Raw genomic sequence first — 288,358 nt, 5'->3', positions numbered from 1 at the left:
CAAATGACACTGTATTAAACTAAAAAGCGTCTGCACAGCAAAGGAAACGATGTAGTAAAGAAACAATCTGTAGAATGGGAGAAAATAGTTGCAAACTATTAATCTGACAACAGACTAACAAAAAGAATATATAAGCAACTCAAACATCTCAACAGAAAAAAAAAACCTTATTAAAAAGTGAGCCAAGGATCTTAACAGACATTTCTCAAAAGAAAACATACAAATGGCCAACAGATATACGAAAAAATGCTCAACATCACTAATCATCAGGAAAATGCAAATTAAAATCCCAATGAGATGTCATCTTAAATGTCTTAAGATGGCTATTAACAAAAAGACAAAAAAAAAAAAAAAACAAGTGTTGATGAGGATGTGCAGAAAAGGGAACCCTTGTACACTGTTGGTGGATGTATAAAGTAGTACAACCATTATGAAAAAAGTATGGAGTTTCCTCAAAAACCTAAAAATAGAACTACCGTCCGATCCAGCAGTCCCACTACTGGGTATTTATCCAAAGGAAAGGAAATCAGTGTATCAGAGAAGTACCTGTACCTTCATGTTTATTGCAGCAGTATTCGCAAAAGCCAAGATATGCAATTAACCTAAGTGTCCATCAAAAGATGAATGGGATACTATTCAGCCATAAAAAGAATGAAATTCTGTCATTTGCAGCGACATGGATGAAACTGGAGGTCATTATGTTTAGCGAAATAAGCCACGCACAGAAAAGCAGATATCACATGATCTCACTCATATGTGGAAGCTAAAAAGTGGATATCATTGAGCTAAAGAGTAGAATGATCATTATTAGAGGCAAGGAAGGGGGAGTGGAGATGAAGAGAGGCTGGTTAATGGGTACAAACATACATTATATAGAAGGAATAAGTTCTAGTGTTTGGTGGCACAGTAGGGTGTCAATAGTTAAAAACGACAATGTATTGTATATTTCAAAATAACTAGAAAGTTAAATATGAAATATTTTCAACACAAAGAAATGATAAATGTTTCAGGTGATAAATATCCTAAATACTCTGATTTGACCAAAACATGTTATATGCATATATCAAAATATCACATAGCCCCCATAAATATGTACAATCATTTTGTATCAATAAAAATGCTCACTGTCAACACTTCTATTTATTTGTTATACTTGAGGTCCTAGTGCAGTAATGTCAAAAAAATAAACCTAAAGTCCTCTACAAAGAAGTTATTGCCATTAGTAAGTAAACGATTGAAACACGTTTTTAAAAGACAGCACTTGTAATTACATTAAGAAGTCAAATATCTAAGAATAAACCTAATTTAATATCTGCAAGACCTCTACACAAAAAATAACACATAACTGAAAGAAACTAAAGATACCTAAATAAATGGAAGACTATACCATATGTTAGAAGATTCAATAAAGACATCAACTTACCCCAAAACATTCATACATTTAATGCAATTCCAATCAAAATCCAGCATGAATTTTTGTGAAAACTTTCAAATTATTTGTAAAATAAATACAGACATACAGTGAGTCAAAAATAGCCATGATCCTCTTACTGAAGACAAACCTGAAAGATTTCCCCTCTCAGATATCAAAACTTGATTAAAAGCTACAGTAATTATAATAGTGTGGTGTTGGTGCAAGGATGGACTAGTAGACAATGTAATAGAATACAGAGCCCAGAAATAGACATACTTGCTTTTAGCCATATGATTCGCAACAAAGGTGCCACTACAATTCAGTAGGGAAAGGATGTATTCTAAATAAAGGTTACTGGGCCAATTAGATACCCATATGGGGAAAAGCATAAACCTTGAACCCTAGCTTATAACATACACAAAAATCAATTCCAGGTAGATTGTAGATATAAATATGAAAAAGTAAAAATAAAGTTTCTAAGTCATCATTATCTAATGGAAACATGATGCAACCCACATAATGCAATTCTCAGATCTATGCATAAAAAGATAAAAAGAAACAGTGAATTAAATTTTAATAATGTATTACATAGATTATATATTTAATATATTTGTTAATTAAATTATTATATTAATATATTACTTGATTGTGTTATAATTATTAATTATGTTAATACAATAATCAATTGTTATATTAATATATTTATACATTTAATATATTAATATATTTAACACATCAAATAAGTTATTTCTATATGTAGCCAGTGTTAAAATGTTAACAAAATATTTTATATTTATTATTCATATTGTCTTTGAAATGTATATTTTGTAATTATAGTGCATCTCAATTTGGATTAAACACATTTCAAGTATTCAACAACCCTTGTGACTAGTGACTACCATATTGGATAGCACAGCACAATGCAACCTAGAAAAATATCATGGTGGCCTTAGAGGAGGGAGAAGCTTCTCAAATAAGCTCCAGAATAACCAATCACAAAAGATAAATAAATTGCATTTAAATTATTTAAATTTTGTTAAATGAAATTAAGCATAAAAGTGTGAAAAGGCAAACTGTGGGATGGGTGAAGATATTTGCAACACTTATAACCAATTAAATGTTCCCCAGATTATATAGGAAATCCTATAAATCAAAAGAAAAATAAAAAATCAGATCACTTGATATAAAGGAAAAAAATAGGCCAGACGCGGTGGCTCACGCCTGTAATCCCAGCACTTTGGGAGGCCGAGGCAGGCAGATCACCTGAGGTCGGGAGTTCAAGGTCAGCCTGACCAACATGGAGAAACCCCGTCTCTACTAAAAATACAAAATCAGTGGGGCGTGGAGGCACATGCCTGTAATCCCAGATATTGGGGAGGCTGAGGCAAGGGAATCACTTGAACCCAGGAGGCAGAGGTTGCAGTGAGCCGAGATTGCGCCACTGCACTCCAGCCTGGTAACAGAGCAAGACTCCCTCTCAAAAAATAATAATAATAATAATAAAAATAAAATAAAATAATAAAAGATAAAAGAAAAAAATAAGAGATTTAAGAGGGATGTATTAGTCAGCTAGCTGACATGAAAAAATACCTCAGACTACATGGTTTATACAACAGAAATCAATTTGCTCACAATTCTGTGGCTGGGAAGCCCAAGATCAAGGTGTTGGCCAATTTGGTTTGGCTTTCTTCCTAGCTTTCAGATGGCCTCCTCCCTGTGTCCTTACACAACAGAGAAAGAGAGCTCCGTTTACACTTCTTTAAGGACACTAATCCTATTGGTTCAGGGCCCCTCCTTTAGGACCTCACTCACCCTTAACTACCTTCATACCCAGTCTCCAAATTCAGTCACACTGGGGGTTGGGGCTTCAAAATATGAACTTTAGGGAGACACAAACATTCAGTTCATAATGAAACACTTCACAAAAGAGAATATCCAAATGACAAATATGAATATAAAATATGAAAATGTGTTCAATCTTCAAACTAATGTAAATTAAAACACAATAAATACCAGAGTATACCTAGAAGAATGACTAAAATGAAAAGAAAAGACAAGAAGAAGCATTGACAAAGATATGCAACAACTAGAATTCTCAAACACATTTCATGGCAGTTTAAATTGTTTCAACCACTTTGAAAAATAGTTTATCACCTGCTAAAGTTGAATATATATGTAAACTCTGACATAGAAATTTCACAATCATATGTTTACCAAAAGATTAACAATAGCCACATTCAAAAGCAGCACAAATGTCCACTGACATAATAACATAAATAAGGTATAGTCATGTAACAGCATATCACGTAACAATGAAAATGATCAAGCTATTTGTTATTCAGTTGAATTCCCAGAAGCAGACCCAGAGACAAGAATTCAAGTTCAACTGATTTATATAGAAGATGACTCCAGGAAATATTAATAGAGTGGAGAAATTAGACGGGAAAGGGAATCCGGCCAATAAAACATACATTAGCAAGACAGTTATCATTGCGAGTAAGTGGAACTTAATCCCACTGGGGAACTCTGAGACTCAGTGTCAAATACTTGCCTCAGAGTTATGTTACCCACGGAGTAGGGGAGCTTTTGTCAGTCATTGAGATCTGCTAGACGGTCATTAATTTCTCTGTATTTCTGGCTTTCAGGTGCAAGAGGTGATGCAAAGACAGCCCCCAGGCAGGTACAATTTGGCCTCACTCACTACAATAGTGGCCTGAAAAAATGTAGGTAGAGAGTAATGCCAGTCTCTGCCATACTTCTGCCATGCATGCTAACATAGATGAATCTCACAAATATTATGTTGAAAAAAAACGCCAAAAACAAAAGAGTCCATAAGGTATGTTTCCATTTATATAAAGTTCAAAACTAGGGCTGGGTGTGGTGGCTCACACTTGTAATCCCAGCACTTTGGGTGGTCTTGAGCCCAGGTGTTCGAGACAAGCCTGGGCGACATGATGAGACCTCATCTCTACAAAAAAAGTAAAAAATTAGCAGGGCATAATGGTGTGCACCTGTGATCCCAGCTACTTGGGAGGCTGAAGTGGGAGGATTGCTTGAGCCTGGTTAGTGGAGGCTCAAGCAATCCTCCCAGCAAAAAAAAAAAAAAAAAAAAAAAAACAGTCAAACTCAGGCAAAACAAAAGTGATAGAAGACAGGATAGTGGGAAGGAAGGAGAGGAGATTTGAAGAGGGCACAGAGAGACTTAGGGATGCTTATGATGATTTATTTTTTGACGGGTGGAAAGTACACAGAAGTATTCACAGCATGACAGATAACTCATTGAGCTATACACTTACAAATTGTGCACATTTATATACATATATTATTTCCAAATTAAAAGTTGACCTTTTTTAATGGAAGAGAAAATAGGGAAATTGAGTCAGCATTTCAATGCAGGCTGCCTATGTAATGGCAGTCACAGTTAAGGCAGACATTTGTATCACGAAATAGTGTCTGGAAAATGGAAATCTCTATCAACACCTCTAGCTCAGCTCACATTTTCTTGTTCATCAGAGCTAGGAGTTGGGGGCAGAAATATGGCATTATATTTACAATGGAACTAAAATCACATTTCCTACTCAGTGGCTGTGGTAACTCCTGAACCGTAAACAAAAACAAGAAAACAAGGCACTCCCTCTTTCTACCTATGGCAGGCGTCTCTTCTGTGCATGTTCAGCCAATATTTGTTTCACTGATGTTTTCCTCCATCTAAAGCAATATTTTGCTCCACAGGTTTTATGCTGGGCCTGAGTTGAGCTGGCAAGGCTGGAGCTAATAGACTCCCCAGGCTTTTCCAATTCTGAGATTGACAAGTTGGGAAGAAATGTGAAAAGAGGGTTCTTAAAGCCCAGGTTGTTGAAATCAGCCAGGATGAGACAAGGATTCTAAAGAGCCTTAGTATAGAAACACCCGCTTCCAGATGAGTCTGGAAGCTAAGCAACGAATAAAACATTCTCTTTTTCCAAAGACAAGATAATTAAGTCCACATATGGTCCACAGTTTATTTATCTAGGTAAGTCTCAGTTTCTTGGCAATACTGATATGCTTTGATTCTAGTCTCTCACTTGGCTTTTCTCTCTCATTTGTCCAGAAGTCAAAAGCAGCTGTCAGGAAGTTTGAGTTTACAAGGACCGTAGCACTAAGACTAGACTAGACATAGTGCTAAGACTAAACCTGAGTTAGTTTATACCTGGAGGTTCTAAGACATCATTATAACCCTGCTTCTCAGTCTCTTTTCCTTTCTGTCCAACAGAAAATATTCAGGCATGTCACCATCTCCACTGTGCTTCAGGTAAGGAGAAAAGCATAGTGTGTCTACACACAGAGTCAGTGTGACACGAGACTTTTAGACATTTGGTAAACTATGGTCTGGGATAGAACATAGCATAGAGGAAGAAGAGGGATTCAGGAGCTGGAATGTGAAGCAACCACAGGAATCACTTACTTTTAATTTTTAATGGTTTAGCTCGTGGCCAGCTGCCAAAATAAAATATCAGTGCCTACCACACCCTTCCTGAAGTTAATCCCTATGTCACTAATTTCCTGATTTTGCATTGCTTTCTCATCTAAAAAAAGAAAAATAGACTTGAAACCAACTTGATGTGCAGTCCTCCTCACTCTCCAAGCAGCAGTTAAGGGCATTTAGAATGCAGGGAGCACGGAGGAAGGAATGTTATCTGTTCATTGCTGTGTCCCTAACACCCAGAACAGTGGCTGGGACACAGTAGATATGCAATATTAGTTTAAATAAATAGTTAAACTATTAAAGTATATAGTATAATTTTCTGATTTTAAAATAATTTTTGAATAAAAATCTTCCATCATTCTCCATTCCCCCTGAGTCAAATATAAAATGACTCTCCAAAAAAAAAGAGGGCGGGGGGATGAAATATCAATACAGAAAGAAACTTGAACTATTTCATGATTCCATGAGCTTATTTCAAAGATGAGATGCTAGTACTTAAAGAAGGCATGCAGACTGTGCAAAGTTCCTTGGCTATTAAAATCCAGGCCTATAGGCAATTCCAGGCTCTCTAATTCCAGACAAATGGTTTTTACATGTTGCCTCACGGGCTTTTCCTCTGTAAGTTACCTGACCTACTCAGTACACAATGCCACTTACTGTTTCTAATCCTTTCTGAATTTAAATAATACTTCAATCATGTTGACCTTTTCTAACTTGCAGTTGAAATGTTATATAAATCTTTAACTTGCTGCAAACACTGTGGAAGAGCAATTTTATAGATAAGACAGTCCTGATTTTTACCCGAAAATGCAAATTTCATCCCAGGTTATTAAATGTTAAAGATGAAAACTATAATTCAATACCATTTCCTGCGTATTCGGTTTTCTAAGTTGACCTAGAAAAGTTAGAAATTATTAAACTCTGGAGGAACCTCCAGAAGAGGAACTCACACCAATATAATTTATCTTTCAAAAACAAACATCACTCTATTACTTTCTTAAAAGATTTCCTCTTGAATACAGAATTTTGAGTGTAGTAAGAAAAGGCATCGGAAGCCCATTAGTAATTCTCTAACTTCTGAATGTGCAGTTTATTTCAAATGTATCACTGTGAAAAAAAAACATTTGTTTTAGTGAGAAAATTCCCCAAGAGAAGAAATGTTTCTTAGTAGCATACTGATCATTTAGAATTTCCAGACACTGTACTATACATAACTTTTGACACTTTACGTACAATTCCGAAATTTCTTAGAACCATAACATGAAAAACTATTGAGCAAATGTTATAGTCTCTACATTTTATTTTCTGCAATCTCTATTCTAACCTAACTTGATTATTTTGTTGTCGTTGTTCATGCATTTTTGCTAGTTTTAGTCTTCTTATTTTTTTAATTATACTTTAAGTTCTGGGACACGAGTGCAGAACATGCATGTTTGTTACATAGGTATACATGTGCCATGGTGGTTTGCTGCACCCATCAACTCATCATTTACATTAGGTATTTCTCCTAATGCTATCCCTCCCCTAGCACCCCACCCCACAACAGGCCCCAGTGTGTGATGTTCCCCTCCCTGTGTCCATGTGTTCCCATTATTCAGCTCCCACTTATGAGTGAGAACATGTGGTGTTTGGTTTTCTGTTCCTGTGTTAGTTTGCTGAGAATGATGGTTTCCAGCTTCATCCATGTCCCTGCAAAGGACATGAACTCATCATTTTTTATGGCTGCATAGTATTCCATGGCATATATGTGCCACATTTTCTTTATCCAGCCTATCATTGATGGGCATTTGGGTTGGTTCCAAGTCATTGCTATTGTGAACAGTGCTGCAATAAACATACGTGTGCATGTGTCTTTATAGTAGCATGATTTATAATCCTTTGGGTATATACCCAGTAATGGGATTACTGGGTCAAATGGTATTTCTAGTCCTAGATCCTTGAGGAATCACCACACTGTCTTCCACAATGGTTGAACTAATTTACACTCCCACCAACAGTGTAAAAGCATTCCTGTTTCTCCACATCCTCTCCAGCATCTGTTGTTTCCTGACTTTTTAATGACTGCCATTCTAACTGGCGTGAGATGGGATGTCATTGTGGTTTTGATTTGCATTTCTCTCACAACCAGTGATGATGAGCTTTTTTTCATGTTTGTTGGCTGCATAAATGTCTTCTTCTGAGAAATGTCTGTTCATATCCTTCACCCATTTTTTGATGGGGTTGTTTGTTTTTTTCTTGTAAATTTGTTTAAGTTTTTTGTAGATTCTGGATATTAGCCCTTTGTCAGATGCAAAAATTTTCTCCCATTCCATAGGTTGCCTGTTCACTCTGATGGTAGTTTCTTTTGCTGTGCAGAAGCTCTTTAGTTTAATTAGATCCCATTTGTCAGTTTTGGCTTTTGTTTCCATTGCTTTTGGTGCTTTAGTCGTGAAGTCTTTGCCGATGCCTATATCCTGAATGGTATTGCCTAGGTTTTCTCCTAGGGTTTTTATGGTTTTAGGTCTTACGCTTCAGTCTTTAATCCATCTTGAGTTGACTTTTGTATAAGGTGTAAGAAAGGGAAACTTTATCTTGATGCCATTTACTGTAACTATAATGATGAATCAAAAGATATTATTTTTATTATTAATAAACTACGTTCGAGATGAAGAGGATCAAATCCAAGATGCATTTCCATCAGAAAAGAGAAAATGAGTCTCCCTATCTTAGAGAGTCTGATCGTGAGGGGTCTTGTAAGTGACCTGTACAATGTCATTTCAGATATAATGAAGCTGAATCTGGTGTTCAGAGACTTGAACTGACTTTCTACCCAAAGATGACAAAATCTTTAAAGCAGCATTTAATGATTGAAAAGACGACCAACTGTTCCCTCCTTGCTTCCTCTCTCCTATGTAGTTTTAAAACTTATGAATTTTTATTTCCTTACACCTTCTTTAACAAATTGGACCTATCTCCACTTAAAAAAGATCTCGGCAAAGATGACAGGAAATGCTCAGTTTTGTTTCATCAAATCGTGATAGCCAGACACATTTCCTAGCAATCTATATTAAACACAGAGCTGTAGTGTTTGCGTTTAAAATTAACTATGAACAGTTCTGACACATAAAGAGGTGCTGGTTGTGCTACTGCTGATTCCAAAACAGGTTGACAGGAGAAATCAATTCACAAAATTGGATGCTTTTGGATTTTTCCTAATAGTCTAGAAAAATATTGTGGAAGAGATAGTACACAGCAAGTAGCTGATCCAGTAAACAAGACCACTTTGATACTTCTCTCATGTGACATATAAGCAGAAAATGATGATTTAAAATAGGAAACAGCCAGTCTTAGTCCCTTTTCCTTCTGCCTGAGTTGCCCCTAATGGTTTCTCTTTTTCTTGGAGACCCAGAAAACTTGAACTCACAGCTTTTAGATACTTGACTGTCATTTATTTCCTGGCCCAAGAGTTTATTGCATAGGAATTGAATAATACTGAAGAGCAATTAGTACTCCATCTAACATACCTTATTTTTCATATTTGTACCATATATGGTCAGTATTTATATTATGCCAATACAGTTTGGAAAATATAGTCATAAATAAAACAATCTGCCCTCAAGAATCTCAGGCTACCAACTAGATAGAAATGCAAATATGAGAGAAAAGCTTCTGTAGTAGAGGAGAAAATAATACTCATAGCAGCAAGATGAGAGGATTGAAAACAATTCTTGAGGGAGTTGGAGAAATCTGCACAGAAAAGATAATATCTGAGTTTTGAGTGTAACATTAAGAAGGACTTTGTCAGGTGAAGAAAGATAGCATAAGGCAGTGCAGTGGACATTAAAAAAATCAGCTGGGTGATGCTCAGAGAGGGTGAATGTACAAATAGGGAAGAAAATCAAAGTTAGGTTGGGAACAATTTTACATGCCCTATTCAGTTCAGGGGCATAATGTTTATTGCAAATCCTTCATGATACATTCAGCTGGGGAAGAAATAAGCTGAAAATGGCTTAACTAAATAGTTATCTCATGTAATGAGAAAGATGGAGATAGGCCCTTTTCAACATAATTAAAGACTCATCAACACTATCAAATACCTAGGCTCTTTTCTTCTTTCAGTTTAGCCGTCTTTAACATATTGGCTTTGGCCTTGAAACTAGTCCCCTCACAGTTTCAAGATGGCTGCCCTCAATAGATATTCCTGTATGTCTCATGCCATGAATTGTGTCATATAATTATTATTCCTAAGTCAATTAATAGCCACAGGAAATGGAACTAACATGATTAGCTTGAACTAACCAAGATTTTCCCAGTTTATATTGAAGTATATTACCTTCAAATACCAATTAAAATTTAAGTTTTGGTAGGTAGCAAGGAAGAAATACAAGAAAAGTTAAGCGTGTTACCTTCAAATGTAAAATTAAAATCTAAGTTTTGGCAGGCAGCAAGGAGGAAACAGAGGAAAAGTTATCAGATAGTGAACAGACAGTATTTGCCAGAAGACCTTAGCCAGGGAGAAGACAGCGACGAGCAATGACCAGCCGAACTCTCATTTAGAAACAAGGTAGGTTCTGGTGAGGGATGTTGATAATGGGGAAGGCTATCCATGTGTGGGGACTGAGGAGTAGAAGGGAAATCTCTGTACCTCCTCTCAATTTTGCTGTGAACCTAAAACTGCTAAAATAAATAAATAAATAAAGTCTTTAAATTAAAAAAAAACTAGTAGGAATCATATCTGGATGCAGCCCATTTTGCTGAAAAGCCAAATTGTATAGAAATTTAATTATCTTAATATAATATAGCCAATTAATAATGCAAATAAAGACACTCTGGACTAAAATATGATTTAGTAAACTTGCCAAGTTTCACAGGAAGATTCAGTCCTCTTTAAGTTTATTTATTGTACTTTCAAGAGTAGTTTTCTATTTTTTTTTCTAATTTTAACTGTTGCAGAAATGTTACATGTAAGGTTTCACTTGGGCATTAATTTTCGACTTTACTAAGTATTTGTAAAATGTAATACATTTAGACACAATGCACCTTAAATTATTTTTGCATAGTATTGTTTCTTTATTTTGTTTAAAGTGGTTTTGTAATAGATTTATTGGGGTGTAATTGTCATGTAATAAATTGTACATATTGAATCTGTATAATTTTATAAGTTTTGATATATGTCTATGTGTGATGTTATCCTTTTTTTCAGAAATGTTATGATTTGGAGTTTTATATTTAAGTCTATAATGAATTTTAAGTTACTTTTGTTATAATACAAAATATAAATCAAGGGTTTTGTTGTATACAGAGAACCAGTTGTTCCAATACCTTTTGTTGCAAAAGAATCTTTTCCCCTATTGAATTACCTTGGCATGTTTGACAAAAATCCCTGGGTTTCGTTTTGGATAGTTTCTACTGCTCCGTCTTCAAGTTTACTAATCAAGTTTACTAATCTTTTCTTCATCAATATCAAATCCTCTTTTAATCCAAGGAAATGTTTCTCATATCAGATATTATACTGTTCATTTCTAGAAGTTCTACTTGGGTCCTCTTTTATTTTCTATATTTTGATATAACAAGCTCCATATTTCGTCTATATTCTTGAATATATGGAATATTGTTAGCGTAACTATTTTATGTCTTTGTTCACTATTTCTAACATCTGTGTCATATTTGAATCTCTTTTACTGATTATTTTCCTTTGTTCATCATAGGTTGTATTTGCAGGTTTGTTTCCACAATGGGTAATTTTTCATTTGATACCCAATGTTTTTTTACACTTGCTAAATGTTGAGTAATTTTATGTCCCTATAAATATTATTGAACTTTGCTCTGATAAGCAGTAAGTTGCTCGGAAAGAATTTGATTATTCTGAGGCTTCCTTTTAAACTTGTTTAGCCAGGACCAGTGCAGCCTATAATCTAGAACAAATTTGGCCCCGTTAGGGAGGAAATGCCATTCTGAGTGCTCTGCGTGTCCCATAAATTATGTAGTTTCCCACTTTGGCTGGTAGATATACCAACTGCTCCCAAACCTGTGTGAGATCTCAAGATTGTTTTCCTTGCTTATTTTAGGTATTTTAGAGGTTTTCACCCACCCCCCACCCATTGAATAAAGTAGTTTCATTATACGCATGTGCTAATGCAGTACTCAGTTGAAGACTCGAGGCAGACCCTCTGCAGTTCACCTGTGAGTTCTGTCTATCTCTTGCCTCTCCAGTATTTTTTTTTTTTTTTTTAACTTTTATTGTAGGTTCAGGGGTACATGTGCAGGCTTGATATATAGGTAAACTCATGTCATAGGAGTTTGGCATTCAGATTATTTCATCATCCAGTTACTAAGCATAGTACTCAATAGTTATTTTTTCTGATCCTCTTGCTCCTCCCACCCTTCACCATCGAGTAGGCTCCAGTGTCTGTTGTTCTGTTTATGTCCATGTGTTCTTATCATTTAGCTCCCACTTAAAAGTGAGAACATGCGGTATTTGGTTTTCTGTTCCTGAATTAGTTTTCCAAAGAAAATAGCCGTCAGCTCCATTCATGTTCCTGCAAAGGACACAATCTCATTCTTTTTTATGGCTGCATAGTATTCTGTGGTATATATATATATACCACATTTTCTTTATCCATCCATTGATGGGCATTTAGGTTGATTCCATGTCTTTGCTATTGCAAATAGTGCTATAATGAATGTACGTATGCATGTGTCTTTATGGTAGAATGATTTATATTCTTTTGGGGATGTACCCTGCAATGGGATTTCTGGGTCAAATGGTAGTTCTGTTTTTACTTCTTTGAGGAATCACCACACTACTTTACACAGTGGTTAAACTAATTTACACTTTCACCAGCATTGCATAAGCATTCCCTTTTCTCTGTAACCTCGCCAGCATCTGTTATTTTTTGACTTTCTAATAATAGTCATTCTGACTGGTGTGAGATGGTATCTCATTGTGGTTTTAATTTGCATTTCTCTAATGGTTAGTGACGTTGAGCTTTTTTTCACATGCTTGTTGGCTGCGTGTATGTCTTCTTTTGAAAAATGTCTGTCAATTTCCTTTGCCCAATTTTTAATGGGGATGCTTGGGTTTGCTTGTAAATATGCTTAAGTTCCCTATACATTCTGAATATTAGACCTTTGTCAGAAGCATAGTTTGCAAATATTTTCTCCCATTATGTAGGTTGTCTGTCTACTTTGTTGATAGTTCCTTTTGCTGTGTGGAAGCTCTTTAATTAGATCCATTTGTCAATGTTTTTGCTATTGCTGCAATTGCTTTTGGCATCTTTGTCATGAAATCTTTGCCAGTTCCTATGTCCAGAATGCTATCTCCTAGGTTGTCTTCCAGATTTTTTATAGTTTTGAGTTTTACATTTAAGTCTTCAATCCATCTCGAGTTGATTTCTGTATATGGTGTAAAGAAGGGGTTCAGTTTCAATCTTCTGCATATGGCTAGCCAGTTATCCCAGCACCATTTATTAAATAGAGAGTCCTTTCCCCATTGCTTGTTTTTGTCATCTTTTTCACCTCCCTAGTATTCTGCCTTGTGAACTGTAGCCATACTGGCCTCCCCAAACTCCTAGACTCCTTAACTCAGGATGACTGCCTGATTCCACTTGGTTTCCAGCTTCCTGAGCAAAAGCCTGAAAACTCTTTCCAAGCAGTAAGCTGGGTCTGTTGTAGGAGGTACCTTATTTGTTTCCCCTTCCTCAGGGAATCACTCTTCTGGACTACCTAATGCCCAATGTCTAATAACTACTGCTTCATATATATTTTTACAGTTTTTTTACTTGTTTCAGCCGAGAGGGTAAATCTGGTCCATTTTGTCTGAAAGCGGAAGTCTACTCTAGACAGTTTCAATTACTCTAACTGCTTAAAGCCAAGTCTTTATTATTCTATTTGTAATGTATAGTTATCATTCACATTATTTCTTATGGATTCATTAAGTTGGTCTATTTCAGTATTCTTGCTTTTTTGTGATTTTTATATTATTTTGATTTTATATCATTTTGTTTCATCTGTAGGCTTTGTGTACTATGTAAATTTATTAGATAGCCAATATCTATGAATATTTAGTAAGGTCTTATGGTTTGATACTAATCAAGAAAGGTACTCGATTAGTCAGGGTTCTCCAGAAGGACAGAACTAATAGGATATATGTATATATGAAAGGGAGTTTATTAGGGATAATTGGCTCACATGATTATAAGCAAAGTTCCATGGTAGGCCATCTGCAAGCTGGGGAAGAAAGAAGCCAGCAGGGGCTCAGTCGGAGTACAAAAGCCTCAAAAGCATGGAAGCTGATAGTACGGCTTTCAGTCAAGACCCCAGCAAATTCCTCGTATAAGTCCAAGAGTCAAAAGGCCAAAGAAGCTGGAGTTTGATGTCCAAGGGCAGGAGAAATGGAAGGAATCATCCATCATGGGAGAAAGATGAAGACCAGAAGCAAGGTTATCCCACCTTTTTCTGCCTGCTTGCCCTAGCTATGCTTGCAGCCAATTGGATGGTGCCCACCCACATTCTGTCAGAGAAGGATCCCAGGAACAGTGAAAGAATAGCCAAGAATAGTGTGCCTGAAGTCAAACCATCATACCTGTGTATGTAGATAGTCAAAGGGGAATCTATTTGCTGATTGTTGGCAAATACTGAGTCTGAGAAGCAAGTTTCGTCAGAGAATGATAAATATAAACAACAAAAAAATACTGATTAGCCTCTTAGTAACACCCTGTTTTTTTGTTGTGAAAAGTAATTCAAAGGATGAGATAGTCTCTAAAAGCTACTTCAAGATTGAGGACATTTCAGGAACACATTTGGTGTTCTCGGGAGAACATAGACATGGTACGTGTGAAAAAAAGTCTAAGTTATAAAGATCAAACTGAGATGACAAGACAACTGAATCAGATAAACAGAAAGACAAGAAATAAAAGCAAAAAAATCTCTCAACCTGTGTGATGAGCTACAGTGGAAAATTTTTCTAACGTCAGCTCATCCTTTCATTCTTGAAATCAATTCTACTTGTCCATAATGTTTTATTCTTTTATTATGCACTATTTTTATAATAAAATTGCTGATGTTTTAATTAAATTTCTTCAATTAAATTATTTTCATTTGATCAGACATTGTTTTCCATTTTTGCGTAAATTTTCAGATTTTAATATTAGAATTATGTTAGATTTCTAAAAGAATTGTGAATCTTTTATAGTTTTTTTATACTTTGAGATAATTTAAATATCAGAAATTGCTCCTTGAAGCTTTACAATCAGAGCTTGGTGATGTTTTTGTTTGTTTGCAGATTATGGAAAAGAAAATATTTGCCATTTTTATTTATTTGCCATTTTTCTCAATTCTGTTTATAGTTTGATTTTAGTCACATTTTGAACATAGCTTACTGTTAATTCTGGATAACTCATCTTCCCTGAAAATCACCCACATAATCAAATTAATTTAAATTTGGCATAGAGCTATGTAAACTATTTTCTTACAATGTGAAAATTTAACACAATCTGTGGTTATTTTTTCTTTTATATTCAAAATATTATGCATTATTGTTTTTTATTGGTTTTTTATTAGTACTAAAAGTTTGTTCAATTGGCCTTGTCACAACTCTAGTTCTTAGATTTCTTAATTCTATTTATCAATTATTTTCTAATTTATTCAGTTCTGTTTTTATCTTTCTGAATTCTTTCATTATGTTCTTCTTAAAATCTTCTTATGTAAGTTAAATATCAAAATTTTTTATTTTCTTCTTTCTTTTAAGTAGCTAAGTTTTGAAAGCCATGAATATGTCTCTTTGCCAGCATCTTATAAGAAAGCTGGTCATTTTCATTAACTTCTTTGCATCCTGTAATAACAACTTTTGTTTCCTTTTTTGTCCAACAGTTATTAAAATTATTTAAGATAATTCTTAAATTTAACTTTAACTTTTAGTTTGTTATTGTCATTAAATTTTGGTAGTCAAAAAATACATCCAATATGGGTTCTAATTTTTGGTATTATCAGGGTTTTCTTTTAAAATAAATTTTATGTATAATTGAGGTTCACAAAACAAAGTTATGAGATACATATAGTAGTTACATTATTGCTACAGTGAAGCAAATTAACATGTCTATAATCCCACATACATTTTTGGGTACAAGAGCAAGAAAATTTACTTATTTAACAAAAATACCTGATAAATTGTATAAACTGTCATCCTCATTTTGTGCATTAAATCTCTAGATTTGCTTATCCTACATATATGCTACTTTGTAACTTTAACCTACATCTCCCCATTTTATTGAGGTTTTCTTTGAAGGCAAGATTCATCCTATCTGTCGCTCTCTTGCCACACACTGTCTTCTTCATCACATTATCCTATTTAACTTCTTTCATAACATTAATCAATTTTTGAAATTAACATTCTTCTACACTTGTTTATATGTATGTTTTCAATCACATTTTATTATAAAAGGGCCTTGTTCATAATACTGTGTAACAATATAGAGACTATCCATAATAAATGTTTACTGGTGAAATGAATATGAACAATCTTGTTTTATTTCTATAGACAATTTAAAGTAATGCAAATTTTTTGTTCATTGTGTAATTATTGTCTTTAAACTATGTATATAATTTGTGAGACATATGAAGTCATCAGAGGAAAGAAAGCTGAGAAGACAAAAAGAGAAGTGTGCAAAGACATGGAATAAACCTAAATGCCCATCAATGATAAACTGGATAAAGAAAATGTGGTACATATACACCATGGGATACTATGCAGCCATAAAAAAGAATAAGATCGTGTCCTTTGCAGGGACATGGATGGAACTGGAGGTCATTATCCTTAGCAAACTAACACAAGAACAGAAAACCAAATACCACACGTGCTCACTTATAAGTGAGAGCTAAATGATGAGAACACATGGACACATGGAGGGGAATAACACATACAGGGGTCTTTCAGAGGGTGTAGGGTGGGAGGAGGGAGAGGATCAGGAAAAATAACTAGTGGATACTGTGCTTAATACCTAGTTGATTAAATAGTCTGTACAACAAACCCCCTTGACACACATTTACCTATGTAACAAAGCTGCACTTGTACCCCTGAACTTAAAAGTAAAAAAAAAAAAAAAATTTTAAGTTAAAAAAAAAATGAAGTATTGAAGGATTCTCTCCTAAGGTAAAATTTCAATCTAGCCATCAAAAGTGCAGCTTAGAATGGACTTGAACCCAGGAGGCAGAGGTTGCAGTGAGCCGAGATGGTGCCACTGCTCTCCAGCCTGGGCAACGAGAGCGAAACTCCATCTAAAAAAAAAAAAAAAAAAGAGAGAGAGAGAGAATGGACTAGTAAACAAGATCTAATGATCTATTCCTTACAAGAAACACACTTTACCTATAAAGACACACATAGATTGAAAATAAAGGGATGAGCAAAGATATGCTCTGCAAATAGAAACCAAAAAACAGCAGTAGTAGCTACACTTACATCAGAAAAAAATGGATTTCAAGGCAACAAGTGTAAGAAGAGAAAAGGTAAGCATATGATTATGAAGAGGTCAATCCAGTAAGAGGACATAACAATTTTAAATGTATATGTACCCACCACTGGCACACCCAGATATATAAAGCAAACTTTAGAACTAAAGAGAGAGATAGATGGGACTTTAATACCCTGCATTTATCATTGGACAGATCTTCCAGACAGAAAATCAGCAAAGAAACACTGGACTTAATCTGCACCATAGACCAAATGGACCTAATAGATATTTACAGAACATTTCATCCAATGGCTACAGAATACACATTCTTTTCCTCAGCATGTGGACCACACTCAAGGATAGACCACATGGTAGATTACAAAATAAGTCTTAAAACATTCCAAAAAATGAAATAATGTTAAGTGACTTCTCTGACCACAAGGTGATAAAACTAGAAATCAATAACAAGAAGATTTTTTGAAACTACACAAACACACAGAAATTTAAAAATATGGTCTTGAATGACCATGGATCAATGAAGAAATTAAGAAGGAAATTGAAAAATGTCTTAAAAAATGATAATGGAAATAAAACATATCAAAATCTATAGGATACAGCAAAAGCAGTACTAAGAAGGAAGCTTGCAGCTATAGGTGTCCACATCCAAAAAGAAGAAAAACTTCAAGTAAACAACCTAATGATACATTTTAAAGAACTAGAAAAACACAAACAAGACCCAAGATTAGCAGAAGAAAAGACATAATAAAAATAAGAGCATAAATAAATAAAATTGAAATTAAAAAATACAAAAGATCAATGAATGAAAAAGTTGGTTTTTGAAAAGATAAAAAAATTCAACTTAGCCAGACTGAGAAAAAAATGAAAGAAGCCACAAATAAATAAAATCAGAGATGAAAAAGGAGACATTAAAATTGATACTACAGAAACTAAAAAGATTAGTAGTGGCTACTATGAGCAACTATATGCCAATAAACTGAATAATCTAGAAGAATGGACAAATGCCTAGACACATAGAACTGGCTAACTGAACCATGAAGAAGTCCAAAACCTGAACAGACCAATAACAAGTAACAAGGCTGAAGTCATAATGAAATGTCTGCCAGTAAAGAAAAGGCCAGGACCCAATGGCCTCACTGCCTTATTATACCAAACATTTAAGGAAGAACTAATACCAATCCTACTCAAAGTATTCCAAAAAATAGAGGAGGAGGGAATACTTCCAAATGCATTCTATAAGGCCAGTATTACTCTGGTACCAAATCCAGACAAAGACACATCAAAAAAAAAAACAAAACAAAACAAAACTACAGGCAATATCTCTGAAGAACATTGATACAAAAATCCTTAACACTAAAAATTCAAATTCAACACTATATTAAAAAATTATTCATCATGACGAACTGGGATTTATCCCCGGGATGCAAGAATCATTCAACATGTCCAAAATAATTAATGTGATACATCATTTCAACAGAATGAAAGACAAAAACATTATGGTCATTTCAAATGATGCTGAAAAAGCACTTGAGCACTTGATAAGATTCAACATCCCTTCATGATAAAAACTCTGAAAAAACTAGGCCTTGAAGGAACAAACCTCAGCATAATAAAAGCCATATATGACAGACCCACAGCTAGTATAATACTAAATTAGGAAAAAAAATGAAAGCCTTTCCCGTAAGATCTGGATGGAGCACGACAAGTTTTCCCACTTTGACCACTTTTACTCAACAGAGTTCTGGAAGTCTTGGTTAGAGCAATCAGATAAGAGAAAGAAATAAAGTGAATCCAAAATAGAAAGAAAGAAGTCAACTTATCCTTGTTTGCTGATGTTATAATTTTATATTTGGAAAAACCTAAAGAATCTCCTAGAAAACTATTAAAACTGTTAAGCAAATTCAGTAAATTTGCAGGATAGAAAATCAACATACAAAAATCAGTAGCATTTCTATATACCAATAGCAAATAATCTGAAAATAAATTTTAAAAAGTAATCCCATTTACAATAGCCACAAATAAAATTAAATATCTAAGAATTAACCAAAAAAGTGAAAAGTCTCTATAATGAAAACTATAAAACACTGATGAAAGAAATTGAAGAGGACACCAAAAAAAAAAAAAAAATGGAAAGAAATTTCATGTTCATGGATTGGATGAATCAATAGTGTTAAATGTCCATGCTACAGATTCAGTGAAATCCCTATCAAAATACCAATCTACAGATTCAATGACATCTACAGCAATCTACAGATTTAATAAAATCACTATCAAAATATCAATGACATTACAACTATCTGATCTTTGACAAACCTGACAAAAACAAGAAATGGGGAAAGGATTCCCTATTTAATAAATGGTGCTGGGAAAACTGGCTAGCCATATGTAGAAAGCTGAAACTGGATCCCTTCCTTACACCTTATACAAAAATTAATTCAAGATGGATTAAAGACTTAAATGTTAGACCTAAAACCATTAAAATCCTACAAGAAAACCTAGGCAATACCATTCAGGACATAGGCATGGGCAAGGGCTTCATGTCTAAAACACCAAAAGCAATGGTAACAAAAGCCAAAATTGACAAATGGGATCTCATTAAACTAAAGAGCTTCTGCACAGCAAAAGAAACTACCATCAGAGTGAACAGACAACCTACAGAATGGGAGAAAATTTTTGCAACCTACTCATCTGACAAAGGGCTAATATCCAGAATCTACAATGAACTCAAACAAATTTACAAGAAAAAAACAACCCCATCAAAAAGTGGGCAAAGGACATGAACAGACACTTCTCAAAAGAAGACATTTATGCAGCCAAAAAACACATGAAGAAATGCTCATCATCACTGGCCATCAGAGAAATGCAAATCAAAACCACAGTGAGATACCATCTCACACCAGTTAGAATGGCCATGATTAAAAAAGCAGGAAACAACAGGTGCTGGAGAGGATGTGGAGAAATAGGAACACTTTTACATTGTTGGTGGGACTGTAAACTAGTTCAACCATTGTGGAAGTCAGTGTGGCGATTCCTCAGGAATCTAGAAGTAGAAATACCATTTGACCCAGCCATCCCATTACTGGGTATATACCCAAAGGAGTATAAATCATGCTGCTATAAAGACACATGCACATGTATGTTTATTGCGGCACTATTCACAATAGCAAAGACTTGGAACCAACCCAAATGTCCAACAACGATCGACTGGATTAAGAAAATGTGGCACCTATACACCATGGAATACTATGCAGCCATAAAAAATGATGAGTTCATGTCCTTTGTAGGGACATGGATGAAACTGGAAAACATCATTCTCAGTAAACTATCGCAAGGACAAAAAACCAAACACCGCATGTTCTCACTCATAGGTGGGAATTGAACAATGAGAACTCATGGACACAGGAAGGGGAACATCACACTCCGGGGACTGTTGTGGGGTGAGGGGAGCGGGGAGGGACAGCATTAGGAGATATACCTAATGCTAAATGACGAGTTAATGGGTGCAGGAAATCAACATGGCACATGGATACATATGTAACAAACCTGCACATTGTGCACATGTACCCTAAAACCTAAAGTATAATAATAAAAAAGAAAAAAAAAAGAAATAGATAAACAATCCTAAAATTTATATGGAAACTCAAAAGGCCCAGAATAGCCAAAGGTATTTTTAACAAAAATCATAAAACTGGAGGAAACACATTACCTAACTTCAAATTGTACTACAGAGCTATAGTAACCAAAACAGCATTGTAACAGCATAAAAAAAGAAACAGACCAATGGAAAAGAATAGACAACAAAGAAACAAATCCACCTATCTACATTGAACTCATTTCGACAAAGGTGCCAAGAATATACACTAGGGAAAAGACAGTCTCTTCAATTAATTGTGCTTGGAAAACAGAATATACATATGCAGAAGAATGAAACTAGACTCCTATCTCTCACCATATACAAAAATCAAATCAAAAATGGATTAAAAATTTAAATCTCTCAAGCTATGAAACCATTACAAAAAAAATTGGGGAAACTCTCCAGGACTTTAGTCTGGGCAAACATTTTTTGAATACTCCACAAGCATGGGCAACCAAAGCAAAAACGGACAAATTGGATCACAACCAATTAAAAAGCTTCTGCACAATGAAAAAAGTGAAGACACAACCAAAAGAATGGGAGAAAATATTTGCAAATTAGCCATCTGGCAAGGGATTATTAACCAGAATATATAAGGTCCTCAAACAACTCTACTGGAAAAACTCAAATAATCCAATGAAAAAACATGCAAAAGATTTAAGTAGACATTTCTCAAAAAAGAAAACACATAAAAATGGCAAATAGGCATATGAAAAGGGGCTCAACATCATTGAGCATCAGAGGAATGAAAATCAAAACTATAATGAGATATCATCTCACCCCAGTTAAAATAGCTTTTATCCAAAAGACAGACAATAACAAATGCTGGTGAGGATGCAGAGAAAAAGGAACCCTTGTACACTGTTAGTGGGAATATAAATTAGTACAACCACTATGGAGAACAGTTTGGAGGTTCCTCAAAAAACTAAAAGTAGAGCTAACATATGATCTAGCAACCCACTGCTGGGTATATACCCAAAAGAAAGGAAATCACTATGTCAAAGAGATATCTGCACTTCCATGTTTGTTGCAGCTCTGTTCACAATAGCCCAGGTTTGGAAGCAATCTAAGTGCCCATCGACAGATGAACAGATAAAGAAAATGTGGTATTTATACACATTGGAGTACTACTCAGCCATAAAAAAGAATGAAATTCTTCATTTGCAACAACATGGATGAAACTGGTGATCATTATATTAAGTGAAATAATCCAGGCACAGAAACATACACATCTCATATTCTCACTTATTTTTTGGAGATAAAAATGAAAACAATTGAACTCATAAAGATATATAGAGAATAGAAGGATGGTTACCAGAGGTTGGGAAGGGTAGTTGGGGAGTGGGAAGGAGGTGAAGATGGTTATTTGGTACAAAAAACAATAGAAAGAATGAATAAGGCCTAGTATTTGATAGCACAACAGGGTGACCATAGGCAATAATAATTTAATAGTACACTTTTAAATAACTAAAACTATAAGTGGATTGTTTGTAACACAAAGGATAAATGCTTGAGGTGATGGATACTCATCACCATATGGTTATTATGCACTGTACTCCTGTATCGAAACATCTCGTGTACTCCATAAATATATACACCTATCATGTACTCACAAAAATAAAAATAATAAACAAGTGCAGCTGATTTGTTTAGTTTTTAAATCGTTGTCTCTTCTAGACACAATATTAGTAAGGAACCTAAAGCTCTAACTTTTCCAGCCCAAAGGATACATGGTTAATGGCTTCAATTACTGGCAACAGAGATGAATTTATATTTACTACACAACAAATTTAGGCACCAGGATGAGCAAGAGTATCATGAAGTCATATACTACTTAGTCATGATCAACATTCAATACCACATTAGCTATTGCGATCTCCTGCTATGACAGGCTACTCTGAATAATTTGATTTCAGTTTGTCACATAGAACAAATTCTAACATAACCTTTGTCTTGTACCTCCCACCAAAGCTGAACTCATCTTCAAATATAATAATAGTGTGAAGAAAAGTTTTCATTTATTCTGTCAGAATACCGTAACTGTGAAGAGAAGGAATGGTATCCCAAATATTAAGCAATTAATTTCAAAATTTCTTTGACATTCTACCTACAATTTCAAAATCAGTTGATCAGCTTGGGGCTGTCGTAAGTTTCTTAGAAAAATACATGGCTACCTTCATAGTAATAAGAATTATAATGAGAAAAATAACTGACAATTTATGAGAATTTAGGAAGTACCAGGTACTATTCTCGGAAATAATTTAGTTAATCCTCACAGCAGCTCTATGCAATTAGTCCCATTTGATGTAGAACAAAAACCAAACTGTGGAGCAGAGATGCCACATAATTTCTCAAAAGTTAGAGTAAGTGGCAGTGACAAGGCCCAAACCCAAGATCCTGGCTCTAGAATCCCTGCTCTTATCTATTACACAATTGTCTTTCAATTCCTCAATTGAATTATTGCCAGTGAAGTCATGATAAAAACAAGCTCTAAAAAGAGAAAAGCATTTCATGTAAAGTTGTTTACTATTCTTCTGATTTTGAAAGTAAAGCAGAGAAGGGTAAACAAAGCCTAGTGAGAGGGGGAAAGAAGGCTTCTTTCAATCTTTTCTTCTTTGAACAATTTTCATAAGAGTTCTCACCAGTGACCCTAGCCTTGTATTGAACAATCAATTTTTTTCAAAACCTCTTCCACATAGAAGACTCACTCAATAATGCAAGAAAATTTCAGTAGACTCTATAAGCTTATTTTACAGATATATAATCTATCTATGTAAATATGTAGACAGATGTAGGAATCCCAAATCCACATTCTGTCTCTAACCAGACATCCCTCCATGAAACATCTCTCAGTGATAATATTTATGCACCAAATACAAGGAAAAGTAGATAAATGCTTTACTTTTCATCTGGGGCTTTGATTTCAAACTAATTTAGTCCCCTAATCTACTAACTGGATGCAGAGAAAACTACTTTTGCTATATCTAGAGGCAGATCCACTTCTGGAAACTAAATCAGGCTAAACAGCCTCCTTCATCCCTTCACATCTAAACTCACACCCAAATCCTCAATCTTACCATTTAATGGCAAGCCTTATTTAGGACCCCCCTTTTATTGTTACTATTGCTCTTATACTTCCACCTGGGCAAATAAAATGGAAAGTGTCATCTTCAAAGGCTTTATTTATAGTTCTCTGATATTATACCAGAAGCTTCCCAAATGTGCCAGGATAAAATAATTCAATTAACTTCATCCCCAAAGTTGCTCTACTATGTTGAAAATTAATTTCATAATCTGCTTCTCTACTAGAATAAGGCTCAACTAAGTTGCCCAACCAAGTTTAGCAGACAATGTGAACCAGATGATAGAATGTCCCAAATAACAGGATGACCATAGAATAAAATGCCCCGACATTTATTGTTCATTGTGAAATTTAACCATATAAGCTCTTTCCTATTGTCAAGCTAATCTTTGTTTTTATGGAGAATAAGTTCTAACTGTGGATTTTCTTTTTCTGTAATTTCAAAGTATACAAGAGAAACATCTTTAATTATCTCCAGTGAGTTCCAGGTATATGAAACTCAATAATAAAAAAATCAATACCACACTTTGCATGATGACTTTGGCAAGTACTCTACTCATCACAACAATCTGTCCAATTAGGTATTATTATCCTTATTTTACAAATAAAAAGAATCAGAGAGTATAAACTACTTTCAATGCCACACAGCTAATTTAATCTTACCCCCGATTTTTTTTGTTTCCCGTTCATTTTACTGCTTCATTTAAGCAACGTAATAACTCCCTTCATGTACTCAGAAGTGTTTTTCCTCCTTTTCCCTATTGAATTAATGAATGGAAAAGCATATTCTCAATCACAGCATTTGTAAATGGAGGCAGACTATTTCTTCACCTTTGTGGCATAGAATAGAAGCACTCTAAGAAACAGTAGAAAACGACTTAGCTATTTTCTTAGCAAACATAAAAATTATAACAAATATCAAAATTTTAAATTTTGAAAATGCCCAATAAGAAGGTTTATCCAGTTTATTTCAATTAATTGTGTTTACTCTATGATGATTTTAGATATTTCCCCGTTATTATTCTAAAGTGTCCCAAATTATCACATTATGAAGACTAATTTTATATTATAAAGTTAATTTATTTTTTTTTAAAAAGTCAATTTACCTTACTGAAGAAACTCATCATGAGTTAACATTTGCTTCTATGTTATTTTTATAACTCATTGTTGGTGTTACGTACTTTCCCATTAGTTTTTTGTTTGTTTGTTTTTTGTTGTTTTTTTTTTTTTTTTTTTACCTTATCTGTGTTCTAGAGCTACGGGTACTTTTCTTCAGTGACACCTAGCCATTGAAAGTTGACATCCAGTCTCGATAAATCATCAGTCTTCCAATTTAGAGGTGACCACTGTGACCCTGGATTCATCTTCTGTGTCAAACTTCAATGACTTTATGTGGTGGTTTTTTATTTCTTTCAACAACAGGTAAAGCATTTTACATACTCCCTTATTCTATCCAAAACTTATGAGTCAAGCTAAGCATCTGCATTTACTCTCTAGTTGTGGACAAAATGTTTCAAAAGATAAACACAATTCAAATAAGAAAATATCCTTGTTCTCTACCAAATTCTGCTAGGCAGCATATAGATTCACTCTTTATGATCTCTAATGCTTCTTTAAAAAATAAAGTATTGGTATAAAGGAAGCACTTTCTGCTTTTAAAAAGAATTATCTGGCTTGCATATTGCTTAATTTTAATGTTCCCTTAAGAACTGAAACAGCATTGGGGAGTTTCCAAAATCCCACTTAGTATGAGAGTTAGTCTGCACAAATCTACGCTCTTAAATGGAGATTTTGGATATGGGCTTCCTTAATGGAAGTTCTGTATCAAGGACATGTTAGGAAGAGGCTGAAGTTTGATGGCACAATATAATACTCTGTAAGAAGAAGCTTTTGATTAGAAATCTTCTTACAAGTAGAAGTGAGGCTTAATTAATTCTGAATCCTGCCCTTTTTATGATATTCCAGGATATAACTGCTTTTCTCATATCAGGCCAGGTCTCCTTAAGTTTGAATATGATTATATCAGTTTATTAAAAAATATGAGTCTTTTGTTTTTTTCATTTAAAAAGGTAAGTATATATGAATGAAGATAATTTTAATGCATTTTAAAGGTCTGCTTATTCACTTTGAATTTAGCTACAAAAGTAGAGAAATCACAAATCTATTTGTGAAGATTCATTTAAAATACAGTCTAATTTATATAGTTTCTAAGATTATGCAGTGTTAACAGAAGGGTTAAAACAACTATCTCCAGACTTAAGTTGTTCCAATATAATGAATGTTTTTTAACTGAACCAATAAAATGTATTAGCTCTGAAGAGGATCTCTCACAAATTATCAGAAAAAGAGAAAAATTAAGCTCTCCAGCTTTCAAGTGGGAGGAAAATACTATTTCTAGAAACTGTCCATCTCCTTCCTGCTGTTTAATTAATTATCTACCTACTTTCATTTTTCTTTTCTTCTTTTATACTATTTCCTTACACAAATTATCTTTTTCCCTTGTTAGTTCTTTATCTTTCCGTAATCTCTCTGTTTGGAAATGTGGACTTCAAGCTTGATTAGTAATTCCACGTGGAAATTTTCCTGTTACGTTACTTACAGACATATACTGGAGTGTTGTATTTAAAGACAGATGGCAAAAATCATATGAGCACACCATGTGGCCAGTTCTGAATCCATCAGTTTTCAGCTGAGGAGGCTAGCTTAAGCATCTGCAATCACTAGTCGACAAGAAAATAAAAATGGAGAAGACCGGAAATTTTCACTTGTTGAAGATGTGGTTTTATTTGTTCTGATACCAAAATATACTGAATTTGAAAGCTCTTCAGATGGTTGTGGTATAAAGCACTCCTACACAGAAGCGACTGTTTTCTAAATATACATAGCTTCTTTCTTCAGAGTGGGAATTTAAACTAGGAGCCATGAACTTATACAGCCACGTTAATGTTTTATAGTGTCAGCCAATAGAGGTACCCATCATATAGGATTCTTTGTGACTTGGCTCCCAGAATGATAGATTTAAAACTAACAATATCACCCACAGGCTCTTCCTTCTAATTGTTCTCACCTGGATCTTTAAAATTTGCTACTGCTGTCAAATATGTAGCCCTGCCCTAAAAACACTGTATCAAGAGTCAGAGAATCTCACCAAATAAAACTAAAACAAACAAAAACCAAAAACCTCTCCTCTGTTTCACAGACTTACCCAGATTCACTTCTTTCTTAGGAAGTCCATTCCATCTGTGAAATCTTAACTACAAGGAAGGCCTCTCCAATAAAGCCTCTTGCTCCACTGAGTTCCCAGGCTCTTTCAAGGGCATGCATATCGCAGGCATCACTTACTCCGGCCATGACTCGGGTGACCCTGACTCCTCCATCTCAGAGTGAAAGAAGGCCTATGTACCCCACCACACAAATGTAAAGCCATCTGACTGTAACACACCAAGTTTATACACTGACATAAGCATACACCTACACAGACATGCAAACACAGAGCCACACACACACACTCTCTCAATATTGATGAAAGTAATAATCCTGAGAGATGGAATAATAGACTACAAGAGACAAATGTTAGAAGAGTTAAAAATGATAAAATGAAAGAAAAGCCAAACTGTGGAGAGAGGTTATGAGCAAGAAAGACAAAAAGCAGGAGAGATGGAGAGCTGAGGAAACGAGAGAAACAGGGATAAAGAAGAACATCCTTAGGAGGAGATATATGTTGGTGATCAGCAAGGGTGTCAGAATGCACTTATAACCAGTAATATTACTTTCAGTCCTAACTGATGCCTTTTTCTTAGCCTTCTAGACTCTGCTAGTATAAAGCCTTTAACCTGCTCTATGACCTCAGAAGCTCTGAATTAAGTTTACCAAGAATGTTCTTGGAATACTTGAAGCATGAGTGCTTGGGGAATGTAAGACACAATCAGATTGGAAAAATCTTTCTCCGAACTCTCTCTTTTATATATCTTCTCTAGTCAAAAGAATCTTTTCTGTAATTCATTAATTCTGTACCTACTATGCGCCGAACTGGTTCTAAATATCATTTATAACATAGGTGAAAGTGTTCTTTATCTCAGAACTTTATTATAAAGACAACTAAAGAAATATTTGACAATAACTGAGCCCACACTAGAGAACAAAACCTTAAAAAACATAACTTTAAACATTTTGGCAGACACATCCTAAAATAACCTCTACTACATTTCTTAAGGATGTGTGATCCCCTTCCCAACTTACATAATCCCCTCTTTTGGGGTAGGCAGAACCTGTGATTTCTTGTCTATAGAATATAGTAAGAGTGATGGAATGTCATTCCCTTGACTAGATTCCACATATGACAAAGAGGATGAGATATCACTCCCATGATGTCTCCACCTTAGCCAACTGAATCAAGTCTTTGGGTGAGACCACAGCCCTGGCTGACACCTCAATTTCATGCCAGTTAGACCCTGAATGAAGGACTCAGCTAACCTATGCCCTAAGTCCTAACACAGGGAAAGCCTGAGGTAATAATGTGCTGTCTTAATCTGCTAAGCTTGTGGTAATTTGTTACGTACCAATAGAAAACTAAAACAAACATAGTTGTACATAAACCCATTATGAGTTGTTTAATGACAACCGTCCTAGACAACAGGCTCTGTTAATTTTAAAAGTCTCACTGCATATCATATCAAGCATATTTTGCAATGCTTACATCATGCATTAAGAATATTTTTATTGTAACATTTTTAGAGAGAATTTTTATAATTTTGCTTATTTGAGAATAAACATTTTCCTTGCTATTTATTATCTATCATAAGATATAGCAGTTAAGTTGCAGTGAAACAAGTTAAATAACGTTATGCTTTGTGGATATTTCATTAAGTATTAACTCCTTTTAATTTTGCAGTTTTCTTTTCATATTATAGAGTTATTAAGTCATTTTTCAGGTTGCACATATATTTGTAGACCTTCCAAAAGTTTACAGCCCTAGGAATTGCGCCTATATCACATAATGAACAAAATGGTTCCCCCACAAAAAAAATTGTAAAAAATAAAAGACAAGGTTGAGAAATACACTTCTAATTATACTTCAATAAGGATTTGTTGAAACATTTCCAAAAGTTTGGCTAAGAAAAAAATTTTCACTCTTTGTTCTCCTCTTATCCTTTTTCTCTTTCACAGCCTGACATAGTAGCCTTGGCAGATCATCCTTTGTGTGCAATCCCGATCCTTCTCCCATGTGAGTCTGCACTGGAATGATAGCACAATTGCAAAGGCATTCCATTCTTTCTGAATATAATGCTCAACATGATCACCCCACGTGGAGTTTTTATGAATTACTTGTAGCTCCAGCTGTTCCTGCTCCCATTAGTTCCTTCACAGATATGTTCAAAAGCTGAAGTGATGGAGATCTTGTCTCTTTTAATTCTCTGAAAAATGACTGCCTTAGTTACCAATTTTCCTGGAAATGACTTCTCTAACTGGGCTACATGTTTCAGGCTTTCTGAACATTGCTTCTCTTTTAGGAAAAGAACTTGCTGTATGGAAGATTTTTATAAGGCTTTGGTAGGAAGAAAAATCCCTTCTATGGTTCTAAGCACCCCACCCTCAAGACACCCCCTCCTTTCAATATAAACCCAATTCAGAAGTTATTAACTCCGTAATGCCTTCCTCACTGTGATAGCAAATATCATCCTCCCACTACCCAAGCCCGGATCTTACTGTTTACTTTTTTTGGTCAATTCTGTGTGGCCTACACTTTCTCAATCTTTCTTTAAAATCATGGATATAAAATTAGAAACAAAAGAGACCTCTTACGGGCAGTTATCATGTACCAAAAGACAGAAACTAAACAGAACCTTCCCATTTAAACAACCAAACAGAAAGATGTGACAATGGATAATAAACTTGAAGATCATGAAGAGAAAGAGAGTAGCAAATGCATTTGAAGTACAACTTGAAGGAACAAAGCATGGCAGAAGATTGTTCGAAAGTGCCAGGAAGTTTTTGCTACATTCTAAAAAAGGATTGTTGGATGTGTTTCCCCATATGTCAGTAAGAGGCACACATTTCTCTGGGGTTGTACACCAAGTTACATATGGAGATAGGCCTTGAAATCATTCTTGGCAGTAAAGGCAAGATGTGGCAAAACACTCGCACCATCAAATTGTCAAGCAAAAATATGAATAATAGAGTTTTAGAACATGTATTTTTTAATTATGTACGCTCTTGGTCAAAATTAAATATTCAACTACATCAGAAACCTTTGATAATAATTCTACAGCAATGATAATAATGATAGTCATTTGTTGCATTATTTTACTTAGTAATAAAAGGCAGTATAATACAATGACTAATCAACATGAATTTTAGAATCAGATAAATCTACATTGGAAAACAATTTCCTCCATTTACTAGAGGAAAGCCACTAGATGAGTCAATTTACTTGTTTCTAAGCCTTAGTATCATCATTTGTAAAAGATAGGAAATGATACCTTTTGGGCAAAAAATAAAAGAGATAATAGATAGTGCTTATCACAGGGCCTAACATGTAGTAAGACTTCAAAATATGGTAGCAATTATTATCTACCGCAGATATCTTTTAGAAAACAATTATTTTCTATTTAGATATAGTATCACCTCATTCCAAAAATTATGTAGTTTTTAAAACACATGTAGCACAAGAAAAGGGAAAAGTGAAGAAATCATGAACAAAAGGAAAATATAGCCAAAAATAACAAGTTGAAGACATCGGTGAGGTAAAATAAATATTATAAAGTCATATATATTTAGCTAGATATAAACGATGGATTTAACTCAGAACTGCCTAGAAGCCAGTGTAAAGAGGAAAACACAATAAGTTATATATGACTTTAAAAATAAATACAGAAAGCTGTTGTTTAAAAGTAATCCAGATATTCTGAGAAAAATATGTCATGTCTCCAGGTATTCATTAAAAAGGATACTGTAGGAGGCATAAAAACTTTCCCCAATTACTTTTCTACACTAAGGTGAATAGAAAAGTGTTTTAATTTTCTTATCATGTCCCTCAAGTTTGGTTAATAGATGCCAAAATGCAGTTTAGTAAAATTCAAACAGTACAGTTTGGGTGTGTGTTTCTCTGATGAAACACAATACACCAATAAGTCAGTCTTAGTAATAACCAACTTTGTGTAGCACTTTAAAATCCTCGATTACTTTTAATAGCCAGGTCAAGCAAGCATATTATTCTCATTTTACATATAGGAAAACAGTCTCAAACAGGTTCAATGATTTCCCCAAATTTATGCAGAAGAGAAGTAGCAAAGCAGCGCCTTGAACTCTGTCATCTGTTTCTTAATTACCTGCCATTTTCACAACCCTGCTATTGAATGAACTGAGCATCAGAAAAGCATAGAAAGAACTTCAGCCCCTATCACTCACAGGGATAGAAACCATTTCCAACAGCCTTGTTTCCATACACAAAAACAAGATTTGAAAATCTTGTCCTGGCAGAGTTGTTTCCATGACAACTAACTTGGAGGGATTCCCAAAGGTAATTCTTAAAATGGGGGTCACCTTTAAGCTATAAGAAAATAAGAACAATAATGTTTTTTTATTTTCATGGCACTTTATATTTCTCAAAAGATGTGTATATGATACTTTGTAGTTCCCTAGAGAAGTTTGCACCTGCAAAACAAAACAATTCGTTTACACCAAATGAGATGTTAATCAAGCTTTTTTTTTTTTTTTTTTTTTTTTTTTTTTGCAGAGAACTGCAGATTAGCAAGAGAAATTAAAATTTGATCATGGGCGCTCTTAAATAAGATCCTTGTACACAGAATAACCTTAATCAGTGGCCTTTTACAAATGCATCCGCATGGCATAGAAATTACTCATACATTGAGGGAAAATAGTAGGTAGCAGCTCACCAATTTGCAAGCTGACATTTCACGCACATGAAAGAAGAAATGGCAAAAGCGGGCAAAGATTAAACATTTTAAAAAGAAAAAAGGAGGTAACAATCCATGCTCAGACCTCAGAAAGGATAAAGGTTCCCAACTGCAGTTTGAAAATTTCATACTGCTATTCTTAAATGCAACCCACAACAAAGTACAAAATCTGGTTTTAGGGAAAATATTTGCTAAGTTCTTAAATTATGGAATATTCTGGTTTCCACAAGATGCAAATATTTAGTCTGTCAATAATTAAGTTTCTGTGCTTCCTGTAGGCAGCTGGTATAGGGATAAGAGGTGGTGGTGTGAAACTCAACAGTTACTAAAACTGAGCTGCTCAGAATGAAAATGGGCTTTTTAAATGTTATTATCTAATACAGCTCTGAATATGGCAATGACCTAAGGATTATTAGTATAGAAAACATGTCATTAGACTAACATTTTGATCCTAGTACCTCATCTTCTACCAAGAAAATAACATAATGAGGTTGAGAGAATACATACAGAGCAGAATTTAGCCAATTTTAACTAATGCTTTCTGGAACAAGTGCACAGTGTACAAAAGGGACTTTCATTATCTGGGTGATTTGCACCTGATGACAGGAACCTGACTTCGCTGATTACCACAGACTTCCATCTGGTGGCAAAGCGCATTCCTTGTTCGTCTCATTCAGACTGGGCTCTTATGCCAGGGTCTGTTGGGAAACTATCTTGAAAATAATCAATCTGCCAAAACCAAACACATAGCCTCCCAGACAAGGTAAATAATTTCTTTGTGGTAAATCAAAACACCAAAAGATAACTTTAAATTTTTTTTTTAGTCATTGAATTTTCAAATAAGAAAACAGACCTCTTTTAGTAGGTATTTGGACCTACTAAAATTGCATTTTGGAAGTTATTATTTTGCTATTCAGACTGTAAGCTCAATTTTTTTTTTTTTTTTTTTTTTTTTTGAGACAGAGTCTTGCTCTGTCACCCAGGCTGGAGTGCAGTGGCGCAATCTCGGCTCACTGCAAGCTCCGCCTCCCGGGTTCACGCCATTCTCCTGCCTGAGCCTCTCCGAGTAGCTGGAACTACAGGCGCCCGCCACCACACCCGGCTAATTTTTTTGTATTTTTAGTAGAGACGGAGTTTCACCGTGGTCTCGATCTCCTGACCTCGTGATCCGCCCGCCTCGGCCTCCCAAAGTGCTGGGATTACAAGCGTGAGCCACCGCGCCCGGCCCTGTAAGCTCAATTTTTTAAAGGGATATGTTGAGTTTCTGCTTAAACAACACAGCAAAATATAATCCTCAGTGTATAGCAATTATTGTGGTAATATATCCTGAAGTATCATACCTCCCCATGATTCTATATTTAACATCAGGCATATGGGAATATAATGTTTTCTTTGCTTGTTATCTTCTTCGGCTTTGTTCCTTATTCATCTATGAACAAAGTTATATAATTAACAAAGAGTAAATTTATGGAAAATGTAATATTTTTATCTAAATCCTCAAGAAGTTGGTTCCAATGGTGATGGAAAAGTTTATAGAAACACACTTGGTTCATTTTTTACTCACAAATTATTTTGGTTACCAAATATTGTTTTGACATATGGTACAACTTCTCGGTCTAAATGCAGACTATGCTCCTATGACAACCTAAGAACAAACACTTTTTCTTCTCTTGCCATTAAAATAGGTGCTGAGGACTCAGTGCCTGGCAGTGCCATTATTCTCATGGGCCCTGGATTGGAATGATTGTATGTTGATGACAACTTAAAGCCTGATGACATTCTTTAGATTTTGTTACTTTTCAAATTTGACAAGCATGGCTTTTATGTTGATTCCTTTTTGTTCGTGTGTGTGTATATGTGTGTCAGTTCATTTTACTTTGGTTCAACAAACATGTACAGACAACTCACCATACCCCAAGGACAGGGTTAGATCCTGGGGAAACCAAGACTGCGCTAGACCCTAGGGAACACAGTTTTTGTCCTTAAAGTGCTAACATTCTAAGAAGCAACTGATATATAAACAGAAAGCTTTAATACAATGTGATAAGTGCTACAATAGGAGGCTTTGGGAAATGCTACTCTCCCTTCGCTGAAGACAAGCAGCTAAAGATAGAAGAGAAGCATTTAATTCAAACATTTATCTGAACAAATACACACTTGGCCTTCCACGTTAACTTAAGGCCTGCCATTAATCTGCATTTTCTTCTTGATGGTGCCTTGAAATATTTTCACTTGATCAAATGATATGCCTTGTCTTACCTATGAAAGTAACTGCAGATGTAGATGTTTAGGGCATAATGGAAATTTAACATATCACATAATCCAACTTCTTCATTTTAGAATTGAGGTAACTTCAGGTTAGAGAAGTCCTGCCCAAATTCCTGTCCAACCCAGTTAAGTGTAACTTTGATCTGTCTTGATAGCAGCCCACCATCCATGTGTCTACTCGCCAGTTCCAAGTCTCTTTCCTAAGCAGGTTGTTGTCTTCAGACCTGGACCATGACCATCCCAACCAACCTTGACAAAGCCCCCATCCTTATGTTCAAACTGAATTAATGTATAAACCATCCCTTTTCATTTTGTTCTCACTTTCAGTGCTGATGATAGTCACATATTGGCCTGATTCGATTCACAAATCTTTTGACTTGCAAGTAAATTTTTCTGTATGTGAATATGTATTTTTCTGAATTAAGAGGCCATAGATTTATTCAGATTCTCAAAGGTTTAATCACCCCCAAATATTAAGAACCAACTTATTTAGAATATTAAAAGTTGGAAGAATATGATTATTTGTGATCTCAGAAGTTAAACTGGCTCGAAGAACAAAATGCAATATTTTATAGCAAAAACCTGTGTGACCATGGAAAGAGTATTTGACTATCCCATATTATATCACTTTCTCTCTCTCTCTCTCACTCTCTCTCTCTCTCTCATAGTCCTTTCAGTCCTGAGTACTCTCATCTGAAAAATTTAAGTAACATCTGGAAAATTTGGAAAAGTCACTGTATTTCTATAAGCTTCCTGTATAATAGAAAAAATAATCATTATTCAATGGATCGATCTATCTAAAAAATATTTACTGAGTAAAGATGATTATGGACCATCTTTGCAGATATATCAGCGAACAAAAAAACCAAGATTCTTTTTCTCATAAATCTTATGTTATAGGCTATGAATAAATGGAAGACTAAAAGTGTAGATAAAGATGTAGAAAGGCTGGTAAATTGGGCATTGGGAAGTTTATGGAATTTTTATCTAATTGGCCTTACTTAAAGTATAAGGCAAGACCTTCAGCTGAAAATAAAGTGTGAGAAAGAGGCTATAAGAAGGAAAAAGAGAAAATGTAAAATATTCATTTTGTAGCATATGAGGGTAAAGTGTAGCAAAAATAGTCAAGCAATATCGAGGAATCATTGGAGTTTTGTAGAGAAATAGAAAGAAGAGAGAGAAAGAAATAAAAAAAGAAAAGGAAAAACAGGAGTTTTCACAACATACAGCTGTTCAGGTTCTGTTAGATGATAAGAGAATAATTGGATTTAGACACAATTAGAATTTTGATAGACGCATACAACAGAGGAGAAGGGGTGCTATAATTTGAACTTTCCTTCAAAACTCATTTTGAAATTTAATTGCCATTGTAACAGTGTTGAGAGTTGATTATGCCAGAAGGGCTCCACTCTTGGTTTAATGCCTTTATTGCAGGAGTGGGCTCTGATAAAAAGTTGAATTTGGCTCATTGTCTTTCTCTCCAACTCATGTGCTTGCTTGCCTTTCTGCCATGGGATAATGCATCAGGCAGGGCTTTGCCAGATGTTGGCACCATGCTCTTGAACTTTCCAGGCTCTAGAACTGTGAAAAATAATTTTAAAAAATTTATCCAGTCTCTGGCATTCTATTTTAAAAAACAGAAAATAAGCTAAAGTTGTGGCAAGAGAGTTGGATATTGTAAGAGATTGATTATAGTGATGCACTGTGGACAATTAATAAGAAGAGAAAGGAGGGAAATTAGTGTAAGAAGAGTGAATGAGATGTTTCTATGAGGTTGAAGAATTGAATGAGTCATTTTTATCATTTTTAGAGGTGTTACAGTTCTCACAATAACAAGGTCTAATGACAAAAATAAACATGGGACTTGGCAGCTAAGGAGGAGTAGAAGAAAAAATCATTGGAGGTAAAGAGGTCAAAGAACTGAGAGGAAAGTATAACAGCCATTAAAATATGTCCAACAAATCTCCAGCCGAGGGGATCATAATTAACAGATGACCCCAGCTACTGTGTACCAAAATCCATCACCCTGTCACTACAAAGCCATACTTCCCATAGGTTTCTCACAGCCAATGACTGAGTGCAGCAGAGATTAAAAGGCAGGCCCATTCCTGGGAGACACAAGACTCCTTTTACAAGCAATTTTGTCTCAAGCCTTCCCCATTGTCCTTGAAAAGCTTTCCTTACAACTGAACTGCAATTTAAGTTACTTTTATCCAACCTCTCTTCTCTCCCTCTTTCCTCCCTTGGGGTAAAACCTGCAGTACAGTCCAATGACTCTCAAAATTTCTCTTGAGTTCCTCCACAAATTTTACTCTCAAAAGCATTCATTCCCCTAATAAATTTTATATATGTTTAATCCTATTTAAGCTTCTTTTTGGAGGACCCAGACTAACACAGCAATGTATTAGCTGAATCTTCCACTTGGATTTTGAAATAACGAAGAATGGTAAATAGTTAAGAAGATATAGAGGGAGACAGTTATCCACATAGTAAAGTCTGCAAAAAATAAAGAAATACAATAAAGATTAATAAAATGTCAAGGTAACACAGAAAGCGCTAATAGTAGCAAAGTCTGATGGCATAAACTTTCAAGGAGGTAGAGACTCAAAAGTGTTAGAACAGTGGGTGAGATGTCTCTTATGAAGTCAAATAATTGACTGAGATAAGAAGAAAGAAGGTGTTGAATAAACAGACAAATTGTAAAGGTAAAACATTCTCCTCAATTATAGGCCCTGAGATAAGAATGTTAGGAAGAAAACACATCATCCATTCAAAAGGACCTAAGGAATAAATGGCACCAAGGGAAAGCCTGGTTTCTGCTAGAAAAATAAGATTAAGGGAACAGGAAAAGACAAAAGTAGGATGAGGGTAAAGAGAATTTTCTTAATGAGAGCACATGGGAAGAGTTTGGGAAGCCTATGAGGAAAAGAAGACTGGGTCAGAAAATGGAGAAAGATGGCAAGGGGGTTGGAGCAGTGCAGTGATGAGAGTACTAGTGATGCATGACATGAAGAGCTGAGTTTCTAATGGTGACCAGAGGAGGGAGAGATACAAATCATGATGGGATCTGACCTGAGAAAGTCTGGGATAAGGCAGATAAGTGGTTCATGTTGGATGTTTCAAGACCAAGGGATAAGTGAACATCTGCTCAAAGAACTTTGGCCAGAACCATCAGTGGATAAAGGACCTCTTCTCTCTAACACCTAAGTGGTGCTGTAGTCTGGGAAGGGGTAGATCTTCATGAAGCAGGAAACCAGGATAAATCTCTTTCATTAGTGAGGGTAGTGTGGTGCCTGAAGAACTTATATCATAGGAGTGATGGGAAAAATAAATAAAATCCTTATCAGATGACTTATTATTGTGTTAACGTACCTTATACATTATTTTTACTGCTATTGGATGTTCAGAATAATGAGTGTTCTTGCTGCCATCCTTTTTTCCCCAAAGTAACCAAGACTTAGTACTCTGCTTCCGGGCTCCACTGCCTCAGAGAATCTCAGATTAGAAAGTGAAATCTACTTTACACAAGCGCTAACTTCTCCACAGACTTAATTTGAGGAGAAGACCCTTAAAGGAAACAGGGGTGAAGGCTGGTGCTGAGAGAAGAAACTGATGAAGAAGAAATTTTCCCAGGCAGGGCAGGGTCTAGTAGTTTGTAGAGATACCAAGAATGCAGATAACTTGATGGGTAATTCCTCCTGATATAACCATGGAGACCAAGAACGGATCATCAAGGGTCTTTAGTAACAAAGCATGTGGTCCGGACAGGATCTCTGGAGAATTCACTTCTAAGTTTGCAGAGAGCATCAGTGCTTGGTAAGCGATGGAAGGGAAAATGGAAGGTAGATTTTCCAGCAAAAGGAGCTATAAGAACAAGGAGGCCCACTCCACCTCCCACATCTTTCTATATCCACATAAGTACCCAAATTTGGAATATAAGGAGTGAGAAGACACTAAAACCCTTGATTGAGATTTAATTCCTTACCTCCTTGGAGAGTAAGGGCATATAGACATTTTATTTGACTTAGAAAATTAAACCAAAATAACAACATTTCTTGTACTGATGTGTAAGGAGGAAATACTTATCTATTAAACATATGAAAAGTCTGTGTAAATTATTGATGTTGGTCAGTACTCCAACTCCTCAGGCTTCCAAGGTTATTATCAAACCAGAATGTGTTGAAAACTTTTGATGTTCCAGGAGTAGTACCTACATTATATAATTTAATCCCCTCAACTTCCCTAAATAAGTAGCATCACCTCTATTTTTGATTCGAGGAAATGAGCTCAGACAGGTTAAGAAACTTAACCAAGACCACACAGACAGCAGGATGCCAGTTAGGATTTAAGCCTAAGGTTGGCTAACTCAAAAATTCATGCTTTCATTTCACCAGGGTGCTAAAAAAGCACATGTGAAAGTATTTTTAATGCATAAAAGATCCTCAAATGTAGCATCATTATTATGGTCAAGGCTCTGAGGATGACAGAACATAGGCACAGCATTCTCAGAGCTTTTTTATTCACTTGCAGGAATAACAAGGGGGCCTGCACTTTTGAAGTACGTAACTTTGGGAGTAGCATGTAAAGAAATTCTATTTTTGTCTTAAAATATTATCATGTAATGGTCAAATTTGATTTTATAAAGTTAGTTATTCAGATAGGCTGTCATTAAACAAGCCTTAATTTTTTTAAGTGATCAGAGCCAATAATAGAAGTGAGATTATGTAAAACTAAATTTATCAGTAAAAACTAGTTTTTAATCTAAGCTGAAGAAGAAATAATGAGATAAAAATTGCCCTTTGCTGATTGGAAGAAAGTTTAGGGGAAGATATATTGATCAATGTGTGGGATACATGTAAGAGCTATCATTGTTCTTCTAGATTCAATACTAAAAAGAAGTTTTTTACTTCAGAAAGGCTCATGAAATTGACAAGGCTTCAGTGAAATTAAACTTAGGGTTCAGACAGGGATTCAAAATTGTGTTTTAATTAAGTCTAGAAGTTAAAATTTGGTGTTAGTAAAAAGCAAATTTTATGATAATAAAAATGAAAATGAATACTAATATTTATGCAACAGATGATTGAAAACCTACAACATGCGAAGTACTGTGCTGATATCAATTTTGCTGATATTAGCTGTATGGGAGCTACAACTTGCCATTAGTGAGTCTCTAGACTTTAGGACATAGCCTGGAATACAGTAAGTACTTCATAAGTATGTATGTGTTGAAAGACAGGGAAATCTACCTCCTTCCCTCAAACCCAGTCTCTGCTCTTAGATAAGATATCTTTGACTGGGCCCAAATTATAACTTAGATCAGTGAAGTTCCTAGTATCTTGAAGAACAAATATTTCAAACCTTTGAATAAATTGTCCCATTCAAAATAGAATTTAAACAGCATGGCTTCTTCACAGTAAGCATTGTTGAATGTGTGCTATATAGAAGAACCTGTTACATTAGAAACATGACGCAACATGTCCAACAATATCATCTATCTGGGCAGTCTCAGACATAAGAGAACCTCAAGAACATAGGGCCAGAGGGAGTTGGGGAGAAAAAGGAGAGGGCAAAATCAGTACCAAATTGAGGAAGGAGTGAGTCCATTTAATATTTAACAAATAGATTCCCATCAAAATTGTCACAAAGATGATGCCCATGTGATTAAGACATGGTGTTTTGGGACGTAACTCTCACAACTGAGGTTCTGGAACTAGTAGCACCATAATCTCCAACCAGGAAGATACATAGAGCAACCAGAAGATTCCTGTATACTTGGTTATCAAGGAAGAAACAGCTAATTTGCATGAGATCTATTTAAAAAAAAAAGATAAGGTCCTCCGGAAGATGACCCAATCTCAAGGAAGCTGATCCAGCCCAATGATATATGGTTAGGGTCAGGATTCCAAGTCTAGAGAGGAGGGACACCATACAGAGTCACTACTTTCACTGAATGAGAAGAAAACCTGAGTCAAAATACAAACCAGGAGCCTAAACAAAAAAGAAGTGGAATGAGGATAACAGATGAAAATGTTTGATGTTTTGAGCTACTCAGAAACCCAGAGTCCTGTCCTTGTATACTAGATCCCAAGTCTATGTGCAGAAAAGAACATAGTGGGATGGGGGAAAAGTGTGATAGGGTAGGACAGGAAGCATCAAACAGAAATAATGAAGGCAAAATCAAGGGCCCAGTGGTCATTTCTAGAAAACCAGGTTTATTCCAGTCTCCTAAGAGCCATGCAGAAGATGAAAGAGGGTATACAGATGGGTCCTTTGATCAGAGCTACAAAGACATACACAGGCCCTGTGAAAATTAATTCAGACTCCATGGATAAAATGGGTTCACAGCCAAAAGCTGACAAAGGTCTCAGTTTGGAATAGCTGGATAAGACAGAGGCTGACTGTCTCAGCCCAAAATCTCCTTAAGCTGATAAGCAACTTCAGCAAAGTCTCAGGATACAAAATCAATGTACAAAAATCACGAGCATTCTTATACACCAATAACAGACAGAGAGCCAAATCATGAGTGAACTACTATTCACAATTGCTTCAAAGAGAATAAAATACCTGGGAATCCAACTTACAAGGGACGTGAAGGACCTCTTCAAGGAGAACTACAAACCACTGCCCAATGAAATAAAAGAGGATACAAACAAATGAAAGAACATTCCATGCTCATGGGTTGGAAGAATCAATATCGTGAAAATGGCCATACTGCCCAAGGTAATTTATAGATTCACTGCCATCCCCATCAAGCTACCAATGACTTTCTTCATAGAATTGGAAAAAACTACTTTAAAATTCATATGGAACCAAAAAAGAGCCCGCATCACCAAGTCAATCCTAACCCAAAAGAACAAAGCTGGAGGCATCACGCCACCTGACTTCAAACTATACTACAAGGCTACAGTAACCAAAACAGCATGGTACTGGTACCAAAACAGAGATATAGATCAATGGAACAGAACAGAGCCCTCAGAAATAATGCCACATATCTACAACTATCTGATCTTTGACAAACCTGACAAAAACAAGCAATGGGAAAAGGATTCCCTATTTAATAAATGGTGCTGGGAAAACTGGCTAGCCATATGTAGAAAGCTGAAACTGGATCCCTTCCTTACACCTTATACAAAAATTAATTGAAGATGGATTAAAGACTTAAATGTTAGACCTAAAACCATTAAAATCCTACAAGAAAACCTAGGCAATACCATTCAGGACATAGGCATGGGCAAGGACTTCATGTCTAAAACACCAAAAGCGATGGCAACAAAAGCCAAAATTGACAAATGGGATCTCATTAAACTAAAGAGCTTCTGCACAGCAAAAGAAACTACCATCAGAGTGAACAGGCAACCTACAGAATGGGAGAAAATTTTTGCAACCTACTCATCTGACAAAGGGCTAATATCCAGAATCTACAATGAACTCAAACAAATCTACAAGAAAAAAAAAAACAACCCCATCAAAAAGTGGGCGAAGGACATGAACAGACACTTCTCAAAAGAAGATATTTATGCAGCCAAAAAGCACATGAAAAAATGTTCATCATCACTGGCTATCAGAGAAATGCAAATCAAAACCACAATGAGATACCATCTCACACCAGTTAGAATGGCCATCATTAAAAAGTCAGGAAACAACAGGTGCTGGAGAGGATGTGGAGAAATAGGAATACTTTTACACTGTTGGTGGGACTGTAAACTAGTTCAACCATTGTGGAAGTCAGTGTGGCGATTCTTCAGGGATCTCGAACTAGAAATACCATTTGACCCAGCCATCCCATTACTGGGTATATACCCAAAGGACTATAAATCATGCTGCTATAAAGACACATGCACACGTATGTTTATTGCGGCACTATTCACAATAGCAAAGACTTGGAACCAACCCAAATGTCCAACAACAATAGACTGGATTAAGAAAATGTGGCACCTATACACCATGGAATACTATGCAGCCATAAAAAATGATGAGTTCATGTCCTTTGTAGGGACATGGATGAAACTGGAAATCATCATTCTCAGTAAACTATCGCAAGGACAAAAAACCAAACACCGCATGTTCTCACTCATAGGTGGGAATTGAATGATGAGAACGCATGGACACAGGAAGGGGAACATCACACTCCGGGGACTGTTGTGGGGTGGGGGGAGGCGGGAGGTATAGCATTAGGAGATATACCTAATGCTAAGTGACGAGTTAATGGGTACAGCACAGCAACATGGCACATGGATACATATGTAATAAACCTGCACATTGTGCACATGTACCCTAAAACTTAAAGTACAATAATAAAAAAACTATTGTAAGAATAATAAAAAAGACAGAGGCTGACAACAAATTTATTAATACCAATATAAATGAACCCACTTCTAAACATTTTCTTTCCCCTTCAGAAATTGCCCATACTAGACACTGTATTTGTTTAAACTGAACTTCCTTATTTTCTCCAATTCAAATATAAAAGTATACTGAAGAAATGTAAAGGCAACCACTCATAACTGCTGTGTTACAAAGAAGGTGTAACAGACTAGGTTCAGAATTCACTAGGAAAATGGAAAGTTCGGAGGCTCTCCATGAAAACCAAGGTTAGAAGCCACGCCTCTGACGCCAGCTTCTGACTTCAATCCAGCTGTCAAGATCTGTTCATTACTGGGACTTCTCCCTGCTCTGTATCTTGTCCAAAATGGATTATCATTTTCAGGGTATTATTATGCTTTTTAAAAACTTTTTTATAACAATAACTTTCCTCCATAAAAGAAAACTCTTGCTGACATAAATGTTTGATTAGAAGCTTTCATATATTCCAATATGAAATGTTCCCTCTCAACCAGGGCTCATGAAATATACATCAAACAAGTTCTTTATGCAGCATAAAACAAATTTCAATATTCCTCTTCAAATAAAATAGTAACAATTTTATACTATCTCTAATTCTTATAATTGGCCTCAGGAAGTAGCTATTACAGCCCATGGATATATAAGCAAATTTGGATTTTCAGTAAACTGATTCTGCCAGCCCTGTGAATCCAAAGATAATGGATAACATTTTTTGTTTGTCTTTTGGTCAAATTATCTTACCAGGGGACATTTACCTGGGTGATTTTTTCAGTCATCTTATTTATTAGATTTTGCTAGACAATTATTGATAATCCACTTTATTAATAATAACCTTAGTTCCCACTTACACTAAAGGTTCTGGTGCAATAGGATTTACCCTTCAGATCTCATCAGCATTCATCCTTAAGTAATATCTTCCAGTGTCAGAATTTTAAACATCATTTGTGGGGATATAACTGGGCATTTACATTTTTAGCCCAGACCATACTTTGAACTCCAGATTCACAGATCCAGACACCTATTCAACACCTCTGTTTGAGATACTAAGGCTTAATATGTCCCAAAAGACACTCTAGATTTTTTCACCAAAACCTTCTTCCCTATCAATATTTTCTGATTCAGAATATGGGAACACTATGTTTCCAATTCAGGCAAAAGTCTTTGGGGACATTCTTGACCCTGGTCTTTTCTCTTTCTTATCCAATCCATCATTATATCCTGCCAATTCTTATTTGGAAATAGCCCTAGAACCTGACCACTTCTCCCCAAACCCTACACATCTCTTCCTGAATTGCAATAACTTTTTTTTTTTTTTTTGAGACAGGGTATCACTCTGTAACATAGGCTAGCTAGAGTACATTGGTGCAATCTCGGCTCACAGCAGCCTTGACCTCCCCAGGCTCAGGTGATTCTCACATCTCAGCTTCCCAAGTAGCTGGGACTACAGGCATGAGCTACCACACCTGGCTAATTTTTGCATTTTTCTGTAGAGATGGGCTTTCATCATGTTGCCTAGGCTGGTCTCAAACTCCTGGACTCAAGCAATCCACCTTCCTTGGCCTCCTAAAGTGCTGGGATTATAGGCGTGAGCCACCTCACCAGGCCTTGAATTGCAGTAACCTCTTAACTTGAGTTCTTGCTTTCCTCATACTTCCATTCCATCTACACTGCACACAGCAAACAGAGTAAACATAATATAAGTCAGATCATGCCATCTGTCAGCTCAACACACTCCAGTGGCTCTTGATAGCTCTCAGAGTAAAAATTAATTAACCCAAATGCCCATCAATGATATATTGGATAAAGAAATGTGGTACATATATGCCATGGAGTACTATGCAGTCATAAAAAGGAATGAGATTGTGTTCTTTGCTTGGACATGGTTGGAGCTGGAAGCCATTATCCTCTGCAAACTAACACAGAAACAAAAAACCAAACACTACGTGTTCTCACTTATAAGTGGTAGCTGAACAATGAGAACACATGGACTTGGGGGTGGGGAACATCACACACTGGGGCCTGTCAGGTGACAGGAGGGAGCAGGGTGAGCATCAGGAAAAATAGCTAATGCATGCTGGGCTTAATACCTAGGTTATGGGTTGATAGGTGCAGCAAACCACCATGGTACAGGTTTACCTATGTAACAAACCTGCACAGCCTGTACATGTATACTGGAACTTAAAGTAAAATAAAATAAAGTAAAAATAATATAAATAAAACGAAATGAAATTTACTATGGCCAATCTTCTCTGCATACACAGGCACCTCGCTACTGCTCTTACTTCGTCTACTTCTACTCTCCCACTTTTTCACTCTGCTCCAGCCACTGGCCTTCCTGCTGTTTCCTGAGCAAACAAAGCATGTTCCAGCTTCATGGCATTTGTACTTCTGTTCTCAGCCTTAATTCATTTAATTCACAAAATAACCCTACTGGATAAGTACTACAATCAATTTCCTTACTTAGAGTGTTTAGGAAAGCAAATTCTCAGGTCCCACTTGGAGGTAGGACTCCATCATCTGTGCTTTAACAAGGGCTTCCAGTGATTCTGATGCATAATAGAGTTTGACAACCACTACAATACCTGGAGGCATTTTGGGTTCTTGCTACAGTAGAGTGGGGTGGAGAAGGCTACTAGTATCTAGTGGCCACAGATGCTGCTAAACATTGTATAGTGCACAGAACATCCTCCACAACAAAGATGATCTGGCCCAAAATGTCAATAGTGCTAAGGCTGAGAAACCCTGCTGTATTGTCTAGACCAGGCTTCTCAATCTCTTTTTTATTATCATCTACCTAAGGCACCTTAGATATTTTTCCCCTAATTAACTACCTCCCTATAAAATGTTAATACCACAGATATACAGTGTATCTGTTTATGGTCTGTCATCCTTTGGAGGGACAAAAATCATTCTAATATCTAAGAAATTTTTTGTGCTCCTAAAACCAATTTTTACTCCCGTTTAGAATGCATGGACTACCAATAACTAGAATCAAGTTTTAGCATAGCTTGAACAGAGAGGTTCTATGTGAAGAAAGACTTATTTTCTAGCAGATCTGCAGCACTCAGCTAATATGTAATAGCAAGAAATTGGGAAATGAGTTTGAATAGACTGTCAGATTGAGAGCTGAGAGCTTATTGATAGAGGGGTACTCTCCCTTGACATTATGGTGGCCTTAGAGTTTGAATATGATGATGATCTGTGATAATCAAGATTGAAATGCAGAACTGCCTTGGCAGGGTAATGAGGAAAGGGTCAGAGAGGTGAGCAAGTCAAAATGAAATCAGAAGTCCACCAGCTAGCTATGGTTCATAAAAGAGCCTGAATGACACCTCCTTCACTAAAGCGATAAGGTGTGCATGAGTGAGGAAGATACCACATTCACTGAAAAGCTTCATGGTCTCCTGTAAGCCAGGGTGATGGTAGGAAATAATGCTTGAAAACAGGCTTCCTAGTGTCAATGAGAATAACAGGATTTTGGTGGACATATTTTATCGCCCGGGAAAACGGAGGGGCAAGGCCAGAGAGGAAACCAGGGGGTCTTGACCACATGGATTTGTGACAATGGCTGATAAACAATGGTATTCCTTGGAACAAGATGAATAGGCAGCCAATAAGGGCACCTCTGGACTTAACAATAACAACAACAAAAGGCCAAAGATTCTTCAGGAAAGGGTTGCTGCAATGACAAGTCATTATTTCTTGCCAGTTTCCAAATCTGAGCTAGTTATTGAGTCCATCACTTAAAGATGAGGTTCACTTAAAAAAGAACCCTGGAATGCCACACCAAGTTGTGCAAAAATATTCTCCCAATTCTTTCCCATAGAAAAGTATGGCCATTTAACAGAATAATTATACACTAGAAGAGGGATAATACCCAGATATTTTGAGAGCTATGATAGAGAGTTTGAGCTGACACTGTTACCAGGAGACCCAAAGTACTATGATAACTCCTGTTAGAGTGGGGGCCTGTGGAGACCAAGGCCATCATACAGTGTGTCCAATGGACTTTTCTGTCATCATTTCCCTAGGTGATTAGTGCAGCTGGCAGAACACTCATATTGTTTTCTCAATCTATGGATTAAGACCCACTATGATGGGAAAAGTCAAATGGAGACCCTGGAACTTTCCCCTAAAATAGTAAATCTTTAAAATTTAATTTTCTGGGGTAGAATTATAGAAACTAGTGTCAACTTCGGTGACTGAAAGTTTAATTCACCGATATGGTCATTGAAAATTCCAAATAAATCATGGCAGATGATGGTGATCCATTATAAGCCAGTTGTGGTGCCAGTCATATCTCCTGTGCCAAATTTGATATCCTGACTAGAACATATCTACCCAGCTCTGACACTGGATGGGTAGTTGTTGATCTGAGCAACACATTTTTTAAATTCAAGCTGTTTGTATTCATCTGAGATAAATACTTTCTTGCCCCAGAGCTGTCTTAACTCTCTTGCTTCCTTTTGTTCACAAAAGGGACCTGGATTATTTTAACATTCCACAGAATATCAGATGTGTTTACGTATTGGTGGCACACTAACTGGACTTGGTAAACAGGAAGTGGCAATTACTCTGTAGTCCTTGTAAGACACATGCATGGCAAAAGGTTGAGATAAACTCCATAAAGATCCAAAAGCCTTCTGCTTTGGTGAAGTTTTCAGAGATATGGTTTTCTTGGGCATTTGAGATATTCTCTACAAAGAAAAAGGCAAGTTAGTAAACATCATAAGTCCTACAACCAGGCACAGCACTGAAAGGATTGCCCTGAATTTTGGAGGCAATATATTTCATAGTTGGAAATACTATTCCAGCCCATTTATTGGATGACTTAGAAAACTACCAGTTTTGAGTGGGTCCTACAGCAAGAAAGGACTTTCAGTGAATGCTTCACATTCTTTCAGGCCAGCAGATCCAACAGTATCAGAGATACCTGTGGTAGGTATGGACACTGTGTGGAGTCTCTGTCAAGCCCTTGAGGACATGCTCTGTAACATAGATTTTCTAAGATTCTGGAGCAAGACCATGCATTCTGTAGCACTGATCACTTGCCACCTGAAAAGGACTACCTGGCATGCGACTGAGCCCTAATAGAAACTAACCACAGTTAAGTGAGCATGCAACTGGAACTACCCACCATGAAAAGGGTATTGTCAAAACTACCAATCATGAGATCAGGGAGGCATAGCAGCAATCCATCATACAATAAAAAAGATAGTCAGCATTGAGCCTGAGTAGATCCAACAGGCAAAAGTAAAATAGAAAAAGATGCAATACAGACCCTACTTCTATTGTATTAGATCAGCAGCAGTACTGGCCAAGAGTAAGGGGGACCTACAATGAGTAGAAGAGGAGGAAGATAATGCCTATCAAGTATGTGTCAAGACCAGCTGCCACAGCAACAACTGTCCATGAAACCTTCCATTGTAAGTCTTTCTTACAGATGATTACAGGCTAATCTCTTGAAGAGTCAGTAACAGAGTGGACTTACAGAGAGGCATGAACCAATTTGAGTAGAGATGTTGATGCCATGTCTCAGAATCTCTCGGTCTACTCAGATTACCTGCAGTTGTAATTGAGATGGTTCCTAAAACACAGAAAGCTTCCTACCTCAAGTGCTGATTCCTTCTGCTTTTCTGGCTAAGGGCTTTCTTCAGGACCACAAAGCTTGCTGGACCTATACACAGGGTGTTGCTGAAAGCCAGGTAACTCTAAAGCAAAGAGGGATGAGAGTTGATGGATAAATAAGCCATTTCCTCTTCCATTGGTGAGACAATACTGAACATCCTACATGGTTTATCAAAAGATCCCCAGAGAAACTGAGTTCCAATTGTCAACACTCGTAACCAACTCAATCATGCTTTCTTTATTGGCTTTTCTCCTTTCTCTTTATTTCCTCACACACTGTCTGTGCTTTCTGGGATTACTTCCTGAATAAAATATATGTAGTTATGCCATTCTCTTAGGGTCTGATTTATGTAAACACAAAGTAAGGAAGTGTCTTTCCTGCCTTAACACAACCAAGTATTTTTATGACTAGGTTTTTTTTCCTTAGTTACAGCTAAGAAAAACGTTCTAGGAGAAGTTCAGAAATACAGTGTAGGCCCAGTTCAGCACCTAAATGCAGATAGTTTTAATGAAAGTTTCATAGATTATTTTTGTATCAAATGTCTTCAAAATTAGTTCTATAGATATGGGGATCTTAGTCTCTGACATTTTACCTTTGAAACTGTAAAGTTTAAGCTACCATTTAGCATAAAGAAAATTTTTAAATGTTCCAGGAACTATTACCATGAATTTGAGAAGACTATGCTTTGGGGAACCAAAAGACTTATCTTGTTTTCTGCACATCCTTGTTTCAATCATTTTAGGAGGTATGTCATTATCTGTGGGGAGTGGCATTGCTCTGATAGGCCTTTCCAAAGCCAGTGGAAAATGGAGACCACTTTAAATTTTCATTAGCTTCATCATGCCTCATCCTGCTTGTCATACTGCTTGCCTGCTATTAGAGGGCAATTACCTGATAAGCTCTTTTAGAGGAATGGAAATTATAAATGATGTTCACTTAGTGGCAACTTAAAAATCTGACCTCATTTCAGGCCCAGAGTTCTTGCTACAGGAGAAGTCCAGAAAGAGGTCAGAGGCACCTCATCAAGATGGAAAGAAGCTAGTTTCTGCTGGGACAGAACATTGTGAAAATTCCTAAATGACATCTTTCTCTCAAAACATCTGACATTTTGTTATTCTCATTCTTCAAGTGAGTAATCCTTGCATTGATTTTTAGATTATTTCAACTACCTTCTAATAGTAAAGTGACAAGACTTTATTGCTAAAATACATCTTCATTCTATCTCTACTTTAAAAAGACTTCTTTGGGTTTGCAAATCATTTTTACTTTCATGTGACTTTCTGTGGCTCCTCCAGAATACTCCCCACATTTTTACTATTGAATTCTGTGCCTATACTGACATCCCTTCTTCTTTAAGGCATAATAAACAGAGATAGCTAAGTCAAATGACAGCACAGGAATCAAACTCAAAATTGTAAGAAGACTTTTCAGAATCTGCTCAGATAAAATAAAAGCATTGCTCCACCAAGTTGGACAGATGCTATGAACCATTAACATGTTTAAACTTTGGGAAAACTTATTTAAGTGTTTGTTGCTTGCTTAAACTTGCCTAGAGGACTCAGAATTAAACACATGCACACAATAAATAGCCACTTCATGTGGGAGACAGTATTATACAATCAGAGAAGGAAATGAAATCAGGGTCAGATCCAATGAATAAATGATATGTGCAAGGTGTACGCCATCACTGGGTAGACTCCTTAAAGAGATGGCACTCATGATCCCACAAAAATTATACTAACCATGTGCCTACCCAACCTCTCTGCTCTTCCCAGCATTTCTAGTCAACTAAATACAAGAAAGGCCACTTCATTTGGAGTAGGATTTCTGAGCCAGAGTCTCATCCCATGGTGCTGGAAACGAGTGTCCCTGGTCTGGATAAGTCCAGCAGGCCTTTGCAGAAGTCAAGAATGTTATAAAGGTCTCAGGTATCAGAGTCTGGCCTGGTCATCCTGGACCTCACAAACCTCTCAAACACAAAGGGCTGGCATAGAATGTACTGATTCTCTCTCTTCAGTTCCCACTCTAGGAGTCTGATGGCTGCCCAGGCCCTGTGGTCTTCTCCCCTCAGGACATACACTGTGTTGACCACAGTCTTGGGTATGATAAGGGGAAATTTACCAGAGGTGGCAAGTTGCTGGATGATTGCAAGATGCTCACAGAAGGCCCAGAGTTTGCGAAACAGGTAAGGGGTCAAGGCTGACTGAGTCTAGAGGCCCCTGAGGTCTTCATGAATTATGCCACTTCATGCTAAAGCCAGAGCTGGACCATATCTTTGGAAAACCGAGTCCTTGAAGTTCTCCCTGGAAGCTGCTGAGATGGGTTTTCTGCTCCTTCAAATGTAGTGCTCACAAAGACACCCAACTTACGGTCAAACCTCAAGAACTGTCCAGGGAGTCTAGTTACAAAGTAGCTAATGCTTCTGGGGAAATAGAGGCACACAGCAGCTTCATCCTGACTGCTGAACGGAGGTGGGACCTGCCCTAAATCCACCCTTTCCTGGGAAGCCTGCAGGGGAGACAGCCAGCACAGAGCAATATCCTCAAGAAGTTGCAGCAACCTGGGGATGTTGGAACCTTTACAGCTCTGCAATAGGTCATGCAGATGGTTGGACAGGCCCAGGCCTGGCTCCTGAAGGCCTCCCACTGAGGGAAGCAGGTTCAGCAGCATCAACAGGTGGTCCCACAGGCTACGTGGACTCTACTAACCTGAGTTGAGGAGGTTGTGGTTGGTGAAGAGCCAGCCCAGCATCACCTTGATGGTGGGCAGCAGTCCCTCCCACAGAGAGGATCTTCATTTCTTTTTAATGGTCTGGAGAGTATTGTGAAACTGGCCAATGGAGGCATTCTGCCCCAAATAGGAGCCAGTTGGAGGCTCTAGCTCAAAAAAGCTGCTCATATCATCCTTGTCCTAAGTGCCAAATGCACTGCCGGAGGCAGGGCTCAGCTGAGACTGAGGCCTCAGAATACTGTGACTGAAGGCAGGAGCCAAGCGCAAGCCCGGTTTCACTTGGAGCTTTTGGCTCAAGGGGGCTGGCAAGGTGGCAGAAATTGTTGTTTTCAGCAGATCTGGGAGATGATGGAGAGGTTTATGTGCCCTCCACTTATCCCTGGGATAAACGGCTTTACATTTGGATGTGGCCCCAGTTTCCTGTACTGCTTCTGGATTTGAGAAGCCAGTCTTTTCTTCATCAGTTGTATCTGAATGAATGTCTCTCTCTGCTTGTTTCTGAGTGGACCTGTGAACTTAAGGATGTGTTTTCCTATTCATCTGTTTCATCCAACTCACAGCAAGAATGAAAATTAGCTTCTGAGTTGTAGTCCTCACTAGAAACATAAGACAGCCTGTGGTTTTTCTGCTATTTTCTGTAGTAGGGCCCAGGACAGGGAGCTAGAAAGTCTTGTTGCCCCTCCCCAAACTTTTCAATCCTGACTTCCATCACCAGGGACAGCGACCTCTGCTGCCAGCTTGTTTATCTGGATCTCAGCCTGGATTCATGCATCCACATGTTGAATGAGACGAGAGAAAGTCAAGGTGAAGATGACTGCTGGCCTGTGCTGTTTTAAGCCTGTTTTCCTCAGGCTGTTCACATTCATGAGTCAAAGAAGCACCATGTGGAAGATGAGGAGGTCTGGGAGAAACAAATCACCTCTTAGGAGCTTTCGCTTCATAGACGCTCAGCTTGGGTAAGATGGACATGGCCGATAGGAAAGACAGAGACAAGAGTCTTCCAGAAGTAGCAGAACTAGCTATCAACTTGACTGCCGTGAATTTCCTTTGAGGCTGCAGAAGGCTCTGAAGATAGAAGAAGCTAACCAGTAGCCTTTGGTTATCTCAACACTGCCTCTGCTTGGGAGACACTTTCTTTCCCTGGTACATTTTCAGATGGCTGTACCTTTTCCCTGCATGATCAAAGAGCCCTTTGAGGTTCCAAGATGCCCCTTTAAAAGGCACTTCTGAGTACAGCCAGTGCTGATAGAAGTACATGGATTCAATGTCATAGTATTTGTTCCTTGTGATAGCTCCCAACAGGTTGAAGGGCACTCCCATGTGCAGGGCCACTGACAGGGCTCTCTAATAACTTCTCTCTGCCAAGTTCTTGGTGACCAGAGGTAGGAACTCCCTCTGGTAGCAGAACAAGTCTCTCAGGTACAGCAGGCAGTGATGGCAGGTCATTCAAGCCCAGGTGGCCTCTTCCTCTGAGGTGGGCCCCACTTTCTTACAATCAAATGGATCGTGCTGTGAGGCCAATCTATATAGCTCTGTAACTTCAGCTTGTAGTGATCCTAAAGGAATAGGGAGATATGTTCATAGAATGTGAGGCTGCCTTTCAGATGAGTCTACAAGGGGCCTTTCAGTGTTAGAAAGTGCCCATGTGTCAGAATGCTGGTCATTAGCAGCATGACAGCCTCAGGGTACATTTTCCTCCTTAACAGCTCTTCTGTTCTCCTCCCATAAGCCATGAGGTACTAGAACACGAATTTAATACAGATGTGCTGAACCAGATACCGACGGGCCAGGACATGGGGCTTGAGTGCCACTTTGTGAACATTTCCTTTTTGAAGAAACAGGTCAAGACACTGAGCTGCCAAACAAACCTCCTAGTAGAGGAGTTTGGTGTTCAGGGTGTCTGCCTGGCTTCTCTCCATGGACATGGACTCTTTTCCTGTGATGCTTAAGTTTGCCTTCTGAGAAAATACAGAAACTACCTACTAATGCTCACCCACAGAGACTAAAAACAACCATCATCATCACCATCAGAACAAAAGAATGGGGATACATAAGGCCCAGTTAGACAGAGCAGGTAACTCCTGCTCCTCCTTTAGCTCTCAGTTAAAGTTAAATGAAATGCTTCCCTTTCACACTGCACTGGCCTCCTTTGGGTTTCTTGGACTCACCTGGTTGTGAATTTTTCTTGATTTTGTTTCTCCTACCATGACACATCTATTTACATTATTTATCATTCTTTCTGATAATCTAGATCACAAAGTTCCCTGAGGGCATGGTATGAGCCATTTCACCATTGTGTCTCTCCCCTCCTTAACAATACCTGATTCAAGTGAATGCTCAGTAAATACCAGTAACTGATGATCCTGCCGAATGTCAGTTCCTTAAATATAGTTATCAATTACATGGTTACGATGTATAAAAGGACTTCATTTTATTATTTAATATACATGTCTAAAGTGACGTAAAATTGTAGGTAATTTCCATAAACTGCAATGCAAAAGAAAGAGAGGGAAAAAAACTCTCATACCAAAATTTAAGTTTAATCAACCTTGTGGGTTCTTTGGGGAATTCAACCTAGATTCTAGTCAAATATATTTATAATATAAATAATATTTAATGCAAAAAATATAAAATTTCTTATCCCTGACTAAAGTTTGCTTTTAGACTCTTGGGAGAGAGGGAGAAGAGAAATACATATCTTGTAATAAAAACAGAATTCATACAAAATAAAATGCAAAGAGTAGAGGGTCCATTCCAAGATGGCCAAACAGGAACAGCTCTAGTCTACAGCTCCCAGCATGTTTGACGCAGAAGACAGGTGATTTCTGCATTTCCAACTGAGGTACCTTGTTCATCTCATTGGAACTGGTTGGACAGTGACAGCAGCCCACGGAGGGCGAGCTGAAGCAGGGCATGGCTTTGCCTCGCCTGGGAAGCGCAAGGGGTCAGAGGATTTCCCTTTCCTAGCCAAGGGAAGCCGTGACTGTACCTGGAAAAACGGGACACTCTCGCCCAAATACTGTGCTTTTCCCACAGTCCTAGCAACCGGCAGACCAGGAGATTCTGTCCCATGCCTGGCTTGGTGGGTTCCACGCCCACGGAGCCTTGCTTGCTGCTAGCACAGCAGTCTGAGATTGACCTGCAAGGCTGCGGTACAGCTGGGGGAGGGGCATCCGCCATTGCTACGGCTTGAGTAGGTAAACAAAGTGGCTTAGAAGCTTGAACTGGGTGGAGCCCACCACAGCTCAGCAGGGCCTACTGCCTCTATAGGCTCCACCTCTGTGGGCAGGGCATAGCTGAACAAAATAGAGCAGAAACTTCTGCAGACATAAATGTCCTTGTCTGACAGCTCTGAAGAGAGCAGTGGTTCTCCCAGAATGGCGTTTGAGCTCTTAGAATGGAGAGACTGCCTCCTCAAGTGGGTCCCTGGCCCCATGTAGCCTAACTGGGAGACAACTCCCAATAGGGGCCAACAGACACCTCATACAGGCAGGTGCCCCTCTGGGATGAAGCTTCCAGAGGAAGGATCAGGCAGCAATATTTGCTGTCTGCAATATTTGCTGTTCCACAGCCTCCACTGGTGATACCCAGGCAAACAGGTTCTGGAGTGGATGTCCAGCAAACTCCAACAGATCTGCAGCTGAGGGACCTGACTGTTAGAAGGAAAACTAATAAACAGAAAGGAATAGCATCAACATCAACAAAAAGGTCATCTACACCAAAACCCCATCTGTAGGTCACCAACATCAAAGACCAAAGGTAGATTAAACAACAAAGATGGGGATAAACCAGAGCAGAAAACCTGAAAATTCTAAAAACTAGAGTGCCTTTTCTCCTCCAAAGAATTGCAGCTCCTTGCCAGCAAAGGAACAAAGCTGGATGGAGAATGACTTTGACGAGTTGACAAAAGTAGGCTTCAGAAGGTCGGTAATAACAAACTTCTCCGAGCTAAAGGAGCATGTTCTAACCCATCGCAAGGAAGCAAAAAACCTTGAAAAAATGTTAGACGAATGGCTAACTAGAATAAACAGTGTAGAGAAGAGCTTATGTGACCAGATGAAGCTGAAAACCATGGCAAGAGAACTTCGTGACTCTTGCACAAGCTTCAATAGCCAATTCAATCAAGTGGAAGAAAAGGTATCAGTGATTGAAGATCAAATTAATGAAATAAAGTAAGAATAGAAGATTAGAGAAAAAAAGTAAAAAGTAACCAACAAAGCCTCCAAGAAATATGAAACTATGTGAAAAGACCAAATCTATGTCTGATTGGTGTACCTGAAAGTGACGGGGAAAATGGAACCAAGTTGGACAACACTCTTCAGGATATTATTCAGGAGAACTTCCCCAACCTAGCAAGGGAGGCCGACATTCAAATTCAGGAGATACAGAGAACACCACAAAGATACTCTTCAAGAAGAGCAACCCCAAGACACATAATTGTCAGATTCACCAAGGTTTAAATGTAGGAAAAAAATGTTAAGGGTAGCCAGAGACAAAGGTCGGGTTATGTACAAAGGGAAGCCCATCAGACTAACAGTGGATCTCTCAGCAGAAACCCTACAAGCCAGAAGAGAATGGGGGCCAATACTCAACATTCTTAAAGAGAAGAATTTTCAATCCAGAATTTCATATCCAGCCAAACTAAGCTTCATAAGTGAAGGAGAAATAAAATCCTTTACAGACAAGCAAATGCTGACAGATTTTGTCACCACAAGGCCTGCCGTACAAGACTACCTGAAGGAAGCACTAAACATGGAAAGGAATAACCGGAACCAGCCACTGCAAAAACATGCCAAATGGTCAAGAATATTGAAACTAGGAAGAAACTGCATCAACTAATCGTCAAAATAACCAACTAACATCATACTGACAGGATCAAATTCACACATAACAATATTAACATAAATGTAAATAGGCTACATGCCCCAAATTAAAAGACACAGACTGGCAAACTGGATAAAGAGTCAAGACCAATCAGTGTGCTGTATTCAGGAGACCCACCTCATGTGCAGAGACACACATAGGCTCAAAATAAAGGGATGGAGGAAGACATACCAGGCAAATAGAAAGCAAAAAAAAAAAGCAGGGATTGCAATCCTAGTCTCTGATAAAACAGACTTTAAACCAACAAAGATCAAAAGAGACAAAGAAGGCCATTACATAATGGTAAAGGGATAAATTCAACAAGAAGAGCTAACTATCTTAAACATATATGCACCCAATACAGGAGAACCCAGATTCATAAAGCAAGTCCTTAGAGACCTACAGAGAGACTTAGACTCCCACACAATAATAATGGGAGACTTTAACACCCCACTGTCAACATTAGACAGATCAACGAGACAGGAAGTTAACAAGGATATCCAGGAATTGAACTCAGCTCCGCAAAAAGTGGACCTAATAGACATCTACAGAACTCTCCACCCCAAATCAACAGAATATACGTTCTTAGCACCACATCGCACTTATTCTAAAATTAACAACATAATTGGAAGTAAAGCACTCCTCAGCAAATGTAAAAGAACAGAAATCACAACAAACTCTCTCAGACCACAGTGCAATCAAATTAGAACTCAGGATTAAGAAACTCATTCAAAACTGCAGCACTACATGGAAACTGAATAACCTGCTCCTGAATGACTACAAGGTACATAACAAAATGAAGGCAGAAATAAAGATGTTCTTTGAAACCAATAAGAACAAAGACACAATGTACCAGAATCTCTGGGACATATTAAAAGCAATGTGTAGAGGGAAATTTATAGCACTAAATGCCCACAAGAGAAAGCAGAAAAGATCTAAAATTGACACCCTAACATCACAATTAAAAGAACTACACAGGCAAGAGCAAAAAAATTCAAAAGCTAGCAGAAGGCAAGAAATAACTAAGATCAGAGCAGAACTACAGGAGATAGACACACAAAAAACCATTCAAAAATTAATGAATCCAGGAGCTGCTCTTTTGAAAAGATCAACAAAATTGATAGACCACTAGCAAGACTAATAAAGAAGAAAAGAGAGAAGAATCAAATAGATGCAATAAAAAATGATAAAGGGGATAACACCACTGATCCCACAGAAATACAAACTACCATCAGAGAATACTACAAACACCTCTAAGCAAATAAACTAGAAAATCTAGAAGAAATGGATACATTCCTGGACACATACACCCTCCTAAGACTAAACCAGGAAGAAGTTGAATCTCTGAATAGACCAATAACAGGCTCTGAAATTGAGGCAATAATTAATAGCCTACTCACCAAAAAAAAGTCCAGGACCAGACGGATTCACAGCCAAATTCTACCAGAGGTACAAAGAGGAGATGGTACCATTCCTTCTGAAACTATTCCAATCAATAGAAAAAGAGGGAATCCTCCCTAACTCATTTTATAAGGCCAGCATCATCCTGATACCAAAGCCTGGTAGAGACACAACGAAAAAAGAGAATTTTAGACCAATATCCCTGATGAACATCGATGCAAAAATCCTCAATAAAATACTGGTAAACAAAACAGCATATCAAAAAGCTTATCCACCACAATCAAGTAGACTTCATCGCTGGGATGCAAGGCTCATTCAACATATGCAAATCAATAAACATAATCCATCACATAAACAGAACCAATGACAAAAACCACATGGTTATCACAATAGATGCAGAAAAGGCCTTCAACAAAATTCAACAGCCCTTCATGCTAAAAACTCTCAATAAACTAGGTATTGATGGAACAATTCTCAAAATAATAAGAGCTATTTATGACAAACTCACAGCCAATATCATACTGAATGGGCAAAAACTGGAAGCATTCCCTTTGAAAACCAGCACAAGACAGGGATGCCCTCTCTCACCACTCCTATTCAACATAGTGCTGGAAGTTCTGGCCAGGACAATGAGGCAAGAGAAAGAAATAAAGGGTATTTAATTAGGAAAAGAGGAAGTAAAATTGTTCCTGTTTGCAGATGACATGATTGTATATTTAGAAAACCCCATCGTCTCAGCCCAAAATCTCCTTAAGCTGATAAGCAACTTCAGCAAAGTCTCAGGATACAAGATCAATGTGCAAAAGTCACAAGCATTCCTATACACCACTAACAGACAGAGAGCCAAATCATGAGTGAACTCCCATTCACAATTGCTACAAAGAGAATCAAATACCCAGGAATCCATCTTACAAAGGATGTGAAGGACCTCTTCAAGGGGAACTACAAACCACTGCTCAACAAAATAAAAGAGGACAAAAACAAATGGAAAAAACATTCCATGCTCATGGATAGGAAGAATCAATATCGTGAAAATGGCCATACTGCCCAAGGTAATTTATAGATTCAATGCCATCCCCATCAAACTACCAATGACTTTCTTCAGAATTGGAAAAAACTACTTTGAAGTTCATACGGAACCAAAAAAGAGCCCACATTGCCAAGACAATCCGAAGCCAAAAGAACAAAGCTGGAGGCATCACGCCACCTGACTTCAAACTATACTACAAGGCTACAGTAACCAAAACAGCATGGTACTGGTACCAAAACAGAGATATAGACCAATGGAACAGAACAGAGCCCTCAGAAATAACACCACACATCTACAACCATCTGATCTTTGACAAACCTGACAAAAACAAGCAATGGGGAAAGGATTCCCTATTTAATAAATGGTGCTGGGAAAACTGGCTAGCCATATGTAGAAAGCTGAAACTGGATCCCTTCCTTACACCTTATACAAAAATTAATTCAAGATGGATTAAAGACTTAAATGTTAGCCCTAAAACCATAAAAACCCTAGAAGAAAACCTAGGCAATACCATTCAGGACATAGGCATGGGCAAGGACTTCATGTCTAAAACACCAAAAGCAATGGCAACAAAAGCCAAAATTGACAAATGGGATCTAATTAAACTAAAGAGCTTCTGCACAGCAAAAGAAACTACCATCAGATGAATAGGCAACCTACAGAATGGGAGAAAATGTTTGCAGTCTATACCCCATCTGACAAAGGGCTAATATCCAGAATCTACAGAGAACTTAAACAAATTTACAAGAAAAAACCACCCCATCAAAAAGTGGGCAAAGGGTATGAACAGATATTTCTCAAAAGAAGACATTTACGCAGCCAACAGACACATGAAAAAGTACTCATCATCACTGGTCATCAGAGAAATGCAAATCAAAACCACAATGAGATACCATCTCACACCAGTTAGAATGGCGATCATTAAAAAGTCAAGAAACAACAGATGCTGGAGAGGATGTGGAGAAAAAGGAACACTTTTACACTGTTGGTAGGAGTGTAAATTAGTTCGACCATTGTGGAAGACAGCGTGACAATTCCTCAAGGATCTAGAACTACAAATACCATTTGACCCAGCGATCCCATTACTGGATATATACCCAAATGATTATAAATCATGCTACTATAAAGACACATTCACATGTATGTTTATTGCAGCACTATTCACAATAGCAGACTTGGAACAAACCCAAATGCCCATCAATGATAGACTGGATAAAGAAAATGTGGCACATATACACCATGGAATACTATGCAACCATAAAAAAGGATGAATTCATGTCCTTTGCAGGGACATGGATGAAGCTGGAAACCATCATTCTCAGCAAATGGTCACAAGGACAGAAAACCAAACATCGTATTTTCTCACTCATAAGTGGAAATTGAAGGATGAGAACACTTGGACACAGGGCGGAGAAAATCACACACCAGGGCCTGTTGCGGGGTGGGGGGCTAGGGGAGGGATAGCATTAGGAGAAATACCTAATGTAAATGACGAGTTGATGGGTGCGGCAAACCAACCTGGCACATGTATACCTATGTAACAAACCTGCACGTTGTGCACGTGTACCCTAGAACTTACAGTATAAAAATAAATAAATAAATAAATAAATAAATAAATAAACAAAAACTGAAGGAAAAATGTTTAAAAAAAGACAATACAAAGAGTAAACACAAAATAGAAAATGTCTTGCTTTTCCTTATAATAAAAAACGCAAATTATGGCAAACTTGAGGTAACAATTTAATCACATCAAAGTATTAAAATAGATTTTAAATTATAATATTTGATACTTCAGGCCATGGTGAAACTTTATTATATACTTACGCAGCTAGTGGCATTGAAAGTTTCAAAATTATTCATTTATAAAAACATTTATATTTATGTCCTTTTACCCAACAACCCTACCTATAGAAATGATTCCTAAAGAAACACACTTAACAAAAGCCAAGTCCACATTAACAAAAGGTCTACTCCAAATATATCTTTAATAAGAAGGAAGGAAATTAAAATTAACTTAATATTCTACAATGGATGAGTTGCTTATATATATATTTATGTATAAAATCACTAAGTCCATTATATTTAATAATTAATGTAGACTTATAGAAACCATAGGTACTTGGAAAAAGAGTGGAACACAAAACAATATATATACTGAAAAACTACATCTTCAAAAATTAAAATCTAATCTGTAAAAATTAAAAGAGGTTAGTGTGATAATGGCTTGTCCTCTCCCTGCCAAAAGATTCTTGGAACTGTTATTATTCATCATTCCTTTTTTTACCATTATAATATTCAGTTTAATTCCAATCCTGTTTTCCTCTAGACTTATCTGATAAGCCTATCGGAACAGTGTATGTTATGGTAGTCATAGGTGTACTTTACCAAATGCTAATAACTGCATCTGATCCTGATTTCTAAGTTTATTTGATAATGTGTGGCATTCTCAGAAGTGAGTCCCAAAAAGCCTCCCAGGACCCTTTACCAACCCATACATCAAATCCACTAACAGCAAATAAGAGAAAAATCTCAGCTGTTTTTCCCACAGAGCCCAAACTTTCTGGTTTTGTCTAAATTTAACATGCACTAGAATATAGTTCTGTTTGGTTTGTTGTTGTTTTTTTATTTTTATTTATTTAAATATTCTAACTTTTATTATAAGTTCAGAGGTACATATACTGGTTTCTTATATAGATAAACTCATAACTTATTAGTTACTAAATTTATTAATCTACATTTTTAAATAACTGGCATAAGAGGAAAAATAGTAATTAATCACCTGCCATAAAGATTTGATTCAATAGCTCAATAGTCTTAAATGTCTACTACATAAGACTCATTGAATATGTACAATATCCATTTAGTTTTAGCAGAACTAGAACAGCATATGAAAGTGCCTATGATCTGTTTATTACTAGGGTGTGAAAAGTTGAGAAGAAAGAGAGCTGGAAGCAGAGAGAGAGAGAGAGGATTTGGGCAGGAGAGCAAGGACACAGCCAGAACACAAAGTTGAACCAGCAGTTTGGAGTTCACAATCTCCAAAGCAACACAGAGATCTTTTCTGGACAAGGAAATAAATAGCTAGCCTGGCATTTGTCAGTTGTGAGAAAGCTGACTGAAGGAAGGGGAAGAACGTACTGAATAGATATCTGGAGAAGACAGACCTGTGTTAGATTGAAACACACACACATGCACACACACAAATTTTACTGAAAGAAAATGTAGTTTTCTATCAGGCCTAGGAGTCAGAGGTTAGAAGGCACAGGCTAGAGAGAAAAAAAAGTTTAAGCCCTAAAATCTATTAGAACATTTTAGGATAAATGGATTTCATTTGAAAGCAGATAAGAATAGGAACTGACTGAAGTCTTTTATACCAGCTTCTTCTCCTTTCCCCTTAAACTGTAAACACACCTTGTGACTTCAAATGGCAAAGTTTTTATGTAGCCCTACTGGGACCCTACCTGAGCACCTGTGGAAAATCTGCTTGCAAAGAGTGTAGGCCTAGAGCCACTCAGGTTTGAACTGGGCTCACAACAGGATTAGAGACCTCCTTTCCAATCCCCAACCCCATCTTTGCCAGCTCCAATGCAAGGACAGGACCTCAGATGTTAGAACAATTTTGTAATCCTCATAACCCCGAACTGGGATGAAACATGGATGTAGATACACTTAGATTATATTAAACTCATGGACATAGGACATACTAGGAAGAAAACTAGTTCCAAAAACATGTTTTCAAGGGTTTGCCTAAATAATTCTCTCTGAGAACTATAAAAAAGCCTTAAATTAAGTAATTCACTCATAAATGTGATAAAATGAAGGTTTTCTAAACATAATCTTACCTCTTAGAGATTATTTAATTCAGGAAATTTCCTTCATTCAACATGTCGAGACAAAGCAGAAAACTGATCATCTTAAATCTATTTTATCAGATTTTAATACATCCAAATAATGTTTGCGAATATTTATCAATTCTCCACTAAGTTCAGTAAACAACAGCAAGCCATGAATTTTGGTCACTGCACTCAAAGACCATGCACACAAAAACACCATAGGGCACATAAAAAATCCCTGGTACTCTACACATCTAGGCATAAATCTATGAAGTTAAAACATAATGACTTTCTCACAGTTAAACATTTCCAAACTGAACAATTCATGGGAATTGTTCATTCTCTGAATAAACATGAATGCAGCCTGGCTCCCTGCCCCACTTCACTCTAACACTAATGACTAGGCCCATTTAATTACTAACTTCCAGGACCTCTTTCTTCTTTTAAGTACATTAGGATAAATTTCCCGGCATGCTTACTGATGCAAGGCAACCCAGCACAGCTATCTCTAATAAAGCCCTAGACCAATCACAATTCTCTGAACTTTGATGTTCCCTGAACTAAAGCTCCAAGAAGCCCAGAATCTTGTTTATTACAGGAATAAAATTAAATCTGTCTGCTGAGATGAATCCATAGGAACCTCTCTGCACCCTGCCTCTGAACTCACCAGAAAGATGGGGCCCCTGGAGTTTACTCCCACTCAGCCTTCTGGCTCCCCAGGCTTGAATCCCACACACTAGACTCTCAAAGTCGCTAGAATCAATTGCTCTATGTAGGCATCTGAATTGGCTCTGCATAATTGGCATCAGCTGGGTACACTGTGGCCAGGAAGGCTGATTCAGTCTGCTTCCCCAGGCAGGTAAGGCAAAACCAGAAATGACCCAGACAATACAGAGACAGTAGGAGAGGCAAAGATCAGAAGCTGAGATAAATTAGAAAAGGACCACAGAAACAAGAAAAGTAAAATCATTCTAATGTACATAACAATATATTATTTATTCTCTTGAGAAATAAGGTAAGTTAATTACTTGCAACCCAAGTAAGTGGGAGAGTACAGGGATTGCCTTATAATGATGCCTGGTCACTAAGAATTAAGCCCTAAAGGATAAAGTCTTCCTCATCAATGCTAAAGGGTCATCCCTACTTCCAATGCTAGATTGGCCTTGGGAATGTGAGAGTCCACACTCTTCTTGGGAGAACTAGCTAGTTGCAGTCCCCACAATGCCTTCAGACTCAAGTATATTTTATACCTGCTTCTTAGTACCTTGATCACTGTTTCTGAACCCTAGCAAAGAAGAATATTCTCAAGGATGCTCTTTTATGGCTTAAGTTCAATAAAGAGATTCCAAGCCCAGATATAGAGATATCATAGATTCCTAGGGAGCTAGACATCAATGTGCTTAAAAATTATTTGGGTATCTTAAAATGCAGATTCTTATTCAGGGAATCTGGGGTGGGGCCTGAGAATTTTTACACTTCTAACTCTCAGGTAATTCCAGTGCTGCTGCTCTGCTGACAACACTCTGAATGGCTAGGCTTTCAATATTTTAAAGAGTAGAGTAGGTACTCACAGGACATCTTATTTGCCTTAGAGCCAGTACATAGTATTTCTAATTTCTGCCTTAGGCCTAGAATTAACTCCGTTCATGACAAGTCCTCTTGTAAATTCCATTTCAGGGCTGATTCTTAAGAACTATGGTCAACTTTCACATTAGAGCCACTCCTAGTAAAGTCAACACAACTGAAATAAGATTAAAATCCATAATGAAAATCACCTATTCTCATCCCTTAAGTGTCCATGGTGATGAGATTGATCTGCAGCCTCCACATCTGTAAGCCATACTAGAGGCTAATGCTGTGTAAAGTGCATTTCTGTAACCCAAAAAGCTACCTATGCCTTGCATAAGAAGGCTGATGAAAATAAGACATCTTCCATAAAGACAGCACCACAGCTGTTTTGTCTTTACCCAGCCTACTCTGGTCATTAAAACTGGTTCTCTGGAGTCTTGTATAATTATGGGAATCAGGAAATCCTTGACATAAGCCTTAGAAAAAGAATAACAAAAAGAAACCTCCCAAGCAGAGACTGATCATAAGCACCTCATCTTGCCCCCTTGGTCGTCCTCTGCAGACCCTGGAGTAGTAGAGGCTGTAGTTTCTTTTTTTTTCTTTTTTATTATTATTATTATACTTTAAGTTTTAGGGTACATGTGCACAATGTGCAGGTTTGTTACATATGTATCCATGTGCCATGTTGGTGTGCTGTACCCATTAACTCATCATTTAGCATTAGGTATATCTCCTAATACCATCCCTCCCCCCTCCCCCCATCCCACAACAGTCTCTGGAGTGTGATGTTCCCTTTCCTGTGTCCATGAGTTCTCATTGTTCAATTCCCACCTATGAGTGAGAACATGCAGTGTTTGGTTTTTTTGTCCTTGCGATAGTTTACTGAGAATGATGGTTCCAGTTTCATCCATGTCCCTACAAAGGACATGAACTCATCATTTTTTATGGCTGCATAGTATTCCATGGTGTATAGGTGCCACATTTTCTTAATCCAGTCTATTGTTGTTGGACATTTGGGTTGGTTCCAAGTCTTTGCTATTGTGAATAGTGCCGCAATAAACATACGCGTGCATGTGTCTTTATAGCAGCATGATTCATAGTCCTTTGGGTATATACCCAGTAATGGGATGGCTGGGTCAAATGGTATTTCTAGTTCTAGATCTCTGAGGAATTGCCACACTGACTTCCACAATGGTTGAACTAGTTTACAGTCCCATCAACAGTGTAAAAGTGTTCCTATTTCTCCACATCCTCTCCAGCACCTGTTGTTTCCTGACTTTTGAATGATGGCCATTCTAACTGGTGTGAGATGGTATCTCATTGTGGTTTTGATTTGCATTTCTCTGACGGCCAGTGATGATGAGCATTTTTTCATGTGTTTTTTGGCTGCATAAATGTCTTCTTTTGAGAAATGTCTGTTCATGTCCTTTGCCCACTTTTTGATGGGGTTGTTTGTTTTTTTCTTGTAAATTTGTTTGAGTTCATTGTAGATTCTGGATATTAGCCCTTTGTCAGATGAGTAGGTTGCAAAAATTTTCTCCCATTCTGTAGGTTGCCTGTTCACTCTGATGGTAGTTTCTTTTGCTGTTCAGAAGCTCTTTAGTTTAATTAGATCCCATTTGTCAATTTTGGCTTTTGTTACCATTGCTTTTGGTGTTTTAGACATGAAGTCCTTGCCCACGCCTATGTCCTGAATGGTATTGCCTAGGTTTTCTTCTAGGGTTTTTATGGTTTTAGGTCTAACATGTAAGTCTTTAATCCATCTTGAATTAATTTTTGTATAAGGTGTAAGGAAGAGATCCAGTTTCAGCTTTCTACATATGGCTAGCCAGTTTTCCCAGCACCATTTATTAAATAGGGAATCCTTTCCCCATTGCTTGTTTTTGTCAGGTTTGTCAAAGATCAGATAGTTGTAGATATGTGGCATTATTTCTGATGGCTCTGTTCTGTTCCATTGATCTATGTCTCTGTTTTGGTACCAGTACCATGCCGTTTTGGTTACTGTAGCCTTGATGAAAAAATGCTCATCATCACTGGCCATCAGAGAAATGCAAATCAAAACCACAATGAGATACCATCTCACACCAGTTAGAATGGCCATCATTAAAAAGTCAGGAAACAACAGGTGCTGGAGAGGATGTGGAGAAATAGGAATACTTTTACACTGTTGGTGGGACTGTAAACTAGTTCAACCATTGTGGAAGTCAGTGTGACGATTCCTCAGGGATCTAGAACTAGAAATACCATTTGACAGCCATCCCATTACTGGGTATATACCCAAAGGATTATAAATCATGCTGCTATAAAGACACATGCACACGTATGTTTATTGCGGCACTATTCACAATAGCAAAGAGTTGGAACCAACCCAAATGTCCAACAACGATAGACTGGATTAAGAAAAGGTGGCACATATACACCATGGAATACTATGCAGCCATAAAAAATGATGAGTTCATGTCCTTTGTAGGGACATGGATGAAACTGGAAACCATCGTTCTCAGTAAACTATCGCGAGGACAAAAAACCAAATACCACATGTTCTCACTCATAGGTGGGAATTGAACAATGAGAACTCATGGACACAGGAAGGGGAACATCACACTCCGGAGACTGTTGTGGGTGGGGGGATTGGGGAGGGACAGCATTAGGTGATATATCTAATGCTAAATGATGAGCTAATGGGTGCAGCACACCAACATGGCACATGGATACATATGTAACAAACCTGCACATTGTGCACATGTACCCTAAAACCTAAAGTATAATAATAAAATAAAATAAAAGAAAAAGAAAAATAATAAAATCAGAGCAGAAACGAATCTGAAATTGAACTGAAAAAATGAAAGAGATCATTGAAACAAAAAATTGTTTTTTTTTAAAGTGAGGCAAACTTGACAAACCTTTAGCCAGACTAATGAAGAAAAAAAGAAAGATGATCAAAATAAATAAAATCAAAGATGAAAAAGGAAACATTAGAATTGATACTTCAGAAATTCAAAGGATCATTACTGGCTGCTTCAAGCAATTATATGTCAATAAACTGGGAAATCTAGAGGAAATGGATAAATTCCTAGACACATAAAACCTACCAAGAATGAAATGTGAATACACCCAAAACCTAAACAAACCTATAGCAAGTAATGAGATGGAAGCTGTCATAAAAAAATCTCCCAGTAAAGAAAATCTTTGTATCTAAGGGCTTCATTATGGAATTCTACCAAACATTTAAAGAAGAACTAATAACAAACTATTTGTACTCAGACTATTCTGAAAAATAAGGACTACTTCCAACCTCATCCTACAAGGCCAATTTCACCCTGATACCAAAACCAGACAAAGACATATCAAAAAAGAAACCTACAGACCAATATCTCTGATAAATATTGATGCAAAAATCCTTAACATAATACTAGCAAGCTGAATTCAACAATACATTAAAAAGATCATCCATCATGACCAAGTGGGATTTATCCCTGAAATGCAAGAATGATTCAACCTATGCAAATTAATCAATGTGATATATCATATCAACAGAATGAAGAACATAGATCCTTCGGTTCAACTTATGCTGAAAAGCATTTGATAAAATTCAACATCCCTTCATAACAAAAACCCTAAAAACAACTTGGCATAGAAAGAACACACCTCAGCATAGTAAAAGTCATATACAATAGACCCACAACTAGTTTACTGAATTGGGAAAGGCTAAAAGCCTTTCCTCTAATATATGGAACACTAAAAGGAGGCCCACTTTCACCACTGTTATTCAACATAGTACTGGAGTTCCTAGCTAGAACAATCAGACAGGAGAAAGAAATAAAAGGCACACAAATTGGAAAGGAAGAAGTCAAATTATCCTTGTTTGCTGATGATATAATCTCATATTTGGAAAAACCTAAAAACTTCACCAAAAAAACTATTAGAACTTATAAACAAATTCTGTAAAGTTGCAGGATACAAAATCAACATACAAAAATCATATCATCTCTGTATGCCAAAAGTGAACAATTTGAAAGAGAAATCAAAAAGTCATTCCATTGACAATAGCCACAAATAAAATTAAATATCTAGGAATTAACTATAGAAATGAAAGGTATATATGATAAAAACTATAAAACACTGATGAAAGAAATTAAAGAGGACATCAAAAAATGGAGAGATATTCCAGGTTCATGGATTAGAAGAATCAATAGTATTAAAATGTCCATACTACCCAAAGTAATCTACAGATTCAATGCAATTCCTATCAAAATGCCAATAACGTTCTTCAATGAAATAGAAAAAAGAGTCCTAAAATTTATATGGAATTACAAAAAGATCCAGAATAGCCAAAGCTATTCTAAGCAAAAAGAACAAAACTGGAGGAATCATATTACCTGACTTCAAATTATACTGCAGAGCATAGTAACCAAAACAACATGGTACTGGCATAAAAACAGGCACACAGGCCAATGGAACAAATGAGAGAACCCAAAAACAAATCCACACAACTACAGTGAACTTATTTTCAACAAAAGTGCCAAGAACATATGTTGGAGAAAAGACAGTCTCTTCAATAAATGGTCCTGGAAAAACTGGATATCCATATGCAGAAAAATGAAACTAGACTCCTGTCTCTTGCCATATACAAAAATCAAATCAAAATGGATTAAAAACTTAAATCTCTCAAACTATGAAACCAGTACCAGAAAATATTGGGGAAACTCTCCAGGATTTTAGTCTCAGCAAACATTTTTTGAGTAATACTCCACAAGCACAGGCAACCAAAGCAGAAATGGACAAATGGGATCACACCAAGTTAAAAAGTGTCTGCATAATGAAAAAAGTTAAGAGACAACCCACAGAATGGGAGAAAATATTTGCAAACTACCCCATCTGACAAGGGATTAATAACCATAACATATAAGGAGCTCGAACAACTCTAGAGAGAAAAATTTAATAATCCAATCAAAAATGGGTAAAAGATTTGAATAGACATATCGCAAAAGAAGACATACAAAAGGCAAACAGGCATATGAAAAGCTGCTCAGTATCAATGATCATCAAAGAAATGCACATCAAAACTACAATGAGATATCATCTCACCTCAGTTAAAATGGCTTATATCCAAAAGACAGGCAATAACGGATGCTGGCAAAGATGTGAAGAAAAGGGAACACTTGTACACTGTTGATGAGAATGTAAATTAGTACAATGAATATGGAGAACAGTTTGGAGGTTCCTTAAGAGACCAAAAATAGGAGTACCACACAATCCAAAAATCCCACTGCTGTGTATATACCTGAAAGAAAGGAAATCAATATATCGAAGAGATATCTGCACTCTCATGTTTGTTGCAGCACTGTTTATGATAGCCAAGATTTGAAAGCAGTCTAAGTGTTCATCAACAAATGAATGGATAAGGAAAATGTGGTACTTATATACAATGGAGTACTATTCAGCCATAAAAAGAATGAGATCCTGTCATTTGCAACAACATGGATGGAACTGGAAGTCTTTATGTTAAGTGACATAAGCTAGGCACAGAAAGACCAAAATCACATGTTCTCACTTATTTGTGAGATCTAAAAATCAAAACAATTGATTTCATGGAGATAGAGAGTAGAAGGATGATTACCAGACACCAGTAGGGTAGTAATGGGGTGGTTGAAAGCTTGGGATGGTTAATGGGTACAAAAAAATAGGAGAATGAATAAGACCTTCTATTTGATAGCACAATAGGGTGGCTATTGTCAATAATAATTTAATTGTACATTTTAAAAATAACTAAAAGAGTACAACTGGATATTGTGTAACACAAAAAATAAAAATTGGAGGGGATGGATACCCCATTTTTCCATAATGCAATTATTATGTATTGCATGCCTATATCAAAATATCTCATGTACCTCATAAATACATACACCTACTATGGATCCACAAAAATTAAAAACATTTTTTAAACTACCAACCAATATCTTTTATGAATATATATGTAAAACTCCTCAACAAAACACTAGCAAACTGAATCTAACAACATTAAAAAGAAACATATAGCATGACTAAGTGGCATTTGCCGCAATAATTCAAGGTTGCTATAACATCTGAATATCAATTAATGTAACACACCACATCAATATAATAAAGGGGAAGATATTCTTATTTCGTAGTATGAAAAAGCATTTGACAAAATTCAACACCGTTTCATGATGAAAACACTCAGTGAAGGAGGAATAGATGGAAACTTCATCAATCTGATAAACAGCATCTAGAAAAAACCCATAGCTAACAGCATGCTTAATAATGAAGGTCAATGTTTTCCTTCTAAGAGCGGGAACAGCACAAAATGTCTACTTTTGCCACGTCTATTCGATATTGTAATGGGAAGTCTAGCCAGAACAATAGGGCAAGAAAAAATAAAATGCACCCAGGTGGGAAAAGAAAGGTTAAAACTATCTCTATTTGCAGATGGCATAATTTTGTATATAGAAAACACAAAGGAACCCACAAAAATGATTAGAACTAATAAATGAGTTCAGCAGTGTCATAACACAAATCAATTGCTCTTATACACTAGCAATGAACAATCTGAAAGTGAAATTAATAAAACAATTTTATTTACAGTAGCATCAAAAAAAAATACCTAGGAACAAATTTAACAGAAGTGCACATTTGTACTCTGAAAATTATAAAACAGTGCTCGAATTAAGACATCCAAGTTTATGAATCGGACAACTTAATATTGTAAGATGACAATAGTCCCAAGTTGATCTATAGATTCAATACAATCTCTATCACAATCCCAGCTAACTTCCTTTGAGAATTTATAAGCCTATCCTTAAATTAAAATGGAAACACAACAGATCAGGAATAACTAGAACACTCTTGAAAAAGAAGAACAAAAGTGGAAGACTCACATTGACTGATTTCAAACTTAGAGCAAAACCAAAGTATTCGGATAGTATGATAATAAAAATAGACATATAGATCAGTGAAATAGAAGAGTTCAGAAATAAATTCTTAAATTTATAGTAAATTTTCAATAAGGGTACCAAAACAATGTAATGGGGAATTGTCTTTTCAACAAATTGTGCTGGAACAAATGAATATCCATATGTGAAAGAATAAAGTTGGACCCCTTCCTATACCATACACAAAAGAAATGAACTCAAAATGGATCACCAACTAAATATAACAGCTGAAACTTTAAAATTCTATGAAAAAACAAACTAGGAAAAAATGTTTGTGACCTTGAGTAAGGCAAAGTATTATTAGACACGATACCAAAATTTAAGAGACCATACTAAACCTGTTGTTTCCCTCTTATCAGATATGTTTTCGTGAACTTAAACGCTAATTCTAATTCTGTATAAATAATATTATTCTATATTTACAGAATAAGAGAATATTATTCATCATCATCTGAATATAAAGATTAAAACAATGAGAAGTTCTCCTCCAGTAGTGACACCAGTTGTCAGATGTTCTGGCTGTCAATGTGATTTTAGAAAGTGTTTGTGTGTACCTGACAGAACGATACCTTAATGTCCTGAAATATTGAGGGAAGAAAGTGTTCTGTTCAATGTGGAGATACTGTGTCCTAGCACAGTCCAGAAATTTTTGGGTGCTGTGAAATGGAACAATAGGTATTAAGAGAATTAAATATTTATTTGAATTCTTTTCTAAGCAGTTAAAACATACATACAGAAAAGTTAGAAACACCTCAGAAACAGATTACAATTATAAATTGTGTTTTTAAACACTAAACAGAACAGTAGATCTTTTTCAAAAATACAAAATGTTCTATGTTTAGAACAAATAAATGGGAATATTTTCTTGTTTTAATTTGTCCACATATAACATAGATGGATATAATTCCTGGCATTCAAAAACATGTAGCAATTGAAGGCAAAGCAATAAAGCTTTTAGAATATAATAAATAGAGATTATTTTCACACCCTCAAGGTAGAGAATAAATTTTGAAAAGGACTCAATATTCAAAATGCACTGACCAAAAGAGAAGAGATTGAAGTAAATCAATTGCATTAAAATTATGATCTTAAATTCAAAAATATTTAAGGCAGTAAATATTTTATTAGCAATGTATATGTGTGACATTCATAACAATAAAGATTAATATCAAGAATATTATTTTTAAGTCTATGAATTATAAAGAAAAAAGACAATCTAATCAAGAACTTTAAAGAAAGGACAATCACAAAAAATAACAGATGCTGGTGAGGTTGCAGAGAAAAGGGAATGCTTATACACTGCTGGTGGGAATTTAAATTAGTTCAGCCAAGGTGAAAAGCAGTTTGGAGATTTCTCAAAGAACACAAACTACCTTTCAACCCAGCAATCCCATTACTGGGTATATACCCCAAGGAATATAAAATGCTCCATCATAAAGACGCATGCATGTATATGTTTCTTACAGCATTATTCACCACAGCAAAGACGGAATCAAAATAAATTCCCATCAATGGTAGACTGAATAAAAAAAATATATATGTGGTACATATACTCCATGGCATAAATGCAGCCATAAAAAAGAATGAGATTATATCCTTTTCAGCAAAATGGATGGAGCTAGAGGCCATTATCCTAAGCAAATCAATGCAGGAACAGACAACCAAACACTACACATTCTCACTTATATGTGGGAGCTAAATATTGCGTATACGTGGACACAAAGAAGGGGACAACAGACACCACGGCCTACTTGAGAAGGTGGGAGGAGTGTGAGGATCAAAAAACTACCTACTGGGTACTATGCTTATTAGCTGGGTGGTGAAATAATCTGAACACTAAACCCCCATGACACACAATTGACCTATATAGCAAACCTGCACATGGACCCTGAACCTAAACTAAAAGTTGGAAAGAAAAAAAAAAGGACAATCAAATGACCAATAAACATTTGAAAATATTCTGAATCTCAGTAATCACAGATTTACAAATTAAAATCAGAATGAAGTATGGGACATCCTCCAGTTGGCAAAAATACCTAAAGCCTGATGAAACCTAGTATTTGCAAAGAGTAAGAATATCTTTTACATATTGCTGATATAATTACTTTAAAATGGTTTAGGCGAATCTACTAATGTAAAACATTCACGTACCTTACAATACAGCACCTTCAGTTTTGGGTTTACATGGTAGAAATCTCTTGCATCGGTGCACCATTTGACACGTGAAGAATATTTCTAGCAGCATTACCTATAGTAGATTAAAAAACAAATAAAAAAGCAAAAATTAGGAATACTCTAATTGTACATCAACAGTAAGTTGAATAAATAAATTGTAACATATCCACACAACATTAAAAATAAATGGCAGTCCTCTTCTAGTCTACTAAAAGAATAGAAATAAAGGGCCTAATAGAAATAGAAATATTTCTAATAGAAATAATTCTATTATAGATATTAGATATCTAATTTATATTAGATATTAGATATTTCTAATAGAAATATTTCTAATAGAAATACAGGGCTCACGCCTGTAATCCCAGCACTTTGGGAGGCCGAGGCCGGCGGATCACGAGGTCAGGAGATTGAGACCATCCTGGCTAACACGGTGAAGCCCCATCTCTACTAAAAATACAAAAAATTAGCTGGGCATGGTGGCAGGCACCTGTATTCCCAGCTACTCGGGAGGCCGAGGTAGGAGAATGGCGTGAACCCAGGAGGCAGAGCTTTCAGTGAGACAAGATCACGCCACTGCACTCCAGCCTGGGCGACAGAGTGAGACTCTGTCTCAAAAAAAAAAAAAAAAAAAAAAAAGAATAGAAATAAAAATAAAAATAAATGAACTACACAACGCACATCCATGTGACTCCATCACATGAACATACTACTGAACAAAAACAGCTAGAAAACAGAAAAATATATAAAACATCATGGTATTTATACCAAGGTCCAAAATAGAAAAAACTGAGCAATGCATTGTTTATGCTTAGAAAAACCACAAAAAGGTAGTTATATAGTTTTGTATGTAAATTTAACAATTAAAAAATCTTAAGATATAATTATTTATATTAAAAAGACTAGCCACTAAGTATACCATGATATTTATTTTTGTATCTTCAAAGGATAGTAGAGTAACTCTTGTGACTAATTTGAATAATAAATGTCATTAACCATTAACTACTTTTATTTTCTTTTAAATAGACTGAATCTAATCAAGATGTTTAAAATTATCGAAATGATTATCTGTGTAGAGTAGGAACTAGGAAAAAAAGAAAAAAATAAGTTTTAAAAAAAGTAGAATCACCTCTCAACTAATCTTTCAAATTACAAGTGATTCCCAGGTAGGTGGGAAGAATTAGGAGGTCAGTCACCTGTATGGTTTAGGACGGTATGATGTGTAAGATTCTATCAGAGTAAGTCAGATTCTTTACAAATATTTTAGAAAGACAGCACCGGCTATTTTTCTAGTTGTAGCATATTTAAAAATTAATTTTTCTATTTGATTTTTCTCACATTATTGGCCATTAAATTGAAGCTGCAATTAAAGATTAGCTCTCAGGTATAAATGATTATCTTTTCATCTATCATTATAAACTGTATTCCTATTGAAATCACTATGGCTTTATGAATATGCCCTCATAAAACAGCTATGATCAATTTAAATGTTACCTCATAATAAATGTGCCATCTCTCAGCAACTGGGTTCTAAGATAAGACTGCCAGAAATAATATGTACCTCTAGATATATCACAGAGAAATACCACATGATAATAATTTTGGACAATGCCTCTAAGATACTTGTAAAGCAACATATCTCAAGTCAAGACCACAGGAACACAAAGTGGTTCCACTGTGTCTTGTAGCCACTATGTTCTCCCTAGAACCATTATTTTAAGAATATGGACAAATTGGAAAATATCCACGAAAGCATTTGAGATGATTAGGGGTATAAGCATCATAATGTTTTTTAAAAAAGAAAAGAAAAAAGGAAACAGAAAAAAAAAAATCCTGGGTGGCCTAAAGATGTTTATCTCAAAGAGGAGAGAAAATACTAAAAGGAGACCAAATAGATGTCTTCAACTATTGGAAGGACTGTGATAAGGAGAAATATACTTTTTTCTGTATCACTTCAAAAGGAAGCCAGTGTATCTTTAAGTAGATTTTAAAAGGACAGGCATTAATTAAAAAAAAATAGAGAACTTTTAATTTCAGCTGTCCAAAAATAATGGGCTCTCTAACAAGGTAGGGATCTTCCAACCATGAAAGGGCTCTGATCAAAACTGATAGACCATTAGCACACTATAGCTAAGTTTTGCTTTGGGGTAGGAGATTGACTTAAAGGACTGCTCACATCCTTTTTTAAATCAACAATTCTCAAGCTCCCATGATGATTCATTAACTATTTTCAGATGCTACTTACCAAAATACTATGGGTCTATATAAAAACTAAAATTGTGTTATCTGAACATTCATTTTGGCCAAATAAGTTAGAAAAGAAGTGTTCTCTCTTCATTTGATTGCTTCGATTGCACTGAACAATATAATGATCACTATCAAATCTGGACAGGATTAATCTGGAGCATAACTTTTGCCTTTCAGATAAGATCTGCCATAGTTTAAAAATAGCCCAGATGAACAAAGGAAATTACAATTTCAACTCAAAGGAGAATTGACACGAAGAAGTACCAGAGTGTTGATGGAAGAGTGTAGACAATCATTGTCTAAAGGCAAATACTTCAGTCAGAGAGAACTTCAAGGACAAACTTCTTTTCTCTTTACAGTATGAGAATGAAATCTGAACTTTTCTGTCAGTGACAAGGTTAAGGCAGTACACCACCCACACAGAAAATGAATCAGACACAAAGAACCAGATTCTCCCAGAACTTACAGCACTTTCAGAAGCTGCCCTAACTCTTTCAGAATACTGAGAAACAACAAAACAGGGAAAGTGCACAGTAATATACATTTGTACTTATAAAAAATTTATCCATTTAATGCTATTAATAATGTTGAGACAATAGAAAGAATCTCAAGTGTCCAACAGTAGGGGATAACTAGATGAATTATAGTTTACCCAAGTAATGTATTATTGTTATATTCTTCTATCATTATGCTCATTATGCATCATAATTATAAACCATAACGTACAATGACAGGTGCTAGGTAGACAAAAATTACAAAACTCTAAGTGTGCAATATTTTTAAAACTTATGTAGAAATTGTAGGATGCCTGACAAGATATCAAATTACCAAAAGATGCTGGATCTGCCCTTGTGCTGGACAAATGATCTGCACAAATTAGAGGAAGACTGATTAATTTCAGGTCATAAAACTATAACAAGCTCTGAGGAAACAGAAGTTGGTTAGGCCCAAGTCAGGCAGGACAGTGAGGTAAAGGGAAAAGTTCTGTAGGAGCAGAAGGGGGTACAAAAACATGAATAGACTAAAATGTCCTTCTTATACCTTTTATCCTAGCTCATGTGGTCCTGGATCACAGCCCAGCCAATTACCAACTCCAAGCAGTATAACAGCAGGAGGACCAACCAGAGCTAACCAGAGACCTCAGGGCAACATCCAAGTTGAGATAGGTCATGGAACCAGTAAAAAAGGAAGCAAAAAACAATACGGGCCAGGTAGGTGGGCCAACACCTAATTATTTGTTTTCTTCCCTCTCTTTAATCCCATTGTCTAAGTCAGTAGCTCTCAAAGTGTGGTTCCTTATTAGCAGTATCAGCATCATCTCATACATTATTAGATATTCAAATACTTTTCTCCTCCCCAGATTTATTGAAACTCTGGGGCCCAAACTTATGTGCTTTAACAAGCATGTCTGATGATTTTGATGCGTGCAAACATTATAGAATCACTGGTCTAGGTGATTTAATCCAAAGAAAGCAGCTCTTAGAATAGAACCTTTCCCTGGGAAAGATATGGAGTGGATTAATGAGAAATAGCACCAAGGGCATTAAAAGTGAGAGAGGAAAGGATGGGAAGAGGCAGTGGTCTAGCCCAAGTGGTAACATCAGAGGTTCACCACCCTAAGGTGCCACCCCTGAATCTACTCCCTAAATTCAGCAGAAGCTGAAGCCCTATAGGAGGAAAACAACAAACTCAATACTCTGCAATGGAGGAAGCCAAATTAATGGACTGAATTAAATAAGAATTTTAAGTAAAAATTTTAAAATAAATATCCTCTAAGAAACAAGGGAGAGTCCTGCTTCGAAACACGAAGCAGGAATAGATATAAGGAGGTAATATCTGGAGATAACCAGCATGAAAAATATAACAGTCGAAATTAAACACCCAAAATGGCCATCGAAGAACAGAAAAGATAGCTATGAAGAGATTACTTTAAAAGTATAGTGTAGGGACCGGGCGCAGTGGCTCACACCTGTAATCCCAACACTTTGGGAGGCCGAGGTGGGTGGATCACCTGAGGTCAGGAGTTTGAGACCAGCCTGGCCAACATGGCGAAACCCCATCTCTACCAAAAATACAAAAATTAGCCAGGCATGGTGGTGCATGCCTGTAATCTCAGCTACTAGGGAAGCTGAGGCAGGAGAATGACTTGAACCGGGGAGGCGGAGGTTGCAGTGAAATGAGATCACGCCATTGCACTCCAGCATGGGCAACAGAGACAGAGTGACACTCCGTCTCAAAAAAAAAAAAAAAAAAAAAAAAAAAAAAAAAAAGGGTGGAGTGAAGGAGATCTGTATATCATTTATATAAATTAAAAGCATGGATTAATGAAACAACACTATATATCTTTCCAGAATGTGTATATGTATGCATCTCAATGAATATAAAAAAAAAAAAAGAGTGACTAGTTAGGGGGGTGGGGGGCGTGAAATTAGAGTGGAGTTGAAACAAAGGAGAAAAACAAGGCTTTGAATGGAGCATTGATATGTTCTGCTATGAGAAAGAATATGATAAACTCAATTTTCTGCGTCAGAGAACCAAAAATAAGATTCTTTTTAAAAGAAGGCTAGCTATTTAAAAGGAAACTGTAAGGGAATATACAAAATAACAATAGCTGTGTTCATATGGATAAATTTATGAGTATGCTTTTCCATAATTTTAAAATTTACTGTAATTTTGTTTATATAATAATATTTAAACAAAAAAATGAATGCTTTCCTCTTAGAGGTAGTTCAAGTACTGAGATAATCTGACCCTAATCAATTTATACATCTGCAATATTAGACTCGTTTTATTTTGGCTGTGAGTCACATGAAAAGTGGTACATTCAACAGTACAATACCATTTTAAGATATTAATGCTCTAGATGAAAATACAGACCTTTCAGTCAGTAAATGTCATCAAAAACAGCTTATCTTCATTAAAATACTAAGCTTCTTGAAGTTAGTGTCAGTTGTGTTTTATTTATTAAACATTCCTATTGTAGTGTTCAACCAGGTTAATAACAAACAACTTTTATATTGTGAGATTAAATTGCCTGATATTTCTTTCTAGACATACATGAAAATTAGAATAGCCCTAATCTGCATTCTTAACAGGACATATAATTTTTAAGCATTTTATTTATAATTTGAATCATTCTAATATATTTTAATTGAGAAGAAATTCATGTAACACAAAATTAATCAGTTTAAAATGCACAGTTGGGCAGCATTTAGTTCATTCACGGTGATGTGCAACCATCACCTCTGTCTGGTTTCAAAACATCTTCACCACCCCTCGTAAAGATCTCAGGTCCATTAAGCAGTCACTCCTATTCCCCTTCCTCTCTGCCCTTGGCAACCACTAATCTGCTTTCTGTCTCTACAGATTTAGCTTTTCTTGATGTTTCATATAAATATAATTATACAATATATTTTCATATTATCTTTTATATCATTTCTAAAGGAAATGATTTTAATACATTAGTCATTAAAATTTCTGATTAGGACAGGCCTAATGATTTAATCTATATTGCTTTTCAAATAAATATTATTGTTCATATCTGTAAACAAGTTAAACTTAATGAGCTGTTAAGAAAAAGCTAAACAATAAGGCAAACGACACACATCCAAGTCTAGCCTCATCTCCTTCCCCTACTTTTTAAACTCTGTAATCCAATAAGTCAAATTCCTTGCAGTGCCCTGAATCTCATGAATATGCCTTTCGTGTTCATTCACTCCTCCATGTCTTTACACATATTCATCCCTGGAACGCATTTCCCCCTTTTGACCAGCTAAAGAATCCTGACTCATAACTAAGTTAAACACCACCTGTTTTTCAAAAGTCCCCATTCAAAACCCCTCTTACCTCTTTTACATCCACATGTTGCCGCTTTGCCTTTTCCATGCCTCTCCTATTACACTTACACTTTGGACTATAAATAATAAGTTTACATGCAAATCTTCTACTAGATACTGCATCCCTCATGCCTAGCACAATGCTTATAACTTTATAATACATCAATAAAGTACTGAATAGATAAAAATTAAGGAATGGATTAGGTGCTCACAAATATTCTGTGGATCACAGTTAGATAACCTTTGACTGATAACAGTGGTTCTCATATTTTAGCCTCTGAACAAGCAGCATGAGCACCAGCATGAACAACCTGGGAGCCTGATCAAAGTGCAATTTCTTGGGCCAAACCCTAGACCTACTGAGTCCGAAACTCTGTAGGTGGGCTGCCAGCAATTTGTGGTTTAACAAGCCCTCCACGTGATTGTGATATACACTCAAGTTCGAGAACCATTAAACTAGAGAATTGATAACAACGGACAGCTGTTTTAACTTGACCTCTGAAAAACACACCTCCTGATTTTCCTCGGATCAGAGGCTGCTCATTCCAAGTATACTCTATGGAACTTTCTCCAGTTGCCCACACCTAAATGCTGGAATGCCTCTGGGCTCCTGCTTCAGGCTACTTTTCTGTCTACACTCACTCTAGACCCACGTACACCTTCTGTATATTGATGAAATTCTAATGTATGTCTCTAACCCCTACCTCTCTGAACTTGTCTCTCGTGTTAGCCTGCCTTCTCAGTTTTTCTACTTGAAAGTCTGCTAGGCATTTACTGAACTCACTCTTCCCGATAAACCTGTGGCTCCCCGCCTGCCCCCATCTCAGCAGATGGAAACAATTGAGGCTAACAGATATGCTTACATTGAGCTAAAGAGTAGAATACCTGAAAAGAATCTTAGATGACCGTAGCTATAACATGAGAGAATGTTTAAGAGGTTACATGCAGAGATTTAGATCTGGGGTGTGTCTGCATGGAGATAATAACTGAAATTATGAAAATGGAAAAGTCCACAAAAAGAAAATCTGTACAGAGAAAAAGGAACAAACTCCCACCACTCAAACAATGAATGTGCTCTTGATTTCTCTGTGTTCTTCACTCTTAGTACCTGGGAACACTCTTAATGTAAATCATAAAGTGTTGGAGTTAGAGGTAACCTTAGGGACCCTCTTTATTCCACTAAGGAAAATAAAGGCCTGAAGGTGAAGTGCCTCTCCCAAAGACAAGTCTGCTAAATGCCGGTAGAGACTGATTCCAATTACAGTACTTTTTTTCACCATTACCAATTGTCTGAAACAATTTTATTTATATGTTTTAAAGAAACAGGAATATTTTTAAGGACTTTGAATTTTATATGGGCTTAATGTAGGTAAGTTTTATGTAGATGGCTATGAATGAAGTCTGAATATATTGTCTAGACCCGTGCTATTCAATACTAAAGCTGCTAGCCACATGGGCATATTTAAATTTAAATCATTAAAATTTAATAAAACTAAAAAGTCAGTGCTTCTGTTTTACTAGCCATATTTCAAGTGCCACATAGCTACATGTGGCTAGCGCCCACCATATTGGACAGCATATATATAGAATAGTTTTACCATTGCACAACATACTACTGGATAGTTCCAGTCCAGCACATTCTAAAACTCAGGAGATACTTCTTTCAGGAAGTTTGAGGAGGCCCAGTTTATAATTCTCTCAAATAGCAGGTGGTGGCTTGTTTCAACTACACACACCCCTATATGTTCTTTGGCAAAAAGAAACATCTTTCCAACTTTTACTTCATATATTTCAACTTCCCATTGATTTTCATTCAAATAAGGCTAATTTGATTTTTGAAAGGTCAAAAACAGTAAAGTTTTTCATTTTTAAAAAACAGTTCAGCCAAATTTTACATTATACCAAAAACTCTCGTTTTCTAAAGAAACTCTGTAGATTCTTCTTCCATTTCTGAAACACGGTGGTCAAATGTGAATAGTAGGTGATTATTTATTATTTTATCTAAATGTTGAATTTTTCATGAGAAATTCCTTCACCTATATGCAAATTTTAAACAAAGTAATTCAGTTTCTAAATTCACAAGGAGCTACATAATATGAAAACCACAAAAACGTATCCCTTTATTTTTGAACAAGAATGCAGTTTGATGAGGTTTATGTTTGTACAGAGATAAATTAATAATATGAGAGGTAGGAGGGCACATTGGAAAGATGACTGTTGAGTGAGATTTGCCTTAAGAGCAGGTTTGAAACCCTCAGTTTCTCAGCGGGTGTTAGGAGTCTTCTCAGAAGCACCAGAGAAGGTTGTCTAAAATTGAAGACTCCAGAACTCCTCCCCAAACCTACAAAATCAAAACCTCTGTGGACAGTAGTGGAATCTGCATTTTTAATGTGTCTCTCACATAATTCTCCTCCCTACTAAAACTTAAGGGGAATATAAATGCTGAATCTAATTGAAGGCTCATAGGTTTGCTGTAATATCTGTACAAATTAAATGTTCTGGCCATAGGAGTTCTGCAGCAAAATGTGAAACAACCCCTCATAAGCAGATATCATTGTGTCCTTTTTTGTTGTTTTGTTTTGAAACAGGAATACTGACAGTGGTTTCAATTATAATTAGAAAGTCAGAATATCCTACACACTGCTGAAGAGCTATATAACCTGCATATCCAATTCTGTGGTCCTTTTGGATAAATAGAATTGGGATTAAACAACTTCTGAAGGTCCTTTTTAAGTCTTGAGATTTTATATTCTCACTTAAATTAATTTACAATTGCTTTAACTCTAAAGATCAGGCTATAAAAACGTCTGGGCAAAAAAATATGTCTAAAGAATTGAAACCAAAGTCAAATATTAATAATTAGAGAAGGCATTAAATTTTCAAAACACTAATCTATTGTTTATAAAGAAAAAAATTAGTAAGATGTATCACTTGAGTTAACATGTAAAAAAGTCCAAAATTCACCTACTGAGTTTATCTAATATTTGGTCCAATAGCAAAAAGAAAGAAAAAGGAAATGAATTCATTTATGAGATTAATCTTACCCAGTGACTACTATGTTAGGAATGCACTTGAATTTGGGGAAAGGTGATTCAATATTTTTTCAGCATTAAATGTTTTCATAAAAAGGCAAATTTATATCATATGTGTATGTCACATGTAATATATAGACACATATAGATATTTCATGACTTATTTTACAAGGTTGCAGTCTTGACAACTGTGACCCCACATAATTATTGGGGCCTTTTTCAATTTTGCTTTCTTTTCATTACAATGTGTCTTTTGTTCTTTTGTGTATCTGCAATGGTTGAGAAGGCAGTTGAAGAGCTTCAAGGCATATGAATGAAGAATACACACTACACCTTCCATAAAAGCTAACTGAGCACCTACTATGTGCCTGGCATTTATTTATGCCCTTTTTACATACTTCAGCACATCTCATAAACACAGCCAATGTAACACTCAGCTCCATCTTCTACCAACGAGCAAACAGGGAAGTACCCAGAGAATCTCATTTATGCTGAGATACTGCTGGTGTCTGAGTCATCATTTACTTTTTGGGGGAAAGGGTGGAAATTGCACTTATAAACTCCTTTGCACCTGCTAAATCATCTTATTTGGCAACTGCTCTCAGTGTTGCTGACATGCCCAAAGATGACTAAGTAATAAGGAAGCATTTTTTCCTTCTTTTTTAGAAGCCTAAGCCCTCTTCATCAGTTGATCACTGGTCTAATAAAGTGAAATGATGGCAGGAGCAGGCTAAGGGGGCTCATTCTATTTGTTCTCTCTCTCTCTCTGTCTCTCTCTCTCATTCTGGCAAGACGATCTATCATCCATCTGAAAGACATCCAGTCCCTGAAAACAAGATCTTAGATTCATCAAAGCTTGAGGAAGCCTGAGGATATGTTGGAAGTTAGCCAGTTAGGTGTGCCTGCAGGGTGTCCTGCTTACTTTTTCACTTTCTTTTATCCTTGGCTTTCTGGATTCTTTTATCCTTAGCTAAACAGCAGCTGATGAGCCTGAGGCAGTAAATAGGATCTGAAAAATACAGGTTAAATTGACTAAAGGACAACTCCTTTACTCAGATGGCACATCACAGACTTTACCCTGATCCTGACCGGTCAGTTTATAACTAAACACTATTAAGCACAGCCCCAAGGGTGAACAAAAATTGAGAATTGTTAGAGAAAATGTATGTCTCTACTAGGCAAAAAAAGAAAGATCCTCTAAAAGTACGTAACTGTCGGGTTATTTTTCTGTCTCCCTTCTTAGACCATGAGCTCCTTGGACGCAATATCACCATTTCATTTATCTCCCAAACTCTGGTAGTCACATGGTCTGGCACATGGTAAATATTCAAAAACTGTTCAAGGAATGCACGGGAATAAATAAATGCATGCTAGTATTTTTCTTATATTACTTTAAGTATCTCTTTGTAATTTTTGTAATCTTAGAGCCAAGAATGTCAACTTTCATTCTCGTTTATTCCTCAATTGGACTACTGCAACTGTCCTCTACTTGAATGCCCAGAGTTTTCCTATCCTCAGTACTATACACTGACACTGAGTTCAAGTTACTGTAATATTACTTTAATTATGCTAACCCCCTACAAGGAAGCCTTGCATAGTTCTTCATTCTTTGACAAATGAATTCACCCATAAATGAATTCGCCCATCCAGCCAAATTTCATGTTTCAGCTCCCTTCCACCATTCAACTAATGTTCTTCCAGACATAGATAGGCACTGATTGCATCCGTCTGCAAACGTGTCCTTGGATATCTATTTCTCCATTATTTTTCTCTTCTCAAAAGAGCTTCCTTCCCTCCTTTTTATCACTGAAATGTTGGTTCAGGCACCATTTCCCTTGTGACACCAGCCAAAAAATAATCTTTCCCTATTTGAAACCATAATTTGTTGGTAACCTTCCCATTATGTTTATAGCATACACTGTTAAATTAATTATTAGGAATGCCTTGTCTAAACCGCCAAGCCATAAGGGGAAGAGACTATGATGTGACCATCTCTGTAGTATCCTTAAGCACCTTGTGTGATATCTTGCACACAGTTTGCTCCAATATTTTTGAATGAGTGAATGAATAAAAAGGATTTTGCAGAGACTCAAAATATTGGATTTCCTACTTTCTCATTCATCCCTCAGTGGGCATTGCATATATTTTGTTTTTAAGTATGGTAGAGACAACAATAGGAAGGAATGGTTGTAAAAGAAAACCAACAGAACTGTCACCTAAATATGAGAATTGAGAGAAAGTGAAGACTCAAAACTAAATGAAGAAATAAGTCATATTATTAACCAAAAATACGATTTAAGAAAACTGGCAATTTGAAGGGAATTGGTGATTTTATTTCAGGACTTTAGTAAGCATTTCTTGAGGGCTACTAGCAACAGAAAGCAGTTCTAAATTCTGTTTTTAGACACAGTGCGTATTCCTCTGGGCACACAAAATGACAACAATTAAATGCACAATACAGTCGTTGAGAGGAAAATTCTCTATCTTTTCCAGTCTCACTACAAACTGTCAGAAGTTTTGACAGGTATGTCACTAAAAAAAAAATTTTTAACAACCATTTCTGTTTAAGAAGGAAGGCCTCTTATAGGAAAATGGGGACTTACTACTTTTATAAATAAGTTTCAAAATCTTAATTCCATCAGTTTGAACTGTGGAGGCAAAAGTAATGCTAAGCACTCACATCTAAGCCCCCTCTGTGATGCGGAAAAGGCAGGGAAACTAAAGGAAATGAAAAAGACAGGGACATTTTTGCCCTCAACTTAGAGCTGCTCTAGAAAGCATCTAGACTCCAAGCAATGTGAACAATGTTCTTAGATACATCTGGCTTTACCCATTTTATTTCTTGAGCAACAAAAATTTACCCAGTACCTATTACTAGCAAAGAGCTACGCTACACGTCAGTGTTCTTAAGAACTTATATATACTTTAAGTTTTCATCAGTGAAATCACATCTTACAGTTATTAATGTCATTTGATTTAAAAGGGATCTACTCTGAATCCCTTTATAGATAAATGGCCCTTTTGTATTTATTCCATTATGCCTCTATGTATATGTCTCTTCCCTTTTTAACTTAATTTTTTACCTAATACAATGCTATGGAAAAGTCATTGTGAAGAGGATTTTATTTATCAAATATATAGAAATGCTAGAAAGTTGAAATTGTTTTTATCCTGGAAACTGACTGTGAATCAATAAAAATGAAAATCTAGATATACAATCATGTCATCTGCAAACAGGGACAATTTGACTTGCTCTTTTCCTAGTTGAATACCCTTTATTTCCTTCTCCTGCCTCATTGCCCTGGCCAGAACTTCCAACACTATGTTGAATAGGAGTGGTGAGAGAGGGCATCCCTGTCTGTTGCCAGTTTTCAAAGGGAATGCTTCCAGTTTTTGCCCATTCAGTATGATATTGGCTGTGGGTTTGTCATAGATAGCTCTTATTATTTTGAGATACGTCCCATCAATACCTAATTTATTGAGAGTTTTTAACATGAAGGGTTGTTGAATTTTGTCAAAGGCCTTTTCTGCATCTGAGATAATCATGTGGTTTTTGTCTTTGGTTCTGTTTATATGCTGGATTACTTCCATTTAAATGGAAATTTAAAGACAGGGATAGAGGAAAAATATTCCTATAATTTCACAACATGATATATTACATCAGGTATCATGATTTGTAACCTTTGAAATCTTTTGTAACAAATGTAAAAATTACAGTAGTCAAAAATGAAGACCTTTATAACCTACTCAACAAGCAAGAGAATTTTCAATATTGAGTTACTCAGAATTCTAAAACAAACATTTATTAGCAAAGGAAATCAGCTACATTAAACACCAAAGAAAAATTTAGTATATTTTCTTTACTTGTACAAATTATTGTTTGCAGACTTATTTCTAAGTGAAAAAAAAATGAGTGTACATTGCAGGAATAATTAAGAACTGTACAACAGTTACAAATTGTATACAGTGGTACCAGAAGTTATTATTAAGAAGTACTAGTGATACCAATTATTTTCCTAGCAACCAGCTTCATTTTCAAAGCTGTAGCTTTCATGCCTCTTTGTAGGTTGTAAGAAAATCTCTGGATATATAAATCTGTTTTCAAACTGTAAACACTGCTTAACCAAACACCACCAGAAGTCTAAAATATTCTTTATTTGTGAGTTTCTAAAAGCTGTGAAGAATGTTTTTCAATCCAATTGATTTAGCAAATATTTATTTAACATCCATTATGTCCAAACACGACACTAAAATATAGTTTCCATTTTCAAAGAGCTTACTATTCAGTGTGGTAAGTATAGACTAATGAGATAGTGATGGTGGTCATATTTGAACAATGAGCTTTTGGCCCACTGGGAATATCTGTACATCAGAGCACTATAATTAGAAGCATCAACTCTGCACTCAGTTATACGGAGTTCAGAAGCTGATTCTTACTCTTACTACCTGTGGGACTAGGCAAGGCACTTAATCTCTCTGGTCTACAGAGTTTCTTCACCCAAAAGATAAGGATTTAAGAACACCTATCCTGTAGGGTTGTTTTGATGATGAAGCATTTCCTGGCACAAAGTAATTGCTCTGTAAACAATTGTTATTCTGGTTGTGGTTTTTACTGTCGTTAGTACTGTGGGTATTAGTACTATAGAAGTAGTGCTCGTCTCTGAAGAAGTTATGAGATTTTACCTCACCAAAAGAAAGGGAAGTGTATCTCAGATAAGAGGAACTGTATGTGAAAAGAGGTTTGAAAAGTATATATATTCAAAAAAAAAGTAATTTTGTATTCTCATATTAGGTACCAATTAGGCCAGTGGCCAGAGAAGAGGTGAGAGATAAGATAAAATTAAAATGGTTATATTCTCTATCTAATATAAATTTTGGATGTTTTAGTTATTAGTTATTAGACTAGATAAACATTGGTGCCTTAAAAAGTTACTGAACTCAAATACAAGCAACAGAAACTTTACTGGGGGAAAAAAAAACACATTGTAAAGTCAATTCCTCAAGGTATGAATCATACGCACTTGAAAGGAGTCTTCCTCTCTCTCTCACAAACACACACCCACACATACATACACGACACACAGAGAGAGAGAGGGAGAGAGGGAGAGGGAGAGAGGGAGAGGGAGAGAGAGAGAATATCCTGTACATCAAATGGGAACCTCTAAATTAAGAACTACTTCCACTAATTGGCAGCAGGTGGGGGGGTATTCCTTTTGAAATAATTAAAATTGGTTCTAATCTCATCATTTCCCCTTTTTAGAAATGTTATTGCTATTTACAAAAGGTAAAAAATGAAAACAGAATCATTTCTGTCTGATAGAGCTCTGTAGACAGAAGCATTAATACATATTCATTTGAAAAATTAACAGCTCAAAAAATATTGTGCCAGTATACTTCATTTTCAAAATAAAACTTCTACTTTATGATAATGCTCTGAAAAGTATAGGAATCAAAAAGAATATATTGAAATCATTAGGTAGCTCTACCTCCTTTCAAAATTGATGTACCCCAAATGGAACTGGGGTACATCAAACAAAATAAACCCTGCTTAAAGACAAAGAACGAAATATATTCGGGATAGGAGATCTCTGAGCTAAGATGAGTAACAAAAACAAGAAACTGAAAACTCCCAGGTGTGTGAATCCTCAAAAAGTAAGAGAAGGGAGGAACATTCATGTACCCAGCATCATCACTTACAGATGTTTCAACCAGATGTCCATCATCTTCGAAAAAGTCAGACTTAAGCTGGACTTCTGGCTGTTTTAGGTGAGCTCAGACAAATCATCTCGTATCTTTGGGCATTGTTTTCCGATTTCAGACCAACTGCAACTGAATCATCTAGAATGCTTATTTAAAAATGAAGATTAGTGGGTTCTACCCCACTTTTACAGAATTAAAATAACTGCATAAGAGCCCCATAAATCTGAATTTATTACAAACTTTCTTTGATAATTCTTATGAATGCCAAATTTGAGAGCCAACAAGTTTGGAATTTTATCACATTTTCCTAAAGATAAAAGAGTTCAAATTAAATAATACTTGTTATTGAGCATCTACCATGCAACTTATTTCATGCTAAGTGACAACAGAGATAAGATGTCAAGGCCAACTCTTGCTGTCAAGAGGCTTACAACAGTGGAGGGCGAAGACCTGGGTGACAGACAGGAGATATCACATTTACAGTCTGCTATGGACTAGGTATTATGCTAAGTACACTGCAAAGAGAACTTCATGTAATATCACAATAATCCTGAAAAATTTTAAGTTGAGCCTAGCTCATGCATGTCCTTTCCACTAGAGGAGATGAGGTAATTCAATAAGACAGAATAAGATACAAGAGATAGGAGCAATGTAGGCAGTTTTGTATGAGTTCACTCACACGCTCTCATCATCTGCAATGATTGCCATGTGTGAGAAATGTACATTCCCAGAACTCCACCTCCCCAAGAAGAAGCACAAAGACAGAGGGAATCACAGCAGGATTCATCACAGAAATTTTCTAGGATGAAACTGGGGACTTCATTCAAGAGTAAAGAACTTGCAGACAACTCGTATGAAAACATGACGCTAGAGAAATATAGGAAGGTGGTCTCATCAAAGCTTTCTGATATATTATTTGAGCCCCAAAATAAGAGTATCCACAAAAATTAAAAATAAAAAAAATATATTTTAAAAAAAGAGGAAAAAGAGTTCTAAGGACCCAATTCTCCCCTGCTTTGGGAAGTTTGATTCTTTCAACCTTTACCCAGACCAGATCAGGGGCCTTCCAATGTACTCCCATAGTTGCACAGGTTTACCTGATTAATAACATATACCTATCAGTATCATAGCACTTACCCGTACCATAGTATATCCGTGTTTACTTAAACCATCTCCCATTGAACCATAAACTTGTGGAAAGAAATAGCTACGCCTTTAGCTGTATTTCCAACATCATTATCCTCACATACTACCAAACACATAGTAGATACATGTTTGCTGAATTTATACATAAACATCACAATTGCATGATTAATTTACATAGTAAATAATTGTATATAAGTATTTTTATTTGGTTTAGAGAACAGAAAAGGCAATCCTTAGAGGAACACTTTTGAAATGACCTTAGAAGTAGGGGCAGAATTTTAAAAGGTAGTGATGGTAAGGGAGATTGTTCCATACATTCAGAAAAACATGGCAAATGGCATGATGGCAAGAAAGCAAGAGAAACTCAGTTCGGCAGGAGCAGAAGGACATCATGGGAAATAAGGTTTGGTTGGGTGCCATATTTTGCCAGAGTTCACATTCACGCTCACATAGGGAGTGGGTAGCAGTTGAGTAGAGCTGTAATGTAATAAGAGGGACACGAAAATACATCTGGTGGCTAAGTGTAGGGCAGGTTCGAGAGGCAAGACATAGCCATAACATGTGGCTACTACAACAGTAGAGCAAAGAGGTGATGTATGATGGCAACAGGAATGGAGCAAGAGCAAATGGGTGAGAGAGAGACTGCAGAGGTAGATTCTAAGAGATTTGGTCGTTGCTTGGGTATAGGAAACAGAGAAGAGTCACGGATAACAAAAGTTTCAAACTGGTACACTAGAAGAACGGGGACCATCGTGGTGAGGGCCCAAATATTCCAGGAAGATACCATTTGAAACTTAATTGAGGGCTTTCAAAGAAAGGTCAGGGTTAAAATTAAAGCCCTGGATGACATAGGGTTAAAGATAAAGGTTTGGAAGACAGGCAAGTAGAGGTGATAAAGTTGTGAGAATGGATGAGATCTCAAAAGGAGACAGAACACAAAGGTTAAAGGACAATTATTGTAAATACTTACATTTAAAGAGACAGAGGGAAAAGGATACAAGACTTTTTAAGATGCAGATCGTGTTAAACACCTCCTTCTTTGTGCCCCGTCGTGTCTTTAATCTACCTAACACAGGTCCTTTCAAACTGTTTCACTTTTCTTGTTAAATGCCTGTCTCTATTATTAAGACTATGAGCTTTTTAATAATTGAGTCATGAACTATATTCATCTCTATCACCAGCACTAGTCCCTAAACTTAAAGGAACATTGGGTTTCCAGTGAATGGAGGGATTGGATGCATGGATGAGGGATGGATGGATGGATGAATGGATGGATGGATGGATGAATGAATGGATGACGGATGGATATACAGTGAAAGAGACAGAGTGGAGGGTGAAAGAGGTGACTCAAACCGTAAAAGTGGTACAGAATTAAAGAGAGGATTTTAAAATACACAATGTTCCTCTGCATCTCTAAAATGTAATAAATCTAAAGCAAAGAGATCAAAGGTTAACAGTTTCAAAAGCACCTCATGGGATCATTATTTTTGTATGATTCATCCTGCTAGTTCAAAATATATTTAGGATTCCAGAATCCAACCACCTCTCATTATCCGAACTTCCAGCATTTTAGTCCAACATATGATCAGGTCTCACCTGTATTATTACAACTTTCTCTTCAATGATTTCCCTGCTTCTACCCTTGGCTTCCTATAGCCTATTTCTCAAAACAGCAGCCAGATTGACCCTTTGTAAATAGAAATCAGGTCTTGCTGTTCCTCTGCTCAATTTTTTTCAGTGGGTTTCCCATTTTATTCAAAGTTAAGCCAAAGTCTTTAAAATGGCACACATGGCCCTGCATGAGCTGCCTGCTCCCCTCAACACTCAATCCCGTAATGATCTCTCTCCAACCTCATCTTTTCCAGCTTTCCCCACTGCTGTCTCAATGCCAGCCACTCTGGCCTCTTTGCTATTTCTCCAACATTCCAAGCATGCTTCTGTCTGAGAGAGCCTTTGCATCTGCAGTTCCCTCAGGCTTGAATGTTATTTCTCTGGATATCCGTGTGAGTCACTCCCTCATCTACTTTGCTCAGCTAACAACTTCCCATGAGGGCTTCTCAGTGAGGTGTTCCCTGTCCACCCTATTTAAAATTGTAATCTGCCCCAGGACTGCCTTTTCTCCACGCTTGTTATTTTCCTCCATAACAAGTTACTATTTCCATCCAAGTTCCCACATCTGCAAATCTTACTTATCCTTCAAAACCCTCCAGGACTTTACCATTCCTCCAGGCCCATCCCAACAATGGTGGCCCCCAATATTCTCTACCTTTTCTGAAATCTACCAGACTTGATTATGCAGGATGTCATTTATTACTGACACTTGGTTATTTTACATGGTTACTTTAGGCAACCATGTTTTCACCTGTCTTTTTTTCCTCAACAAAGCTGTAAACCTCTTGAAAGCAAATGCTATCACATGATTTTTGTGTATATTCCTTGTTAGCACTCAATGTAGCGCTAAACACATAACATGGTTTGATTTCAATAAATGTTTTAAGAAATGAACAGGCAATGTCAATAATAATAGTTGACACTTGCAGAATTATTACCAAATGCCGGAACAGTAACCCAGTAAACAATGTTATATTATCATCATTTTACAGCTGAGAATTGAGTAGCTCAACCAAAATCTTGCAGCCTGTAAGAGAGGAAGTGTAGGATTTAAACCAAGTCCTCTTGAACTCCACTGTCCACATTCTACTATTTCTCTACCTTTGTTTCCAAATTAATACCTTCTATTTATTAAGCACTTACTATGAGCTAGGCACAATGCCAAACACTTTACATATGGTATCTCAGTTTACTCCAGAACAACACTGTGGGGTGGATGTTACCAAATTTATTTTACAAATGAGAAAACTCGCTTAGAATGGTTAAGTAACTTGGATAAAAACATCTAGTAAGTGACCATATCAGAGTATTAACTAGTCAACTTAGCTAAAACAATCACACTTACTGTGCATATGCCACTTCACAATTCCGACCTACATAGAACTATTGGAATAAACTACTATACTCTGAATTCTCTGAGTTTTATTAGGGCAAATATACCTCTTAGCAGTGAGTTTGTGGTCTCAGAAATTGAGTCACTTTGAGGTCTGTTCTTTGCTTTTAGTCTCCCGTCAAGAACTGGTATTTAACTTCTATTAAATACATCAGGGTAAAAGTGAGTCAGCACATCAGCGATAGCCACAGAGGGAATTTTCATAATCTCATTTAGTATGGACAGGTTTAATTTTAAACTAGCATAAGTGTGTGTTCTTTTATTTGTATGTTTGTGGAATAGCGTGTGTGTGTGTGTGTGTATGTGTGTGTGTGTGTCTGTGTGTGTGTGTGTGTGTGAAAGAGAGAGAGGGCAAGGGAGGGAGGGAAGCACCTCTTCCTTGATGCCTTAATTGACAACTGGACCTCTCAAAACCCATGGCTTACCAGCAGTGCCCAAGAAGTCCCCCCAAATGGCACCGCTAACCCCTGAGGAGCTCTATGAAGCCTGCCTTTGAATGATTGAGGGATTTGGGGAGAAAATTCTACTTCTGTGCTTAAGAAACCAGAACCCAGTCTTCAAAAGGAGAAGCCTTGGAGGATGGAAAAATTTTTGAAAAAGAAAGGAAGATTTACTTGGCAGAGAACAATGACTCCAAGAAGGAGAAAGATCAGGAAGCCTAAATCACGCCCTCAAGTATGACGCTCAGTTGCACAGCTGTTATTCAAACGATGATGACTTCTCTACGGAATGGATTAGTAAAATGGTAGCTCATTTTTCAAGTGCTGTCTACAGCCAAGTTATGTTGTAGATATTGTTTATTTCTGTGTTTTAAGAATGACTTCAGCACAGCACCTTAATCATTATCAAATCACCCCTGTCATAATGTCACAGAAACGTGAGTATGGCTGATGGATTTAGACAGAGCTGCAAAGATCTTCGAGCCTATTTCTCCTTTTCTGTCCTGCTCTTCCCCACACCCGCCCTCCCCTGCCACCTGCCAGAGCATGAGAGTGCAGGGCTGAAAGCATAAGGCTTTCTGAGCCTTCAGATCCTCTGAAGATTTATCCCAGCTCAAGAATAAGGCAGTTATGAAAGACCTCTTGAATTCAAGAAAATACTTTGTGCATTTTTAGTATTTAAATTACAAGTATGTATGACGGGTTTTCAGATCCAATTCTGAAGAATCAGATAGAGTTATTTAAAATTATAACTAAAAACACAAATACAGTGTGGAACTGAGAGAAGAGACGTGGTAGAATGAGAGAAGACAAGCACTTCTAAGAAGTGGGAAGACTGGGGAAAGGAAAGGAGAAACACAAAAACTAGTTTTTTACCGTTAAGAGGCTACATTTTGTATTTTATGTTGTTCACTCCTGCCATCTAGTGGTTATTATGTAGTAATGCTAAAGCCAGCTCTGCCTGAAGTCACCAAACTTAAAGATACATCAGTCACCTGAGTGTTTACTTCCGCGACAAGTGCCCTGCGTTCCTCTCTGGTATGAACGTAATTGTGAATGTTCAACATCTGTTAATGTCCATAGCATTTCAATAAGAAGCCAAGGCTAGGCCGGGCGCGGTGGCTCACGCCTGTAATCCCAGCACTTTGGGAGGCCGTGGCGGGCGGATCACGAGGTCGGGAGATCGAGACCATCCTGGCTAACACAGCGAAACCCCGTCTCCACTAAAAATACAAAAAATTAGCCGGGCGAGGTGGCGGGCGCCTGTAGTCCCAGCTGCTCGGGAGGCTGAGGCAGGAGAATGGCGTGAACCCCGGGGGGCGGAGCCTGCAGCGAGCCGAGATCACGCCATTGCACTCCAGCCCGGGCGACAGCGAGACTCTGTCTCAAAAAAAAAAAAAAAAAAAAAGAAGCCAAGGCTACTAACCTAGAATGAATGGAATGTGAAAAGTTCCAAGATCTCCCCTCACTCACTCAGTATCCCACTTTGGGCAAGTCGTCTCCCCGCAAAAAAACTGTTCCATTCTGAAATGCCAGCATTTTAACAAGTTTCTTTTGTCCTAAATATTTTATGACCCAGTACCAGTATAACTGTTTCTTGCAAGATACCCTTAAAGAGCTAAATATACTAATGAAATAGAACTGTAGTCTCTAAATAGTGATCCGATCATCAAAAACATCCCCTGCCTTTTTAAAAAGCTTGATATAAAGAGAAACTCAAATGTATATTATGTGGTCTCTAGTTTTAATGTTGTAAGTTGCTTTTAGAAGAATATGGTTCAAAACTTTTTTCTCAAACGCAAGCCTTTTCCATTTCTCTGATTATCGGTATGGGGTAGGAGGTTCCATTGCAAACTCAGCAGCTCAGGCTTGGATGCTGTGCTGGGGGTTCCCAGTAGCACTGTAAAAAAAGGTAGTGCACTGCCAAGTGGCTAAAGAGGTCAAGAACAAAGCCGGCTGTGAGATAAGAAAGTTTTTTAAGAGTTGGAAACCTGCAGTGAGAGGTCTGATCTTGGCAATCATATCAAAGGCAGTGGTTCTACATTTTTTAAGGTGGAAAAAGCACAAGGGAAGATCTGTCTAAGAAGTAATGAGCTGCAAGCATGACTGGCTTTCTGGAAGAGAGTTTTGCAATGGCATAAAACATTCCCAGGTCTAGATGTGTGGATGACAAGCACAGAGATGGAAAGTGGCAGGCTGAAACAGAGAAACTCAAGGCATATTTTTAAAAAGATAATTTGGAGGTGAGGGGATGTTTGACCTACACTTTCAAAAAACACAATGAAATTTTTTTAAATACAGCTTTTTTTCCCAGTAAGGAGGAAATTATTACTGATCCGTTGTCTTTCTTGAGTCTCTAGATAGGGAGAGAGAAAAATCTGGTATATATAACGAAGCAATCTTGGTGCATGTACGTGACTAACCAGATCTCCACCAGGGCTGTTTTCACTAGTGCTAGGCTGGGCATTGTGACACTTGGTCCCTTTCATGTGCTCCTTACTTCCTGTTCCTACGCCCTGAACTCACTGTGTCCAGCCATCCCGGCCTTCTGTGTCTTTGTTCTTTCTCATTCCTACCTCAGGACCTACTGTGCCAGTGATTATCTTCCACCTGCACATTATTTTCCCTCCTCATTTTGGCAGTCAGGCCTCAAATATCACCTCCTTCAAAATGTTTTCTCTGCTGTCCTTTCTAATGCTGCACCCCACCCAACACCCTAGTTTCTTTCTATCAAATAAACTTTAATTTTTTTCACAAAGATTATTTCTCTATTCCTATCTTTCTTATTTTTGTTTAATTGTTAATCATCTGTCTTTCCCCTATAGAATCTAAGCTCCATATGAGCAAAGTCTTTCATATCTTGTTTATTGCTTAAATCAATCAGGGCCCCAACAGGAAACAGACGAGTAATTAGGAGATGCTTAGTAAGGGACTGTTTAGGAAGCGAATGTTTCATGGCTCCTCTCAGCAGTGCAATATTTTGGTGCTACTAACAGTGGGGCAGGCTATAGCCACTAGTAGGCCTGAAGACCGAGGTAGGTGCATTACCGGGACACCTAATAAGAAAAGAGACCTGCAGTGGAGAGACACAATCAGTCTGTGGTCCCCCTTCAAAGAGAGCTGGGAAAATCAATGTCTCAACTTCCTTCCCCTTCATCTCTCACATTGCCTACTGAGGCTTATACTAATGTGTGCTTATGCTTAATACTTATGTGTGTAATCCATGAATAGCATAAGGACTAGAAATTCAAAACTGAATGACCTTTGACTTTAGAAAAAGCAAGTGATTTTCCCTGAAGATTGCCTTCAGCCACCAGCAGACTAAAGAGACCCACTTCTGCTTCTCAGCAAGGCAGGAAGGAGCCAGACTAACTGGTATGCCAAGGACAAATGTTTAGTCGTGAAGAGCATTACAGAGATAATGGAACGCTTTTAGAGATATCAGATTGTGGGACTTCAAAATTTGAAGAAGTACATACATTAGAGAGTAGTATAGGCAGTTCATTAATACTTTATAAGCCCTTACTGTAGGCCCCACAGTTCACAGAGAGCTCCACATATCCTATCTCATTCAAGTCTCAAAGTCTTCAGGCAGATAGCAAGTAATGTCCTCATTTTAGAGACAAGGAAAATTTGCCTTAGCAAATTAAGTGTCTTGCCCAAGGTCATACAGCTATCAGGGGTGAAAAACAATTCAGAGAAAGGGAAAAGAATCTTTTAGGAAAAAAAAAAATCCTCTAAAAGGTGTGGGAGATGAGTCTGAGGGAATTTGATGAGCTAATCTGACCAAGAGTTTTGATAAATTGTTACTCTATTGCAAAAATTGCCTGTTTCTGTGGGAGTCTTTGCCCCAGGTGTATTAGTAGGTGAAATAAAAATGAAATAACAAGACAACATAACAGAAGAAAAAGTCAAGGATCTGCATAATCCGTCTGAATAATACACAGCCTAGGGAGATGACATGTAAATGATCAAAGCACCTCTAAAACTATTGCTCTTTTTCCTACCACCTAAATCTTAGCCTGGGAAGAGAAAGTAAGGTACAAAAAAGGCAATTCCAAGTGACAGCAATTCCCATGAAATAGGAAGAAAACAGAGCTTTCACTTCTCAAATATTAAATCTCTCCGGATAGTGGAATTCTGAACTAGCAGGAGTTGAGTGTTGAAACAGACTGCTAATTTTCAACTACTTATATTCATTCACCTTCTGTTAATGTATTTAATCTCTTTACTCGTTATTTTACCCTAAAATCAGAATTTTATTTTTCACATGCTAGTTGTAGAAGGAATGTAACATATTCTTACTAGGAATAAAAGTGGTTAGCCTTTATAGATAAGTTTCACCTCTCCTGCCTGCCTCTTGGCAGACATAATAAGGCCAAGGTACAGTCAGCGCCAGAAAACCTTAATGAGATGGGAGACAATAATTATAAGTTATCAGAGGTATGGTATTCCTGGAGATTTTTAAAGCAATGGCAATGAGCCATGTTCTCAGCTACAATTAAAATATGGTCTTTAGAGGTGCCTCAGTCAGTCTCAAACATCTTGCAGCAGGTCTTCAGGGCTAGATTTAGATTTTAGTACACCAGGCTTGTGGGTAAATACAACACTTAAATTTTCTTTGTTTTTTTTTTGTTTGTTTGTTTGTTTGTTTGTTTTGAGACTGAGTCTTGCTCCATCGCCCAGGCTGGAGTGCAGTGGTGCGATCTCAGCTGACTGCAACCTCAACCTCCTGGGTTCAAGCGATTCTCCTGCCTCAGCCTCCTTAGTAGCTGGGATTACAGGGTGCCCACTAACATGCTCGGCTAATTTTTGTATTTTTAGTAGAGACATGGTTTTGCCATGTTGGCCAGGCTGGTCACCTGACCCCAGGGGATCCACCCACGTCGGCCTCCCAAAGTGCTGGGATTACAGGTGTGAGCCACGCACCCAGCCAAGACGCTTAAATGTTCAGCCATCAGTGAAAGCTATTTATGTGGCTAATACTGAATGATGAAAAAAACGGTGGTACAGTTGCAATTTTGTTACATGGATATATTGCACGGTGGTGAAGTCCTGGCTTTTAGTGTGCCCATCACCCGAACAGTGAACATTGTACCCAATAGATACTTGTTCAACCCTCAACTTCCTCCTACCCTCCCCCTTTCTGGAGTCACCAATGTCTAGTATTCCCCTGTTTTTCAACGTGTACTCATTGTTTAGCTCCCACTTATAAGTGAGAACACACCATATTTGACTTTCCAAAACGGTATTATTAAAATACATTTTTTTAAGTTGGGAGTTGAATCCTTAAGGACATTGTTTAAAATCTACTTTTCAAAGGATCCAATGAAAGTATTTCCCCATGAATAATGCAGGCACTAATCTGCATTATTCAATGTGCTCTATCGCAATTAATCTGAAATCCTTCAGCAAGGGAATAGAACAACCAGAAGAAGAATCCTCTCACTTTATTATTCACAAGCTGTGTTCTGTAGTTGTTATTCATAAACAACTTTTTTCTGAAATCAAAAACAATCAAGTGGACAGAAACTTAATTCTGCAGCATATGGAAGAGAATTCAATAATCTACCTCATAAGTGAGCAAAACCCCATACTGGCTTGGCTGCTCATTTTCTTTATGGTACAGGCTGAGCCTTTTGTGCCTCAGCCTTCCAATCTACTAAGCATGACTTGATTTACCTCTGTGTTCCGTGCCTCAAGCAGAACTTACCAGAATCAATCCTGAGCCATGTAGATTGAAACATGCCTTCTGTTTGTTTATATTAGAACAATTGTTGTTTCTCTGTCCTAGGGAGGCTCGTCTATCTAGCAGGATGGCTCTAAAAACGGGATTTGGAGTTGAGCAAAGTGATGTTAAAAACGTTCTCTACCAGTTACCAGCTATGTGGTTCCGAAAGCTTACTTATTAGTCACCCCCTCAGCCTCAGTTTCTGCATCTGTAAAAAGAGGATAATCATAGTACTTGATTCACTGGGTGACTGAGAGAAGAGAATGAGAGAATATGTATAAAATGTGTAGTTCAGAGTCTGGCATATCATAGGCCCTCAGAGCATATAAGCTGGGTACTGCTCTCTGCACACTTGGAATAGGAAGCCACACTTCCTCCTTGTAGCTTCTCTAGGACTACAACAAGCAGCCTTATCCTTCCACTCGCAATGCTTTGCTCCCTCTTCTCTCTCACCATTTGCTCTTCTGTATCATTGCTTATATCCTACTTTCTCTAAGAGTCTTAAGGTGGAAGGGCCATTGGTACCTGGAAGACTCATCTTCCCCTAACCCTGGGAAACCTTTGGGGCTTTGCAAATAGGAGCATAGGAGCAAAAGTCATAAACACGTAGAGCCCTAGAGCAGGAATGTGGAAGGAAGATCAAAGCTTCAATAAAACATGAAACCACCAAATCGAGCAGAACACCATGCCCTTAATTCCTAAGGAAGTCCTTCATCACACATATAGCTTTTGTCATTCAAGTTGTTCCAGGAACTCATCACTACTATTGTTTGTGTGCCTATTTGATGTTCATTCTCATATTTTCATTGGTTTTTGCCCTTCCTCTCTCATTAAACTATAATGCTTTTTAAGCCAGTGTATATTATTTTAACAACAACAAAAAAAAAAAACTATGGCCTAAAATAATTGATATGCTTCTGCTATCAATTATTGCCAAAGTAATTCTCACTTCCCCTACTAGAATAATTATCAGCCTGTATTGTTATTGCATGAGTTATCCAAGTGTCTGCCTCCCCATCTTTCAAAGGCCCCCTTCATCTAGTGTATATGACCCGTATCCACTCATAAGTCACTGTGCCTTATAGCTCTCCTTTACCTACTGCCAGAGCCATATTCACCACTTTAGGGGCTGATTCCTCAGACTAACTTTTCCCTCCTCCCCCTCTTCCTCCTTCTCTTTCTTCCTTTCTTCCCCGAAGCATTACCAATTCAAGGCAGTAGAATGGGGCAAAAGAATTCTAAAAGTTTAGGAAAAGATACCCAGAGTGCACTCTGGGAAGTGGAATGCACATCAGCAGAGCTGGAAGGAAACACGTGTCACTGCTGTGCTCAGGACACAGTCTGAATCTTCAGATTGCTTGGTCCTGGAGAGGCTGTTTGGTAGTGCACAGAGCATGCATCCTGTGGACAGAGCACTTGACATCTCTCTCCTTACCAGCCTGACTAGTCACTGGTGCAACTTTAGAAAAGTTGTTTAACCTCAGTGCACTTTCTCAACTACCTGGTCTCTACAATGATAGAGACCTTAGACAGCTTTTATAAATGCATTGTTGTGCATAAATCTTGGCTCTAATAATCACTAGAGAAGTATTTGCTATTATTGTTGCCTGTACCTTCCCAAGCTATCTGCTGCTTACTTCTTCAGCCCCATCTCTTGCTACTTCTGCTTTGCACTCTATGCTATAGCCATGAAGAGCAACTTGAGATTACCCTAAATGTACCCAAGATTTATCTCGCCCTTGACTCATTGCTTAGATTGTTCCCTCTGTAAAAAAGGTATTTGCTCTCCCTGCTCCCTTCACCTAGATCCTAGTCATTCTCAGGTCCCAACTTCCAAATTATGTCTTGCATCTTAAAAAAACAAAACAAAAAAAATCCTTCCTAGATCCTCCAAGCCAGAGTCCCTTCTATATACTCACATATCATGATGCACTCAACATAAATAATGCCTAGTTACGTGCAAGTGACTTCTTTTCTTTTCTGTGTTTGTCTTGGTCGTACCAGACTGCAAATTCTTTGAAAGCAGGAAGCATCTATCATGGTTCTGTGTCTAGTACCAGCACAATGCTAGCACTTACTAGATGCTCCATAAATATGTTTTCAATACAAGTTGAAAGCAAAGAAATTAAACAACATGAGAGCAAATTTTACCACTTATGCATACTTTTCATATTGGACACAAAGGCTTATAAAACTCTAGTAGTTCAAGCCTTCATATTTTAAACTGTAACATCTTCAAAATGGAGTTATATGATCTTCATTATTTCTGAACATGGTGTCAGCTTGGTAAATAGAATAAAAACAAATTTTCTCAGGTAAGCAAAAAACTCTGCACTTCTTTCAGCTATGTACAAGGTATATAGGGCAGACTGGCTCAGGCATCCCTTCCAGGCAGGATTTGAGATATCAGAAAGGGACAAAAATGATATATTTTTTTAGAGCACCTCATGCCACTTGGAGATTTATAAATGTTTCTCGATGATGCTAATGACAGTGATGATGAAAATTCTGAAACAGTGAAAATAATGTTTAGTAGAATAAAGGTCCTAGATGTTCTCATTGGTTATAAATTGAGATTTGATAGAAAGATGAAGAAGGAAAATCAAAAATCTAATCCTCTCCTACCTTCTGAAGACTTTATAATATTACATTTATTATTGCTTTAATGTTTGATCTTCTTTAAAATGTTTATTATTCTCTGCAATTGAGAGAGAGAGAGAGAAATATAAATCCCTCAAAAGCACATCTCTCTACTTTTTTTATTTTTATAGATTTAGGGAGTACAAGTACAGTTTTATTACATAAACATTTTATGTAGTGGTAAACTCTGGCCTTTTAATGTAACCATCACCAAAATAGTATACATTGTACCCAATAGATAGTTTCTTATTCCTCACACCCCTCCCACCTTCCCACCTTCTGGAGTCTCCAATGTCTATTATTTCACTCTTTATGTCCATATGAAGCCATTGTTTATCTCCCATTTGTAAGTGAGAATAGGTGATATTTGACTTTCTGTTTCTGAGTTATTTCACTTAAAATAATGGCCTCCAGTTCCATCCAAGTTTCTGCAAAATACATGATTTCATACTTTTTCTGGCTGAGTAGTATTTCATGGGAGATATATATATATATATTATATATATATTATATATATACACACACACATACACACACACACATACATATACACATACACATGGTGGTATATGTGATTATATATATACCACAGTTTCTTTAATTATCCATCAATTATCCATTGATGGACACTTAGGTTGATTTCATGACTTTGCTATTGTGCATAGTGTTGCCATAAACCTGCAAGTTCAGATGTCATTTTATATAATAATTTATTTTCTTTTGGGTAGATACCCAGTAGTGAGGTTGCTGGATCAAATGGTTTCTTTGAGACATCTCCATACTGTTTTCCATTTACATTCCTACTAACAGCATGTAAGCATTCCCTATTCTCTGCATCATTGCCAATATCTGTTGGTTTTTGACTTTTTAATAATAGCCATTCTGACTGGTGTGAAATGGTATCTCATTGTGGTTTTGATTTGCATTTATCTGATGATTAGTGATGTTGAGCATTTTTTCAAAAATTTGTCGGCCACTTCTATGTCTTCTTTTGAAAAATGTCTGTTCATGTCCTTTGCTCACTTTTTAATGGGATTATTTGGTTTTTTTCTTGTTGAATTTTTTTGAATTCTTGGTAGATTCTGGATGTTAGTCTTTTGTCAGATGAATAGTTTGCAAATATTTTATCCCATTCTGTAGGTTGTCTGTATACTCTGTTGATTGTTTCTTGTGCTGTGCAGAAGCTTTTTAGTTTAATTAAATCCCATTTGTCTATTTTTGGTTTTGTTGCATTTGCTTTGGATGTCTTAGTCATAAATTGTTTGCCTATGCTACTCTCCAGAAGAGTTTTTCTTAGGTTTTCTCCCAGAATTTTTATAGATTAAGGTCTCATGTTTAAGTCTTTAATCTATCTTGGGTTAATTTTTGTATATGGTGAGAGATGGAGGTCCAGTTTCATTCTTCTGCATACAGTTATCCAGTTTTCCCAGGACCCTTTATTGAATAGGGTATCCTTCTCTTAGTGTATATTTGTTGTCAACTTTGTTGGAGACAAGTTGGTTACAGGTATATAGTCTTTCTGGATTCTCTATCCTGTTCCATTTGTTTATGTTTCTATTTTTATACCAGTACCAGGCTGTTTTGGTTACTATAACCTTGTAGTATAATTTGAAGTCAAGTAATGTGATGCCTCCAGCTTTGTGTTTTTGCTTAGGATTGCCTTGACTATTTGGGCTTTTTTTTTGGTTCCATATGAATTGTAAGATTGTTTTTTCTAATTCTGTGATACATGATGTTGGTATTTTGATAGGGATTGCACTGAATCTGTATATTACTTTGGGCAGTATGGTCTTTTCAATGACATTGATTCTTCCAGTATACGAGCATGGGATATTTCTTCATTTGTTTGTGTCACCTATGATTTCTTTCATCAGCATTTTGTAGTTATCCTTGTAGAAATCTTTCACCTCCTCGGTTAAATGTATTCCTAGGTATTTTATTTTTATTTTTAGTAGCTATTGTAAATGGAATTAAGTTCTTGATTTTGTTCTCAGCTTGATTGCTATTGGTGTATAGAAATGTTACTAACTTTTGTACATTGATTTTTGTATCCTAAGACTCTACTGAAGTCATTTATCAAATCTAGGAGTCTATTGCAGTAGTTTTTAAGGTTTTCTTGGTATAAGATTATATAATGAGCAAACAGAGACAATTTGACATCCTTTTTTCCAATTTGGATGCTTTTTATCTCTTTCTCTTGCCTGATTGTTCTAGCTAAGACTTCCAGCATTATCTGGAATGGTAGTGGTAAAAGTGGGCATCCTTGTTTTGTTCTAGTTCTTAGGGGAAATGATTTCAACTTTTCCCCATTCAGTATGATGTCAGCTGTGGGTTTGTCACATATGACTTTTATTATTTTGAGGTATGTTATGTATATGCTTAGTTTGTTGAGGGTTTTTACCATGAAGTGATGCTTAACTATATCGAATTCTTTTTCTGCATATATGGATATGATCATATGGTTTTTGCTTTTATTTCTGTTTATATGGTAAATAACATTTATTGATTTGCATATATTGAACCATTCTTATGTTCTTAAAATGAAACCCATCTGATTGTGGCGTATTCTCTTTTTTATGTGCTGGTTGATTCAGTTTGCTAGTATTTTGTTGATTTTTCCATCTGCATTCATAAGAGATATCGACCTCTGATTTTCTTATGCATGTCTGTGTGTGTGTGTGCATGTGTGTCCTTGACTGACTTTGGAATTAGGGTGATACTGACTTTGTAGAATGAGTTAGGGAGGATTCTCTCTGCCTCAGTTTTTTGCCTTGGTTTTTCAGTATGATTGGCACCAGTTCTTCTTTACATATCTGGCAGAATTCAGCTGTGAACCCATCTGGTCCTGGGCTTTCTTTTGTTGGGGGGGATGGGATTTTTATGCAGATTCAATCTCACTACCCATTATTGGTCTGTTCAGCATTTCAATTTCTTCCTAGTTCAATCTGAGGAGGTTGTACGTTTGCAAGAATGCAACCATTTTCTCTAGATTTTCTAGCTTAAGTGTAGAGATGCTCATAGTAGTCTCTGGTGATTTTCTGTATTTCTGTGTTAGTAGTTGGAATATTTCCCTTTTCATTTCTGATTGTGCTTATTTGAATATTCTTTCTTTTTTTCTTGGTTAATCTAGCTAGGGGTCTATCAATTTTGTTTATGTTTTCAAGGAATCAACTTTTTGTTTCATTGATTTTTTTTGTATTTTTTTGTCTCAATTTCATTTAGTTCTGGTCTGGTCTTTGTTATTTCTTTTCTCCTGGAGTTTTAAGCTTGACTTGTTCTTGTTTTCCTAATTCCTTGAGGTGTGACATTAGGCTATTAATTTGTGATCTTTCTATATTCTTGATTTAGGCATTTAACACTGTAAACTTTCCTCTTAGCACTGCTTTTGCTGTATACCAGAAATTTTGGTATGTTCTGTCTTTACATTCATTCATTTCAAAAATCTTTCTGCATCTTAATTTCATCATTGACCCAGAGGTCATTTAGGAGCATGTTGTTTAATTTCCATGTATTTGCATAGTTTTGAGAGTTCTCCCTTGGTATTTATTTCTAATTTTATTTGACTGTGGTCCAAAAAATAATTCATCTCATTTTGATTTTTTAAATTTTATTGAGACTTGATTTGTGGCCTAATAGATGGTCTATTTTGCAAAAGTACTTCATGCACTGATGAAAACTGTATCTTCAGTTTTGGATACAATGTTCCATAAATATCTGTTATGTCCATTTGGTCTAGAATCCAATTGAAGTCTAGTGTTTCCTTGTTGACCTTCTACGTCGATAATCTGTCTAGTGCTGTCCCTGAGGTGTTGAAGTCCCTCTCTATTATTGTGTTGCCATCTATCTCTTTTCTTAGGTCCAGAAGTATTTGTTTAAGGAATCTGGGTGCTCTGGTGTTGGGTACATACATATTTAGGATTGTTATATCTTCTTGTTGTATCAATCCCTTTATCATTATATAATGACTGTTCTTTCTTACTGTTGTTAATTTAAAATCTGTTTTATCTGATATCAGTGTAGCACCACCTGTTCATTTTTTGTTTCTGTTTGTGTAGAACATCTTTTTCCAGCTCTTTACCTTGATTGACTCTGTCATAACCAGTTAGGTGTGTTCCTCATAAGCAGCATATGGTTGGATCTTGTTTTTTATTCATTGTGCAAATCTATATCTTTTAAGTGGAGTATTTAATCCATTTACATTTAAGGTTAATATTAATATATGAGGTTTTGTTTCTATCATAATATTTATAGTTACCTAGTTGCTTTTTCCTCTCAATTGTGTAATTGTTTTATAATACTTCTGAGTTACATACTTTTGTATACTTTTATGATGGTGAGTATTGACCTTTCATTTTCATGTTTAGAATTCTTTTGAGCATTTTTGTAGGGCTAGTTTAGTGGTGACAAATTCCCTCAGAGTTTTCTTTCTGGGAAATACATTATTTCTCCTTCATTTATGAAACTTGGTTTAGTAGGATGCAAAATTCTCAGCTCACAGTTTTTTTTTTATTTAAGTTAATATTTTTTTTTCTTTAAGGATCCCAGTTTCTTCTGGTCTGTAGAGTTTTTACTGAGAAGTCCACGGTGAGTCTGATAGGATTTCCTTTACAGGTGATTGGATGCTTTTCTTCTGATGCTTTTAGGATGTTTTCTGTCACATTCACTTTAGATAGTCTAATGTCTATATGTCCTGGTGATATCCATCTTGTAATGTACCTTCCTGGAGATATCTGAGAATCTTGCATCTACATGTCTAAATCTCTAGACTAGGAAAGTTTTCCTCAGTTATTCCCTCAAATAGCTTTTCCAAACTTTTTATTTTTTCTGACTTGTAGGTTTGCATAGTTTACATAATCCCATGTTTCTCAGAGGCTTTGTTTTTTTAATTTTTTTTCTTTATTTTTGTCTGGGTTAATTTGAAAAACCTGCTTTCAAGCTCTGAAATTCCTTCCTCTGCTTGGGCTAGTCTATGATTAAAGCTTTCAGCTGTATTTTATAATTCCTTCCATAAATTTTTCATGTCAGAAGTTCTGTTTGGTTGCTTTTTAAAATCTCTCTTTAATGAATTTTTCATTCATATCCTGAATTGCTTTTTGATTTCTTTGTTTTGGTTTTCAACTTTCTCTTGGATTTCATTGAATTTCTTTAAAGTAAATATTTTTAACTCTTTTTCTGGCATTTCAAAGATTTCATTTTAATTAGAATTCTTTGCTGGAGAGTTAGTGTGATCCTTTGGGGGTGTTATAACACTGTTTTGTTTTGTTTTGTTTTTAACAAAATCATTTCTCTGATTTCCTGTCATCTGAATAACTTCTCATTATTTTTCTAATTTACTTTCATTTGAATGAAATTTTTTCCCACTTGAGGTGTGACTATAATGTATGTTGTGTAATCATTTGACTTCAATTCTGAGTGCTTTCAGTGGCAAAGACTCTGTATGAGTTCCTTGGTTATAGACAGCCTTTGTGCAATGGCTTTCTCAAATGCTGGTTTTAGTAGCAATGTACTGGGCATAAGAGCAGGATCACTGCCTTCTGCAGGGCAGGAAGTGTGGAGGTCTCAGGAAGCTTATCTCAGGCCCTAGAGCTGTGCACTACTGTGAGCAACTTTGCATTAGGTTGTGCATTTCGACCTCCAGGCCAGTAAATGGCACTCAGGGGTAAGAGCTCGTTGCGTAAGAAGCAGATGGATATATGCACGATTTTTGTTTACCAAGAGGAGTTCTTTTTTGCTACACGCAATGGGCTGGTCTGTGGAATGCCCAGTGTCCTGAGTTCCTTGTTCAGTCCCAGAGTGGGGGACAAAGCCGAACAGAGCTGGACAGCCAATCTCGTCCTCAGATACTTCAATGATGGGCACAAGCACTGGCCCTGATGAGGGTGTGGGAAGCTCCTGGTGAAATGCACTGAGGTCTTCATGGAGGGAGGGGGCTGCACCATCTCCACCTCCTAGGCAGGTAGGAATGTGACCCACTTCCTTATCATGCCCCTGTCCTGGGGCTCAGGACTCAGTTTAGGTAGTCAGTGCCATCTATCTCCAGGCCACAGTGTAGTTGACAGCTGCAGGAAAAAAAAAAAAATGCCTGTCTTGTGGCTGTCTGCCAAAATGGCTTTGAGGTGAAACCTCTTCCCTCAGCCCAAAACAGAAAGCTTTGTGGCTTGCCGGTTCTACTGCAGGAATGCTGCCACTCCGTGTGGAGACCTCTCTTGACTTCTGACATTATCTTTTCTCTCTCTTTCACAGAAAAATTTCTCAAATGAGTAATCTATTTGGGATCACCTCTCACTCTTCAGCCATCTCTGGCATGGCTTCTGTCTCCATCTGTCTAGCATATCAACTGTTCTGATGAATATTTTTCAGTCTCCTCTTATTTAACCTCTTAGCATTACACTTTCCACTCCAGCCTCCTCCAAATGGACCTTCCCTTAGCACATGAACACTAATGAATGGACTCCTTTCCTTAGCACATTCTTTTTTGTTCAGCCATCCTCTGCCTCAGCCTTCCCGGTAGTGGGATACAGGGCCCCACCAGCCCGGTAATTTTTGTTTTTTATAGAGAGTCTCCTGACCTCGTGATCCGCCCGCCTCGGCCTCCCAAAGTGCTGGGATTACAAGCGTGAGCCACCGCGCCCGGCCAGCACATTCTAATCTGGCTTCCATCATCCCTACTCCACTGTAACTTTCTTGCTAAGATGATCTAAGACCTCCATGTAGCTAAATCCAATGGACATTTCCATTTTTCACTTTTCTTGACACTCAGCACATTTGATACAGCTACTTCCCTGTTTTTGAAATAGATCCTTTCCTCAGCCCCTGTGACATCATTCCTCAGTTTTCCCTACTTTTCAGTGCTTTCTATATCTCTTTTTTATGAGCTCACCTTCCCTTATCTGACCATTAAATGTTAGAGTTCTTCAAGACTAATCTAGATCTTCTACTTACTGTATATACTCTCCCTAGGCAATCTCATCTATGCCTATTTACATGTAAGTGATTCAAGTTTTTATTCCCTGCTCTCTCTCTCTCTTTTAAGGTCGGTTGCACAAACCCAGCTACTTCCTTGGCTCCACCACTTGAAGTCCAAAATGGAGCTCTACCACCCCATTCCCTAAGACCCTTCCAATAGTCATTACTTAAATCAAGGATGACACTATCAATTGAATTGCATTTCAAGAAAACTAAAGTCTTCCTTGACAATCTCTTCTTTCATAACTTGTCCCTTATAAAGTCTTGTAGAGTTTACCACTCAAGTGTCTATTAAGTTCATTTACTTTTCTGTATCACCTCTACTATGATCCAAAACATCTGCCATCTAGTACTGGAAAGGCACCTCCTAGTCACAGTCTCATCAATACTCCTTTCCAATCTATTCTTCAAACTGTAGCAAAGTTAACACACACACATGCATGTATGCACACACACACACACACACACACACACAAACACACCAGTTTGAAGCCAGTCATTCTCCATGATCCATTGTCTGTCCTTCTTCTCAGCTTGTATTCTCCCACTCTCTAGTGCTCCAGTCACAGTCCTTTCAGTTCCTTAATGAGGTCATATTTCCTCATGTCATAGTTGTTGCATATGCTATCCCCTCCTCCTGAAATGCTCTTTCTACGCCCAGCCCATTTCCTTTTCACTCATTTAATTTTTACTTACACTTCTGCTCTTAGCTCTCATGTTATATCCTCAGAAAACCTTCTTTGATCATCCATATGAAGATGGGCCCCACTGTTAGACTCCCTCATATCCTTTTTGTATAGCAATTATCACATTTGCCTTTGTGATCAATTAATTAATACTCATGTTCTCCTTAAGAATGTAAGCACCATGAGTGCAGGGATCACGTCTCTCTTAGACATCAAGGTAACCTCTGTCCCTTAGTTATTTTACTAAAAAGACATTCAGTAATATTAGTTGACTTTTGAATAAAAAAGGAGTGTCTTCCTATTGTCTTCTCTGCTGTTGAGAAGAGAGAACAATTGTCTTAGCATACCTGTTTCTCCACTATTATGACGAAGTAGAAAACAAATTATTCATCTGCTGCAATAATAACTTCATTTTGATAATATAAGGACTCTTAATAAAGTTACATTGTAAGTCTAAAAAGAAACGGAGAAACCATCTATTTTCCTGCATAAGATAGAGACGTGCATAACAGAGAAGATATGGTGTGTTGTGTCATAGTCAGAGAATGGGCTTCAGCCTGAGCACGACATGCACCCCTAAAGGTAGTTTAGTGAAGCAGAAAGGATTCAAATGACAGAACCAGGCTGTTAAGGTCAAATGCTGGACCGCCATTTACATTTGTATGATCATAGCAAGTTAACCTCTCTACTCCTCAACTTCCTCATCTATACATGGAATTAAATTAGGACTGCTTCAGTGGGTGGTCGTAAGTGTTAAAGGAGAGATCTATGTACAACACTTAAAACAGGTAACAGTTATTATTTAACATTTTCTGGACCATTATTGTGTGTGTTAGTTCAGACCCATTTATTCCACCAGGAAGTAGAATGGGTTTTTTAAAGATCCTTTTGAGTTTCACCATTTCAGTGATTTTAGGCAAACTAATTTATGCCATGCCTAATAATAATAGTTTAAACTATATCAGATTACAATAACATCATAGGAGCTACAACATCCGAATGATAACAGATGACAATAAAATCACAGGAGCTATTATTAGGCACTAAACTGTCTCATGTTAAAATGTGATCCCCAATGTTGAAGGTGGGGCCCGGTGGGAGGTGTTTGGATTGTGGGGGTGGATCCCTCATGAATGGCTTGGTGCCCTCCCCATGGTAATAAGTGAGTTCTTGTTCAATTAGTTACCATAATAAAAGAGGCTGGCAGCTTTCTTGCTCCCTCTTTTGCGTTGTAACACATCTGCTTCCCCTCTGCCTTCTGCCATGAGTAAAAGCTTCCTGAGGCCTCACCAGAATCCAAGCAAATGTCACCATGCTTGTACAGCCTACAGAAATGTGAACCCCAAAAAAGTTATTTTCCTTATAAATTACTCAGCTTCAGATATTCCTTTTTAAAAGGAATATCTTGCTATAAAGCAAGGCAAATGGAATAATACATTATCTCTAGTCTGCAGAGGAGAAAATTGACTCTCTGAGGAACTAAGTGTCTTGTTGAACACCAAGCAATAAAACCAAGCACCGGACCCGGAGGTTTTGTGTGAAATTTGGTACTCTTGACTCAATGTGCACTGCCTCTCTGCTATATCACTTAATAATTCCACTTCCTTGTGTTTGTACTGAATATTACTTAAAGCACTTCCTGTGCCTTATCTTCTTTGGTGCTCACAACAACTCTTTAAGAAGAAAAATAACAGAAAGGCCATGGAGTAGAATGGATAAAGGGCTGGCCAGACACTCACAAGTTTGTTATGATTTATTGGCATTTTTGCTTGGGAAAGTCACTTAATTTCTCTGATCTTCGGTCTCCACACTTGTAACATAGAATAATTGAGCTAGACAATCCTTATTGTTTTCTCTGGATCAAAAATGCAAAAACTCATCAGTCTTCAACCATATTATCTATCCTTTAAGTCATCATTTAAAGGCCATCCTCTTCTGAAGATTGCTTCTCAAGTAATATCACCATTTCTCTCATCAACTAGAACAAGAATTTACCTATACCTATATGGATCTATTGTAAAGTGATTTTTTTGTGGCTGCTGTGGACTTCAAGCCGAAGCTATCTCCATGAATCTAATAATATTAGATATAATTTTGTATATTTGATATAATAATTCCTATGAGTCTAATAACAACTAATACTGAGATGTGTACATTCTGTTTGAAAAGATAAGTGGCTAATGAGAATAGCATGATGCCAGGCTCACAACATCTAAAAAATCTAAAAATACCTTTATCATAATATAACACTGTTCCTCCAAAATATATACAAGTATAATTTGTCACTTTGCAACAAACTAAAACACAAAATAAATAAAGTCCTAGGAGAAAAAGCTTGCCCTGTAACTTTAAGATTTACCACAAGAGGGCAGGGTTGATTCAGTTCTGGACTTCATCCTTTTCTTTTTCTGTCTTTCTTTTTAAAGGTGTTGAATATATAGATGTAGTGTAGATGAGACTATACATCAGTAAAAAAATAAAAATAAAAAAATAAAATCCCCAAAATAGAATGATTCTTTTCAAGAGAACCATAAAAATTATCATATGCTTTGACTTGTAGTACAACATATTGGAATAGTTCCATAAATAATAAGCCCTAAAGAACTAAAAAGCTGTATATAAAAGAATAATCCTTGTAACACTTTCTAAATTTTCTCTTCAAAGCGGAAATAATCTAGATGTCTAACATTGTAGATTTAAATAAATAAATATTATATAAATCTGGTGGCATATACTACAACTCTTTTAAATGAATATTTAGAAGATTGGGTACTAAGAGATTAAAATACACATGATTTATTGAGCAAAACTGAAAAGAATATATAATGTAATCTATTCCGGATTAAAGATATGTAAAAGTCATAATTGCATATTCAGTGGGACCAGAAAGAGACATAGAAAAACAAAAACAGTACTTTTTAAAGGAAAGTATAGTTATAGGCTATTCCTTATTTACAGTATTTTTGTCCAGTGTTGTATACACCATGCATTTTAATCCCTTTGCCTATAACAGAATCAAGGATAAATCGTCCACATTTTTAGGGCCTTCTTTAATACATTATCACCTGAGTTGCCAACTATAGCAGACACAACTGGTTTCTGCTCAATCTCTCAGTCTCCATTTTTCCCTCCATCTTTATTAACCAAACTGATAATCTAATCTCAAAGGGCATTGTATAGTATGCTCATTTTCTGTCTTCTTGCAACTAGGAATGACCATGTATCCTAGTTCTGGAAAATGAGATGTTAACTGGAGGTCACAGGCTGAGGTTTCTGGGAAAGCTCTTTAAAAAGTGATGGCCTTGAGTGGCTGGTTTGGGAAAAGGTCTTTTGTCCTTTGGCCAAACTCTCTCCCTTTTGGTCTAGCGTGTAGATGTCATGCCTGTAGGCAGAGCAGACATTTTCCAGCCATGAGGATGAAAAAGACATGAAAAGGATGGCAGAACAGGAAGACAGAAGGACCCCAGACCCCTAGTGGTGTCATGGAGCTTGTCATGTCTGCTCTGGACAGATGGCCTCTGAGCTTGTTTTGTAAGAAAATTTAATTTATTTGGGTAAATTTTGTTGAGAGTGCTACATACAGTCAAAAACTTTTTATCTGATATACTATAAAGGGAAACAACAAAAATATGAAGTTATCCCATATTTTTGTAACATGAAGAGTTCCACAATTAGCTTGAAGGGCTGCAGCGGGCATGTGTGAAGGATTGGAAGGGTGATTCTAGAGACTTCCTTCAAAGAGTACATCATATTTATTATTTGATGAAGTACATCATATATATCATTTATTTCATTATTTATACCATAGGATGAACTGAGGCTACCAATTTTAAAACGTTTAAGATCTCAGAGCACCCCTGATTTAACTCTAGCTTGTAGCCCATTTTTCTTGTTTTTTGTCCAGTGAAGAGAGTATGCCACTTTTAGAACTCCATTCCTAAGTAAATGGTTACACAAACACACAATTATTTTGTAAAATAATTTTTCATACAGCCTTGTTTTAACAAAAATAACAACATTTAAATATCTAATATGGTAGTAAGAAAACAAATTATAGGTTATATATAAGCATATTATTTAAAAACAGAAACATAAGCATTAAAATAACTAAAAATAAATGTGATTCAAGTAGGTGCATGGTGAATGGAGCAAATGCAAAAATGCCAAATCTCACATATTTTATGGTAATGTATTAGTAAATCTATTTATATTAGTTGTGTTTATATCCCTACTCTATCTCTCTATATTCATGGGCCTGCATTACTCTTTGTGTTTTTCTACCATCATTTCAGGGAAGTTTTGAGAGAGAGGAGAAGAAAACCGATGTGTTAATCTCTACCTAAAACATCAGCCAAGCTTGGACTTACCCTCTGGGCAACTGAGTCCACTGAGGGATATTAATAAGGGTAACTAGATTTGCGTCACTGGTTTAGTATCGAGAAGAAAAAGTCAGAACACAAGGTTAATTATCTTCAAAGGATTGGTGTTCATTTATTCATCAATTCAGTAAATATTAGTTAAGACCTACAAAAGGCCAGAAATGATGCTTGATATTTTCATACGGGAAATGAAAGACAGTTCTTGCTCTCAGGAAGCCAGAGCTTTGTGCCCACTGCAGTCAAGTAAACTTACAGTGATATTATGTGAGGTATCAAGAAAGGCTTCTAGAAGAAATGACATTTGCAAGTGGCCAGCAAAGCAGAGTATGTGTTATTCTGCAAAAGGAAAGGGAGAAGATTGTGAAAGAGAATGGGGCATGTGTGAAACTTTGGCTATTTAATTGTGCCCAAGGACAAATACATGTGAGGAGCAGAGAAAAGACTAAAAGCTAGCAGAAGTCAAAACTCACCAGAATGTCATACTAAGAAATCTAAACATAGTCTGGATGGTGATAAAATGAGACTGACATATTTCCAGTAGGGAAATAATATGATCAAATTTCCATTTGATGGTGATTACCACAATCATATTCTGGAGAATAAATTGAAAGTGCTGGTAGGGTGAGATTTGATGCTGTTACAATAACTGGAGGCATAGGTAATACTCACCTCACACTCCCATTGCACCAACTAGAGACAATATGTATGTAAAGCATTTTCTATTGTGGTAAGAACAAAGAAGCCATTCAATAATGATCACAGTGTACAAAACTTACTCTATTTTGTTCTCATAAAAATTATGTGAAGTATTGTTAAGCTTAGATTATTGATGAGGACACCGAGGCTCAGGGAGTTAAGTGACTTATCTAAGGACTCACAGCTAGTAAGTGGCAGAGTCTGCAATCAGATACAAATTGGTCTGATCAGAGCTCTCTGAACCATCACACCGTATTATTCACCGTCTGAACAATTCATTTGAGATTCAGAAGTCCACTTAGCAGAGATACAGACGAAATTGAGACAGATGAGTACAAACACCATCAAAGCTTTCAGTTTTATGATTTCATTGTTCTTCAAAATAGAGGCAAACCTACAGAACCAATGCTAATCCAGACCAAACCTGACAGCAGGGAATGAAAGCAGTGTTGGGGGCACTGCAGGTTCCTGACATTACTTTATTTCCATTCCCATTAACTGGCAGCATCTACCACAATATTTAGGATAATTACCTATGAGTCTCAAAGGAATATGCCCATTCCCTCGCTCCTGTCTCCCTGATGGACATAAAAATGACTTTAGGAGAAATGACAAAACATCTCTATGAAAATGAACCCTTAAGTCTGAGCTCCCACTGTAAACCCATCTTATTTTTTTTCTCTCCCATCTTCCAACACCTTGATAATATCATCGTTTTAATATGATTTCTGAGAATAAAGAGCTCTGAGGAACTTGTATTAAGCAATTACCCCAGGGATCGGCAAACATAAGCTCATGATATTTACTTAAAATTCTCAATTCTGTGAATATGTCAAGGTCTTTATAAACAAAACTGACTTTTCGAGGGTTGGCAAATTAGCACCGTGTCCAGAATAATCATTTCTACAAGGAGAACGACATGTCCTTATTTTCCATCCCGTTCACTGGCGACAAGTGCCATTTCAAGCAATTTGCCAAATAAATTCTGAAGATTGCATGGGAAAAATGCCCAGAATGTATTTTTCATGAAGTAAAACATTCTTTATGTGGCATGAATGTTGAAAAAGAAGAGAGAAGGATCTATACTTAAGATCAATTGTAAATAACTATATTGTTCTTGGATGGATTTTGTTTCCAAGTGCTTTGCAAGGCAATAATATGAGAAAAGTTCTTACGATATGGAAACAGGGTAATTACAGAGACCACCTAGGTGGATTAGTATCAGAGGAATTACATAAATCAAACTGACTAGGGACCAACTTGAATAGTTCTATGGCAAAAATTTTTCTTGATGATGAAAAGAAGAAACTGATTTAAAATTTTTAATCTAATAAAGATAGATCTTGCCCAGCAATTTCACTCTTGGATATATATCCAAAATAATTGAAAGCAGGGATTCAAACAGATATTTGTCAGCCCACGTTCATAGCAGCATTATTCACAGTAGCCAAAAGGTGGAAACAATCAAGTGTCTATCCACAAATGAGTGGATGAACACAATGTGGAATATACATGCAATAGATTATCATTTAGCCATAAAAGGGTATAAAATTTTGACATTTCTACAACATGAATGGTCCTTGTAACTATTATGCTTAGTGAAATAAGCCAGACACAGGACAAATATGTATTCCATATAAGTGGAATCATATACACCTAGGCAAATTCAGAGTCAGAAAATGAAATAGCAGTTATCAGGGGCTGAGAGGATGGGGGTGGAGGAGAGAAAGGGGGATTTTTATTTAATGGCTACAGAGTCTTTGTTGGGGATGATGAAAAGTTGTAGATATACATACTGGTAATGGTTACACAATGTTGTGAATGTATTTAATGCCACAGAATTGTACACTTACAAATGGTTGGAATGATAAATATGATGTATATTCTACCACAATATTTTTTAAAAGAAGTCTTTCAGGTTTCACCCTAAAAATATTTGGAGTTTATGTAAGGTGTTCTCAGTTGCTCTAGGACTATATATTACAACACAATGAGGTACCGCAAAAACATTTTTTAAAAAATTAATGGATCCTTAAGGAATTTTCTGGAAGCTATGGAATCTCTCTCAAAGTGAAAAGAGATAACCCATAATCATGTACAATGTTGTTACAAACAGGAGGACAGGAATTGTGGCACTCTGAAGCCTCCCCATTGACCTCTGATTCAGAGAGCAGTGGTATTGTGAGATTCAAGTCTATGGCCAGCTATTGAGGATGTCAGAGGGCTCTCATCAAAGGAAGGAGAATCTCAGTTGCACATGATCTCTAACTTTAGCTAAAGGCCCAGAGAAACACTAAAATCCCAAGTTCAATAATAGAGCAAATAAGACAACCATTATCAGGCCAAACACTTATGAACTCATGGATGCAATTTCAGCTTTGCTTAAGCTGAATGCCTTTCTCACAGCCTGAGATCACAAATGGTGAATGATAATAAAGTTAACATGAATGATAAAGAATTAAACGATATGACTTCACCTCATTAAAATACTGAACCTTGTTAATAAGCTATTGCATTCAACTTTGGGGCTATTTTTGAGACCTGCCTGCACACAGCTGTATTTTTTTTCTTTTTTTAAGGAGAGCTTAATAACATCCTTTCTGGGTGAAAAGAGGTTTTTGTATTCGGTTGTAATTTGAAAAGGAACAACTAAAATTATACATTTCAGAGTAATATAAGAAATAAACACCACTTCATTACTGGGTACAACGTTCTATTTTTATACTACTATTTAATGTTTACCATTATCTTGGAAATGTTAAAGATTGGCAGCATTTTTGTGCATTTTGTAGAAATTGGTACTTTATAATCCTGGAATGAGAGGTGTAACAAATTTGTAAAGTTTAAAATAATACCTTTTTTTAGCTTTCACCTTATTAAATGTTCAGCTTCTATGTTGACACATTCTTAGAAAATAAAATAATAGGAAACATTTGGAAGCAGATTATTTCTATTGCACCTCATCAAATGTACAAATCAGTACCTAGAGATTAAAAAAAATGAAGAGAGAATGATAGACAGTAATATGAATTGCATATTTAAACTTTTAGGAAAAATAACAGATCCTTTTGAGATTTTTAAGAATATAGAGTACCACAGAGTCAAATGACACATGTAATTAAATCTAGCCTGGCAATGGTCCTTAACCATTCCTAAATCTAAATATAATATTGTGTTTTCTTCTAACTCACATTCATTCTACCACAGAATCTAACAAATTAAGCCTGACGGACAGAGTTTTCTGTAACAACATCTCCCCCCTGAGACCCTACATCCCATTTTCATTGCCCTGCTGATTTCATTTTCCTTTATCTGCATTTAATACTTTCTCTCCTGAATTAAGACAAATGCCATGGAATAGATGGACTAAGAAACAGTTTTAAAGCACAGTCCGTTTGTTTGTAATTCAGTCAGTGCATGGTGAACCAAGACTTGCTCCATTTGCACATGGTAAAGATTAACACCTTTTAGGATGATAAATAACTAGAAATAAATGTGGGTATCCAAAGATCTGTTCAAACTCTTGCCAATTTATGTCTTTTTATAAGCTATGATTGTACAATGATCTATAAATATACCACAGAAAATATCTCTCTTAAAAGTCTGCCTTTTGATAATTTAATAAATGGTAAAATTGAGTAGTGCTTTGCAAAAGATAGCAGGTGCATAAGTGTTGATGTGCAGGATGATTTTGGGTGGAGCACAGGTAGATTTTTGTAGTAGTTATGCTTTTGTGGAGGCTTTTGGTATAAATTTTGGAGTCCAGGTGTTATTTTGTTACATGCATATATTACTGTATAGTGATGAAGACAGGGTTTTTGTGCATCCATCACCTGAATAACGTACATTGTACCCACTAAGTGATTTCTTATCTCCCACTCCCTTCCCACCCCTGCAACCTTCCAAGTCTCTATTGTCTATCATTCCACACTGTGTTTCCATTTTAATGGTTTTCTCCTATCTATTGCAAGTAACATGGTATCTCCATTTACAGTAGAGATATACAATTTTAGTAGTTATATTTAAATTAAGAATGGTATGTATTTAAAAGAGCCTTTATGTAAATAAGACTACAGGAACATTGGTACAGCAAAAATTGGTGACACAGTGCAAAAGAGGAATATTTACTGTGTCATCATATTTTAAACAAAGAATAATCAATGCACCCAAGCCTAGAAAAATAAATAGAAATTCCTAACAGGTCAAGGAAAGAGGAAAGTCATTCCAGACGAAGGGGGACCACCTACAAAAACTCTAACATGAATTGCACCCATGGTGTATCTGAGCCCTGTTGGGATAATACGGCTGGATAATTAGATGGTGGCGGCAAATGAGAGACTATGTGTTGAATTGGCATCAAGGTACTAGATCTCTAAAAACCTTTGCCATGCTGAAATCAATGTAGACAATGGGAAGACATGGAAAAGTTGGAAGCAGGAAGAAACAGGGCTGATTTATGTTGGGAAAATATAACTCTGTGACAAATTGGAGTGCAGAGGAAGAGTGAGGAGACCATGGGAGAGAGACTAGTAAGAACTATGTTGCAGAGACATACAGGAAAAGACCAGGAGTTGAGACTACATGAAAAATATTTCTGAATCACAAAAGGTAACATAAACATTATCAAAAGGCAAGTAGCAGAGTGAAAGGGAAAAAGTACTACACATGCACCAATACCCCAGAAAGGTTAATATGCTTATTGCATAAAGAGGTCCTCCAAGTCAATAGAAATGTTATTTAAAGTTTATGATGATGATGATTATGAAAATTCATGAGAATAATAGGTAATTCATATTTAGAACATGATAAAGATACAAAAATGCTCAAACATGTTAATAGTCATAAAAATATAACTTAAAAGAGAATAAAATACAGCTTTTGCCCATCAGATTGTTAAAAACAGATATTTAGCGTTGGCAAGAATGTGCATGAAAGGACTTTCATGTAATGTTCGTGGAAGTATAAACTAGTGGAATCACAAATTGATGCAAAGGACACGTCATCATCAGGTAAACCATCCTCATGGCTTGTCTTTAAACTTGAACTAATTTACAACCTTTTAAAATTATATTCACAAAGCAACATAAGAAGGAAAAAGCTTGGGACGTTAATACATTCAGTTTCCATCCTATCCTGACAGAGTGTGCACCACGTCAATGAAAACACTTATCTCCCTGTCCACTCACTTCCCTCCTCTACAAAATATTAAAGAAATCCCCTACCTTAACTGATGTTGTGGAAGTAGTCATGGAAAAGAGGGGAGAAATCTGAGATGTATTCAGAAGATGAAATTTGTAGAATTTAGTGACCTGGAATGCGAGAGGTGACAAGAGGGAAGAAGTCGTTATGACTTCATTTTTGGCAATTGGATGTGTCATTCACATAGATCAGAAACACAAAAGAAGACATATTTGAGAATAAATATAATAGTTCATTTTGGGACCTGATGGGTTTGAGGAACCAAAGATATATCCAAATAAAGATATCCAGCAAGGTGCTGAATAAGGTGAATATTTGGATCTGGGTCTCAGGAGAGGGTCTGTGCTGATAATATATTTTCAGAGTCTTTAGGAGATGATGAGAATCATGGATTTGGTAAAATTACCAGGGAGTATGTAGCATAAAAAGAGAGAGGAACAAAGGAAGAGCTTTGGGAACACCAGCGTGTAAAAGGAGAGCAGAGGAAGGAAGCACACCAAGAAAGAGTTTGAGGGGCAGCCTCGTGGACGCACACCCAGGCTCAGACAGAGGGCCTATCTCCCCCTCTGCCAGCTGGTCTGGATGCCCGGGCCTCAGCTCTGTCACAGTAGTGGCCAGATGGGAGTCTGAATCTGTGCCTACAAGCCCCTCATCACTACTGGAAAAAGAGGTGTGAGTGAAAACGAACTGATGTGTCCTCTTTGTGTTGAAGATGCATCCTTGTTTCCAGAGAAAGCAGCAGCACTGTTTGTAAGGAAGTCTTAGCAGCCACATGAGTTTTTAGCCCAGAGACACTTTCTCCTCCAGATGCATATGTAAAGAAGCTGGCAGGAGAATAGTCACCTCTCTTTTCTCATATATTATTGAGCAATCTATGCACTTTTGCATACACACAAAAAATAATCATATTAGTCCAATTGGATTAGTTCAATGCATATCATTTGTAAACCTCCTGGGAAAGGATGGGGAGTACTTTTCTTTGTTTTCAGAAAATCTGATTGAAGCAGATCATACGTATGTTTACAAAGGATAAAGAGCCAGATTAATTTAAATAGGTGAAGCTACAGGGAGCATTAGTCACAGACATCATTCATTAACAAAATCCATCTGAAAAATTAGAATAAACCGTTGTCGAGGGGTAGTTGAAATTCATTAAAATATACCCTAATCTACGGTCCTTACATAATAAATCCCAAGGTAAATTTATTTATGAAATCAAATCCTGTGCTACTATCTTTTATACTAAATCCCAGGGTAAATTTAGCTATAAAATCAAACTCTAGCAGGAGAAAAAATATTAAACTTATTTAAAATTAAGGTTAAATTTAGTAAAAATAAAGTAGAATAGGTAACAGAAATAAAATCAAGTATTCTGTCCATTTTTTTCTATTTCTAAAAGTAAAAACCACTTTTTTATGAATCTCAATTTTAGTATTTGCTTTTAAATTAATACCTAAATATAAAAGTGTTAATGTTAGAATTGTGTTTATTCATAAATCATCTGGCCTCTTTTAATAGAGTCTAGTAAAACCAGAACTATGGAATCTTGTAGTTTCTGGGTCATTGGATAGGACCCTGAAATCTTTTACTACACAGGGATGTTTGTTATATTGCTCCTTATTATAACTGCACTTAACTCATGTTTCAAATCTTCATGAAAAGAAAGATTTTTTTTAAATCCAGGAACATATTGAATTCCATGTCCAATTGTATATTTTTTTCTGCACAGATACAGCATATTTTTAACCCAGCTAAACCAAAAAGTGCAATATCGCTAAATCTCAGGAAGGGAAGACAATGAATTTTCATCTACATTGGATGACATTTAAAATCTCTGTGTCCTCTCTGCCTTCCATATAAATGTGGCTCACAACATGAAAAAAGGAATCAGAAATGAAATAAAGTCTATGGGAAAAAATTGAGACAGGATGACAGGCTCATTAAAATGTGCAGAAAGCATTCCCGACTCCCTCGAGAAAGCTGTTATCGTGAAATAATCACATTGACGAATATGGAAAGAGTGGACTCCGGCAGGGCCTTATATTGCACCCAAGAAGTTGGTGATTATATCCTGGAAATGTGACCCCATGAAAGCCTTGCTTCTTTGTTGCTTAATAGAGTTCACAGAAAACGCTTGTCTCCAAAATGAGATTTCTCCCCTATTCACTGTGCAGCCCGGCAGTCTTGACAGGATGAGCAGGGGGCCATTTCTCCTAATCAAGGGGGGATGCAAACCCCTGGGTGTGGAAGATTGTAAGCAATCAAGCTCAACTGTTGCAGGGAAGAGCCACTGCCCTCTGCTCCTTTTCAAGTGGTCATAAGGGAAAGGTTAAGAAAGCTGCTAGAATTTGGTATAAATAAGGGATAATAGGTCAGAGGGATCTATTTTTCTCAGCAATTATCCCATTTCCATCTCTGAGGCTATGAGAAATACTTCCTTGCTGTCTATGCAGCCAATCTATATAGAGTATTTAGCTCTTAATTAAAATCTTTTTTAGCATTTCCATTTTCTCACCCTGTTGATTCAAAAATCGCATGTATACTTTAATCTGAAGACACAAGCAAGGCTTTCTAAATTGTTGCACTGATTAGAATGTCTTTCCGCTTAATGCAGCTGAACTGTGAGACAATGGGAATGGTAGTGGGAGTGAAATCAAATAGCACAGAAAGGAGGGAGTCTGAGGGAGGCCTTTAGAAAACTTCTTCAAATCTGGGTTTGCAGACAGGGATGCATTCCCAAGCCCTGATAATTTCTGACTTAAATATAGTTAATTTATATTTTTAAATAAAAGTGCAAATAGCAAAAAATGCATACTCTATGATTTATCTAATATTTGCTACACTATATATTTGTATACATTCATATATGTATGAATATAAATGCGTTAAAAAGATCAGAAAAAAGATTTTCTGCTACGAATAATGGCTACTTTTACAGTTGAATCATCTGGAGTGGGATTACAGGCAGGAATGAAGGATGGCTAACTCTTTAATCCCAAATATCATTTTCCAAAAATATTTTGTTGTTGGAAAAGTTTCCACAAGCATGTATTCATGTGTTGCCTGTATAAGCTAATGAGTACTTTTTAAAAGATGAAAAACTGTGGTTAGTTCATGACCATACTGGGATTGGCTGTGGAATAAAATTGCATCCTAGACTCAGGGACTCCCAGATACAGCTATAATCGAGGGGAAATCTAAAATAAACACTCACCAGTGAGGGATGTGTCTCCTCCAAAGGGTCAGTAAGGTAAGGCCTATAGTGCTTAAAGACCACTTGTTTTTATCAAAATAATCATTTTTTCCCTGGAATCTCCCAAAATGTTCTGGAGGCCATACTAAAAGAGATCCTCAAATAACATGCCAACCCTAGCAAGCTGTGAAAATTGTGGCCCAAACTTGACAGGCTGATTAAGTTACTAGTAGAATTGGTGTAATTTCCCTGTTGTGCATATACACTCTCTGCATTAGAGACTTTAGGAAAAAGGAACTCAGAAATGTCATGTTTCTTATACTAAAACTTTTACAATCCTGTACTAACACAATATGCTGAACAGTTGAGGACATGTGGGAATTCAGGCACAGCTCACTCCCTAACATAAGACTAAAAACTGCCTAACAAATCTTACTTGGAAATGACAACATTTGGAAATGTGAACTAAGAAACCAAATGAAAATAGTTTTGATTGCGGATTTTCAGCCTGACAATTAAGCTCTGGATTTAGTGCTCCCTGGAGTCAGTAACTTCCTACAGATCATTTTGTTTGTTAGAGGTAGACCTGACCTAAGTCCTGCACACAAAAGCTAGCAATGTCTAGGGTGGCACATGTGTCAGGAAATGTTAGTAACTAAAGCCAGGCATCTGGTTATTCACAACATCCTCTCTCCAATTTCAAGGGGTGGGTTCATTCCATGCCACATGCAGCTTCTAGAACAGAGGGCCTAATTGGCCCAAATGTCTAAAATCCTTTTAGCTGAAACCATTATACTAATATCTGACAATTATGAACTAAGTCTCATTTAATATGGTTGGATGCTGTCCCTTAAAGGCAATAATTACCAAAAAGAGTTAGCTGTATAAACCTGTTTCTCAGCATGTTGGTTGACAAGACACCCCACTGGTTATAATGCGACCATCAGGCAGAGCTTTTTATATTTAATGTTGAAGAGATTATCTTTTGTAAATGGAAAACTGAAGACTCTCACTGTCAATCTTGCCTTGTACTCAGCTACATTTCCATTTCACAGAACATCTTGAATTTAGCTGAGGGAAGTAGTGGTCCCTAAAAATACAGAGCAAGAATAAGTCCAAAAGGAAGAGAGAAGAATAAGAACCTTTCTGCTAAATCAATGACAGGAAAGTATCCTTTTGGCAATACTCCTTCAAAGAGTGACTTCTAGAACCCTAAGGTGAATTTTTGCTCTGTATCCATGGCAAGAATATCAAGAGGAGTAGGGGTAGGAGGATTTCACTTCCAGGGGTAGAATTGTGTCTGCACAATACGAAACGCCTTACATTGCAGAAAAGGTATAGATTTTAAAGCTGTAAGACACTGTTAGAAGTCAGAAAATCTGACCTACTGTGGAAATTTCTATCCAGATGGAAATTCAAACTCCATGTGATTGCCCTTAATAATGGGTCGCTTGCAGCCTCAAGAAGCAAGTCTTTGCATTGTTGGATAACTCTCTCCCCATATTCTTCTTAGTCATGAGCCATAGCCTGCAGCCTTTTAATTTCATCCCCCACTCTCCTCCCAGAGCGGTATACTCCAGCTGATTTTGAACAATAAACCTCTTCCACTAAAATATAAAATCTCAAAAGTCTCCCTTAAAAATGTTTTAAATCATGTCATCGTTTTGTGAGGATTAAGATTTAAAAATTTTTAAATGATTTTTTTCGTTTTATATGAGGATATTATTAAGCATTCTATTAGAACATTTATTTTGTTATAATTGTGAATACAGAGCAAATATCTGAAGATAAATTTTTGTTTTCTTCTATTTATCAAGTTCTATTAAATGTGTTTAATCATGTAAGAGAATCTATTCAAATTATAATATATATGGTTTGGTGAAAGAATGGATCGTGAGCTAAAGATTAAATTTTAAATACCTGTTTTAATGTCAAGAATACTACTTACTAGGCACTGGGGATCCAATAATGAACAATATGTAGCACCAGTCCCAATCCCCAGAGATTCAGATTCAATTGTTCAGGAACGATGCACTGACATTGGTGTTTCTGAAAATCACCTTGGCATTCTATAGTACACTAGCTTGACACAACCAGTAGTTGGCCCACGTGGAGTATCTGTACTGTGAATGGACTGCAGGTTAAAATTATTCACACAGAGAATATTTGTAATACATATACTTGACAAAGAAGCCATATCCAGAATATATAAAGAACTCTTACAACATAAAAGGAAATAAATCTACCCACCCCCTTAAAGTGCAAAATCTTGGACAGGCACTTCATAAAAGCAATGACCAGTAAAAACAAAACAAGACAAAAAAGCTCTTTTTCAGTAGTCATCATGGGAATGCAAATTAAAACACACTGTAACACCACCATACCCATCCAGAACGGCTCAAATGAAACCAAGTGTTGTCTAGAATGAAGAGCAACTGAACTCTCATATGTTGCCGATGATAATAAAACTAAATATAAATTCTTGGGAAGATTGGCAGTATACTAATTAAAGCTGAATATATCTGTACTCATCAGCAATCTCCCTCCTAGGTATGCCTGCATTGGAAATATGTGCATATGTTCACCAAAAGACATGTAGAAGAATATTCATTTTACTTTCATCATAGCCCAAAACTGGAAGCAACCCAAATGTCCCTCAGTAGTAGAAAGGATAAATACACTTCGGTATATTCATACAGAGGGATACTATACAGCAATGAGAATGAACAAGTGATAGCTACATCCTAAAACATGAATGGATTGCACAAACTTGATATTGAGCAGAAATAGTGAGACACAAAAAGTACATTCTGTATGATTCCATTTTATGAAATTCAAAAACAGGCAAAATGAATCCATAGTGTTGGAAGTCAGAATAGTGGTTAACTTTGGGAGAAGCAGTGACTGAAAGGGGCATAAGTGGGACTTCTAGGATGTGGTAATATTTTGTCTTTGATTTGGGGGCTGGTTACATGAGTTTAATCACACTTATGATATTGTACTTTTCTGAATGTAGTCATCTTTCAGAAACATTTTTTAAATTATTTGTAACAGTAAATGTAATATTAATCTCTTATTAGGGTAGCATTTTATATTTACAAGCTGTTTTTGTACATGCTATCCCATTCAGTTATCTCTTTAATTTATGAATTCACTCATTCATATCCCAAAATGTAGTATCTTATATATGCAGGGAATAGTTCTAGGTGATGCAAGCAACTCAAAGGTTAGTAAGACATGGTTATTAGCCTCTAAGAGCTTATAGAACTAAAAATTTGAAGGCATGTCTGTAATGCAGCTACAATAATTTGTTGTTTAAAACAATGATAATTTATTGTGTCTTCTAGGTATGGGGCATTGTACCTTACTATGTACATTACAGGCAGTCTCTCATATTTAATAACTTCAAGAAAAATATATTTTTAATGTCATGCTTACTTTCTCCTTAAAACATTTAATGTTATATGAGGAAAAATATAATACAATTTACTGGAGAAAAGAAAAGAAATTTGCCTCCTGAGGGGCAACGTAAAATGCAAATGTAAAATACAGGACGACAGCCTTCTATCTTCAGTGATTCCATTAACTAGTTCAGGGGATCAGATGATGAATTAAACTGACTTACAGACACAGGAATATTATATAACTGTAAATTCCATTCCAATATTTATTTTAATTTGATTATTTCACATCACAACACCTAAAAGGAACAGTGTACTAGTCAAAGCTTATTTCCCAAAATTCAACGAATTTCAACTTTTCAAATAAAATATCATGCTGAAAGAAATATAAGGAAATAAGTGAATTAATGCAGAAATGAAGGAGCAAGTAAGCATGTTCTCACTTATAAGTGGGAGCTAAACCTTGGGTTCTCATAGACATAAAAATGGAAAAATAGACACTGTGAACTACTAGATGGGGGAGGAATGGAAAGGAGCAAGGGTACTATGGTCAATACCCTGGTGACAGGATCAATCACACCACAAATCTCAGCATCATGCAATATACTCAGGTAATAAACCTGCACATACACCCCCAAATCTAAAATAAAAGTTGAAAAAAATGGTAAAAAAAAAGAAATATGAGGAAAGCTATAAAACATGACTATGAAGATGATAATATGGCATAATTATTTCGAAGAAAAGTATGTCTTACATTTAATAAAAAGTGGGTTTTACAAATGCATAAATCTCCCCTGAGTGGGTTTCAAAAAATGTGACAATTTGCAAGTTTTATAGCATTTTAAATGACACTTTCAAAAGTATATGAATATATTTTACAAGATAAATCCTGTAAAACCCATGGAATTTCAGATTCCCAATTCTGTACCTTTGACTGGATATTTGAGTGGTTCTATTTGTTCTATTGGTAACATTTCATTGATTTTACCCATGTTTGGTCCGTTCTTAAAGTATATATTTTCTACTGTGAGTTTAGTCCAATACCTTGAAACAAAATGGTAGTCTATAAACATCATATGAAGTCATCTGCTGTAACTACATCATTTACTAGGATTTTATTATGTGATGTTTCAGGTACTGTGCTAGTCACAGATAAAGCCACTGAATAGCTATAGGTACCTTCTATAGGGCAAGGCAACTTGGAGCCATCATGCCTTGGAGGGGCACTCTTAAGGCCTGAGAGACAAGAACACAAAGTTCCATGCACTGTGCTTAGCACTGGAATACAAAAACTGAGGGGTCCTGCTTCAGAAAAGCTCACAGTCACTGGAAATGAGTGGCATACAAATGCATGAATATGTGTGGGATAAGTATGTTATTTAAAAATATTATTAAAAAGGTATAATAGAAATCAGAAAGATTTCCAAGAAGCAACACTGGAACTGTTGGTGAAGGCAGACAAGGCCATTCGCGGCAGAGAAAACTGCATATGAAAAGCGTAGGGGAAGTTATCTACTCTCTCTTTGGAAGCTCCTGTTTCAGATCATCAACAGGGACTACGGAAACTGAAACACGACTGAAAAATATGTCAGATAATATGATTTTAAAAGAATAATGAAACTTGGAGAGTAATTTCATCCGCTCATTGATTCACTCAACCGAATAACAATGTTTGAATGTCTTTGATTGTCAAGCCTTGTGCTAGACAGTGGGTATACCAGGATAAAAACAAAGTCCCCAAAAATCTTATTGTCTAGTAGAGGTGGCAAAGATAGAATTATTGCAATATGATGCACTAAGTCCTATGATACAGTTAACATCAGGGTGTCAAGGAAGACTTCTTAAAGAAGATAAAGCCTTGAAGAATTCGTAAGAGTTCTCTTACCATTTTGTGAGAGAAGATGTGGCATGGCTGAGGATTTGGAAGTAATTCAATATGGCTGGAGCATATATTGTGAGGTTAGGAAGAATGGAACGTTGAGCCTGGTGAGATAGACAAGAAAACTAATGAAAATCCATGTTAAAATGTCTGGATTTTACTCAAAATATAAATTTCTCTGACTTCAAATAATTTCAAGTGCTGCATCCAAGAATCTGCAGCAGAAAATGCAAGATGACATAGAATGCCAAATAACCCATATGAATTCAGCCTCATGTTTGTCCATATACGATCAAAGATTCTGGTTAAAAATAAACTGGTTTAGACCCAATCCTGAAAATACAGGAGACCTCTTAACTGATAGGGCAGATGTAACTCCAAATGTTTACATCAAATTTATTTTGTCTGTTGCAGGAGTTGTTTTTAATAAATCATCTCAAGGAAGTCTACAAAGATCACATTAAGGGATTTAGACAAATCTAACTCTATACCACATTAATTTAAAACAATACAAGTAAGACCTATAAATCTTTTAAAATCATGGATGAGTAAAATAAAGAATTACCGCACTAAACAGGAACAGTATTTTACTTTCACTACAAAATAGTTAGGGATGGCTATCTTTAAATAACCATGCTCTCTAACTATTTGATTATATGATTCCTGGTTAAGGGAATAGTCATAGTGAAGATTGTAAGGAAAAACATTTAAATATTCTATCCCTTTTTCTAGCCACATTTCCACATATTTAATTTCTTTCGTACTCTTAGGATGCTGGAAAAAAATCTACAACTGAGTGGTTTCAAAACACCACACATTTACGATATGCAGCCTCAGCTGGGCTAGGCTCCATGCCCTGACCAGAATGTCTTAGTCAGCTCCCATTCTTACTTCCCTCAGCAGCTTTGCCAAACTTTCACCTCTTTACTCAAGACTTTTTATTCATTTGCATCAAATTGCCTTGCTCTTATTCACTGGATATAGGAAATGAGTGTGAGAGGTTACATTTGCAGTCACCTAAAGACTGAGAGAACAGCAGACAGCCAGGGAAAACCACATTTAAGGAATAACTGGATGGTGGTTTGCCCTTAGCAAAGACTGAAAAAGGAGAGGATAGGAAATTAGAAGGTAACCAGAAGTTTTATTATTACAAAGCCAAAGGAAAAAGAATATTTTTAAGAAAGAAGTAGAAAGCAGAACCAAAGGCTGCAATGAGATCAAGTGAGTTAAGGGCCAAAAGTGTTCACCGAATGTGGCAATGTTGTGATCACGGAAAGTAGTGAATTTATTTTAAATAATTTCAACTGAGTGATAAGAATAGAAACCAGTTTTTAGTTGGCTAAGTAACAAATAAGAGTAACAAAAAAGGAAAGGCAACGTGATACTACTCTTTCAAGAAGGTTGTTGTGAAACAAGGTGATGTCATGACTGATGAGAGGAATGGAGAACTAAAGGAAGGTTATGGATATGGCAATGGTGGTGATTGTGGTAAAGCTGGTGAAGGAGATAGCAGAGTTGATGCTGGAGGTGATAGTGGAGGTGGTATAGGTGGAGATGGTAGCAGCAGTGGTGGTCTTGGAGGTGATAAAAGTAGTGGGAATGAACATGGTGGAGGTGGTGGAGGTACAGTGGTCACGGGGAGGTGATGGTTTAAATGATGATGAAGGTGGTCAAAGTGATGACAGTTCAGGCAAAGGTAATGGAAATAGTAAAGGTGGAGGTAATGGTGATAGTGGTGGTGATGGTAGTAATGACAGTAGAAATGAAAATAGTAGTTTAAAATATAGGAAACTTTTGAGTATGTTTATCCACTAAGGTAAAAGAGCCAGTAAGAGAGACAGAATAGAGGAAAAGAATAATTGAGTGGGCCCCAGAGGAAAATAGACAAAGAAGTTATAGCACAGATAGAAGAACTAAACTGCGAAACCATCTTCCATAGTTAAAATTCCCGCACCGAACTACCTGCAGCCCTCCAAATGTATCATGGGGTCCCACGCCTGCTGCTCTGCCTTTGTACATGGTGAGAGATTACAAAGGATTTTTTCTTCTTTATGCTTTTCTGCATTTTAAAACTTTCCATAATGTACTTTTCTTTACTTTAGAAAAATCAAATAGAACTATAAGGCAAACTCTGTGCCAATTGATAGAAATTATTCTCTAAAGGTAGAATATAAAGTCATTGTGAAACCTGGGTGTTCCGGGGCATTAGAGGGCCTTTTTGATCATAGACTATACCTTGAGGAAGACAATACCGAAAATCTGTAATCTTTGGCTTCATTATTTCCACTCTAAATTCAAAGTTGTTGTTTTTTTTACCTGAGAAGAACTCTTACAGTAACTGCTACCACAGCACTAAATAAGGATTATGGGAGTTATATTTTCTAACATGCCATAAAAAAATTACACGATAAGCAAAAATGGGCACTCTAGATAATTTTGATGAGAAAATCTAAATTGAGTGATGGTTTGCACACATATCTTAAAAAACAGACATATGAAGAAGCCATTATCAAGTTCAGCTCAGAAGTTGGGGTTATTTGGACACATAACACACTAATCAAAGCATGTTCCTCCAGAGGAGCCGCGAGTCGCGTCTCATCGCAATCTCTGAAATGGATTGGAGGCACATTTGTGGGCCTTAACACAAGGAATAGAAATGTGGCCATAAACACCTTCATTTTATGATGGCAGACATATGATTAAAGCCTCAAAACGGGAAAAGATTCACTCTCCTCTTTGACAAGATCCGTTGCTATGGTGATGGTCTGCTCGGCCCTGGCTGAGCGGCTTCAGGTGGCTTCAGTTTTGGAAGACAAGCTAGGTCATGTTTGAACCAGCTTGCTTACACAGCAACCGAAAAAGGAAAATCACTTACATTTAGGAATGAATTATTCACTTAAAAATTCCATTGCTGTAAAATCTTCTCTGTGATGAAGACTGAAATATTTACCTCCAGCGTGGAAATTTCTGAGCTCCAGGCTTCCACTAAACAACTCCATCTTCCATTTTAACTTCTTTAAAACAATGATTAGTGCCTGAAATGACCTTGTTTTCTCGCACTCATTTTGTCTAACCCTCTCTATTAGAATATCATTTATTTGAAGGCAAATATGCTATTTTGTTCATCACTATAGTCCTAGCATCTAAAACTGTGCCTGACATATAATAGCCACTCAATAAATTTTAATTGACTGATGCTGCCTGTTCTCATGATACCATTTTTTTAAATTTTTTTTGAGACAGGATCCGGCTCTGTCACCCACACTGGAGTGCAGTGACACAATCGTAGCTCACTGCAGCCTCACCCTCCTGGGCTCCACTGATCCTCCTGCTTTGGCTTCTGGAGTAGCTGAGACCAAAGGCATGTGCCACGTGCCAGGGTTTTTTGTTTTTTTTGTTTTTTTTGTTTTTTTGTTTTTGAGACGGAGTTTCACTCTTGTCGACCAGGCAGGAGTGCCGTGGTGCGATCTTGGCTCACTGCAACCTTTGCCTCCCGGGTTCAAGCGATTCTCCTGCCTCAGCCTCCCGAGTAGCTGGGACTACACGCATGCACCACCACGCCCAGCTAATTTTTTGTATTTTTAGTAGAGACGGGGTTTCTCCATGTTGGTCCAGCTGGTCTCGAATTCCCTACCTCAGGTGATCTGCCCGCCTCGGCCTCCCGAAGGGCCGAAATTACAGGCATGAGCCAACATCCCCAGCCCCACTTTCTTATTTTAGAATTTTCAACAATATTCTTATGAATGTAATGTGATTGTAGACAGTTTACTTTCTCTGGGCATTTGTTTCCTCATTTATAAAACATGGGAAATTAACTAATCTATGCATTTCTTATCTATGCTAAAATTTCATGACTCTATATGTGCAAAGCTTACTTGAATTATAAAATATTCATTTTCCACTTCATTCACTGTGTTTCTAATGAGCTCTTTTCTTATTTTCATCTACAATAATGTATACATAGTTACAGCTCACAAAGCACTTTTGTTTCCATTATTTCCTTTGACACTTACTTCAAATTCCCGAAGCATGATAGTACTTACTATTTCTGTTTTCCGGATAAGGATTATAAGCTCAGAGAGGGTATATGACTTCAGCGTGCATCTCATTTCACTAAATGTGTCTGTTACAAATAAAAGTTGTTCGGGCGGGGTACAGTGGCTCACGCCTGTAATCTCAGCACTTTGGGAGGCTGAGGCGGGTGGATATCGAGGTCAGGAGATCGAGACCATCCTGGCCAACATACTGAAAACTTGTCTCTACTAAAAATACAAAAATTAACTGGGCATGGTGGTGCGAGCCTGTAATCCCAGCTACCTGGAGGCCGAGGCAGGAGAATTGCTTGAACCCGGGAGGCAGAGGTTGCAGTGAGCCAAGATCGTGCCACTGCACTCCAGCCTGGCCAAAGCGCCAGACTCCGTCTCAGGAAAGAAAAAAAAAAAAGTTGTTGACTAATATTTTAATACTTGTAAAATTATGATGTAGACCCAGGAATTTTAATAAATAATCTTTTTCCAAAATATGTTTTCAATAAATATTAGTCAGCATATGTGTGGTTTAAGGGAGTCTAACACTACTGCATGTTTAATACACAAAAGACCTACTGTATTCCTAGCACATGACCAAATCTACTCCCCCTACATCCTGCAGTAGCATCTAATATTTCTCTCATTTGACTTATTCCTTTGAGTGAAAGCATCGCCTCCAGAAAGCCTCTACATTGAGTAGGAATACAAAATAATCATAAGTATTTAGCTTCAAATCCCCACTGGACAATTTAATAGCTTTGTGATTGTCAACAAGTCATGGGTCTCCTTTTTTGCATCAGCAAAGTGTATAGGAATAACTACTTCTTAAGATAAATGCAATAATTAAATTAGACAACATAAATTAGTGCTTAGTTTGCAGTATATACTCAGCAAATGTGAATTCCTCCCCATTCTGTTACCTTGGAGGAGTAACATATCAATCTAATCACACTTTAGCGAACAAGTCTTGAGGAAATACAGAGAGAGAAAGGAAAGATAAGATAGGTTTGGAATATGGTACTGGATACAGATTACTGAATAAGTAAATTATAGATAGATCTTAAGTATTAATTATATTAATTATTAATAGAATATTATTAATAATTATATAAGACTAATAATATCAATAATTATTAATATCATTCATATTTTTGATAGAAGCAACAAAAACTGAACTTTAAGTATTTTTAGAACAAGAAAATTACACTTTATACTCTCTATATAAGAAAGGCTAGCATTGCTTTGCAATCACTTTAACTGAATTTGTTTTCCTTTAACTTTGGATTTCTTATATGAGCATGTGGCTTCTGGGCACCATTTGACCCCTCCAACTTGTGAGCTGCCTATTTAGCACCCTTCTCAGGTCTTAGGAAGTTAAAAGAGGGATTTTCTTTGTCTAATTCAAATCTAAAATCTAGGGGAAAACAAGTAGGTATGGGGAAGGTTTGTAGTTGTTGTTGTGTTGTGTTGTGTTGTATTGATAGCCATGAGGAATAAGTCCTGGTTTGGAAAGATATGAGTTTTGGGAAGAAGTTGGGAGTCAAAAAGGAGAAAAACCTGAAACCCAAAACTAAGGAAGCATGGCTGATATAACATCTAAAAACCTGGATTAGATCATCTTTTAAAGTCCTGCAATCTCCACTCCACTCTGCAATCTCCAATTGCATAAACTCCCCGATTTAAACCTTCCTCCTAAACGATTTCTACAACTGTTTCTACAATTACATTGTATTCTTGGAATTCCAGCAAAATTTGAGTTTGATTATTTGTGCTTTGATATTCATTGAGAGGTATTTACTATATTCTCAGTTTCAGAAGGTGCTCTTATAGCAGAGACATCATGGAGGAAGTATGTAGACAAGGACCGAGGAAGAAAGCGCCTGCATGTGAGCCTCCTCCTTTTATTCCACAGTACAGTCAGGACTGTGGCCAGTCTGATGAAAACCAAAAACAAGATTTTTCCCTTTCCTCTTTCTATCTTCTAGTCCACTTGACCATTCCCGCTCAGGAACTCCATGTCTGCCCTTTCCTCTTCCCTACTTTACCACCCTCACCCCCACCCCTCCCACCTCTCTCACATATACACTCTCGGTGCCCTTAAGTCTTCAGAATAAAAATAGAGTGACATTTCCTTCCAGATAGGTAGCAATCCCCATTCTAAAGGAAACTGTTTATGTGCAAGGGCATAAGACTGGTTATCTTTAACCTAATAGTCTTACATTTTCGTAGCACTTTGTGTACACTTTTTTTTAGCTTCACAAATGATCTTATAAATAACTAGTTGGAATTCAATAAAAACAATCCAGGAATACTTGATGCAGAGGTCCTGGAAGCCTGGATTATGGATAGAAGGAAGACAGAAAGCCGAGTTCCTAGAGCATACTTCGAAGAGGACATAAGCTAATCTGGTGAAGGAAATATTGGGCAGAGAGCAGTTTTGACCAAAAGTCAAGGGAGGGCACTTACATCCCTTTAAGGCCAAAAGAGGATTAAACTCAATGGTTGGACTTTGAATAGAGGTAGAATGGGAGGGGTGGGGAGGGAGGGAAGGAACATACTAAGACCTCCTATGTCACAGTTTGGCAAAGAGGGAAGGGAAGGGATGGGAAGGGAAGGGGAGGGAAGGGGAGGGGAGGGGAGGGGAGAGGAAAGAAAGGAGAAAAGAAAAAGAAATTGTTGGGATGGGTTGCACCGTGTTATGAATATGTATTTTCAATGGGGGAGGGATTTCTAGGGCTTAGAAAACACTACAGAGAAGAAATCTTCACGTCTAAGCCTTACAGTGAGAAGTAGAAGAAATGATCAGATAACAAAAATAACCTGGAACTAAAAATGAAATGCTTAAAGCATTTAACATGTGCCAAGTTAAGTAGGAATATGAGATTGTCAGGTTACCATTGCATAAACTTGCGCTGCCAAGTTTCCTCACACATGAATGTAAGTAGGTTGGACTTCAAGCTAACTGTGTGCTAAAGGCTAGTGAATACAGTAAGGAAGGGAGGCAGGGAAAGGAGAAGGGGTAGGATGCAGAAGCATCCCTTCCTTTTGTGCAGAAACTTCCTTCAGGGGTAAAAATGAAGAGTAATCTCAAAGTAAGCAAACAACATCACAAGAATCTCACCTAGAAGAGTCTTTAGCCAAACTGTGGTAGCGACTCTTTCACCCTTAGCTATGATAGGACGATGTAACTGGATTCATCATTAAGAGCCGTAGGAAAGCTAGGCGTTCTTTATGGGGCTACCTGGCTGGGACTCTGGCAATTCTGAGGGAAGAAAGCCCCTTTGCAACAGTCTCTTCAGAAACCTATTTTCCAAGAAAAGCAGGTAGTGGGGTTGATTATTAAGTTTGCATTTGGACTAAGAAATTAGAACACAGTATCCTTTCCAGTCTGGGGTTCCCGTCAGCCCTACCTAAAGTCAAAACAAATTACATCTCTATTGCACTTGCTATTAAAGAAGTCTGGAGTATTTCTGTTAAACCCAATTGCTCTTATCTCCTGAGAACTAGAAAGTGAACAGCCACATTTATCCCCAGATCAAAGATCAGGAAACTTAAACAGAGACACACTGTTCAGATGAGGCGCCCAAGGTCACTGGTGAAGTTAGAAAGAGCTTGAAGCTGTAGGTAAGTCTTCGCCCCCTAGTTTTGAGCCACGCCTCCTTAGCTGTCCCCAGACAGGCAGGCTGTGGTCGCGAGATAAATTTTCCGAGGGAGACTGTCCTAAAGGGCACCTTAGGTTCACGCTGAAGTCCGTGTTCAGGGCTCTTCCTCTCCAGCGTGAGGACAAGGGTGCTCCTTAGCAGTGGGGTGAGTAAAGACCTGGAGGGAGACTGGGGTCCCAGGCCCTCAGCCACCCCCAGGGATCCGCTCCAGATTGTGCAACGCAAGCCCTCCCGGCCTCCGCTGGGGCTCCCTCATCTGGCAGGAGCCCAGAGGCTCTGCAGCGCGCCACCCCCGCTGAGAGCGGCTTCTTCAAGAAACAGATCCTGCAGCATAATCTGCCAGGGCCCTGGCAACAGGAACCGGTCCTTCCGGCAGCGAGCCCAGGGAGCAGAATCCTGGCGCCCCCCGCGCGCGGCCCTCACCGTGCTCACGCCGCTGCGCCCCACCCAGCGGTGCCTGCCTTTTGGTCCCCCGCCCTTCTCTCCATTTCGTCCTCAGCCCCAGCAGCCTCCGGGCTGGCTGCAGAGGCCGAGGGGCCGAGGGCACCGGAGAGCAAGGGATTCCGCGGCACCACGTGTCCGAGCCGGGCTAAGGCGGGCGGAGCGGGCCGGGCCCGGCTCCCCGGGCCTGAGCGCAAACCAGCAGCGACGCGGGGTCCAGTCCGCACCGGCACCCGGCCCAGCCGGGGCCCGGTCTCCCGGGCGCACGTAGGTGCCTCCTCCTGGACAGCGCGATGGGGCCCTTCTGGGCGAGAAAGGGTAAGACCGGGGCGCCTATGCGGGCTCTGCTGTCAGTGCCCGCGGACACGGGAGGGCGACTGATGGTCTTCGGTCCAATGAGGGCAGTGATGGGGCGCTCCGGACCCCAGGACCACCCTTTCCAATGCGGGAGGTATCCAGGGTGCTCGGCGATGCACAGAAGAAAGTCGTGGAAAATGGGGAATCAAGGGCACTCTCAGCACATGGAGGCCAAGGGAAAGGCACTCCTGTTTGATTAGTTTGATTGGTTGTTGAGATGGTCGGGCTGGACTCCTTGTTGGAAGGAGCAAGACTGGCCAGGCCAATGTGTAGGCCGTCGGTTTTGAATCTCCCTGTACTGGTTGTTCTCAGGAGTGGGTTTGGAAATGGTGGCTTTTGATAAGGAAGGTTCATTAAGAATAGGTGTTCTCCAGGAAGCCTCCATTGAGCTCTCCAAAGAGGGAGACAGTCCCAAGTCCCCAGAGGACACTTTTCAAATTTCTGCTGCCTGGAGAAACTTTCGTAAAGACTATTCCGGGTGAGAAAGGATGACCCATTTTCCATTAATGTGCTGTTGAAGGGCTACGCTGATGAGCTCAAAACCTCCTTATCGTAGGTGGTATCAACAGGTTTGGATTTAAAATAGAGGTAAATTGTACAGTAAAAGATATCTGTAAGCTTAATTTAGTATGTGGAAAGAGATTCTGAAAGCTTTTTAAATGAAAGAAGCTACTGGGGAAAATCGTTGCTTTTATCTTCCCCAGTGTCCAGCAGGTAGTGCTATCAAGGAAAACAGGAGACTTCACTGCTAGGTTCCTCCTGCGTCCTCTAGCCCTGACCCCAGAGCCTGTGCAGCAGAAGCAAAGGGCAGCTGTGACATCTGGATATCTCTTCTCAGAAAAGGGCCACATTTGAACCCTACAGATCAGAATCTTCAACTCAAAGTTTCTGCCAGATCAGATTCGTCAGTAGGCACATTTTAGGAATGTTTGCCTTTTCCTCCCCATAGGGCGCCCTTGGGGCAAAAGGAGTCAGGTATTCTCTATGCCAAGTTTTCTCCACTTGTACATTTGGGAGAGCAGTAGCACCTATCTCTGAGAGATGAGCCCAAGTGAAATCATTCTTTTTATATGCTTCGGATTTTAGAGCAGCAATACATTATCATAGTGCAGATTTTGATTGCTTAATTTATTTTACAATAGCACTATTTTAATGCAGAATATATTTAAAATACGCTGTTCAATTCATAATGATCTGTACATATTTAAATAATATTTAATTCACTTGATTTGTATTTAATAGTCCTTAAGGTGATATCATAATTGAAACTAATTGTATGCATTCTTAAATGCTGATGCACTGAACAAAAAACAAAAAATTGGTCCAAAACTTTATTTCTACAGATGATCTACTGAGGCTTGCAGAGAGTGAGTAATTTAGCCAGTGGCGCACTTAGAACCAGCTGTCTCTAATAGTCATGTTTTTTTTTTTTTCATATTGTAGTAACAGTTGGTAAAAGATAAGCACAAAAGAGTAATACTACAAACCAGTGGTTGACAAGGTTTGGAGATGGGATGAGGGTGAGAAGAATGTGACACTAAAAGTGTAGCATGAAGGAGATCTTTGTGAGGATGGCATAGCTATGTATCTTGATTATTGTGGTTACACAAATCTACATATAAGATAAAATAACAGGCCTGGTATGGTGGCTTGTGCCTGTAATCCCAGCACTTTGGGAGCCTGAGAAGATGGGTTGCTTGAGTCCAGTAGTTAGAGACCAGCCTGGACAACATGGTGGGACCCCATCTCCACTAAAAATACAAAATATAAAAAAAAATATGTGGACACAGCAGTAGCTGCCTATAGTTCCAGCTACTGAGGAGGCTGAGGCAGGAGAATTGCTTGAGCCCAGGGTGCAGGGAGCTGTAATAACACCACTGCACTCCAGCCTGGGTGACAGATCAAAACCTTGTCTCAAAAATAAATAAATTAATTAATTAATTAAAGAAAATTAAAAAAATCATAGAGCTGTAAACAGGCATTGCACCAATGTCAATTTCCTGGCTTTGATATGATACCGGAGTTATATGATATAACCATTGGGGAAAACTGGGTGAAGGGTGCATGGGATCTCTCTGTACTATCTTTACAACTCCCTGTGAGTCTACAATAATTTCAAAATAAAGAAATTTTTTTACAGTCATTTTTTAAGTACATCAAATTCCAACATTGGCCATTTTTCTAAATCTGAATGTGTACAAAATATTTCATTTTACTATATATGCTGTTATAAGTACGTAATACATACTTAAAATACTTGTGGTACAAACTAACACCTGCATATAACTTTATTGATATTTAAAAGACCATACACACCTTTAAGATATAACTTAATCATGCTGGAATATCAAATAGCATCTTAGCAATAGGTATTAATTTCATTTTAGTCAATTTCTGTTTATTTAAAATTTTGGAAAACAAAGAGAAAGTGTTTTATTTAAATAGTACTTGCGTGAAAATAACAGCTGGTGTTTTTATTTTCTTCTCTTTTTTTTGTCTGTGTAAAAATACTGAGGTTTTGAGTCTACATCCTTCTTCTTAGCAGGATGTTTTCTGTGGTTTAGGTGACAGAACCCAGAGATATCACCAAGCAGACATGATAGAGGGGATAGGATAGAAAAAAAAAAAAAAGAACAAAACTGATGTTCATAAAGATCTCTCATTGAAAGAAATTAGGAAAGTAAATTAAGTTATTTGAAATATCCGAAAAGTCTTTTGTGGATGTTCAGAGCCACCCTCACCAACATCAGGGTGTTTTTTCTTTGGGGTTGGCCACCAATGGCCGAAGTCCCAGAATACCTAAATCTATCCCCAAAGAAAACAGGGAACTAAAGCTTCTGTGGTCTTGTAGACTGACGGCAGGTGCTGGCAAAGGAAAGAAAGGTTCCTGTGTACACACTTCTGACGAAAGAAATGATCTTTTGTATGGGAGAAGGCAGTATTTCCAGAACTCCAGAACTTCCGTTTTTCTAGTATACTTCACAATTTTTATCATCTCTGAATATGAATCATACTACTATTTACTGATTCTTACTTAAATTAACACATTATTTTTCACTCAGACTTTATCAAAGGAATAATGCCCACCTATGAAATAACATGTTTCATCTGTTTGTTACATTTCTCCTAATATGTACAAATAAATATATATTATAGCTTTACAAAAGACATCCATGAACCACCTAAAATTCTCTGTGTACCACCTAATGTATCAGCAAACACTGTACAATGACACAACCTTGGGAGGTGCTCCAGGACCTGAGGATGAGGAGAAGCCTAGCTATGCAGAGTAAGTAGAGAAAATATTAAATTAAAAATTTACCTCTAGATTATTTTTCCTATATGGTCTTGTGAATTGTCAAAATGTGGTTAGAATGAGTACTTCTATTGTTAGAGCAGTCCATTTAATTATTGGGATGATCCATTTATCCTTATATTGAGAGTAGATGCGAACTCACCTAATTACCTCTACTGTATCTCTACTTCCACCCAACCAAAAATTCTCTATAATAATGCCATGTGACATTTTGCCAGATGCCTCATCAAAGTCCATATGCTCTGCCAGTTCTAACCCTATCTGTAATAAGAAAAAAAAATCTAGACTTGGTCCAAGTAATTCTTAGAAGCCCAGGACTATCTCTGTCATTTTTTTCTTTTCTAAGCACCCAGAAACCAACATTTTATTAACTTGTGCCAAAATATTGCCCAATATTTCATTTCAGCCTCATCAATCAGTGTTTTACAGGCTTTCCCTTCTCTCTGGCTTTGGAAAATCAGAACTATATGCTTGGCTTCTATATTTCTAATATCTTGGAATCTCATGCTCAGGGTTCTTCATAGACATTAACAGTGGTGCCATAATTCTATTTGTATGAGATGAGATTGTAAAGCCCAGTTCATAACTTGTTAAATGTCTTAAGAGAAGCTAGTGACATGACTTGCCCTGAGCTTTATTCTCTTTTGCCAAGTTTTATTTTTTCCTTTTTAGTTTGGAAATAATTTTTACTTGACAGAGAAGCAAACGAGTCACTAGAAAGTTATGTGTTCTCTTAGTTATTCATCAGTATTAAATGAACTGTAACAAGTAGGGAGTTTATACTTTTCTTTTTCTTCTTACTTAAAACATAAAGTGAATCTTTTTCTATTTCTTATGGTAAGCCATAGTTCAAAATTAGAGTTCAGTCTTCTTGAAACTGTGAACTGAAGTTTTACCATATCAAATGTTCTTGGGACCAGAACCTTGGATTTTTCAGTTTTTTGCATTAATAGTAATGGTATTTATTATCATAATATTTAATTCAGCTTTTAAATTAACCAAACATCATTATTTTATCTGAAAATGGTGGGATGTGAGAGAGATTACAAAATAAGAATATTCCAAATGACCTTCTAAGTAAAGGTGTGCAAGTTGAATACAGAAAGAGAAAGAAGTAAGAAATTATCTATTTCTCTGAAAATAAGGAATGAAATATGAATTTAATCTCAGAAGAGTACATATTTTCTTATTCCCTAAAGAAAACTGTGAACCTTTGGTGACCCAACTAAAGACAGTTTCCTGACTTAAAACCTTAAAAATCAATTTAGTTTCAACTTACTAACTGTGAGAATTTTCTTCCCAAGGGCAGAACTGATGTCTTTTGTAGTATAAATGAAGAATGGGTGGAAGGTAATATTAACCAGTTCTCTTCCTTCTTTCTTGATTTAACCTGTGCCTGGGGAAACTCAATTCATAATTTCATCAATTTTGCACCATTAATACACACCAAATCAACTTTAAATGGTATGGAATGATAGTCTAAGTGAGTAGGAGCCATTAAACCTAATGACACTTAAATGTATTCATCACATTGATGCATGTCTTTTAAAGGGCTATTATGTTTTTCCACAAGAGAGAAGGGGTTTGAAAGTGTAAACTTTGTATTATCTATATGAACATTCTTTAGTATCCATTTGGTTCTTAAAACATATTAAAATGGAAGTTAGCTATAATAAAGTTATTTTTAAATTTTAATCAAAGGGGAACCTTTCCTGTCACTCCCAAGAGTAAGGCTGTCGGGGGGTGCTTTGTCCATGGTGCTGAAACGGGCTCTTCCTCAGTGACCTCACTACAGAATTAGGTACAGAAAGAAAAAAAAAAAAAAGGCATTTCTTCCAGTTAATGACTTACAAGAATACAAATATTGACTTTAAAAATTATGTATTCTTCAGTTTTATAATCAGCATGGAAAGAGAATTTGCAGACATTACTAGCTTGTATATTTGAGTGATGTGCTTGTAGGATGAATTGACAAATATTTGTTTTTAACCTATTTGAAGTATAGCTTGGAAATTTTTATCACTTTACTCCTACAATTTCTTGATTAATTAAATTAATAATATTTAATGGTTGTCAATTTCTATTTCTTTTTTAAAAACTCTTCATTTCATAATCTTTTAGTCCCATAGTATTGCTTTCTCTCTGACTTTTATTACAATAGATACTTTGGACATTTTTCACATAATTTTAAATAAGAAAAATTATGCCTCCTCAAATAATGAGCCATTATTTCCATTACAATTTATATGTTTGTAGAATACTTATTATCCATAACAAATTGTCAAGAAATACTTAATGCATATAATTGTGAGGATTATGAAGAATTTTGATATATGGCCCTTGCCCCTGAGAAACCTTAAATAAAATAATTACTGCATTTGCATAAGAAATAAAATAACAACACAAAGCAGCGTATATTACTAGAATTTAAGGTCATTGAGGGACTGGACCTGTTTGATTTTTTATAGATTTATCTCAAGTATGTAACACAGTTCCTAAGTCATAGTGAGTGCACAAAAAGTATTTGTTAAATGCCATAGAACATTAGTGAATGAATAAGTGCAAAAAGAGCTAGAATTTGTGGCACAAATCAGATGATGTTGATTTATAGCTACCCACTTAAGAAGGGGTATGCATTGTCCAATTATTATGTTACAGAAATTGATATACATTTATCTGTTTTCCTCCATGCATTAAATTATGAAAAGCAAAAATAAGTCTAACATGTTTTCATGTATATTAAATGTTAGGTATTTTAAGTGTTTTACACATGGCACCTCACTTATTGATCACTACAATTATTACAATTTCCTCTTTACAAATGAGGAAAGTTAAGAGACCGTCTTAAGTAACCCAGTCGGTAATTAGAAATTCAGAATAAAACTCAGCCTGTCTAATGCTGTGTTTTTAACTATTACTATGCCAAAACCCCAAACTATCCTTGAGCATCAAAGAGCTTTTGTAATTTTCATGCCATCATGTGAATTCTAGCTCTTTAAAATCTTTCTCTTGATCTGTTTATGGAAGATCTGTTACCTAGGCAACCTTGCTTTTCTAATTAACAGTAGAGAAGTCACTTTCCTCCCTCTTCATAACAGGCAAAAGGAAACTTTATTCATGGGGAAAAGCATAAAATCCCAGAGCCAGAGCCATCCTTTGGGTTTATGTAGAAAGCAGAGGAAGAAAAATGACAGAGTGGGAAAAGAATAGATAGTCCTCTCTACCCTCTATCCTAAGTTGGAAAGGTTTTGTGGGGACTCCAGTGATTATTCTCTGACAATTAGAATGTTCTCTCCTACTTCTTTTTGAAGTGAAGTAGCTGTGGCATGAGGTTCAGCCAAAGACTTTTGAAACAATGTTCCAGACAGAGGCTTATTTTTCAGTTTCCAACAAGACCAATATCAAACACCCTGAGCTAGATTGATAATGTTTATACAATTATATTAAATTTATGTACAGATGTTTAATAAGCCCATTATATAATTTCCTCACAGTATTTCCCAGTCCAATATTTCTTATCTTTGTGCCACATTTTTTAAACCAAAACTTTTAAATCCAGCATCTATTATTCAGCTGTCACCACTAATCATCACTGAAGCTTGTCCAGAAAACTTATCAATCATCTTGAACTTAACTCACTTATGATCACTTTTTGTAAAGAAGTACGAAAAGAACAGATTTAGTAGCTTAGCTGTGTTAATCACATAGAATTCTTACCATTCTGAAATTTGCATCTGGACATCCAGCTAGAAACTTAAAAATGAAAGTTAACTAAGCCCAATAGTTCTGAAAACATTCCACATACTGACAATACCTAAACACTTATTTTCCTTATTGGAAAACACCAAAGACAATCTGATTTTCCTTGCTGAAATAATAATAAAGTTATGCATTAGGTGAAGTGTATTAGTTTGTTCTCACACTAGTAATAAAGACATATCTGAGACTGGGTAATTTCTAAAGGAAAGAGGTTTAATTGACTCACAGTTCTGCATGGCTGGAGAGACATCAGGAATCTTGTAATTATAGTGGAAGAGAAGGCAAACACATCCTTCTTCACATAGTGGCAGTAAGGAGAAGTGCAAAGAAAAAGAGGGGAAGCTCCTTATAAAACCATCAGATCTTGTGAGAACACACTCACTATCATGAGAACAGCATGGAGGTAACTGCCCCCATGATTCAATTACCTCCTACCGGGTAACTCCCATGACACGTTGAGATTATGGGAACTGCAATTTAAGTTAGGGTTTGAGCGATGGACACAGAACCAAACCCTATCATTCTGCCCCTGGCCCCTCCCGAATCTCATGTCCTCACATTTCAAAACACAATCATGCCCTTCCAACAGTCCCCCAGAGTCTTAACTCATTCCAGCATTAACCCAAAAGTCCAAGTCCAAAGTCTCATCTGAAACAAAGCAAGTCCCTTCTGCCTATGAGCTTGCAAAATTAAAAGCAAGTAAGTTACTTCCCAGATACAATGGGGGTACAAGCATTGGACTAATAGACCCATTCCAAATGGGAGAAATTGGCCAAAACAAAGGGGTTACAAGTCCCATCCAAGTTCAAAATCCAATATGGCAGTCATTAAACCTTAAAGTTCCAAAATGCTCTCCTTCAACTTCATGTCTCACATCCAGGTCATGTTGATGCAAGAGGTGGGCTCCCATGACCTTGGGCAGCTCTGCCCCTGTGGCTTTGCATGAGACAGCCCAACTCCTGGCTGCTTTCACAGGCTGGTGTTGTCTGTGGCTTTTCCTGGCACACAGTACAAACTGTCAGCAGATCTACCATTTTGTGATCTGGAGGACAGTGGCCCTCTTCTCACAGCTCTACTAGGCAGTGCCCCCAACCCAACATTTCTCTTCCACTCTGCCCTAATAGAGGTTTTCCATGAATGTTCTGCCCCAGCAGCAAACTTCTCCCTGGACATCCAGGTGATTCCATACATCCTCTGAAATCTATGTGGAGGTTCCCAAACCTCAGTTCTTGATACCCTAAATCATCACTCTCGAGTTCAAAGTTTCACAAATCTCTAGGGCAGGGACAAAATCCCACCAGTCTCTTTGCTAAAACATAGCAAGAGTGACCTTTACTCTAGGCCCTATCAAGTTCCTCATCTCCATCTGAAACCACCTCAGCCTGCACTTAATTGTCTATATCTCTATCAGCATTTTGGCCAAAGCCATTCAACAAGTCTCCAGGAAGTTGCAAACTTTCCCACATCTTCCTGTCTTCTGAGCCCTCCAAGTCTCTAGAAAGTTCCAAACTTTTCCACATTTTCCTATCTTCTTCTGAGCCCTCCAAACTATTTTAACCTCTGCCTGCTAACAATTTCCAAAGTTGCTTTCACATTTTCAGGTATCCTCATAGCAGCACCCTACTCCTGGTACCAATTTACTGTATTAGTCTATTTTCATGCTGCTAATAAAGACATATCTGACACTAGGTAATTTATAAAGGAAAGAGGCTTAATTGACTCACTTTCGGATGGCTTGGGAAACCTCAGGAAACTTACAATCATGATGGAAGGGGAAGTAAACATGTCTTTCTTCACGTAGCAGCAGTAAGAAGAAGTGCCAAGCAAAAAGGGGAGAATCCCCTTATAAAACATCAGATCTCATGGGAACTCGCTCACTATCACAAGAACAGTATGGAGGTAACAGACACCATGATTCAATTACCTACCACCAGGCCCCTCCCATGACACAAGCAGTTTATGGGAACTACAATTCAAGATGAGATTCGGGTAGGGACACAGCCAAACCATATCACGAAGTGACTGACATATTATTGATATGCTTTCCAGTCCTGTATATATCAGTAAATATCTAGAGGCTTGTAAATTAAGTGTGTGATCGCTTGCTCCAGAATATTTTTTCCCAGTTATTGAATTACGTATGCTGTTATCCAATTATTGTACATAAAAAGAAGAAAATAAACTTCATCATTTATAAAGACCCTAGGAGAAGGGATGAGATAGCACATAACACATCTTAAATTTCTTCTTAAAAATTTGACATTACATAGCAATCCCTGCTTTACATTCCCTCTGTACAATGAAAAACAATATTAAACATAATTTGAAATTAAATTTTTCCTATACTTTAAAATATATCATGTTAACACATGAATAAATTGCACTGCTAGGTTTTCTTTTACTCTTTATGGCCTTAACTTTTTCACATTATTTTTCATCCCATTATACTAAGCTTAATCTATATTTCACTGCCCTAAGGAATTTCTTTCTCCTTTTATACTAACTGCTTTTATGTACGTTAATGAAAATTTTGCATGCCAAGGAGAAGAGGTGAAAACATTCAGACACACACTCTTGACTTCCTTAATGGACATTCATAAGAAGTGAAACATTTCTTTCTCAGTGTCTCTAATATATGTTACAAATGAGATCAGGTTAACATTAATGTGACCACAAACTGCCAGCTGTTCAAATTTACACATTCATCGTATTGCTTGTTTTACTAGTGCACAAGGGAAATACCATCTTCTGGGACTTTTCTTCCCCCCATCAGGATATTTAAGCTGGAAGCTTTGTCAGACTGCGTCAGTGTTCCCTGAGTAAGCAGGAATGCAAACTGCAATTTTAGCATTAGCATTCTACTTAGAACAAAGGGAGGTGCCTGGAAGCAGTACACATTAGTGCAGAGTTTTCTGGTTTCCCTTTAAAGAGAAGGCACAGCCATTTGACTCTTGAGCTTATTTAAACAAGTCACCAGTCCTTGACTCCAGAACTGAAGGCTTATATGTTCTTTCTATTTGGCTGAGCCGTAATTTTTGATCACTTCTTCTTCCCAAGAGGTAAGTTTGCTTGTTGTGGTAAGGGAGGTATATTTGTTTTGCTAAGGAGTTATATTCTTGTCAAAGATTTGTCATAAAAATATTAAGGAAGATGTGGTTAACTAAATCACATTTCATAAAATATTGCTGATATTCCAAATAAGCCTAGTTTTGGAGTTAGAAATGATCAGGAGAAAATTTAAGTTTTCAAGTGAGCATTTAAATAGCAAAGAATGTGTACGGTCTGACTTATGATTCCTGCAAAGAAATTGTAAATCATGTATTATAAAATTGTTCCTAATTTGTCATTAGTGTAGAAAGCTGTTTTCCTTTTATCAAACTGTATAAAACTAATTTCTTTGGGTTCTTCACTCTGAGTCTCTCTGATCTGATTGACCAGGAGAGAGCTGCTAACTATAGTAGCGTGCTGCCGTTCCTACACTTGGCAGGTTGACAGTAGTTGGGCGAAGGAGTTTAAATTAGTTTCTATTTAGAGTTTATCCCAGATTATATAATAATTTTGTACTGCAGGCTTTGCTCTAGAATGTAAGTGAAAATTAATGCTCTTGATCTAGAAACATTTTAAATTGAATTAATTTGAATGTGATATGCTGTTGTTTTGTAGTTGTACAAATTGAATACATCTGTAGTATATGAGAGTTTATACATGTTCTCCTGGTTGGGAGCTTTCACAGGTTAAGGTTGAAGTGCCATATCTGCTCTTAAGTAAATGTGTTCTATCATTTATTGTTAAACTATCAAGTGTGTACATTTTCAGAAATAGCTACCATGAAGGTAATGGTTTAGTTTAAAACTTGGAGACTCTCACAGGTGAAACTGGATTTAAATACAGCTATTTTTCTTACTGGCTCCAATACCATTTGGCATTAAGTGGGTACCAGTTAAACTCCCACCTCAGCAAGAGGGGAAAGATTGTTGGCCAGTGCTCTAAAGGCAGTTTTATCTCTAGCAAGACTTATAATATTTTTGCAGGCATTCAGAAATCTATCCTGAAATGGTGGTAATTATTGTTACTGTCAGAGTCATCTCGTTCCTAATAACATAGAGAGCTGTCTTACTTGTGCTGTCCTTAATTCCTCACACCTACCTAATGTCCCAAACCCCAACTTGTTTGAGGTCACTTAGGTGTAATAGCAAAGCAATTACATAAGAATAGTGCCATTATTGTGTGGACAAACTAAGAGCAATGTTTTCCAACCTTAACTGCACATTGGAAGATGTTACCGGAAAGGGGTCCTGATCCATACCCCAAGGGAGAGTTCTCGGATCTTGCACAAGAAAGAATTCAAGGCAAATTCATAGAGTAAAATGAAAGCAAGTTTATTAGAGAAGTAAAGAAACAAAGGAATGGCTACTCCATAGGCAGAGCAGCAGCATGAGCTACTCATCGGCTATTTTTATGGCTATTTCTTGATTACATGCTAAACAAGGGGTAGATTATTCATGAGTTTTCTGGGAAAGGATTGGGCAATTCCCAGAATTTAGGGTTCCTCCCACTTTTTAGACCATATAGGTTGATTTCCTTACATTGCCATGGCATTTATAAACTGTCATGGTGCTGGTAGGAGTGTCTTTTAGCATGCTAATGAATTATAATTAGCATATAATGAGCAGTAAGGATGACCGGAAGTCACTTTCATGGCCATCTTGGTTTTGGTGGGTTTAGGCCAGCTTCTTTACCGCATCCTGTTTTATCAGCAAGGTCTTTTTGACCTGTTCCTTGTGCCAACCTCCATCCTGTGACTTAGAATATCTAACCTCCTGGGAATAGAGCCCAATAGGTCTCAGCCTTATATTACCCAACCCCTGTTCAAAATGGAGTTGCTCTAGTTCAAACACCTCTGACAGAATCACATGGTGGGCTCCATGCATCAGTATTTTTTAAAGGTCTTCTTGTAATTCTAAGATTTATTAAGGTTGAGAACCTCTGCCTTAGTAAGAATTGTCTTCCTTCATGATTTTAAAAGTTATTTGAGGCTGGGCGCGGTAGCTCACACCTATAATCCCAGCACTTTGGGAGGCCGAGGCGGGCATATCACAAGGTCAGGAGATCCAGACCATCCTCGCCAACATGGTGAAACCCTGTCTCTACTAAAAATACAAAAATTAGCTGGGCGTGGTGGTGCACACCTGTAGTCCCAGCTACTCGGGAGGCTGAGTCAGGAGAATTGCTTGTACTCGGGAGGCTGAGTCAGGAGAATTGCTTGAACTCGGGAGGTGGAGATTGCAGTGAGCAGAGATCATGCCACTGCATTCCAGCTTGGGCTACAGAGCAAGACTCTGTCTCAAGAAAAAAAAAAAAAGTTATTTGAAACTGCTCTTCCGCCCCACCCCCAGACAGCAATATCAAGTACTACGTTATTTATCTACATATAAGACAAAGTGAGAAGTGGGGTCTCAAGCTTAACCTAACAATCTTGAGTTATGGGACATGACATAAAATTCATAGGGGTGCAAATGTGATGCTTTATCTAAATGCTAATATAATTGGGGTCAACTCTGGAAAAGTAAACTTTAAAAGGGTGTGACTTTTAAAGTTTACTTTTACTCTTTTTACTTTAAATGTTACTTTTCCTTTTCCTTTTTTTTTTTTTTTTTTTTTTTTGAGGTGGAGTTTCGCTCTTATTGCCCAGGCTAGAGAGCAATGGTGCGATCTCAGCTCACTGCAACCTCTGCCTCCCGGATTCAAGTGATTCTCCTGCCTCAGCCTCCCAAATAGCTGGGATTACACGCATGCACCACCATACCCAGCTAATTTTGTATTTTTTGTAGAGATGGAGTTTTTCCATGTTGGTAAGGCTGGTCTCGAACTCCTGACCTCAGGTGATCCACCTGCCTCGGCCTGCCAAAGTGTTGGGATTACAGGTGTGAGCCACCACTCCCAGACTTACTTTTCCATATCTAAATGTAATAAAGTTGTGTTTGAGTTATTCAGCAATGTTTATCACAGTTCTATGTCTGAGACCCATCTTAGTCTGAAGTTTGGAAAACACTCACTCCAGCCAGTTTGCTCAGGTAGAAAAAGTGACTAGAATACTGCATTTATAAGGTGGCTGAAAGAATTGAAGATATAATGCATGATAAAAGTCTAGCATAGTGCCTGACATACAGTGGGTATTTAATATGTTAGTTTTCACCTTCCTTCCTCAGCTTATTAATTTTAACATTAAAGCATCTCAGGTTAACCTTAAGGCAATGAGTAGAGAAAAACTATTATTTCCCATATATTATGATGGTTCATCTGTTGTTTTTCAAAGAGGATTAATTCAAAGCTTTGCCTGGAACATGAGGTGTATTTTTTGCAATTTACTTCAAATAATTAAAGAAATTCAAAGTCATTAAAAAATCATGCAGAAAATGCGAAGTTTATTAATTTGTCTAAATGTTAAAATAAAGAAAAGAAATAACTAAAATATGTCCTTATTTTGGTCATTGGCAAATACACTGCAGAAAGCATTTCAAATTATTTGTGTGTGTTCATATTTTTTAATTGAAAAGGTACCAGGGGTTAACTTGTATGTATTACTTTTAGAGTATCTTAATTTTTTTTTCAGTTTTGTAAATGACTATTGTCACTTATTGGCACAAGTTCTTTAAAGGCCTCTCACAAATCTTAATCCATGTGCATATCCAACAAACTAACTACAGATTTCTAGCTGTTTTTTCCTATATCTTCCTTCACACACACAGACACACACACACACACACACCCTGAAAGACAGAGAAAAGAGAGAGAAATGGAGACTCAGGCACAAAGAGACAGAGTGAGTGAGAGATTTTTCCACAACATATATTCCAAGATCTTAGCCAACATAAATGTTGATCACAACTGACTACTGCCAAAGCAATCCAATAAATACTTAAGTGACATGTTCTTCATTATGCAGAGAATCCCATTCCCTCTTGGGTGCCATGTCCATAGCTCAATTTCTGAAGACAATATTTAAGTCATTTTTAATCATACAACTTCTGGACATCAGACTCTGAATCTCAATCTAGAAATTTCTAATACTTTGTCTATTCCAGTTGAATTCTCAATAATTTATATTTGTATATAAGAAACCTGATGCTATACTGTGAAACTGGAGTTAAGCAACTGCGATTTATAATGAAACCCTGGATTCCAAGTTGCTTGACTACAGTTGATTAAATGCACAGCAGCCTTCAAATGACTTACATTTGCTATATTCTTTCTAATAATGATAACCAACTACACGATAACTTAATTTAATAATGACAGTGTTTTCCTGAGATAAGAATGTTTGTGATTTTTGCACATTGATTTTATATCCTGAGACTTTGAGGAAGTTGCTTATCAGCTTAAGGAGATTTTGGGCTGACACAATGGGGTTTTCTAAATATACAGTCATGTCATCTGCAAACAGAGACAATTTGACGTCCTCTCTTCCTATTTGAATACCCTTTATTCCTTTCTCTTGCCTGATTGCCCCAGCCATAACTTCCAACACTATGTTGAATAGGAGTGATGACAGAGGGTATCCTTGTCTTGTGCTAGTTTTCAAACGAAATACTTCCAGCTTTTCCCCATTCAGTATATTGGCTGTGGGTTTGTCATAAATAGCTCTTATTATTTTGAGATATGTTCCATCACTACCTAGTTTATTGAGAGTTTTTAGCATGAAAGAGTGTTGAATTTTATCGAAGGCCTTTTCTGCATCTGTTGAGATGATCAAGTGGTTTTTGTCGTTGGCTCTGTTTATGTGATGGATTACGTTTATTGATTTGCATATGTTAAACCAGCCTTGCATCCCAGGGATGAAACCGACTTGATCATGGTGGATAAGCTTTTCGATGTGCTGCTGGATTTGGTCTGACAGTATTTTATTGAGGATTTTTGCATCAATGTTCATCAGGGATATTGGCCTGAAATTTTCTTTTTTTGTCGTGTGTCTGCCAGGTTTTGGTATCAGGATTATGCTGGCCTCATAAAATGAGTTAGGGAGGAGTCCCTGTTTTTCTATTGTTTGGAATAATTTCAGAAGGAATAGCACCAGCTCCTCTTTGTACCTCTGGTAGAATTCAGCTGTGAATCCTTCTGGTCCTGGGCTTTTTTGTTTGTTTTAGGCTATTAATTACTGCCTCAATTTCAGAACTTGTTTTTGGTCTGTTCAAGGATTCGAATTCTTCCTAGCTTAGTCTTGGGAGGGTGTGTGTGCCCAGGAATTTATCCATTTCTTCTATATTTTCTAGTTTATTTGTGTAGAGGTGTTTATAGTATTCTCTGATGGTAGTCTGTAGTTCTGTGGGATCAGTGGTGATCTCCCCTTTATCATTTTTTATTGTGTCTATTTGATTCTTCTCTTTTCTTCTTTATTAGTCTGGCTAGCAGTCTATCATTTTGTTAATCTTTTCAAAAAACCAGCTCCGGAATTCATTGATTTTTTTAAAGGGCTTTTCTTGTCTCTATCTACTTCAGTTCTACTCTGATCTTAGTTATTTCTTGTCTTCTGCTAGTTTTTGAATTTGTTTGCTCTTGCTCTTCTAGTTCTTTTCATTGTGATGTTAGGGTGTCAATTTTACATCTGTCCTGCTTTCTCCTGGGGGCATTTAGTGCTATAAATTTCCCTCTACACACTGCTTTATCTATGTCCCAGAGATTCTGATACATTGTGTCTTTGTTCTCATTGGTTTCAAAGAACTCATTTATTTCTGCCTTAATTTCATTATTTACCCAGTGGTCATTCAGGAGCAGGTTGTCCAGTTTTTAGTGAGTTTCTTAATCCTGAGGTCTAATTTCATTGCACTGTGGGCTGAGAGACTGTTATGATTTCAGTTATTTTGCTTTTGCTGAGGAGTGTTTTACTTCCAATTACATGGTCTATTTTAGAATAAGTGTGATATGGTGCTGAGAAGAATGTATATTCTGTTGATTAGGGGTAGAGAGTTCTGTAGATGTCTATTATGTCTGCTTGGTCCAGAACTGAGTTCAAGTCCTGAATATCCTTGTTAATTTTCTGTCTCGTTGATCTCTATAATATTGAGAGTGGAGTGTTAAAGTCTCCCACTATTATTGTGTGGGAGTCTAAGTCCCTTCGTAGGTCTCTAAGAACTTGCTTTATTTTGCTCATTAGTTGATGCAGTTTCTTCACAGTGTCGATGTTCTTTACAATTTGGTATGTTTTTATAGTGGCTGGTACTGGTTTTTCCTCTCCATATTTAGTGCTTCCTTCAGGAGCTCTTGTAAGGCAGGCCTGGTGGTGACAAAATCTCAGCATTTGCTTGTCGGTAAAAGATTTTATTTCTCCTTTGCTTATGAAGTTTAGTTTGGCTGGATATGAAATTCTGGGTTGAAAAATCTTTTCTTTAAGAATGTTGAATATTGGCCCCCATTCTCTTCTGGCTTGTAGGGTTTCTGCAGAGAGATCCGCTGTTAGTCTGATGGGCTTCCGTTTGTGAGTAACCTGACCTTTCTCTCGGGCTGCCCTTAACATTTTTTTTTTTTTCATTTCAACCTTGGTGAATCTGATGATTATGTGTCTTGGGGTTGCTCTTCTCGAGGAGTATCTTTGTGGTGTTCTCTGTATTTCCTGAATTTGAATGTTTGCCTGTCTTGCTAGGTTGGGGAAGTTCTCCTGGATAATATCCTGAAGAGTGTTTTCCAACTTGATTCCATTATCCCCGTCAATTTCAGGTACACCAATCAAAAGTAGGTTTGATCTTTTCACATAGTCCCATATTTCTGGGAGGCTTTGTTCGTTCCTTTTCATTCTTTTTTCTCTAATCTTGTCTTCATGCTTTATTTCATTAAGTTGATCTTCAATCTCTGATATTTCTTCTGCTATATAAATTTGGCTATTGATACTTGTGTATGCTTCACAAAGTTCTTGTGCTGTGTTTTTCAGCTCCATCAGGTCATTCATGTTCTTCTCTAAACTGGTTATTCTAGTTAGCAATTCCTCTAACTTTTTTTCAAGGTTCTTAGCTTCCTTGCATTGGGTTAGAACATGCTCCTTTAGCTCGGAGGAGTTTCTCATTACCCACCTTCTGAAGCCTATTTCTGTCAATTTGTCAAACATATTCTCTGTTCAGTTTTGTTCCCTTGCTGGCGAGGAGTTGTGATCCTTTGGAGAAGAAAAGGCAATCTGGTTTTTGGAATTTTCAGCCTTTTTGCACTTTTTCCTCATCTTGGTAGATTTATCTACCTTTGGTCTTTGATATTGGTGATTCTTGTATGGTCTTATTGTGTGGACATTCTTTATGTTGATGTTGATGCTATTTCTTTCTGTTTGTTAGTTTTCCTTCTAACAGTCAGGCCCCTCTGTTGCAGGTCTGCTGGAGTTTGCTGGAGGTCCACTCCAGACTCTGTTTCCCTGGGCATCACCAGCGGAGGCTGCAGAACAGCAAAGATTGCTGCCTGTTTCTTCCCCTGGAAGCTTCGTCCCAGAGGGGCACCTGCCAAATGCCAGCCGAAGCTCACCTGTATGAGGTGTCTGTTGACCCCTGCTGGGAGGTGTCTCCCAGTCAGGAGGCACGGGGTCAGGAACCCACTTGAGGAGGCAGTCTGTACCTTAGCAGAGCTCGAGTGCTGTGCTGGGAGATCCATTGCTCTCTTCAGAGCCAGCAGGCAGGAACGTTTAAGTCTGCTGAAGCTGTGTCCACAGCCACCCCTTCCCCCAGGTGCTTTGTCCCAGGGAGTTGGAGTTTTATCTATAAGCCCCTGACTGGGGCTGCTGCTTTTCTTTCAGAGATGCCCTGTCCAACCCAGAGAGGCAGTCTGGCTACAGCAGCTTTGTGGTGCTGTAGTGGGCTCCACTCAGTCCAAAGTTCCCAGTGGCTTTGTTTACACTGTGTGGGGAAAATCACCTACTCAAGCCTCAGTAATGGCAGATGCCCCTCCCCCCACCAAGCTCCAGCATCCTAGGTTGACTTCGGACTGCTGTGCTGGCAGCGAGAATTTAAAGCCAGTGGATCTTAGCTTGCTGGGCTCCGTGGCGGTGGGATCTGCTGAGCTAGACCACTTGGGTCCCTGGCTTCAGCCCCCTTTCCAGGGGAGGGAATGGTTCTGTCTCGCTGGCATTCCAGGAGCCACTGGGTTTGAAAAAATGACTCCTCCAGCTAGCTCGCTGTCTACCCAAACAGCCACCCAGTTTTGTGCTTGAAACCTAAAGCCCTGGTGGTATAGGCTTCCGAGGGAATCTCCTGGTCTGTGGGTTGTGAAGACCATGGGAAAAGCATAGTATCTGGGCCTCGATGCACCGTTCCTCATGGCACAGTCCCTCACAGCTTCCCTTAGCTAGGGCAGGGAGTTCCCCAACCCATTGCGCTTCCTAGGTGAGGCAATGCCCCACCTTGCTTTAGCTTGCCTCTGTGGGCTGCACCCACTGTCTAACCAGTCCCAGTGAGATGAGCTGGGTACCTCAGTTGGAAATGCAGAAATCACCCACCTTCTGCGTTGATCTCGCTGGGAGCTGCAGACAGGAGCTGTTCCTATTCGGTCATCTTGCCAGCCACCCCCAACTTTTAAATTACATAATGTATTTTGGCTGGGCTTGGTGGCGCACGCCTGTAATCCCAGCACTTTGGGAGGCCAAGGCAGGCGGATCACCTGAGGTCGGGATTTCAAGACCAGTGTGAGAAACATGGAGAAACTCCATCTCTACTAAAAATACAAAATTAGCTGGGCATGGTGGCACATGCATATAATCTCAGTTACTCAGGAGGCTGAGGCAGGCGAATCGCTTGAAACTGGGAGGCAGAGATTGCAATGAGCTGAGATCATGCCATTGCACTCCAGCCTGGGCAACAAGAGCAAAACTCCATCTCAAAAACAAAACAAAAAAAATTCATTTTGACTTAATCAGTTTTTCAAAAAGGTTGACACTAATAACTCATTTTTAATTCAAGTAGAGAGAAACATGCCATCCTCATTTTTTGTAATTAAATATTTATAAAGTACCCATAGCATGTTTTGTGCATATTAAGTCATAGGCCTAAATCAGTTGTACCTTCTTGCAAGAAGCCTAAATCCAATTTAAATAAATGCTATAATAAATGATATGAACCCTACGAAAATTGAATTAGAGATTGGTTTATTTTCATAGTTCAGAAAATATTTCTGAAACACATTGAACAAAACTAGTTTGAAACATTTCAAATGCTTTAATCACTCAAAGTATTTTAGGGTAAGGTGCTGTTGGCCTAATTCATGTGGCCAAAAATTAAATTGCAGTGGAACTTAGAACCCACAAGAGCATTACTACAGGAATATATGTGAGGAGGGCCATCTGCCATCCTCAATGAGCTTCCCTCCAGCCCCCACTGAAAAAGACTCTTTGAGGTTTAGGCTGAGTGTACTTCTCAGAGGACACATCTGAGAAAATGCCCCGTGTGTGTATACTCCTTCTATCTCTAATGGCATGAATAATGAATAAGAAGCTTATGAAATATGCACTCAAATAGCCTTCCTCTCTTTTTAAGAAAACACTATGCCACACCTATAGTAAAGAAAAAAAAAACTGGAAATGCTGAAATAAGATTTGTCTTGAATTTAATGATTTTGACATAAATAATTTTTTTGCATGGAAATTTGAGTTCATTCTTTCTCAGAGAATTATTATGGGGGTAAGAAACCAACACTACACATTTGAAATCAGCATTTTCATACCCAATTACTATGCTATGAATTAGAAAAAACAAGTAACTTCATCTAGAAGATACATAATTTGAGAGCTGTTGACTCTGTCTTTTAAAAAGAACCAATTTTTTATCTGTTTAGCACAAAGAGGAAAAATTCTATATTAAGGTTCCCTTTGATGCCCACATAAAGCAAAGTCTCTCTCTCTCTTCCAGTCTAACTCTATTTCTACCTCTCCCTCCCTCCCTCCTTACCTCTTGTTTCTTTAGAGAAAACAATTAAATTATACTCCTAGAATTCTATTATAAATGGAAGAAATGAAGGGAGATGGAGAGGGAAGAAAAGAAAGAAAGGAATCAGGATTGCTTGGTAAAAACTGATATGCTGGCAGAAATAAAGCAAATCCTCTTTAATTTAAAATTTTATTTAAAGATCTTATGTTTAAACAATAATGAAAGATAAATTATAGAAGTGAATGACCATTTATATCTTCATTCAGTAGTATTCACAAAAACATAAATTATTACACAGTAGCCTTATCAAAATAGTCTTATAGAAAAAACATCACAGTAAAGGTCAGGAAGTATTTAGAAATTCAATGAGCTAGTATACATGAAAATTATTTGTAAAACTAAAATATATAAGGCAATAGTATTAAAAATGTATTTTTCTAAACTTTTTTGTAAATATGAAAAGTCTAATTGTTAAAGTTTTACTTTTTATTTTTTATTTTATTTTTATTTTTTTTGAGATATACCTAATGTAAATGATGAGTTAATGGGTGCAGCACACCAACAAGGCACATGTATACGTATGTAACAAACCTGCACGTTGTGCACAGGTACCCTAGAACTTAGAGTATAATAATAAAAAAAAATTTTTTTAAACTTTTAAAGTAGAATTTAAACTGCTTAGTATTCAGCTTGGTATGTGGATGCATACATATATGTGTTGGAAACAGCTAATAACAGAATAATAAAACAGAAGCTAATTTCTACATCATGAAAATGAATTTATTAGAGTTCTGCTCATAATTCTGTTATCATTACTGACCTTTTTTTGTTTAACCTAAGCCTGCTGAAACCTCTACATTTATACTGAAAATAAATGTGACTATGATGAGCATTCATCAGCTTTTGAAAGATTAAAGTGCCTCGATTGCTCACACATGTATGGATTTTTTATTTTACATAGGTAGCTAGGATCCAGGCTATGTCAATATCGCTTGAACAAAGACAGTTGTAATCAAGGAATAAACATTTATTTAAACTCACAAATAAATGTTCATCCTATGGGAATTATAAAATCAATGAACACATTCTTCTCTATTATGAAATAGTAGCCTCTGGCTGCATCAAATTTTCCTTGGATAAGTTGGGGAAGAGATGCGGGGAAAGGAAAGAATCAACCCAAAGAAGCATTTAATTGGTATAAGTGAATTCACATTTTTCTTACTTGCACTTCAGATATTAAAACATACAGTGTTTGAACCAAACCTGACTTAGGATTAAATCAGAAATGACAAAAAGATGCTTTACCAGCTAAACTTCAACACGTTGATATGTTTTATATTATAATACCTCATACATGTAATCTATTCAATCAGATTTTACAAGTATTTGTGACGGAGACAATAAATATCTTCAAACTCATAGGTCAGTTGATTTTTTTTTTTTTTTTTGACGGAGTCTCGCTCTGTCGCCCAGGCTGGAGTGCAGTGGCGCGATCTCGGCTCACTGCAAGCTCCGCCTCCTGGGCTCACGCCATTCTCCTGCCTCAGCCTCCCGAGTAGCTGGGACTACAGGTGCCCGCCACCACGCCTGGCTAATTTTTTGTATTTTTGGTAGAGACGGGGTTTCATCGTGTTAGCCAGGATTGTCTCCATCTCCTGACCTTGTGATCCGCCCGCCCCCGCCTCCCAAAGTGCTGGGATTACAGGCATGAGCCGCCACGCCCGGCTGATCAGTTGCTTTTTAAACTAATTCAGTGTCAGAGAAATAAACCTAAATTTTCAGTCTAGTAAAATTTTTGCTGTTTTCAATGTCTCCCCTTTCGTAGGCACTTAAAATTTGACATGTGGATGAATTTCAATCTATTTGTATGTAAAATTTAACATGATTGAATTAAATACTTGTGTTCACTAATTTTCATAAAATATTCATCATACAAATTAAGAGGAATTTTAAGTTACAAGTTATTGAGCTTGAGTTACTAGCCCAATCTTTTTCACTGAGACTCCTTTGAAAGACTGTCAAGTTTGAAAATAAAACATTTGCCATCCAGTGTTCACCCTGAGATGCTCTGAAATATGTTTATCTTTGACAGCAACGATCTGAAATAGCAGGATACTATTTTGCTATTTTTAGTAATACCATGAATAATATGTTTTCAGGTTTCGTTTTTCTTGTTGGAAAATTGTGTGGCGACATCCCCTCAAAATCATTCCTTACCCTCTACTCTCCATAGCACACATACATACAGACAGACAAAGGTGGAAGAGTTATATTACATGTTGGTTTGGGTTTTAAGGAAAGCAAGTCACAGTAATATAGTTAAAATACCTTTGAAATATTTTAAATTGCCTACTAAGTTACCTAGCCAGTTTCCTTCTAGCATAAGAACAGGTCAATTTTTTTTTAAATACCAGATGAAGTTGTTGATGTATAATTAGAATCTTAATGTAAAAATAGTTGGATCTTAAAACACTAGCAACAAAATGGTTCAGTAAGATGTGAGAACCAAGGCGACAGCAGATCTACACCTCACATTTCACTTTAAATCTCAGGCCTTAACTGGAAATGCCTACACTATTAAAAGTCTCTCTCTCTGTCTCTCTCTCTCTCTCCTTTCTCTCTCTCTCTCTGTCTCTCTCTCCTTTCTCTCTCTTATTCTCTCTCTCCCCCTCTCCCCCTCTGCCTCTTCTTCCTTCCCCCCTCCCTCCCTTATTCCCTTGTTCTAAACTTGAATACTTGTGACTTGTGTTTGCTTAATTTAAAGGAAAATATGACAAGACTCTACTTTTTTGCCAAAAAGTCCATTAGCCTCCTGTAATTACAAGCTTTGTGGTGGTGTCACGCCAGGTCTCACTAAGAGTTGCCCAGGAAGCAGTAAAACATACAGAATGAACTTGACTTCTGTCATTTTAAAATAAGCTAATAGGCTTTAAAATATGGAATATGCTTCTACTTAAACTGTTCAAATTTTTATATGACAATGAACAGGCTGGGCTAAGGTGTTTTTTATCTGGTCTGGTTTTAAAAAACAAAACACATAAACAACAACAACAACAAAAAAGCCTGTAATCCCAACACTTTGGGATGCTGAAGTGGGAGGATTGCTTGAGACCAGGAGGTCAAGGCTGAAATGAGCTGTGATCTTGCCACTGCACTCTGGGCAACAGAGCAAGACTCTGTCTCAAACAACCACCAACAACAGAACAATAAAAAATAAACAAGAAATGTAAAATTTGCTTTGAAGCATTTTATTTATGCACAGTATTTTATGTGGTAGGAGAGGTTTTAGATACCATTTAAAACACAAATTACTGCGTTTTTTTTTTTTTTTTTTGTGGCACTACTGAAAAATACCAAATTGATGGCAGTGGTGTTTTAATATTCTTGTTTATTTCTAGGGAGTACAATCACTATAAAAATAATTTTAGTAGGGGCCAGGCGCGGTGGCTCACACTGGTAATCTCAGCACTTTAGGAGGCTGAGGTGGGCGGATCACGAGGAGATTGAGACCATCCTGGCTAACACGGTGAAACCCCATCTCTACTAAAAACACAAAAAATTAGCTGGGCGTGGTGGCGGGCACCTGTAGTCCCAGCTACTCAGGAGGCTGAGGCAGGAGAATGGCCTGAACCCAGGAGGTGGAGGTTTCAGTGAGCCAAAATCACACCACTGCACTCCAGCCTGGGTGACAGAGCGAGACTCCATCTCAAAAAAAAATAATAATAACAATAGTAATAATAATAATTTTAGTAAACATCCTTGAAATATATCTAAGTTAGTTCAAGTTGCTGCATCTTTTCACTCTGTTGTATGTAATAATTAATTTTGTATGAAAGTTGGCATTTTATTATGGTATGCCAATTCCATGTAAAAATGAGATGGGATATTTAAATTAGAGGATAAGCTAAAACAAGATCATTAAGATGGAGAAGGTGGGATACAAGAGAATCTCATGTGAATCTAATACATCTTCCTAAGGCTATACGTTCTTTTAAAAAATAAATGTAGTATAGTTTATTATTAATACATTTGTACTCTGAGATTAAAGCTCACACTGTAATTTTAAATATATATTTTCCAGATTTCTTTTTTTTTCTGAAATGGAGTCTCTGTTGGCTAGGCTGGGGTGCAATGGCGTGGTCTCCATTCACTGCAATCTCTGCCATCCCCCACCACTGGCATGCAAGTGATCAAGCCTTGGTCTCCCAAATAGCAAGGATTACAGGCATGCATCACCACGCATGGCTAATTTTTGTATTATTAGTAGAGACGGGGTTTCACCATGTTGGCCAGGTTGGTCTCAAATTCCTGACCTCAAGTGATCACCTCAGCCTCCCAAAGTTCTGGAATTACAGGCATGAACAGTGGTTCTCAATTGAGGATGATCTTGTCTCCTAGGAGATGTCTGGCAATGTCTGGGAGACATTTTTTATTTATAATGACCTGGGTCGGGGGTAGGGGGAGCTGCTACTGGCATCTAGTGAGTGGAGGCTGGAGAAGCTGCTAAACATCCTACAATGCAAAGGACAGCCCCTGCTACATGAATTATCCAGCCCAATAAGTTAATAGTGTCGAGGTTCAGAAACTCAGCAATAAAGCCATGAATTTTCAAAGAATATGTTGTGTTGTTGGATATTTTCCATTCCTAATCCACATCCACGTTGGTCAAGTAGCTTCCTACTCAGAAGCACAGCAGTTGCCATGGTGTTCTCTTCCATCTGAAAGCAGCAATTTTCCACAGCGTCCATTTACAGAATGTGCCGTATTTACTCAGATTCTAATGTATATTAAATATGCTTTGGAAACTTAACAAGAAACGTGCAAGCTCTCAGTAAAGAAAAGTTGTAGAAAACAAAAACTGAACAGCAGGCTTCTAGTTTCTCCTCTCCCAAAATGGCCTTAGTGGATTCAAAAATGGGAAGTGTGAATAAAACTGCTTTGTATTTTAAATAGAAGCATTTGGTAAGTATTGGTATAATGTCTTCAGGACATGAAATCTTCACTTGTTATGTGATTGCTTATTTAGAAATGTGATGAAGTGTGAAGAGACTGTACCAGCAGGAGGAATCATTTAAAATTTTAAAAATCTAAAAAAGAGTTTCTTAGAACATGTACATGGTTACCAGTCAACTGAAATCTACAATAGAGCCTTCTTGTTTCAGTGTCACAAATGCACTGACCGTTAACTCATTAATAGGCCAAAGAGAGCTTCATGGTCATTCATTTACATTAATTAGCTGATTTGAAGTCAAAAGTGAAGCTTTTCACTTTTTCCCTATAATTTGCCTATTTTTAATCCAACCAAAAAAATGGAAACATAAATTTCAGAAACTGGCAAAGCAAGTATGCCTTACCCACTTAATTTTAAATAATTTAAAACTTTTGATCATGGTGAAAGGTATTAGAAAACTACCCAAATCAACTCTGCTTTACCCAGCTGATTTATGCTAACTGGTAGACCTGTGCTGTCCAGTATGGTAGTATGAGGCACATGGTTATCAAGCACTTGAAATATGGCTAGCCTAAACTGAGATGTGTTGTAAGTGTAAAATACAAACTGGAGGTTGGAGGCTTGGCGGAAAAAAGTCAACTAATTTTAATTTTTATATTGATTACATACTGAAATAATATTTTGAATATATTAAGTTAAATAAAATACATCATTAAATTAATTTTACTTGTTGCTTTTTTACTTGTTTGATGTTACTGGTAGCAAGTTTAAAAGTGCATTATATATTATATTATAGACTTATAGTTGGCTCATTATATTTCTGTTGGACTCATTATATTTCTGTTGGAAGCATTGGCCTAGACCATTCAAGTGTTAATTAACCAATAACTTTCCTGATCAAATAAGCATTTTAAAAAGGATATCAATGAAGGGAAACTAGAATATATCATTTGCTAATCACTTCACTGGTGGCATGGATTTCACAGTGTTAAAGCCCCATTTCCCCATTTATGCCCTATAGGAACCTTCTGCTTCCCCAGAAGGAGAGTTTTATTATCAGAATGGTTCTTCTGCCCTCTAGGAACCTTCTACTTCCCTAGCAGGTTCTTCCAAACCATTCCTCCCAACACCCAGTATTCTCTTTTCTATGTTTTCGGTCACAGTGTTCCCTGTTTGGGATGCCTCACCTGCTCATCTTTCTTCAAGCTTCAAGGCCTCACTCAAATTTTTCCTTCTTCAGAATGGTTTTTTCCAATTTCAAGTGGACTCTCCCTCTTCTAATCTCTTTAATATTTAAACAATACCTGCTTTTCTCAAAGTGTGTTTCTTCTAACACTGAGACTGCCAGGTGTTACATTTTCTGAGAAAAAAAAAATAGCTTTGTGGTTAAATGAGTTAGATAAATACTGAGTTAAATGTAGTCAAATTGGTCTCTACTGGAGGATTTCTTAGGGCCCTTAATAGCTTAATCTGAATTGAGCCATATGGTATAGAGCATTTCTTAGTCTTTTCTTGTTGTTTTTGTTCCATTTATTTATTTTTGTGTTTATTCATTTAAAAACACTCTCATTCTTCTATATATCCCAGGCTCATTCTTCCCTACCTCATAAAACGACCTACACCCTCCCCCACATAATAGAGCACATTTGTTTCTCCAAGCATGTTACAGGACTGAGTTTCTGGCAACAAACTTTGAGAAATCATGTCATGGGCCATTAATCAGCACGTACTTCTTTTGTGACCTTTTTTTCCTCTCAATTGGAGCCATTATATAAATCTTACTCATTTACTTAAACTTTCAATTTTTTTCTTGTTTCCTAAATACATTGTATGTGATTTACTGAAGCCAGAAATTACTATAATTAGCATTGTGCAAAATTAGTCATTACCTGTTTATTTAGCTTAATATATCAAATGATCATACCACATTTGTATTAGTCCTGTTAATAGTAATAGCAACACTAATTGGACATATACAGTAAGCTGAACCTATGGTTCTTGCTCTTGCACAATACTTTTAAGTTTTAACACTGATTTAAATTTTAAATCAGAAGTATAGGACAACCTGTAAGTTGTTTAGTATAAAATAGCATCAGAAACAATAAGCAAAGCCAAAAAATACCACTGGCATGTTTTTTGCAGGCAAAAGGAGTAAAATCACTGTAAAATATAGGTCAGAGTCAAATAGATTATTAGAAAATGAGAAAATGAAAAAAGAGAACTTAACATTTTAAAAAATGTACTAGGGGTAAGGAAAGACTAAAAGGAATAATAAAGTACCACCAGAAATATTTTCATTGTGAAACAAAAATTGCCCACTTCTATCAAATATTGGCACGGTTGTATGTTAACTATAATTTATTTTTTCAAAAATATGCACTTACCGACCAGTTTCCAAAGCCTAATTGATTCATTACCATTATACACACTGCACTAACCAAAATTGGAATATTTATGCAAGTTATGAGATAAAAATGAAAGATATTACCTAGGAAATATGATGTGAATTCTGACCCAGAAACTACCTTGTATTGACCCATTGTATCTTTTATTGTCCTGATCAAAATCAGTCCTACTGCAGCCTTTATTCTATTGGTATCTATCTATCTATCTATCTATCTATATGTATTTTTACTAAACTGACCCTTCCACACACATAAGATATGACTGAGAGAGCCTATGTTTTATGTCTCTTCATGTTTCTTGTGCTTGATATAATTCACTCGATATTTGTGGAATCTCTGACAATGGCATTAAACTAAACATCACATTGAAGAAAGAAGTAGCTATCTTCCTGATTTCCACCTCAAAAATCAAGAGTATATCTCAGGATCCAGGTTTCTCTTAATGACCCATTTAAATATCATTCATGACTTTGTGACATCATAAAATGTCTTAATCAATTGATCAACGGTGTGCATCTACAATATGTTTACCGTGTTTGGGGCCAGGTCTTAGGGAGAACAAAAAGAAAGTGAGACATATACTTTCTTTGCCTTCAGGATCATGAACTGGTTGGGAGTAAAAGACAAACATAATCTGAAAATAAATGGAGAGTGAATGCTAAATTTTGCAGAACCTATACTCTAGTTCAGAAAAGTGGAACAGAAGGCAAGCTGGAATAACCAAGAAAGTTTGTAAAAGAAAGCCAATTTTGAAAAGCTATTGAAGCCCAAGGCATGGTTTACATTATGTCCTGATAGATACTACAAAACCCATGAAAATTTTTGAGGAGAGCGTCTACAAGATAAATCCTGCACTAAAATTAGATTCATATAGTCCAGTGTGGAAATAGGTTAGAGTCTGGGAGAGTCTGCAGAGAGCAGACCATGTCAGAGATTCTTGGCTTTAGCCTACGTTGGAAAGATGAGTGGGTGGTGACCATGGGACTACAGCAGTGGCCATGGGACTACACCAGGAGTAGTTTTTGAGAGGAGCAGACAGGACCTGGTGACTCACTGGAAACAGCAGGTAAAAAAGTATGGATGAGATGGTCAGAAATGACCCCAGGGTTTTGAGCGCTGATGAAAAAGTAACAATAGCTAATTATTATGAACATTTGCTCTGTGCAGTGTTTTGTGTGCTTTTACTGGATTTTCCCAAGTTTCAGGTTGCATTTATTGATATAAGTAATAATAGTGCCCCCAATGTATAAGAAAGCTAAAATTCATGGAGGAAATGTAAATTTTCCAAAGTCACAGCTGAGCAGAAATTTTAGTTTAGGCAGTCTAGATCCAATGGTCTTAACGTCTATGCTATTCTCTGTCTCACTTCCTAAAAGAATAATGGTAACATGGATAAATTTGGGATGATGAGCTGATTGGGGGAGAATTTTAAAAATGACATATAATTTGAAATATAGTTTGGGTTTGGGACAACAGCATCCAGGTGAGATTTGAAAATAAAAGACCTCGGCTTGGACAAGCTGGAGATCTAAATTCCACAGTAAGCATGAGAAAGAAGTTAAAAGCACTGAAGGAAAGAGAACCTAACAGAGGTACAGAAGATGTCAATTTTAAGTATTTCTTGGAGGTAATAAAGTTGGTAAACATGCACGTTGATATTTCATGTTATGTGACCCTAGACCAGTGCTCTACCAACTTCTTTGATCACACATCTCTATAATAACAGAATTGTTGAGTGCACACCCTTAATATTTAATACATGTGGCTTACTCTTCATTGTTTCTACTTGATAATTCTGCTAATGAAGAGTTCATACTGGGTAAAGAGGCAGCTCCATAATTTTCTGGTTTGCTTCTTCTTGCACTATTGGCATTAACTTCAATCTGCATTTCCTTTGCTGAGCACTTTTTAAAGCCATTTCTCCATTTTGTTGAGTTAAAACTATTCTGTATGGTCCAGGCACATGCAAACTGCACTCTGCTACAATACCCTGTGAATGAAAGAGGGACATCCCTGTCTAAGCCTGCATAAGGGATCTCTCATTCTCATTGCATTTACATAGATGACACTAGGTATCTCCAGTTAGAAGCTAAATGAGGTTACAGGTATCATTCTACATATTAAACATCATAATTGTTTTATTTACAAAGTTCAATCCTAGCATTTCTTTTCCATGTCCAATAGTTTCTTTAGCTGCTCCTCACCCTGATAGGGAGCTTCTCTGAACTTTGGAGACCACAGACTTCATCTTAAGTTTCTCAGGAGTCAGAAGGCACTCTCTCATGCTCATATTCCAGCATTTGCTGAGTGGGCAAGTGTATTTACACACTGTATGGTGCACACACTTCTGTCCAAAATCTATTCAGCCTTTGCCTTTCCAGATTTGAATCCTTACAGTTTTAGACTTCTCAGGACCTCTCTTCTTTTTGATCATTTTAGTTTCCCTTGTTCCTTTTAATCACTGTGGCCTCAACCTTCTCCTGCTTATCTTATAATTCTTGGGTAGGACATTGAGAATTTCTTAGTACTTCCAGAGTAAGCCACTAGGAATTTGTAGGTGGACAAATTCACGTTTCCAAAATCTTTTTGGATAATATTCAGCAATTCATGTATTTTCCAGCTTCACTCACTGTGGAATGAGGACCTCGTTTTTATTTGTCATAAGTAAAAAAAGGTACCAGTGTCAGAATAAATACCCAATAAATATTTGCTTAGTGAGAAATAATGTAGACAGTAAAGTCAAAGAGAAATGTCAAAAATATTTATTTATAATTGTCAAATGAGTAGAAAATAGTATTAATTAATAGATATGTTTGTTTTTTATTTAGAATATTGCCATTTACTTCTTTCAGCTCCCATATTTTCTTGTTAACCACTTTATTCTTTTCTTTAGCCTGAATTAAAGGTTTCCCTATGTTTGGATAGATAGTAATCTGGTAAACAGTTAGGCAGGCTAGCTACACTACACTTGGAAATATATTTTCATGTGAGCCATGGAAAATAAACCTTAGCTTTGAAAAATGGCCAGTGTGAATATTAAGATATCAGACAACAGCCGTGAACTCCAATTTTTATTATGTGAGATAAGATACAATACTAACGTAGTTAAATACACGGTTCAAAAGTTTAAACTTAACTCTCCAATAGGTATAAATAATGAAATAAATGTTAAAATTACTTGTAACTTGTCAACATAGTACTGATGGAAGCCATTGGTTAAAACTGTAAATGTAAACAATTTAAAGAACTTATGAATAGCTGTGAACCAACTTCCTTCCTAGGTTAACAAGTAAAAGGACTATTACTTTTGATTTGTAAACAAAAACTATGGTTCTAGTTTTATTTTAAATTTGAAATCAATGTGGAAAGATGTGTTTCTAGATATTTGCTATTAAAATAAATTAAGCCAAATAGACACCGTCAGAAGATGGCTCAAAATTAGAAACATTTTAGAGTCATTTAATTAGTGCTATTTGGCTAATTGGCTGCTTGACTTATAAATATTAAGGTTGATATAAAGGCAAATATTTTTGTTCTTTTTTATGCAACATTTATATTTGCACATAATAAATTTACTTAGGATCTGGTCGATAAATTTAAAAAAAAACTGCCTTAAGCAACAATTTTACAAAAATACCCACCTCTGTTTCTAAAACTAATTAATAATAGTAAATATATATTTTCCCCTACTAATACCCAGTTCATTAAAGTGTGTGTATTTACAGAAAACTGCAAAAGACCTATAAGATTTTGGGGGAAAGGCACACAAAAAGACTAAGTGGAAAAACTAGTAGAAGGGAACAACCGAATTGTTCTTAGTGTGGGAGTGTTTTAAATGCAGGCAGAACTGAAGTGCTCTTATGAATGTGGTGATGGAGTTGTGATGAGTAAAGTTTATTGTTCTCTATGTACAAAAGAAAAACTTCAAATTGGACCAATGTGAAATATAATGCTTTTGTCAATGGCATCATGGGCTTCTCATTAAAATGAACAATGTAAATAAACATTTAGGCAGTGAAAGGCAACAAAAAGCCATCAGCTTTGAAAAATCCCTACCCCTGCAACATTGGAGAACTTCAATTTGATCATCATGAATAGGAGTTTTGTAGGTGCTGAGGCCAAGAAGGAGCATCAGATTGTCACATTGTTTGATATTGCCTACACATTGGCTAAACCAGAAATTCCCTTTGGCTAATTTTCTCACATTGCCACACTAGAAGCTCATCTTAGACTGGAATTGGAGCAAGACTATCTTTCTGAAAGTAAATGTAAGCTGAGCCACATTACTGGAAAAGTCATCACACATCTTCTAATGGCCACTGTTCAGCAAGCCCAGTTCTTTTTCATCGTCACTGGAAAACACAAGGGTCCAAAACCACAAATGCTAATGTCCTTGAAATGATATATAAGTTCTACGTGAGTGAGATCGCTTTTAAAAACATTAAATTATTGAGTTTGAAAGAGGCCAAGCAGGTGAATGCAGAAGGTTTTAATTTGTTGTTGTTGTTGTTTTACACAGAGTCTCACTCTGTCTCCCAGGCTTGAGTGCAGCGTGGCACAATCTCTGCTCACTGCAACCTCCGCCTTTCCGGTTCAAGCGATTCTCCTGCCTCAGTCTCCTGGGTAGCTGGGATTACAGACACGCGCCACCACGCCCAGCTAATTTTTGTATTTTTCATAGAGATGGGGTTTCACCCTGCTGGTCAAGCTAGTCTCAAACTCCTGACCTCAGGTGATCCGCCCACCTTGGCCTCCTAAAGTGCTGGGATTACAGGCATGAGCCACCATGCCCAGCCATGAATATAATTCTTAATACAGCCTCAGAGCTTAGAGTGGATGTAAATAACAAGCATATTGGCTTAATGGATGAATGCATTGGCCCTAATATCTAAATGAAGAGAGAAGCTTCTGACCTACTAGAACAGGAAAGCTCCTTCATTCACATACCTTGTCTTAGTCATCATTTCTAGAGCTACCAACTATGAACACATTTAAAACACTGGCTTTGTTTACATTTTTGTCACATTTATTTCTCCTTATAACTTACATTGAACATCCCCAGTTTGTCTTCGTGAATTGAGAAGTTTGTAGAAGAAACTTTAACAACACCAAAGGAAGCAGATGGAATGCATTCATGATAGCAGAAAAATAGGACAGGCAAAACCCTCCTTTATATATATGTTAGTGCCTCAGCTTAAAAATAGTCAGTTAGAAAATCACAAAAGGCCTAAAAGTGAGAATCCAGAGCCACCCGAACATGCTTAATTAACCTAAAACTTGTCCTACCCATCCTACTCATAGTTAAGATATTAGCTCTGGCACTGTCTTCCAGAAGGACAATGTGTTTGCTACAGTACCTTCAAGAGGATCAAGAAAGGGACCTTGTATGGTGCACTTAGTAGCTTACTGGTGAATGAAGAAAGAAACCCGCAGGTAGCATCTTTCAGTAGGATCAGACTAATTGGAGGACAGTATTGTGATAAAAATTTTAGGGAAAGAGTCTTTATTTATGCTAATGCTATTCAAATCATGTGCATCACCTTTGAACATCTCCATAAAGAAGATGCATCCCAGTGTTTAAAATTATTGAGCATAAATATATGGCCAACAAATGAGCACCCTTAGAAAAATATGGAGTCAAAGAACATGAAATGTTTATTAAACACTTTGAAGGGCTGCTACAATTAAATCATGTGGATGCTTCCCAGTTGGCTAGAGAAGGGGATTGCTCAAAGGTTTCAGATTGAAAAGCCTCACACAGCTCTCTAGGCAAGAAGTTTGGCAGTGATTCTGAAAAATTACAAAGACAGATTCCCAAATATTTATCATATGATTTGTATTCTGCAGTCATTTCCAGTTTCAGTGGCAACAGTGGAAAGAAAAGGATGAAGTCAGGTTACAGGAATAGAATGCTTAAGAAAGGAGTTGAATATCTAATGTGCATTTCTATGGAAGGCCCAATGCCAGAAGTATATAACTACAGACCTGCTGTCAGCCTTTTTAAATTAAGGCTCTCTAGAACAAACAAATTTCCTATGGTCAAAAGACTACCAGAAAACCTTGGTGTTAAAGGGGTGACATATTCTTTCTGATTTAAAATGAAGGGAAAAAAAACCTTAGAATTTTCTGCTCAAACCCCCTCTGTAAATGATCTTTTGCTATATTTTTAAATTATGCGACAGTGACTGGTCTATAATAAATGACAATAATAGAACCACTGTGGCAAAATGAAGTGAAGAAATGAGTACATTTTCTACCGTTAAGAAAATTTTGTATGTCTACTTAGTTTTTAATGTTTATAAAAACAGCAGTACTCTGTGGAAAAGATTCAAAGGATTCAACCAAGGGAGAAAAAAAGAGATGCTTAATTTTCATTTAACCATATTTCTTAATTATAAAGAAAAAGATACACCTGTATATTGTCCTGTGTTAATAAATAGCATTCTTTTGTCATGTCTTTATGTGCTTTTATTCTTGGTTTATCTTAAAATATAGTTTAAAGCTAGAAGTATAATTTCTCTATATTAATATTAAATGAGTCATGGGTTTAAGTGTCAAAATAATATTTTATTTTATTATTTAAAATAAATAATAGTATTTGGGTGAAGCTCATTATTCTACCGTTATTCTCCATGGCCATATAGCAGTTCAAACATTGCTTATTCCAAAATAAGACATCACACCTATCTGTACTACCCGGGTAAACTACTTAAATGTCTCCCAACATTCACCAGAGTTCTTGGTACACAGCAAGGGCTCAATTAATATTTGTTGAATAAATAACATCACTTATGTATACAAAGCCTGGAATTCAAGGGGTAGGATTTACAATTAGTAAAAGTGTAAGTCTGTAAGGCAATTCTTAAGTGAGCATTAGGAAAACTGCCCAATTATTGTTTGCTTCATTTCCTGGTTTTTAGCAATGAATAATCTTCACACTTTAAGATAATATTTTCAGATACACATTACACAATTAAAAGACAAAAATGACAAACAGAAGATTCTTAATTCTATATTTATTCCCCATACTCAACATTTCCATTCCTATAGAGGTATTTCTGAATTTAGAACTCTGCAGAGAGGACTGCTGACATTAGTGTATACAGAAAAAAATATATGCAAAAATTCCAGGTGTTCACTAAGGGAAATATAAGCAACATTGGTTTTAACAAACTTACAGTTCTATACTTAGTGTCTCAAGCATTAGGAAATTGGCTATTCTCAAAGTATATTTAAAGCAGGTTTGCAGTATGAAGTTTTCTAATACTCTCTTGCCAAAGTAACCATTTTCAAGTTTAAAAATAGGTCTACCTAGATGGTGTGTAATTTTTTTCTTGAGATGGAGTCTCACTCTGTTGCCCAGTCTGGAGTGCAGTGGCATGATCTCGTCTCACTGCAACCTCCACTTCCTGGGTTCAAGCAATTCTCCTGCCTCAGCCTCTGGAATAGCTGAGGTTACAGGCAAGTGCCACCACGCCTGGCTAATTTTTTATATTTTTAGTAGAGATGGGGTTTCCCCATGTTGGCCAGGCTGGTCTCAAACTCCTGACCTCAAATGATCTGCCCACCTCAGCCTCCCAAAGTGCTGGGATTACAGGAGTGAGCCACCGCGCCCAGCCTAGATCATATATAAATTTGAAACTACACATTTTCCTGAGTTTGTTATAACGAGAAAAATATAGCAATGCAACTATATGAATATGTGAAAATATAAATGACAGTGTCTTGTAAAATAAATGCTTACTTAGAATTGTTTTCTATTTTAATACTAAAAGTCCAATAAGTGATAGAAGAAAGCAGGAAGAAAAACTGTAACAAGGAATCATGGGGATACTTTTTTTCAAAGAGTATTCTTTGAATTCTCACTCAAGAGAAATGAGTCCATTAAAATAATGAAGCTAAGATTAATATTTTATAATACATAGGATGAAATGTATGTATTTTCTTTGGCAGAAGCCTTTCAAGTTATACCAGTTTGGAAGTCATTATTTCACTTGGTCACTTAAAAATTCTTTTGAATTGCTATTCAACTAATGTTACAAGCCCAAAAGCAAACACGGCTTCTATGTTCATCATAGCTTTAATGTAACTTTATCTTTCCATTATACGATACACCCATATACTTCCCCAAAAAGTATTTTCAAAGCCAAAAATCATTTTATCCTATTTCACACTCAAGACAGGAGCAAATGCCATGACTCTGGCAAATCAAATTATCCAGTGAATATACCCGAAAGGCAAAAGGAACTGGATGGTGCTGGGAGATGGAGGTTGAAGATTGGGAGGTGTGTTCAAGGTAGAGGGAACGTTTGTCAAAGTCAAAGGTGGAATGCAAAGATTAAATCATGAGGGATCTTGTAAGCTATGCATTAGTGGATGAAGTTTATCTTGAGACCGGTAGTGAGCATTGAAAGATTTCATTTGAGGCTAGAGATATGGGGTGGGGAAGGAATGATCAGATCTGCACTTTAAAGAGAATATTGTGACCACTGTTCAAAAATGAACTGAACGGGACAAGTGTTGGGGGCAGGTTAGAAATCTAGGCAGGAAGAGGTGGTAGAGAAATGAACACATTTTAAAGATAATCAGGAAGTAGAACAGATAGGACTTAGGTTCCAATTAGTTGTAATGGTTAAGGGGAGACAGAAAAGTTAAGAATCTCACCCAAGTGTCAGGGTCTTCATGATGATATTGTTTATCAACTTAGGGAACACAGAAGTAAAATCAGCTTTTAGAGGAAGTATGATGAATTCAATTTGAAATGTAGTGAGTTTGTGTACCCTGTGATATATAAAAGTGAGATATCCAAATAAACTATGGGATAATCATGGAATAGAGGTATGCCTTCTATCAGATCTGCCTATAAATAGCAATTGAAGCAGTTGGAAAGAAAGATATTGCCCTAAGAGGTAAGGATGGATGAAAGAATAAAAGGGTGAGGGCTTGAAAGTGAGCAAAAGCAACATTTAAGAAATAAGCTAAAAGGATACCAAGAAGTTCAGGAAGATCAGGAAGGCAATGTTCCAGAAAAAACGAAAGTGCTTTTCAAAAATGTGCGAGTATTTCACTATGCCAAAGGCTGATGAGAAGCCAAGATTAAGATCAAAACTAGGCCGGGCGCGGTGGCTCACGCTTGTAATCCAGCACTTTGGGAGGCCGAGGCGGGCGGATCACGAGGTCAGGAAATCGAGACCACGGTGAAACCCCGTCTCTACTAAAAATACAAAAAAAAAAAAAAAAAAAAAAATAGCCGGGCATGGTGACGGGCGCCTGTAGTCCCAGCTACTCGGAGAGGCTGAGGCAGGAGAATGGCATGAACCCGGGAGGCAGAGGTTGCAGTGAGCCGAGATTGCGCCACTGCACTCCAGCCTGGGCGACAGAGCGAGACTCCGTCTCAAAAAAAAAAAAAAAAAAAAAAGAAAAAAAAAGGATCAAAACTAGCCATCAGATTAAACCAAATGGAAGAATTTGTGGCTTTGAGCAAGAGCTATTTGGTAGAGTAGTGGGTACATGAGTGGAGTAGGGATTGGTTCAAGGAGCAGGGAGGTGTGAGACATACACTCTAGACAAGTAACTTTTTCAGACATTTGGTGATGAATGGGGATAAGAAATCAGGTTGTACTAGAAATATATGAGAGCTTTGGACGGTCATTTATTTCGCTGGGAAAGTTTTTGGCATGTTTAAATGCTGATGTGAAATGTCCAGTAAAAAAATGGATTAAAGTTATCAAAAAAAATAGCTAACGTTCATTGAGTGCTTAGTGTGTGCAGGGTGCTCGTCCATGTTCTTTATGATTATTAACCCCTCTGATACTCTCAATAATCCTATGAGAGACTAACTGATAGGATAATATGCCTTAAGAGGTGGGAAAGAATGGGATCCAGAGCTCAGGTAAACGAATTTTCCTTGTATAGGAAGAAACACAACTTCCACCCTAAAGAACCAGAAATGGGAAGGATGGGGTGGAGGCAGGTGAATTTATAGGTTTGGAGGCAGGAGATTGAGAGAGTTCTCTTAATACCTCCTATTTTTGTCTGTCAATCAGGAGAAATGGCCATCTGTACAACATGAGGGCAGGGGTGGTAGGCTGGTAGATTTGAAGTATGGAGGAGATTTAAAATAGACATTGTGGAGAATAGGAAAGAACACGCACTAGAAGCCCAAAATGATTGCCAGGCAGCACTGAGGCCCACTGCAGGTGAAAAGAGCATGCAGGGTCATTCATCCACAGGGTGTGGGGTTTTCCCACCGTGCTCAGCTTCAGTCATAGGAGAGGCAGTGCTGTTAAGACTTTTGGGAAACTTCTAGGAGTCTTGGCATTGAATCCACCATGGGAGACAGAGAAGACCTTGGAGGCAAATCCAAAGGTAGTAGGCAGGTAAAGGGCAGGGGAAGATGGGAGATATAGATCCATTTGATGGGCACTTATTTATACCTTCTTCAAAAGTCAGAGTATAATTATAGCTAACTAATCAGGTAGATTAGGATGGATCTTAGTAAGGGGGTATACGGGAACTCTCTGTACCTTTTGTTTAATTTTTTTTGTAAGCCTAAAACTGCTCAAAAATATGTTTATTATTTTTTTAAAAAATAAAATAGATGCCTAGGAATACATAATGTTGTCACCATATGAATATCATTTATCATTATTGTTTTAGAAGGATTTACCTGACTGTTCAGCTAAAACGGAATTACATAGTTTATCCTCCTCTGGGTCATTGTGAATTGAGGAAGGGGAGAAGAAAGGAGAGCAAGAAATCTATTGTTAAATCCCCAGTTTGTACAAGGGACTATGCTGGTCTTATTACAAGTGTTATAGAATTTAATCCTCAAAATAGACCTATGAAGTAGAACCACGCATGTATTTTACAAATAAGAATACCAAGATACAGAGATGTTACCTAGCTTGCCTAAAGTGGTTCAGCAGGTAAACAGAAGAAAGGAGTTTGGAACCATTGTCTGTCAAAGCACCTGCTCATTATTTCACAACCACTAAATAATGTTCTGTTTATAAACATCCAGTTTTGTATAGCCGTATATTTTGAAAGTTTTCTGAAATCGCCCTGAGAGTTAGAATAAAGGCATTATTAACCCTTATTATGTTTCAGGCCAAGAGACTTTACCTGTCAAAAGAAAATTTCATGAACAAACCCATAGGTGGCAGTATAACATGGTGTTCTTAAAATGTCAACTATTGCTAATTAACAAAACACCACATATTGTCTTGATGCTGTCCTAGGTGATCAAGATTTGAGAAAAATCCCTTTCTTCTAGAAGGTTACATCCAGGCAGTAAAGATTCAAGGGGAAGCCCAAAACGTGTTTTCCTCTGCATCAATTCTTTGGGCCTGGATGGTGGCAGAAGTATCTCAAAGTAGGGAAAAAAAGGGAAAGAGAGAGAGTAGAAAAAGAAGGGGGAGGAGGAGAAAAACGAAGAAGAAGAGGAGGAAGAGAGGAGAGGAACAATAAAGAGAAAGGAACTCTGAAGAAACCAGATTATAATAGGATGTATTCAATGCTTCAAAATTCATCTTAAAACTCACCCCTGAACCTCTCATACCCCAGTCTAATTTAGATACTGCCAAGCCCTCTGGGTGTCCAGATCTCAAGCAAACACACTGAATAGTTTACCAGCTAATGGTCATGTCCATGTCTCTATTAGACCTTGGGACATTTGAGGCAGCAATCATTGTTCACCTTTGAATACTTCGGAACTAGTAGCTGAGGCAGTGCATGGCTCAGAATAGGAATGAAGAAAGAAGTGATGGATGGATGAATGAATGAATGAATGAACGAGTGATAGGTGTCTGTGCATTCATCATGCCTTCTACTCTACCTTCTGGAGGAAAAGTCCTGGCAATATCTTTTCTAATGAGAAATTCAGTGTCCTTCTTTATATGCCATAAGTCATCGAGAGAAAACTTATTGCTTCCCTTTAATAAAAATTAAGATGAAACTTTTTAGGATGAGGTGAATGTGAAACAAGCAAGCAGGACACAGCAATGGTGGTTGGAGTCGTTTGATCCTGAGGGACAGAGGATATCTATTAAGCTCTAACCGTGTGCCAGATATAAATGCTAGGCTTTGCGTCTGTTCTTATCTAATCCCTATAACCGTATTATGAACTAATTACTGTTATTAAGTTTATTTTCTAGGTGTGAAAATGAGGCACAGAAAAGTTAATTTGCCCAAACACATTAACTAATGCAACTGGTCCTTCTTTCCTTTTTACCTAATGTGCACATACTGAATGTTGAGTCCTACAGGGGTTAAATAACTTGACTGGAGTAGCACTGTCAGAAGCAAAAAAAAAAAAAAAAAAAAAAAGTCTCAATTTCAGGCCTATGAGACTCAAGAATTCATATCTTTTATTAAACTACATTTTCTCATCACAGATCTTTTTCCAGACTTGGGAAACTCATTTCACTTTCCAGTGCTTCCCTGAATTAGCTTCACATTACGGCAAGCTAGTAGCTGGGCTTCTGATTAGAAAGGGACACAGGTACTTCTCTACCAGCCTCTGAGTTAAGGTCATTTCTCCAGCCTTAGCTTTGCTAATGCCCCACCAGCAACTTTTTCTGAAGCTTCAGATGGGTCCAGTCTCCACCAGGACCAGATATCTGGGAAGCCATCCTGAAACTTCTAGGCTTCCAGAAGCAGCCTCAGCTGTTTGTCAGTAGTGATAAGGAGGCCCGAGATCCCTGCATCTCAGATCAGTCCCTGATAATCTGAGAAAAGGCAGAGGGGAGTAGTAACTTCACTCACCATATGTCACTTAGAATTTCATTCTTATTTTAACATGCCAGTTTTGATGCACAGTAGATAAGCCTGAAAGTAAATACGTGAAACTGCTAACAGAAGGAATATGGATAATTGATGTTAAGGCAATGAGATAATGAGTATTTTTTTTCTTTTCTAAAATTTTGATAACATGGTTTAGTATCCTTTTTTAAGAAAAAAATAGTTATCATTTTAAAAAGGCATATTTTTTCTCTTGATAAGCAGAAGTAGCTAAAGAGGACACATGGGCAGATAAAACTACATAGGCCAGATTCCCAAATTCTATATTTATTTTCCTACAAATTCTTCTGCAGTGGATTAGAGAGGAGCTGGGAGTACACAGCAAAGGCTAGCTTTACTCACAAGGTCACAAGACTTCAGGTATAAAGGAAAGTGGTTCACAGGAATAACCTAGGAAGTGGGAATAAAGCAGCAATCAAAACTATCCTCAGCTCTACAAATGCACAAGTGACCCCCACACCAACAGCCCAACCATTCCCTGCTGTCGCTGCCATCATAGTAGTTGGTTGGCCTCTGGGGGTGCTCGGCTCCATTTGGCAATAGTGTTCTTGCTCTTTGAGAAGAGACACTCAAAATCTTCCTCTTTTGCTCCTGCTCTCATTTTCTCAGCAGAAATAAAGACAAAGTTATTTTTTAATATGTTTACTAGAAAGTGGAAGCAAAAATATAAAATCATGGAAATAAAGTGTAAACATACTGTTTTTAATGTAACTCAAATCTACCATTGATCTGCTTTCCGGGAACCCAGATTACAATTTTTTTTTCTAAGCCTAGACTGCTGTGGATGCTGAGTGAACCCCTCAGAGCCTCCAGCCTGTGTATCTGCTCTATGTCTGGCATGTCTAAGAAGCATCCTCTCTCTATAGCTGCCCTGCTGGGTTCAGGCAACTTTCAGCTGCTTTTCCCACACCTTCTGGTTTCTTGGGGAAGGAAGGTGCTTCTCTATTAGCCCCAGAATTCATCTACTGGATTTAGGCTTTCCTTTTCATGTCTTACAGATAACATCCTTTGCCTTTTCTGCACATCTGTGAGACCAACAGATTGTCCAATCATATGAAGCATTTCACTAGGTAAATGTCAAGTCTCAGTGTCCCCTACTTAGATGGCAACCTTTACGTGCATACTTTCCAGAGCCTCTTAATTTCAATCATTCTGATTCATTGTCCTAATATGTATACACCTACTTGTCCAACAATGTGTCCCCATTTTGTTTAATGCAATCACCGTGCCTGTGTTTTTGACAAATATCCTACCCTATTTTCAAAGAAGAACCAAAGGCCACAGACAAAAAGCCATTTTGGGGGAGGCTATCTCATGTTTGCTCCCCCATAAGGCAAGCAGAGGATTAGACCCTTACCATCCTTCAACGTTTCAAGCCCCCAACCTCTGCCTCTTCCCCTGGACTTGCCCTTAATTTCTGTTCTTCACTGACAGAACACTCTGACTGAACACTCATTTGTTGGGCAGAGGTAATTGACACACTCTGAGCCCAATGAATGTTCAAGCATGCCCTGCCTCAGGTTACCCACTGCCCTCTCTGCCCCAAGCACCCTCTAGGCCACCTCCTGGGGGAGTGATCTTGTGCAATTCTAGTCATTTCATTTTTTCAACATCAAAGTACCTCAACCTATAGTAACAATAACACACATACATTAAGACGAGGGTTGGGCTGGGCGCGGTGGCTAATGCTTGTAACCTCAGCACTTTGGGAGGCCGAGGCGGGCGGATCATGAGGTCAGGAGATGGAGACCATCCTGGCCAACATGGTGAAACCCCCATCTCTACTAAAAATAACAAAAATTAGCTGGTGTGGTGGCGTGCGCCTGTAGTCCCAGCTACTCAGGAGGCTAAGGCAGGAGAATAGCTTGAACCCAGGAGGCGGAGGTTACAGTGAGCCGAGATCGCACCACACTGCACTCCAGCCTGGCGACAGAGCGAGACTCTGTCTCCAAAAAAAAAAAAAAAAAAAAAAGGAGGAGGGTTGATCAATCACACATGCTCTTATAGGAAAACAGGCAGCTCTCTCCCTGGTAAGAAAAATATGGGTCTCCACCCCACCCCACCACACACACACACGAAAATCTCACTATGTCCCAGAATGCAGTTTCTTTCCTTCATGACGTGTTGTGAAGCACGTCAGCTGCTCCTTGTTGCTGTGCAGATCACCCAACATCAGGTCACCGAGAGAGACGGCAGCTCTTGCTCACACAGCTGATAGGATTAGGAGCTGGTGCTTTGTTAGCCCTGATTGAGCCCAAGAAAGCCCCCAGCATACACAGGTGAGATGTGAGGAAGAGTGAATGTGAGGGACCGTGATGTGTCTGGGTTGTTTGGTGCAGGCGTTTTCTTTTCGGCAGTGCATTTGTATTGTCTTCTCTGTGAAGTTTGCAGTCTAGGGGATTCCTATTAATAAAAATCTATGCTTTTTCAGTTATCTGGTTGTAGAGATTGGCCACATGTACCTCGCAGGATTTTTGTGAGGCTCAAATAAAATTATATATGTGAAAGAGTTCTGAAAATATAAAGTTTTGTGCATAAGAAAAGTAGGAATCATTTAATTACAAATTTTGCATAATCAAATAACTTATCCCGGATTTGAGGGAATAATTATATAAAGACATTACCTTCCTTCCTAGTCTACAATACCCTATCTCTCCTGTGCTTTGCCAGGAGATATATATATATATATAGATAGATAGATAGATAGATATAGATATATAGATATACAGATATACAGATATATCTATTGATACATATAAATAATATATATATTATTTATAATCTTTCAAGGTTAAATCCTAAAGCAATTGATATTTTCTAAAAGCCAGAAATACATTAATTTTTAAAGAAGCCAAAAGGTGATAAAACAAGACCATAAAATAAGTCTTGATATAAAAAATGAAAATGATGCATAAGACTATTTTAAAGCAGGGGAAAGAAGACCATATTATGCTGTATTAGATTATATCTCTTTGATGGTATAATCCAAATGTTACAAGATATTTCTTCTAATGACATGAGAAACACTTGAATGAAATTAAGGCAGCATAGATATTATCATCAGTAAAACTTGCCTTTTAGAACAGTGGAAAAACAGGCTTGGGTTCCAAAAGTACAGAGCTAAGAGGCATCTGAACACTAAATCATCAGCCTTTCCCTCTGCTAGGTTGCTATGGCGACAGCAAGCCTACTGCACAGCCTCTCAGTGCCTGCACTTCTGCAGTAAAAGCTGTCACTGAACACATGTTGGATTTTTTAGGCACACACCCAATCATCAGATACAAATACATTGTGGAGGCAGCTTTATCTGAATCATTTTCAAAACAAGTTGTATCTATGTTTTTTATCTTGCACTGATGGGCCCCTTATGGGGTTATAGAATTCACTCATTCAGGCATTAATTCATTTGACAGTTATGTATTGAGTGTCCACTGTATAACAGGAATTGTACTAGGCACTGCCTACAAGCTTCGGTGAAAACAAACAAGTAAATGAAGAATTCTGAGGAGATCATAACAGCTCTCTTGGGGGTAAAAATAAATGTCCTGGAATCATCAGGGGAGATTTCCTGGAAGAAGCTGTCTAAAATGAAACCTAATGTAACTTTAAGAGTTGAGGAGGATAGGTGGATGTACTGCAAGAAACGTTCTAAACAGAGGCAGGTGCAGCAGTCTCAAGGAAAAAGAGAATACAAAACCTCCACCTCCAAGAACTGAAAGTGCTACAGTTTGAGCAGTATCCATTTGTATGTAGGGGAAGAGTGGCAGGGACAAAAGGGGCAGGTTAGGCAGGGGAGGGAGTATCTATAAAAGAGAGGAGTGGTAAGAAATGAGATCGGAGAGGTAAACAAGGTGGCCAGATCATGAAAGCCTTGTGTGCCACATTAAGGAGTTTCAGTATTACCTGGAGGACAATCAGGAAATCATTAATGAGTTTTCATGGAGAAGCATGACTTGATTTAGCTTTTCATAAAGGAAAAAGGGAAACACTGATTGGAGAGAAAGGAATAAGAGGCAAGAGTGAAAGCAAGAGACCTTGAGTTAGACCACTATTGCGATAATCTAGGATGGCTGTGGTTTACACTCTACATGAAGATAATGGAGACAAATAGTGGACAGAAGTAATCAGATTCAAGACGGTTATTACTTGGGTGGCATGGAGATCACATGGTGGTTTATGCTATGTGTGGGTCAGGTGAGTGACAGAAAAAAGTCCACAATGACACTGAGGTTCTGACTTGGCTAACTCAGTGGAGGGTGTTTCTGCTATTAGGTCCCCATGTCAATTCTCAATTCTAAGTTGGGAACTCAGAAGCATCCATTAACTTTAAAAGTTTGTTCTTATCTCACAGTATATGATCCCAGGTTCAGAATTTTAGGAATAATCGGTTGTATGAATCATCCTGGACCATCACTTTCCTGAGGTCCATATTTGAAACAGCTGTAGGTATAGAAAGTACGAATTAATCACCTCTTCTTCCCAAATAAAGAATCCTAAAATTACCAACCTCACTTCTTGAGAGAGCTAAGTAGATTGAAAAGGCATGAAGATTTATGGAGGAAGCTCTCTTTTGGAGTTATAGGAAGAAGGAAAATTGATTCCACTAATCCTCTGGCTTCAGGCTCTCTCTAGACTCACAACATACATTCTTAGGCTTGAGAGTTGAGGACTCAGAGAAATGCTGTTTGGGGGATGGACCAAAGGGGACAATGACCCTCAGTTTTTGAGGAGCACAGTCCTCCCATGTGGGACGCTGGTGCATAAGGATCAGAGTGTTCACCTGTCACACTGCTGCTTGGAATATTCTCCAATTCTGAATAAAGGGTATATAAGTCATTATACATGGTGAATTCCATCACCAGATAAGATTTAAGGGTAGCAATTATAATAAATCAAGGCCCTTGGCCCAGCTAATGTACCGTATTCTAAGTCTGCCGTTGGACAGATTTTCGAGCTTTCTTAAACAAATTTGTGTGCATCACAAATGCTTTTTCTGCCTGTCATGTAAAAGGCATCAACAAATATTGACTGGATCACCTGGACCTGACTTAGCTGCCCTTTGGAAAGTTCTGTTCAATCAGCTGGATAGAGCTGTTTGTTTTCCTCGTCTAATCCTCACAGCTATCCTAGAGGTAGGTATCACTATTATTATCCCTCAATTTAACAAGGGTAAATTTGAAGTTCAGAAGGGTCAAGAACCGTAGGCGTAGACCACGCATGCAAAGGCATCCGCATGTAATTCGAGCACTTTGAGAGGCCTAGACGGGAGGATCCCTTGATCCCAGGAGTTAGAGGTTGCAGTGAGCCCTGATCGCACCACTGTACTACAGCCTGGGCCACAGAACGACATGCCATTTCAACAACAACGGAAAACAAACAAACAAAAAAAACAACAACGAAACAACAACAAAAACTTTAGGCATAAAGGCACTCAGGCTGAAGGGACCTATTGGAGTGCTGGCTTGAACTCGTTTTTCTGAGTTCAATTGCAGTGCTCTTCCCTTAGCAGTGTGCTGGAGCTCCTTCCTGGAGCCGGGCAGCTGCAGGGCAGCGCTGGGGAAAAGGCTGTTCTCTGGCTACATAGCAGCCTGGCTTCCCCAAGCCGGAGGGAGCTGCGCTGACCTCTGAAGGCCTTTCTGATGATTCCCTTCCAAGTAGAATCCGTCGCAGCCTTTGAGATACCAGAACCCAGAGGCTGTGTCAGTCCTGCCGCACTGACTTGGCTGGGGTCCGGTATGAGAGGGATCTCCGCCGCTCTCGGGCGAGGCAGTTGTGGGGAGCTGTAGGCTGACTTAAGACCTGGAGGCCAAGGAGGGGTCGCCAGGGGAAAACTTTCTCCATTTTGTCTCTCTGTGATGTCGCAGCTTTTCTCAGTCACTCCATCCAACGCCACCCCTTTCAAACCTGAGATCAAGTGCCAAAAAAAAAAAAAGGGTGGGGGCACCCCTTGGCTGGAGATGCCGCTAGCCGCAGCCTGCCCACACCGGGGCGAGCTCCTTGGAGAGGGAGGGACACGGGCTCTGGCTGGGGGGGCGGGGAGCGCCGTGGCGAAATCCGGCGGGTGGGGCGCGCCCAGGCGCGGTCGAGTTGCCCCGAAGGCCGCAGGTGAGGGAGGGCGTGGGAGGCGCCCCAGGAGCGGCCTCTAGCGACTGCGGCACCACGTGTCCGGCCGGGGCGGGGCCGGGCGCGCCCTCGGAGCCCAGCGCAATCGGCGGCAGTGGCGGCGGCGGCGCGTTGGAGCCTCACCAACAGCCGCCGCCCGCAGCCCGCGCCGGCTCAGCGCAGTCTCCTCGCTCCGTGCTCGCAGGTGCCTCCTCCTGGACGGCGGCAGCGGCGGCGCCAGGAGCCGGCGGGCAGCGGCGCGATGGGGCCCCTCCGCGAGAGCAAGGTAAGGAGCGCGGGGCAGTGCGGGCACTGGAGGGCGGGGAAGGCAGGCACTGCGGGGCGAGAAGCGGGCGGGATGAGAGCTGGAGGGGTGACGTTTATAGTCTGTGGAAAGGTGGAAGAGGTGGTGGTGGGGTCCGGAGAAGGCAGGAGGCATTGCTTAGGAGTTGAGATCCAGGAGATGGGGAGGTGGTACTGGAGGAATAGATTTTGGAGAATGACATGACTGGAGGGTTAATCCCACCTCCTGAAACTGGGACTGTGGGGTGTAGCTTTCAGTTGATGTCCTGTGTGTGTGATGTGAATGAAAGGAATTTGATGCATTCGAGACTGGGAAATGAGGACTCGCGCGTGTCAGTGACCCTGCCTTAGCTCAGGGTCTGCGGTGTGCCCGGCGGAGTGGCTGGCGCGTGGTACCTGCAGGGCGGCAGATGTGCAGGGCGAATCCGAGGCTGGGTGCGGCTGGCGGCCCCCGGGTGGAGTGGATGCCTGAGGGCCCTCCGAAGTTCCCCATTGCTGAGGTTTACCCTTCAATTTATGCCATGTGCCGGCCTCCCAGAGGTGTTTATTTTGGCCGTGACCCTTCCTGGTAAGCTGGTGGAAGGAACAGTAGGTCATGTTTCGAAAAGGTGTTTGTTACCTAAGCCAAAGAGTCCCTTTCAGTGGCAGAGGTTGGAGGAAGCAGTGGAATTTTTGCAAAACGCTCCTCCTAGGAATCCATTTTAATAAGGCAGGGTGGTGGTGACCCTGCAAAGCACTGGATTTGAATTTTGTTCTTCTTCTGGCATGGTGTGCAGAATTGCCTAAGCATCTCTACCCCATTTAGCCTGTTTCCTTATCTGAAAATAGGGACATTCATTGGTGTCCTCTCTATGTACAGTCTGGTGGGTAAAGATCAAATGAGAAAATGGTTGGAAAAGCACTTTATAAGTTGGAAAACATTGTGAAAATATTACTGTTATGCATTTTTAAAACCAAGACATGGCAGGGTACTTCATGCTGCGTTTTTAAGGAGAGAGAAAAATCTCTTCTTATGGATGTCCTGTAAGGAAAACAAAAATTAAAGATGATGTAAAAGGTGGAGCCATCTTCCCGAGTATCGGATTCGTGTTTGCTTTTCTGTTGGCAACAAGCCCTGTGTACCAGGATATTAACGAATAATTAAGATCCTGTCCAGAAGAGGAGGGATTTTAAAGATAATTGTGTGTAAGCTATCAGGAAATAACTGTTCCAGGTATAGGGTTCAACTTTGTGAGGAGACAAGAAAACAGAAGTCAGATTGTCACAGCTAATTTAGGGAAAGCAAAATGGAAGCCTGAAGGCTATCAAGTAAGTCAGAGTGTGGTGTTAATAAAGAGCCTTTGGGGGGCAGAAGCTTGAATGTGATAGAAGTCAGGGTGGGAAGGTGAGTCAGGACCGGCATAGGGAAGTAGGATGGCCTTCTAGCTAGTGAGTGGAGGTGTGTATATGTGTGGTGTGTGTGTGTGTGTGTATGTGCCACGCAGACATGTGCTATTCAGTAGATTAGAAAGGTTAGCTCAGTGGAAGAGTTTTGAAGCTCATTTCAGCAACTGAGATAAGAAGGACTACTCTGTGAAGACTCAATACTCAGAAATGTGATTTCTTAGAAATTGATCCTTGAAGGAACCGACAGGAGTTAAGAGAGGGAAACGCGTTTCTTTTTGTTTTCTTTTTTGATGTCCAATTTTGAGAAGGAGCACAGAGTGCAGCATCATGACAAGGAGATTTCTCGAAGCCGAATTCCCCGGTTGATTCTTCGGCCCCATATGCCCCAACAACAGCACAAAGTGTCCCCAGCCTCTGAGTCTCCTTTCTCTGAGGAAGAGAGCAGAGAGTTCAACCCCAGCAGCTCTGGGCGCTCAGCGAGGACCGTTAGCAGCAACAGCTTCTGCTCAGGTACAGTACCCTGGCGAGGCCACCAGAGGCGTGAAGCGTGTGCACTGCAGGTGCATTGTGAATGGGCCCATACTGGGTCCCTTATAGCCTAGAACTACATTTCTACTATTAGGATGAATTGTAGAAGGCGGCACATTTCTGGCTGTTGTGACCTACAAACACAGCAATTTCATATAGTTCAGTTTATTGGAATCTCACACCTGAATTTTCATATGTTATTCTAGCTTATAATTTCGAATGTAAAATCTAACTTCTTGTTTCTATGACTTTTTTCCTTTGTTTTATTATACTTTAAGTTCTGGGATACACGTGCAGAATGTGCAGGTTTGTTACATAAGTATACACATGCCATGGTGGTTTGCTGCACCCATCAACCCATCATTTACATTAGGTATTTCCCCTAATGCTATCCCTCTCCTAGCCCCCCACCCCCTGACAGGCCCTGGTATGTGATGTTCCCCTCCCTGTGTCCATGTGTTCAACTTCCACTTATGAGTGAGAACATGTGGTATTTGATTTTCTGTTCCTGTGTTTAGTTTGCTGAGAATGATGGTTTCCAGCTTCATCCATGTCCCTGCAAAGGACATGAACTCATCATTTTCTATGGCTGCATAGTATTCCATGGTGTATATGTGCCACATTTTCTTTACCCAGTCTATCATTGATGGGCATTTGGGTTGGTTCCAAGTCTTTGCTATTGTGAACAGTGCTGCAATAAACATATGCATCCGTGTGTCTTTATAGTGGAATGATTTATAATTCTTTGGATATATACCCAGTAATGGGATTGCTGGGTCAAATGGTATTTCTGGTTCTAGATCCTTGAGGAATCACCACACTGCCTTCCACAATGGTTGAACTAATTTACACTCCCACCAACAGTGTAAAAACATTCCTATTTCTCCATATCCTCTCCAGCATCTGTCCTTTCCTGACCTTTTAATGACTGCCATTCTATGACTGTTTTTAAAAATGCATTCCTTTGTTAAATCTAGAAAAAAATACTGGATTGAATTTTATACTAGCAACCTCTAGAAGGCTGTGTACCTCTAATTATAAAATTCCCCAAAGATAAAGCAGTTCCTAATAAATGAGGTCAAGATCAAGGAGAGTTATAGCCCAAGCCTGGCCTGGCCTTATAGTTTGTAGGGAAGAGCCCAGGCTTTGTGATCTGTCAAGCCTGAAGGGCTGGAATCCCTGGCCCTTTCACCACTTACATACTGTGTGACCTTCAGCAAGTTGCTTAACCTCCTTAAGCCTCAGTTGTTACATCCATAAAATGAGATTATAATACTTGCCTTGTAGAGCGGCTATGAAGTTGAATGAGACCAGTACCTAAATGTTCACCTAGCACGGTACCTGGCTTACAGAAGTGCTTAATAAATGATGGTTCTTAATACAATGAACTGTGGATGTCAGTTTGGGCACGTGATTAAGAAAGTTTCCTTAAAGTTGTGAGCATGTTTGGTAAGGGCACAAATCTCTTGATAGTTCCTGAAGGTGCCACCATTATCACTTGACAGAGCTTTTAATTCCCATTGAAGCACATGACTTAGAAGGACTTACATTCCTTGAGAAGTATTAGGAATTTGGGTAAAATTTAAAGGAGTGACTGTCTTATGACTAGTGAAGAATGTTTCACAGTGGATAATGTTTTAGAACTTATTTAGGGAACATGGAAATTGAAGATTAACACATGTATGAGAAGAAACACGTGAATCAAGATGCTCTAATTAATGCTCTAATTTAGCAGGACCTAACATTCCACTGCATTTAGGGCTCACAGCTACATTTTTCAAGGATTTTATAAATGCAGCTTTGGATTTATTACATACCTCCACAAAGTTATTCTGTCCTCTGCATAAGTTGTATGTTGGAAATTCTGCACTGCCTACTTTTTTTTCTTCTAACTCAAATCGTCTGCTTGATTCTGAAAAAAAAAAACCCTATCAAAATATTATGTTTTAAAACTTATTTCTATTTGAATAACATGAATCTAGTTTAAGATGGAAACCTACTGCTGCTTTGCTTACTATTCCCCCAAGAAGAAAACAAAAGGATAACTGAGAAGCTATCACAGTTAGTATTCCTAGAATCTAGAGTCGTATTTGCAGAATGTAATGCTGTTTACTTTAACTCTGTTTTGGAGTCCAGAGCTCACTCTGGTGAGTGTGGATGAACTCTGGGCACATCATTTCAAACTGACAGAGTTTTGTGTACATAACTCAGTTCCACATTTATTCCTGGTATTCTCTCCCTGTAATCAATTCCTCTGTGAGGGATTTCAGGGTGAGTAGTGTTATCAGAAAAAAAGAAAAAGTTGTTCAAAACAACAACAAAAAAAGGAAAACCCCAAATATATTTTAGAAAATACGAAGGCAAACCAATATGATTATTGATTTTGGTGATGAATCATTCTTCCCTGGACCCACTTCCTGAATCATCCTCCTTCCTAAGAGACCTGTCTCTGGCTAAGGCTATAATGCTGTACATGAAAATCGAAAGTAGATATTGATCTTTTTGCCATTAACTAGATGAAAATTGAGTGGCAGAAGCATATAATTATGGGTGTCTCTGAACAACCTTTCAATCTTGAGCCTTGCACTCTGCCTGCAGATAGGATTTCCTCCATTCCTGGGCCTCTGCCTCATCTCTCTTCATCTTCCTGTGTTGTCAATTCCCCAAGGTTTGAGTCTAATGCCTTTCCCTTCCTTTCCTACAGAACTCTGATAAACCCCACAAAGGCTTTTGAGTGTTGTGTAGGCTAAAATTGACAGCAGCAAGGCCTTTGGGGGCATGTTAATGATGCTTTAGGAGGCCGGTTGGTGGGTGGAAAATAAATGGGTTTGGTACTATGGGGAGTGTTAATGCTGCAGGCAGTGAGATAGAGAATGTAAGACATGTCCAACCAGCAGGGGGAAATCGCTCGTTTTAATCCAGCCACTCCAACAGTGAGGCCAGAATGTGTGTTCGTTGTTTAATCACGGCAGTTAAGTCAGAGAACAAGGTGCATACAAATATTAAAAAATACCATCTTTTACTAGAACAAAGCTAAAATAATTTAGAGGGATCTATTGTCATCATAGCTTCACAACCTTCCAGTAATCCTCCTGTATTAGCTTATCTTCTTTATAAATCATCACATTCACTCATGTAAAAGGGGCCATGCCTAGTTAAGGGAATTCTTACAATCTGGTAATGAAATTACAGAGGAAGGTGTCACCTCAAACACAATGAAATTTAATTTGAAAATTACATTTTCAGAACTGCAAACTGGAGACTCTTTCCTCAAATCTATATCAAAAGCATTAATTATGAAGAGCGTCATATGTTCTAAAATTTTTATTTTTTTAAAAAAAGATAATGTAATGAGCTTCATAAACATTTATTTAATACAAAGAATTATCCTTTATTTTGTGAATCTGGCTTTTCTATCATTTGTAATGAAACAAAAATTCACGATAGTTGATGGTAGCTGTACTTCGGCAAAATAAATGTCAATTCAATGTTGATGTTTTCTCTACTCCACCCCCAAGTTTTTCTTATAATTTTACCAGCCTGTGAAATGAAAAGAATGGAACTATTTCCCAAGTGATCTGTCCATTTTTACCCACTTTCTGTTTTCCCTCCGCACTCCACTGCCTCCCTCTTGCTTTCCCATGGGAGCTTTGGCAAGGAACATTTAATGACTTGATGTTCTATATGCTAATTTGTATGTTGTCTCTACCTCATTTCAGAGGGAAGAAGTTGTGTGTGACCTTTTGCAATTCATTTGGGGTGTGTCCCCAAAGAGCTCTTTTTTTTTTTTTTTAATCGCTTCTTCTTAGCAGAATTTCTCGAAGATCTGCATGTGTTTTGCGCATTTCATCAGCACATGAGTGTTTTTGTGCTTGGACATCATTCTGGTCTTCAAACAGTATTCCTCACAGTTTGTACTCAGTCTTGGTCACTATGACCTTAGTTGGAGACAGTTAAGTTTATACAGTATTAGAGGCCAGGCCCTATTTTATGTGCACAGCAAGTAGAACATTGTACATTATTAATAAATATTAACTAATGCTTTATTTTAAAAATACGTGAGGAAGTACAGTTAATAGGAAGTTAATAGAAACAAAACACCTCCTTTCCTGTCCCCTTTAAAAAAAAGTTTTTTGTTTGTTTGTTTGTTTAAACCAGTGTTTTGGCATAAAGTCAACCTGTCTTTTCTCCCCCATGTTTCTTGTTTTTAACACAAGAAGTGATAAAGCCCACATTGTTGGTTTGTGTTCTGGGTTTGGCCCATTGAATGTAGCCTCTATCCGTTTGTCTCCCCCTTTTCTGTAAGTAGTGAATTGTGTTTGTTACTGTACCATGACCCCAGCCACTATTAGAAAAGCCGATGACCTGGGTGAGTGTGTCAGGCACATACATCAGTCACCTGACATGGTTAGCAGCATGCTGGCATTCCTCTTTGCTTAGTTGAGGCAATAATTACCCCCTTAGAACTGAGAGGCAGATGGATTGCTGGCTTTTAAGCTAGTTCTCCTTGGGGTGCCTTGTAAACATGGCAGGTGGAACAAATTATGCAGATAGAAGACTAGTTGTTTTATGGGAGAACAGTAATTTATCTGAGTTATTTTCATGTTTCTAATGTGCACACACAGATACACAGGCAAGTGTGCGACTTAACACATTAAAAACATGTACCAGGTCATTTTTTTAAAATGGTCAAAATCTGAGATGCTTTGCAGTCTAATCCCAAGTAAGGTGTTTGCAGAAAGTATTTTGTTATTTACAGTAGCTGGGAAGAAATCTTTCTTTGAGTGCCAATGACCTAGAGGTAATCATTGTTGCTGTTTGTGGCACAAGCAATTAAGGCAAATTATAACCTGACTGGTGCCCTGTTGAGGCATGACAACGCCTCCAAAAATTTGCCAGGCTTGCCAAACAGAAATATTTCTCCTGTGCTTTTGTACAGTTGGGGAAACTTGGCATCTGGATAGAGTGAAGCTTTGAACATAATGATTAGAACTGAGATGAACTGCTTAAAGTGAAGTGAGCTGCAATTCCAAATTATACTACAGTTGAATGACTGCTACCCTGCTGTGAATTAAAAAAAAAAAGACCCTATCAATTTAGTATCACTTTAATGAGTATGAGACCTAGGAAATGTTGTATAATAAATGTTTCAAATGCTTAGCAGCCTCACCACAGAAGCATGTACCTAATGAAATAGATTTATAAATGAAAGGCATATAGGCAGTATTTCTTTGAGAATGTGGTAACTGCAATTTGCCAAGAGCAAAATTTTTGCCATTTAATCAACAATTCTTAGCAGTAGGAATGGTGAAAGGTAAACATGATGGAATTGGACTATGTCTGAAAGCAAATTAAAGTACTTAACCTGAAAATCTTTCAGGTTCTAAAACACCTGTCTTTATGAGAATGTTTTCCAATTTTAGAGTATGGTGTTTGCCTACTTTTGAATCCTCAGTAAAACTTGTTTAAAATTCAGGTACAATGGCCTTACCCCAAAACTATTGTCTTGAAATGAAAGGGCTCAGGAATCTGCATTTTACAGGCTTTCCAGATAACTCTTGTGCACACTGAAGGCTGAGCCTCACTTCTTTGTGGTCTGTGTGTATTTGAGGATTTGGTATGAGGAGTATGAGGGGTATGCTTAAAGTAGCAACACAAGATGAATAAGGATCAAAGATGTTAGAAATGGTGGCCAGCCAGGCTGTTTAAACCAATGACCGTGGGGCAAGGTGGATGTGGAAGGATGCCTCCGCAGTCCCCGGAAATTATAGCTTCTGACGCTATATTTACTGGTCCCATGTCATTAGTCTTAGCCATAATATTATTTATGTCTACATAATAGGTTTAACTTGTGTTCGGACAGTAGCGAAGTAAGGAGGAGGAGAAAGAATTTCCTTTTTTATTTTCCTATTTATCCTCTTTCTGAATTTACTATATCTATACTTTTTACTATTTTGCATATTCTTTTGTGATATTGGGATGATTTGGGGTTACGCCGAAAGGGGATATACTGATACCAAGAGTGTACCCTGAACACCCAGTAGATACACTGAAGGAGGCAGAAAGTAAAGAAGGTGAGGCCTGGAGTGATAGGACATTCAGCTTTTTGCAAGCCTTCACCAAAACATGTTTATTCAGTAAGCATCTTTAAATGCCTACAAAGGATCAGGAATTGTGCTTAGGCTACAAAAATGAATGATACACAGGGATTAGAAAAATCAATTGTTTTACTGCCTTAACCCTGACACTGAAATAAATGGGGTAACAAATTATCCCATCTGGATGGGATTCCCACAGTACTGCTTTTACTCACCTGTGTCCCAGTCCCTTTCATTCACACCCACCCCACGTACACTCCTACCTTGTAATTTGAGTTTGTTGTTCCATGTATTATTTGCATTGGCTTCTCACATTTCATAAGCCCAAGGAAGAAAAGAAGTAACATTAATTAGTGTGGTGTAGTAGATAAACATGAGCCTTGGCATCAGCAAATTTGAGTTAAAAGCATGAAATGAGACAGAAAGGCAGGCAGGTCAGGTTATGCAAGACTTCCTATGCCATGTTCAGAACTTCTTCCATGAGCTCAAGGGTCCATACAGGAACTAGGCAAGTAATGTAAACAGTGAGGCCACCTGGATAGAAGACAACAGAGAGAACTCAAGAACTGGATGTGTGTGCCATCATGAAACATATTCTGGATTTTAAAAATTCAGCTTTTAAACTCTGTGGGACAAATAGCATGTGTACACAGGTGAATATAGATCATGGGCTACCATTTTGCAATTTCTAAAGATCTTGCAGAGCCAGTGGAGGGTTTTCAGCAAGGAAGTGTTATGATCAAACTTATAATTTAGAAAGTCTTCCTATTTCTGTGTTGGACAGGGAGGGGGCAGGAGTGACCGGAGTCTGCCTGCTTTGAAGGACACTGCTGCAGTCTAAGTGAAGAACTGATAAATGACATGTGTGAGATTTGGGGCTAGAACAGATGGGTCTAGACACCAGTTGCAAATGGAAGGTGAAGGAGAAGGATTGTGTTTAAATCTCCACTGGATGAATAATATGGAATAGCAGGTTTGGGGAGAAGGGCAGGGAGTCAAGTTAATGAGTTCATTTTAGGCTTTGTTGAGTTTTAGGCAAAAGTCTGGAGCCCTAAAGAAAATTCTAAGATGGTGACCCGCAGAAGTGAAGGGTTTTGATAATATTACTAGTGGGGAGTGCACGGGGAAGAAAGTTAGAGGACTAGGAGAAGGACTGTGAGGTATAGCAAGAGGAGGCAGGAAAAGGAAATCAAGACACCTGAGAATGAGCATTCAGGAATAAAGCACGAGACCCAGGTGTGACAATGTCTCCCCTTCCAAAGGAAAAGAGTTTCAAGAAGTAAGTAACCAAGAGGTTCAGATATCACCGCAAGATTAAGTAAAATGTGCATTAAATTGTGCTCAAGGATCAGACCATTAGGTTGTCAGTCATCTTCAGCAGAAACAGCTGCAGCAGAAACAGTTGCAGCAAATTGATGGTGAGCAAGAGATGGGATGTATCAACCTCTCATCAACTGGGACATCAGTGAGAGGTAACAAAGTATAGACAACTTTTTTAAAGGGTTTAACTGGGATGGGGAACAGATAATAGAATAAAAACAAATATTGCACTTACAGTGAAAATCAGGTGTTTATCAAGTGGCATGTATTTGATAAAGTTTTTGGACTGAGAAGTAAAGAATAAAAGAGAGAGAGAGATGAAGGGAGAGAAAGATAATAACAATAGTGGAGAAGTATTAACAGGGCCGAGGTAGACCAGAAAAGATACATAAATTCGAAGAAAAGAAGTAAGACTGGATGTGACTACAAATAAGTATATTTCTAGATCAGAGTAAGAAGCTGAAGGATTAATTTCAATGTCCAGGTTAGGTGCCCCCATCTTTATGCTTTCCACATTATCTGGTTTTAAAATTTCTTGCTTGCTTGCTTGCTTTGGCCTCCCAAAGTGCTGGGATTACAGGCACGAGCCACCATGCCCAGCCTAGTTTTAAAATTTCTTATTTGGTTACCTGACTCCTCAAGACTGTAAACCCTATGAAGGCGGGAACAATATAGTCCCCTGCACTCCTAGCAGTTTCTTAGTAAGCATTTGTTGAAATTTGGTAGAAATTATAATTATGAGAACAGAACAAGTGAATAATTCTCTCACTTATAAAATATATTGAGAGCATGGCACTATCTTAGTAGTTGGGGAAATAAAACAACTAGAAAAGTACTCAGTACTCTATTAAATAGCTTGGTTAGACAAGGAAAACATTCCTGTCCTGAGGAATTTAGCATCTCTAAATGTCAGAAAGAGTAAGCTCCATGACTCCAGTGTTGTGGGCATCTAGAAGAGAGATCTCTTTGCTAAGAAAACCAGAAAATGCGCCACTCAAGAGCTGGCACATGAGCAAGGTTTTGAAGGTTGTGTAGGAGTTTGAGAAGCAAAGCATAAAATGGCAAAAAGGGAGATCAATGTGGGTAAAAGCAGAGTCTTAAAAGCGCAGGGAATATTTAGGGAGCAGTGAGGAGTACTGTCTTCTCTAATTGTTATTTTTCAGTCACAAAAACCATCAGAAAAACGAGCAGCCTAGATTACAATCTAAAAGGTAATTATATCCAGTTGCAGTGGCTCATACCTGTAATCCCAGCACTTTGGGAAGCCGAGGCTGGCAGGTCACTTGAGGCCAGGAGTTAGAGATCAGCCTGGCCAACATCCTGAAACTCCATCTCTACAAAAAATGCAAAAATTAGCTGGGTGTGGTGGCACACACCTGTAATTCCAGCTACTTGGGAGGCTGAGGCATGAGAATCACTTGAGCCGGGGAGGTGGAGGCTGCAATGAGCCAAGATTGCGCCACTGCACTCCAGCCTGGGTGATAGAGCAAGATTTTGTCTCAAAAAAAAAAACAAAAAAACAGATAATTAGTACAGGCCACATTTTCATGTTTCCCAGGAGTCTGATTTGACACTGGTCACCACCCTCTACCCCATCCTCCAGGTGGTTTTTATTCTGAGAAAGCCCCAGCCTCTTCCCACTGACTAGAGCAGAAGTTGCCTCCTAACCTGGTGCCCCGGCCACTGCTGGATACAGTCTTCATGCTCCGAAGCTTCCCAGCCAGCTGCTAGGCTCCTCTGGCTCCAGAAGGAGACCTGTTATTTCAGGTTGACTGTTCCCTCTTTTTAGGGAACCCAAACCAAGTTTTCAGATGCACAGCTGTGCTGTCGTTGAGATCACACAGCATTCACCCATCCCACTAGAAATCATATCCTTCAACTTTTCCCTGCTCAGTGTGGATTTTCTCTGGGCTCTGCCTCTTTACCAGCTGGCTCAGGCTTTATTCTTTTTGTATGTGGGTGACCAGGCAGATAGGATCACTGTTAGAGACTGACCTAACTCTCAGAATTCTTAAGACCTTCTGGATCTTAGGCTACCCTTCTATTGATGCTGGAGTGTTTGTGAGAATTATATTTTCTTTAATGCTAATTATATTTTTATTTTTAAATTCAGAAGTAACAAAAACATATTTGTTATAAAATGTACAAACACATATATCAGACCAGAGCTTATCACATTTGTATGATGTATTTTGTTTTGCTTTTTGCCAAAGTGAAATCATGCTTTATTGATCTGTGATCCTTTCTGTTCATGAAGCAAATATTTATTGAATACTTATTGTGTGCAAGGCAGTTTTCTAGTTGCTGAGCTAGAGCAATAAACACTACCGGCATGGCTCTTCCTGCCCTCAAGAAATGCATATTCCAGGCAGTACCTGTACCTGTCATTGCTTGTCAGCACAAGGAAGTCCCCCACATTCATGGTAATGACAGCATAGCGTGTCATTCTACAGAGGACCATAATTTATTCAAACATTCTTCTGTGGATGGACATTTTGTCTATGAGACTAACTTTCATAATTTAGAATTTTGTATTATGAATGTCATTGGAATTAGACTATGAGTATATTTTTTCTTTGACTCTATTTTCTTTTGTTCTTTTTTTTAAAAAAGAAGTAAATTCCATGATATAAATGTTATCTAAAACAATTCTTTTTTTCAAAATAGAAAAAACTCAGATGTAACAATTACATAAACAGTATGATGAACATTGCTTTTTCTTTATTTTTTTCCATTTTTATCCCTTACTCTGTCTTGACCATTACCATGTTCAGATTCTTATTATGAAGAAAAATGGAAAGGAAAGGAAAAGATACTCACATTACTACAAGACAACTCACTTTAATTCAGATGTCCTTAAAGTGGTTTGTAGTTATTTTATTATAAGTTTTTCAAGAGAATAAGAACTAGCTTCTTGGGGCTGGGCACGGTGGCTCATGCCTGTAATCCCAGCATTTTGGGAGGCCGAGGCGGGCAGATCATCTGAGGCCAGGAGTTCGAGACCAGCCTGGCCAACATGGCAAAACCCCGACTTTACTAAAATTAACCAGGCATGGTGGCAGGCGCCTGTAATTCCAGCTATTCAGGAGGCTTAGGCAGGTGAATCGCTTGAACCCTGGAGGGGGAGGTTACAGTGAGCCGAGATCACACCACTGTACTCCAGCCTGGGCGACAAGAGCAAAACTCTGTCTCAAAAAAATAAAAGAAATAGCTTCATGGGCTCTGTCTCTCTGTCTCTCTTCCTCTCCTTCCCTTCCTGTCTTTTTAGTTGTCTTTCTTCTCCCTTTCCTTTATCTTCTCCTACCAAGGAAACTTAAAAAAAAAAAAAAAAAACTGAGCCTTTAAAAAGGCATGGCCTAGAAACTGCAAATAAACCCATAATGCTAAGGAGAGGGAAGGTCAGAAAGATTTGTAACATGCCTATTTTGGAAAGATCATAACCGTATGAAAGAAAAAATAAGATAAAGTTCTCCTGAAAGACAAATTCACCACCCCCGTGCCAGGGCTCACCTTTCTTCTGTCAGTGATAGAGTCACCCTCTGTTTCCCAATTTCAACACCAACTCCTCCCTCACCAAAACCTCTAGGTAGATTCATTACTCATTCTACATTAAATATTTGGACCAAATATTTTCTCCTCCAAATTCCTTTTTCAGGGGCTGCTAGTGCAAATCAAACAACTTGATGCTTGGTAGAAACCAAGTATTTGGCCTGTGTTCCAGAGAGAGAGCACGGAGTCTTCTGCAGAAATGGAGCTTACCTCACCTGGCCCTGCATCCTCCTTTACTGCCCAGGGCTTCACCAGAGTGACTTTTATGGGAGCACTCGAAGCTCCAAAATAGCTCAGAAATCCTGGGAATGTTTATCCGTGAAGTGATTATTTTGTCTCCAAGAAACAAGGAAGGCACTCAGTAAATAATTACTCCACTCTCCACTTTGCTTTTGTAGATGTAAGTTACATGTCTTAGTGTGAGGTGTTCATTTCAGTCACTCTGACAAGCTAATTTCCATTAGCACATACGCACTCGCCATCTATAAAGAAAAAAGAGCTCCCTTCCTTCTTTACAACTACCTTCATTTGCAAAAGACTCCCCATTTCTTTGCAACTGCCATCCTGTTTCTCTGCTCCTCTTCATGGCAAAACCTCTCCAAAATCCTGGCTCCATAATGTGTCCTGGCAAGCATGTGAGTGACCATGTTGGCAAATCTAATATTCTCCTTGTCTGCCCTCATTTTCCTTGACCTGTCAGCAGCATTCAACATAATTGAACAAGCCCCCCTCCTAGGAAAGATTTTCCTCCGTGGCTTCTGTGAACCGCCCCACTGAGCGTTCCTCTTGCCTTTCAAGTCACCTTGTTGGCCTCTTCTCTTGTCCTCCCCAAGGGCTTGTATCCAGGCCTTTGTCTTTCAATGTCTCACCTGTAGGGTGATGATGCTCCAGACATCCCCGCTGGGCCCCAGGCTCACTTATCCAAGTGCCTACTTGCTATCTCCAAGGTCATGTTTAATTTGTGTCTCAAATGTAACATAGCAAAACCAGAATTCTTGATTTCACCCGCTACACATTCATAAACCCATTTTTCTCCAGTTCAGAAATGACTGCCATATACCCACTTGTTTAAGAAAAAAACCTAGAAGACATTATTGATCCTTTCCTATTTTTCATTACTATAAATAAATGCTTTCAGTTATTTTTCCAAATTTATCTCAAATATATGTACTTTTCTTAATGTTCACTACCACCGCTCGAGTCAAACCACTGTTACCTCTCATTTCTACTATGGTATTGGCCTCCAAATGCGTTTATTTGCTTCTATCCTTTCATTCTTAAAGGAGCCATGCAACATAGTGGTTAACAAAGAGGCTCTGGTGTTAGCTTGTCTGGATTCATACTACAACTCTGCCACTTACTGATTACAAGCTTGGGCAGGTGGCGTAAACACTAGTGCTAGTTTTGTATGACCCCTGCCAATCAGGATGACAACAGTGCGTATCTCAGAAGGGATATTAGATTAAGTTAGTTAAGACTTGTGTTTAAGAACAGTGTTTAGAAGTGAAGTAAAGTGTTTAGAACAGTGCTTGGTAGTTAATAGGCACTCAGTAAATATTAGCTAGATATATTATCACTGATTCGGTCTGTTCTCCATTATAAGCACAGGCTAAATTTTTGTTATCTCATGCGTAGTGCACACTGCAGTTTCTGTTGCACTCCCAACAAACGTCAAGATTCCTGACCTAAAATTCTTCACTACTTGGGCTTCTGCATCCCTTTGCCCTCATCATCATTCTCTCCCCATCACCCTTCCTCTTTTTGGTTTCCATAATGCACCATATTCCTGCCTATCTCAGAGCTTTTTGTACTTATTCTCTGTATCTGGAATTCTTTTCCTTGTTTTCTCTGCCTTTTGTGTGATTATTTCCTTTTGATTTTTTTTGGTTTAGGGTCAAATGACCTCTTCAGGAGCCTTCCATGATGATATATCTAATGAAGTAGCTTCCCACCTCCCACCTAGTCTACATAATATCATCGGGTATACTTCATTAACAGTAAATCCCAAATATCTTTTTTTTTTTTTTTTTTGAGATGGATGTCACTCTGTCACCCAGACTGGAGTGCAGTGGCACGACCTCAGCTCACTGCAGCCTAGACCTCCTGGGTTTGAGCAATCCTCCCACTTCAGGCTCCTGCATAGCCAGGACTATAGACATGACCAGCTAACTTTAAAAAAAAAAATTTTTTTTGTAGATATGAGGATCTCTGGCTGGGTGCAGTGGCTCATGCCTATAATCCCAGGACTTTGAAAGGCTGAGGTGGAAGGATCACTTGAGCCCAGGAATTGGAGACCAGCCTGGGCAACATAGTGAGATCCCATTTACAAAAAAAAAGAAAAAGAAAAAATTAGCCAGCAGTTGTGGCACACACCTTTGATCCCAGTTACATGGAATCCTGAGGTGGGAGAATCACCTGAGCCCAGAAGGTGGGGGGCTGCACTGATCCCTGATCACTACACTCCAGTCTGGGTGACAGAGTGAGACCCTGTCTCAAAAAAAAAAAAAAAAAAAAAAAAAAAAAAAAGAGGTGTGGTTTCCCCACATTTCCCAGACTGGTCTCAAACTCCTGGGCTCAAGCTATCCTTCCACCTTGGCCTCCCAAAAGTGCTGGGATTACAGGCATGAGCTGTCACTACCACACCTGGCCCCAAAACATCTTTTTATGTATTTTTTTAACTTATTAAATGTTTCTCCTCACCACTAGAATGTGAACTTGTTAAGAACAAGGATCTTAGTGTCTCACTCATCATTACCTCCCTAATGTCTAGAACAATACCTGACACATGTAGGAAATCAATAATTACTTGTAGAAAAAATATAAGTGGATGAATGGATGAGATTTATACACTTCAACATCAGCCACTGGTTAGCGACATATAGTATATAATACTGAAGCAGATTTTAGAGCTCTGTAGATCTCTGAGTTCCCACTACAAAAAGATGCTAAAATTGGGTGAAGGAATAGAAATGCGAGGTTTGCTATTGAAAACCTAGAATTCAAAATTATCAAAATGGCACACATTGGCTACATGTGTTGAGGCAGGAATACTGGAAACAACTAGAAAGGGTTTCTTGCCTCCAGTTTCTGTGGTCTGTTTATTATGGGATGGCTTCTTTCTAACAGCTTCCTTTGTCTGTTTTTAATTTGGGCATTCCCAGAATTGCTGATGTTTCCTCTTGGAACAAACATAAGTTGAAAATTTTAGAAAACAGCTAGCTTATGGTGGTGAGTAAAACAGGCACTTTGTCAGACAAACCTTACTTTGAATCCTGAGTCAATTGTCCAGCAGCTCTGTGCCCATGAAATTTTTAACCTCTCTGAGCCTCCATTTTCCCAACAGTAACATATTATTAAAATTATATAATAATAATGTGTTTGCCACATGATAAGTACTTAATAAATGTTAGTTTTCTTGCCTTATAAATGCACTGAAAGGTTTGTGGTAAGAATTTCACCTGGTTTATATTAATCATGAGTTTAAGCTGTGACACTTTATCTGTCTCCATTAAACTATCTTCAAAAATGCCAGTATCTGGAGCAATAAGCATAATAAGAGCTATATTAGTGTCTGACACATAGTAGATATTCAATAAATATTTGTTGAATGGATGAATAAGTAGTCAGTAAATGCTTCCATTGTTCATGAGAATCAACTAGATTTCCATATAGTTTAAAATAATGTTTCTTTAAACTAGCAATAACTTCCCCCCCAAAAAAGTTATACAACTGAACATCGGACAGAATCAAACCATAACTGAATGTTTCAAGACATTATGGCACAAAATCATATTTTCCTCCATTAATGTTTTTTTTTTTTTTTTTTGAGACGGAGTCTCGCTCTGTCACCCAGGCTGGAGTGCAGTGTCGCAATCTTGGCTCACTGCAAGCTCCGCCTCCCGGGTTCACGCCATTCTCCTGCCTCAGCCTCTCCGAGTAGCTGGGACTACAGGCGCACGCCACCACGCCTGTCACCCAGGCTGGAGTGCAGTGTCGCAATCTTGGCTCACTGCAAGCTCCGCCTCCCGGGTTCACGCCATTCTCCTGCCTCAGCCTCTCCGAGTAGCTGGGACTACAGGCGCCCGCCACCACGCCCGGCTAATTTTTTGTATTTTTAGTAGAGACGGGGTTTCACCGTGGTCTCCATCTCCTGACCTCATGATCCGCCCGCCTCAGCCTCCCAAAGTGCTGGGATTACAAGCGTGAGCCACCGCGCCCGGCCTGTTTTTAAGTGTCTTCTGGAATTGTTTAGTTCAACATTTTTGAAAGCCAGTGGGCTCTGAGATCTAAATTCAAAAAGGAGCCAGCAGTTTTAGAGATGCTTTTTGGACTTTGAAGAAATATTTTATTAATAGTTGTAATTTTTAGAACTTGGTGTTTTATTCTTACCTGTAATTGGTGTAAGAAGATTATTTTTGAGACAGGATCTTACTCAGACACCCAGGCTGGAGTGCAGTGGTGCAATCGTGGCTCACTGCAACCTCCGCTGGGACTATAGCTATGCACTATCATGCCCAGCTAATTTTTGTATTTTTTTGTAGAGACTAGGTTTCACCATGTTTCCTAGGCTGGTCTCGAACTCCTGAGTTCAAGGGATCTGCCAGCCTCAGCTAGAAGATTTTAGTAGGGACTTGGTCATCATAATTGCCACCAAATGTGTTTGATGGCACTGGTTTTTAGGCATTTTTGTTTAATTATCAGGAAAGTTTATGATATGCACATGCACACTTTGGGCAATCTAATATTTTGAAATATATAAATGAATTATGCAAAAAGTTTTTATTGCTTTCAAATTTTCATCATAAAAGCATTGCAAAGTAATGGGTAGACTTCCTTAAAATTATAATATTAATAATAAAGTTAGTATCTAACCCTCATATCACATTTTAAAATGGATTCCAGATAGATTTAATTTAAATGAAAGTAAAACTATAAATATCGAGGAGAAAGTATAGGCAAATATTTGGTTGATCTTTGAATAATAAAAGAACATTCTAAGCATAAAAGTATTGGAAGAAATCACAAAGGAACATATGGAGAGATTTGACAGAATAGAGCAAGGTTTGAATGTCAAAAACATTATAAAGTCAAAAGCAAACAATAAACAGTGAAGTATGACAAAGGGTTGATGCTTTTAACATATAAAGAGTTCTTACAGATCAGTAAGAAAACCTGAACATCCAAACAGAAAAATTATCAAGGACTTGAACAATTCATAGCATAAATTTAAAAGGTCAATGAACATACAAAGACATTGAGCTTCACAAACAATTAAATACATGTAAATTAAGACATCAAAATTTATTTTTAATTAACTTCAAAAAATGTAAACCAAATAATATTTAGTACTGGCAGGTATTTAATAAGTGGAGTATGTTCATACAATAATAGGAATATAAGTTGTCTCAAACTTCTTGGAAGTTTAGTAATTCCACTAGACATACATTTTATAAGCTCATCAAAGATTTGACCAAGGATGTATCTATAAAATGTGTAGTAAAGCAATTTTATTTTATTTTATTTTTTTTTTTTTATTTTTATTTTTTGAGAAGGAGTCTCGCTCTGTCGCCCAGGCTGGAGTGCAGTGGTGCGATCTTGGCTCACTGCAAGCTCCGCCTCCCGGGTTCACCCCATTCTCCTGCCTCAGCCCCCGGAGTAGCTGGGACTACAGGCGCCCGCCACCGCGCCTGGCTAATTTTTTGTATTTTTAGTAGAGATGGGGTTTCACCGTGGTCTCGATCTCCTGACCTCGTGATCCACCCGCCTCGGCCTCCCAAAGTGCTGGGATTACAGGCGTGAGCCACCGCGCCCGGCCTTGTAAAGCAATTTTAATAATAGTGAGAAAAATTAAAACAAACTAATTCTTCCTACAAGAAGGATTGGTCTTTAAAAATGCTATGTTTGGCTGGGCGCAGTGACTCACACCTGTAATCCCAGCATTTTGGGAGCCAAGGTGGGAGGACCACTTAAGTTCAGGAGTTTGAGACCAGCCTGGCCAGCAAAGCAAGATTCTGTCTCTTAAAAAAAAAAGTTAAACATAAGCTGAACACAGTGACCTGAGCCTATAGTTCCAGCTACTAGGGAGGCTGAGGTGGAATAATCATGTGAGCCAGGAGTTGGAGTCTGCAATGAGGTATGATTGTTCTACTGCACTCCAGCCTGAGCAACAGAGCGAGACTCTGTCTGAAAATAAACAAACACATTTTAAAAGTGATGTTTATATCTATTTTAAATCAGTACTCCTTTAAAATAATGTTTTCAAGAAATCAAATAAAATATTTTGAAACTTTTAAAAAGCATACTCAAAAACAGAGAATACTGCAGTGAACTCTCATGTGCTTATTACCCACTTATCTAGATTAAATGATAGCAGGATATTCCTGTATTTGTTATGTCTCTCTTTTCTTTGTGGAAGCATTTTAAAGCAAATCTCCAGACATCATGTCATTTCTTGTCTACCAACATACCTCAGCATGCATAACTTTTTTTTAAAAAAAAGCACATTTTCTTACATAATCACAGTGCCCTTTTAATTTCTAACATGATTAACATAATTCCTTGGTATGACAGAGAATGATGAAATATCCCAGATTTTCTCAAAAGTGCCTATTTGCTTTCCTGTGGTATAATTTAACCCAGAAATCAACAAACTTTTTCTATAAAGGGCCAGATAGCAAATATTTTTTATTTCATTGGCTAGATGGCCTCTGATGCAGTTATTCAACTCTCTGCCATTGTAGCCTTGAAAGCCACCATAGACAATATATAAAGGATTGGGCATGGCTGTGTTCCAATAACAATTTATTTACGAAAAAGCAGGCAGTGGACCAAATTTGCCCTGCAGGCTGCAGTTTGCCAATCTCTAATTTAACTCATTATTCTATTTTCTATATATTTCATAAGGTGAACATTAGCTTTAAAGCCTTGATTGGATTTGGGGGCAATTGTGTGTTTGTGTGTGGCAAGAATTCTTCATAGGGAGTGCTGCATGCCTCATTCTCACATCGCATCAGAGGGGTTTTCACACTGTTGGAGATGGGAAGAAGACTCGATGGGTGCATTTGGGTAAGGCCTGATCCCTCTACTGTAAACTCTCTATTAGACTTTGTCTAATGGTTTTATCTATTACATTTGTTGCCTAAATCAATTATTTCATTCGAGGTTGCAAAATAGCAATTTTCTATTTCTGTTATTCCATCTGCTTTCATTAACCAGAATGCTTTTGTAAGGACAAACTTTCCAATAACAATGAGGGATTTCAGTTACACTGAGATACAGTTTATATAAGAACACTTTTTACAATAAAAATACATGCTAATTCTTTCTTTCCGTTTAATTGCCAATTTTCAATATAAAGAATTAGTCCTTGGATCATTTCCGGTGATTTCCAGGGAGTTGGGCATTTTGGGGGTGAAAGGGGCCTTTCTCTATCTCTGTAATGTGTTTTTTTATATGACCATGAACTCAGTTTTTTTATATATCCAGTGATTATCAGTCACTTGCATTTATTATTCTTTTTGGTACTCAACCAATGGGGCCTCCTTTGCGTTAGTTCCCATTAGTCTTTAATAGCTTCTTTCTTTCTAGCCTAGCAAGTTCCAGGGAGAAATTTTCAATGACAGATAATGAAACTGTCTAAAATATATGTTGAAAATTTGATAAAACAAAAAGCAAACACGCAAGTAAACTGTATTCACAAAATATTTTTCTGGGTAACACAATTATAGGAGAATAGTATGTCTTTATTTTATTCTTTACCTCTTTATACTCTTTTGTATTTCAGATTTCACACAATGAGAATTATTGGTTTTATAATTGAAAGTTAAGCTAAAATTTTAACAACCTCAACAGATTTAATTTAATTAGCAAGTACATTTAAAATGAGATTCAAAGTGTTTTTAAAGTACTTAGGCACATATTTTTCAGAATTATAAGTAGTTGCATAATTATTAACTATATCCTATATTTCAAAGACCTTATAATGTAAAGAGAGAGGAAATATGGATTTTTAAAATCATTTTTTAACAACATCTAGGCTACAAAATTGTAACAGTTGCTGGTTTTTCTCATCTGTCTTTATAGACCTTAGCATATTTTTTATTTTCTTGATGACAATTTGGAAACTATTCCATTCCATAGGCATATATTTTTAACAGTACTTTAGATAGCCCACAACCTCTGAGGTTCCTGGATCTGTGAGTATTCTTTCTACTACCCTTAATCCTGTGTGTTCACCAATTTTAAGCAAATGAACAAGAACAACAACAAAAGAACTGATTTCTAATAAAATCAATGAGGACATGTAAATTAGTCTCCTTCACTTAGAAGGTGATCATTTAGATGTGGCCTTGAGGAGGGTAACGTTTACCTGAGTTCCACCAGAGGCTATCTTGGACCCGTCTAAGGAGGATTTAAAATAGCAGCCCCTGGAAGGAAATTGTCCCATATTTTCAAATGGATCACACTGTATAAAGCATGTAAAGTGATCCCATGTTTTTTAAGTAAAGTTATACTTACCTCGAATAATGGAGAAAGAAATGTAAAAACTCAACTCTGTAAGAGGGGTGTGTGCTTGTGTGTGTGTGTGTGTGCACACACGCCTGTGATGTAAATTCCTCTCTGTAATAGACCAACAGTCTTCTACATCTTCTTCCCTAAAACCTTGGAGCAAAGCTTCCCTATGGCAAAACCAGACTAAAATGTTCATAGTTTTGTCAGGCATTCTTCTGGAAATTTGAAACGTCCCACACTTTAGGGGCAGATTATTCGGTATTTCTGCAATTTCCTGCCCAGAAACGGTTTTCTCATATTAGAAATCTTTGTCATTGATAATTTCCTTATATTAATATAAAAGCTAAAATTATAAATATATCTTTATAAATCTATAGATTGTACAGGAAAATTCAGCAGTCAGGTAGCAGCAGCAAACAGAAGGCACATTCACATAGTTTAACTGAAGCAGGTTTAATAAATAAATCTCTTTAATATGTGCTTGGTCCACATGTAGTTTAGTATGGTCAGATTAAATATAAACAACTAAAGAACATCAGCTTGGCTTTACTATTCATAGAATCTCAGAGTAAATGTGGCCAGGCACACTGGCTCACACCTATAATCCCAGCACTTTGAGAGGCTAAGGCAAGTAGATCACTTGAGGCCAGGAGTTCAAGACCAGCCTGGCCAACATGGAGAAATCCCATCTCTACTAAAAATACAAAAATTAGCTGAGTGTGGGTGGCACATGCTTGTAATCCCAGCTACTCGGGAGGCTGAGGCAGGAGAATCACTTGAACCCAGGAGGTGGAAGCTGCAGTGAGCCAAGATCACACCACTGCACTACAGCCTAGGTGACAGAGCGAGACTCTGTCTTAAAAAGATAGATAGATAGATGATAGATAGATAGATAGATAGATAGATAGATAGATAGATAGATAATAGATACTCAAATTATTTCATTGTTTAATGAAGCAGAAGTCATTTAAGTCTTAAAAAAAAAGAATCTCAGATAAATGAGAACTAAGAATATTTTTCATAGAATTTTGAAAAGGAGTGTTATCTCCATTTGAATGGTGGTCAGCTTCCAACCGGCCATGAAGAGGAAGAGAGGAGGAGGGAGAGCAGAGAAGGAGCCCTAAACAAGACTTGTAAGGATAACTTCTTCTTCAGTGCTGCACAAAGAAAAATACCTCAGGTTACTCCCTAGCACGTGAAGCTCTGTGCCTTTGCTGGGGTCTTACTTTTCATAGATAAAATGTGCCCTCTGTAGTAGGAAAATTCATGGCCCTGCCCTTTCTGAAACTAGATTCCTTTGTTAGTGTCGGGTGCATTAGACAAAACAGGCAAATGCCCCAGGCTTCTCCCATAACCCACAGATTTTCTTGGATATGGATTAACTTCATCAGACTTGCAAGTTTACAATAACTATGCATTGTAAGTGACATATACCTAGATCCTTTTGGCTTATTTATAAACTCCACCAGGATGGGGCCTGGGTACAATGCCTGTAGGCTGGTTCAGTGCCAGGACTTGATACATATTCATTTAACCAATGAAAGACCATGTCTTATATTCCTATTATTCCCCCCACACACAGCATATGAAGCACAAGAGTAGATAGTTAAGAGATCTTTTTGTAGTGATTTAAATCCTGTAAGATGGATCCAAAGTTCAGGATTTATTTAGGTTTTAATCTTTTCATTCCCTGCTTCTGGAGATCCTGGCTGTAAATACTGATGACAGGTGAGACATCACACTCCAGATTAAACATTCCTACTGCCTCTTACACACTGCCACCACTCTAAATAATTTCAGTTCTCAAATTTTAACCAGACCCCAGCACTTAATCTTTGAAAGGACTAGCACTGAAAACATGGTGGGCACACATTCTTTCTCATTTAACTGCAGAAAAATGTAATAGAACCCAAGGTATAATTTTGACAGCATTTCTCAATGCTGGAAATTGTTTAATTTTATCCCTGTGAGTCTGAGAGTTTTCAGGAAATCTGAGTTTTTTAGGGTAGACACTCTGAAGCATAGATTTTTATTTTGTAGGGACATCTCTCTTTCAAAAGAAGTGATTTATGGAACTGACTCATAAGGAAATAATGTTAAAGACAGCAGGGAACGCTGAATGATTAGATTTCATTCATTTATCTGCTTTGGGATAGGAATTAAGAGAGGCTCTCCTGAGGCATTGTGCAGACCTGTTGTGCCTTGTAAAATTGCTGGAATCTTTGTCTGAGTAATTAGCAAATTTGCACCTTTAAAAAGGAGCTCAAATATCTTTGGGTTGAAGCCTGGGGTGTGTAAGTGTAAGGGAAAGGCAAGGGCAGTGAATGATGAAAGAGCTGAGCAACAGCCACCAAGAAGGGTTCTCATCACCTTGCCATTGAAGGCCAGAGTTTCTTCAGGAGTTCAGGAAGAACGCAGTGTATTTAAAAGAGCCCAAAGACTGCAAGCATGAGCAGCACACTAAAAACCATTCACTTCCAGAAACAGACCACAGAGGTCCTGTGTATGCTAATACACCGAAAAGTCAAAACATGATTATCAAGAGAAATAAGTCATTTTATTAGTGCCAAGTTCACTCTGTTCCAGGAATTAGGATATTTTGTAATTGAAAAATGAAATAAAGGCCAAAAAATGAAGCAATGGCAAATCTTTCTTTAGATGGATTCTAGCAATCAGCATGTTTTATTCAGGCCTAGTTCTGTTTCTATCTTTATTCAAGCTGTAGAGTTTTAAGATAGCCTTTGGTAGATGGCACATTATTTTAGTTCCCTTAATATTCACAAGATGTCTGAAAAGTTATTAGTACTAAATGTCTTTATTTGTTCTTTTGTCTAATGAGTTACTAAAGTAACTGTGGTGTCAAAACATCTTCATATAATGAAGATTATTTAGTAATGTAAATTTACCACTAATTGATCAGTTTGAGTAGATGTACTTTTAAGTAATACTGATTTGGCTTTGAGGTCCAATACAGTTCTGCTCATCAAAATATAAATAAATTAACCAACCATCATAAGTACTTTAATAAATGTGGAAAGCATTTATAGGAGTTAGCAGTACGACTTTCCTGTTTCCATAATAAGCATCTACATAGGTCACTTCATATCGTGAATATTAACTTAATATAATCACCCTGGTAATAATCTGTTACTTGAAAGTTAAAGGAATGTTTCTAATCTGAATATCATTTTCATCTTACCAGTTTACTCCAGACAGCAATATATCTGATCTTATGTATTTTTGGTTGTGTGTGTATAATAAAACAGGATCACTTCACTCTGCTTCTTTGAACCCTAAAGTCAGATGACTTATCTTTCAAACTCTGTTAACCAATTGATGGGTCAAGTGGTCCAAAACTGGATGTGGTCAGTAATATTCAAGTAATTTTATTTTCCAGATATAAACTCTGAAGAGTTCACCCTAAAATCCTGAGTTGTTCCGGTGAACTTCTTGTTACTAAACACATCCAAAAATCTATGGACACGTATGACCCAAAAATACACTATATAAAGTGTTGAAACAGACATATCTTTATGTTTTGACAAAATGAGTGTTACAGAAATATTTGTGTCAAACAGCTTACAAGGGGCCGGGCCTGGTAGCTCATGCTTGTTATCCCAGCACTTTGGGAGGCTGAGGCAGGTGGATCGCTTGAGGCCAGGAGTTTGAGACCAGCCTGGCCAACATGGTGAAACCCTCCAGCCTGGCCAACATGGTGAAACCCTGTCTGTACTAAAATACACAAAAAAAATACCTGGGCCTGGTGGCATATGTCTGTAATCCCAGCTACTTGGGAGGCTGAGGCATGAGAATTGCTTGAACCTGGGATGTGGAGGTTGCAATGAACTGAGATCGCACTGCTGCACTTCAGCCTGGGTGACACAGTGAGACTGTCTCAAAAAAAAAAAAAAAAAAAAAGGTTTTGCATTAAAATATAGAAAAATGAAAGGAGCGTCATGAGAGGAGAGTCCACAGCAGTTAACCTAGGCTTCACAAGCAGAGTGGACGTGTGTGAGTGCACGTGTGCGTGTGTGTGGTGCACCGCATGGCTTCTCACCACCATCATTGATTTCCTCCTCATCATTAAACACCTATTGATTCCTGTCTTCTAGATGACACAGGCTGTCCTAGCAGCCAGTCAGTGTCTCCTGTGAAGACACCCTCAGATGCTGGAAACAGCCCCATTGGCTTTTGCCCTGGAAGTGATGAAGACTTCACCAGAAAGAAATGCACAATTGGAATGGTTGGTGAAGGAAGCATTCAGTCCTCTCGATATAAGAAGGAATCAAAGTCAGGCCTTGTGAAACCAGGTCAGTGAACTTACTCGTCATGTTTTCATCAGAACAATGTGATGGGAGTAGTTTCACGTTTGCAACTAAACACCTGTATATCGAGTTGGGGATCACGAACACTGTACCCAGCGTCTAAAGCATCATTTTTAAAGGAGGCAGGGTGGAAAGTGGACTATTTTCTGAAATGGTTTTTAATAACTGAGTAACTATAGTGACCTATAGTGACATGTGTATTCATTATAAAGAGTTTTTTTATAAAAAGAAACAAAAGTTGAAGAAATATAAGCTAGATGTTTTAACAAACATTTAAACTATATGAGTAATTCTAGATTCCATTATACTAAGCAATTAGTTAGTACTATCATAAGTGACCACAAACCGTGAAGAGAACAGGTTATCTCGATGCAAATCTCTGTAGAGCTGGGCATTATCTTGATGCAAATATGTAGAGCTGGGCATACTTGCTAACTTAGTTATAGTCTTTTCTTTTAGAGATTTAAATATGAATATGATATGTATATACACATGTAAATGTTCAATAATTACAAAATATTAGAAGCTATAAGATGAAATGGAGGTCATTACTGCAGTGAATGAAATGCCAGCAGCATCAGAAAAGGTCAATTCTCAGAATCTGCACTATATAAATGATTACTTTGTATCTCAGAAATACACACGCAGTATATTTAAAGTAAAAGGATGTGTTCATCATCATTGGGAGGTATCCTCTATATTGCATTATTCTCTTTAGCATTCACAGTTATGCTGTCCGTATTTATGAGCTGAAAAGACAGATTACTGGCTTGCATGAGTCTCGTTTCTTACATTTGTCTTCCAAGTTTTGTTTGATGATGACATTATTGTGCAAGGAGCTACAGATGGTTTTATTTTGATGGGGCCAAGGCCTAGCCCTGTGTCCTCTTCCATAGGATGCTAACATCTCTTTCTGCTTTTGTTCTTCCTGAGTCATTGATGTACACAATACATCATAATGGATTATTCTTCATCTTGCTTTTGTCAACCAAAGATTAGGCCATTTTGTCACCAAGGGAAGCTTAAACTGTGAAAAAGAAATCCTCTATTTCCTAGTGGTGCCTGATAAATGTTAGTCATAATGAATTCGTTAATAGTCTCCCACTTTGGAATAATATGTAAAAGAAAAGGAATGCTACACAATGAAGAAGGAAAGACAGCCTATAAATGAGAAAAATGGGGATGATACAAAGGGTGTTGAGCACCCTTGATATTTAAGAAAGAGACAATGAGTTAAAGAATGTCATGAAATTTTAGCCAAGAAATAAAACAATTACCTTGTGTACCCAAGGGCTAGGACTGTCTCCCTTAGCTCAACTGCCTTTTTGAAAAATTGAGATATGATTCATATACCATAAAAGTTACTCTATAAAGTGTACAATTCAATAGTTTTTAGTCTATTCAAACTGTTGTGCAAACATCACCATTTACTAATTCTAAAAAGTTTGTATCACTCCCAAAAGGAAACCCCAAGTCCATCAGCACTGTGTTCCTCCTTTCCCCAGTCCCTGAAAAGCACTAACCTACTCTCTGCCTCTATTTGCCTATTGTCGACATCTCAAACAAATGGAATTATACAGTATGTGGGCTTTTGTACATGGCTTCTTTCCCTTAGAATAATGTTTACAATGTTCACCCATGTGGGGTGCATCAGTACTTCATACGTTTTTATTTTATTTTATTATTATTATTTTTTGAGGCAGAGTCTCACTCTGTCGCCCAGACTGGAGTGCAGTGGCGCGATCTCGGCTCACTGCAACCTCCACCTCCCAGGTTCAATGGATTCTCCTGCCTCAGCCTCCCAAGTAGCTGGGACTACAGGCAAGCACCACCATGCTCGGCTAACTTATTATTATTATTATTATTATTTTTAGTAGAGACGGGATTTCACCATGTTGGTCAGGCTGGTCTCAAACTCCTGACCTCAAATGATCTGCCTGCCTCAGCCTCCCAAAGTGCTGGGATTACAGGCATGAGCCACTGTGCCCGGCCCTACCATCCTCTTTTTGCATTCCCAGAACACAGGCTCTAGTGCACATTAGAGACTCAGTCAACATTTGTCGACCTCAACAGCAAAGGTAGACTATGGGATTCAGAAGATAAAATGATGTGGGAAAGAATGTCAGCTTCATAGATTGAAAAAAAAAAGCATGTTTCATCATGAAGCTATTGTAGGGTTTGAACATAACCTGTAATGATTTTATTTTTGTTATCCTCATCCTGCCCCCACCACCTCATTCCCAAAACATTTTATAGTGATGGCAATACAAGGAAACAGTGAAACAGTAGACAACTATGGCACAGTAAGAACAAAGTTTATATGAGAGTTAATATTATCATGGCCCTTCCTTGTTTCAATAATCATAATAATTATATGTTAACAAAATACTTAAAACTCTGTGTATATATACAGAATTCACACTGAACAATTCCCTAATCCTGTAGAAAATACTCATTTGCTAAAGAGCAGCCACTCATCTTGATGAGAAGTATTATGGCTCTCCATCTTCATGAAGAAATTACAGGGAATAGGCCAGGTGTGGTGGCTCATGCCTGTAATCCCAGGCATGGGATTTGGGAGGCTGAGGCGGGTGGATCATGAGGTCAGGAGTTCAAGACCAGCCTGGCCAACATGGTGAAACCCCGTCTCTACTAAAAATACAAAAATTAGCCAGGCATGGTGGTGTGCACCTGTAATCCCAGCTACTCAGGAGGCTGAGGCAGGAGAATCGCTTGAACCCTGGAGGCAGAGGTTGCAATGAGCCGAGATCATGCCACTGCACTCCAGCCTGGGTGACAGAGCAAGACTCTGTCTCAAAAAAAAAAAAAAAAAAAAAAAAGGAAAAGAAATTACAGGGAATAAAGGAAGGACAAAAGGATGGAAGGAAGGAAGGAAAACAAAAACAGTTTTTCTTAATGCTATTTTGATTCATGGATCCTTGAGAATCATTAAAACTATAGACCCATACTCCAGAAGAGTGTCCATATACACAAAATATCACATACCATTTCAAAGGTTTCATGGATCTCATTGGTTAGCATTTATGAATCCTAGTTCAATGACCCTTCCCCAAAGCCAAAGCCTCAAACAACCACTTTTGTCAACTTTGTCAACTGCTTCTAATGTAATTGCTCAGAGGCATAAATATCACCTGAGCAGTTTTTAGCTGGTGATCTTTTTATTTATTCATGTTTAACCAAGGTAAAGGGGTCCTTAAAGCTTATTTTTTTGGTTGCCTAAAATTTCTAATGTCATCACTGAAAACGTTGCTACAACTTTTTTGTGTGTGACCTAATTCTGTACAGTAAGTTCTTTGACAAAAATCTGCACCATGACCTATAGTTCTCTGAACTTTTAGCAGAACAAACCTGTCAGTCTCATAAATATGAAGAGAGGAAATCCTGGAAGCGAGGCCCCTGGATGACTCTAAAATTTATAGAATCCAGAGACATAATCTGTTAAAACACAAGAGGACACTGCTCTCAGGTCAAACTGTCCTGCCTCCTCCATAGCCCCAAGCGACCATCTCCTCTCAGCCAAAATGGATCTTCAATTCTTGATGCATGCTCTACTTTTTTAAAAATAAGTCAACTCATTAATAACAATACCAATTTATTAAAATAGCAAGCAATTAATGGCTCTTATACAGAGGCTCAGGGACTCTTTAACATGAAGTAACCTAAGCCCATTTAATTTTAGGTATCTTGCTCTAGATTCTGGAACACTGCTGTTCACCTCAGGAAGGAGTTATTAAAATGCTCCTTTGGTCATTAAGATAAAGAGCTAATAATGTTCCCTGAGTGTATGATGCAGAAGAAGAAGGGAAATATGTCACAGGACATCGGGGAAGGGCTTGGAAAGGTGAGCCGAGCAAGCCTGCACCTTGCCAACAGGGCCCGGCAGCACACGCAGCAGGAAAGCCCTTCCTGTTTCCAGGCAGGAACTGGTTCTGGAAACTTCTTGGAGGTGGTGAGCCTTCTGTCATTTTGGCTTCTCTCACTTAATGCCTATGCAGATTTAATTAAAAATTGCCACCAAGGAGCAAAAGAAAACAGTCCTACAGTCCTGTTGGATGGTGGCTTTGTGTTTTCATGTTTCTCTTTTATCTACAACTCTGCAAAACACACAAGGCTGAATCTGCAGAGCCTAATATTGTGTCTGTCATAAAGTATAAAGCTGACCAATAAATACTTAAATGAGAAGTAGAGCTTATACTTTGTGCAAGAGATTATGTTTTGTGTGGGAGGAGCGTGGGGAAGTTGTGACAAAGAACCTCCATCCACAGCTTTTAGGGAGCTTCTAATTTAAGGCAGAATACCGTATGATAAGTTTGGACTGATGTACAGATTAAAAGAAAAGAAATGAAGGCTTTATAACTGGGAAAGGTTTTAGGAATCTGAGGTGTTCCTTCTCCCAGGTGCTCCTCCCGTATTTAGTTTGCAGTCAGTTTCCTGATGAAACTGTTTTTACCCAGAAATGAAAGACCTACCTAATTGGATTACTTACTTAGAACGTTAAATGACAGTGCTGGGCCTCATTTAAGGCTTGACTTCCTACTTGGGGAATATCTTAAAGCAAGGAAGAAAAAGATCTAATCTCATTGTTTTACAAAGGGAAGTACTAAATTTTTTGTCCACAAGTTTGATTAGAGAGATGGGAAAACCATTACACAATTTAAACCAAGTAGAAAGTGTGAAAGGACAAAAGCACTGGAGGCGATTAAGGAGACTGGTAAAGAGCAAATAGTTAGGGTCACTAAAATTTAAAAGAATCCACATTTAGAAACTGTAATGTTAAAATCTGTATGTGAAAGATATCACTGTATCTCCTTAGCATTCAAACTAAGTTAGTATCCCCTTGTCATCAGACACTACCCCTGCTACTGAAATTGGAGACCTAGCTAAGCTGAACTCTAATAACCTTATGACAATAGCAGAGGATTGGTTACTTTAAAAAACCTTATTTCCCACATTCAGAAGCATTTGCTAGAAAACTCAAAAGGCACCAACGAGGTTAGTGATTAATCAACACTGATTCCCTTAATCGAGGCTCATGCACACGTAGTGAAGCCGACAGATGTTTCTGTTCTTATCATGAGCATCACTTTCACTTCAAAGTTAGTTCTGTGAAATAAAACAGCTGGACAACTTACCTAGAGTAGGCCATTCTTGTAATAACTTGAACAGCCTAGAGGGGAGTTGAGAGCGTAGATTTACACAGCCTCTCCCCAGGTTACCCAACTTGTCCTATCTTGGGAGAAAAAAAGTACATTTGTGTTATTGGGTGGGGGTGGAGGAGGACTTTCTAACCACCAGACTCTAGAGTCCAGCATACTAGGTTCAAGTCTTTATACCACTGTTTTGTAGCTGTGTGATCTATAGCTACTCGTTGTCTTCTTGAGACTCTGTGTTCTGCATCTGTAAAATAGGTTATGGAAAATATTAAATAGGTGAAATTAATGAATATCAAGTGATCTGTGTTGGACCTGGCAGAAAGTAATTCCTCACTAAATGTTACTGATGGTCATTTGTAGCTCTTAAAATAGATGCCACACATTCTGTGCACTTCATATACAGGAAAACTCCTAAAACTCTCACACACAATTTGCGTGTACTTGGAACAAAAATCTAGCAGGTTATGTTATCCCAATTCACATAAAAGGAGAAGAATACTTGCTCTAGGAGGACAGACAGGAGTGTGAGTTTGCAGCTGATGGCTGACAATGAACAGAGATGGGAAAATATAAGTGAGCAGACAGAAACCACTAAAAAGCTGGGTGGTGTTTTTTTTTTTTTTTTTTTTCTTTTTTCTTTTTTTTTTTTTTTTTTTAACAAGTCTTTCTCTGTCACCCAGGCTGGAGTGCAGTAGCGCAGTCTCAGTTCACTGCAAACTCCGCCTCCCAGGTTCAAGCAATTCTCCCACCTCAGCCTCCCAAGTAGCTGGGATTACAGGTGCCTGCCACCACGCCTGGCTAATTTTTGTATTTTTAGTAGAGACGGGGTTTCACCACGTTGGTCAGGCTGGTCTCAAACTCCAGACCTCAGGAGATCTGCCCGCCTTGGCCTCCTAAAGTGCTGGGATTACAGGCGTGAGCCACCGCACTCGGCCTGGGTGGCCTTTTAAGTGTTTTAGGCCATTGACAGTTTTGTCACTTGTAGTGCTTAGAGCAGTAATTGATGTAAAAGCAGATTGAATCGATGTGATGGTGAAATTGGAAAACACAATGCATATGAAGGCAGAAAAATGTGTCAAGCATTTTAACAATGTCTCCATAGAGTGGAAAAAAATTAAAATTTTAGTGCTAAAAGGGAAGATTTTGGTTATATGAAAACATTCTGCATACTTTGGCAAGGCATTATTTTTCTAATAGCTTGCCAGTTATAAGCTAAGGTCTTCCAGCAGCAAACCCCAGCCTCAAATACAAGCTGTAAGCTATTCCAGATACTATACGCCTTATGAAAATATTTGGAAGGATATATTAGATGTAATTGTGGGCTTGAATAACAGTCTGAAATTTGATTAGTTTTTTAAAACGAATAGTTATTGAGCACTGCCTGTCCCAAGCAAAATTCCAAGCACTTAACTCATTTCATCCTAATATCAGTGCAAGAAAGGGATATCATTATCCTTCATTTTACAGATAGGAAAACTGGGGCACAAGGAGGTTAAGTAACTCATCCAAGGTCACATAGCTTGTAAATGGATTTTAAACAGGGTAGCCTTGCTCCTAACTCTTAACTGCTGCCATAGTAGTAAAGTCCACCTTCAAAGGAGTAGTTTTAATTGCACTAGGAGAGTGTTAAAATTAAGAAAGATGTGTTGATATAAAACACAATTTTTTAAAATGTTCGTAGAGCCCTAAAAATTCCTACTAATTTTTATAAATTAGCTGATACAGTCCATATGTATGTACATTATGTTGACAGTTGCCAGCAACAAAATCAGTGAGCCTCGATGTAACTGCAATGAAGTACAGAAAGTTGAACATACAAGGCCATTTGGATGCAAATCAGTAAAATACACCATAAAGATATGAATATCAAAAAATGTTAAGGTCTTCAGTGTTTTCTACTTAATCATGAGCTAGTCCTTTCTTCACATGTCATGATGTTTTATGTGCTACCCTGCATATCATGAATATTTTCTTAAATGAAAATCATTAGAGTTTGTCAGCTTAAGCAAGAGCTTTTGTATTTATACTGAAATAGATCTCTAAAACTTCCTTTCACCCTGAGAGAAAGAATGCTCCCCTAGGATACAGCAGATCATGTTTATGGCAGGCTGTTTTATAGTTTATCACATCTCCCCAGCAGGGACCAAACCAGTAAAATAAAGCTTAAATGTGATCAGTGGACTTACGTGTTTATCTTTATGGCAGGGTTATGTATTTTCTCTCATGCCTTTCTCCCATCTGTGTTTTCAATGATGCACCCAATTGATGTAATGGTGTCAAATGGCCCTTTAATGGTTTTTCCCTAAGAATTAGTGAATTATAATCCTCTTCTTTCCAGAGGTAACTGCCATCCAAATCCTGGGTCTACTGGGATTTATTGCATGCACAGTGTTCTTAGCCACTGATTTGGGGGCCTGCCAAATGCTTACTCAGTACTCTAATGTGTTGAGAAGGAAGCGTTATAGGTCTCTCAAAAGTAGTGGAAGCTCCAGCAGACCAGATACCCACCATTCAACATATTTATCAACTGTCAGCATAACAGAAATAAACCTGGAAACTTCTTTTACACACAGACTTCTAAACCAAGCATTGTAGATCATGCAGATATATGCTTTAGGTTGGGCTTTCCCCACCTCCCTAATTGAGGAGCATTTATTGAAGAGACTGCCTGCAAAGGTATGTGCATGATTAAGGGGATTCGATTAAGTATGGTGAAATACTGGGTGCTGGCAACAGCTTGGGGCCATTCCTGCATCCTGAAGGAGCAAGAGGAGGGTAGAGTTACCAACCTAGAGAGAGAACTTCAAGGCCACCTGTGAAGGAACTATGGACTTTGGCAGAGGAATGCAGCCACCAGCAGAAAAGGAGCCAGAGGGATAAATACCTGGACCTCACTGTCTGCTAGTACAATCTGTTGCATGGCATTTTGGTGAACTGTAGGATTATTTACAGAAAGTTACCTGTTGAACAGCATAGTATGTTCACTTGGGCAATTCGATGGGTTAATCTCTTCCACCACCTAAGCCTGTATCTGAGCGCAGCCAAGCAAGCTATATGAATGCCAGCTGTGGTCAAGTGGAGTAATGCTTCAGCAACACAGCTGCAATAGGCTTGTATTCCAACATACACGGACTGGCATATTTGTAACATTGCAAGAAGGTGATCGCTCTGAAGGAGTCTAAAGGAAAGGGAACCCTCATTTCACTATGTAATCAAGAAGAGGTTTCTGCTAAACACAGTTTGACTCCTGGTTGTACATTTACTAGCTTTCACCCATTCATTTGATGAATATTTATTAAGTGTTTGCTCTATGCTGACACCATTGTTCCAGGCATTGAGGATAGAGGAGTGAAAAAACAAGATGCCTACCTTTAACGTGGGGGAGATGGCTGATGCTTGCACACAAACAAGATAAGTTCAGATGGTGACAAGTAAAACAAGGTAACTGGAGAGTGATGGGGGATGGTCAGGGGAGTGTCTGGGGTGGTGACATTTGAGCTGAGACTTTAACCTTATTGTTCCATGCTTAGGGAGGGTTGGGGATGGGGTGGCAGGTGGTGGGCAGAGCAGTGAGTTAGGAAAGGAGAAGAGTGGTAGCAGCTGAAGTCTATATCCTTAGAGTAATGTGAAGACATTGGAGGGTTTTAAGACGGGAGAAATGATTTGATTTACATGTTTGGGATCCCTCTGACGACTCTGTAGAACTTGGATTATCATGAGGTGAAACTGCAAGCAAGACACTAAATTTGGATGGCTTAGCCTAGGATGGAGGTGGTGGAAATACAGAAAAGTTTAGGGAGACAGTAAATATATAAGATCCCCTAAGATTTTTAGGTGTTTTATTTATTTATTATTTTAGAGAGACAGTGTCTTGCTCTGTCCCCCAGGCTGGAGTTCAGTGGTGTGATCATAGCTCACTGTAGCCTTGAACTCCGTGACACATGTCATTTCCAGTTATAGCCAGGATATCAGAGTCAAATGGGTGCTTATTATGGAAAAGGAGAATAGAGAGGGACATTAGTGTACAACTAGCAAGGAAGTTGTCACTGGATAGCATGGGGCAGCTGGTTTTTCTGTATATTCGTATATTCTTGTATACATATATGAGTATCCTTCATTATCGAAAGCTATTCAGTCACTGAATTCAGAGAGCAAAAAAGGAATATAGGTTTTTGTGATTGCTACAACTTAACCACTGACAGTATTTCTATTTAAAGTGATCACTAAAAGGCTGGAGGAGTCATACCATAGGAATAATTACAAAATCTGTTTTTGAATTTCTTTGTCTCTTCCATTTTAAACAATTCCATCAGTTGAATCTCCAAAGGGAAGCAAAATTAGCACTGATTGCAGCCAATTCAGAAGGATATGTCTTTTGCAAATGGCACTTTTTGTTCAAAGAAGGTAATTAGGAGAGAGCCCTGTAATAAGAGGCTTTGGAAGGACTCTAATATAAGGGGATTTCTTCTTTTCTGAGAGGTAATTGCGGGAGGAGGGGTTCTTCACCTTATATTTAGACATTGAGGTAGGGTGGACCAGGTCACCTGCAGAGCAGCGCGGGTCGGGGGGAGTTTATTTGGTAACATAAGGAAATATTCTCTCTTTTTCTTTAACTGTAATATGAGGGGATAATTAATATGTAGCTTCTTTGCATTATTGTGAAAATCATGAAAGGTGTTAGATATGTAGCCGAATATATGCATTACCTAAATACTATACAACACTGAGAGGTAAACACACACATCCTGTATCTTTGCAAAAATCGGTGTTGGCATTTGAAAGTGAGCTGTGTTTGTAGTGATAATATTTGCCTGGCATACAGTATGTGCTCAATAAATGATCACTTTTATTATTGTTATAAAATGGGAAATAAGGAAAGTTTACGAATAGCACAACTTTAAGGCATTTTAATGTCCACTCAGCATCTCATCTGCATTAGTCTTATTCTGTCACAGATGCCTTCTTAGTAAGAATTATTCTGAAATAATAGAGAGCTTTGGTGGAAGCTTACTAAACATTTTTTCTGAGCAAACTTCTATTTAGAGGGAATCTGCCTTAAATTGTTCCAGAGAGCTCTGTATTCCATTTTCTGTCCTCAGAATAATCAGGCTCCCCTGTTCCTTTCTTCTGGGCAGTGTTGTGAATTGTCATGCATATTTAAATAGCTGGAATTCATGGAGTACACCAAGCATTTTTCTCAAAGTGTTGTGTTTGCCATAAAATTTAGGACTGTGTGGGGTTTGATATAATTTCTTGCTTGCCCATTGGGATATTATAATCAATGTGGAAAGATTCTATACGTTTTGCTCCAATATTGTCCAAGGATTCATCTTGACTGTTGTGTAGGCATTTACTTCTATTTGACAATTTGGTATTTCTTCAAATCCTTTGTGTCCATTCATGAGGGCGATGGTTTCATTGGAACACTGCAGTCACCAGGGAGAAGGCCCTGTGCTCTTCCCTGATAGGCTGGCTTTCCCTCTGCCTCCTGTTGCTATGGTGCCAGCAGAGTAACTTCCTTGCCCTGCACATGCAGAAGGCTCAGTCTCCATGGATACCCCACTCTGAGACTGTACTCTACTGAGATATGAGCTGCACACACTGTATTTCTGCAAAAGACATACCCCAGCCTGTGCTGGGAGGCTGTTTGCAGAGGCAATGTTTGCCATGAAAGTCTATGGAGCTTACCTTCTAAGTAAGTAGTATTAGTCACAGTAAGTAAATAATTATATTGGATCACAGAGGCTAGACTGTGTGTGTGTGTGTATGTGTGTGTGTGTGTAAGTTAGTTGTGGTAGGCCAAAATGGAACCTAAAACAAGTTTTCATCTTCACCTCTCAGATATTCTGAATGCATGGTCTTATAACTAAACTTTTAAAAATACACACGTGTTATTTTAAATACTCTTTGTCATTTATAAGTCTATTTGTGCAATTGTAAGTCAATTTGATGCCAAAATGAAAAAGACTGACCATTGGCAATTACATTTCGAATGCTCTTCTAACCATGAGCATTGCGTATTGCATTTGTAAATGAAAAGCCTGGCCTTACCAGTGGTGTGGTAAGGGAATAGATGAACACAGCCACAATTAACGCTAATTGGCACTGCACATGGTTTGAAATGGGCCTCTGTGTAGGCTGAAACACGACGTATTTATTATCAAGAGAGAGCCCGCTCGTGTGATCAGGAAAGGGAATACCCATGTCTGCCTGATTACCATGAAAATTACTCAGAGCACATCTCTCTGGCCGGTTTTAATTTACTTTTCTCACATGGCATCCACTAGAAATTCTGAAACAGTTAATGTTCATGGAACTGGGATGTGGAACATTTTTATTTTTATTAACTGATTTGACCTAACACTTCCTCTTTACTGTACATTCCAAGAGCATAAAGGTTGGGTTTGTAGTGTTGTAAAACACATGAGTCATCTTAAAGTACTTTTCATCTGCTAGGCAAATGATTAATGCCTGTGGTGGTAAAATTAATTAGTAGAAACAAAAGAAAGACTATGTTTATGGTAACTCCAACTTTAGTTTGATAACTTTAAAGTTGTGTAAAATTAAGATATTTAGATTGTTCACATGTATAGCTGACATCTGGCCGCTCTAAACAGAAAGCAAAACATATACTATATTAGTATAAGAGAAATTCATCTTTAATCATATAAAAAAGTGAGCACAGCATTATGCTAGATTGTTAACTTTGTTTACTTTTTTATGCTCATGACTACTTAGACAAAAAAACATACTGTTTTTATGTCATCTTTTCCAACGGTTAGTCATGGTTCAATTTTAATTGCCCAGAACAGTGAAAAGATACCACCCTTTGAGAATGTGAATGTACCAAGCACTACTCTGTCCCTGGCTTTGTCACTGGGGTCAAACTTTAGGTGATTAACTTAACATTTCATAAGTATAATTTCTAACAGTAGAAGGAATAGCAGACAAACACGGGTGTGTGAGAAATTCTATAGAGATCATGATTTTGGAGCCCTGGAAACCATGTGGGTGACACTTTCTCCAAACTTTTACTGCACTAATAGTATAAAGCCCCATATCCCTTTCTCGGTGGATCTGCAATGAAGTCCCCTGCCCACCTCTAAAAACCAGCATAGTATGGGATTTCTTTTTAACCACAAAATATCTGACTCTTTTCTCCAAAACTTTTCTTTCATCTATGTTGTGGAGATAGTAAGAGTACCCCTCACATAAGGCTGCTTTGAAAATTCAGTGAAATAATCAATGGCATATGGCATACAAAAAAATTAACTTCTATTGTATTGTGATTACTATAAACATTATCATCATTTTTACAATGCCTGGTAGTCAAGGGAGGCATTAGCTAATAGCTTGAACAATTCTTTGTTTCAATTTGATTCAGCCTATCAAATTTCTTATCAAGTACTTACTAAGAATCTACTATGTGCTTAACATTTTGATGGGAATTGTGGGATTTTATGTACATGAGAATGTACCTAACAAAAAGTGAAATATACAGTAGTGGTTTTTGTTTCCTTTTCAAATGTGTGGCTTTGTTGTTTTGCTAAATAGCTATATATATGTGTATGTATGTATATATATATGAAATTGTTTTGCTATTAACAAAATGGGTAAGATACCACAGTAAATATGTAATATAAAAGAGGCTGAGCCATAGCATAAGTCTAGTTAGTATTTATCACTTGAATTTAAAATGTGATGATTAAAATCTAGGTTCAAATATTAAGTTCCTTTTTTTCCTGGAAGGATTTCCATGACATAGTTTGAAAAAAAAGCAATTTCATTTTTCATTAGGTTCAAAGTTTGGGGAATGATGGGAGAGGAGGAGATGGGAAATGATTGATTAATCTGTATAAAAATAGGCCCCATGCTGGGATTTTTCCTTTTGCACTAATTCTGTGTGACATCTGAGCCAAAAAAATACATAAAACCCATGCCATATGTGCTGAGCCTGCTGGTGCTTATTTTAAAACGCATGAAGAGTTGACCCAGATTATATTTTGCAGCTTTATTTTTATTTTAATGCCACTTTAATTTCCACTTCTTCTGGCATATTCTCTTCTTTCCTTCTGTTTTCCCTGGAAAGAACGTGGCATGTGCACCGAGGACTATACCAAGTCACTTGAATGAAAAAAAGGAGCAGGGGGGTAGCATTTGTAGGATGTGGTTTAAAATGAGGTCTTGAGAGGCTGGCAACTTGGAATCAATGTATGTTCATACATGCGGAATGTGTTTAGCTAAACATAATTTCAGATGCAATATCACTCAGATGGCCTAGCTAGAATAAGCCTTCTATTTTAAAGTTGCAATGGAACAATTAAATCCTTAGCAATATCCCCACTAGCATGGTGACCTTTTACTTATATTCTGCTAGTCTGTGAACAAAATAATGCCCCACTTTCTATTCCATTGTTATTAGTCACACATGCACATGCTCTGATGGCACACAGTTCATCAGTTGTTTGCTGGTACCTGGTGCTTCTGTCATGATATTCGGGTCATATCTGGGGAGCTTTCTGAGGTCTCAGTTGACATTTCTATCTGTTGCATCCTTTTCCTTCAGGAGAGTTTGTGGCACTTTCAGAGGAATGGATGCTTCCTTGTCTTACATGGCAGCAACATTATTCAGGGAAACTGGATCTTCCTGAGTGTTTGGCTTCTTGTACTCATCTCTGAGGTTGAGAGAGGCAGGCTCTGTGAGCCTCTGCCAGGAAGATCTGATTTCTGCCGAGACTACTGGCGGGCCTGACTGTTCTTGAAAGATGAAGGCTATGCCTGTATCCGATACTGGGTTACTGCCTGACATCCAATGCCTTTTCCCTCATCGTTAGAGGAAGAAGTGAAAGATCCAAGCCACGAGCTTAGAAGCACTAGTGCATAGAGGGCACTGGTTTAGAATCTGCAGATTGCGCCATAGCCTCCTATACTGCCCAGCCCAGAGAACCAGGGACAGTAAAGGGATTTTTCCCATGCAACACTGGGTCATTCTCAAGTTTTGGATAAGATTCTCCAACTCAGCATTTCCACCCTTCCTTTTCTTCTCAGTCTCAGCTACCATTTAAAAGAACTGAACCTGGTAATGCTACTCATTTGTTTTTTTAAACGAATGTTTATTAATGTGCTAGGCAGTGACCAGGCACTGGGTACAACAATAAACTAGGGGATCCCTGTACATTGTGATATGCTTCAGGAGGAAGCATAGTGTCCAGTGGGAGCCCAGAGGATGACCATGTTACCTAGAATCTGGGGTCTGGGAAGGGTCCCAGGAAATGTAATGCAATATTGATACTTATAAAGGGTAAAACTGTATTTTTAAGGCAAAGACACTTAGGGATTTGAACTTTACATGCAATCGTTGTTAACTTAAATACTATGTATGCCCTTAGAGGCGGTGTTTTTTTTAAATTCCATTGTTACGGTAACCATGTTATATTTAATAATAATTTGTCAGATGGCTCTTTTCTCTACTAGAATGTGAACCTCTCTAGGAATAAGATCATGTTTTCTTTTTTCTTTCCTTTCTTCTTTTCTTTTCTTCTCTCTTTATTTCTCTCTGACAAGCACTGTATTAACTTTTTTTTTTTTTTTTTTTTTTTGAGACGGAGTCTCGCTCTGTCGCCCAGGCTGGAGTGCAGTGGCGCAATCTCGGCTCACTGCAAGCTCCGCCTCCCGGGTTCACGTCATTCTCCTGCCTCAGCCTCCCGAGTAGCTGGGACTACAGGCGCCTGCCGCCGCGCCCGGCTAATTTTTTTTTTTTGTAGTATTAACTTTTGTTTTAAATTCAATTTTGCTGCTTCCCTTATTTCTTTATAAATACTACATATAATGTGATGCATAAAGAGAATGTATGTGACATATGCGTGAGCTGGGTAGAATAATAATAAAGCAAAACTTGTGATTTCACCTTCCACTTTAAGATTTACCACCAGGGAAGCTGCCTGCACACTCCTCCCAGATCTTATTCTCTGACTCCCCCAGGGGTAACCACTGTACTGAAATGTGTGTTTTAACATTTCCTTGCACTTTAAAAATAATGTTACCAGCTTAGATATGTGCTCTTTACAATATGTTGGGGGGTATTTTCAAAACTACTGTTTCCAAAGCCTGCTTATTGCCTTGTTTTTACGGCCATGCAAACACTCTTCAATGGTCCTAAAAAGAGTGGCCTTGATTTATTTTTCGTAATACTCTGCTTTGCTTTTCCATTTTATTTTGGTTTTTCACAGAACATTGTGGGCTGGAGAGGGAAGGGGTGGAGAAAGTAGAGAACACTGAGTACACTTGAATTTAAAAGTTAACTTGTGTAGGGGGGTGGGGCAGAGTAGCTGGGCAAGCAAAGGGTTGGCCTGGGAACATGTGCTTTGTGCCAGATGTCACTGAGAGTGAGATCCTGGGGAACGTTCCACTAAAGGAGTCCAAGGAAATGCAGAGCATAATTTGTGAGCAGAGCAAAATCCAATCGTGAGTATGCTTCGTTCATTTTAAATGCTATAAACCACACCAGGATTTGCAGAAAATGTTTTTGGAAGGATGAGTGGGAGTTCAAAAACATTTTGTTCAGAAGCTTGAGAGTTAGAATAATTTTCAATTGATAGACAATGGTATGAGGTGAAATGTTGTTGCTTGCTGCTGGAGACAGAGCTCTTTGCCTCTTGTCGGCTTCCGCCCCAGCTCGAGAAGGAAGACAGAAGTAGGAGCGAGGCATCCCAAGTTCATGTCCCCTCCTGGGGCGGGCGCTGGGCTCTGTGGTCCTTGCACAGGTGTCCCAGGGCAGGCGTGCAGGAGCTGTTCCGCCTGCTTTCCACCTGCTTTCCTCTGACCACATCACCTGACCCAGACACTTCTCTGTTGTGCTGCCAGGACTTATCTTGGAAGTATTTTCTTGTGACTTCGTTATTCTGTTTCCCTCTTTCTCATTTGAGTTCCTTAAACACATGTCAGAGTTAAAAACAACCCCAACGCCACTAGGCCCTCCATTTCTCCATTTGCTTTTGTTCTCACACTCCCTACAGATGCCAGAAATTGCCAGAATTTACCCAGCTTACTTGTTTTATTGTATTGATATTTGTGCTTTCAAATGAAATTTACATTAAAGATTACACAGACACCTGTAATCCCAGCACTTTGGGAGGCCAAGGCGGGTGGATCACTTGAGGTCAGGAGTTTGAGACCAGCTCGGTCAACATGATGAAACCTGTCTCTACCAAAAATGCAAAAATTAGCCGGGTGTGGTGGCATGCTTCTGTAGTCCCAATTACTCAGGAGGCTGAGGCAGAAGGATCACCTGAGCCTGGGAGGCAGAGGTTGTAGAGGGCTGAGTTTGTGCCACTACACTCCAGCCCATGCGATGGGAGTGAAACTCTGTCTCAAAAAAAAAACAACAAAAAAAATTACACAGAGGGTAAATCTAGCATTGATCTTGCAGTACCTCAATCCATTCTTATCAGATTATCCAATTCTTCACAAATTCTTCAGGAAATATATAAGAGACATTGTTCTTTTCATTTGATTGAGAGCACTGCAGTCAAGCATATGGCATAAGATAAAGCATAAGATAAAGGTGTTTTTTAATGTTTAACTTGACTTTATCCTTTTTCTGTTTTTAATCATTTTGTCCACCTGGAGCGTCAAATGATCTTGAACCCATACAGTTAATTTTGTGGAACCTAAGAGCTACCCGGAAAGGGTCTCCTTTTTCAGAGTTCATTCTCCCTTACCTTACGACCCATCTCCAAACTGTAACAGTCACCTGAATTCCCCACCAGCCTCCAGTCTCTCCTTCAGATATTGCTGTCATGTTGTCTTCATAAAGCATCACTGTTCATGTTACCACCCCAAACAAAACTCATCATGGTTCTCTCTTGCCTTCATATGTCATGGTTCCCTCTTGCCCGTAGCATAGTTTTTACATTTTTCAACTCTCTGGTTACAACTCACCTTTTTGGCTGCATTTTCTCATTTGATCACTATATTCTAGCCATACAAGGGACTCCATATGTATATACTACACATGCCATGTTTTTTTCTTCCTCTGTGTTTTAGTTCATGTGATCTCTTTCACCCAAGGTCAACTCCTATCCATGCCCCCAACACTACATTCTTCCTGGTGTATCAGGGCTATCTCAAGTGTCATCTCTCCCATGACATATTCCCCTGCCCTCATCCCTTCACCCTAGCTAAGAAGATTTCTTCCTCCTCTGTGTTTTCTGAGTGCCCTCCCTCTCTGTTTGCACTCATTGTATTCTGCCTTGTATCCTGGTTGTTTGTCTGTATAGCCTAACTCCTCCTAGGAAACCCTTGAGCATTGGAACTGTGTTTCTCCATGCCTCCCCCATCCAGTGCCTTAGCCTAGGAAGTGTTTAAAGCATAGTTGAGATGGACTAGATTGAACATTGTTGTCTTGGTTTCCTGTTCTTAGATCTTTGTGAATTCTGATCACAAGGATCAAGCAGAGTGATGTCAGACAAGCCAGCTCTGCTGCTTACTAGCTCTGTGATTTGGGGTGAGTCTCAGCATCACTCAGAACTTTGGTTTTCTGGTCTTTACTTGTATGTCTTTGGGGGGAAGGATTAAAGGAAATAGCAGCTGTAGAATTCTTGACAGAGTAGGCTCTGAGTCCACAGTGGCTAGTGGCATTATTATCTGATGCTGTCATCCGATGCATTAGTTATCCCTTCAAGGTTTTGTGTAATCAGGAGTCTGCCGTCAACACCATACCATCCATGATTTCATTCATGTCATTAATAAAGCATGTTAAATAGGATATGGACAACACCAGGGCCAGGTGATATGTTACTAGAGATTTCCCTGGAGGTTGACAGACAGCCCATTTGTCAACATCCTGTGGGTACTGGACTGTGCTATCACCCAGTGCACACACGTTGACCTTGTTCGTAAGAGTATCCTAAGTGTTTGCATTAAACGTCTGCTGAACTCCAAATATGTGATGTATGTGGCCATGATAACTCTGTCAGAAAAGGACGTGCAGATTGTTTTTCACATCTGACCCAGTGAACTCTTGCTGGCTCCTTCTTGCCTTATTAAAGAACTTTCTCTACAATTTTACTGGAGATCAACACCAAACAGCAGTTTGTGATTTTCAGAAGTTATCTTTTCTCTACATTCATGACCTGCAGACTTTTTGCTCATTTCCAATCTGCTACCTCCCATCCTTTCCAGTTTCTCAAAAGTTAATGATATCATTTCTGCAATCATATATGTAAGTTCTTCTGGCACCTTTCTTCCCTCATTCATTAAATATTCTTCTGAGTCTCCTATAAGCCAGGCTCTGTGCTCTTGGCTCTGGGGATGCAGTGATGAACGAGACAAAGGTCTTTGCAGTTAGCATGGTTTTTGCATGCTGGTATCTTGTGCTGAAAACTTGACTTTTGGCTGGGCGCGGTGGCTCACACCTGTAATCCCAGCACTTTGGGAGGCCAAGGCAAGCAGATCACGAGGTCAGGAGATCGAGACCATCCTGGCTAACATGGTGAAAGCCCGTCTCTACTAAAAATACAAAAAATTAGCCAGGCGCTGTGGCAGGCGCCTGTAGTCCCAGCTACTCGGGAGGCTGAGGCAGGAGAATGGCGTGAACCCGGGTGGTGGAGCTTGCAGTGAGCCAAGATAGTGCCACTGCAGTCCGGCCTGGGCAAAAGAATGAGACTCCGTCTCAAAAAAAAAAAAAAAAAAGAAAAAGAAAACTTGACTTTTAAGAGGTTTGGGCATACAGGCTGGAAGTAGGAGTGGAAGGGAGTATTTTTGTCCTAATCGGAAATAACACCAGTCTGTCAATCCAACCTAAAGGGCAAAATAGGAGAAAGAGGAGCTATCCCTAAATGCCAATGGTGGAGAAACTTTTAATGCTGTGAAATAACATTTCAAAACAACAGCACCTACTCTGTGCTAAACCCTGCGTGACACTCTGGGGTACAAAAGAACACGCCCTCAAGGAGCTGACAAGCATACTTGAAAATATGTTAAAGCAAACAGACAATTGCAGTGCAATGTGATAAATACTTGTTAAATTCTGGGTGGGGTCAGATAAAGGAGGGCCACCTAATCCCCTTCCTGAAGGAAGTAAAGCTCAAGGCTAAACTGAGACCTGAAGAACAGGTAGTAGTTAGCCAAGCCCAGAGGGACAGGAAAATAATCCAGCTAGAGGGAACAGCGTGTGTGAAAACTGGGAGTCTAGAGGCTATCGTGCCTCCTTCAGGAAACTGTGAATGGTTCCATTGGCAGTGGTTGTGGTATGACAGTCTGAAGAGATTACGGAGGGTTTGTAAATCATGCTAAAGAGTTTGGACTTTATGGACACAGGGTGCCATTGAGGAGTTTCAACAAGGGAATTGCCTAATGAGGTTTCTTCTCTGGAGTAGTGTAGAAGACAAACTGCTCAGGGCCACAAGGAGCAGCTGGGCACAGTGTGAGGCTGTTTCAGTAATTCTGGGTGAGAAATGATGATGGCCTCAGGTGGAGCATTCAGGATGGGAAAGAGCAGACAGATGACACAGTTACTAAACAGACAGATTTGAAAACAAGAAGCATTTGTTGTAGTGATTTCACAATGTTACTGTGTGTAGAAGATCACCTGGGCAATTTGCGAAAATGGATTATGAGGCTGACTTAAAGAAATTTCAATCAGCAGATCTGGAGTATGAGTTAAGAATCTGTATTGTTAGCCGGGCGCGGTGGCTCACGCTTGTAATCCCAGCACTTTGGGAGGCCGAGGCGGGCGGATCACGAGGTCAGGAGATCGAGACCACGGTGAAACCCCGTCTCTATTAAAAATACAAAAAAATTAGCCGGGCGTGGTGGCAGGCGCCTGTAGTCCCAGCTACTCGGAGAGGCTGAGGCAGGAGAATGGCGTGAACCCGGGAGGCGGAGCTTGCCGTGAGCCGAGATTGCGCCACTGCACTCCAGCCTGGGCGACAGAGCAAGACTCTGTCTCAAAAAAAAAAAAAAAAAAAAAAAAAAAGAATCTGTATTGTTAACAAAGAGGCCAGGTGATACTGATGCAGGTGGTCCTCAGACTCTACCATAAAAAAACCCTATCTATTTGATGTTTCAAATGGCAACACTTCTTTAAAATGTATTATGTTAACTTTTTGCTTAAGAATGAAGATTCAATCCTATTATCTTTGTTGAAAGTAGATGAATGACTCAGCCCCAGGGTTTACTGTGTCAGGGCAGTCTCCTTGCTAGTATAGTCTGTGTTCACTAATCGTTTGCTCTCTGCTAGGGGGATACAGAATAGAGTAGTGATGATTTTGTTAAGACTTTTTATTGCAGATTGTTTGTAAATGTATTTTCAAAGGTTTCAGTGTGCCCCTTGCAAGAGCAAGCAAACACTTTGGGTGGGATGGGGGGTGAGGGTGGCAAAATTGCCCCAAGTCTTGAAGTTCCATACAGGTATACTTTCCTGGTGTTTAAGGCATATTATGAATCTTATTGTGATGTTTCAGATCCCCACATAAAGGCTGTGTGACCTTCAGCAAGTTACCTGTTGTCTACTTTCCTCACCTGTAAAATAGGAATAATAATTGTACCTCTTTCATATGCTTGATATGAAGATTCAATGAGAATGCCTGTAAGGCACTTTGAACAGGGTATGAACATAACAAGCCATTTCTAACTATTCCTGAGAGAAACCAGGTCATCTATAACTTATCACTTGTATTTAGAGTTTAGTCACTTAATAAATACCTTTCCTTCTTAAATCACATTACTTAAATAGTCTACAGTGCCCATATGCAAGAATTATTAGAAAAATTTAGTGTTTAGCAGCACACATACCAAACACATGGATAAGTAGGCTAATGATGATGATGAGTATTTACTGTGCACTTATAGTAGTTCATATTATGACGTTTAATTCTCACAAAATTCCATGTGATAGGTACTCTTTTAGTCCCTTTTTACAGTGAGTAAACTGAGGCGTAGAGAGGTTAAGTGATTGCCTGAGGTCACACTGTCATTAATGAAAGAGCGGATATTTGAGCCCTGAATCTGCTGATGCTAGCGCCTGCTCTTAACCACAGCTGTTAAAAACATATTGTCAATTACATGCAGCATGGTTAGTACCACTCAGTATTATGCCAAGTAAATTAAGCAGTTCACTCATTTTGGATGTGAAATATGTAAAAATGGTTCCCAAAATATATACTACAGTGTGTATCTGTATGTCAAATTACAGTCAAGCCGGCTTCTCTCACTTTGTCAGAGGCAGCCATTCAGGAAGCTACTGGGGGATCTCAGGCATAGGCCTGTCTTAGGGCAGTGGTCCTCAAACTTTAGTGTCCATATTCCTGGAGGGCTTATTAAAACCTATATTACTGGGTCTCACATCTACCCATAAGTTATTTAATCTTACAAAATGTCATCTCTGCTCCTAAATTAGTCGTCTTCTCGTTCTTCTGAAACAGTGACTCTCAAAGAGTGGCCCCAAACCAGCAGCATCAGCACCACCTGGGAAACATGTTTGTGACTCACTGAGGATGGTTTAAAATCTATCCCATAATTGCCTGACTCGCTCAACAGACATTTAACTTCACAAAGACATTTTGAAGTGACAAGTCATCAGCTCTAACACATAGATGCTTAGATAAAAATCAAAAGATAGAAATTTTTACTTTGCCTGTAACATTTATAAAGCATAGCAGTTACTTCCTCATATAGACTCAAAAAAATTTTTTTCGAGACAGGGCCTTACTCTGTCACCCAGGCTGGAGTGCAGTGGCATGCTCATGGCTCACTGCAGCCTCGACCTCTGGGGCTCAATTGATCTTCCCACCTCAGTCTCCCGAGTAGTGGGACTATAAGCGCATGCCCTCATGCCTGGCTAATTTTTTTGTATTTTTTTTTTTTTTTTCAGAGATGGGGTTTTACCATTTTACCCAGGCTGGTCTCGAACCCCTGGGCTCAATTGATCTGCCTATCTCAGCCTCCCAAAGTGCTGGGATTACAGACGGGAGCCACTGCACCCAGCTTTAATATAGAGATTTACCTGGTGGATTCTCCTTCTCCAAAACACTGGGGCTTGCCTTAAAATGAAGATCTTTTCTTCGCTTGCAACTTGGAATTAGGCCTTGGAATTAGGAACAAGTTCTGGGCTGCATTAAACACCAGCACATACCGTCAGGGAAGCTTTCCCCCATCACCCTTCCTCCCCATTTTGGGACAAGAGGTTTCTCCCTCGATGAGGTTGTATTTGTAATCCAGCAACTCTGGGTCAGCTTCTCACGTTCATGGGCCCATCTCCTTGCCAAGTCTAAGTACAGGGTTGTGAAGTGACCTAAGCCAGACTCAACAGGGCATCAGGTAATTCCTGATCTTTGAGGGCTATTCAGGGTCGGAGCTACCATGAGACAAGAGGTCACCTTAGGCATGTTGGACCCTATAATTGGGATAAGCTAAAACAGAGATTCTAGTTTTACTTTTACTCTTCATAACTACTTTTAATTATTCATAATGGCAGGAAGAAGGGTATAAGTACAAATCTGTAAGGACAGGTGATCCGCAGAGCATTTCTTTTTGCCTATGGAATATATTATTAAGAGTAGATTTCCTCTTGATTTTTTTTTTCTTAGACTCTGGAAATGCAAATACATGTTTATCAGAATGGAAAATCCAGCTAAACGAGTAACTGGAATAAAGTCAACTCATTTTCTCATTATCGGGAGAATGAAGTATAAATTATGGATAAAAATCACACATTCTAATATTATATAGCAGTCAAATGAATGCACTACAACTATATGGAGAATTTTCACAATATAATATTGAATGAAAATTGTCCCAAAGGATTTTATATACATCATGATAAACTATTTATTTTAAAAAGTTAAAAACAAATAAAACAAAAATCCTCAAATTCTACCTTTTAAAAATACATAGATGTGATCATTCTTTGTAAAAGTGAATGCAAGGAAATGGTGAACAGGGGATAAGATAAAGGAAGACCACAAAAATGCATGTAAGTTAGTGTCACTGTTCTAGTTTTTGTGATAGGTTGGTGGTTTCTTCATTTATTATATTAAACATAAACAAAACATAAATACCTAAACAGAGCAGTCAGTAAATAAATAAATTAAAGATAGCCTTGCATGGGCCAATGATGAGAGAATGTCAAAAACCAAGAATTATGATTAATCCAGTTCTTTGTATCTGAGACTGTTTTAAAAAATACATTGAGAGAACAGCTTTCTAGGTCACAGAGAAAATAATGAAATGTCACTCACATATAGAAAAATAGTTCCATGCTTAGTTTCGTATGGCACTTTCTGACCTGCCACTTCCTCACCTCACAAATGTCAGCAGGTTCAGCTCTAAATGGAGATCATGAAGGGCACGGATCAGTAGACCATTAAGGGTTGTCAGTGGAATCACTTCAGACAGAATTGTGGCTGTAGGATCCCTAGAATAGGAAAAGTTTGTGCTTCCTTTTCTTTCATTTTCACTTCTCTGAGTAAGGTAATATGTTTGCATATTTTATTAGAGAAGTGAAAGTGGGAATTTTAGAAAATAAAAAAGACCTGTGTGTCAAATATGAGTAACTCTTAACTTGACCAGTGGCAACCACTGGGACCTGTGTCTAAGGAAGGTTTTAAATTCGCCTGCCTCCAAGTTCCCTTTATTGCCCCATTCCCTGCTGTTGCTTCTAATTCTTTCAGCATTACCATCTCTGTATGCTGTTCCCCTCACACCGTGCTGTCTCCACAGCTCTGCATGCTACAGTCCTGAATTGTTGTAAATGGCTTCAAAACCTGGCTAGTTCAGTGTGCCTCCTCCATGAAGTCGTCATGCTTCCAGCAGGAAACAGTCTTTCCCATTGTTAACCTCTCTTAGCACCTAACTTGTGTCCCTCCTAAGACATTTGCCTCTCTCTGAAGGCAGGACTATGGTCTCAGCCCACGTGTGCTAGCAAAGAGCTGGGGAACACACAAATATGAACTGATGTGGAGATAACAGCTCTCACCATGTGTTATTTGTGAGCCACAGACCCTATAAGAAGGGCTGGGTTATTAGCTCCCTGTTGTTTAGTGTGCTGCAGGCCTTCCTGTGAAATTGGGATATTCAGTCAATACAGCGGAGGATTTACTCATTGATTTATAATCTAAAAGAAGAATTTTTACCGTCCTCTGCCAGGACCATCTTTTTTTTTTTTATTTTCATGCTTGTTTTGAATCCTTTCTTGCCACTCACACTACACAACAGCCTCGCCTCATTCCTTGTCCCTGTTCTAAGTTCTTCCAGATTTTGGCCTCACATGTGTTGGGACCTAGATATCGTTCAAAGAGGGTAATCATAAGAAGAAAAATAAAAATAATAGTGAAATTTTAAAGTACTTACTGAGTGCCAGCACTATTTTTATATGTTTTACATATATTATCTTACATCATCCTTAAAACAACTCTGTAAAATGGATACTATCATTATTCTCCTTTCATAGAAAAAAAGTGAAGCTCAGAGAGCTTGTCTTTCCCAAGGTCACACAGCTAGTAACTGAAACTACTAAACTGTATTATTTTTAAAGAGGCAAAGAGAAATAACTTCATAGAGACTGAAAATACAAGTGAGAAAGAGAGAGGAGGGTGAAAGCACATCAAGATATTGGAAGGGGAGCATGGCCGAGTCCAGTGTCGGAACTCTGCTCTGTTTAAATGGGGTGGAGGTGGAGGTCAGTGCTACTGAGAAAATCCAGGGAGTGAGCCACGTGTGAGACAGATGCAACCTTCCTGACACTCTGAGTGCCACTGCCAAGGGAAGGAAGGAACCTGTGGGTCGAGAAGATGGTGTGCCCTGGAGGTTGTCACACAGTGGGGACAAAGATGGGGGTTGAATGGTCAAGGTTGTTAGGTCTTAGAGTCAATTAGGAAAAGCCATGTTTAAGTACAGAAGTGAGGTTTAAAAAAAAAAACAAACATTATTTTAGGGCCCCATTGGATGTCTTGGCAACGAGTTGTGAATTATGTCATCTGTTTCCCAGTAAGTGGGTGTTTTATTCCATTTGTGGTCTAGAATTGCAAGCAGACAGCACCACCTCACTGAAATGAAGAAGAGTGGAGAATGAGGTGACTCCAAAACATTCTCATCTTTTCCTCCTCCCTTATATTCTGGACTGAGTCATAGACTTAAATCCTAGCCCTGTCCTGACCTTCTGTCTTTCCTGGTGTCTCACTCCCCATTTTTCTCTCCCAGTCCTTCATCACCTCCTTCCTCCCCTATGAACACCTCCTGCAATGGCACCCCTGCTCTGCACCCAGCACCACCATTAGTGCTGCTCTTCCTGATTCAGGTTTTCCTGCCAGACAGGAGGGCAGGCATCTCATTTTGCTAAACACTGGATACATGCTTCTCCTTAAATAGAAGCAGCAGGCTTTCCAGCTAGTTCTTTTAAAGGGGCAGAAATTCAGTTCACTTCAGTAAATTTGACAAGAAATCAAAGATAAGTAACACATACAAGTCTGTAAAATACTCAGGGAGGATTTGCTCTGTTATTACTGGGTCCCCAAGATAATGAGCTAGGATGAAGTTTATGACCACAGTGGATGTAACCTTTCCCAGACCTGTTGGGTGAAAGGCAGTGGGGGAAGGGTTGCCCGTTGGACATGCCTGCCACTGGAGTACTTCCTGAGCTGAGTCAGTGTGGGAGATGATGAATGCCTGTGTGTGGTTCCTTTGATGCTGTGAAGAGTGTCTGCCATGGAAAATCCAGGTTGGCACTGATGGAATAACCCCAACGCAGTGTATGCTGGATTGTGAAGTGTTTTTTCTCTGCTGAATGGCATTTGACATGTTCAACAGCACACTGGTTGGCCCCTTCTCTTTTACAACAGGATTATGAGGACTTTGAACCATGAACCAACTGTTAAGTATCCTTCGAGCTTTGCAAACCAACATTTGTGTGCATGAGTTTGGCTGGAACTGGCCCAGTTTCAAACAACCTGTGCCTTATATACATTCCGTTTTTCCCTCCAGTCCTCTGATAATGTATTCACTCCAGGAAAGTGTTCCTGGAGGGCTGTGAGGGTGCAGATCATTCTGTAAATCAAATTCTTCTCTCCTGTGCACTTTGCCCGTGAATTTCTTCCTCTTCCTTTTGCCGGCCTGTCTGTCTTCGTTTCTGCTCACTCACTGTTCGCATCACACTGAAGAAAGCTCTTGAAATTTGATAGGACTTGGAGAGAAAGTCCAGGCACTGTTTTACCTTTGGAGCTGGAATTTTTGTGAGAGTTTCCCAGAAATCTGCACTATTATTAAACTTCCCAGATAGTCTTCATGCACAGTTAGGTTTAGGGACCACTGCATTATTAATAATAATTTTAAGATTTGTATTTATGAGTGTGTCAAGCACTTTCTATGCATTAACTCAGTTCATTTTCACAGCAACCTAATGGGATGGGAATCATTGTCTTTGCACTTAAAACAGGATCTGACACATGGCAGGTGCTCAATAACTTTTTGCTAAATAAATAATAAATTAACCTTTTAAAATGTATGTGTATACATATATAAGTAAGGCTTAGATGAGTTAAAAAAACTTGGTCAAGATACATAACTAGTGACAGGTGGAGCTGGGCTTTATAGCTACTTCTGGTCAGAAACTTTCATTTCTCCTTGTTTATTGAAGTTTCTTTACACCCTCTTTGCTTATCATTTCTCTGATTCACTCTTCTTGTTCAGCAGATGGGTTGCCTGTATTTCTGCTTAGACAGGTAGCTGAGCCAGCCCAAGGTACAGGAGTGAACTGGGTGGCATTGCCTCTGACCCTCTTGGCCTCCTTAAGGCCTCCTCCCTTTCTCAGACCTTCCAAGCTACCTAGCTCAGGAGACTGGGCCCTGCAAAGATGAGAGCTGGAGTAAACCTACTCGTATTTCCCCTGGGACTTTCTGAAGGCAGAGTTCTAAACCACGAGAGACTCTAGAACTTTTTGGAGGCATCCATGGGGAGTCTCTTTTAGAATCAAGATCTTTGGAAACATCCTATCGTACACACACACACACCCTATTGTACACACACACAGAAAGAGAATTAAAAAACAGAAACATGCTCTTTGCTGAACAATGGCAAAAGGAAAACCACCTTTTGTAAAGAGTAATTATAAAAATGTATGAGTAGAAAAAAGCATTTCCTATTATAGGTCTTTTTAAGGGATAGATGTAATCAAGACCTTTTTTGAGAAGCCATCTTCTGGCCTTTGGGCCACTATACCAGTAGTTTCAGCTAAAATGGTACTATTAAGGGCTTGCTGTATGCCAGGCATTGTTCTAATTTCTTTGCATGTTTCACCTGAATTTCCATAATCTTTTAGCAATACTTAATATTAATAACCTCATCCCTATTTTATAGATGAGGATACTAAGGCAGAGAGAGGGTAAATTCATTCCTCAAGGCACCACAGAGAGCAAGTGGAGGAGCCAAGATTCAAACCCAGGTGTCTCAACCCCAGAACTCTTTTAATACTACATAATAGGGTGTGACTACTCTTATTATAAAAAGGTTTTCCTTAAAAAATTTTACATTTTTTAAAAGGAAAAATGGATTGTTCATACGTCAGTGCACTCCTATGTATATTTTATATACGAATAATGTGCACATGGTTAGAGAAGCCAAATGGCTCGGAAAGATAATAAAATGAAAATAAGTCTCTTTATATCCACACTTTCCTGTTCCCAAGAGACACTGCTATTAACAGATCATTTTATCCCTCAAGAAAAATGTTCTGTGCATATGGCAGGTTACATATTATCTAAAGATTTATTTACAAAAAAAGCAGACTTGCAATACCCACTTTTCTGCATCTTATTTTTCTCATCTAGTAACAGGTGTTTGATATCTTTTCACTTCGACACACCCAGGATCACGTCACTCCTTTTCATGATGGCAGAGTATTCTCTTAGGCTGCTGCTATACCACCTGATTTAACCAGTCACTATTGATGGACGACTAAGTCGTCTTTTTGGATCCTTATGTGCAGAATAAATTCCTAGCAGTACAGTTTTCTTTTTTATGCATGTAGCATAATTCACACTCTTACTAACTGTTTTCACAAACCCTTAACAGAGCTGGTATTATCAGACTCTTTTGCCTATCAGATAGATGAAAAAAGTCTCCTTACCTTCATTTATATTTTTAGTGGCATTGATAGATTATTTGGCTTTTCATGTGTATCAGCCATTTGTTTTTCTTTTTCTGTCATCTGCCTAATATGTCTTTGGCCCATTTTTCTGTTAGTTTTTTTTTTTTTCTAATTTTATGAGCTTTTGGTAAATTAAGGAGATTAACCTTTTATCACGTGTTGGAAATATTTTTTCAGTGTATCTATTTGTCTTTGACCTTGCTATTTTCCCATAAGCAGTTTCATTTGATATAGTTGGATTTATCAATACAAATTATTCACTTCTAAATACTTTAAGTTCGAACTTCTCTTCTTTTGTGTTTAGCTGTTTATGTGTGTGTGTGTGTGTGTGTGTGTTATTTTAAGTATATGGCAGCTCTGTCAATTGAGCATCAATCAGAATGAAGAAAACTATTTTCTGAAACTATGATATAAATGGAAATTACATTTACAATTTTTCAGGAATAGTTTTATTCTCAAATGCAAAAAAAACCTGTATATGTATCTTATCAATGTATTGATCATTTAACCAAATATTCCCTTTCTGAGATAAATACCTATATGGGGTTCAGGAAAGTAATTTGCAAAAACTAAAACAAAAACCCTGTTTAGGCTGTGAAGCGTTTCTTGGATACCTTGGCTGGGCCCCCCAAGCCTTAGCAGCTAAGAATCAGTTCTACTGAATATACTTTAGAGCAGCTTCTTTTAATAGTGTTTTCTATAATTGCATGTGTCCATTGCTCCTGCTGCTCCTTAATAGCTGTGCTTAGCTTCAGTGAAAATGGTTCCTCTCTCCTCCCTGGAGACCTGTAAATTTAAAAATCTGTGTATTTTGGGGGGATGGGTGGAGAAGGCGGATGGGAGAGAAGGGGTGGGAACTAGGTGGGTTTTTTTTTTTTAATTTACTGCCTCTATTTGAGGTGGTCCAACCTGAATTAATTTGATAGCTTTGCAGTGATAAAGGATAAGAGAGGGCTTGGGGTTACTTAAATCAGTGTTTTAGAATGGCTTACTACTGCTTAGTAGATCTCAGGATTGCTCTACACTGTGATGTTCTGATGTATGAGGACTGCTCCATATCTTGAAAACAGGCAAAATTAATAATGTCCTAAGAGACCAGATTATAGGCAGTGCTTTAAAAATAAGTCTAGTTAGTTATCAGTTTGGGCACGTATTCTTTTTGTTTTCATTTTTCCTTCCTTTTCTAATTCCCTGGCGTTAGTATACATGCACAGAACGCTTATTATCCTAACGTTATAAATAAAAGGAATATCTCTCAAAAGAGTTCAGCAGTGCTATGAAAACAAAAAAACTGCCAGAACTTCTGGAGGTCACTGGGCATAGCTCCTTGAGAGTTGGAAAATGCCTTCTGCAGCAGGATGCTTAGTCACCAAGTGTTTGGCATCAGAGCATTATCTTAAAGGTCATCAAATTCATCCTGTCTGTTCAGTCCTGGGATAACACTCCACTAACCTGGCAGCTGATCGAAAACAATATTGATGAGGACAAAGACTGTTGATGAGGATGAAATTCATTCTTTACAAGAAACCCATGAAGCAGGTGCTATGAGTATCATCTTTATTTAACCAATTAGGAAACTGGGACACAGAGAAGTGAAGTAACTTGGCTAAAACTTTCCACCTAATATGGGTTAGGGGCAGGCTTTGAATCCAGGCTGTCTAGCTGAGGTCCTGTGTTTTCTCTTTTTGTTTGTTTTGTTTTTTGTTTTTGTTTTGTTTTGTTTTGTTTTTTGAGACGGAGTCTTGCTCTGTCACCCAGGCTGGAGTGCAGTGGCATGATCTTGGCTCACTGCAGCCTCTGACTCCCTGGTTCAAGCGATTCTCCTGCCTCAGCTTCCCAAGTAGCTAGGATTATAGGCACTCACCACCACACCCAGCTAATTTTTGTATTTTTAGTAGAGACAGGGTTTCGCCATGTTAGCCAGGCTGGTTTCGAACTCCTGACCTCAGGTGATCCACCCACCTTGGCCTCCCAAAGTGCTGGGATTACAAGCATGAGTCACCAAGCCCAGCTGAGGTTCTACGTTTTTAGGTTAGGTACTCTGTGCGTGATTTTAATAACCCAAAAGAGCACTGAAAACAATACCCTAGTTGCATACACTGTTTAAAGGAAATGAATAAAGAATGCCTCTCTTTCCTTGTATCTTTGTTGCCAACTACTAGATAAATGGCAGTGGGGGCGGGGGATGTGATTAGGTCTCCAGCTTTTCTCTTAGTTATTTTGCTTAGTACATGAAGAAAGTATATCAGATGATGTATTACATTTAGCTTTCCTGTGTATCCCTTAAAAAGAGTTCACTGATTTTTGCACTGCATTAACCAGGTTACGTTTTATAAATTCATGAACTGAAATAGTTGTGAAGTAGTGTATACATTTTTCACTATCATACTATTCAAATAGGCCTGAATACAGCTGCAGGGACCTGAATGTGCCTTCAAAGCTCTTTCAGATGTACAGAAGGTAAGAGAGAAAAGTGCTGAAACAAAGTGACCTTAGGCCCTGCAAATACATAAAAGTCAATACATTGAGTTCCAGTAGCAATAAAATATAGAACAAAGTTGTCCTTTTAGTTAAGAGAACATAATTACCACACATCAGAAGCACCATGGGGTAACAATGGATTTTCCGCAATTATCTGTTCCTGTTCTTGAATTTCTGCTTTTAGGCAAACAGTTCAATTATAATCGATGGGCTTTTGTGAAAGAAATGAAAGCTGAGTGTTTTTCAGAGTAATAATTTCACATTAAAAAATAATATCTTAAGCCTGATGGCTGTAACTGCAGGATCTATTTTTGAAAATTGCCTACCTTTATCATTTAATAACCAACCTGATAATTTACTAGCAAACAAAGCTGGTTGAGTTAGGCTGTCAGGAATCTCATGTTGCTGGACTGCATTACCAATCATGAATCCTTCAGATTGCAAACTACTACATTTTAACCAGTGCATTCCTTAGAGTCAACTGATGAAGTTTGGGGCGCTTCTAGGAGCTCATTACATCATTAGACAAAGTCTCTGCAATCCAGAGGGAATAGCTGGTCTCAGTTCTGATAAACTGCCATGCTAATCTTCCCAGAATTCTACTGGGAGCCAGGAGTCACTGCTGTCATTTGGCTAATGGGTCATTCTTGGTCTCTTTCCTAGAGACCTGGACTTCCTAGAGGCTGGAGTTCCTGAGAGCTCCTGGAAACCAGGGAAAGGATTTTTTTTTCTCTCTGCCTTGTGATTACCTACCTTCCTCTCTAGCAAAACTAATAGAGGCCATCAGAAAGAGAAATCTGTTCCCTAGTAGGCCAGAGTCTGGCCACATCTTGTACCTATGGTTCTTGTTGGCCTGTTAGGGAGATGGTAATGTATAGTTTCTTTAAGAACTTCTCCTTTTCCCCTGCTTCTTCCTGCTGCCTTCCTGAGGACAAAGCATAGTATGGGAGAAGCAGCATGAAGATTTGGTCCTGGACAGGATTTATCACCTACAAGCTTCAGGCAAACAGCTTCAGTTTTCTCAATAGTAAAATAGTGAGATTAATGTCTATTTTACAAAGATGTCAAGATTAGCATCGTGAACAGGGCCTGGGACCTAGTAAACACTCAATAAATAGTCATTATTATGATAATTATTGTTCACTGCTTGTTAGAAAATCAAGGATTTAGGCTATTCATATTTTCTTCAGCTCAGAAATGTGAGCTGGCTCTGGGTTCTAGACCAGAAATGGCACAAATTGTGTTGTAGGGGTTGAGCAACAAGGTCAAATTAAACTGTATACCTAGAGTGGTTTTTCAAAAGCACATGGTACTTCACGTTTTTAAAAAATTCTTTTTCTTCTTCTCATTGTTCTAGCTTGCCTCTTCCACCTCCCCTCACTTCCCCAGGCAGTGTATGGGAATGTTTCCATTATTACTCTTTCAGAACTACATATTTCTGTTAGAATGAATTTATATAATTTATTTTACTGCACAGCATGTTTATAATTACACACCCACCTGTAGTCTGTACTCAAAGTATCATGTGATCTTTGCAAACTAATGAACATCCCTACCTGTAATCCCACCCTGAAGCTAAAATTCCAAATTTCAGTTTCTATCACTGTTAAATTTCTGCTTTTCTGTTAAGGATCTATTCTTTAAAGAAAAACCAAAACTGCAGTCAGAGAAAGTCAGCCCTCAGATAGTGCCAGTGCAGCAGTCTGGGAGCCCAGGCTTTGCTCTTTCCTGACTGCCTCTCACTGGTTAACTGTCTCCAAACCTAAAGTGCCAAACTGAAGTATGAGTAGCTGACTACAGAAGCCCAAAGATAAACTCTCTTGGAAAAACTACTCTTGGACTGATAAGTATTTTATTTTTCTTTTGCTTGAAGTAGGGTAAGCCCGTTATTGTAGAGTGAGAGCCTCACATACGGGAGAACAGTGCATTTCTTGACGCACTTGGTCACTGTTGACAGTGTCTGCAGGAAGACTGCCCTCTTTACGAAACCAGCATTACTGTGCATCTTAGCTGTGTTTATGAAATGATGTCCTTGTGCTGGGCCTTCTCTTGACTGCTTTGAGGAAAATGCTGTGAGCCTGGAAGCTCTGGAATCTTGGCATTTGCCAATAGTTTGCAAAAGCAGGGAGCAGGGACCTGGAAGGCAGGGAACTGGCCAGTATGTTCTCCGGTTTCCTTTCCCTCACGCTTCTCTCTCCCCTGTTGTTTTTCAGGTAGTGAAGCTGATTTTAGCTCCTCGAGCAGCACAGGCAGCATTTCCGCTCCTGAGGTCCATATGTCGACAGCGGGAAGCAAGCGGTCTTCTTCTTCACGCAAGTAGGCACCATCTCCTGCTCTGTAATTAAGACGCTTTACACAGGTGACTCACCTGCTGTGCATCCGTAGAACCACCCGGATTACTGTCCGTTCATATTTTATTATTCAATGAGGCTTTTTGTTTTGTTTTTTTACAGTGATTTTGAATTGGTAGTTTTTCCTGCCTTGCCAAGTGTGGTCACATGGCTCACCTGTGTTTGTCCATCCATGGCTGTCTCCCATCCGGCCCTTGACTCTATGCCCACTCCTCCTTCTGTCCCTTCTCTCTTTCTGTCACTCACCTGTGTACTCATCTGCATAGGAAGCTAGTGGTCTCCCACTTCCCTCCTACCTCCCCTCCGTGAATCTATGAGTCTCTTAGCTGTGAAGCCTCTGACTTCACCCTTTTATTCTTCTAGCCGGACTTCCATTTTTAACCTCTGTGAAGGAAGCAGCTACTCCCTGACCATTCGCAGCATTTACCTGGGGAAGGAGTGAAGAAAGTGTAGTAGAGTTCATAGGCATGGTGGCCACCCCATAGAGCACACTAGCTGGGTGTGTGGGCTCTGAAGCCGGGCTGCCTCGGCTCAAATGTCAGCACCACCAACTCCAGGCTGTGTGGCTCTGAGCAAGTTGTTTAACCGCTCCATGCCTCGTTTACCTTATCTGTGAAATAGACCTACCCACCTCAGAGGGTTTATTGTTAGGATTAAACAAGTTAATAAAAGTAAAATGCTGAGTCAGAGCATGGAGCATAGCAAGCATCAAACAATGCTCTCCATTGATGTTATCTGAATTGGTGGAAGGACTATGAGACATGGGAGCCACTATTCACATTCAGTGGGAGGGACTGTAAGCCCCAGGATTCTGTGATTGCCACCAGTGGCTTTATTCATTTAACAAGTATTTATTGAGCATCTACTATGAGGAAACAAAACTCCACAAAATTATATTCACTGTAGTAGGACAAGAAGGACAATAAATTGAAAAATAATATAATTATTTTTAAAAACACTCAGGGGAAGGAGATAGGGAGTAATGTGGTTTGTGGTATATTTTAGCTTGGTGGGTCCTAGGATACCTCAGTGATGAACTGAGCTCTGAGCAGAGACTTAAAGAAAGCTATGGAGGGAGCCACAGAACGTGAGGGGACCTGGCTTCTGACTTTGTCATGTCATTTGATTCTCCTGGGCCACGGTGTCCAAAAGACAGTTGGACTGTGTGACTTTTTAAGGTCTCTTCCTGGAGAAAATCTATTTAGTTTCCAAAAGCCTGCCTTTCCAGGACTCAGCAAGCAAATATTTTCTATTTCTCTTGGGTGAGCTGAAGATTTAGCAGATGTTTATAAGGTGACCTGAGACCCCCAGGGCACAGTTTTATCATTAAAAATACAGCTGAAGCCAGACAAACCTGTAACAAAAGAGTGAAGTCTACAGTAATAAAGCACAATTGTTCTATCCCCGGTCCCCACCCACCACCACCATTTTGGCAATAAAGTGCCTCTGGGATTATAGGACATGAATGTAAACATTCTGTGTAAATCAGATGTGGCTTGCTCTGAGAATAAACCATTTATATAACCCATTCAAGAAATTATGACATACACATGGAACAAAGTATCAAACAATATAGAAAGGCAAAAAGATAAAAAAGGAAGGCCTGTAGATGAAGCCAATTTAAATATTTCAAAGGAATTTGTGTTTGTGGTTAAATTCCAAGGTTGTGTCAATAATACAGAGTGACTAAGAGAAAATATTCTAGTCTAGAATTCATGGTCAAAATTTGATATATTAAACATAAAATAGCCAAATATAATTATATGCAAATCAGATGAATGCTTATATTAGTATCTGTTATAGCCAAGCAATAATAGGCTTCAAAAGCTTAACAAAAATTAATAGATGGAAAATTGAAAATGGCAGTGTTCTATCTATTATCCTCAGTTTTTAAAAATCTCAGCCGGGTGCAATGGCTCATGCCTATAATCCCAGCACTTTTAGGAGGCCAAGGCAGGTGGATCAATTGAGTTCAGGAGTTCAAGACCAGCCTGGCTAATATGGTGAAACCCTGTCTGTACTAAAAACAACAACAAAAAAAATTAGCCTGGCATGTAGGTGGGTGCCTGTTATCCCAGCTACTCAGAAAGTTGAGGCAGGAGAATTGCTTGAACCTGAGAGGCGGAGGTTGCACTGAGTCAAGATCGCACCACTGCACTCCAGTCCTGGGCAACAGAACAAGACTGTTTCAAATAAATAAATAAATAAATAAAAGAATCTCACCCAGGCACAGAGTACCATCAGTAGATTTTGGTCATGGACTATCTCAGGAATTTCTCGTAAATTTTGTGTTCTGGAGGGCCATGCATTGGGGCGGGGCGGGGGGCAGCTCCTCTAGAGTAGCCCGGTATCTCTGCCAAACTCTGTAGTAGCTTGTGATCCTTTCAATTGGCTGCTTCCCCATGTAGTGAATGAATTTTCTCTGTGGAGAATTAGCTCCCTGAAGGAAGGCTAACAGGAAGATTGGTCAATCAGTGGGAAATGTGAGAAACAGGTGGAGTTGGTGACAATATTTTTTCTTTTTTTTTTTTTTTGAGACGGAGTCTTGCTGTGTTGCCCAGGCTGGAGTGCAGTGGCGCAATCTCGGCTCACTGCAAGCTCCGCCTCCCGGGTTCATGCCATTCTCCTGCCTCAGCCTCTCCGAGTAGCTGGGACTACAGGCGCCCGCCACCACGCCCGGCTAATTTTTTTTGTATTTTTAGTAGAGACGGGGTTTCACCGTGGTCTCGATCTCCTGACCTCATGATCCGCCCGCCTCGGCCTCCCAAAGTGCTGGGATTACAAGCGTGAGCCACCGCGCCCGGCCTGACAAGTTATTTTTAAAACAAAAACTTTAAAGGCTTACAGATTATCTTGTCTCATAGAAGGGCAACTCTGCCGATATTTCTAAGGAATTATCTTTCTTAAACTAAAACATGAATCTGTTTGGAAGATAAAAATTAGACAGAAAAAGAAAACCCTTGGGATTTGGAGTCAGACAGACCTGGGATTGAGGTTAGCCTCCATTATTTATCAGGTGTATGACCTCAAGCTTCAGTTTCCTGTGTTGGGATATGGGATAATAATAGCATCGTATCTCACTGAGTTAAATGAGATGATATGTGTAAGTGCTTGACATGATGCCCAGAACTTAGTGAAAGTGTTGGTAAAAGGTGGTTTTTGTCAGTAGGGGTGAAAGTAATACTAAGAGACATGGTACTGTTGCTGTTGCTGCTGCTGCTGCTGGTTATGATGGTAATCATGGTGGTAGTGATTATATTAGTCTGCTAGGGCTGCATAACCCAGTACCATAGACTGGATAGCCTAAACAACAGAAATGTATTTACCCACAGTTCTGGAAAAGGGAAGTCTGATACCAACATGTCTGCAGGGTTGGCTTCTTCTGAGGCTCCTCTCCTTGGCTTGTAGTGGCCATCTTCTCCCTGTGTCTCTACGTCATCTTCCTTCTGTTTATGTCTGTTCAAATTCCTTCTTTGTATAAGGACACTAGTTAAACTGGATTAGGACCCACCCTAACTGCCTCATTTTAACTTAATCACTTTTTTAAAACCCCGTTATTCCGTGATACTTGGAGTTAGGGCCTCAACATATCAATTTGCAGTGGGTGACACAGTTCAACCCTAGATCATGGTGATGATGGTGATGATGATGATGATGATAATGATGATGATGATGATGATGATGATGGTGATAATGATATTACCTGAAGTCCAGAGCCATGGTCAGGGAATCGAAATTCACCTGAGTCACTCATGAGGTTTCATCTTCACTCGTCTGTCTCTGACCTTCTAGTTACGTATTCAGGTTTGTAGAAGGGTTCAGGGTCAGCAGAATTTTCTTTCCCCTTTGTGGACTGCGTTTTTCTTGTCCACCAGACCGAAGGATCTGGGATGGGCTGAAGAGGACAGCATTGGGTTTGACGGTTCATGGCCATGACAAACATGGAATCTCAGTGTCTCCTTTGAAAATGTTTCCTATCAATACCTATAATGAGTTTGCATCTACATATGTTAGCATTTGAACTACTAAGAGAACTGATATTTTTAAGCATGTTACTTCTTTTTAAAAAGTTAGCTCTTACAAACTGTCTGATAATTTATTTCCTGATCAATATTCCGAAGGCACCGGAAACAGTGCTAGGGTCACAGAAAGTCCTCAGTGGAAGTTAACTCATAATAAAATTCCCCAGGTCAAAATATGGGACAGCTCTTTACATTCCCGCCTAATGTGTAATAGCTAATCCTCCATATTTCTCATAATCAGATTAAGAAATAGTCTGGTTGATGCCAGACTTAGAAGTGAAGCATGGAAAAGAAAATGCACACCAGGGTACATGTTCCTTTCAGCTACTCATGAAGTTCTTTCTACCATGGCTGCTGAAGTTGGTTTTGTCACAAAGCCATCAGCCCATCTGTTCCGTATAAAGTGTCCTCTTCTCACGAAGAGAAGAGCGGCATTCATTTGGATGATTTCAGAAGGAAATAACTTTAACTTTAGAACTTGGTTACGTTTTATTATGTATGATTTGCCAGGTTGACAGCCAGTTGAAATTATATTTGATTGTAAATAAGTAATCATGGTTTTGAAGCCAAGTATACCCACACGCACACTCGCATTCACATTTACACACACTTCTAATTAAGATGTCAGTTGGATACAGCTGTAATGAAAATTGCAAAGAAAGGATTGTCAGAAAGCAGTACTACTATATGAAAGCTATCTTGTTTTCTCTTTTTTTTTTTTGCCATCAAGTAATATTCCTGACATAGAACTTTATCCTGTTTAAGTAATTTCAACATTCTCAAGATGCTTCCTTACACTAGTAGGTGTCAAATCTCTGTAACAGGATTAATGGTGAAGTTTGAACAAGTTTATTCTCTAATAATACTCTACAGTTGAGTTACCCTTAATAGCTTGTGGAATGTACTCACACGCATTCTTTCATTTGATTTTCACATCAATTCTGTGAGGAAGGTAGGAAAGGTGTGTGTGTGTGCATGTTTTGATCCCCATGTTAAGTGGCTCACTTGCCTAAGTTCCTACTAAGTGGCAGTGCCAATGACTCACACCTGGTTTATTTATTCAGCAGTCCTTTAGGGAACACTTACCATGTATCAAAAGTAGGAGGATAGAAAGAACAGGCTGTTTCTGCCCTCAAGGTTGCCCTAGCCTAGCAGGAAGGACAAATAAGTATGCAGTTGTGACGCCATGTGATAAGTCCAATGGTAGAAGTTTGCACAGAGTTTTAGGGAGCATTAAGGAGTGCACCTATACTGGCCTAGGAAAGGAAGAATATAGAGAAGGCTCTTTAGAGTAGGTTCCCATCAGTCTCAAAGTAGGAAGTATCCTGGTATCCAGGGGCTTAGAGAAGGGAGCAGGTGAACATTCTCAGCAGAGGAGATTATGAGTTCAAAAACCTAAGGATGGTCAAGCATGGATCCTTCAGGAAACTGTAAGTGATTTGGAATGCTGTAGTACAGAGGGAGGAGGGAGGAGTGGTGGAGGATGGGGTTGGATGGAGTAGTGGGATTGGACCTTGTGAGCCATCTTAAGGAGGCTGGCCTTTGTTCTGGAGGCAGTGGGGAATCATTGCAAGGCTTTGAGGAGGACGGTGAATCAGATTCCGTTTTGAAAGGCCACTCCAGCCACAAGCCAACCTTCTACTGGAGGGAGCAAGGCAAGAGGCAGGAGAACCAAGATGGGGCTGTTACAGTATTTCAGCAGTTAAATGACAAAGGTTGTCTTAAGTCATTGGGGCTAGAAAAAAATGAAAAAAAATTTTAAGTAATCAAAATTACTGATGATGCATTTACGTGTGCTCTGTTTATCTGCCCTGTTTTCTCCTCCTCCTTTATGGGCTACCACCTTCCTCCGTCCTCCAAACGAACCACATTAATTTTCTTACCCTGACATGAACCAAATGCAAATATTTCTAAACTGAAACAGGTGGACTAGAACAAAAACCACATCTTGAAAACAGCCTCCAAAATAAACCTGAGCTAAATCAATATTCTACATTGTGTATGTTCTTAGCAGGCTATTGGGTGTAATCCAAAACAAGCTTTATGGTCAGAAACTATTTGAAAGAACAACAGAGGGAGAGGTTGCTTGTGCTGATGACACAAGGAGAGGAAATACCAGGCAGGTGGGAAGAAGGCCGCTCCTAAGGACAGTCTACACGAATAATTGTATTGCCCCTTTGAACTCTATAAATTGGATTTCCTTAGATTTAAGGAGTAAGACATTATCCCTTGGGCATCTGTAGCCCCAGGGATTTTAACATTTTTCATGCTTTTCTCCCAGTCGAGGTCCTCATGGGCGGAATAATGGAGCTTCGTCACACAAGCCTGGCAGCAGCCCATCATCCCCGCGGGAAAAGGACCTTCTGTCCATGCTGTGCAGGAATCAGCTGAGCCCTGTCAATATCCATCCCAGTTATGCACCTTCTTCCCCAAGCAGTAGCAACTCAGGCTCCTACAAAGGAAGCGACTGTAGCCCCATCATGAGGTGAGTCCTGCTCACCTAATTCATGCATCTTAGTTTGTCCTACTTGGTAAGCTTTTCTTTAAAAAAGAAAAAAAAAATTATACAACTCTCGATCCCTTGCCTGATTCTACAAGACACTGCATTTTTCTTTCCCACATTTGGCTCATTCCTCAAGGGCTGCTGCAGAAAGAGCGCAAGCCACAATTTCTAACAAGGCACAGCAATCTAAGCAGTTCTTGAATAGGGAGAGAAAATGCCACAGAGGCAGCAGGAGGCTGAGGCAGGAGAATTGCTTGAACCTGGGAGGCAGAGGTTCCAGTGAACCGAGATCGCGCCACTGAACTCCAGCCTGGGCAACAGAGCAAGACTCCATCTCAAACAAACAAACAAACAAACAAAGACAACTTAAGATGATTCTGTAGGCACCTGTTGCTACAGGGGTGTGTGAAAGGTGGGGAGGGTGTCCAACTCAGTCTGGAGCGATCAGGGGAGGCCTCCCTGAGAAAGTGAAATGGAATTGAGGTCTGAAGAGCAAGCAAGAAGTTAATTCATATGAGGTTGTAGGGAGTGTGGAGCAGAAAGAAGGAACTGCATTTCCAAAGAGGCCACGACAGGAGGACTGGATGGTGGGCATGGACACAGGTCATCTTGGAGGCAGGCAGGTGCTCAGGGAGCTGGCAGCACAGTGGATGGGACTGGGTCCAGAGTCAGGGAAGGAGCTGGCCGCCCTCCTCCTTCGGCCTTCTTCCTGCTGGGCATCCCTATTCTTGTCAGTCAGCTCTCTTAAAGCAGGGATTCCCAGCTCCCAGCCAGGCCTGAGAGGGGCCAAGATTCCAGCAAGGGCTGTTTTGTAAAACATTGAGCCTGTCTTACAAAACACACTGGGGAGAGTTAAGTAGAGGAAGAAACTTCTTCCCTTCAGAAGAAGAACCTTTCCATTTCCTCCAAACTGGCATACTCACAGCAGGGATTGATTTTAGAACAACTTGGATTCAGCAAATAGCCATCAGGATCTTTAGGCAGTGGCACACTGTGCAGAAAGTTAGGTCCTCTGGCTGGCTTCCTTCTCTTCTGCCCAGGCCCATCCCCTGACCCTCACCCATTGTGCTGCATGTTACTCTGAACTGACAGTTCAGGCACCTGGACAATGGTGCATTATTTTGTATGAGAACATTCCTAAGCCATAGAAAATTCTCCTCCTCCACGGTCCCTATTCTCTCCATAAATACACCAATACCCCCTTCAATCTTCAAAGTAATTAACAGTCCTAAGATTGGCAGTTCTATTACAGCTCACCTTCTGAAGTGAGGTCAGCCATTATTGAGGTTTAAGACCCCAGCACACAGCTACCATTCCTTCTCAAGCTGTTAGCTGTGTCTGGGTCAATGTGGGTGGCTATAACAAAGTAGTCTAGATGTTGGTCCAAATCTTTCGAGAACCATGGGCTACATACTGTAGGTTTAGGTCTGAGATCAAGGTGCCAGCAAGGTCTGGTTCTGGGAAGGGCTGTCTTCTGGGTTGCAGACTGCTGACCTTAGTGTATCCTCATAGGGTGGAAAAAGAAAGCTAGAAAGCTCTCTGGGGTTCCTTTTATAAGAGCATTAATCCCATTTATGAAGGCTTCACCCTTATGGGCTAATTCCCAAAGTCCTCACCACCTAATATCATCATATTGGGGTAAGAATTTCAACATATGAATTCTGGAGGGACACAAACATTCAGTTGATAACACTCTGTGTTACTCTTCTTTTTATAGAAAAGGAAACAGCAAAAAGTAACATTTCATTACTTGGATTGTTTCAGGCGTTCTGGAAGGTACATGTCTTGCGGTGAAAATCATGGTGTCAGACCCCCAAACCCAGAGCAGTATTTGACTCCACTGCAGCAGAAAGAGGTGACAGTGAGACACCTCAAAACCAAGCTGAAGGAATCTGAGCGCCGACTCCATGAAAGGTGAATCTGCCTTCCTTGCACGCTGGGGTGTAGGACAACTTCTTTTTCCATAAAATGAAATATGAACCCAAACTATAGAAAGATAGAAAAGAAAAAATGATTATATTCAATTTTTGTCAAATTTTTAAAGTCAGCCTCTGAAAAGAGTCATAACTCTGTGTGATATGGCTGTTTCAGGAGTTCAAGGAGGCCCGTAGGTTAGAGGGGATCCTTTGTTTTGTTGTTGTTGTTGTTTTTTGTTGTTGTTGCTTTGCCGTGTATACAGCTTTGATGTGAAATAATCGGGTGTGTGCATGATTATTTTTAAATGGCAAAAACACGTGCGGGAACAATCCCATACTTCCAGCAGAATGGGTCACAACCGTGGACCAATTAAGCCCTGTTTATATCCGTGCACGAATGGATATCTGTGTGCATTGTGATTCCTGCATGCTATTTCTGTGCGAAGGAAGGGGCTCATTGTTCTTGGCCAAGCGTTAAGGTTGAAAAAAAAAAAGCCCATGCTTAAGAGATCTTATCTGAGGGAGAAGACTTTTGACATCTGGGCAGCAGGCCAGTTTTTCTGCTTGATGATTTTCCCCTGGAACATTTTGGAACAGACCAGGAAAGCTCTGACCAGGGTAGCTGTGAGCTCAGGGTGAGGGTGGCATGTGCATTCTCTAAGAGTCTGGGCTTCCTGATCAGCCCAAACCTCCTCTTCTGCTGCCAGAAAGATATAGAGAAAACTCAATGACCTTGGTTGCTAAAACTGTGGGCAGATAATGGCGCAGACTGTGAGGAAGGGACATTTTTCATCTTCCGAATTAATCTGGTTCATCATCTGTCTGAAATAGACTTGAGACCAAAACTCTCCTCTGGGGTGAGTCAGACCTTATGTCTGGAAGTGTTTGGTCTGTGATTTGCAGAGTCCATGGGAGGACTGGAGCACTTAAGGGAGGAAGGAATGGGAATGCAACAAAACTTGGGAAAATATTCTAACCTAAACTTAAATGAGCAATATTGATGTCTCTTCATATATATGAGGATCCTGAGTACCCTATCTTCATATCCACTGAGAATGTAAGGACTGAATATGAAAAAATTATATGTAAGAAAGAATATATACAAAGATCTTGAAATAGAGTTGTCCTGTGAAGGATCTAAAAAATAGGATAGATTCTCCTTAGTGTAGGATGAATTCAATATTATCCTACCTGAGAGGAGATAGAATAAGCAGCTTGTCAGCATGTAAAGTCCCTGCCACGTGTAGCATTTTATTATTTCGAAAATGTTTATCATTGGAATACTATACGAACAATTTAGCAAGGCTAAAACTTATCAGTCTACCTTCTGTCTTTGATAGGTAATTAAAAGTGAACTGGCCGTCCACAAACTATAGACATTTGGAAAGGGTAGGCTATGGAGATAAAAACAGGCTAACAGATGCTAAGATGTTCTAATAATAAAGTTTCAAATATTAAGGATTGATTAGAAGATAAGACTTATAACACAGTGCAATATCTGACCCATAATGAGTACTCAAAAAAAATTGTGGTAGCTATTTTGATTCTGATTACTATTATTACTTTAGCCATTTACAAGTAAAGAGAAAGTTCATAGCTAATCTCTGCCAAAGAGAAAATGTACTGCTTCTTTATGTTTAGGCTGGAGTATTTTCTCAAGTTTTTCTGTGTTCTCTTGAGTTCCCTGAATTGAAAACTGATTTCACATCTGTATTTCAAGTGGAAGAGTATGAGCTCTTGGCTCTGTGCCAGAACTGCCTGTTGCCCAGTTCAAAGTTTCTTTTTTTTTTTTTTTTTTTTTTTAATTAACCATGCTTGTCTTGGCACTCTAGGGAAAGTGAAATCGTGGAGCTTAAGTCCCAGCTGGCCCGCATGCGAGAGGACTGGATTGAAGAGGAGTGTCACCGGGTAGAGGCCCAGTTGGCACTCAAAGAAGCCAGGAAAGAGATTAAACAGCTCAAACAGGTCATCGAAACCATGCGGAGCAGCTTGGCTGATAAAGATAAAGGCATTCAGAAATACTTTGTGGACATAAACATCCAAAACAAGAAGCTGGAGTCTCTCCTTCAGAGCATGGAGATGGCACACAGTGGCTCTCTGAGGGATGAACTGTGCCTAGACTTTCCATGTGATTCCCCAGAGAAGAGCTTAACCCTCAACCCCCCTCTTGACACAATGGCAGATGGGTTATCTCTGGAAGAGCAGGTCACCGGGGAAGGGGCTGACAGGGAGCTACTGGTAGGAGATAGCATAGCCGACGGCACAGATTTGTTTGATGAGATAGTGACAGCCACCACCACAGAATCTGGTGACCTGGAGCTTGTGCATTCCACCCCTGGGGCTAACGTCCTGCAGCTGCTGCCCATGGTCATGGGTCAGGAGGAGGGCAGTGTGGTGGTGGAGCGAGCCGTTCAGACCGACGTGGTGCCCTACAGCCCAGCCATCTCGGAGCTCATTCAGAATGTGCTGCAGAAGCTCCAGGACCCCTGTCCCTCGAGCTTGGCGTCCCCTGATGAGTCTGAACCAGACTCGATGGAGAGCTTCCCAGAGTCCCTCTCTGCCTTAGTGGTTGATTTAACTCCAAGAAATCCAAACTCAGCCATCCTTTTGTCTCCCGTGGAGACCCCGTACGCCAATGTGGATGCAGAAGTTCATGCAAACCGCCTCATGAGAGAGCTGGATTTTGCAGCCTGCGTGGAAGAGAGGTTGGATGGTGTCATCCCACTGGCTCGCGGGGGCGTCGTGAGGCAGTACTGGAGCAGCAGCTTCCTGGTGGATCTCCTGGCTGTGGCTGCCCCCGTGGTCCCCACGGTTCTGTGGGCATTCAGTACTCAGAGAGGAGGAACAGATCCTGTCTATAACATCGGGGCCTTGCTCAGGGGCTGTTGCGTGGTTGCCCTGCATTCGCTCCGCCGCACCGCCTTCCATATCAAAACTAAATAGAAGTTGTTGTTACCGTGTGCCAATGTGTCCCATGTGGGTTGTGCCAGGTAGAGAAACAGGAGGTCAATCTGTGACGGTCTCTATTCTGTCGTTTTGCTCCTTGATATTTGATTTGCACTATATTTAGTTGAAGCCTGTTCACTGTTTAAAACCGGAGGTATCTTCAAAGGCATGGAGACCTGGTTCCAGTAAATGTCCCACCAGTGGGGTATAGAAAGCATGCTCATGACCCTGCCGTGTCGTCTAAGGTACCCGTTCTTATCCTAGTGGTTCAGGAAGAGAAAATGCAGTTTGCACTTTCAAGACAGCTTCTCTAAGGCTGGCATGTTATCTCCTTGCTTTGCTTTGTGCCGTTTTAAAATGTGTAATTGTTCCAGCATTCCAATGGTCTTGTGCATAGCAGGGGACTGTAACCAAAAATAAACATGTATTTGTGTAATTGGTTTGAAGAAGTCTTGAATAGCTCTTTAGTGTCTTACTTGGGGTTGATAAGATTTGAGTGTTTGCAATTTTTTACTAAATGTAGCTCCAAAGTCTTAAATGGCTTGTTTGTTCTTAAACTGTTAATTGATGAAACTGTGCATAAGTTTACAATGTACTAACTTATTTTGCTTATTATATATAGTGTTTTATTGGAAATTGTAACCACACACTTCAGCATGATGAAAATAAAGATTAGTGTTTCCATTTAAATAAATGTTTTATCCTCCTATAAAATAATTATTTCTGTGATTTTACTTCTATGTATAAGAAAGACAATGAATAGCAGATCTTACATCTTTATCAATAGGGGTCTGTAAAAATTGAATTAAATTAGGAAGAGGGAAAAAGAGTTATTAAAGAAAGATGAAGATTTCCTACCCTTACTTAAAAAGCATCATTTCTGAATAAAAGTAGTTTTGTTTACTTTTAAATTGCCCATACACTATTTTGTCCACGTTTATGCAGTAAGTATATCTTGAGTGTTTTCAGGAACATTGGGTTGATTTAAGCATGCTAAGTGTTCAGGAGAGGGAGAATATGGTAGTGCCATATAGCTTCCTTCCCCAGAATGATAGGATGAGGATGGGTGGCTGGGAAGGGATGAGAAGGTATTTGATCTATGTTCATCTAGTGCTTACACCAAAATTTCGAGATTAGTATTTTACACATATAAGGGAGCTAAGCCTCAAAGAGGAAAAATGTTCAGGATCTCAGAGCTCATCTCCAGAAGCCACGATTTCAAGTGTTTGCAAAAGCAAATGCCTTTTCTACTTTGCCACACAAAGGGAGGATAAAGAGGCTGGATAATATCTTAAGTTCTCATCCAGAAACTCTTCTTCCATAGCACTTAACACCTTTAAATATACCACCCTTTTACTTACAATGCCTTGGTTATTACCCATCTTTCCCACTGAGATATTATTTCCATGAGGGCAGGGATCTGTGTTCTGTTTTGTTCACAGATGTATGTCAAGAACCTAGAACAAATGAAAGAATAAGACTTAGAATTTGATAGCACAACAAGGAACCTATAATCAATAATAGTTTAATTGCATATATTAAAATAATTAAAATAATATAATTGGATTGTTTTAACACAAAGGATGCTTGAGGGGATGGATACCCCATCTTCCATGATGTGACTATTGCACACACATTGCATGCCTGTACCAAAATCGCTCATGAGCCCTATATAGACACCTACTGGGTACCCACAAATTATTTTTAAAATATTTTAATTTTCTAAAACTAAATTAAAATTTAACAATAACTTAGTACAGCACCTGGCACATAGCGGGAAGTCTAAAAATTGCTGTTGAATGAATGAATTAATCCAGCAAATACTTACCAGGTACTCCGATGCTAACTGGGCACTTTCCAGGATGGGTCTTAAATAGTGAAGGAGACAGAAAAGGTTTCTGTACTCAGGAAGCTTACGTTCTGTGTCTGTGAGGGACACAACATGCCATCAAATAAACAAAAGATAGTTTCAGATAGTGGTAAATGCCTCAAAGGAAATAAGGTATTTTGACCAAGTATGGCAGAGGTGAAAGTAAGGAACACATCTCTGAAGAAAAAACATTGGTGGGAATGGATGAAAAAGAGTCAATCATGCGAAAATATGGGACAAAATCTTGTTGCAAGAGGAACAAATGCAAAGGCCGTCAGACAGAAAACGTTCAGCGTGTGACAGGAGCATCCTGGAGGTCAGTGTGGCTGGAGCAGAGTGAGAAGGAAGGAGAAAGTTGGAGTAGATAAGAAGCTGCTTCATATGGGGCCACATAAACCATGGTAGAGGTTTCAGTTTATTCAAGGACACCATTTAGGGGTCTATTGTAATGTCCAGATGAGAGATGATGCCAATTTGGAGGTGGAAGTAGATACAGAGATTAAGGTGAATAATTACAGATATAGCTTGAAGATAGAACTAATGTGATTTGCTGATGGATTAAATGTGGAGTAAGGAAAAGAAAAAAAGTAAGGGTGACTCAGGTTTTTGGCTTGAGCAATTGGATCAACGGCGGCTGTATCTGCTCAGAATGGGAAGAGTTCAAGAGACACAAGTTTGGGGAAATAAAACTGACATGTCTATTAAAATATCTATGTGAAGATATCAAGAGTAACTGCATATATAAATGTGAAAATCAAGGGAGCTGTCAGGACTAGAGTTATAACATTGAACCTTTCTGGCATTTGTGTGGTAATTAAAACCATAGGAACAAATGAGGTCATCCAGGAAGAGTGTAGAGAAGGAAAAAAGTCAAAAATGGATTTCTGAGGTACTTCCATGTTTAGATAGAGGTGGAGGATGAAGAACGAACAAAACAGCCAGAGAAATGACAGCCCAAAATGTAGGAGCAAAACTAGGTGATTAGTAGTATAAAAACCAAGAGAAGAGAGTAATTCAAGAAGAAGGGAGCAGTCAATTGTGTTGAAGTCCCACCAAGAGATTAATATGAGAATAGTTACATATTCACCAGCTTTGACAGCAAGGTCTTAATGACTGTGTCAAGATCATTCCTTGGAGAAATGGGGATGGAAGGCCAACTGGAGCAGGTTGAAGAGTGAATGGAAGAGAGAAAGTGAAAGAAATATGTGCTGCTGAATTTTTTTACCAAGTTTTACAATTAAGGAGAATAGGAAATTGAGTGGTAGTTAAAAGGAGATATAACGTCAAAGGTTAATTTTTCAATATTGAGAAGTGACAGAACATGTTTGTATGCTTTTGTGATTAGGCCAATGAAGAAAAACAAATTAATGACATAGCAGGGAAAAAAATAAGAAAAAAGTATAAATTAATTGAAGAAGGAGAGCCTTTGAAAAGAAGGGATAGGATCCAGGGCATGGGAATGTGTGTGTGAGGAGAGATGGTTTGTCTCTGATAGGACATTTCTATTGGAATACACACGTGTCTCAAGCACACACATTTGTATTTACACGTCTTGCAGCTCTAGTCAGCAGTAGAAGGATTTGTTTGAAATGGAAGGGAAACTATTTCTGGAGGTGAATAATCGGAAGTATCCTGAAATAATGAGCCATGCTGACTCAGGTCCCTTCCTGTAGTCCAGCCCAGATCAATACTTAGATACCGGTATCTTCCTTAAAGTCCCTCCTTGTGCTTATTTTAAGTCATCGCTAAAAGCATTTTTACTTTAAAAAGATTATAAGCCTGTTTTGAGTATCTGCTTGTTTCCATAGAAACAAATATAACTACACAAACTCAGCACTGTTCTCCATCAATTCAAGTTGGAGGGAAAGGATAGGCTCTGGTTAGAAAGAATTCTCCACAAACCACAAATATTTATTAATTGTCAGATTGGATGCAGCTGATCACCAATAGCAAATAGTTTTATTGTCTTAATGTCCTATATCCTCCTTTACATAAACCAAAAGATTCAAACAACCCATTGGAGACACTGGACACCCCCTCACCCTCCCTCTCCTCCTTCTTTAGGGCTTCAGCTGTATAGTCTGTGGAAAATTACTGCTTTTATTCAGAACAGTCTCTCACAAATGAGTCCCTTGGAGTAAATAAAAGATGGAACATGTTTGCCTTTTGGAAGCCCAAGGCATTGGCTGGTTTTGTGGACAGGATGATCTGATCTCATAGAAGTGCCTCGAAGTTGCTTTCAGTAAGTTGAGTGCCTGTGATGTACAAACAGGCAGGAAAATGGAAAAAAACAAGAACAATTCCACTCTATTGAACAAACTGCTGTCCCATCAAAGCAAATGTTAAACATTTCCTACAGTTATGTGTGCAAACATTCCAATTTATAAGACAAGATTTTTCCCAAAGGGATATGTTGACCTTTCCAAGTTGAGCTGTTCAGAAAAGAGGGGAAAAAAATGCCATGCACTCAGATGCCAAGCGTTTCTGACATTTGTGGCAGAAAAAAAAGGAAGACTGATTTGCATTAATCATTTGCCCTGCCTAAGTAGTGGTTGGGTCTGATATGTTTTCCTCTTGAGGGTTTTTCATTTTAAAAGATTTGGGGTGGTTTCCCATTTCCATTTTGGGTCAGTGAGCACTTGAAAAAATTTTATTTCCTTCCAATCTTGCCGGCAAAATGTGCACAATGAGGCAGTAGCCTAGGAAATTAATAGTTTATAACAAATCTTGAAAGAATGTCAACAATCTCTCAATTGTCCTGAACAAAAACAATTAGAAAGTCCAAATAGAATAAAACAGGCTTATATTAGGTAATTATTTTAAACCCACTGGATGCACTGCTGTGACCACTGATTTTCCCACAATAATAATGATTGTTATAACTAATGGTTACAATAATAACTTGAAAGAATTTTAAAATTTAAAAAAGGTTTAAGTTCTACTTAGAAGACTTTTTGTTAGGTTGAAATATTTTTAGTAAGCATTCAAGTTTGTTAAAAGATATACAACTTTAATAAGTATTTTACACATTTAAACACTCCAATATATAAAACACATAAAAATGAACGACAGGCTGGAAGCCCTGCCATTGGCCTGCCCCTGGCCCCCTGCGGGGGTCCGGGTATTACTTCTGAGAAGAGCTTCCATGTCATTTCCCTATATACCAGGTTCTTTGAAAACTTCCAGTTCATGTAAGATCTGTTACTTGAAATACTGCTCTGGTTAATGCTGAAGATACGTTTCTCTATTGCCCTAAATAAGGAATGCTTAACAAAATTGTTTTCTAAACCTTTGTTACAAAATTTTGTCTGCCAGTACTTTATTGGTCTAACTATGAAGAAGACTCATTCTCTCTCCCTCAGATTATAGAAGCCATGTTAAGTATCTGGGACTATCATGATACATATAAGATGACAATGTATTATAAAATCAAGTCTGACTCCCCTTGTGAATATTAAAGGTAGGTATCATGGCTTCTCTAATTCGATGGTGCAGTTAAGACCCTCCCTCCCCTTCCTCGCAATTATAGTAGTTCACAATGTTTGAAATGGTTTGCCAGCCTCCCTTTCTACAGTAAACAATAGGTGCTGGCATTTTAAACTGACCTTTAATTCTTCTGAACCAGCACATTATTTCTAGCTTGTTGGTTGTATACAGAAAATGAAAAACGAAAGCAGACAATAATTTTTACATCTCCCACTGGAAGCTGTACATGGACAAGTTTTAAAAATGATCGCCCATGCACTGTCTCACTCCGTAAGGGCTCCTTCTAATCAAGACAGATCAGGTAATTACGAGGTTCGGATGCACTGCAGAGCCTCACAAAGCAAAAAAAGCACTTGTATTTTCACATTTTAAACTTAAATGTGACGAGTTAAATATATCTATATTCTTATGCACATCTTCACTTTAGCACTGCAATAAAATGCTGAGTTAATTTCAGAGGCCACTATATCTGATGATGGTGTTTTCTCCATAAAATAGGTAAGCACTGCGTTTATTCAGGAACAGTCAACAGGTTTGGAAATGGCACTGCTGTATAAGAATTCAAATTAAGGTTTGAATATTTTAACAAATAAAACTAATTATGGGCAGTAGTTAATATCTTATAAAGAGCCAAAAGTGCTCCAAGAATAAGTCAACATACTGATCAGAGTATGTCCTTTGAATTTTCTATACAAGATGTTTTCTTCTGTGCCATTCATGCTCTCAACCAAATCCTAGACACTCGCTAATAACTGACAAGGTCAGGGACAGTTTGTAGCAGGAAGGACTCTAGGTATGATACTGAACTGCACATGCATAGAACCTGTGGCCTTGACCTCATTATAATTATGACCCAATCAAGTGAGCTAATTGACTTATTTCTGCAGCTGTGTGAATATAAATCACATTTCATTTTGCCTTATCTGACCCAAATAAACTGCAAATACGTAATTATATGGCACTGATATTCAACTATAGTTGTCATTTATATGAAAATAAAAACCAAGCTAATTTTCTTCATATTTATTAAATTATTAGAAAACACAAATGGGTATTATCTACTATAATTTGTAATGCTATCTTCATTAAGAACTAGGAGAAACTTTAAAAGGCTTTTTGGCGGCTCATAGTTCCATCAAGAGAGGGCTTAGAAATCACAGTCCACGTAGATTGTTGATTAACCACTATTATAACCTCCTCTCAAAGGTTGCTATTTTCCATTCCATTAATCAAGTACACAATTTATTTTCTAAGCCTTGGTTCCCTTATATGGGAAATAAGGGTAGTATCTCTCTTACAGGATTGCTAAGAGTCATTGATATAATTAGTCAAAGACTCAGACTTACAATAAATGTTTTCTTTCTTGCTAAATTTCAAGTTCAATTTAAAGGTGTATAAAATACTGCAAGATTAGGCAACCTCTCCCACTCTTTGCAGGGAAGGGGCTGCCAATACCTCTGCATGGTGAGATGTGGGAAGTATACAGGGCCTCATACCAACTTCCAATTATTGAGTGCTTATACTGAACACTTACGTACAGTCTCAATCCTTACAACCACCATTTCCATTTAAAAGACTTGCAAACTCTGGCAATTTGTTTAATGCTGTACTATCTCTACAGAAGCTCTGAGAACTCTGGGAACCTCTCAGAGCAGGGGTGATCTGATCAATGTATATAAGGAAAGCATCTACAGAAAGATCCCCTGAAAAGAACTCCCTTGAAAGGGAAGGCTGAGATTATCTTGGACTGGCCACAGACTTTCAGTGAGCTTCTCTGCAAAAGTTTCTGCTGGTGAACTAGCAGTGTCAGTAGGAGGTATGAAAGGATAGAAACGAATCTGTTGTATGAGGGTAAAAGATGGTCAAGGAGGTCCCTAGAATAGAGTGTTCCTTTCAAGCTATAGAAGATGGAAGGTGTCTGGTGAAAAAGCATTTTACTAGCTCTCAAAACTTACTCTGGTTATTGAGTATGCCCAATGGTCATGACCAAGAGAGATGGAAGATAAAAAGTAGAAGGCAATGTAAAAAAAAAAAACAAAAAACAGTTGAGTATAAAAGGAGTGCCTAGCTGTTGCTGTAAGCTTGGGATAGTTTTGATTACATTAAAGAAAAGTGAAAGGAATTACACAAAGAAAAAAATAAATCTCTTCATATTGTATTATGACAGAGCAGTTCAAATTTTAAAAAAAACTATGTAAATGATAAAAACAAGTTTATTAGCTACTAAATATGCTCTTCATGAACCCACCATCTTCTTCAGCCCTCCCCAGTTCACCTGAGAGGGTATAAGCTCCTTCCTGGGAACAATCTGTAGGCTCTAGCCCACTCCCAACGTCCCAGCAGGGATCCATTCGGAACCCTGTCATGTTTGCTTACATGCCTAAAGATTTCCTTTGAGCAAGGGGCTTAAGGAGTATGAAAATCATCGTTGGTTATTCCAAATCTGAACTTCATAGGATCAAACAAGATGAGTATGTCAGCTCTGTCTGGCTCAAACCATCCTTTAGTAAACATATCATTCTCAACAAAATTCAGGCTTTTGGAATACTGACTATGGTTAGGTTTACGCCATGGTGGTAGCTTGTAGAGTGGTGTTGGAAGCTCGATCCAAATGCTGGTTTCTATAGGTATCTTCTGCCCAATCACCAATCTTCATCTAGAAACAACCTAGAAATAATCACCCAGAGGCAAGTGCATGTCAAAACTGAGAAATTCGGATGCAGAATTTTAAATTTTCAGTTCTAAAATGTCAACTCAATTAAACATGCTATACTAAAAGAAGAGCCAAGTAAAGAACATCCCTAGGTAAAGCTTAAGAAGAGGAAATGGCTAGAAACCATGAAATTACTACATAAAAAACAAAACAAAAAGAAACACAAGGTAAGTTTCACATGTCTTTGATTACTTGTTATCTCAATATATGAAATGCACAATTTTGGTAATGGTTAAAACTTCACTAATTCTATCTAAGCCTACCAGATTTTTCTTTTTACTTCTAATAAGCATCTAAAACTGACAATTCTTTATTGAAATCAGGAAAACAAAAAATAGAAATCATAAATTTAGTAGCTAAAAGAGACAGTATGCTACCATGATGTCATATGCATTTAACTCAGTGACTACTTTTGGGACCAAAATATACCCAATAGACGAATTTAGTTTACACATCAATAGAGATAAAATAAATTCCAGAATTGTTATCTACTCTTTCCAGAAGAAAAATCTATTTCTTCCTAATCATACTAACTATAATTTCTAACGTCTTTATTTTTAAATAATCAAAAACCAAAAAGCCAAACAACAACAACAAAAACCTCAAACACATGAAAATCATGACCAAAGCAAACTTAAATACTTTTCAGCTACTAGGGAAAAGCAATACAAGTAATTGAGCTAAAGGAAGTTATCCTTTATGAACTCCAAATTTAGAGAAGATATGTTGTATTCCCATAATAACTAAATATAAATACAAAGAAGGAAAAGAATACATTATTAAAACTTTGAGCCCAATTCTATTTAAGTTGGGAGTTTAATAATAGAAATTCTAATGAATATAATAACTGGAAATATAATTTGGGGATATAAAAAGCTCTGTACCAAAGTTAAATTTCATCTTATTCTATAATCACATTTAGTCTGGAAGCTTAGGCCAAGGGCTTAAAGGGTTCTCATTGTATAACTTATGATTTTTCTATAAAATATCACTTTAAGTAAAATAAATTAGCAAGGTTTGGCCTGTAGAGTACCTATGACGTTTTAAAATCTCACAGAATGTTGATTCTAGGCAGTAACTTAAGAAAATAGAAATCTTTAAAAATTCCAAAATGATAGGAAAATCAGGCTGGATGCATTTCAATTGCAGTGAAAAGGTTAATGGGATTTGAAACTATGAAGTCTACTTTTCCCCTAAAGACACAGTATTTACTTCCTTAAGACTATTTTGGAGCCAATCAACATCATAAATATTATTATTCCTACCTTTATGATTTAATGAATCAATAATGTTATCCTAGCCAATAACACAGGTAACCTACATAATGTCAGACATCTAAAGCTAATACAGGAATCATCTAAAGGCTTTGAAATATTTGACCTGATGGCTTTAAGCATTTGTAAATTAATGGCTTTTGGGAGGGAGGAAGAACTAAGGCACTCAAAGATACCACAACATCTTAAAATCTATAATGAAAGGAAAAAACTACTAATACTAGTTCTTAAAACTCACAAGTTACAATGTAAAACAAATGTCATTTTAGTTGATTTTCAATGTTTACACATGCGATATAAATTACATGTATGACAACACTAATCCAAAAGAAAACAATGATGTACAAAATGTTTATGATAAATAAAATTATTGCATTTAATGTCATTTTCATGAAATGAAAATCATCAAATTCCTTAATGTTGTATGAAACGTAAACAATACCAGTTCAAATTAGAGGGTATGTATGTTAACACCAACTTTTGACAAAAATAAGAAAGCTAAAGCCCTACAATTTATCTAATTTAGGTCGGGTAACCATGGAAACAAAAGAATATTAAAATTATTTATTTTATCATTATGCACATTGAAGGAAATCAGACAGTACAGTTCTTTTCCACCATAAAATTATATACACCCATTTATTTAGCTAGAAACACTAGCTTGAGAGGTACTGATATATTCCATTTGTGATATTTTCTGTACAGCAAAGAAATGTCTTATATTTGGAGCATGATGAAGAAAACATTGTCTCAAGTCTTTTTTGTTTTTTTGAGTCTCAATCACTAAGAGTTCAAGGTACTTTGGGAGAATCATGGTGTCCTGGATGGCCTGATCAATGTATTAAAATCAAGCAGTGTGTATTCTTAAAATACTCTTAAATCCATACAAATGTTGCTTGGGTTGTGGAGCTGAGATTTCTCCTACTGGCATGATAAAATTTGAAGAACATGTGTTATGAAAGTTTTACACCAATTTTGTTTTGTTCCTTCTTCATTAGTCGTTGTGCTTCCTTTTCCATTTTCTTCCTTTGTTGTTCGGCTGCTCTCTTTTCTCTGTCTGCTAGTTTCTGCTGTCTGAAAAGAAACATACTTATATTTTTACTTTTAGAAAATACCACACAGGTAAAATGGCAAATAAATTCTAGAAAGAAATAGCAGTGCCTTTTTATTATCACCAAATAAAATGTTGAAAGTCTTGAAAGTTTCTCACTAATTTGAAAATTCCAAATATTTTCAAAAACAGGATTTCTCTTAGTCCTTAGAACACGACTTGTGAAATAGAAGAAATATTATCTCTGTTTTACAAATAAGTAAAATGAGGCATAAAGGCTAAGTGACTTGCCCGAAGTCATAGGATTAAGTACAGGGATAAGAATCCACATCTTCTGACACTTCTTATTTAGATTATCTCCATTTTGTAAAACAATACTTCCATTGAACCACATCTTTATCTGGGGATACCATTCAGAAAAGCTTGATATTGAGCTTGATAATCTCCTGTTATTATAGTAGTTATAAACAGCCAGTTTTTAAAGTGCATGATGAACACAGCTGAACAGAACACACGCTCCAAAAAGAAAATGGAAACTTAAGATACACCTTCCACCAAGTAAATTTCAAGATTAACATGTGACTAACTCTACCAAAGAAAAGAGTGGTGGGTATTTAATCAAATACTGCATGTTCCCACTTATAAGTGGGCGCTAAATGATGAGAACACATGAACACATAGAGGAGAACAATGCATACGGGGGCCTACCGGAAGGGCGGAGGTTAGATGGAGGGAGAGGATCAGGAAAAATAACTAATGGATACTAGGTTTAACACCTGGCTGATGAAACATCTGTACAACAAACTCCCTTGACACGTTTACCAATGTAACAAACCTGCACATCCTGCACACGTACCCCTGAACTTAAAAGTTTAAAAAAAAAAAAGTGGTAGGTATTTACTAATTATACTTTGTGAAATACATACCTCTTCCTTACTCTTTCCATAACTCCACTGACTCAGACTCACTCTCTCTATCTTTATTGATTGGTTTATGTAGGGAGTGGAGGTAGGAGTGGGATGATGAAACAGGAGAGAGCAGAGTAAACATACGTTGGTCCTGGATCTGAAGGGTTAGGGTGTGAGAAAATCATTCAAGTATGCAACGTTGAGGAAGGAAGATACAGGTCACAATTGGGCATGGAAGAGGCAACATTAGGTTATATGCAGAAAAATCCAAAGTGGATTATCTATGTCTGGAGGAGCTCAATATTAACTACAGTGAGTGAAATGTATGTACAGTTCTCAATCATAAACAGGAGTAGGCAGAGTTATGGATGACCAAAATTCAAGGAAGAAACTATTTTTGGCAACATTTTGACTTTTGCTATCAATTTCTGAAGAATAGTTTTAAAAAATCTGTTTTTCATCACTCTGTTCATGTTCAAGAAAAGCTAATAATCTGAACTAAAAATGTCAAACCAGAAGAAAAAAGGGAGGTAGAGAAAAAACTATAAAGGACTGTCTAGGTTATAAACAAGTAAGATAACGAAGTTTTGACCTAGTTACTAGCTGAAATAATGTAAGGGCTGAGCATCCCAAATACAAAAATCCGAAATCTGAAATGCTCCAAAATCTGAAACTTTCTGAGGGCCTACCTGATGCTCAAAGGAAATTCTCACTGGAGCATTTCAGATTTTAGATTTTCATATTTGAGATGATGAACTAGTAGTAGAACACAAATATTCTAAACTCTCAAAAATTTCAAAATCTGAAACATTTCTGGTCCCAAGCATTTTGGAAAGGGATACCCAATCTGTATCAAAAACTAAAGTATAAAGGAGACAACTTAAGAGATAGCTGCAGACAAAAATGCATTTTACCTATCCAGATTCATGCTGGGAATTATTAAAGTACCAGAATCTTCATTCTTAGCAATACTGATCACAGTACTGGCAGTATTTACAGTGGCAATAGGAAAAAAGCTCAGAGTTAGAAGATATGGAATGTGGATACACTTTTAAAATGCTCAATGTCTATTCAGGGGCAGTAACAATGTACCGACACCTCGATTTCTCTTTGGCTCTATCTATGTACTTGCAGCATGAAGCATGTCTATTACGGATTAACAATCTCACTCTCCCAAGCTGTCCTTAAAGGGTAAAATATTAAGTTTTTAAGTACATTTTTTCATTTGTTTTGTTTTGCTTAGGGGTTAAGAGGCTAGAATGAAAAAGAAAAGGTTTTTGTACAATATTAAGATACTTGTGAACTCATGGCATGAACTCTACAGTGAGATTACTGTATTTAAAAAGGACAGCCCCCTTCCTTTGTCTTTGTGGTTAATGGCACTAATAATTACTAGAATCCCCAAAATGTCGTAAAATACTCAGACATCTGTATCTATTATTTGTTTTTTAAAATAACACGGAATTTTAAAGAGATGATTTATCTTTTTTGATGATCCATGCAATATCCTAAGTGTTACAGCTCACAATTTAAAAAATATTCCCTTTATAAAAGATAAGCTATACTGACTAAATAAGAACTAAATTTTAAAAACTCTCACAATTTTACTGACTGAATTTTGAAATGTGACATCCTCTAACCAGCAAAAAAAAAAAAAAAAAAAAAAAGGACAATGTATTTCAAAGGAAAAAAACAAAAACTTCAAACAAAATTCCCAGTTATTTAGCTGCACCCTCTGCTGGTTGTTCACAGTAACTGTAATTTATTGACAAAGCAAGAAAGGAAAATACAAAAACGAAATCAGCTTTTTTGTTGAGTCAGATAAAGAATAATTTGTTTGCTATTCCTGTGGTAAAAACAATCTCAATTTTAAAATAAAAAAATTTATATTGCTGTATCTTACTATACAATTTTAAAAATGTATAAATTCTTTAGATGCATTTAAATATCTGACTTTTAAAAATCAGTAATCAGTCACTAGCTCTCCCTTAAGATAATTTTCTCTTTACTCTTTGACCTAATGTAGCAGTACTAAGAAATATGTTTGCTGCTCACACACAAAAAAGAACAACCAATAAAAATGAACTTTAAAACTTCCAGAATAGTATTTTTTTGCAGAATGGGTAGTTCATCTAACACATAGGGCTTTCATGGACATCATTTAAGATATATATACAAATGTAGAGTGTCACATAAGTTATTTTCATTCAAATGAGCAGTACTGGGCACTACGCTAGATCACGAGGAAATGGAAATAAAGTTGTAACTTCTGACCTAGAGGAATATCAAGCTTGTAATACGGTATGTATATGTATATAACCTTATATATATATATATATAAAAATATATATATAAAAAACATATATATAAAACCTTTTATATACATGTATATATAACACTTCATTTGCCATTAATAGTTATTTTGTTCCTATAGTGCTTAAAATTCTTGGTTTCTCTGAGGTTTTAATCATATAAAATAGTATCTGCAGTCTGAAATACAAAAAAAAAAAGTCCATATTAACTAAGGATCAAATGAAGAAAAATATAATATTTAGCAGAATAGGCTCAACTGACTTGAAACACGGTAGGGAAGAAATCTAGTTCTTCTACTCAGGTTGCAATATAAAGGCCACTCAAATACCTCAGAACTTCTTCTGCTTGCCAGGCTGCATCTTCTTCTTCTTCCCATGCATTGGTATTTTCCTGCCAGGTATCTAAGTCACCTAATTCAGACTACAATGAAAAGTAAAACAAAATTAAGAGAGTAAAAGCCATCCTTTCTCCATATAGCCATCAAAAGGGTATCTTTTAACACATAACTCAGAACCTGTCATTCTCCTGTGTCTTCTCAGCTTCCTTACCCTGTCCTATACAAGGCACAGATGATTTTGCTTTTGGCTTGCCTAGAACTGATGTATGACTTTCAGTGCTCAACAGTCTAGGCAAGGCCAGCTTTCTTCTTTATTTTATGTTTCATGGGATACTCTCTTATATTAAATTCTCTTCTTTGCTGTACTTTATTTTGGAATGAACAAGAACAGAACATGTCTTTTGTTTCTTTCTCTCCTCAGTAAGATGAGGGAGCTGGGGATAGAGTGACAAGAAACTGACTGATCCCAGACTGAATTAGAAATCCTTGACTGGACTAATCTGTGCTGAGAAGAACTGCGAGCTGAAGTTTAAAAACTAGCATAGTCATCTTCATTTAAGCATATGTAACTCACTGGAGATTTTTTATTGGCATTTACTGTCTCAATCCTAGGCAAAAATGACAACTCATGCAAAATTTATCTTTAATGAAATACTTCTATGTCATGACTCCTTTTCCCAGACTTTCTTACCTGGTTATCAACTGGTCCCTACCTCTATTTCCCAAGCCAGACCTCTAAAAGTTCACTGTTTTCTTTCAATAACCAATGAAAATGGTCATGCTGGACTGTTTAGGTAGGTGTGGAAGTGACTGTGTGTAAAATAACTGGTACCAATCAGTGAACAGATTTATTTAATATCATATTGTTTTAAATACTTACCCCTAAAAATGAAACAGAACGTTTTGAGTTTTCTTCTCCTGAGAATATATGTAATACCATACTCTGTTAAAAATTCTTAAAATATTTCTAATTATTTAATATACATTTCTGAAAGGAGCATTTTTAAAGCTACTGAAACAAAGTGCAAATGACAGCCTTGAAAAGTACCAAGTTATCCTCTTGACCACAGTAGGTAGAAATCTTGCCTTTTCTTCTCCCTTTTTTTTTTTTTTTAGGAATCAGCGTTTCTCTTTGTTGCCCAGGCTGGAGTGCATGGTGTGATCACGGCTCACCGCAGCTTCAAACTCCTGGGCTCAAGGGACCCTCCCACCTCAGCCGCCCTAGTAGCTGGGACTACAGGCACATGCCACCCCACCTGGCTGATTGTTTTTTACATTTTTTTAGAGATGAAGTCTAGCTATGTTGCTCAGGTTGGTCTTGAACTCCTGAACTCAAGCGATCTTCCTGCCTCAATCTCCCAAATTGCTGGGATTATAAGTGTGAGCCACTGCACTCAGCTGCTTTCTTTTCTATCTTTACTAATTTGACAAGATTTAAAATTGTATCTTGTTATTTTACTTTGTTTTGTTTGAGACAAGGTCTCACTCTGTCACCTAGGCTGGAGTGCAGTGGTGTGATCACGGCTCACGGCAGCCTCAACCTCTTGGGCTCAAGCAATCCTCTTACCCCAGTCCCTCCCAAGTAGATGGGACTACAGGCACGCACCACCACACCCAGCTAATTTTTTTATTTTTGTAGAGGGGGGATTTTGCCATGTTGCCTAGGCTGGTCTCGAATTCCTGAGCTCAACTGACCTGCCCGCCTTGGCCTCCCAAAGTGCTGAGATTACAGGCATGTACCACCTCACTGGGCCTACTTTGAGCACTAATAAGATCAAGCTTTTCTTCAAATTAGGTTATGTCTATTTCTTATTTGTAAAGTTCCCATTCATATTATCTATTCTTCCACTAAAGTATTTGACTGTTAGAGTACATAAAATATTTAGATTTTTTAAAAAAGTGAAACTATAGAGACCATTAAAAAGGGTGGTATCTGATCCTTTAGTAGAGATGGCCTTAGTAAAAAGAAAAAGGGGGAAACCATTGATAGATTTGTCTACATAAAAACTAAATACACCTGCCCAACAAAAATATCCAAACCAATTAACAAACCAAAAAAGTATAAAACATGACATTTATCTTTAGTATAAAAGATCTCTCACAACAATACAAATGATGAATTCTAGAAAAAAATAAAATGTGTAGTTTAAAAGAAGAATCTAATTTGTAGAATGAATGGTAAGATATTTTTAGTATAGAAAACGAAGTCCAATAGGTTACCATCCTCTCCTATGCAATGCCCCTTTATTCTGTCTGCTTGGGAGGAAAATACGTGGAAATAGCAGTGGAGACATTTTCCATCTACTCTATTTACCCCTTCTCAACTCTGTAAGTAGTTGTATATTTACAACTTTACAATGAGCTATGATAGTACTATAATAAAATTATATTTAGGTGGCAAATATTGCTAATTCAGTGGGTAGGATTAAAGCATTTCACCAATATGGATCAAACATTTATGAATAAAGTTTAATTTTGAGATATATAAAATAAAAAACATTATAATGCTATGTTATTCAGCTAAGTATCTATGGTGTTATGTGTTCACAGCATCGTGTAACTGCATCAGAATTATCAAAGTTTGTAATTATATTGATGTGTGTGATCATTTATTTAATATCATGTCTCCCCTACTAGAATGCATTTTTCTGAGGCAAAGACCTTTCATGCCACAGGGCCTGGCTTTAGTAAAAACAGTGTTTTTACTTAATGAATTAAAAACATACATATACATGGGTCCCCTGGGGAGAGGGACCTCAGAAGCAACTGCGCAGTTTAAACAAATTAATAAAATACACAGATTGACAGATAGATGTAATTTAAAAATATGTCCACAAATTCTTAGACATTCCTTCCTTCAAGAGGTGGAGGCTTGCATGTGGGCCAGATTTAGTGGCTTCTAATGAAATAACGTGGAAGTGACAGTGTATCACTTATAAAACCACACCACAAAAAGGCATTTGGTGTCACCCTCACCCGTGAGCAAGTGCTCTCATTATCTTATAACTTACTGGGAAAATCAGGAGTTATATCATAAAGAAATTCAAGCAGCTCCTTGGAGAGGGGCACAGCAAGGAACTGAGGCTTTGTGCAAACAAACAGCATTAATTTGTCAGGTGTAGAAGTGAACTGTCTTTCAAATGAATCCTTTGACCACAGTCAAGCCTTCAGATGATTGTAGCCCCAACCCAATGACTTGTCTGCAAACTCATGAGAAATTCTGAGTTAGAACCACCCAGTTTAGTCACCTGGATTCCCAATCCACAGAAACTGTGTTACATTAATATCTGTTATTATTTCAAGTCACTGAATTTGGAGTTGTTACACAACAATAGATAATATAATCAGTCAATCAAAGCATGCTTAAAGCTTAGGTAGGGAGGGGTCTGGACATTTGTGCTTTTAAAAAACTTCCAAAGCTGATTCTGATATGCTCCCAAGGTTGAGAACCTCAGCTGTCTACTTGTTTCAAAAATTTTTCCTTTAAAAAGTTTCATTTAAGTCAAACCATTTAAAATTAAGTCATACTTTGAATGAAAATACACTCTATGAAGAAAACAATTCATAACTCACTTTAAAATAATCTACCATTAGGGTTAATCTCTCATTTTAATGGTAATCTCTCTGAAGTTTATATTTTTACATAACATTGTATCTCTATCTTTCATGTGTACAATGAGACCTTGATCTTAGTATCTAATGTAATTTACAATCTCATAAAAGGTTAGGATTGGTAAAACTCCAGATTAACTTCTATCAAACTGCTAAACCTGTTTCAAAGTTACAAAAATATAAATACTATGTTAAACTCATTTAGATTTTATTCCTCTGCTTTAAAGAAAACAGAAACAAAACGAAATCTCTCCCTAGAACCATTAACATACTTACAGACTGATGAATAAAAGGCAGATCTTGTGTAGCTGCTAATCTACTAGAAAAACCTGTGCTCCCATCTGGGATGCCAAAATTCAATGGTTCTCTCTTCTTAATAACAATCTGAAAGATTAATTGAAAAAGAATTATAGGGATCTTTTACAAATCACTACATAAAAATAGACAACCAAAACATTTTCTAATTACTTATTTCTTCTTAAAATTTACAATGTAAAAACTAAAAAAAAAGTCTGTAAATACCAATTTCCCAGGCAATTGTTGTACAGATCAGTTATATACTAAGAAAAATTGTATTTCACTTTTAAAAATTAATACAGGCTCATTTTCTTTCTTTCTCTCCTACTTTCTCCAGACCTCAAAATATAATCAATCACTTTTAGTTACTGTATTAAATAACAACAGGTATCATATCCTGCCAACAGTATAAACAACTCTCTCAGCATGTGAGATACCTATGAATACATTAACTCATTCAGGCCAGTAGCATCAAAATACACTTATATGGTATGTTGGTAGCCTCATTCAAAGCATTTCCATTCTAATTAATTTAATAAGGCACTATAGTAATATACTAGGTTCCTACTGAGAGCAGCAGTATACTTCCACAATACAAGGTATTCATCTACTAAGAAACTCATTTAAAGGATCCTTTAAAAATACACAATTTAACGTGTTTTAGCATGGAGACATTTGGACAACTCAACAACAAAGAACGTAAATGTTATCAACCTAGACAATGTAAATATAAATGTATAGCTGAAATCAGCTGAGATAAAGAAGGTGAGGAACTGTATTAGAAAATGTGAAACAATGTCCTAATTTTTATAAAGAGTGTGTGTGTGTGTTTATATATATATATATATGATAAAAATATTTTCTACGTTTGAACAAGGAAGTGAGCTTTAAGTGTGTTTTTCTGATATAGCAGAGTGATTAGTGAGGTAGACTGGAATAAAGGAGAGGGAATAGTAGTAAGAAATAAATCTTCATTTACCATAGTATGAATGTCAATGGACAATGTCTATTACTGGTAAACAAGAAATGGCAATATAACCATATTGTAGATAGATACGATGACAAACACTTGAAGAAATCCAAACAGAAAATTATTGAGTGGCTGTTTCTTGGAAGAACTGGCTAAGAGTGATGGGTCAGAAGTCTCACTTTTCATTATAAGTTCTTCTACAGTTTTTGATTTAAAAAAAGTACATGTACTATTTTGATAAATAAAAAGGAAAATACTCAAGCATTCTGTTTTTTCCAGTAATTCCCTGCATCTCTAAATGATCTTCCATATTCAATTCAAAAGGGATTAAATAATGTATGGATGACTAATACAAACTCACAATTACTCTTAAGTTCATAAGAGTCCTGCATCAGTTTTATAATGGTTACAAACAATAAAATCTACTTAACAGTTTGTAGATATTACTAAAGTACGAACTTGTTAGAACTCATCCAATTCACCTTAGTCTCCATGGCAGAGACTGGAGTCTAGAATCTGACATATAGTAGGATTTCGATACATGTATAATTTTAAAAGACTTGGGGTACAACCTACTAGAACTATGCCTAGGTCATTTGAACATATAAAATTCTTACTTAACATGACAGAAAACAAACAATTGATAATTAGAAATAGGCTGATAGACTGGATTAAGAAAATGTGGCACATATACACCATGGAATACTATGCAGCCATAAAAAAGGATGAGTTCATGTCCTTTGTAGGGACATGGATGAAGATGGAAACCATCGTTCTCAGCAAACTATCACAAGGACAAAAAATTAAACACCGCATGTTCTCACTCATAGGTGGGAATTAAACAATGAGAACACATGGACACAGGAAGGGGAACATCACACACCGGGGCCTGTTGTGGGGTCGGGGGAGGGGGGAGGGATAGCATTACGAGATATACCTAATATTAAATGAGGAGTTGATGGGTGCAGCATGCCAAGATGGCACACGTATACATATGTAACTAACCTGCACGTTGTGCACATGTACCCTAAAACAAAGTATAAAAAAAAAAAAAAAAAGAAATAGGCTTTCTAATAAATGTGAATTGTATCATCTAATTTTAACTATAGGAATCTAAAAAGTAGTTTAATCTCCAAAAGCATAAACCTTAACATACTTTCTGAGTTTTCCTAATAGTTGGTGTCATGTCCTTAAAATAGTCAGGTTCCAGTTGTTCCAAAGAATTTTGTGGTGTTGCCACATTCCCATTCCCTCCTTCGATCTTTACACTGGTGGGTGCATCTTCATCCCAGGAAGTCCACTCTTCAATATCTGTCTAAATTTAATTGATCAACATTATCAGCCACAAAGGGGCAACTTAATGAACACTTCATTGATGATTTATTAGAAAAATGGGCTTTCCAAAACACTGGTTTTCACACTTTTTTGACTCACGGGAAAATATACATTTTATATCACAGATCAAAACTTGATCAAAAGTTCAAAAAATACAAGACATTCTGATATATTCTGTTCTATTTTATTCTACTATATCCATCAAAAAACAAAAAACAAAAAACAAAGTAAAACAAAAGCAAATGCCCTGAAAACTGAACTGACATTAAAACTACAACCCACAGAAGGGCTGGGCATTTTCACCCGAGCCTAACCAGATTGATCGTCTGATAGAAAATACCAAGCTTCTCCACAAGATTTAAATAAGACGAAGTCTCAAAACATAGTATTCAAAATGTTCATGAAACAACCCAGAATTATTCAGCACATAAAAACAATAAATCTTAATTTGCAAGGCAAGTTAATCAACAGATACCAACACCAAAATGGTATGTTGGAATTCTCTAAGGCTTTAAAATAGCTATTATAAAATGCTCCAACAAGCAATAGCAAACACTTGAAACCAATGAAAACAAAATAGAAAATGTCAAGAAAGAAACAGAAGATAAAATGAAGAACCAAATAGAATTTTCAGACCAGATAAATTTAACAACACAACAAAAATTAAAGTAATTTCTATTAATGATCTGCAATCCAGTTTTTAAAATATTGTTCTGGGACACTTATTCAATCTCTCAAAACAAAACAAAACAAAACAAAAGAACACAAAAATAACCTACCTGCTTAGGAACTGATGAATAATCAACTGTAGTTGGCAAAGTTATTTGGTCTCCACTTAATTTCCGTCCTCTGCCAGATCTGAAACAAAAATGAAATAATTTATTTCAAGAACCACCAAAACAAGCAAAGTAAAAGCACTACTATGTACGGTAATTTAAGGCTTATAAAACAAGATCTTTCTCAATTGTATGATTATTGATTTTAATAACAGTTACTCACTAATTTATGGTAAAAAAAAAAGTCATAAATCAGACACTCTGTGAATGTTTTTTAAATCTTGGACAGAACAACATAACTGCTTTTTGGCTTAGGACTCAGAATTATAAACAAACTCAAGAGGAATATAAAGTCAAAAACAAAAATGCAAGATGGTTTCAGAGCATGCTCCTTGGAGTGCTGTGGGTTCTGTGGGTGAAGTTCTGGGCCACCTTTGCTGTTTTAAACAGGGTGGCTTGGCTTTTATGTTTTATACATGGGGTTTCTTGATAAGACTAACTATTAAGAAGTTTAAAAATTACTGGTTTGAACCAAACGGTAACTTAGTTTTAAGGATTAGTAGGAAAAGTACCACATTAAACAGAATGTACTATAACTCAGTTGTTAAGAACATGGGCTGTGGAATCTGTGTAAACCACAGTTTTCAATGTTACTTCTATTATGTCTAGTTAGAATTACCTACTTCTCAGCCTCAACAGCCTCATCTATAAAATGCAGGTATTCAAACCCACTTTTGCAGGGTTGTTCGGATTTAATTAAGTGACATATTTAAAACCCCTAGACAGTGTGTGCCTGCTACATAGCACAACATACAAAAAATGGCAGGTAATAGAGACAGTCATTTACTTCACTTCAAATAATCTATAAAGCATCGACTAAGAACTAAGAACGATAAAGTCAGCTATTTTTATTACAGATCCAAAGATGTATTTGTTTAAAGGGTGAATAGAAAAGTAATATAGTCCTTTATGAAATTGATGACATAAGCCTGTTTTTCCTTTCCATAGAGATGGGGTCCTGCTGTGTTGCCCAGGCTGGTCTTGAACTCCTGGCCTCAAGCTATCCTACCGCCTTGGCCTCCCAAGGCATTGGGATTACAGGCATGAGCTACCATGCCTGGCCAAGTCTGGTATTTTAAAATACATGGTCTAAGGTTCCTTCAGACACCAAAGAGAAGCTTATCCTAACATATGGTCAGTTTTCTTTAAAACTGAACATACAATCAATTCAAAATATGTACACATTTACAATAGAAATTTAAAATGACAATAGGAATGTCCTTAATATTTTTACATCAAGAAAATTTCTTATCCTAAAAGTAATCTATATTTAATGAAAATTTTTAAAAATAGAAGTACAAGAAGAAAACATCTATATTTCATCACCACTGTTAACACAATGCTTCTTTTAACTTCCTGCCTTCTGGCAATTAATACCCATTTTTAATGTTGCTTTACCTGGTGAATTTCTGGCCATTCTCTTCCTCATTCTCTGGTAATTTGAACACTTAGTTCACTCCTTTTTCTACTTCCCAAATCCTATCCTCTTGGGTGATTTCAAGTCAACCACCTAAATTTTCCATTTCTTTCTTCACTTCTGCCCCAGTGATCATCTCTGGATGATCATTTCACCCACTTGTTCTCTTGCAATACCCTGGACTTTTTTTTTTTTTTTTTTTTAAATCCCAGAGCACTCTACTTCTAGCAATAAATTCAATGGCACTTAAGTCTCAGAATTTTAGCAGCTATCAAATGGTCATATAGCCAGAGACTGCAGTTCCTATCCTTCCTTGCAGCTAGGGGGCCATATGACTAAGCTCTGGAAAGCAGGCAGTGCAAAAATTGTTGTGTGTAACCTCTAAGTCATGTCTATATATATATAAAAAAAGAGCTGATTGCTGTCCATTTCCTCTTTTACTATACCCTCCTCTTAGTGTGTAAGTAACTTTTTCACAGTACCCTTAGGCCACAGAAACACCTAACTATTCCACTGAATAAGGTAGTTACACTCAAAAAACTTAATACTTAAGTATATCCAAACTGCTTAGTAGCCATTGTAAAAAATACACATTTAAAGAAAAAGTAATATTTTTATTTTATTCTTAAATAACCACAATCACTGAACTTATTAATGAAATCTGTGTGCCTGTTGAACACTGCACAGCTTCTTATGCCTTAAAATAAGACTGGAGACCATCATTCTTGTTTTCAGTTCTACATTAATTTTGGTGCAGTACTCACTTTTAATTACAACCTAAAATCCTGGCTTTGCAACGAGATGTCACCAAAAATATAAGTAAACAAAAACTTATCTCAAACACTAAAGACCACCACCATAAAAAAATACTGCAGGATTTAATGTTGCAAATGTGAACTACTTTGAGTTGAGGTATTCAACAGATGCTATCACTATGTTTCACTGTAAAATTTAAAATATCCTATGGCATCCCTGTGAATTTCATGTAAAGCCCTGAGGTGCCTCAGCACACATTTTAGAAATCATAGCTCTTGGGTATGATCGTGTGACAAAACAGAAGGAACTGAAGTCTACAGATAATGTCCTAAAGCAAATGACTTACCTGCCCTTGACTTCCTGCATATTCTAGAATGTTACTTACACAGACAAAAAAAAATTTTTTTTTTTTTAGGATTTCTCTGTTAAAGTTTTTTTTTTTTAAAAATATAAAAACAACACTATTGTGGTATAGACAGAAATACCTATTCCGAATTTCACCTAACCACTTCAAAACATTCTCATAATGAAACAAATACATCAAAGTTCTGTGATGATTATAATAATGAAAGTTGTTCTGTCTATTCCTAAATAGTATTAAGCATGTTATTTTAGTGGAAAGTGTAAGAATTTGAATGAACAAAAACAACTGAACCTCTATTTTCTAGCTCTGAAGTAGAGAAAAAGTATTTTAAAATGACTAGGAATTAATGAATAAATACTGCAATCAAGATATTCAGCTTAAATATAACCTGTCCTGTCCATGAAATTTGAAGTTTTGAAGGTATCCAAAACCAGCGAGGAGATAAACAGGTCAGTTTGAACATAAAACTTATTTACCTGCATATTAATCTCTTTAGGAATGAGAATACTGTTGCTAGGCAGGTACAAAATTTAAATAACCGAAACTGGGTGATGGCCATGGTGGGAATCAAAACCTGTGGAAGAGGCACAAAACAAAAAATGCATTACATTGATTTAAAAAGTCATACTCCTGTCCTGAAAAGACCTATTATGCACTAAGAAAAATCTAAGATTTTTTTTACCTTTCTCTAGAAACTATAAATATAACACAGTAAATTTTAGAATTATAATTTAAATCATATTAACAAGTCAAAAACCAGGTTTTCGAGTTTTCAATGGTTCTAAGGATAAAACCCTTCATTCCGAGTTTTTGAAAATAATTTTACCTAAATCTATTAATACAAAAATTTACAATTCAAAAAATAAAAAAGTATAAAATAGAATATATTAAACCTCTGTGTACCTTTTAAAGTTTGAACCACATGAATATAATACTATTTAAAATACTTTAAATATTTTTAACTTGCAGATGAATACATTTTCTTATATCCATTTTATAGATGAGGAAACTGAATTAAGAGAGGTCAAATAACTTGACCAAAGTCACATAGCTAGTAAGCTGAAAGTTACCATGGAGCTCATTTAGTCCAGTGCTTCACAAATCTGGGAATCTATTAAAGAAATGCCAATACCTAGGACTACCTCTAGTAAGTCCATTAAATCATATATTCTGAGGGGCAAGGACTGGTCATAACCAATAAGACAAGCAGGGAGATAAAAACTACTCAATTGAAAAGGCAGCAGGCAACAAAGAAAAGAGAACAAATAACACATGGGACAAGTCAAAAACAAATAAGATGACAGACGTAAATCTAACCATATCAAAAATCTCATTAAATGCAAATTGTGTAGCATTCCAATTGAAAAGCAGAGATCGTTAGATTGGATAAGAAAGAAAGACCGCCCCACTCCATGCTGCCAATGAGAAACGCATTTTAAATAAAAAGACACAAATAGGTTAAAAGTAAAAGGATAGGAGAATATATACTATGCTAGCACTAATCAAAAGAAAGGTGAAGCGACTATTTCAATGTTAGACAGATTATAGGGAAAATAACATTACCAGGTATAAAAGTGGTCATTTCACAGTGATAAAGGGGTCAATTAATAAAAAGTACATAACAATCTAAAACATGTGTCCTTAATAACAGAATTTTGCCAATATCATAAACAAGACAGATAACATTATTAGAGTCTGCAGATATTAAAAGGATACTGAAGAACTATTACAAACACCTTTGTGCCTGTATTTACTTGACAAATGAGATGAAATGGACAACTTCCCTGAAAGACACAAATTACTAAGGCATAAGAAGAACAACCTGAAAATCTATATATCTATTAAAGAAATTAAATTCGTAGTTATAAAAATCTCCCAGACACAGATAGCTTCACTGGTAAATTCTACAAAACACTTAGGAAGGAATAATACCAACTCTGTACAAACTGCCAAAAAACTGAAGAAGGAATATTTCCCCAATTCATTATTTGAGGCCAGTATTACACTGATACTAATCCAAAGATATTACTGGAAAAGAAAACTATTAATATTTTATGAATCTAGACACAAATCTCCTTAGCCAAATATTAGTAAATTAAATCCAACAATATATAAATGGATACTACATCATGAAAAACTGGTGCTTAGTTTGGAAATGTTGGATTGGTTTAACATTTAAAAATCAAATGTCATTCACTATATTAGCAAACTAAAAACGAAAAACCATATAAACATCTCAATAGAGACAGAAAAAGCCTTTGACAAAACTCAACATCCATTCCTGTTTAAAAAAAACCACTGCAACAAAGTATAAGGGAACTTTCTCAACTTGATCAAGAACATCTATGAAAAACCTACAGTAATATGAGACTTAATGGTAAAAAAATTTGATAATTTCTCCCTAAGATCATGAACAACACAAGCATGTCTGCTTTTTCTACTTTTAGTCAACATCGTAGTGGAAGTTCTGGCCAATGCGATCCAGCAAAAAAAAAAAAAGAAAAAAAATAGAAAAGAAATAAAAGGCATGTAGAATGGAATGGAAAGGAAGAAATAAAAGTGTGATACTCTATGTGGAAAATTCAGTGGGATTTCTATCTGTTAATTGCATTTCTATACATTAACAACAATCAATAAGAAATTGAAATGCTAAAAAAATTTATATAGGCATAAAAAATGATACTTGAGGACAAATCTAATTAAGGACTTGATTACTGAAAACTATCAAATATTGCTGAGACAGTTAAAAGGCCTATATTAATTTAAAAAGACTTTCGCAGAGATAGAAGATTTTTATTAAGATATCAACATTCCCCAAAATGAGTTATAGACTCCAGGCAATCTCAACCAAAATCTCGGCAGGTTTTTTTCTGTAAAACTTGACAAGCTAATTTCTAAAATTCATATGGAAATGCAAAGAACGTATATAACAGCCAAAACAACATTGAAAAAGAACAAGGTAAAACAGCTAGCACTATCTGGTTTCAAGACTTGTTATAAAGCTTCAGTAATCAAAACTGTGTAGTATTGGAATCAAAATACACGAATAGATAACGGAAAGTATAGGAATAGACCCACATATATACAAAAACTGAAATCTGATAAAGATGCAAAGGTAATTCAGAGAGAAAAGAATAGTTATTAAGAAAAAAAGTGCTGGTTAAACTGGATATCCATATGGAAAAAATCAAAACAAAAACCTTCAATATATATCTGGCACCAGTTACAAGTAATTAAAAATAGATTATAGATCTAAATGTAGTTTGAAACTACAAAATTTGCAAGAAAAAAAAAAAAAAAACTTAGTGACCCTGGGTTAGGCAAAGATTTTTAGGTAGTACAACAAAAGCACAATCCATAAAATAAAAGATTAGTAAATTGGACTTTATCAAAATTAAAAACTACAATTCAAAAACACTATTGATGGAATGAAAAGACAAATCACAGACTGAGAGAAAAATCCTTGCAAAGCATATGTCTGATAAAGGACTTAAACCCAGAATATATAAGAACCTCTCAAAATTCAAAAATAATTTTTAAAAACTCAATTTAAAAACGAGCAAAAGGTCTAACTAGACATTTCATCAAAAAACATATACAAGGCTAGGCGTGGTGGCTCACACCTGTAATCCCAGCACTTTGGGAGGCCGAGGCAGGCGGATCATGAGGTCAGGAGATCGAGCCAACACGGTGAAACCCTGTCTCTACTAAAAAGACAAAAAATTAGCCGGGCATGGTCACGGGCACCTGTAGTCCCAGCTACTGAGGAGGCTGAGGCAGGAGAATGGCATGAACCCGGCAGGCAGAGCTTGAAGTAAGCCGAGATCACGCCACTGCACTCCAGCCTGGACAGCAGAGTGAGACTCCATCTCAAAAAAAAAAAAAAAAAAAGAACATATACAATGGTAAATAAGTACATTAAATGATGGTCAACACCTGTAATCATTAGAAAAATGCAAATTAAAGCCACAGTGAGAAATTATTACATACCTACTGGGATGATTCAAACTAAAAATAATGACCATAGCAAGTACTGGTGAGGATTTGGAACAACTGGCACTCTCATACTTTGGTAGTGGGAAAGTAAAATGTACAACTACTTTGAAAAACAGTTTGGTAGTTTCTTACAAAGTTTAACAAACATCTACCATATGACCCAGCCATTCTACTCCTAGTAATTTACCCAAGATAAAGAAAAGCATATAGCCATATAAAGACTTGTATTTGAAGGCTGAGGCAGGAGAATAGCTTGAATGCAGGACACGGAGGTTGCTGTGAGCTGAGATTGAGCTACTGCACTTCAGCCTGGTGACAGCAGGACTCCATCTCAAAAAAAAATTGAAATAAATAAATAAATAAAAGACTTGTATTTGAATAGCAGCTTTATTTTTATTTAATAGCTCCAAACTGGAAACAACACAAATGTATATCAACAGGTGAGCGGATAAATAAATTGTAGTATATAAATACAACAGACTACCACTCAGCAATAAAAACGAATGAACTATTGTTACAAGTAATAGCATGACTATATCTCAGAATAATTCTACTGAATGAAAAGAGTCAGACCACTAAAAAAGTATACACTGTATGATTCCATATATAGTATTTTTAAGCTCTAGAACAGGGGTGTCCAATCTTTTGGCTTCCCTGGGCCACACTGGAAAAAGAAGAATTGTCTTGGGCCACACATAAAATACACTAACACTAACCAGAGCTGATAAGCCTAAAAAAATTGCAAAAAAAAACTCATAATGTTTTAAGGAAGTTTACTAATTTGCATCGGGCTGCAGTCAAAGGCCCACAGGCAGCAGACTGGACAAGCTTGCTCAAGAAATTATAAACAAATATAGAGTGACAGAAAATATCAGCAGTGCCTTGTAATGAGGCAGGGAGAAGTGGGAAGGAAGGATCACTGACAGACATGAGGAAACTTTTGGAAGTAAGGGATATACTTACTGCTTCAACTGTGGTGGTTTCATAGGTGAGTGTATATATATTAATCAAAACTAATCAAATTGTATACTTTAATTATACACAGTTTATTGTATTTCAATTAGAACTCAAAAGAGCTGTTAAAACAATCTACATGAATACATTTTTGAACAATATTATGTCACTTAAATTAGAACACTGTTCATATTCTGGTTAAAATATTATTTTAAAAAGTCATTAACACCATCATAATCTTGTATCAATTATTTGTTACTTTCTAGAAAGCCAACTTCCATTAGGAAACTAGGACAATTAGTGAAAAGAAACATTATTTCAGAACTTCTCTAAAAACAGAAATCTGATTTCACAATAGCATTTCAATATACTGTAATAGCTTTTTATATTTCATAAAAAGCATTCTTCTTAGTGATTAACATGTAATAACTCATCCAATGCTCACAACAACCCTGGGAAGGACTTGAAGCAAGTACTATTTTGTCTTTACTTCAGATAAGAAAACTAAGGCACAGCAGGGTTAAGTAAGCTGCCAAAGATACAGAACTGATAAGTTATAGAACTGGAATTTGAACCCAAAGAGTCTGGTTGTAGTGTTTCAGTCCTTAAATATCACACTCATACTGCCTCCCTATGATTAAATAACAAGATATATGTCTTTATGAAAGAGATGATACAGGAATTGAAAACTACAGCCATAGCAATGATAGGAATAAAGATTCTAAAAATGGTAAAACTATGCCACGTGGCTCACGTCTGTAGTCCCAGCACTTTGGGAGGCTGAGGTGGGCAGATCACGAGGTCAAGAGTTCGAGACCAGCCTGGTCAATATGGTGAAATCCCACGTCCACTAATAATACAAAAATTAGCCAGGTGCGGTGGCACATGCCTGTAGTCCCAGCTACTCAGGAGGCTGAGGCAGGAGAATCACTTGAACCTGGGAGGTAGAGGTTGCGGTGAGCCAAGATCACATGACTGCACTCCAGCCTGGGCAACAGAGTGAGACTCCGTTTCAAAAAAGAAAAAAAAAAAAAGGTAAAACTGGTATTATTTTGGTAGCCTTTTTTTTTTTTTGAGACATAGTCTCACTCTGTTGCCCAGGCTGGAGTGCCGTGGTGCAGTCTTAGCTCACCGCAACTTCCGCTTCCCAGGTTCAAGCAATTCTCCTGTCTCAGCCTCCCGAGTAGCTGGGACCACAGGTGCCTGCCACCACACCAGGTTAATTTTTGTATTTTTAGTAGAGACGGGGTTTCAACATGTTGGCCAGGCTAATCTCAAACTCTTGACCTCAAGTGATCCACCCCCTCGGCCTCCCAAAGTGCTAGAATTACAGGTGTGGGCCACCACATCCGGCCTGTATCCTTTTTAAACATGGTTCTTAATTTCCAAAATTTTCTTATACATCTTAGTCACCTATACTATATATGTATTGCATATATTGTATACTATATATGTACTGCATATATTTACCCTAATAATCACTATTTAATTTTAAAAATTTATTAAGATGAGTTTTCGCACAAGTTAAAGTTGAATACTTAAGTACCTATGACAACGTCCTGACTAAGAGCCTCAAAATACATACGAAAGAGGGAAAAAAAATCTGTTAATCCATGAGAGATAGTCATTTCTCCACTGTTAAGAGGTAGAATAGACCACATGTTAAATCAAGTCACAAGAAATACACAGGCAAACATACATATGTGTGTGCATATGTGCACACCCTTACAGGAATGACGTTACTGATAATGGAATCTCATGTCTTAGCTTTTCCTTGCCTTTTCTTTGTCAAAGGAGGAGAATTACTAAGTATTTAGAATCATGATTCCTGTCATTGGAACAGCTGGAGAATATGTCATCCAACTTCTTAAATTTTCTAAATGAGGAAACTAAGATACACTGAAGTTAACGGTTCTGCTCAAGGTGAAACAACCAGGTAATAACAAAATCACAACTAAAACAGACTGGCCTCTCAATCCATTAGTAACACCTTTAGGAACAATCACAACACTTGATTAATACAATTATTTAGAGTGCTGACTTCTTAAAACAAAAAGAAAAAACATACAGTAATTTGATAGTTTTTTTTTCCAAAATAAAAAAGCATAAGCAGTATATTTGGACTTCAGTTGTACACATACTTACTTAAAAGGGGATAAAACCTAACTTAAGTAATGATTATCATGTGACCACATTAAAGGGACAGCTATATACTCCTTTTTAAAACTGAAATGTTGATTAGTTTTTTAATTACCTTACATGAGCATAAGATAAGCAATAACATTTAGAAACATAAGGAGTAAAATCATCCTGGATAAATACACCATTCCTGTACTATAACATACTTTTTTTTTTTTTTTTTAATTCAGATAGAGTCTTGCTGTGTCACCCAGGCTGGAGTGTGGCAGTACAATCTTGGCTCACTGCAACCTCTGTCTCCTGGGTTCAAGCTATTCTCGTGCCTCAGCCACCCCCAAATCTGAGACTACTGGCACATGCCACCACACCCGCTAATTTTCGTATTTTTACTAGAGACAGGGTTTCGCCATGTTGGCTAGGCTGATCTCGAACTCCTGGCCTCAAGTGATCTGCCTGCCTCAGCCTCCCAAAGTGCTGGGATTACAGGTGTGAGCTACCGTGCCCAGCCCATGCTTTTTTAAAAAATGCATTTCATGGGGATTCAAGACTCCTAAAGTCTTGAAAAAAGCATGTAATGCAGCTTTTTACCTAATAAAATATTACATTGAATGGGTTAAAAATTATATAGTAAAAAAAAAATGGTCATCTCTGATAGAGTATACTGAAGCATTAGAGAGCTAAGATCTACTATCTCAATCTGAGTAGTAACACCACATACTTGCCTGTATGTACTGTTAGTATGCTATACCTCAATACAAAAGTTCCAAACAAACACATAAAAAATAAGAACAAAACAAAATCAGAAAGCCAGAAAAACATACTTAACTCTCATAGTATCTGATCTTGATTGCTCTGTAGAGCCATCATTGCCAGTTTCTTCTAAGGAAAGGCAACGCGCACTAGTCTTTTCTATTTCTAGGGTCAGAAGGCGCTTGTAGCCTATTAAGGTACAAAGACAGGGCTCCAAAACGTTACCTTAGCAATACTCATGTACTTTTGTACATATGGAGGCTGTCTCTCCATATAAGCTGAACGATTTACTGAATGCCTAGCCTGGAAGTGGCCTACTAATTGACAGGATGAAAAGAACAGAGACTGTAAAAAAAAAAAAAAAAAAATGAACCAGAATACTAAAAATTTTACTCGAGTTATTTAAATACTTCTGTCAAAAACATCCCAACCAGTGGTTTACTCAGGTTCAAATCAAGCAACAATGCTGACTCCTTTCTTTCTCCTTACACCTAACTGCCAAAAAGACCCTATTCAATTTCCCAGTACTGCCCATATTCTTTCCTATTTCCACTGTAATCTATCCAGCAGAAGCCTTTACTACCTCTTGCTGGACTACTGTAAAGTCTTCTTAATTCTAGTATTTTACTCTTCCCGAGAAACAACATTTTTTATTTTGTATTACGGTTATTTCTATACTTTACTTTGCCCTGTGCAACCCTTCTCTAGAGTATTTTATTCATTTGGTACCTTCAGTTACCATTTGCAAAGTAAGACTTGAAAAAAAAGTTTGATTGCTTCACTATAAGTAGAGTGATCTGAAAAACTACGATGGTGAACAATCGATTCATTTAAAGCTGATTTGTCAAGAACAAAACTCTCAATCAAAAGAAAACTTTCTCAAATGAAAATTAGCCTACATTTTCTGAAAAATTATAAGAAAAAAGAGCCAGAAAAGAGACTATAGAACGTGTGATACTTGGCAGGGATGGAAACAGGATCAAGGAGATACTCTATCAGTATGTTGTGAAGAAAAATGATATTTACCATTTGGGACTGTCAGTTTTAGGATATACATGAATAAAAGTGGAGAATAAATTTCATATAGAGCCCTGGTAACCACAGTCATCACCTTTCCAAATACTGTTAGTGTCATTGTTTAATAAATATTCGCCAACTTGAATGATTTCAATGCTAACTGGAGTTAAAATTTAAAGGTTGGTTTTTTTCCCCAATAAAAAAATAGAAACTGGGTCTTTTAGTGATTACAGAATAGAATTCTCTCCCTAGCAATCAAGAATATCCTCATTCGGCGGAAAATTTTCTTTTGTGATTAATAAAAGAGGAGAACTGATACTCATTGACTGTCTACTATGAACCATACACTATCGAAATGTTAACTCAAAAAGCCATGTTATGACATAGATACTATTGTCCTTGTTTCATAGAATTAAACACAGAGTAAGCACATCCAGTGACTCCATTCAAACCTAGGTCTATTTAATTCAAAAGCCAAGAACATCTCATGAACAATGAGCATTCTTAATAATTCAGTGATACTACCACTTCCAAGATAAATTTTCTAACCAGTTGCACTAAAATAGGGAAAATGCGATCAAGCCACACTTCGATTTTACCAATTACACTGGCAGATAGGAATATCCTGAGACCTGTATTTACTTAATGTCCTGATTCATCTAAATGAATATACATTAGCACCTACTATGTTTCAGTCACTACTTTGGATTTGGAAGCTGGGAAATACTACCAACTCCGCATAGGGGAACTCTGCGTTCACTCCCAATTGTCATGAGCCTGCCCATAAACTTATTCCTGAGGAATCCAAGGAGGTAGGACGTCCATCAGTCTTGCTCATTCTGGTATTTATAGGTCTCAGTCAAAGCCAGGCACATAGTAGGTACTCAAATATTTGTTGAATGGAAGGAAATTAACATTCCTTGAGTACTTGAACGCTCAAGACAATGTTCGATCACCTCACTGGAATCCCAAGGACAACCAAAAGAGGTAGGTTTTTCACTACTCCCGTTTAATAGATGAGGGTGACAGACTTAGATTCACTTACCTAGGATTTAAAGAGACTGACCCGAAAGCCCACGGCTCTCCCCACATCATATCCTACTTGAGAAACCTTTTAATTGTGTGCACATTGCCTCAGTGCAATTTTTGAAATGCCCTCTAGATCACCAATTTGATAAGTATCTTACACTACACTACACTTTGGTTGCTTTAAAACACTTTCTAGAACGGAACAATGTTAATATAATCTAATCTTAACATTAAATTTCCTTAAAAATTACAAAGACAAAAATTTGAGGTATATCAGAATGAGATTCAAAACTATGAGGCAATGTATCCTCATTAAGGCTTTTTGAAGAAACGACAACTCTAGGAAATCAGGAATGAGAGCTCTGCCATGTTAACGGAAAAAAAATTACTACAATTAAAAAAAAGAATGCTACGTTAGAAACTGATAGATCAAATGTATTACATCTTTTCTTGTTGAAATTCTCGGTAAACTGCTAGAGGTCCTTTCAAGTAGCCTCAACACATCACAATTCATAAAACAAGCAAAGCCAAAATCTATGTCTGTACATACTAAACAAGTGCTGTATTTCTAAAACTCTATTTCCGAATCTTTTCATACCAAAATTTGAAAACCATATGATCTAGTACAGTCCAGAATATCCTCAAACTATAACTCTCTGAAGTGGGTTAGAAAATATTACAAAGCTCCCAAAATAAAATTTACCTGAACTCACTTAAATTTGATAAATAAAGGTTTGAGCAGCGGCCCCTAAGGCAAGGGGAAACAGAAGCGGTGTGAGAGCCGGTAGTAAAATCGAACATTCTGTGCCATGTCTGGCAACCGAGAGTCAGGCCCTCAAATATGTGACACCACTGCCGAAGGCGGAGTAAGGTCTCCCGAATAACTCAAAAGGAAAGAGTTTCATAACTTAGTGGTTTCATTTCAGATTACCCACGTGAAATTGGTTGATGAAAAAAAAAATCATACCCACTGCACAGATGAGAAAAACAGGAGCGTTTTCAGGTTATACAAGCCGACGCCTGGCGCCCGGCGTGACGTGAAACGCTCTAAGTTGCTGGAGCTGGATACCAGGTGGACTGGGATTTAAATTGTGGAAAAATCGTCCTGGAGAGGTACAAGGCCTGTAGACTGAGGGCAGTAAGGTCACGCAAATTTCCCTGAGGAAAGCGGCTTTGCAGGCTGGGTGCTTTCCGGGCCGGTACCCCACAGCCCAGTCTCCCACGCGTGAGCGGAGCATGGCGAATGCTGCACGCCTGGGTCCCGCTCCCAGTCGCAGTTTTCTAGCCCCAGAGGTCACCCTGACCCGGAAACAGTACCCAGAGCAGCTGTCGGGCGTCGAGGGAGGTCTGGTGGAAGGGCGAAAAGGAAGCTAGGAGGGCGGGAAGTGCGCGGCTAGGCGGAGGGCCGACGGCGAAGGGCAGACGATGCTCCAGAGGCTAGGGCTGGGGTCGGGATGGGGGTAGGGAGAGGAAAGCCCCTCCCAGGCACGCGCGAACCGCACACACTCACCTGCCCCTCCCCCTCCCCGCCCGCCCGGCGGAGGCTCCGAGCTGCCGCGGGCCGCGCGCGCACACAGGGCGCGCTCACGCGCGCTGCCTGTCTCTTCCTCGAGCTCGCGCTCCGCCAGTTCACTCCCAGCCCCGCTCATTCAAAGCCGGGCGCGCGCTCCGTAGCAGCCTGCGTTGCCTCCGCGCAGCTGCCATGGCCGCCCCCTCCTCGGGAAACCCGCCCTCAGCCCCTCCTCTAGCCCCGCCCCCAACCCTCCTTGAAGGCGGCTCTCGGCTGTCTCCATGCCCGCGCTTCTGCACTCCGCCTCAGGTCCTGGCTGGCCCAATAGGTGAGAGACTACGGGTCTGACGTCGGGACCGGGAGGCAATGAGCGCCGGGAGCGGGGCAAGTGGCGACAGGCACGCCAGGTTCGGTGAGGGGTAGCTTTTTGGGACCATTGCGAACTGCTTTGACTGTTTATTCTCGGAGCGCCTGCTTCTGTCAGATGTCCCTACTTTCCTTCTATGCAGAGTGCCTCCCCTCCAGCGGAGCCCCTTTCTGTTCAACCCACAGAACCCCTCTATCAGATGCGACCAAGGAAAATACACTGCAACAAATGAGGGATCTCCCTCTGTCTCAGGAAGATTTGGATGTGGCTAGACAGACCCCCTCCCCTCAGTCATTCCGCCACCTCAAAGATGCAGAATGCTGAGTTTAATTCAGGACGTGGCCTCTTCCCAGTAATTTTTAATTGAATTGCGTTTAACTAGAAATGAAGAAGTGGCACTTCACCGTGTCCATGCATTTGTTCCTTACATGCACCCTGGACTTGCCCTTCTTTCAACCTGAGATGTTCTTTCCTTCAGTGCTTCTCTCTTTGCAGCCTGATTCTTCTTTTTATCTTGTATACTATGAAAAGGGTTGTTATGTGCAGGGGACCCTCAGAATACTATGCTCCACAGTTGCAAAGTGACTGGTGAGGGAGAAGTGAATAGGGTCTAAGGCCAAAATCAGTTTATGCAAATTGTTCCTCAACCAGCCTTTTTCTTTATATGCCTTTAATTTTTTTTTTTTTTTTTTTTTTTACTACAGCTGCCTTTGTTCTCCCACCCTGACCCAGCAACCACCTACCCACTTAACTTTGTGATAATCTACCACAACCGTCCTCCTTCCAATTTGCACCACGTTTTTTATTAATAGTTTAATTTCCAAGACGGGAAACATGTGTTTATGACTCGTGCTCTGGAATGGTTCTGTGTAAA

The 288,358-nt window shown here is 37.9% G+C and overlaps 2 protein-coding genes across 16 annotated transcripts; one reads left to right on the top strand and one right to left on the bottom strand.

The window, feature by feature from the left end:
• The first annotated feature begins 135,354 nt into the window (after positions 1 to 135,354).
• SYBU (syntabulin) lies at positions 135,355 to 252,901 on the top strand. Of its 9 annotated transcripts, none has more exons than XM_032760285.2 (9): positions 177,693 to 177,807; positions 180,540 to 180,660; positions 181,836 to 181,916; positions 183,628 to 183,829; positions 207,438 to 207,635; positions 240,659 to 240,761; positions 247,100 to 247,303; positions 249,086 to 249,235; positions 251,070 to 252,901. In XM_032760285.2, the coding sequence occupies exons 3-9, from the start codon at positions 181,893 to 181,895 to the stop codon at positions 252,178 to 252,180; spliced, it is 1,992 nt and encodes a 663-aa protein (XP_032616176.1). In that variant the 5' UTR covers positions 177,693 to 177,807; positions 180,540 to 180,660; positions 181,836 to 181,892; the 3' UTR covers positions 252,181 to 252,901. The 9 variants fall into 9 exon arrangements, with proteins under 9 accessions (XP_032616174.1, XP_032616176.1, XP_032616172.1 ...); XM_032760281.2 differs by having other exon boundaries at positions 183,625 to 183,829; XM_032760283.2 differs by lacking the exons at positions 177,693 to 177,807; positions 180,540 to 180,660 and adding an exon at positions 135,355 to 135,370 and having other exon boundaries at positions 183,625 to 183,829.
• A 4,713-nt stretch (positions 252,902 to 257,614) lies between these two features.
• On the bottom strand, positions 257,615 to 287,336 carry EBAG9 (estrogen receptor binding site associated antigen 9). Of its 7 annotated transcripts, none has more exons than XM_058444245.1 (8): positions 287,118 to 287,202; positions 276,199 to 276,296; positions 273,129 to 273,207; positions 272,171 to 272,329; positions 270,024 to 270,131; positions 266,127 to 266,218; positions 263,504 to 263,642; positions 257,615 to 262,600 (listed from the first exon to the last, which is right to left on the bottom strand). In XM_058444245.1, exons 2-8 carry the CDS (start codon positions 276,279 to 276,281, stop codon positions 262,448 to 262,450), a joined length of 813 nt encoding a protein of 270 aa, XP_058300228.1. In that variant the 5' UTR covers positions 276,282 to 276,296; positions 287,118 to 287,202; the 3' UTR covers positions 257,615 to 262,447. The 7 variants fall into 7 exon arrangements, with proteins under 7 accessions (XP_058300228.1, XP_058300229.1, XP_058300227.1 ...); XM_058444246.1 differs by lacking the exon at positions 287,118 to 287,202 and adding an exon at positions 286,925 to 287,053; XM_058444244.1 differs by lacking the exon at positions 287,118 to 287,202 and adding an exon at positions 286,575 to 286,914.
• Positions 287,337 to 288,358: the final 1,022 nt, after the last annotated feature.

This window comes from Hylobates moloch, unplaced genomic scaffold (genome assembly GCF_009828535.3).
Source record: "Hylobates moloch isolate HMO894 unplaced genomic scaffold, HMol_V3 SCAFFOLD_9, whole genome shotgun sequence".
NCBI classification, from domain to species: Eukaryota; Metazoa; Chordata; class Mammalia; order Primates; family Hylobatidae; genus Hylobates; species Hylobates moloch.
This window is presented reverse-complemented; position numbering and strand designations above follow the sequence as displayed.

Excerpts from the sequence above, each read along its gene's own strand:
- SYBU (XM_032760283.2), top strand. The coding sequence starts at position 181,893 with ATGGGGCCCCTCCGCGAGAGCAAG. Across the intron at positions 183,830-207,437 it reads CAGCAACAGCTTCTGCTCAG|ATGACACAGGCTGTCCTAGC; the intron begins GTACAGTACCCT and ends CCTGTCTTCTAG. Across the intron at positions 247,304-249,085 it reads GACTGTAGCCCCATCATGAG|GCGTTCTGGAAGGTACATGT; the intron begins GTGAGTCCTGCT and ends GGATTGTTTCAG.
- EBAG9 (XM_058444245.1), bottom strand. The coding sequence starts at position 276,281 with ATGGCCATCACCCAGTTTCGGTTATTTAAATTTTGTACCTGCCTAGCA. Across the intron at positions 263,643-266,126 it reads CAAGCAGAAGAAGTTCTGAG|ATCCAGGACCAACGTATGTT; the intron begins GTATTTGAGTGG and ends CTAACCCTTCAG. Across the intron at positions 262,601-263,503 it reads ATGGAAAGAGTAAGGAAGAG|ACAGCAGAAACTAGCAGACA; the intron begins GTATGTATTTCA and ends GTTTCTTTTCAG.